At 42.6% G+C, this 263,897-nt stretch overlaps 7 protein-coding genes and 1 pseudogene across 7 annotated transcripts; all 8 read left to right on the top strand.

The window, feature by feature from the left end:
* Positions 1-56,044: 56,044 nt before the first annotated feature.
* LOC142659736 (cytochrome P450 2A5-like) lies at positions 56,045-80,871 on the top strand. The gene is made up of 9 exons (XM_075836161.1): positions 56,045-56,254; positions 58,594-58,756; positions 59,376-59,528; positions 62,272-62,432; positions 63,423-63,599; positions 64,689-64,830; positions 73,880-74,067; positions 75,918-76,059; positions 80,244-80,871. The coding sequence occupies exons 1-9, from the start codon at positions 56,078-56,080 to the stop codon at positions 80,423-80,425; spliced, it is 1,485 nt and encodes a 494-aa protein (XP_075692276.1). The 5' UTR covers positions 56,045-56,077; the 3' UTR covers positions 80,426-80,871.
* Positions 80,872-83,453: 2,582 nt separating this feature from the next.
* Positions 83,454-129,680, top strand: LOC142660012 (uncharacterized). The gene is made up of 19 exons (XM_075836661.1): positions 83,454-83,750; positions 85,729-85,891; positions 86,847-86,996; positions 87,093-87,253; positions 87,746-87,922; positions 88,831-88,972; positions 90,666-90,853; positions 91,898-92,039; positions 93,172-93,334; positions 105,414-105,471; positions 107,778-107,972; positions 109,150-109,312; positions 114,463-114,612; positions 115,548-115,708; positions 119,948-120,124; positions 120,398-120,539; positions 122,357-122,544; positions 128,277-128,418; positions 129,496-129,680. The coding sequence occupies exons 1-19, from the start codon at positions 83,544-83,546 to the stop codon at positions 129,678-129,680; spliced, it is 3,054 nt and encodes a 1,017-aa protein (XP_075692776.1). The 5' UTR covers positions 83,454-83,543.
* A 4,366-nt stretch (positions 129,681-134,046) lies between these two features.
* LOC142659731 (cytochrome P450 2C8-like) lies at positions 134,047-152,609 on the top strand. The gene is made up of 9 exons (XM_075836157.1): positions 134,047-134,253; positions 135,815-135,977; positions 145,766-145,915; positions 146,501-146,661; positions 147,478-147,654; positions 148,087-148,228; positions 148,752-148,939; positions 149,266-149,407; positions 152,135-152,609. Exons 1-9 carry the CDS (start codon positions 134,074-134,076, stop codon positions 152,317-152,319), a joined length of 1,488 nt encoding a protein of 495 aa, XP_075692272.1. The 5' UTR covers positions 134,047-134,073; the 3' UTR covers positions 152,320-152,609.
* A 1,647-nt stretch (positions 152,610-154,256) lies between these two features.
* On the top strand, positions 154,257-170,150 carry LOC142660011 (cytochrome P450 2C31-like; annotated as a pseudogene).
* Positions 170,151-172,578: 2,428 nt separating this feature from the next.
* LOC142659730 (cytochrome P450 2G1-like) lies at positions 172,579-192,607 on the top strand. Its single transcript, XM_075836156.1, has 9 exons — positions 172,579-172,784; positions 174,067-174,229; positions 175,229-175,378; positions 176,224-176,384; positions 177,535-177,711; positions 177,994-178,135; positions 189,448-189,635; positions 190,329-190,470; positions 192,289-192,607. Exons 1-9 carry the CDS (start codon positions 172,605-172,607, stop codon positions 192,471-192,473), a joined length of 1,488 nt encoding a protein of 495 aa, XP_075692271.1. The 5' UTR covers positions 172,579-172,604; the 3' UTR covers positions 192,474-192,607.
* Positions 192,608-204,723: 12,116 nt separating this feature from the next.
* LOC142659729 (cytochrome P450 2C8-like) lies at positions 204,724-222,414 on the top strand. Its single transcript, XM_075836155.1, has 9 exons — positions 204,724-204,935; positions 208,221-208,383; positions 215,074-215,223; positions 215,847-216,007; positions 218,242-218,418; positions 219,140-219,281; positions 219,829-220,016; positions 220,344-220,485; positions 221,981-222,414. Exons 1-9 carry the CDS (start codon positions 204,756-204,758, stop codon positions 222,163-222,165), a joined length of 1,488 nt encoding a protein of 495 aa, XP_075692270.1. The 5' UTR covers positions 204,724-204,755; the 3' UTR covers positions 222,166-222,414.
* A 3,232-nt stretch (positions 222,415-225,646) lies between these two features.
* Positions 225,647-240,398, top strand: LOC142659739 (cytochrome P450 2G1-like). Its single transcript, XM_075836167.1, has 9 exons — positions 225,647-225,878; positions 228,194-228,356; positions 232,071-232,220; positions 234,491-234,651; positions 236,398-236,574; positions 236,755-236,896; positions 237,179-237,366; positions 238,257-238,398; positions 239,211-240,398. The coding sequence occupies exons 1-9, from the start codon at positions 225,705-225,707 to the stop codon at positions 239,390-239,392; spliced, it is 1,479 nt and encodes a 492-aa protein (XP_075692282.1). The 5' UTR covers positions 225,647-225,704; the 3' UTR covers positions 239,393-240,398.
* A 4,256-nt stretch (positions 240,399-244,654) lies between these two features.
* LOC142659741 (cytochrome P450 2C8-like) lies at positions 244,655-257,163 on the top strand. The gene is made up of 9 exons (XM_075836169.1): positions 244,655-244,834; positions 245,987-246,149; positions 247,760-247,909; positions 249,253-249,413; positions 250,667-250,843; positions 250,936-251,077; positions 252,417-252,604; positions 253,595-253,736; positions 256,733-257,163. The coding sequence occupies exons 1-9, from the start codon at positions 244,655-244,657 to the stop codon at positions 256,912-256,914; spliced, it is 1,485 nt and encodes a 494-aa protein (XP_075692284.1). The 3' UTR covers positions 256,915-257,163.
* Positions 257,164-263,897: the final 6,734 nt, after the last annotated feature.

Raw genomic sequence — 263,897 nt, 5'->3', positions numbered from 1 at the left:
CCCATTAAATTTAGTGCCCTCTTTAGAGAGTGCCACACAGCCATCCCCTCCCAGGTAGTGCCACACAGCCCCCCTCCCAGGTAGTTCCACACAGCCCCCCTCCCAGGTAGTGCCACATAGCCCCCCTTCTTGGTAGTGCCACACAGCCCTCCCTTCCTGGTAGTGCCACACTGCCACCTTCCCTGTAGGTAGCACCTTTGGAGCTCTCTCTAGCAGTGGAGTGGGATTCCACTTCAGTAGAAGCCCTTCACGTCACTCTCCATATATGGACACTGTTGTCAGGCGCAAACCCAGAGCCACAGTCCCAGGCAGAGCACTACTAGCACTCTGACTGGGACTCCTGCTCTGCTTCTGACATCACTGAAGATATATGAATAGTGAAGTCCGGAGCAGAGCTGAAGTCCCAGACAGAGCGCTAGTAAAAGTTCTGCTCCGGTACTCCGGCTCTGGGGAAGCCCCTGACATCACTGTCCAAATATGGACATTGATGTCAGGGGCTTCCCCAGAAACTGAGTCCCGGAGGAGAGCCGTTGCTAGCGCTCTGCCTGGGACTCCTTCTCTCCTCCTTACATCACTGTCCATATATGGACAGTGAAGTCAGGGGCTTCCCTAGAGACGGAATCCTGGAGCAGAATCGCTTCTAGCGGTTTGTCTGGGAAACCTTTTCTCCTCCTGACATCACTGTCCATATATGGACAGTGATGTTAGGGGCTTCCCCAGAGACGGAGTCCCGGGCAGAGCGCTATTAGCTACTAGCATTCTGCCTGGGAATCTGTAGCGTAGTAAATGATACCTCCCTGCTCTGCCATAGCAGGGGCTCCCTCTAGAAGCAAAATCCCCGGCTAGACTCTGGCTGGGGATTCCACTCTTGGAAGAGCCATGATAGCAGTGTCAGCACCCGGCGTCTGAGTGGGCCCCCCAAAGTGTAGTTAGCCCCGGCACTTGCCCGAGTTCGCTGGGGTGCTGACCTCAGCCCTGTATACCACTCCGACACAGGCCAAAATTAAAATGTTTTAACCTCTGACAGGTGAATGAGGGCCTATGGCTATGTTTGGCTTATGCGCTGGGAGCTCTCCGTTTTCGCATTACGAGATGTGAAAAGAGCATAAATTGCAAGCAAGGACTTAGGCTCCCTGCACACGACTGTAAAAAATCTCTGTAATTGTGGATTGTAATACGGTCATTCAGTTCTATTGGCCGCGGACACCTTTCCGTATCGCTACGGATAAGTGTCCATGCCGTAGAAGTGTACCGCAAAAGATAGAACATGTCCTATCTTTTGGTTTTTACGGGCTGTGCTCCCATACTTTGTATAGGAGCACGGCCCGAAAATCAGGGTGGCTGTCCGTGGCTGGTTGTGTCCGCAATTGCGGCCCGTGATTACTTGCATGGCCGTGTGCATGAGGCCTTAGTGTGTGTTCACATCAGCGTCACCCTTCCGTTCATGTGTTCCATTAAACCATTCCGTTGTTTGTTTGTTTTTTCAGAAACAGTAGCGCAGTTGACTGTGCTATTGTTTCGGTGAAAACAAAATGAAACTTTAAGGAAGGGAAACAAACGGAAATCATTTGCAATTGAAGCATTACCATTGAAACCAATGGTAATGCAAATGGAGGCTATGGTTTCCGTTTGGCCTTCCGTTCATGGGTTTCTCTGATGTAAAGGTCTAACGGAATCCATGAATGGAAAGGTGATGCTGATGTGAACAGGCCCTTAGTCTGTTGATAAAAGGAAGAACAATATTTTTCCAAAAGTGTCTCCAAAGTTCAACTATCTGAAGAGAAAATGCTCCCCACTGAGAGCTCTACCAAATGAGCTATGCCGTTATTAAAATCATTGTCAATCATTCTGTTTTTAGGTCTAAAATTCTATGCTGAATAACGTAATAATATATATGTATTTTTCGGGCCTGATAAATTATATAATTTTGGCTGTATGCAGCCACCACTAGGGGAGCTAAATTCACATGGATTTATAGAGCTATAATAAACTCAATGGGAACTGTTGGAATCTGTATGTAGTGAGCTCCCCCTAGTGGTGGATACTACAACTATGACTTTTAATCAAAGGAATTTCCTCATAGGCTTGTGCTGCTCAGTCTTCTGCACCTGATCTTTTAAAAATTCACATTTGATTGCATTTCTGAATTGGAATCAAGCACCAGAGAATAATACTTTCTGGATTATTAGATAATACTGGATTAAAGGTATTTCCATTGGTTCTGGATATATAATAATTGTTTTTTAATGTGGATGCCACAAAATAATTGTAGGATAGGAAATTACAATAACAAGCAATGATTGTAGCTTTACTAAAAGGGGTATTCCCACCTTGGACATTTATGGCATCTCCACAGGATATTATATAAATGACAGATAGATGTGGGTCCCACCTCTGGAAACCGAACCTATCTGTAGACTTTGGTCTCCTAACCCCCGTCCTACCTGCTGTCGCTGGGGTCCTGCCACTGACTGACGAGATGGCCTGGTTTTCAAGAAACGGGCTGAGTGGGTTTTGCTCATGAATGGAAGTTCCGGGAGCAGCATAGCACAGCGAGGTACGCTGTCTCCGTCACCCTGGAAATATGCACACAGCACTCGTTGTTCTACGCTGTTTCTGTAAATATGATTTCATTTTATGGGAGTTCCAGAAACAGCATAGAAAAATGCTTGACACATTCCGGAAAACTCGGCCAGCTTGTCAGTTATTTGCCAAAGTCCAGCAACAGTGGCAGAAGGGTCGGACGGAGGATCAGTGAGCCCCGTTCTAGAGATAAGTGCAGGTCCAGAGGTGGAACCCGCATCTATTGGAAATTTATAACATAAACTATGGATATGCCATGTCCATGATGGAAATACCTCTTTAAGACATAAGACATGTGGAGATATTGCATTTCTTTTGTTAATTTATTTTGTAGCTATCATTCCATTATATTAAGGCAAGCAACGTATACATGTGATATAATTTGATCTTAATAAAAATAAAATCTCTCTATTTCGCCAAAAATCATTCTAAATGCCCACTCCTAGGAACCTAGTTTAGCAATAATGAAAAAATTCAGTTGTCTCTCGATTTTATAGTGGTTCTGTCAGGTCTCCTTTTTAAGGGCAGTATAGGGTAGAGGAGAAGATGCTGAGCTCGGGGATATATAGTTTTCTGTGATTTGATTTAGTATTTTCATGCATAAATGCTGCCAGGACTCAGAGAAAGCCTGTGAGTCCTGCTCCTCCCACCCACACACAGTAACTGACAGGTTTTCTTGTATAGGTTTATATAGAGGGAAAGCTGTCAATCACAGTGTGTGGGAGGGGGAAGTAGGACTCACAGGCTTTTTCTATGACACCTGGCAGCCTTTATACATGAAAATACTGAATAAAATCACAGAAAACTATATATCCCCGAGCTCAGCATCTTCTCCCCTATTCTATACTGCCCTCAGATAGGAGACCTGACAGATCCGCTTTAAAGGAAAATCAGGTCAAAATGACCTTTTTTCTTTGTATTTACGCAGCTCTCAAGCTTTGAGGGAAATATTTTTGCTATCCATATAAAAATGACCGTGTATTTACCTAAAACATTTTTTGATAATGCAACAGGGAGAAGTGTGGTAGGAATAGTATGTAATATGAAGACCTTAGCTGAAAAGGTTCCTAAAACAGCGATACTCTTATTTATGGATTGTGTCTGGTATTGCAGCTCGGCTCTATTCACCTTAATGGGGCTGAGTTGCAATACCAGACACCTCCCGTGGACAAGGGTGGCGCTGTGTCTGAGAAAAAAAGCAGAGCTATTTTTCTTGTCTCGTACAACCCCTTTAAGTACCGCTCCACTAGGTTACCAAGAAGACGGCACATGAAACATTTTTATGTCATTGTTTTTCATATGAGGATGGGGTGAGATCTCAATTAGGCAGTTGTATAATTATCAGTGATTATAAATAATTGTAGGACATGGCAACTGGGCCATTTGTATTAATTAATCCTCCCATGTCAGTACAGGCTGCTACCTCTAGATTCCCAGGCTTCTTATTTCTTCTAGCCCAGTTCCTTTTTATTAGGGCAGATTCAGACGAACGTTGCGTTTTTGCGCACGCAAACAACGCTGCGTTTTGCGTGCGCAAAAACCATTTGACAGCTGCGTGTGTCATCCGTGTATGATGCGCTGCTGTGTGATTTTCGCGCAGCCGCCATCATAGAGATGAGGCTAGTCGACGCCCGTCACTGTCCAAGGTGCTGAAAGAGCTAACTGATCGGCAGTAACTGTCGAGGGTGCTGAAAGAGTTACTGCCGATCAGTTAGCTCTTTCAGCACCCTCGACAGTGAATGCCGAACACAATATCGAGAAACCTGTTAAAAAAAAAGAAAAAGTTCGTACTTACCGAGAACTTCCCGGCCGTTGCCTTGGTGACGCGTCCTTGGTGACGCGTCCTTGGTGACGCGCCTCTCTTGAAATCGGGCCCCACCTCCCTGGATGACGCGGCAGTCCATGTGACCGCTGCAGCCTGTGCTTGGCCTGTGATTGGCTGGAGCTGTCACTTGGACTGAATTGTCATCCCGGGAGGTCAGACTGGAGGAAGAAGCCGGGAGTTATCGGTAAGTCAGAACTTCGTTTTTTTTTACAGGTTCATTTTTATTGGGATCGGTAGTCACTGTCCATGGTGCTGAAACAGTTTAACTCTTTCAGCACCCTGGACAGTGACTATCTCCTGACGTCGCGTACCGGAAATTTTTTTGCCGGGTTCGGCCAAAACGAGTTCGGCCGAACCCGGTGAAGTTCGGTTCGACTGTCCGGGTTCGCTCATCTCAAAGACACTCCATTTGGATGTTTGGAAACAGAAAAGCACGTGGTGCTTTTCTGGTTACATTCATCCTTTTGACAGCTGGTGCGCTGTTTCAGTCGGTTCGCACGGAAGTGCTTCCGTGCGACCTGCGTGGTTTTCAAGCACCCATTGACTTCAATGGGTGCGTGATGCGCGAAATACGCGGAGATATTGAACCTGTCGCATTTTGTACGCTGCGAACAAACGCTGAGCACAAATCACGCACTGTTTGAACTGCCTGGCGTGGCGCGCGAAAAATACGCGGCCTGCACGTACGAAAATCACGCTCGTGTGAATCCCCCTTATACTAATAATGTCAATTATTTTAGGATCTTAGGACCTGGATCTTTGGATCTGTTCACATTAGCCTCATGGCTTCCGTTTTTGAAGAAGCCACAATAGGTCTGACGTATCCCAACGAATCCTGATGGATCCCATGACTAATTAATTCAGTCAAGTTTACACTGGGTGTTCCATTTTTTAAGCAGACTATGCAATTCTTGTCAAAAGGCACAAAAAACTCAACAGAACAGAACCCAGCACCAGTGTGAACATATGCGCTCAAAGCCCCCTTCTGGGGTTATGTCGCTGTTTCCGGGGTTTGATGGTAACAATACAGCAGCATGCAGCTCTATTATTTGCCGTCAAGCTATGGAAACTCTGATGAGACCCATAACCTGTTGGTCTCCCTAGAGAAAGAAAGAAAACTAAATTTTGTAGATGGTGATGCACACACTCAGCAAAGCATTTAGAACGCCAGCGCCCAAAACGCATAATCTCCGTCTCAGATAGGCCAGCCTTAGCCTCATTAGTTGGAGCGCTAATGCAGAAGGAATGCGTATCGTTACCACCTGGCCAGGCGCTAGCCAGGTTAAGAGATCTCTTTAATGTGGAAGCAAACTGAAACCTGGTGAGGGTTGAACCATTCTCGTGGACAAGGAACTGCTGACCCAACTCCCTGATCTAAGGAAACTCTGACACCAAACGAAACGTACAAACCAGCCCTGTCACCGAATGCCACAGAACCCAAAAATCTGTGCCGAACTGGTCTGATTTTGAACAGCATATGTGCAATCTAACAAAATAATCTCCAGGTGTACAACATCATGAGAGAGACCCCCAGAGCTTAACTTAGAAGGGGAAACCAGCTCACCTATCTACATAGCACCAAAGAAAGTGACTTCAAATGGAGAGCAAGCTACAATCAACTCTGCAAGAATACTAGACAATAACGGAGCAGAAATAGGGCAGCTGCACGCTGGGCTAACGTACCCTTTTTTTCCCACCCACACAAGGCTCAGCTTACCATAAACTGCTTGCTCACATATTCCCAACCTCTAAACTGGAAATTAAAAGACACGCCAGTTAAGCGCTGCTGTGCCTCCGCACCTGACACATCCGCAGGATGCAAGCACAGCAAATAAGCCACAGTTACTTGCACAATTTGTCGGAACCACTGGATTCTGCACCAACTGGATTCCTTGTTACCAACTTCCATAACAGCTCTGAGCAGGGAGTTCCCTCCTCATCTGCAACATATTCCGGAAAACCTGAAATGAAAAGCAAGATAAGGCTCTCACTCGCCTGCCACACAAGTGGGAAATAAAGACAACGCCCAAAAAAAACATAACCTCTATTTTAATTGCTTTATTGTATGAGATGTTTCCCTGGAACATGCGTTTTATCTCTGGAGGACACCAGAAGATCTTCATCAATATGAAAAAGCTCCTTCAGTTTGTGGAAAAGAGAGTTGAAATGAACAGAAAATCTTTGGATGAAAATAATCCCGGGGATTATGTGGATACTTTTTTTTATTAAAACGGAAAAGGTGAAAAAAAAGGGCATCGAGGGACCCTGTTCAACGGCACTTAGTGCCTATGGGTCCCTATTAAGAGCAGTGCTACTAGGGTATAATGCCGGCGTAATTCGGAATGCGATGGAGCATGTCACCTCTTTGTGCCCCTATATAAGACTGTAGGAAGTACCATATGGACCATAGAACCTCCTATTTTATTAGGCCCACACAATGAACAGAACAGAAAACATACACAACTCAAATTATTTTTTGGGTTTCCACAGCTTTTATTTGCTATGAAAAACCCTATTGATTACTTTCAACTAACCTTAAATTAAACTAGCAGTAGCCACCATCACCACATGCCCATTACTGATTCCCCGACAGCATGTTGACGCCCAGTCGCTAGTAACAATAGAAGAAGGTGGCCTGGACTGATGAATCATGTTTACCTGGGAAAGAGATAGCACCAGGGTGCCCTAATGGAAGAAGGTGTTAGAGTGAACTCCACCACTCTTGAGTTCCTTTTCTTGATAAAAGAATTTGTCCAGGATTCATTCAAATTCACAAAAATGACTGATCGGGAGAGATTGCACATACAATGGTTTGATATACAGAAATCTAAAATGGCTGTGAACGGAGCCTTTATTTACACACATTAACCAATCAGATGATGCCAAGTATACAAATGCATACATTAAAAAAATACTTCTATATAAGGTAATGACTTTCTTCCTTGAATCCTTTCAAACACATCTGGTATTCATTAGTTTGGAATGCCAGATGATGTCATCTTTACCCTACCCATATGATAGGGAATATATTGATTTTAAGAGAAGATTAAAACATATCTAATACATATATAATACATCTCTCAAACAATATAATGCAGTCATTTTGATAACATTTATACAATTTATAGAATTTGTCACGAAGGGTCTGTGGACCCACTGGGCCGTACCGCCTTGGCGGTAAGGCATCTGGCCAACAGGGCGCAGGTAAATGTCTATAGTTCGTATAGGTACCTGTGGCAGCTAGGACAGCAGCAAGGCAGGCTCGGCTGGGACTAGGCAGCTGGTAGACGTCAGGCGAGGTGAAGTAGGTCAGACATGGGATACAGCATGACAAGACTTTGGCACAGCACAGTGCTCGACCAGGATAGTATGGAATGCAGGGAACAGGAACACACTAGGAGACCATCACATAGACAAACTTAGGAAACATCAACAACGCTCAGGCATAGAAGCAGGGGACTGGAGCCCTCTTATAGTCCAGGGTACTCACGGGTTCATCAGAAGTCCGGTGCGCGTGTTGTCCCTTTAAGAGCGGGCACGAGCGTGCGCGCGCACCCTACGGGATATGGCTGTGGTGAGTGGACGCAAGCACTGGCGTCTCCTGAGGAGGAGGCTGGGGCGAGCGATTGCCGACTCGTGGCTGCGGCTGTCAGGAGGAAATTGGAGCTGACGACCCGCAGCCACGGACATTACAGTATCCCCCCCCTCTTACGCCCCCTCTTCTTGGGACCAGAGCGAGAGAGAAATGTCTTCAGAAGAGTAGGAGCATTGAGGTTCTCCTCTGGCTCCCAGGACCTCTCCTCAGGACCAAACCCCCTCCAATCCACCAAATAAAAAGTTTTTCCTCTCACTTTCTTGGTGCCCAAGATCTCCTTAACCTCAAAGATGTCCAAAGGGCCGCTGGACGCAACCGCAGGGCTAGGAGTCTTGGTATAGCGGTTCAGAACCACCGGTTGAAGGAGGGAGACATGGAAGGAGTTGGGGATCCTGAGGGTAGGAGGCAGCCAAAGTTTGTAGGCGACAGGGTTGATCTGCTGCAAGATCTCAAATGGTCCGAGGAACCTGGGAGCAAATTTGCACGACGGCTCCCTTAGTCGGATATTCCTAGAAGACAGCCAGACCTTTGTGCCTGGAAGAAACTGAGGAGGTTCTCTTCTCCTTGTGTCAGCCTTCCGTTTCATGCGGTCGACTGCCAATAGGATGGAGGATCAAGTCTACTGCCAGATCTGAAGGAAGTCTCTAAAAGCAGAGTCAGCCGCTGGTACCTCGGAAGTATCGGGCACCGGGAGAGGAATTCGTGGGTGCTGGCCATAGACAATGAAAAACTGTGTATTTCTTATAGACTCGCTGGTGTGATTATTGTAGGAGAATTCAGCCCATGGGAGCAACTGCACCCAGTCATCATGTTGCCTGGAAATGAAGTGGCGTAGGTAGTTCTCCAAGATCTGATTGATCCTGTCGACCTGACCATTAGACTGAGGATGGTAGGCTGAGGAATAGTCCAACTTCACACTGAGGAGTTCGCAGAGGGCTCTCCAGAACTTCGAGGTAAACTGAACCCCTCGATCAGACACAATATGCTGCGGCAAGCCGTGCAGGCGGAAGATGTGTTGGATGAACAGCTTGGCCAGCTGAGCAGCAGAAGGAAGACCGGTCAGAGGAACGAAGTGGGCCATCTTCGAAAATCGGTCCACCACCACCACCCAGACAGCAGTGCATCCAGCAGAGAGGCAGGTCCGTAATAAAGTCCATAGCTAGAAGTTGCCATGGAGCATTGGGCACAGGCAATGGCTGGAGCAGACCAGCAGGTCTGGAGTGAGCGGCCTTGTTGGCTGCACATACAGAACAGGAAGAAACAAAGTCCATAATGTCCTTGGGCAGCGTGGGCCACCAGAAATGATGAGCAATCAGATCCCGGGTCTTATGGACACCCGTGTGACCTGCCAGTCTAGGGGAGTGTCCCCAGCGGAGGATTCTTTCATGATTAGCCAGGCGCACAAAAGTCCTCCCTGGAGGAATGTCCCCAACTTGCACGGGATTGACAGAGACAATGCAAGATGGATCAATAAGTTCTGAGGAATCTCCATGGTGTCTTCCGTCTGGAAAGACCTGGACAAGGCATTGGCCCTCACATACTTGTCTGGAGCTCGAACAGGAACCTGGTAAAGAACAGTGACCTCCTGGCCTGATGAGGCTTCAGCCATTCGGACGTCTGGAGGTAAGTCAGATTCTTGTGGTCTGTAAAAATTAGGATCGGATGTACTGCGCCCTCTAGTAGATGTCTCCACTCCTCTAGAGCCAATTTGATGGCCAGTAACTCCCGATCCCAAATCGAGTAGTTGCGTTCTGCGGAAGAGAAGAGCTTAGAGAAATATCCACATACCCTTGACTTACTTTTGGGACCTCTCTGGAACAGGAGTGCACCAGCACCGACGGAGGATGCGTCCACCTCCACCGAGAACTGCAGAGAGACATCCGGATGATGGAGGATAGAGGCTGACATGAAGGCACTCTTCAGGCTATTGAATGCGGACTCTGCCTCGGGAGTCCACACCTTAGCGTTCATACCCTTCTTAGTGAGGTTAGAGGTGGGAGAAGTAATTGAGAAGTTTGGAATAAATTGCCTGTAAAAATTGGCGAATCCCAAAAAGTGCTGTAGGGCCCTCAAGCCTTGAGGGCGTAGCTATTCCAGGACAGACTTTACCTTCTCAGGATCCATCTCGAGACCTCGATTCGAGACGATGTAGCCCAGGAAGAGTAGAGCATCTCTGTCAAACACGCACTTCTCCAACTTGTCGTACAGACAATTCTCCCTTAACCGTAGCAGAACTTGACGGACATGTCACTGATGCGTCGTAGGATCTGTAGAAAAAATCAAGATGTCATCAATGTAGACTACTACACAAACATAGAGGAGGTCACAGAAAATGTCATTAACAAACTACTGGAAGACCGCGGGAGCATTACACAGGCCGAAGGGCATTACTAGATACTCATAGTGTCCATCACGGGTGTTAAATGCAGTCTTCCATTCATCACCCTGGCAAATCCAGACTAGGTTGTAAGCCCCACGCAGGTCTAGTTTAGAAAAAATCTTGGCACCACGTATACGATCAAACAGTTCAGAGATCAGTGGCAATGGATATTTATTCTTCACTGTGATCTGGTTGAGACCTCGGTAGTCGATACAACGACGAAGAGAGCCATCTTTCTTTTTGGCAAAGAAGAACCCGGCTCCTGCTGGGGAGGAAGACTCTCGTATGAAGCCCCTCTCCATGTTCTCTTTCACATAGGCGGACATGGACAGAGTCTCTGGCAAGGAGAGAGGATATACCCTACCATGGGAAAGGGATGCACCAGGAATCAGTTCAATAGGGCAGTCATACGCCCGATGTGGAGAAAATGTCTCCGCCTCCCTCTTGCTGAAGACGTCCGAAAATACAGCATAATGACTTGGCAATCCTGCCAATGACCGAGGCACAGAAGGCTGAACCGAACGAATCTGCACCAGGCAATGGCTTTGACACTCAGGACCCCACTGGAGAACCTCTCCAGAATTCTAGTCCAGGACTGGGGCATGCAGTCGGAGCCAAGGCAGGCCCAGCAACACAGGGTTAACAGCTTTGGATAGGACATAGAACGACAGAAGTTCGGAGTGGAGAGCCCCTACTTGGAGCCTCAGCGGCTTGGTCACTGTTATAACTGGGTCTGGCAGAGGTAGTCCATTTACTGAAGCAACTGTCAACGGGCTCTCCAGAGGGGTGGTTGGTAATTGAAGAAGGTTCACCAGGTCTCTACGGATGAAATTCGCAGCGGATCCAGAGTCCAGAGTCCAGATACGCAGAGACCTGATGCGTTCTCTTACCGGACACTGTGGTCAGAGGTATGGACAATTTAGACGAAAGTCCATTCTTACCCAAGGTTGTCACTCCTAGCAACCCTAGGCTTTGGGATCTTTGGGTACACAGGTGCACAAGATGGCCACCGAGGCCGCATTAAAGACAGAGTCCAGAAGTGCCTCTGCGTTGTCTCTCCTGGGTGGACAACCTGCACTGGTCCATCATCCCAGACTCCTTAGGAGGATCGACATCTGAGGACAGCAGGGGTTGCTGCAAAGAAGGAGCCAGACTGGGATGGACTCCCTCCCGTCGAACCTCTTGGAGGCGTTCTCTAATTCATATATCTATCCAGGCGGACAGAAGGATGAGGTCATCCAGGGTAGACGGCAGATCCCGATCGGCAAGTTTGTCCTTAATTTTAGGAGCAAGTCCATGCCAGAATTAAGCCACCAGGGCCTCATTATTCCATAACAGCTATCCCGCCGGGGTGCGGAAGTGGATGGCGTACTCACTCACGGAGGTGGCTCCTTGGCGCAGGTTAAACAAAGAAGCCGCTGCAGATGAGACCCGACCAGGCTCCTCAAACACCATACGAAAAGTCTGGAGGAATATTTGGAAGTCACGGGTCTCTGGTCCTTGTCTCTCACAGATAGGGTTCGCCCATGCAAGACCCTTGCCAGTGAGGAGAGAGATGATGAAAGCGACCCTTGCACCATCAGACAAAAATGTCCTATTATACAGGCTGAAGTGGATCTGGCACTGATTCAGAAATCCACGACAGGTACTTGCTTCTCCATCATAGCGGTCAGGAAGTGGCAAAGAAACACGCGGGTCAACACTGCCAAGAAGTGTAGTCTGAGGATCAACACTGCTAGGAGGTGTAGTAGGAGGAACGGCAGGTTGTGCCTCCTGCCGACGTGCAAGAATGTTCAATGCCTGGAGGAGTTGGTCCTGTCGAGACCGGAGGTCTAGCATATCCGCCCGCATTTCTTGTGACGTCGACATAGTCTTGAATCGACCAGCGCGGTCCATGGCCTGAGCGTACTGTCATGAAGGGCTGTGGACCCACTTGGCCGTACCGCCTTGGCGGTAAGGCAGCTGGCCAACAGGGTGCAGGTAAATGTCTATAGTTCGTATATGTACCTGTGGCAGCTAGGACAGCAGCAAGGCAGGCTCGGCTGGGACTAGACAGCTGGTAGACGTCAGGCGATGTGAAGCAGGTCAGATGTGGGATACAGCACGACACGACTTTGGCAACACACTAGGAGGCCATCACATAGACAACGCTCAGGCATAGAAGCAGGGGACTGGAGCCCTCTTATAGTCCAGGGTACTCACGGGTTCAAGTTCATCAGAAGTCTGGTGCGCGCTTTCCCCCTTTAAGAGCGGGCACGAGCGTGCGCGCACACCCTACAGGATCCGGCTGAGGTGAGTGGACACGAGCGCTGGCATCTCCTGAGGAGGAGGCTGGGGCCAGCGCTTGGCGACTCGTGGCTGCGGCTGTCAGGAGGGCATTGGAGCTGATGGCCCGCAGCCACGGACATTACAGAATTAGGTCGGATTCACACGAGCGTGTTCAGTCCGTGATATACGGTCCGCAGGTTGGCCGCATTTCCCGGACTGAGCATACTGCAGGGAACTGGGATCTCATAGTTATCTATGACGCTAGGAGTCCCTGCATCTCCGCGGAACTTCTGTCCCGTACTGAAAACATGTTTTCAGTACGGGACAGAAGTTCCGCGGAGATGACAACATGTTTTCAGTATGTGCAATTTTTCCCGCAGTGAGGCAGCGACTTCTAGCGTCATAGATAACTATGATGCTAGGAGCCCGGCTCCCTGCAGTGTGCTCAGTCCGGGAAAGGCGGCCGACGCTCGTGTGAATCCGGCCTTACTCTAACAGTTCCCCTCTTTTTGACAAAATACTGCATCCAACTATTCTATCCCTTTGGGAACCGATATCCTCTGAAGGTGAAAACTCGGATCCTCCTATCGCTTCCTAAACTAGTATAGTGGTCATTAGATTGAGGAATTTACCTATCATGAGTTACAGCTAAAACTGTGATATATCACAGATTACAAATCAATATTTTGTACAACAAAATCCTTAAACATCAGGATGTTGCAATTCCATAGACTCCCATCATGTGAACGCCTTTCAGTCTCCACTCTCATCTACCTCTGATTGATGTTTCATGAGACCTTTGGCTGCAGGCCTGACTCTTATACGCTCAGAGTACACAACCTGCTGCAGCTGCACAGGTAAATGAAACAGTTACACAGAAACATATTGGCTCATATTGTTGGGAGTATTTCCTTAGTTTTGGTACATTGTTCCCAGGGGACAAAGCATAAAGGGGAGAATGAATAGAGCATAAGGTGACCAGCCTAAAGAAGAGGCTGGACGCAGCCCGCAGGGCTTCAGGGGAAGCCGACATGACTGGACATAGGAGGGAAAGGGTTAACTAGATAGGAGAGCAGTGGCGGATTATCATTAGGGCGTTTCGGGCGGGCGCCCGGGGCCCAAGGCTCACAGGGGGCCCAAGGCTCCCATGACCGCCCGATTCCCCCTCATGCCCAGTGGCGTCGCTAGCACCGGAGGGAGCCCCGGTGCCAGGACCGCACCTGTCAGGCGAGGGGAGCTTCGCTTCTACTTAGCAGCCGTGGTCTGTGCTGCTTTAGAAGCTCCCCCTCCAGCCCCCCTTCCCTGCTCTAAACATCTCTCCTCTGCTGCTAGCTGTCGGGACATGGGGGAGGGGAGACTGTCGGCGGGCTCTGTGCTGTGAGCAGAAGAGCTGCAGTGAAGACATAAAAGGTAAGTGCATGTGTGTTTAATGTCTATATTCATGTGTGTTTAATGTCTATATTCATGTGTGTTTAATGTCTATATTCATGTGTGTTTAATGTCCATATTCATGTGTTTACAAGGTGTACTTTGTGTATAATGTGCCTACTTTGTGCATAATGTGTGTACTTTGTGCATAATGTGCCTACTTTGTGCATAATGTGTGTACTTTGTGCATAATGTGCATAATGTGTGTACATTGTGCATAATGTGCCTACTTTGTGTACTTTGTGCATAATGTGCCTACTTTGTGTACTTTGTGCATAATGTGCGTACTTTGTGTACTGTGCGTACTTTGTGCATAATGTGCCTACTTTGTGTACTTTGTGCATAATGTGCGTACTTTGTGCATAATGTGCCTACTTTGTGCATAATGTGCGTACTTTGTGCATAATGTGCCTACTTTGTGTACTTTGTGCATAATGTGCGTACTTTGTGTACTGTGCGTACTTTGTGCATAATGTGCGTACTTTGTGCATAATGTGCGTACTTTGTGCATAATGTGCGTACTTTGTGCATAATGTGCGTACTTTGTGCATAATGTGGTACTTTGTGTACTGTGCGTACTTTGTGCATAATGTGCCTACTTTGTGTACTTTGTGCATAATGTGCGTACTTTGTGCATAATGTGCCTACTTTGTGTACTTTGTGCATAATGTGGTACTTTGTGTACTGTGCGTACTTTGTGCATAATGTGCCTACTTTGTGCATAATGTGCGTACTTTGTGCATAATGTGCGTACTTTGTGTACTGTGCGTACTTTGTGTACTTTGTGCATAATGTGTGTACTTTGTGTACTTTGTGCATAATGTGCCTACTTTGTGTACTTTGTGCATAATGTGCCTACTTTGTGTACTTTGTGCATAATGTGCCTACTTTGTGTACTTTGTGCATAATGTGCCTACTTTGTGTACTGTGCGTACTTTGTGCATAATGTGCCTACTTTGTGTACTTTGTGCATAATGTGCGTACTTTGTGCATAATGTGCCTACTTTGTGTACTGTGCGTACTTTATGCATAATGTGCCTACTTTGTTTACTTTGTGCATAATGTGCGTACTTTGTGCATAATGTGCGTACTTTGTGCATAATGTGCCTACTTTGTGTACTGTGCGTACTTTGTGCATAATGTGCCTACTTTGTGTATAATGTGCGTACTTTGTGCATAATGTGCCTACTTTGTGTACAATGTGCGTACTTTGTGCATAATGTGCGTACTTTGTGCATAATGTGCGTACTTTGTGCATAATGTGCGTACTTTGTGCATAATGTGCGTACTTTGTGCATAATGTGGTACTTTGTGTACTGTGCGTACTTTGTGCATAATGTGCCTACTTTGTGTACTTTGTGCATAATGTGCGTACTTTGTGCATAATGTGCCTACTTTGTGTACTTTGTGTACTGTGCGTACTTTGTGCATAATGTGCCTACTTTGTGCATAATGTGCCTACTTTGTGCATAATGTGCGTACTTTGTGTACTGTGCATACTTTGTGTACTTTGTGCATAATGTGTGTACTTTGTGTACTTTGTGCATAATGTGCCTACTTTGTGTACTTTGTGCATAATGTGCCTACTTTGTGTACTTTGTGCATAATGTGCCTACTTTGTGTACTTTGTGCATAATGTGCGTACTTTGTGTACTGTGCGTACTTTGTGCATAATGTGCCTACTTTGTGTACTTTGTGCATAATGTGCGTACTTTGTGCATAATGTGCCTACTTTGTGTACTGTGCGTACTTTGTGCATAATGTGCCTACTTTGTGTACTTTGTGCATAATGTGCGTACTTTGTGCATAATGTGCCTACTTTGTGCATAATGTGCCTACTTTGTGTACTGTGCGTACTTTGTGCATAATGTGCCTACTTTGTGTACTTTGTGCATAATGTGCCTACTTTGTGTACTTTGTGCATAATGTGCGTACTTTGTGTACTGTGCGTACTTTGTGCATAATGTGCCTACTTTGTGTACTTTGTGCATAATGTGCGTACTTTTTGCATAATGTGCCTACTTTGTGTACTGTGCGTACTTTGTGCATAATGTGCCTACTTTGTGTACTTTGTGCATAATGTGCGTACTTTGTGCATAATGTGCCTACTTTGTGCATAATGTGCCTACTTTGTGTACTGTGCGTACTTTGTGCATAATGTGCCTACTTTGTGTACTTTGTGCATAATGTGCGTACTTTGTGCATAATGTGCCTACTTTGTGTACTTTGTGCATAATGTGCCTACTTTGTGTACTTTGTGCATAATGTGCGTACTTTGTGCATAATGTGCGTACTTTGTGCATAATGTGCCTACTTTGTGCATAATGTGCCTACTTTGTGCATAATGTGCGTACTTTGTGTACTTTGTGCATAATGTGTGTACTTTGTGCATAATGTGCGTACTGTGTGTACTTTGTGCATAATGTGCGTACTGTGTGTACTTTGTGCATAATGTGCGTACTTTGTGCATAATGTGCGTACTTTGTGTACTGTGTGTACTTTGTGCATAATGTGCGTACTTTGTGTACTAGTGTTTAGGTAGTGTTAGCAATAGTTACGTCGCGGCAGGGTGGTGGTGGAGAAGGGGGGCCCAAGTAAGGGTAACAGCCCAGGGCCCATGGTCTTCTTAATCCGCCACTGTAGGAGAGGTAGGGGGAGGTAGATGAGAGGTAGGTTTCCCGCTATTTTTGGCAGTGAGCCGGAAGCAGCGGGAGAAGGAGCAAGTGAAATTTAGAGCTCCTGCTGTTGTCCCGCTCTGTGCTGACCTGCCATGTCGGAGGTCGGCATTCTTGCACAGCTGCGTGCGGCAGCTGCATTCCACGGTCCCGGCTGGTTAGAGGAGACCGTGGCTGCACTGACTAGACTCCCGGGGGCCGACTCATCGCCACGTCAGGCCCGGCGCCCGAGGTCAGTTGCGCAGGGGGACATGGTCCCCTCCCCCGGCCCCCTCCCTAGTGATAGTCCTGTGGCGGCAGGGGGGGGACTTGGTAACACCCGCTCCTGCTCGGATGAGGCAGAGAGCGGCATTGGGGGCGACGGTGGCTCGGGCCAGGTCTCCCCGTCGCTCCCGGCGGTCCCGCCCTCCAGAACGCCTCAGCCCGGAGGTGGTCCCGCGGACACGGCGTCGCAGGGGGAGCCCTACAAAGGACGCTGCAGGCCAGGCAGCTGGGAGGGCCGCCTCTTCCCAGGCCCTGCGTCCTGGCAGGAATCCCCAGCCGCGACGAGGTCCGGTGGTAACCAGGGAGTCGCAGGCCGGGCTCCCTGTCACCCCTCCCCCATCGGATGCAAGAATTGGGGAACAAGCTACGGCCGCCCCGCATGGTGATGTTCCGGCCAGGGGGCAGGCTTCATCGAGACCGTCGAGGAGGACGCCTAGAGCTGCAGCGGCGACGAGACAACAGGTCCGGTCGGAAGTCTGGGTCCCTGCGGTCGGGCGGCAGGTTGCCGGCCCATCTGTCAGCGCATCGTTGTCCCCGTGTCGGACATGTCGGTGGGATGGCCAGTTGTCTGCGAGAGAGGAACTGGAGGAAGGCGAACTGGACGATTTTCGGCGAGTTCAGGATGGTCCGGCTGACGGGAATACAGCGCCTGTGCAGCTCGGTGAGTGCATAACTCCGTCTTTGCCATATCCAGCGATTTTTATGTCGGGTGGCGGTGGGGGGGCGGCAAGCGTAGCATCGGCTGCCGGGAGCGGCGCGGTCGGGCGCGACGGCGCGGGTCTAGCAGATTTGGTGGGTTGTTTTGCGGGAGCTGGTCGGGCGTCTTGATAAGGCGGCGGCGCCGGCCGTTTCCCCGGCGGTAGTTTGGGAAGGCCCCCGGGAGGTGGGATCGTTACAGTCGCGTCCCGGGTTGGTGGTGGCGGCTACGGAGGCGGTCGCGGTATCAGTACAGACAGAGGCCCAGAAGGATGGCGATAGGGTGCGGATTGATGATCGTGCTCGCGGGGAGGTGTATGTTTGCTTCGAAGGTCCGTTGGGGGCGCATTTAAAGCAGGAGGTGCGTGAGCGGATCTGGAAGGACGAATATGTTGAGATTTTTTCTCTCCTGCCGCTTGCTAAGTTCAACTTGGATAAAAGCAAGCGGGACGAGAGTAAGAAGGAGGAGGAGGAACGTCGGCGGTATAGGCTTATCCCGCAGACGTTCATCAATTGGTCGCAGGCGTTTGCCATTTTAGCCAGCGTGATCGGAGAGAAGGCGCCGGAAAATTGTTCGGCGCTGTTTTGCTATTTTGATGCTATTGGGGAGGCTCATAGGGCATACGGGGGGCAGGCGTGGTTAAGATACGATGAGCTATTCCGTCAGCGAAAAGCGGTGCGGCCGGCGATTCGGTGGGACCAGAAGGATATTGCGCTCTGGTTGAGGGTTACGGCGCCGGTTAAGCAGTCCTTTCCTGGGAGCGCCGGCCAAGGAGGTCAGTACAGCCAGGCCGGTCAAGTTTCAGGGGCAAAAGTGGGATTCTGCTGGCAATTTAACGATGGCCAGTGTAAGTTTGGGGCCACGTGTAAGTTCAAGCATGTCTGTTCAGAATGTAATGGTGCATCCCACGGGGCTGCAAAATGTATGCGGAAGAAGCGTTCAGGGAACCAGTCCTCCTCGGCTAGTCAACGGGGTGTCGCCGGTGAGGGTGGAAAGGATGGCCCCGTATTTAAATGAGTATCCGGATAAGGCGGGGGCCAAGCTCCTTTACGAAGGGTTTGGTGTCGGTTTTATTATTCCTCCGCCTCCCTATGAGGTCCCGGTTACGCGGCGGAATCTTAAGTCGGCTTACTTGCATGCCAAGGTCGTGTCGGAAAAACTGTTTAAAGAGGTTTTGTTGGGTCGCATGGCAGGGCCTTTTGTTGATCCGCCCATAGAGGGTTTAGTGGTGTCCCCGTTGGGCATCGTTCCAAAGCGCGAGCCCCGGAAATTTTGTTTAATCCAGCATTTATCGCTTCCCAAGGGTGCGTCGGTAAATGATGGGATTGATCATGAGTTATGCTCCGTAGTGTATACATCATTCGACAAGGCGGTGGGGCTAGTTCGTGCTGCGGGTCCCGGCGCGCTGTTAGCAAAAACCGACATTGAGGCGGCGTTCCGGTTGTTGCCGGTCCATCCAGACAGCCAACGGTTGTTGGGTTGTTTTTGGAATGGGGCTTTTTACGTGGATAGGTGTCTTCCGATGGGGTGTTCCCTTTCTTGCGCGTATTTCGAGGCGTTTAGTAGCTTCGTGGAATGGGTGACAAAGGGAGTAGCCGGGGTCGACTCGTTGATACATTACTTGGATGATTTCTTGTGCGTCGGCCCGGGGGGTTCGCCGGTTTGCGGTAACTTGCTTCATTCATTGCAGAAGGTGGCGAGGGATTTTGGAATCCCTTTGGCGCCTGAAAAAACGGAGGGCCCGGTATCGACCATTTGTTTTTTAGGGATTGAAATTGATTCGGTGGCAATGAAGTGTTGTCTTCCGGCGGATAAGCTAGGGTCTTTGAGGCAGGAGGTACGTCGGGTTTGTAGGTTAAAGAAAATTACGTTGCGTGATCTTCAGTCGTTGCTGGGGAAGTTGAATTTTGCTTGCCGGATTATGCCGATGGGAAGGGTCTTTAGTAGGCGGTTGGCTGCGGCGACGGCGGGGGTTCGTGCGCCACATCACTTTGTGCGGCTCAAGGAGGAGCATCGGGCTGATTGGCAAGTTTGGGATGAGTTTTTGGGCCGGTATAACGGCCGCTCACTATGGATGGCTCCAGCGCAGGATACGAGTGATTTACAGATTTTTCGGATGCGGCTGGTGCAGGTGGGTTTGGAGCCTATGGGGGTGGTCCCTGGTGTGCAGGAAACTGGCCGGCTAGCTGGGTGTCCAGTGGACTCACGCGGAATCTGGCCCTGCTCGAGCTGTTCCCTATCGTGGTTGCGGCGACCATTTGGGGGGACAGGCTCAGGGATAAAAAGGTTCGTTTTTACTGCGACAACATGGGGGTGGTGCTGGCCATTAATAACATTACTGCATCCTCTCCTCCGGTAGTTCAGTTGTTGCGACATTTAGTCTTGGTGTGCTTGTCTTTGAACGCATGGGTGGTGGCGGTGCATGTGCCGGGGGTACAGAATTGTATGTGCTGATGCTCTTTCTCGCTCGCAGTGGGACCGATTTTGGGAATTGGCACCGGGAGCGGACCGCCTTGGTTTGGCTTGTCCGGAACATCTCTGGGATCTGGTCTCGGTCCCGTAGGGCACTTGGTGGAAAGGTCGTTGGCGTGCACAACGTGGAGTGCTTATTCTGCCTGTTGGAAGCAGTGGGAGGAGTGGGTTAGAGTGTTGGGTAACGTCAGCACGGATCGAGACAGGTTGGTGGCACTTTTGTACTGGTTGGGGGACGCCTGGGAGGCGGGGTTTTCGTTGGCAAAGGTGAATCGTTTTATTTCTGCGTTGGCTTTTGGTTTTAAGTTACAGGGCTTTCGGGATGTATCCAAAGAATTCTTAGTGGTACAGGCTTTAAAGGGTCTGCGCCGAGGTAGGGTCGAAGTGGATTGTAGAAGGCCCGTGTCGTTTTCTCTTCTCATGTCTTTGGGCGTATCGCTAGTATCTGTCTGTCGTTCTTCATCCGAGGTGGAGCTGTTTCGGTTAGCATTTTCCTTAGCGTTCTTTGGGGCTCTTAGAATTGGCGAGCTGGTGTCACCTAGTACCAAGCGGGCAGGGGGGTTGAGATGGGGGGAGGTGAGCCTATATGGGTACCGGCTCGAGGTATGGTTGCGGCGGTCAAAAACTGATCAACTGGGTAAAGGCAAGCGGATAGTTTTGTTTTCCCTCCCGGGGTCAGCGATGTGTCCGGTCGCTTGCATGCGTGTTTTTAAACCACAGGCGGGGTCTCCCGAGTTGCCGTTGCTTTGTCACGAGGATGGGTCATTCTTATCTAGATTTCAGTTTGGCGCGGTGTTTAAAAAATGCCTGGCGGCGGTCGGCGTCTCGGCGGGTCCTTACTCATCTCATTCCTTCAGGATTGGCGCAGCAACTGAGGCGGGGCGCTGGGGGTTGGACGACGATGGGGTGCGGCGCATTGGCTGTTGGGAGTCCAACAGGTTTAAGTCCTACGTGCGCCCCCATTTGTTATGAGTCATGTTGCTGGTAACAACGTTTATGTGCTGGTATTTAATTTTCTTTTCCTTTTCAGATCAGCTTCCTTGTCTTGTATGGTTGTTGGGCCACTCTTACGTGCATTGGGGGGCTTTGAGAGCGGATGTCCGCCCTGATGGTCGCCAGTTGCGCATTCCGCGGCAGGACGCGGTTTTGCATTGGCTGGGATTTAGAGGTATGTCGTGGAGCAGGGTGTTAACGGAATTCCAGACATACTCTCGGCTGGATAGGGTTCCAGAAGTCTTGGTGTTGCACGTGGGTGGGAATGATTTGGGGGTCCGCCCCTTTCGGGAGTTGGTGCGGGATATTAAACACGATATGTTGTGTTTGTGGGTTTCCTATCCCGGTTTAGTGATAGTTTAGTCGGACATTGTTCCTAGGAAGCATTGGCGGCTGGCTAGGTCGGTGGAGAGGGTCAATAAGGCTCGTATTAAAGTTAATCGGGCAGTGTCCCGTTTTGTGGCCAAGAACGGGGGCGTTTGTGTGCGGCACAGGGATTTGGAGTCAGGAGTGGGGAACTACTGGAGGAGTGATGGGGTTCATTTGACCGAGGTTGGGATTGATCTGTGGAGTCTGGCTATAGCAGAAGGAATTGAAAGGGCGGTGGTGGTGTGGCGGAACTCACAGGCTTAAGGTGGTCAAGGCCTGTTTCGCTGTGGCGGGGGGAGTCCTTGAGGTCGGTCAGTGCGAAATGGTGGGGGGGTCGCATCGGGGGTATGCGTCCCCCAAAAAAGGTACATGGTGGAAGGCTTCATAGGGTGTTATCCCTTTGAGGTGGACTTCTGGTGGTTGGGGCCATCTGCAGAGGTGAGCGGTGCTTCCGAGCTGGTTTACGGCTGGAGGTAATGTCTTGGTGGTGGTGCAGATGGCTAACTCGAGGTATAAAAGGAATATCTAAAAATGGCTTCAAGGACTTCCCCTGCTCGGATTAATGTTAACGTTAAATGTTATTTATGATTATGACCCATGTTGGGTCATGTGAATTATTAGGAGGAATTCTCTGGTTGGATTCCTAATTAGTTATCCGAATGTTTCGGATTTTAAATTGCATTTTACAAATTTGTGAAATTAATAAACGGCTGCTGTGGCCATTTCACATCCAACCTTGGTGTCGCGTGTCTTTTTCTCAAGGTGGGGGAGGAGGAAAAAGAAGGGATAAGTAAAGGCTCATTAACGCACGACTCTACTTAGGCAAGTCAAGAAGAGGCTGGACGCAGCCCGCAGGGCTTCAGGGGAAGCCGGCATGACTGGACATAGGAGGGAAAGGGTTAACTAGATAGGAGAGGTAGGGGGAGGTAGATGAGAGGTAGGGAGGAGTTAGGGGACGTTACTAGGTTTCCCGCTGTTTTCGGCAGTGAGCCGGAAGCAGCGGGAGAAGGAGCAAGTGAAATTTAGAGCTCCCACCCTCCCGCCCTTTTGTTTGGTTATCCCTTGTGGTTCATGTGAGTTTGTCTATAATCATCGTTTACTGTATTTTATTATCTAACATGTTGTTTTATTTTCTTTCTAAGTAGGTCCAGGTGTCATAGCAGCTGGCGGGGGGAGTCCTTGAGGTCGGTCAGTACGAAATGGTGGGGGGGTCGCATCGGGGGTATGCGTCCCCCAAAAAAGGTACATGGTGAAAGGCTTCATAGGGTGTTATCCCTTTGAGGTGGACTTCTGGTGGTTGGGGCCATCTGCAGAGGTGAGCGGTGCTTCCGAGCTGGTTTACGGCTGGAGGTAATGTCTTGGTGGTGGTGCAGATGGCTAACTCGAGCTATAAAAGGAATATCTAAAAATGGCTTCAAGGACTTCCCCTGCTCGGATTAATGTTAACGTTAAATGTTATTTATGATTATGACCCATGTTGGGTCATGTGAATTATTAGGAGGAATTCTCTGGTTGGATTCCTAATTAGTTATCCGAATGTTTCGGATTTTAAATTGCATTTTACAAATTTGTGAAATTAATAAACGGCTGCTGTGGCCATTTCACAACCAACCTCTGTGTCGCGTGTCTTTTTCTCAAGGTGGGGGAGGAGGAAAAAGAAGGGATAAGTAAAGGCTCATTAACGCACGACTCTACTTAGGCAAGTCATGAGGAAAGCAAGGAATAAGGGAATAAGAAGAAGCAGTCATACAGTTTTGTAAACCAGGGGAACTCATGTACACAAAGGTTACAAACATAAAAAAACCTGCTTTAAACATGAATCAGAAACATTACGTCTCAGTCTGGCATTGCTCTGGGTGTCTGACTAAATTAATCATGATGGCCTGGGTTTTATTTGCCCTTTTCTGTCTTATTTTCTGGTCTTCTAATGCCCTTAGGACCAAAATTGTTTGTTCCACAGGTATCCGAATACAGTCCAGTTTACTCCTCTAATCAATTTGTCCCTCAATTCCGTAGCATCTGACAATTTACTTGTCATATCCAGATATTCCAGTTGGATCCATGAGAGCAGGCCCCCAACATTAATTAACCCCTAGTGGTTTGGCATTTCCACATTGAGAACAAAAGATGGCATTCATAGGATTAGATTGTCTATCTATGGGGTACTCCAACCCCCTGTATATATCTGGATACAACCAGGATCCTTCCCTTATAGTCTTTCCCATATTGATACCTGAGATAGAGATAGGGTGGGGATATAACCTGTCCCTGTCCTAGGGAAGTGGAGGTTCAGGTATCTGAAGTATCAATTGGGGGGGGGGGGTGACTATTATAGTGGTAGAGATATTTCTAGCTGTATGTCTAGCTGCAGTGTTTTTTCGTCTGATTTCTGACCATGTGTGTTTATATCTGGTTCTACTACAACATTTTCCCCTTTACTTTTCATTACTTTCTCTGACACTTCTAACCAAGTTTGTACTCCCTCTTTAAAATCCAAATCCCTCTCACTTTCTACACATTTTCTTTGCTCCAAATCCTCCCCTATACTCGCCTGACCCTCGGAAACCTGATTTTCTATTTAGTGAATCCATTTTCACGACCTCCTCCACAGGGTTGCGATCCCTGATTCTTGAGGTCTAATCCTGGAAATTTTAACCCAAATTTTGCTTCAAAAGTTCCCCTATCCTGGCCCTTATATCTAGGAACTTTTTTTACTTTAAGGATGGTTCCCTGACATTCTGGGATCAATATTTCAAACACAGATGTAATAACACCACAAGTAACAAGAAGTAACAACACTACAGCTACTATTCTCGCTATATCAACAGAAATGGGTACCAATAATGCATATATATATACACACACACACACACACACACACACACAAATACACTAAATCTCTATATGTGATTCATTTTTACCATACAAAACATTTGACAATTTAGTGTTACATACACTTGCCCAAGTGCATGACCTTGTTCTAATTCAGACAGAATATTTTAAATCTACATATGCCTATACCCACTTAAAGATACAGAAAATACTGGACAAAGACTTTCCACAGCTTTGAGAAGTAGAGGGGGAAGGGGGATAAGAACAGATATAGCTGAAGGAGCTGTGTAACAGGATCTCTTCAAGAAAAGATAAGGCAGCTGTGGGAGGACAAATCAGGATGAGGCACATGCAAGAAACTACGGGGCTTGTAGTGCCATCACATTTACCTCCTCTGTTTCCCTCCCACCTTTTATAAAGTTCAGCTATGCACAACAAGATTCACTATTAACCCTTTATGTGCGGATTACTAACAGTTCTGGAGAGTTTAGTAATAGAAGTTGTGGTGGGATAATCCCTTTTAACACCATATTGAAGATGACCATTTCGCTGACTCAGATATGTTTCATATCATACATTCACAGAAACATTCACCTGTATACATCATTACCTTGCACAGCACAATTTAGACACTTACAGAGACAAACAGCTATTCCCATCATATCTCAATCCCACTTAGTATACATAAAGCAGACACATATAACACATACAGGATCCCAGACAAATTCACCGATATTCTCTGTAGCCCACTAGACCCGCAAGGGACTTACCCCACAGAGAGAGGGGGAAAGTTTGAATAGCAAGACCATTGCTTACACATCGAGTTTTTGTCTCTCTCCCTCTCTCCAAAGGGAAATTCCACGCTAGTTTCGGATCAGGCGGGTTTTGACGAGATCTCGCGTTCGGGCCCCCAGATGTTAAAGGGATCAGTTGGGGTCCAAGCACTAAGATCCCCACGAACACTAAAACGAAGCTGTAGAAGCGCTTGGGTGAGCACGGAGCCTCTTTGTTTCTAATCGGCTTTTCTTGAAAAGCCGAACAAATGTTGTACGGACTTAATAGAAAGTCTATAGGTCCGTACACCACTTGCTTAGCTTTCTGAGAAAAGCCGATCAGAAACGAAGCAACTCAGAGCACACCCAATGTCTTCTGCCGCTTCATTTTAGTGATCGGTTGGGGTCTCAGTACTTGGACCCCAACTGATCAAAACTTTTGACATGTCACTATGACATGTCAAAAGTTTTTTGAAAGTTTAGATACCCTTTGGGAGAACACAAATGGTAGATCATAAACACACTGGCATAACCCCTCAATACATGTAAAAACGGTATCAGAGAAAGGTAGTAAAGGTAACCAAACAAGTAATACAAGACTGATCGTCATGTGATTTCTGGAACCAGGATTCAGCAGTAAAGCACAAGATATGAAGTAATAGCACAGAAGTACATGTGGAAGGGGACAGGGTTCATCATGGAAGAGACAGCATACAATTTATAATGCATAAAAGGTGATGCCATAGTTAATGTAAAAATAATCCATCCAAAGTAAATAATCTATCCAAAGTAACATGGTAGATTGTAACACAGGAAATTTATAAGGTACCGATTAATAGATAAATAGAGAAATTCATAAGGGCAGGTGCACAAAACACTAATACATGATTTATGTACAAACAATCCATCCTGTGCTAAAAATAAAATATACTTGTAGCGTCCATGGCCGCGGGCCGTCGGGTTTACTCACCTTCCGACGCCCGCAGCCATGGATCTGTGAGCGCTGGTCCCCATCTCCATCCTAGACGACGCCAGTGCTCACTTCCGATCCATTCGGCTGTGTCCCGTAGGGTGCGCGCGCATGCTCGCGCCCGGCCTTAAAGGGCCAGCGCGCGCAAATAGGAAGTCGTCATCATCATCAACTGCCACGATTTCCTGGTCTATAAGAAGGCCCCTGGCCTTCTAATCCTTGCCTGAGCGTTGTTAGTTTTCCCAGTGTAACGGCAGGGGGTAGGGAGACGGACAAGTGAGCCCTAATCTACCCGCCACTCTGTCCCTGCCTACTTGCAACGACCCGCCCTAGGCGACGGGGTACAACTGGGCGGCGGTCCCTGCGCTCTGTAAGTGCACGACAAACACGGCAAACATACAAGGAACACGAGCAAGGAAAAGGGGCCGTTGCCCACGGCAACACCGTGAGCAACCAGAGTGGTGAACGAGCCGAGTCAAGCCAGGAGTGTGCGAGGTACAAAACGAAAAGCAGAAGAGTAGTCGGTAAGCCAGGGTCGGTATGGAGCAGGATCAAAAATAGCAGGAGCTGTAGCTGGGCCAGGAACCACAAGGAAGGAAACAAAAGCAATAACAAGCACCGAGGGACAGGAAGTGCAGGCTTAAATAGACCGAGGGCGGGAGCTAGCTGAGTCTGGCCAGGTTACGATAGGCTCTCCCACTCCTAAGCCTGCCAGCCTGAATGGTGGAAGCAGGAGTCAGTCTCAGGGATGTATTCTCAGGTGCTGACTGATTAGTTCTGGGAGTTAACCCCGCAGTGCCTGGCAGATCCTTTACAGTACCCCCCCCTTTTATGAGGGGCCACCGGACCCTTTCTAAGTGGACCTGGCTTACTGGGGAAACGCAGGTGGAACCTCCTGACCAATACCCCAGCGTGAACATCCCGGGCGGGTACCCAAGTCCTCTCCTCGGGCCCGTATCCTCTCCAATGGACCAGGTACTGGAGGGAGCCTTGGACCATCTTGCTGTCCACAATCCTGGCCACCTCGAATTCCACCCCCTCCGGGGTGAGGATGGGAACAGGAGGTCTCCTCGAGGGAGCCAAGGACGGGGAGCAGCGTTTGAGGAGGGAGGCATGAAACACGTCGTGTATCCGAAAAGACGGGGGTAACTCCAGCCGGAAGGAGACAGGATTGAGGACCTCAATGACCTTATACGGCCCAATAAACCGGGGAGCAAACTTCTTGGACGGAACCTTGAGACGCAAGTTCCTAGACGACAACCACACCAGATCCCCGACCATAAACAGGGGGTTAGCAGAACGTTTTTTATCAGCCTGAGTTTTTTGTACGCTCTGGGACACCTCTAGGTTTTTCTGAACCTGGGCCCAGACTGTGCACAGTTCCCGATGAACGACCTCTACCTCAGGATTGTTGGAACTACCAGGTGAAACGGAGGAGAACCGTGGATTAAACCCAAAATTACAAAAAAAAGGAGAGACCCCAGACGAGTTACTGACCCGGTTATTAAGGGAAAATTCGGCGAGGGGAATGAAAGAGACCCAATCAAATTGACAGTCAGAGACAAAACACCTTAAGTATTGTTCTAGAGACTGATTAGTCCTCTCCGTTTGGCCATTGGTTTCAGGATGGAAGGCAGAGGAGAAGGACAGATCAATCCCCAACTTCATACAGAAGGCTCTCCAAAACAATGAAACAAATTGTACCCCTCTGTCCGAAACAATATTGACAGGGACCCCATGGAGACGCAGGATGTGTTTGACAAACAAGGTAGCCAACGTTTTGGCGTTGGGTAGTTTCTTGAGGGGCACAAAGTGGCACATCTTACTGAAGCGGTCCACCACCACCCACACCACCGACTTGCCTTGGGATGGAGGCAAATCGGTGATAAAATCCATGGAGATGTGTGTCCAAGGTCTCTGGGGAATGGGCAGCGAACGCAGTAAGCCCGCTGGTCGGGACCTGGGAGTCTTGGACCTAGCACAAACCTCACAAGCGGCGACGTAGGCCTTAACGTCTTTAGGCAACCCAGGCCACCAATAATTTCTGGTAATGAGGTGTTTGGTACCCAGGATGCCTGGATGGCCAGATAGTGCGGAGTCATGATTTTCCCTAAGTACCCTTAGCCGGAATTGCAGGGGAACAAACAGCTTGTTCTCAGGAAGGTTCCTGGGAGCTGCACCTTGATCAGCAGCAATTTCAGAGACTAAATCAGAATCGATCGAGGAAATGATTATACCTGGAGGCAAAATACAAGCAGGATCTTCCTCCGAAGGAGGGCTGGCCATGAAGCTACGCGACAGTGCATCAGCCTTAATATTTTTAGACCCAGCCCTATAGGTAACCAAAAAATTGAATCTGGTAAAAAATAACGCCCATCGAGCTTGTCTCGGGTTTAGCCTCCGGGCAGATTCTAGGAACACCAGATTCTTGTGGTCGGTAAGGACCGTTACCTGGTGCCTAGCCCCCTCCAGGAAGTGGCGCCACTCTTCAAATGCCCATTTAATGGCTAAGAGTTCGCGGTTGCCAATATCATAGTTACTTTCAGTTGGCGAAAACTTCCTGGAGAAGTAGGCACAGGGGCGGAGATGGGTGAGGGACCTGGTACCCTGGGACAAGACAGCCCCCACTCCCACCTCAGATGCGTCAACTTCCACGATAAATGGCTCCATTTGGTTGGGCTGAACCAGCACCGGGGCCGAGACAAAGCACTTCTTAAGGACCTCAAAAGCCTGGACAGCCTCAGGAGGCCAGTGGAGGAGATCAGCACCTTTGCGAGTGAGGTCCGTAAGGGGCTTAGCGATGACCGAGAAGTTAGCAATAAATCTCCTGTAATAATTAGCAAACCCCAAAAAACACTGTAACGCCTTCAGGGAGGCAGGTTGGACCCATTCCGCCACAGCCTGAACCTTGGCGGGGTCCATGCGGAATTCATGAGGAGTGAGGATTTGACCCAAAAATGGAATCTCCTGTACCCCAAACACACATTTTTCGGTTTTGGCAAACAGTTTATTTTCCCGAAGGACCTGGAGCACCTTCCTGACATGCTCCACGTGGGAGGACCAGTCCTTGGAAAACACCAGTATGTCATCAAGGTACACTACCAGAAAAATCCCCAGGTAATTTCTCAAAATCTCATTTATGAAATTCTGGAAGACCGCAGGGGCATTACACAACCCAAAGGGCATGACAAGGTATTCGAAATGGCCTTCGGGCGTGTTAAACGCAGTCTTCCACTCATCCCCCTCTTTGATGCGAATAAGGTTATACGCCCCCCGTAGATCCAATTTAGAAAACCATTGGGCCCCCTGAACCTGATTAAAGAGATCAGGAATCAAAGGAAGGGGATACTGGTTCCTTACCGTGACCTTATTCAGGCTACGGTAGTCAATGCATGGCCTAAGACCACCATCCTTCTTCCCCACGAAGAAGAAGCCAGCACCTACCGGAGAAGAAGAGGGACGAATGTAACCCTTGGCCAGGGATTCCTGGATATACACTCTCATAGCTTCACGTTCGGGACAAGAAAGATTAAATATCCTACCCTTAGGAAGCTTAGCTCCTGGTACCAATTCGATAGCGCAATCGTATTCTCTATGAGGAGGTAACACTTCGGAGGCCTCCCTAGAGAAAACATCAGCGAAGTCCTGAACAAACTCGGGTAGTGTATTCGCCTCCTTAGGGGGAGAAATAGAATTAACAGAAAAACATGACGTACAACATTCATTACCCCATTTGGTTAGCTCCCCAGTATTCCAGTCAAACGTAGGATTATGCAACTGCAACCAGGGAAGACCTAGCACCAAATCGTACGATAATCCCTGCATCAACAGTACAGAGCATTGCTCCAAATGCATGGAGCCAACAAGGAGTTCAAAAACAGGGGTATGCTGTGTAAAATAACCATTAGCAAGAGGAGTGGCGTCGATACCCACTACCGGGACAGGTTTAGGCAAATCAATAAGAGGCATAGCAAGGGACATAGCAAATTCTACAGACATGATATTAGTAGAGGACCCTGAATCCACGAAAGCACTGCCGGTAGCAGACCTACCACCAAAAGAGACCTGAAAGGGAAGCAAGATCTTAGTACGTTTCATATTTATGGGAAATACCTGTGCGCCCAAGTGACCTCCCCGATGATCACTTAGACGCGGAAGTTCTCTGGCTGCAACCTTACGCTTAGGACAGTTGTTCACTTGATGCTTGTCGTCCCCACAGTAGAAGCAGAGACCATTCTTCCTGCGGAATTCTCTACGTTGTTGGGGGGACACGGAGGCCCCGAGTTGCATAGGTATCTCTGAATCTTTCGGGGAGGAACGAAGCAACGGAGCTTCGGGAGGCATCATGGGGGAGTCGGAGGAGAAAACACATAAACGTTCACGTTGTCGTTCCCTGAGACGTCGGTCAAGTCGTATCGCTAAAGCCATAACCTGGTCTAGGGAGTCAGAAGAGGGATAGCTAACTAGCAGGTCTTTCAGGGCATTCGACAGACCCAACCTAAACTGGCACCTTAAGGCAGGGTCATTCCACCGAGAAGCTACGCACCACTTCCGAAAGTCAGAGCAATACTCCTCAACAGGTCTCTTACCCTGACTTAAGGTCACCAGCTGACTCTCGGCAAAGGCAGTCCTGTCAGTCTCGTCATAAATAAGTCCGAGAGCAGAAAAGAAACAATCAACGGAGGAAAGTTCAGGGGCGTCAGGAGCCAAGGAGAAGGCCCACTCTTGGGGCCCTTCCTGGAGCCGGGACATAATTATACCCACCCGCTGGCTCTCAGAACCTGAGGAATGAGGCTTTAAACGAAAGTAAAGCCTACAACTCTCCCGAAAGGAGAGAAAAGTCCTCCGGTCCCCTGAGAACCGGTCGGGCAACTTGAGGTGGGGTTCAAGAGGTGCGGTGCGGGGAACTACCAGGGTAGCATCAGGCTGGTTGACCCTCTGAGCCAGGGCCTGGACCTGTAGGGAGAGACCCTGCATTTGCTGAGCCAGGGTCTCACGGGGATCCATAGTGGTGTCAGGGACCAGGGGTAGACTAGGTATGGGCTTGTTATTATGTAACGGCAGGGGGTAGGGAGACGGACAAGTGAGCCCTAATCTACCCGCCACTCTGTCCCTGCCTACTTGCAACGACCCGCCCTAGGCGACGGGGTACAACTGGGCGGCGGTCCCTGCGCTCTGTAAGTGCACGACAAACACGGCAAACATACAAGGAACACGAGCAAGGAAAAGGGGCCGTTGCCCACGGCAACACCGTGAGCAACCAGAGTGGTGAACGAGCCGAGTCAAGCCAGGAGTGTGCGAGGTACAAAACGAAAAGCAGAAGAGTAGTCGGTAAGCCAGGGTCGGTATGGAGCAGGATCAAAAATAGCAGGAGCTGTAGCTGGGCCAGGAACCACAAGGAAGGAAACAAAAGCAATAACAAGCACCGAGGGACAGGAAGTGCAGGCTTAAATAGACCGAGGGCGGGAGCTAGCTGAGTCTGGCCAGGTTACGATAGGCTCTCCCACTCCTAAGCCTGCCAGCCTGAATGGTGGAAGCAGGAGTCAGTCTCAGGGATGTATTCTCAGGTGCTGACTGATTAGTTCTGGGAGTTAACCCCGCAGTGCCTGGCAGATCCTTTACACCCAGTCTGTCTTGCAAATGGTCCCTTAGTGTTTCCCGTTCAAGTTGTTACCCGTGCCTTGTTCCCCGTTCCTGTTTCCCGTGCTGTGCCTCAGTATCTAGTCGTGCCACGTCCGGTGTCATCTGCCACGTCTGGAGGAATCCGCCACGTCCTGTGTCATCTGCCACGTCCGGAGGAATCCGCCACGTTCTGTGTCATCTGCCACGTCCGGTGGTATGTGCCACGCCCTGTGTCTTCTGTCACGTCCGGAGGAATCCACCACGTCTGGCGCAACTTGCGGCTCCTTTGTCATCTGCCATGTTTGGCGCTATTTGCTGCACACATCTCCATGTGTGCCAGAGCTGAGGCCACCATCTGGACTATTCAGGTACCCTTGTGCGGGACATTGTATTTCTGGGGTGTCCTGTTGTTTGGCCAGCTGCCTCCCCACTACGGCGGTACGGCCCAGTGGGTCCACTAACCCGCTTCGTGACAATACTAAAATCCAACCAATCAATAATGTGCCAAACAGGACAAGTAACCAATGAGAAAGGGGGGGAAGGTTAGGGATGCCAGTAGGGTACCGTATCATCAGAAGCGTAGCTAGGTTCTCCAGCACCCGGGGCAAAGATTCAGTTTGCCCCCCCAACCTCTTTCCTGACATCTCCTTCCCCCTCGCCAGGTTTGCTTTCTCTACCAATCAATGAGATGTAATTTTTTTTTCCAGATTTTTTTTTACAAGCAATATAGTTCTTTAAGGGAGTTAACATAACAATAAATTAAAAGAAAATAAATAAAGAGGTCAGTGCCGGACTAAAACAGACTGTATAACTGAGGCTAATGAGACTATATGGTGACATAATGAACAACCTCCTCTTGAAAATTGTATCCCCCCAGCCCATATAGATAGTGCCTCACCCCCCTGTAGTTAGTGTCACACACCACCTCTTGTAGATAGTGCCACACAGCCCCCTGTAGATAGTGCCACACAGCCCCCTGTAGTTAGTACCGCACAGACTCCCTGTAGATAGTGCCACACAGCCCCCCTGTGGATAGTACCGCACAGCCCCCCTGTAGATAGTGCCACTGTGCCCTCTATAGTCACCCTCCCTTGTAGATAGTGTCAAACCCTCCCTTGTAGATAGTGCCGCACAGCCCCTTGTAGATAGTGCCACACACACAATTGTAGATAGTGCCACACACACCCCCTTGTAGATAGAGCCACATCCCTCTTGTAGATAGTGCCACACAGCCCACTTGTAGATAGTGCCATGTACACTCCCCTTGTAGATAGTGCCACACAGCCATCTGTAAATAGGCCCACACACACCCTCCTGTAGATAGCTCTAGACGCCCTTCTCCCAATACATGGCGCCATTGGGTATCGCTAGAGGAGCCTCTGATGTCACTGTTCACATATGGATAGTGACGTCAGGGGCTTCTCCAGGAGCGGAATCCCCAGGAAGAGCACCGGCAATGCTTTGGCCGGGGATTCCTCCATACGACCCACCTTTCAAGTATCACAAGGAGGGACAACCAATGTGGCACGCATAGCACCACAGTATATTGCCCCCTAGCTGCCCTCACACAGTATAATGCCCTCTAGCTGCCACCATACAGTATAATGACCCCATAGCTGCCACCATACAGTATAGAGCCCACACAGATGCCCCCATACAGTATAATGCCCACACACCCCCTTGTAGATAGTTCCACATCCCCTTGTAGATAGTTCCACACCCTCCCTTGTAGATAGTGCTACACAGCCCACTTGTAGATAGTGCCACGCACACTTCCCTTGTAGATAGTGCCACACAGTCATCTGTAAATAGGGCCACATAGCCCCTTTAAATAGTGCCACACAAACCCTCCTGTAGATAGCTCTAGACCCCCTTCTCCCAGTACATGGCACCATTGGGTATCGCTAGAGGAGCCTCTGATGTCACTGTTCATATATGGATAATGACGTCAGGGGCTTCTCCAGGAGCGGAATCCCCAGGAAGAGCGCCGGCAACCCTTTGGCCGGGGATTCCTCCATACCACCCAACTTTCAAGTATCACAAAGAGGGACAACCAATGTGGCACGCACAGCACCACAGTATATTGCCCCCTAGGTGCCCTCACACAGTATAATGACCCTATAGCTGCCACCATACAGTATAGTGCCCATACAGATGCCCCCATACAGTATAATGCCCACACAGATGCCCCCATGCAGTATAATACCCCTATAGCTGCCCCCATACAGCATAATGCCCCTATAGCTTCCTCATACAGTATAATGCCCCCATAGCTGCCCCATACAGTATAATGCCCTATAGTTGCCCCCATACAGCTTAATGCCCCCAAAGCTGCCCCCGTACAGTGGAATGCCTCTATAGCTACCCCATTCAGTATAATTTATTTATTTCAGTTACTTATATAGCGCCAACATATTACGTAGCGCTGTACAGAGGTCCTCTTTTACTGTCCCCTTTGGGGCTCACAATCGAAATATAAAGCCCCTTAGATGCCCCTAGTTCCAGTACCCACATAGATAGTGCCAAAGTGCCCATGTTGATAGTGCCCACAGTACCCATGTAGATAGCGCCAATGTCCCCTGTAGATAGCGCCACTGTATAGTGCCACAGTGCCCATGTAGATAGTGCCACACCCCCTTGATGATAGCACCACCGTCCCTGTAGGGTGCGCTACCTCCTCCCCCTGTAGATAGCGCCATTGGGACTCCCTCTAGGAGCGGAATCCCCAACCAGAGCATAGGCCGGGGATTCCGCTCCTAGATGTTACTGTTCATATATGAACAGTTGCGTCACTGTCAACATATGGACAGCAACGTCAGGGGCTACTCCTGGAGCGCAATCCCATGCCATAGCTTCGGCAACTGGAATTCCGCTTCAGAGGAGCCACTGACGTCACTGCCCATATATGGACAGTGACATCAAGAGCTTCCCCGGGCACAGCGCTCTAAGTAGGGAGTGGGGAGACCTCCACTCTGAACTAATGCTGAAGCAGGGAGCTTACTGTTCCTTGCTTCAGTTTTAAGTTCAACTATATCTGCGTCCTGAGGACGCAAATACAGTTGACTGCGGAACATACCCTCGGCCACCCGGGGCAGATGGGAGGTATGATTCCTCTTCTGGAGGAGGAGCCCCTGACGTCTCTGTCCATATATGAACAGTGACGTCAGGGAGGATTCCACTCCACTAGGAGTAGTGAATTGTACCTGCGCCCGGCATGGCGCCCTCCTCAATGTCTCTCCCAGTTGCGCCCGAAGCACATGCCCCGCCTGCCCCCCTAGCTATGCCCCTGCATATTACATAGTTATAGTTACATAGTTTGTACGGTTGAAAAAAGACACATGTCCATCAAGTTCAACCAAGGCATGGGAAAGCGGAAGTAAAAAATTTCTACACATAGGAGTTAATATTTTTTTGTTCTAGGAAATTATCTAAGCCTTTTTTGAAGCCATCTACTGTCCATGCTGTGACCAGCTCCTGCGGTAGGCTATTCCATAAATTCACCGTTCTCACAGTAAAGAAGGCTTGTCGCCTCTGCAGGTTGAACCTTTCTTTTTCCAGACGGAGGGAGTGCCCCCTTGTTTTTTGAGGGGGTTTTACATGGAACAGGATTTCACCATATTTTTTGTATGTGCCATTCATATATTTATATAAATTAATCATGTCCCCCCCTTAGTCGTCTTTTCTCAAGGCTAAATAGGTTTAGTTCTTTTAATCTTTCCTCATAACTTAAATTCTCCATGCCCCTTATTAGCTTCGTTGCTCTTCTTTGTATTTTTTCAAAAACAAGGGCATCTTTTCTATGAACTGGAGCCCAGAACTGGACTGCATATTCTAGATAAGGCCTCACTAATGCTTTGTAAAGTGGTAATATTACATCCCTGTCCCGCGAGTCCATGCCTCTTTTGATACACGACAATATTTTGCTGGCCTTTGAAGCAGCTGATTGACACTGCATGCTGTTATTTAGTTTATGATTTACAAGTACACCCAGATCCTTTTCAACAAGTGACTCCCCCAGTGTAGCTCCCCCTAGGACATATGATGCATGCAGGTTGTTCGTACCCAGGTGCATAACTTTACATTTATCTACATTAAACTTAATTTGCCAAGTGGACGCCCAAACACTTAGTTTGTTTAAATCTGCCTGCAATTCACAAACATCTTCCATAGTCTGAACTATATTGCATAGCTTGGTGTCATCTGCAAAAATAGAAATAGTGCTATTAATCCCATCCTCTATATCATTAATAAATAAGTTGAATAATAGTGGTCCCAGCACTGAACCCTGGGGTACACCACTTATAACCGGGGACCATTCAGAGTAGGAATCATTGACCACAACTCTCTGGATACAGTCCTTGAGCCAATTCTCAATCCAATTACAAACTATACTTTCTAAACCTATAGTCCTTAATTTACCCATTAGACGTCTATGGGGGACAGTGTCAAATGCCTTTGCAAAGTCCCAAAACACTATATCCACAGCGGCCCCTCTGTCTATGCTTCTGCTTACCTCTTCATAAAAACAAATCAGGTTGGTTTGACAGCTTCTGTCCTTAGTAAAACCGTGCTGGCTGTCACTTATAATACTATTTATTGCCACATAATTCTGTATATAGTCCCTCAATAGCCCCTCAAACATTTTCCCGACAATTGATGTTAAGCTTACTGGTCTATAATTACCCGGCGAAGACCTAGAGCCCTTTTTGAAAATAGGCACCACATTTGCCCTGCGCCAGTCCCTTGGCACTATACCAGTCATGAGAGACTCTCTAAATATTATGAAGTGGGGGACAGAAATAACTGAACTAAGCTCCTTAAGAACTCTAGGGTGTAGCCCATCTGGTCCCGGGGCCTTGTGTACGTTTATTTTATTTAATTTAGCTTGCACCATATCTACATTCATCCAATTCAGTATATTAACTGATATATTAACAGCACTGGCACCGGCTACATCAGCTGCTCTTTCTTCTGTTGTATATACAGAGTGGAAGAACCCATTTAGTAACTCTGCCTTCTATTGATCCCCTGTGACCAACTCCCCATTATCACTATCTAAGGGTCCTACATGTTCAGACCTTGGCTTTTTTGCATTTATATGCTTGAAGAATTTTTTAGGATTTGTTTTACTATCCTTGGCCACCTGCCTTTCATTTTGTATTTTTGCTGATTTTATTATCTTTTTACAGATTTTATTAAGCTCTTTATATTTTACAAAGGCTACAGCTGTACCCTCAGATTTGTATTTTTTAAATGCCCTTTTTTTTGTCACGTATTGCCCTTTTTACAGAAGGTGTAAGCCATGTGGGGTTTAATTTTAGTCGTTTATAAATTTTGCACTATAATTACCCAAAGTAGATTTGAAAATCTCCCATTTATCATTTGTCCCATTATTTAATATTCGTTCTTTCCAGTCTATATCCTGAATTGCAGACCTCATCCTGGGGAAATTGGCCTTCTTAAAATTAAGTGTTTTTGCCCTCCCAGCCTGTGTTTGTTTTTTACAGTATAGGTAAAATATAACTATATTATGATCACTGTTACCGAGGTTTTCACGAACATTGACATTCCCAACAAGCTCTGCATTATTAGAAATGACCAGATCCAACAGAGCTTCACCTCTAGTCGGGTCTTCCACAAACTGGCCCATAAAATTTTCCTGCAACAGGTTGAGGAAATGTCTCCCCTTTGCAGTTGAAGCCGATCCATGACACCAATTAATATCCCGGTAATTAAAATCTCCCATTATCACAACAGTACCCGCCTGTGCAGCCCGCTCCATCTGTTTATATATTTGACCTTCTTCAGTTATATTGGGGGGTCTATAGATTACACCAAAAGTTATTTTTTCAGTGTTTACCTCCCTTTGTAATTCCACCCACAAGGTTTCAACCTCCTCACAATCTTCACCCTCTAATGTCTCATTCACACTCGCCTTCATATCGCTTCTCACATACAGACATACACCACCACCTTTCCTATTCACCCTGTCTTTCCGAAACAGTGTAAAACCCTGTAGATTTACAGCCCAATCATGTGAAGAGTCCAGCCATGTTTCAGCAACACCAACTATATATATATTTTCTTCCAGTATCAAGGCCTCCAGCTCCCCAATTTTGCTTGCTAGACTTCTGGCATTTGTGAACATACACTTTAACTTGCCTTTAAATGTTTCACTTTCAGTATCAGAAATGTGATTATTTGACATTTGGGCTTTTTTATTTTCACTGCTGTTTTGTAACGAAAGGATCTCCTTATCTTGTTGCCTAGTTCTCTCCCCACCGTCTGTTTCTCCCCCCCCCCACCAATATAGTCTGACCCCTCTCTAACCTAACTACCCCTTTATTTTCTACATTGGCCTCCCTCCTCAGCCCTAGTTTAAACACTCCGCCACCCCAGCTAGAATTCTCTCCCCCAGCACAGCGGACCCCCTTCCATTTAGGTGCAAATCATCTGCAGAATACATAGCATTATCATGTTGTCAGGCGCGAAACTACAGAAGGCTGGGACCCATAGCAAACTGTAGAGTGGGCCCCCCATGCATACACAGAGCCAAAGCTCTTGTCAGGGCATTTCTCTCTGTACTGCAGTCTGCGCTGACATGCTCTTCTCTTCAGGCTCTGCTGACTGGCTCCCCCCTTCTGAAACGTGCTGTTTGCAGGAACATAATCTAGGGAGGTGAAAAAAAACACTATCCTCAGTTAACAGCAAGTTTTTTTAACTTGTGTTTTTTTGCGTTTATTTCGACACCAAGCATCAGTTCTGCTTTTGCATGTTGTATCGTTAGAAAAATCTGGTTAGAAATGCAGCAGCAACAGGTTAAGACAGCGTACATAAGAGGAACATAGGATATATGTTGTTTGAGTGGAACAACATAGCTAGCGGTAGCGTGGCTGAGCATGGTGCCATGTGGGGTTAGATATAGTAATGTTACGTGACCACATCGGCGTATGTCCGGAGACATCAATATGAGGAACGGTAGCTAGAACATCAACAGTCTAAATACAGAGAACATCTAGTGGGGGAGATGGGGCAGGCATCCTCCTCAGCATGTACAGGAGGCTAGCCTCCTTGCCAAACGGCATAACAGGGGCTAGGGTAATAAACCCATTGTGTACTGGGCTGCTTATTAAGACGTCAAACAGGTTATTTATACTATATGTTAGCCACATACCATTGGTAATATGAAAAAAGTGTTAAACAGTAATATTAGTAAAGCAGTAGTATATAATATAATGTATTACAACATGAAAGACAATGCCTAGCCCAATATATATAGAGAAAAGCCATGCATAGAAAACATGGAATGGGAAGCTTCTTTATCCAATTTTATGATTATTTAAGTGTAAGGGTATGTTCACACGAAAGAATTTTGCAGGAGGAATTCGCCACAGATTCCTCCGTAAAATTCTGCCTCCCACAAATTTCAATGGGATTCGGACGCTTCTGTTTCCCGCTAGCTGATTATTTCAGCTAGCGGGAAAAATAAGCATCCTGCTCAATCTTCGGGCGTATTCCGCCCGAACCTCTCATTGATGTCATTGGGAGGGAAGAATCTTCCTGCCGTCGACAGGAATAGTTCTGCGGTGGAGTTTGCGGCGGAACCTGCCACGTAAAATCTGCCATGTGAACTAGCCCTAAAAGCGAACCACCCGCCTCCCGTAAACATGTGCAACCCAATTATTTTAGATGTAAATATGTACCCACATAGATGATATAAAGTTAGTAAAATCAGTAAATAGGGTTGTAATCACGGTTGAGGCAACTGAGGTGAAGAGTATCAAGTTTATGAATCCTTATATTATCTAATTTCTATAGGCAAAAAAAAGCCCAATTTCCCTTTTACCCTTTGTGTAGCAATGTTTTATTAAAATATAACTTTTTTTCAATAACAAGAACACACCACACAATTGTTTAAAGTATCAATGTAAACTGGCAGAACGGTAACTTGCAGACACTAAATGTCTGATTAATACTACGCTGCCATAATTCACAGCGATTTTTATTACTGTCTAAATAAGCACCTCCAATCCGCTTTAACTAATAATATTCCAAACCACAGGGACATTTAATCAGAAAAAGGATGTAGTTAGAGTGAGTGAGAATGTGGGACTTTTATGTATGTTGTACTGGACACAACCTAAAAATGGAATAGAAATAAAGAAAAAGAGCACGGCGCCACATAGTGTAAGTAAGCCCAGGAATAGCAGTCAGTAATACAAGTGAATGCTCACCACAGGACAGTAGAATATTCGCGTTGAAATTGCTGTTTGCCGAGATCCCAACCGGTGAGGCCAATTGGCCACTGCAATAGAGACAATAAATGTTAATGGAAAAACGGGACCAAAGCCGGCGCTGCTACTCAATGAAGGAACAAATGATGATCAATGATAATAATGTTTTATTGCAATCCAGGCTACGCGTTTCAATGCTGCACCGGCATCTTCATCAGGCCATATAAAATAACAGTACAGACATCACTGTTTAAATACACCATGCGGTGACAAAAAAAACGCCAATGTGTTCAGGGTCAAAGTGCCCCGGTGATGTAATCACAGGTCAAAGATAGGAGTTTAAAATGTAATTATCAGTCAAAAGAGTAAAAAAGTCTATACATGGAAATATATAACAGTGTTCTTGAAAAGAAAACAAGCAAAAACCATAAAACATTAGAAAAGGAGGACACATAGCGTTTAAAACATCCATTTGTATGTTAGCCAGAAGATGAAGCGCAAATAAGGTTAAAAACATCCGTTTGGATGTTAAGGTCTTAAACATCCATTAGGATGTTTAACAAGATCGTGAAGCGCAAATAAGATCTCAAACATCCATTTGGATGTTAACATGATAGTGAAGCGCATATAAGGTTTTGAACATCCAATTGGATGCTAACAAAATCGTAAAGCGCACTTAGGATAGAATTAAAAAACAAACTTACATATACAAAGAATAAAGATAACATTTATAACTAAAACTCGTATGTATGCGCAGGAGCCAACAAAGCGTCCCCGGAGTCATGGCAACCACACTGAACCCAGAGAGCAGACAGTAAACACGGAGAGGAGATGGAGGAATTAAAAGAGTAATCAGGACAAGTTAAGTAAACTCAAATATTCAATATAAAATTGAGTCATTCAGCAAAACATTGAATTTAACGTATTTAAGAAAATATGTGAAAATATATTAAAAATATATATACTGTATATAGTTACAAAAGGTGTAAATATTAATCATTAGTCAAGGAATGTTTCAGAGATGTCATTCAGGCCGTTTGGATGAAAGGTCATAAGTTTGAAAATCCAAAAATGTTCTCTCTGCTTAAGTTTTAGGAACCGATTAGGGATATCACAGGATATTTGTTCAATGGGAGTAATAATAATTTTGTCAAATTGACAGTTATGAGATGAGGCACAGTGTCTCGAAACACTATGTTTTAGGAATCCTTTAAGGACATTGAACCTATGCTTATTAATTCTGCTTCGAAAAACATTGGATTGTCCTCCCAATGTATTGCAGTCGGCATGAACATTACAATAGATATATGACATACATACTCCCGCAATTAAGGCTGGGTTCACACGACCATATTACATCCGTAATGTACGGAACGTATTTCGGCCGGAAGACCCGGACCGAACACAGTGCAGGGAGCCGGGCTCCTAGCATCATAGTGATGTACGACGCTAGGAGTCCCTGCCTCGCTGCAGGACAACTGTCCCGTACTGTAATCATGATTACAGTACGGGACAGTAGTTCCACGCAGAAGCAGGGACTCCTAGCGTCGTACATCACTATGATTCTAGGAGCCCGGCTCCCTGCACTGTGTTCGTCCGCATCTTCCGGCCAAAATACGTTCCGTACATTACGGACATAACATGGTCGTGTGAACCCAGCCTTAGAAAGGATTTAATTGGAAACATTTTAGTAGTGACGTTTGAACAACAGACATCCTTTCTGTGTGAAATGTTATTGCAACATAAGCAACACACTTGGCCGCATTTAAAATAACCATTTAAAATTGGAAGAATTTTTGGAATAGAAGGCTTGGAGTTCTGAATTCTGCTAGGACATTACATTCTTTGAGGAAGTTCTGATCAGAAGAGCAATTCTTCCTCACTCTCCTGAACTGTCCGAAGGGGACATTCTTAATCCACGGCGGGTAATGGGCACTTCTAAAATCAATGTAACTATTGACATTCACGGTTTTGAAGTGTGTTCTAGTATTACATTTATTATTGATTTTGTCATAGCTAATAGTTAAATCCAATAATTCAATGCAGTTGGTAGAGAAGGTGTGGGTAAAGGTTATACCAAAATCGTTTAAATTAAGCGTATCCATAAAAGCAGCAGCCTCTTCTTCCTCTCCTTTCCACACTATAAACAGGTCATCAATAAAACGTTTATATAATAAAATTTTATCTTTAGAACTGTGATTATTAAGAATATGTTTGTCCTCAAATTCGCCCATATACAAATTGGCATATGTCGGGGCAAACCGTGAGCCCATCGCACAGTCCCTTATCTGATTATAAAAGTTAAAAACAAAAACTAAACCACAGCTAAAAACATTATGCTTAAGAATGTATTCCACGCAGTTGGTTAAAAAATGGGTTTGTGCCGTCGGTATGTTAAGATTTGAAGCTAAAACAGACTCTACCACTTCAAGGCCTCTGTCATGGGGAATATTACTATAAAGTGCTGTGACATCCGCTGTTAGGAAGCACACCATAGACGATTGGGCGTCAATCTCTAAATCCTGCAAGTTTTTGATGAGCTGAGTCGAATCCCTCAAATAAGATGGTAATTGAAGGTTGAAGGTGTAGATCTATGTAGTGGGACAGGTTACTAGTAAGGGACCCGATGCCAGAGATGATGGGACGGCCAGGTGGGTGGGTCGAGGACTTGTGGATTTTAGGCAGATGGTATATAAATGGCATACAGGGACATGGTACATTGAGAAAATTCCTTTCTTTTTTGGTCAGAAGCCCATCAGAAAAAGTTGTGTCAATTAGATTTCTATACTCACAGGTGAAGGTAGGAAGTGGGTTAACCGATAATTTTGAATAAAATGAGCTGTCTGATAAAATTCTAAAAGTTTCATTAAGATAGTCACATTTGTCTTGAATGACAATGCCCCCCCCTTTGTCCGCAGAACGGATAACAATCTCCTCATTACTGCGTAACGTTTTAATCGCTTTTCTTTCATTAATAGACAAATTATCAGGCATAGAGTATGGTTTGTCTAGTGCTCGAAATTGGTTTCCAACCAAAGAAGAAAAGGTTTCCAAAAAGGAACCTTGGTGATGTAAAGGATAAAAATTGGATTTTGGATGGACATCCACACTCACTGCCGTGTGAATTGACTCACTGTTAGGGAGGTAAATTTTTGATAAGGGTGCTGTGGAGTGCTCTGACATAGAGAAGTGTCTAGATAATGTTAACTTACGGACAAACCTGTTTAAATCCATAAAAAGTTCAAATGTATCAGGGGGAGCTACGGGACAAAAGGAAAGCCCTTTGCCCAGCAAACTTATTTCATGGCTATTTAGAATATAAGAGGATAGATTAAAAAGTTTCACTGTTCGTTCCTTTGTTTTTTTGGTTGCACTTGGAGTAACAGTATATTCTCGGTTCCTACCACCTCTCTTTCCTCTATATCTCTGTCTGTTTCTAATTTTCTTTTTGTCAAAATTTTTCGATAAAAATTGGTTATCGTTTGAACCTTCGGACTCGTGATGTATGTTATCAAAAAATCTTTGCTTTTTAGTGTTGGAGTAATCGGGGGCATGGTTAATTGTGACGGAAGACCTAAAAAAGACAATGTGGAGATGGTGTTGTCCATAGATATAGAGGGGTGATCCGAGGGAGGTTCGGTCGAGGTGGGAATTTGTGCTTTCTGTTGGTTTACATAACTGGAATGATCAGAGCTCATAGGTGACTCCACATTATGTACCGAAAAATTAAAGCTAGGCTGTTCAATCGAGTTAGGAGTGCTGTGTATAGATAGTTTCATTAATGATGTTGCACTACCTTGCTTATGGGAATCAATTGAATCATTAAAGTGAGGAGACAATGGGCAACAAGGTAATGTGTCACCTGATAGTAAATTCATTCGTGACAATTCCATCAATTACATTGATTTTAGAAGTGTCCATTACCCGCCGTGGATTAAGAATGTCCCCTTCGGACAGTTCAGGAGAGTGAGGAAGAACTGCTCTTCTGATCAGAACTTCCTCAAAGAATGTAATGTCCTAGCAGAATTCATAACGCCAAGCCTTCTATTCCAAAAATTCTTCCAGTTTTTGAATGGTTCTTTTAAATGCGGCCAAGTGCGTTGCTTATGTTGCAATAACATTTCACACAGAAAGGATGTCTTTTGTTCAAACGTCACTACTGAAATGTTTCCAATTAAATCCTTCCTTAATTGCGGGAGTATGTATGTCATATATCTATTGGAATGTTCATGCCGACTGAAATACATTGGGAGGACAATCCAGTGTTTGCGAAGCAGAATTAATAAGCATAGGTTCAATGTCCTTAACCCCTTCCCGCCATTTCACGTACAGTTACGTGATGGGAGATGGCCTTTTCCCGCATCTCCACGTAACTGTACGTGAAACAGATGGAGCTGGCTCAGGAGCTGAGCCAGCGACATCACCGCTGGGTGACAGCTGTATGTTACAGCTGGCACCCTGAGGTATCGGCCAGGACCGGAGCTAGCCTCCGATCCGACCGATTAACCCCTCACATGCTGCATTCAATAGAGATCGCAGCATGTGAGGAGTTTATAGCCACCAGCACCCGAACGTGATCGGTGGGTTGCCGGTGGCTGCAAAGGCGATCGGAGGGCTAATACTTACTTCCCGGTCCGCCAGTAACGGAATCCTCCTATGCCCCATCGTCGGCGGGGCCCAGGAGGCTTCCGGTACCATCGGCAAGATGGCGCCGGCTCAGCTTCCGGCTCAGGAGCTGAGCCGGCGTCATCAGCAGTGGGTGTCCGCTGTATGTTACAGCGGACACCCTGATCTATCGGCAGGAACCGGAGCTAGCTCCGATTCCTGCCATTAACCCCTTCAATGTAGTGATTCAATGCAATCACTGCATCAAAGTGGTTTGTATGCAATCGGCAGCCCTGCCATACGATGGCAAGGCTGGCGACTGTTACTATGGCAACAAGATGCCTAACAATGGCTTCCTATTTGTCATTACGTTAGCCGATTAGGCACCGCCCGGAGGCGGAGCCTGATCGGCTTGCTGTCAGTGAACAACTGACAGTTCTAATATATTGCACTACATAGGTAGTGCAATGTATTAGAACATCAAACAAACAGTTGGACCTTCAAGTCCCCTAGTGGGACTAAAGAAAAGTGTAAAAAAAAGTGTAAAAAAAGGAAAAATAAAAGTTGTAAAAAATACAATAAAAGTTTCAAATAATAAGACAAAACACAATCGCCCTTTTTCCCTTATCAAGTCATTTATTATTGAAAAAAATAATAAAGCCATACATATTTGGTATCGCTGCGACCGTAACGAACTGAACTATAAAAATATTATGTTATTTAGTCTGCACAGTGAACGCCGTAAAAAAATAACTAAAAAATACTGACATAATTGCTATTTTTTGGTCACTTTGTCTTCCAAAAATTGAAATAAAAAGTGATCGAAAAGTCGCATGTACCTAAAAATGGTACCTATAAAAACTATAACTCGTCTCGCTAAAAACAAGCCCTCATACAGCTCCCTCGACGAAAAATTTAAAACCGTTATGGCTCTCACAACTTTCTCTTTACAAAAGTTATTTTATTGTGCAAAAAGTTGTAAAACATAAAAAAGTGCTATAAATTAGGTATTACCGGAATCGGACTGACCTGCAGAATAAAGGTAACATGTAATTTATAATGCGTGGTGAACACTGTATAAAAAGAACTAAAAAAATATGCCAGTATTGCTGTTTTTTGGTCCCCTTGCCTCCCAAAAAAAAAAGGATGACAAGTGATCAAAAAGTCGCATGTACCCCAAAATGGTACCAATAAAAACTACAGCTCGTCCCACAAAAAAAAACAGCCCTCATACCACTACGTTTATGAAAAAATAAAATTAGTCAAGGCACCAATAAGCCAGGAAATAAAAATATGCAGTTGTGCCGGCCCGAGGGGAACATTTCTTCTGTTTCAAGTGGCAAATTATCAAGGCCCCTAAAATTAGGGAACCAGGAAGGGGAGGGCCCAAACATATCTGCTGGAAGTGAGGGCGCCCGTATTATACCAGTACAACACTTTCCCAGCAAAATTCCCCAAACTTCAAAGGTGCCGAGTGTGGACCAAAAGGGGAATAAGTAAAGACCATTTATTAGTGCGACACCGGCCTGTGCAGAAAGGATTGTGTCACAGCATAACAAATATCTATGGATTATTTCATTGTTATTTTTTACCCCACTATACCACCTGACTATGCCCCTTATATACTCCGCCCGCCTTACATGTACCCCCACATTATAAACGGAAGTAAGACTCAAAACAAAACTACTACAAGCAAAATCCACGCTTCAAAAGCCAAATGGCGCTACCTCCCTTCTGAACCCTACAGTGTGCCCAAACAGCAGTTTACTTCCACATATATGGCATCGGCATATCCGGGAGAAACTTTTTAACCATTTTTGGGGTGTGTCTCCAGTGGCACAAGCTGGGCGCCACATATTGGCATATCTATTGAAAAACCATTTTCACTCTGCAACATCGAGTGCACACCAATTTCTGCCAATCACCTGTGGGGTTAATATGCTCACTACACCCTTAGGTGAATACCTTGAGGGGTGTAGTTTCCAAAATGGGGTCACTTCTGGGTGGTTTCCACTGTTTTAGTCCCACAGGGGCTATGCAAATGCAACATAGCACCCAGAAACCAATCCAGCAAAATCTGTACTCCAAAAGCCAAATGGCGCTCCTTCCCTTCTGAGCCCTACTCTGTGCCCAAACAGCAGTTTATGACCACATATGTGGTATTGCCGTACACAGGAGAAGTTGCTTTACAAGTGTTGGGGTGCTTTTTTTCATTTATTTGTTGAGAATATGAAACATTTTCAGCTAAAACGACGTCTTATTGAAGAAAAAGGATTTTTTTTATTTTCACTGCCCAATTCTAATAAAATCTATGAAACACCTGTGGGGTCAAAATGCTCACTACACCCCTAGATGAATTCCTCAAGGGGTGTAGTTTTGTGAATCGAGTCACTTTTGGGGACTTTCCACTGTACTGGTACCTTAGGAGCTTTGCAAAAGTGACATGGTGTCAAGAAATCAATCCAGCAAAATCTGTGCCCCAAAAGCCAAATGGCGCTCCTTCTCTTCTGATCCTTGCCGTGTGCCCAAACAGCAGTTTATGACCACAAATGGGGTATTGCCGTACTCCAGAGAAGTTGCTTTACAAATGTTGGGGTTCTTTTATTCCTTTATTTGTTGAGAAAATGAAAAATTTTGAGCTAAAGCTACGTCTTATTGGAAAAAAAGGATTTTTTTTATCTTCACTGCCCAATTCTAATAAAATCTATGAAACTCCCTGTGGGTTCAAAATGCTCACTACACCCCTAGATGGATTCTTCAAGGGGTGTAGTTTCCTAAATGGAGTCACTTTTTTGGTGTTTTCACTGTTTTGGTCCCTTAGGGGCTTTGCAAATGCGACGTGGTCTCCGCAAACCCCGCAAACCATTCCTGCTAAATTTGAGCTCCAAAAGCCAAATGGCGCTCTTTCCCTTCTAAGCCCTGCCGTGGGTCCAAACAGCCATTTATGACCACATGCCGGGTATTGTTTTACTCGGGAGAAATTGCTTTACAAAAGTAGTGGTGCATTTTCTCCTTTTAGTCCTTGTGGAAATTAGAAAAAATTAACTAAACCTACATTTTCTTTGAAACACTGTAGATTTTCATTTTCACAGCCTACTTCCAATAAATCGTGCAAAAAACTTGCGGCATAAAAATACTCACTATACCCCTAGATAATTTCCTCAAGGGGTATAGTTTCCAAAATGGGGTCACTTTTGGGTTATTTCCATGGTTTTGGTGCCGCAAGAGCCTTTCAGATGGAGCCTAAAATATTTTCTAATAAAAAGGAGGCCTCAAAATCCTCTAGGTGCTCATTTGCTTCTGAGGCCTGTGCTTCAGTCAATAAGTGCACTAGGGTCACATGTGGGGTATTTCTAAAAAGTGCAGAATCTGGGCAATAGATATTTTGATTTGCGTTTTTCTGGTAAAACTTTCTCCGTTACAAAAAAAAATAGATGAAAAATGAATTTCTGCAAAAAAAAAAAGAAATTTGAAAATGTCACATCTAGTTAGCCTTAATTCCTGTGAAACATCTAAAGGGTTAAGAAACTTTCTAAATGCTGTTTTGAATACGTTGAGGGGTGAAGTTTTTAAAATGGAGTGACTTATCGAGGGTTTCTAATATATAAGGTCCTAAAATCCACTTCACAACTGAACTGGCCCCTGTAAAAATAGCCTTTTGAAATTTTCTTGAAAATGTGAGAAATTGCTGCTAAAGTTCTAAGCCTTGTGAGGTCATAGAAAAATAAAAGGATGTTCAAAAAACGATGCCAATCTAAAGTAGACATATGGGTGTTGTTAATTAGCAACAATTTTGTGTGGTATTACTACCTGTCTTACAAGCAGGTACATATAAATTTAGGAAAAATGCTAATTTTTTAAATTTTTCGCTAAATTTTGGTGTTTTGCACATTTAAATACTTAATGTATCGAGCAAATTTTGCCAGTAACATAAAGTCCAATGTGTCACGAGAAAACAGTCTCAGATTCGCTTGGATAGGTGAAAGCATTCCGAAGTTATTACCACATAAAGTGAAACATGTCAGATTTGAAAAAATTGGCTGTGTCCTGAAGGCCAAAACAAGCTGTGTCTTGAAGGGGTTAAAGGATTCCTAAAACATAGTGTTTCGAGACACTGTGCCTCATGTCATAACTGTCAATTTGACAAAATGATTATTACTCCTATTGAACAAATATCCTGTGATATCCCTAACCGGTTCCTAAAACTTAAGCAGAGAGAAAATGTTGGGATTTTCAAATTTATGACCTTTCATCCAAACGGCCTGAATGACATCTCTGAAACATCCCTTGACTAATGATTAATATTTACACCTTTTGTAACTATATACAGTATATATATATTTTTTATATATTTTCACATATTTTCTTAAATACGCTAAATTCAATGTTTTGCTGAATGACTCATTTTTATATTGAATATTTGAGTTTACTTACTTTGTCCAGATTACTCTTTTAATTCCTCCATCTCCTCTCCGTGTTTACTGTTTGCTCTCTGGGTTCAGTGTGGTTTCCATGACTCCGGGGACGCATTGTTGGCTCCTGCGCATACATACGAGTTTTAGTTATAAATTTTATCTTTATTCTTTGTATATGTAATTTCTCTGTTAAAGTTCATCTTCATATTATTTTTAACAAGTTTGTTTTTGAATTCTATCCTATGTGCGCTTTACGATTTTGTTAACATCCAATTGGATGTTCAAAACCTTATATGCGCTTCACTATCATGTTAACATCCAAATGGATGTTTGAGATCTTATTTGCGCTACACGATCTTGTTAAACATCCTAATGGGTGTTTAAGACCTTAACATCCAAACGGATGTTTTTAACCTTATTAGCGCTTCATCTTCTGGCTAACATACAAATGGATGTTTTAAACGCTATGTGTCCTCCTTTTCTAATGTTTTATGGTTTTGGCTTGTTTTCTTTTCAAGAACACTGTTATATATTTCCATGTATAGTCTTTTTTACTCTTTCGACTGAAAATAACATTTTAAACTCCTATCTTTGACCTGTGATTACGTCACCGGGGCACTTTGACCCAGAACACTTTGGCAGTTTTTTTGTCACCGTGTGGTGTATTTAAACAGTGGTGTCTGTACTGTTATTTTATATGGCCTGATGAAGATGCCGGTGCGGCATTGAAACGCGTAGCCTGGATTTCAATAAAACATTATTATCATTGATCATCATTTGTTCCTTCATTGAGTAGCAGCGCCGGCTTTGGTCCCCTTTTTTCCTTTAACATTTATTACAACCTAAAAATGGGAAGGTACCAAGATTCTGACTTCCCATGATGGTGGTCTAAATCTTTCCTACCAAGCGTGACATCTGCTCCGACCAGATTTTTACATACATCTTTCCCTTTACGGTAAGACATGAAGGGTCGTTCATAATTTGCATATGCATGTGCTTGTAAGTATATATATATATATATATATATATATATATATGTTCCAATATGTTTGCGTATGTATGTGCCTGTGTGCATGTATATACACCGATCAGCCGTATCATTAAAACCAGAGGCGTAGCTAGGTTCTCCAGCACCCGGGGCAAAGATTCAGTTTGGCGCCCCCCCCCCAAACCTCTTTCCCGACATCTCCTTCCCCCTCGCCGTGTTTGTTTTCTCTACCAATCGACGTGTCATTTCTTTCTATGTAACGCGAGCATAAAATGATAAGTACATTTTACAAGCAATATGGTTCTATACACAACACCAGAACCAAGCTCACTACATATATACAACACCAGCACAAATACAGCTCAATTTAGTGCAACCCCTGCTGTATAGGTGTGTACGGCGTAAAACTACAGCTCCCAGCATGACCCGAACAATAATAAGGATATGCTGGGAGATGCCGTTTCACAAAAAATAAATCCTATCATAATCATACCACCCATCATCTCGCTGCAGATCACACAGTGACTACATTACTGATTAGAGGCAGAGTGAACATTTACATTAAGTGACTCACCGGTGACGTCTCAGATTCTAGTTCTTTTTCTCCATTTGGTCCAGACCTCTATGATGACGTCTCCCGGTCCATTTCTGCAGTTTGCCGCTCACATGTCTTCAGCTTCTCACTTTTCCAACATTTCTGCACCTATAAATAAATATAAAGTTATCATTATACAACACACTACGCACCTAAATATAATAGCGCCATACACTGCACCTCTAATTATAATAGCACCATACACCGTGTCCCACACACACACTGTGCCCCCTGTATATAGTGCCTGCCATAGAGCCCCCTGTAGATAGTGCCTGCCATAGAGCCCCTGTAGATAGTGCCCCCATATAGACCACCCCTGTATATAGTGTCCCACAAATAACTCGCCCTATAGTGCTCTACAGATAGCCCACCCCTGTATATAGCCCCCTGTAGATATAGCCCACCCCTGTATATAGAGCTCTACAGATAGCCCAACCATGTATGTAGCCCCCCTGTAGATATAGCCCACCCCTGTATATAGTGCTCCACATATAGTCCACCCCTGTATATAGTGTTTCACAGATAGCCCACCCCTGTATATAGCCCCCCCTTGTACATATAGTCCACCCCTGTATATAGTGCTCCACTAGATAGTCCACCCCTGTATATAGTGCTCCACAGATAGCCCACCCCTGTATATACTATATACAAGGGTGGGCTATCTGTGGAGCACTATATACAGGGGAGGACTATATGTACAAGGGGGCCATATACAGGGGTGGGCTTTCTGTGGAGCACTATAGGGGGGAGCTATTTGTGGGATACTATATACAGGGGTGGGCTATATCTACAGGGGGACTATATACAGGGGTGGGCTATATCTACAGGGGGACTATATCTACAGGGGGACCCTATCTACAGGGGGACCATATCTACAGGGCTGGGCTATACACAGGGCTGGGATATACACAGGGCGGCTATATCTACAGGGGTGGGCTATACACAGGGGGGCTATATACAGGGGTGGGCTATATACAGGGGGAATATATCTACAGGGGGCTATATCTACAGGGGGGCTATATACAGGGCGACTATATCTACAGGGGGGCTATATACTGGGGTGGGCTACCTATGGAGCACCATATACAGGGGTGGGCTATATCTACAGGGGGCTATATACTATATAGCCCACCCCTGTATATGGTGCTCTATAGACAGCCCACTCCAGTATATAGCCCCCCTGTAGATATAGTCCCCCTGTAGATATAGTCCCCCTGTAGATATAGTCCCCCTGTATATAGCTCAGCAGATATAGTCCCCCTGTATATAGCCCAGCCCTGTAGATATAGTCCCCCTGTATATAGCCCCCTGTAGATATAGTCCCCCTGTAGATATAGTCCCCCTGTATATAGCCCAGCAGATATAGTCCCCCTGTATACAGCCCACCCCTGTAGATATAGTCCCCCTGTATATAGCCCCCTGTAGATATAGTCCCCCTGTATATAGCCCAGCAGATATAGTCCCCCTGTATATAGCCCACCCCTGTAGATATAGTCCCCCTGTAGATATAGTCCCCCTGTATATAGCCCCCCTGTAGATATAGTCCCCCTGTATATAGCCCAGCAGATATAGTTTCCCGGTATATAGTCCAGCCCTGTAGATATAGTCCCCCTGTATATAGCCCAGCCCTGTAGATAGACACCCCCCGTAGATAGACACCCCCTGTAGATAAAGTCCCCCGTGTAGACAAAGTCCCCCCCGCAGATACAGCCACACTTCTATTACAATTAAAAAAAATAAAAAAATTCAAACTCACCTTATTCCCGCTCCCACGCCGTCCGGCAGCCATGGAGACCTGCTCTCTTCTGCGCAGGTCTCCTGGGGTTGAACGCGGCGTCTATGAAAGGCGCTGATTGGCTGGGCAGGATGACTTTCCCTGCCAGTCAGTCAGCGCCTTTCATCGATGGAAGCGTCACTGGTACAAAAGGTACCAGTCGCTTCATTCGTGGAGAGGCGCTGAATGGCCGGGCACGGAACGTGCCCGGTCATTCATTGCATCTGATTGTACCTGTGTCCTTGCGACACAGGTACAATTATAGTGCAGGAGGAGGGGGCGCTGGCGCCCCCCTCTGAACTGCGCCCGGGGCACATGCCCCGCTTGCCCCCCCCTAGCTACGCCCCTATTAAAACCACTGACAAATAGAATGAACAACATTGATTATCCGGTTACAATGGTGCCTGACATGGGGTGGAATATATTAGGCAGCAAATGAACGGTCAATTCTTGAAGATGATGTGTTGGAAGCAGACAAAATGAGTCAGTGTAAGGATCTGAGCAAATTGGACAAGAGACAAATTATGAAGACTTGGTCAACGCATCTCCAAATCGGCAGATCTTGTAGGGTGTTCCTAGTATGCAGTTACTACCTTTTAAAAGTGATCCAAGGAAGGACAATCGGTGAACCGGCAACAGGTTCATGGGCACCCAAGGCTCGTTGATGCATGTGGGGAGCAAAGGCTAGCCTGTCTGGTCCGATCCCACAGAAGAGCCTCTGTACAACAAATTGCTGAAAAAGTTACCGCTGGCTATGATAGAGAGGTGTGAGAACAACCAGTGCATGGCAGCTTGCTGCGTTTGGGGCTGCATAGCCGCATACTGATTAGAATGCCCAAGCTGACCCCTTTTTTCCAACTAAATGGGCACGTGAGCATTAGAACTGGACCATGAAGCAACGGAAGAATGTGGTCTGGTCTGATTTATCCTGTTTTCCTTTACATCATGTGGATGGTCTTGTGCAGATGGCCCCACAATGCACTTTAGGAAGAAGTAAAGCCGGTGGAGGCAATGTGATGCCCTGGGAAATGTTCTGCTGAAAAACCTAGGGTCCTGGCCTTCATGTGGATATTACTTTAATGTGTACTACCCACCTAAACATTGTTGCAGGCCAAGTACACCCCTTCATGACACCGTTATCCACTAATGGCTGTGGCCTCTCTCAGCATAATTATGCGCCCTGCTACACTCCACAAATTGTTCAGGAATGTTTTGAGGAACGTTACAAAGAGTTTAAGGTGTTGACTTTGTCTCCAAATTCCCAAGATCTTAATCTGATTGAGCATCTCTGGGATGTGCTAGAAAAACAAGTCTGATCCATGGAGATCCCACCTCGCAACTTGCAGGAGTTAAAGGATCTGCTGCTAATGTCTTAGTCCCAGATACCACAGGACACATACAGAGGTCTTGTGGAGTCCATGCCTCAACGGGTCAGAGCTGTTTTGGCAGGACGATCGGGATCTACACAAAATTAGGCAGGTCCTTTTACTGTTATGGCTGGAGTTACATTGGTTGGCTACATTTTAGCTCATCTGCTCAGTTACTGTGATTAGATGAGGTATGGTGGAAAATATGATTTGTTTTGTTTGAGATTCAGCCAAAGCAAAAAGAACATTGCCCTACCTAAGAGAACACAGATGGCTAAAAGCTGGAATACATCTATCCTACTTTAACCGTTATAATAATTATATGTACTTAAGGCTCATGCTAGAGCCAACATTATATGATCAAGATGGTTCTCTTTTTTTTCCAGTTTTGCTGTTTATATTTTATTCACATAAGCACATCCCTGTAAAAAAAAATAACGTAGCTCCCCTAATTTATATTATTTACGTCCTGGAAGACCCCTTTAAATTACTATCTAGCACTTTGTGATTCTGACAGTGACCTTCTGTTAATGTCCTCTGATTTTGTACATTGTTTGATCATCTCTGTGATATGGTTTTCTCCAATGAGTAGGTACAAATGAAAATGTTTTCCTGATACCGCCACTTTAAGGAATAATAAAAAGCTCCAAACAAGTTCTGTTGTGCATAAATATTTCAATTTTTAATATAACAACATAATGCTTCATATTGGTTGCCAACAAATAATCATATACTTATGTGACCCCATAGTTATTCTCCTGCCAATATATGCAATGTAATTAGATCCAAATATAATCTGTGAGGTCCATTTCTTGCAGGACAGACGTCCGTGATTTTATGATTTCTACATGGGAGGAGACCGATTCATCTTTAAAGAATTTACCCAGTTACATTTAATATTTTTCCACAATAATTTAGATGCAAAACAGGGGTTGAGAAACATGAACGTACAGATGGTTCGGTGTCGCATTAGTACCTGGTAATGCAGAATTTATACCAAATGCCACAGTCCACAAGTCAGTCCCCCCCCAAAAAAAGGAGATTTTCATACCTATGATGGGGCCCCTACCAAACTTGAATTGATGTTTCCCCTACCTTGAAGGACACTATCAATCTGCCACAATGAGCATGTGTGACCCCTTAAAGGCTATGTACACGTTTGAAAATGTTTTTTGTTTTTTTTCAATAAAAATTAGTTTCAATCAGTGTATTTGGTGCAACATTCTAATTACTATTTATTAAAAAATATTTTAACTTTTTGAGATACAGCTGCTATGTATCCTGTATACAGAGCAACTGTATCATGTGCTGAGACCTGAATCCGTCAGGTCAGCGGCACTGACAGGGGTTCAGTGAGACTGGGTCCTGCGTGAATCGAGCTGTTACCGATTACATCTAATTTCATAACATGGGTGGGGATAGAGGCGTGGCTTAACAGCGGAAAAAATGTGCTGCGCCGCGATACACACGCCTCATCATTTGTCCCTATTTGCAATGGATCTACACTAAGAAATTGCCCGTTCCGACCCTCGCTTTGCTGGTAACACGTACATGACCCAGAAGAATAGTGCCAGTACAGAAGTAGCCATCTAAATAGTGCATACGGTGCCCAGAGGAAAACTATCATACAATGCCCATATAGTGCCTGTAACGGCCGCAGTCACGGACCGCTGCCTCTCCTTACCTCTCGACGGCCGTGACCACAGACCTCTATCTTCTTGCCGGCGTCTCCCTCCCAGGACCGCAAAGCTCTGTGGTTTCCTCTATGGTGCGCGCGCACCCTGGTCTCAACTGCCACGTCTGGTGTCATCTGCCACGTCAACCTCCATCCGTGCCAAGGCCTCTGCTACTGTCTGGACTCTTACAGGTACTCCTGTGCTAAAGACTGTACATAGACTATAGTTTAGCCAGCTGCCACTCTGCCACGGCGGAGCAGCCTAGTGGGTCCACATACCCCTAGATCGTGACAGTGCCACATGGTGCCAGATGGACTTATTGCACAGCAGCCAGTCGCCCTGTAGCAGATGCATTTAGCCGGTGTTGCTTCCTCTGTACTGTTTTTCACCACCCAGCCACAGCCACGGGGCGTGGTACCATCATGTTTTATAGATTTATTTCTAAAGTCACTGCATCTGCTTTGACTTTTATTATCACTATCTTGAAAATTCTGTAGTACAAAAACAGACCAAAAATTTTATTGCCCACAATTGCAACATATTTGGAGACAAGAGAACTGTTTGTTTGTTTGGTGCCTCCTACTTTTTTTTTTTTTAATAACTTGGATATGTAAATGATAACAAGTGAGAGTGCAGAGTACTTGGAGAGCTCATCTGTTTCTCTGAACGGTCTCGGAATGGATTTATCACAAGGTCTGATGCTTTTTTTTGCTTTGTTGATCTCATGCATCATCTTATTTTCAAGTATAAAATTATTTTGGAGACGTGGGAATCTCCCCCCTGGACCAACACCTCTTCCATTGCTGGGCAATGCCCTGGATGTAGGAGGAGATATAGTGCATTTTCTCATGAAGGTCAGTACCTTAAAGTTCTTTATTTCTTTTCATTACCGTATCTCGAGAGCCATAACATTTTTATGTTTCCGTCTATGTATCCACAGGGCTTTTTTTTGTGTGTGTGTTTTTCAATACCACACCTTTTGGGGTACATATACAGTAAGCTATTGATTAACTTTTATTTAATTTTTGGGGGAAGGAAAAAAGAAAACAGCAATTCTACTAAATTTGCACCGTTTACCGTCTGGCATAAATAACACGTTACCTTTATTCGATGGGTCGGTACTATTATGGCGATAGCAAATTTACACAGCTTTGTTTATGTTTTACTACTTTTGCACAAAAATAACACATTTCATGGAAAAAAATTGTCTCCGCATTTCAAGAGCCATAAGTTTTTATTTTTCTGTCGCTGTAGCCGTATGTGTGTTTCTTTTTTTGAGGCAACAGTCATCTTTTTTATAGAACGATTTTGGGGTAATATAGAATATTAACTGAATTTTATTATTTTATTTGTAGGGGGGAAAGAAAATAAAATGCAAAGCTGCTGTTGTTTTAAGTGCTGTAATTTAAATAACGTACTAACTTTATTAACTTTGCTATTTTGTTTTTTTTAACACGTTTTGTTTTTTTGGTTTTTACTGTGAACACTTTTTTAAAATAAACTTTATTAAGACCATATGTAATTAAAATTTAGTCCACTAGGGAACCTGCTGATCGCTGATATAATGCTTTATTACCTTTCAGTAATTAGCTGTCGTTGCCACGGCCTAATAGGCATATAGCCATGGCAGTCCATCACCGAGCGAATTAAATAATGTGGAACTTTTTATGGGAAAAACTTTTCCTTTTTTTACTGTGAACACTTTGTTCATACTTTATTAAACCCTAATTAAATTTTCAGTCCCCCATAAGGGACTTCACAATGCAATCTGCTGATCGCGTATTATTGCCTTTCAGTTATTACCTCCTCACTAGCGCAAAATGGGGTATTTTTTTATTTAGTATTTTGTTTATATACTATTGTAATATATGATATAAAGTCATTCAGAATCATAGTTGTTATTATATCTGTCTATTATTTAGTTAATGCTAAAGCTGTGAATTATTAAAAATGTACCTCATAGTTCTAGAATACTATAGTGCCACCTAGAGGACCAATCTGGTACTTAAAGGGTAACTAAACGTTCAAAAAACTTCTGACGTTATAGGTGGGGGTCTCAGCGTTCGGACCCCCACCGATCAAAACTTTTGACATGTCACTATGGCAGGTCAGAAGTTTTTTGAATGTTTAGTACCCTTTAAATGTTAAGAATAAAAGGGAAACTACAGGCAAAGCTAATTGAATTATTTATGCCTACTGCAGGGCACAAAGAGAAGTGGCATGATGTCAGATTTTTTCCTATTTGGATACTTCTCCTTTGCCATGATCCCAGCGACACTCACAATCAGCAGCCAGACATGCACAAGAGTCAAGAGCGGAGGTCATTGTCTGTCTGAGGCTCCCAGACCACACTTATTGTGAAGCCAGGACCCCAAAATCACTTTAGGGTGTATTTACTGGTTTTATGGCTTTTTTTATTTTGCTGTTATTTGCACAAAAACTTGCATATATGGCAACTTATGTACCTACCATAAAGGCAGGCCATGCTTGCTATGGTTGTGGTTTGAGAGAGTGCCCAGCACTAAAGTCCTCCTGCTGCTTACCTTCATGATAAGATTCCGTTTACCTGTAGCCACCACTAGGGGGAGTTCGCTGCATACAGATGTATACAGCTTCAAAAGAGATCTATGGGAGTTGTACAAATACATATGCCATGAGCATTTAAGCTCCCCCTATTGGCAGATGTAGGAAGACAGAATTATTTTTATTTTTCAACATTCTTTACCCTGCCCTCTACTGACAAACTTTACCCTCCTCCACTTTAACCAATGGTCTGTGTCTTTTTATTAATGAGCTCCAAGGAATAAGGGGGAAATGAAATCCCCTTTGTTACCCTTTTTAGCTTTGGATCACTCCTGCTTCAATAAAACTGATATATACTTTAAATATTAGGGGTTTCTTTGCTGACAGGTTCACCAAACCATCGAACTGACCAAAATAAAACATATATGATGCAAAATGCCCCACACAAAGCCTTTTTGTAGTTATCTATCCGGCAAGCAGGTGGCGCTGTTTCTCATATGGGGTTAGTGAGTGTGGACATGGAACCTTATTGGCAATAAATGATATCAGTAAATATAGGGATCCGATTCTCTAAAACAGGTGCATTAAATTGTAGAGCTAAAAGCAAATGGTTTGGTAAATCTTTGTTTTTCTATAATGTGGCTGAAGCTGTTCTTATTCTTCTTTTTAGCTCAGTGAGAAGTATGGTGATATATTCACAGTCTATCTGGGCACTCGTCCAGTCATAGTGGTCACTGGGTACAAGCTTGTGAAAGAAATATATGTGGACAAAGGTGATGATTACTTAAACAGAGGAGATATGCCAGCCTTTGATGCCTTCTACAAGGACTCTGGTAAGTAATAACCATCCATATTTCACAGATTTATTTCATAATATCCAGAACTTGGTCATTCATATTGTGAATTTGGTGATTTTGCTAACGGAAGTTAAAGGCTACATACACCTTTGAAAAAGTAAAAAAGAAATAATAATGTGTATCAGTGTGTTTGGTGCTACTTTCTAATTACTTGTTATTTAAAATTATTTTAACATTTTGAGATACAGCTGCTTTGTATCCCGTATACAGAACAGCTGTATATTGTGCCGAGACCTGAGTCCATCAGGTCAGTAGCACTGACGGGTTCAGTGTCAGCGGGTCCTGTGTCTCTGACATGCAGAATCGATCAATTACAGGTGGATCCCGCTGACACTGAACCGTCAGTGCTGCTGACGGTGACCTCATGGATTCAGTTCTTGGAGCTAGATACAGCTGTTCTGTATACAGGATACAAAGCAGCTGTATCTCAAAAAGTAAAAAATTATTTTTTACTAAAAAGTAATTAGAAATTTGCACCAAACACACTGATTCACATTTTTATTTAAAAAAATAAATAAATACATTTTCAAAGGTGTACATAGCCTTTTCATAATTAGTTCACTGAACTACCTTCATTTTTTATTTCTGTTCTTAGGTATGATTTTTACTGCCAATATGAAGAGGTGGAGGGATCTCAGACGCTTTTCCCTCATCGCCTTGCGAGATTTTGGTTTAGGTAAAAGGAGTGCCGAGGATCGAAGTCATGAAGAGATCCGTCACTTGATTTCAGCTCTGAAGGACACCAAAGGTTAGTACAGAAAATACCAAACCGGGAGGTGAATGAAAAGGAAATTCTGACCAAAGAATATTTATAGAAGAACATGACCACATATCAATACAACATAATGCATCAAATGTACGGCAGAGCTGTGTGAATGGAGTCCCTATGGTTCCCTACTGTGGAGACATAGGCACTCCACGTACCGCCATATGGTACCTCCATACAGCATTGTATTATGGAGATATTCTCCCTGAGAGCCATTGAGGTACAGTAGGGCCCCATAGATTTCCATGGATGTCATAATACATAATGTACAAGTCAAAACTTATACGGAACCAAAATAAGGCTGTGGGCATTGCCCCTTAAGAAAAAAGTATCTATTAGATACTCCTAAATCACTTCGGTGAGTGCTATTGTGTTTGGGGTGCAGTTTCAAAGCTGTATGAAAATGAAGGCACCTCTACGCAAGAAGAACATGTGGTCATGAGGTTGAATGAATGGCATGAGTGTCAAAAGGAGTCTTGTCCGCAACCTTGTGTGCCTCTCGGCCAATCAGTCGGCTGTAAAAGATCTGCCAGACACAGCTTCTGTGTCGACGCCCGTGGTTAATCAGTCTGCATCTGCTCCTAGGTCTGATAGAGTGACTCGATCTGCTATCACTCAGGCTGGTAGGCTGAGGATTGGGAGAACCTATCACAGCCTGGCCAGACGGTTCTAGCTCCTGCCCTCAGTCTATTTATACCTTAATTTGCTGCTTGTCTTTGCCTGTGATTCTATCTTGTTTCCTGGCTCTGCTGTTCCTGCTATAACTATTGACCTCTGCTTCATATCGACGCTGGCTTTACTGACTACTCTACTGCTCTGCGTTTGGTACCTCGTACACTCCTAGTCTGACTCGGCTCGTTCACTACTCTTGTTGCTCAGTCTTGCCATGGGCAACTGCCCCATTTCCCTTAGCTTCTGTGTACCCTTGTCTGCTTGTCTGTTGTGCACATATTGAGCATAGGGACCGTCGCCCAGTTGTACGCCGTCGCCTAGGACGGGTCATGCAAGTAGGCAGGGACTGAGTCGCAGGTAGATTAGGGATCACCTGTCTGTCTCCCTACCCCGTCATTACATCGGACATGTGAAATCGAATTGATTGTTATTAATGAAACACATTGTCCCTGTGATAAAACTTTGCTGACAGGGCACAGGAGCAGCAGTGTTGTCATAGGAACACAGATACATTAAGTTTTCAACTTTGCTTCTGTATTTTTGTATGTGCTTATTGAAGTCATGTAAAGGACCTGTCAGACATGTAGGCAGAATTACTGCTGTCGGTGACACGAGAAAAGAGAGACAACTTCTTGATTCAACTTCTTTACTGTATGAACACGTAACAGGAATTTCTCTTCTTTGTGGAGCAGACAGGAGCCCTGAGGTTGGGGACTTCGATCCCGCTGGAAGTCCCCCAGAGAGAGGTCGTGCCTGAACCCACGTTGCCAAGCTTGGCTGCGAACACGCCGCTGTCAGTCACTGTGGGAGCTACCCACTACTGTTAGCCTACCCTCGGGTAAGAGTCATACTCTCGGCCCAGGGGTCGTGTCATGGGAATCAGTGAACTACCCATACCTACTGGCACCGCCACGGGTCCTGGCGGAGCTATCCGCTACCTTTCGTGTCTAACCCTCTCTCTCCTCAGTCGGCGGCCCGCACGTTGGACACACCTAGGACGCAACGGGACAGGTGAGGTTGACACTAACGTTTGCACAAAGTCTGAATAATAGTCCAATAAAGTCCCGTCAACCTGACCGTCCCTTCTGTCTGCTCCTGTTGCAATAATAGTCGGCAATAACAGTTCAAAACATTCTTACAGACTGTGATTACAGACGCTTTTAACTCTAGGTAAACGCAGGGACACTGGCACGGGTAATGAGGTAGCGCGACCGATCTTGGGCCTAACTCAGGCTAAATCGTCTGTTTCTCTCGGAGCTAGTCTTCCATGCGCACCGTGTCCAAAATGAATGTGTGCCGTCACTTTACTTTGGCTATCACTGGCTAGAATACGCTTACTGGTGCTGTCTCTGGGGAGGGACCTAGGGCCCTAGTCAGGGGGCTGGCGGTCTATGCCCGGTAACTTAGTTTGCTGATAATGGCACATTCCGCTTCCGCTCTGGTCAGTCTTCTGCGGCTGCAACAACTTCTGCTCTTGGAACTGCTGCAGAGGGGCACGTTCTGCTTCATACGGTCCTCTGATGCTGTCACGATCGGTCCTCTGATGCTGTTCTAGAGGTAGACTCGTCTGGCAGTCCTCTGCCCTGCTGTATCAGGCAGCCCAAGCTGCGGGCCTCCCCCTTGTCGTTCGTCTGGGCACCAGTCTCTCCTGGCCTCTCTCCTCTCTCTCGCTCCTGCCCTCCTCTTTCCTCCTTGCTCCATCCATTCACGCCTCTCTCTCTCCTACTTCCGCCCGCCCTCTGCGCTCCCCCGCACTTCTGGTCCTCCTCCTCCGTCCACGTGTCGGCATCTCCTCTTCTCCATTCTCGCATCGCGAGACTTCGCCCTGCTTCACTGCCGGAGCACATGCGTCGTGGCTGCCGGCAGAGCGGCCGTTGCCATGACTCTCAAGACGTTCCTCCGCTCGGGAGCCGAACTCCCGAACTACAGACCGGCCCGTTGCCCCCCAGCACTACAGGTAAGTACACCACTTACACTCAGACATGCCTGTAACTTAACAATATCTGCAAATATATAACAAGTTTGAAAGAATGTCATTTTCCATCCTTTCTAGAGTCATTTTTTGATCCTCGACAATGTCTCAGCACAGCCTTTTACAACATCATCTTCTCCATCATGTTTGGAAATCGCTATAACTACGAGGACAAAGAGATTACTACTTTTTTGACTTATATTCATGAAGCATTCAAGATTATAAGCTCATCCTGGGGACAGGTAAGAAAGAAACGGATACGTAGCAGGGAGAAACCACTTATTATCAATGTTTTTGTCATACATCTGACCAGCAGGTGGCGCTCCTCACATGTGGTCATTATTGAGCGAGTATGGATGGGGAACATTCTTAGGCTTCATTTATAGTAGTAACTTTATTATTATTAATGGCAATTGGCAGTGAATGAAATGTTGGACAACTATTTTTAAATGGGAAAAAAAATATCATCCCCCACCCATTAATTATTGTAATGTCTTCAAGAGAAGTTCCTATAAGGGTAAGTTCACTCGTAGCGTAAATACTGAGGCTTTTCCGTAACGCATTTTGTTGCAGAAAATCTGCATCATAATACAGTAGCAGCAGAGTGGATGAGATATGAACAAATCTCATCCACACGCTGCGTAAATGATAAGCAGGAAAAAACGCTCAGAAATTGACCTGCGGTGCGTTTCTTTTTCGTTTGCAGCATGTCAATTGTATTTGCGTAATCGCTGCTTTTTTTGTTGCAAGTTTTCCCCATTAAATTCAATGGGGAGGTAAAACCCTCCACAAACAACAGATGTTGCGATTTTTTCTGCGGAAAATCTGCGATTCCGCTGCAAAAATCGCAACTCAGAAAAAAGATAATCTTATGCTTACCCAGAATTCTTTGCTTCTTCTTCCAGGCCGGCTTCCTGAGATGACATTTCATCCCATGTGACCGCTGCAGCCAATCACAGGCTGCAGTGGTCACATGGGCTAAAACGTCATCCCAGGTGGCCGTGCTGCAGGACAGCAGAGGGACGCGTCACCATGTCTAACTGTACGTATGAAACGTTTGTTTTTTTATTACATGCAGTTTTTCGCAGTGGACATTCTGGACGAAAAACTTCACCTCAATTTGGTGGTATTCGTCTTGTGTAAACATACCCTTACACAAATGGATGTCAACGGAGTATTTCCTTGCTGTAGCATTATATACTTACAATATTTTTTATCTGTTTGCGTTGCAGATATATGAGATGTTTCCATGGCTAATGAGATTTATTCCTGGGCCTCACCAGAAGATAAATAAATGTTTTAAGAATCTCACCAAGTATGTCGACGGTAGGGTGAAAATCAATCAGGAGACTTTGGATCCTAATAATCCCAGAGACTATGTTGATGCCTTCCTCATTAAAATGGAAAAGGTAAATTGGCAAAAGTTACAATGTTTTATGGAGCTACTTTGTATGTGTCAGTATTTCTATAGGGTTGTTCTATTTTGAGAAGCTTATAGATTGCTTATAGATCGACAACAAGTGGGTCCCAGTGTGGTTCCCTGATACCACCAGGCCCTACTCGTAGTCCACTGTGCACTTTCACAATATAAAAGGTTAGACCTTCGCTTGTACATTACCAGGCTCTTGCCAGCCAACATCCTTTAAGGGTTTGTCTGCTTGGAGGGTCCCATGACAATAATCTGATCACAAAGTGTCTCCCTGATCGGACCCCCAGCGATCAGCTGTAATCTATGGGGCAACCTGGCTGTAAGTGTTCGATTTTCCTGCAGCGCCACCACAGGAGAAATTAAGCATTACACAGTGTCCATTCAAATCAATAGGTTGTCATGTAATGCAGAATTCGACAGGTCATCCGGAGTGACCACTCTCCACTCTGGCAAACTCAGAATTCCTTAAGAAGGTATATGAAAATGTTTTTGTTTTTTGATCTATACAACCACTTTATCCCTTTGGTGCCTGAATTCAATGCCAATGGGATGCTGCCACTCAGAGATGTACCGCTATGTTCTATCAGCTCCATAGTAAAATCCATTCCTTGCCACCAACAGCTATTGTAGCTAGCTTGTTAGAGTCTGGTTTGAATACGGTTTCAACTTTTTTGGAGTCCACTTTAAAGGAGGAACTCTGGGATGTTACGATCAACCTTAAAATCATGGTCAAGTCAGTCATCCAACTGGAGGCTGGAGGCTTTCCAAAACAAATTCTAACATACCACAAGTTCTTCTTCTTGAGACATATAATAGATGATATAGAAAATAAATCTAGTCAAAATAAGGGCGTTCATGGAATCGGTACTATAGGCTCCCCACTCTCCGTTCCTCACAGCTTTCACACAGTCTCAACTTACTGACCTTATTAGAGCCATGCCATATATCATGTTGTCTCCATGTTCGGCTATCACCCTGGAAGAAAATAGGCTCAACAGCTTTCTAATGTATACTGCCAGTATTAGACACAAGCAGTAAAGATATTTTATTATCTTTTTTATTTCACCAGGAGAAAATTAACCCAAACAGTGAATTTAACATGAAGAATTTATTGGCTTGCACTCTCCAGATATTTTTCGCTGGATTGGAGACCTTAAGCACAACCACAACCTATGCTCTGTTAATTCTCATGAAATACCCGGATGTCCTTGGTAAGTGAGGAAATATATTCTCTTAAAAGGCTTCATCAGGAAAGACCGCCATTAACTCATGGCATGTATAACATACCCTAATAGAAAATACCTAATAGGTACATCTTCAGGAGACCCTTAAATGCACATTAGGAGGTGAAGATGAGGCATATGTAAGTGCAAACTCTCACTGCTTTCTTAGAAGAATCAAGATGGCTCACGTTCAGGTGCTTCTCCATGTTATATATTTGGTTGGGGCAGGACATTTTTTGAATGAGTTTATTGTAATCATGTGAGCTGTTTCAACATTTCTAGTTGGCTTTCTCATAGTATGCGCTATTTTTGCACCCTCTTAGGCCTTATTCACATGAGCATGGTATGCGTCCGTGTGACGGCCGTCAACCCCTTCCCGCATTTTCACGTACAGTTACGTGATGGGAACTGGTATTTTCCTGCAATTCCACGTAACTGTACGTGAAAGAGATGGACCTGGCTCAGGAGCTGAGCCAGCGACATCACCGCCGGGTGACAGTTGTATGTTACAGCTGGCACCCTGAGGTATCGGCCAGAACCGGAGCTAGACTCCGATCCGACTAACTAACCCCTCACATGCTGCGTTCAATAGAGATCGCAGCATGTGAGGAGTTTATAGCCACCGGCACCCCAGCAACGTGATCGCTGGGTTGCCGGTGGCTGCAAAGGCGATCGGAGGCCTAATACTTACCTCCCGGCCTGCCAGTAACGGAATCCTCCTATGCCTTGTCGGCGGGGCACAAAAGGCTTCCGGTACCATCGGCAAGATGGCGCGGGCTCAGCTTCCGGCTCAGAAGCTGAGCCGGCGTCATCAGCAGTGGGTGTCCACTGTATGTTACAGCAGACATCCCACTGTAGAGGCAGGAATCGGAGCTAGCTCCAATTCCTGCCATTAACCCCTTCAATGCAGCGATCCAATGCAATTGCTGCATCATAGTGGTTTGTATGAAATCGGCATCCTGCCATGCGATGACAAGGCTGGCGACTGCTACCATGGCAATAGGAGGCCTAACAATGGCTTCCTATCTGCCTTTACGGAAGCCGATTAGGCCCCGTCCGGAGGCGGAGCCTGGTTGGCTTGCTGTCAGTGAACAACTGACAGTTCTAATACATTGCACTAGATAGGTAGTGCAATGTATTAGAACATCAAACAAACAATTGGAGCTTCAAGTCCTCTAGTGGGACTAAAGAAAAGTGTAAAAAAAGTAAAAATAAAAGTTTCAAGTAATAAAATAAAACATAATCGCCCTTTTTCCCTTATCAAGTCATTTATTATTGAAAGAAATAATAAAGCCATACATATTTGATATCGCTGCGACCGTAACGACCTGAACTATAAAAATATTATGTTATTTATTATGCACAGTAAACGCCGTAAAAAAAAACTAAAAAATACTGACATAATTGCTATTTCTGGTCACTTTGTCTTCCAAAAATTTAAATAAAAAGTGATCAAAAAGTCGCATGTACCTAAAAATTGTACCTATAAAAACTATAACTCGTCTCGCTAAAAACAAGCCCTCATACAGCTCCGTTGACAAAAAAATTAAAACCGTTATGGCTCTCACAACTTGGCGAAAGAAAAAAAACATTCTCTTTACTATAATTATTTTATTGTGCAAAAAGTTGTAAAACATAAAAAAGTGCCATAAATTTGGTATCACCGGAATCGGACTGACCCGCAGAATAAAGGTAACATGTTATTTATAACGCGTGGTGAACGCTGTATAAAAGAACTAAAATAATATGCCAGAATTGCAGTTTTTTGGTCACCTTGCCTCCCAAAAAAAAAGGATAACAAGTGATCAAAAAGTCGCATGTACCCCAAAATGGTACCAATAATAACTACAGCTCGTCCCGCAAAATAAAAGCCCTCATACCACTACGTCTATGAAAAAAATAAAATTAGTTAAAAAATATGCAGTTGTGCCGACCCGAGGGGAACATTTCTTCTGTTTCAAGTGGCAAATTATCAAGGCCCCTAAAATTAGGGAACCAGGAAGGGGAGGGCCCAAACATATCTGCTGGAAGTGAGTGTGCCCGTATTATACCAGGACAACACTTCCCAGCAAAATTCCTCAAACTGCAAAGATGCCGAGTGTGGACCAAAATGGGAATAAGTAAGGACCATTTATCAGTGAGAAACCGGCCTGTGCAGAAAGGATTGCTTCAGAGCATAACAAATATCTATGGATTATTTTATTGTTTTTTTTACCTCATTATTATACCACCTGACTATGCCCCTTATATACTCCACTCGGCTTACATGTACCCCCATATTATAAACGGAAACACCATTAAGACTCCAAACAAAACTACTACCAAGCAAAATTAACGCTCCAAAAGCCAAATGGCGCTACCTCCCTTCTGAACCCTACAGTGTGCCCAAATAGTAGTTTACTTCCACATAAATGGCATCGCCATACCTGGGAGAACCCGTTTAACAATCTTTGGGGTGTGTGTCTCCAGTAGCACAAGCTGGGCACGACACTGAAATAGCATATCTAGGGAAAAATTGACATTTTTACTTTGCACCTTCCGCAGAGCAATCATTCATGGAAAAGGCCTGTGGGGTGGAAATGCTCACTACACCCCTTAATAAATGCCTTGAGGGGTGCAGTTTCCAAAATGGGGTCACTTCTCAGCAGGTTCTTTTATTATTTCACATCAGAGACTCTGCAATTGTGATCCAACACTTTGTAAATTGCCAAATTAGGCCTTAATTTTACAAGGTACGCTTTCACTCCTGAGCCTGGTCGAATGTCCAGGCAACAGATTAGGGCCACATGTAGGGTGTTTCTAAAACCTGGAAACACAGCATAATAATTAGAGAGTGGTCTTGTTATGGTGGCACAAGCTGGGCACCACATATTGGCATATCTATGGAAAAAAATTCCATTTTCACTCTGCAACATCGAGTGCATACCAATTTCTGCCAATCACCTGTGGGGTTAATATGCTCACTACACCCCTCTGTGAATACCTTGAGGGGTGTCGTTTCCAAAATGGGGTCACTTCTGGTGGGATCCACTGTTTTGGTCCCACAGGGACTTTGCAAATGCGACATAGCGCCCAGAAACCAATCCAGCAAAATCTGTACTCCAAAAGCCAAATGGCGCTCCTTCCCTTCTGAGCCCTACTCTGTGCCCAAACAGCAGTTTATGACCACATATGTGGTATTGCCGTACACAGGAGAAGTTGCTTTACAAGTGTTGGGGTGCTGTTTTTTATTTATTTGTTGAGAATATGAAACATTTTAAGCTAAAACTACGTCTTATTGAAGAAAAATAATTATTTTTTTTTTCACTGCCCAATTCTAATAAAATCTATGAAACACCTGTGGGGTCAAAATGCTCACTACACCCCTAGATTAATTCCTCAAGGGGTGTAGTTTAGTGAATCGAGTTACTTTTGGGGAGTTTCCACTGTACTGGTACCTTAGGAGCTTTGCAAAAGTGACATGGTGCCAAGAAACCAATCCAGCAAAATCTGTGCTCCAAAAGCCAAATGGCACTCCTTCTCTTCTGATCCTTGCCGTGTGCCCAAACAGCAGTTTATGACCACAAATGGGGTATTGCCGTACTCCAGAGAAGTTGCTTTATTGTCTTATTGGAAAAAAATGATTATTTTTTTTTGTCTCCACTGCCCAATTCTAATAAAATCTATGAAACCCCTGTGGGTTCAAAATGCTCACTACACCCCTAGATTAATTCCTCAAGGGGTGTAGTTTCGTGAATCGAGTTACTTTTGGGGAGTTTCCACTGTACTGGTACCTCAGGAGCTTTGCAAAAGTGAAATGGTGTCAAGAAACCAATCCAGCAAAATCTGTGCTCCAAAAGCCAATTGGCACTCCTTCTCTTCTGATCCTTGCCGTGTGCCTCAAACAGCAGTTTATGACCACAAATGGGGTATTGCCATACTCCAGAGAAGTTGCTTTATTGTCTTATTGGAAAAAAATTATTTTTTTTTTATCTTCACTGCCCAATTCTAATAAAATCTATGAAACCCCTGTGGGTTCAAAATGCTCACTACACCCCTAGATCGATTCTTCAAGGGGTGTAGTTTCCTAAATGGAGTCACTTTTTTGGTGTTTTCACTGTTTTGGTCCCTTAGGGGCTTTGCAAATGCGATGTGGTCTCCGCAAACCATTCCTGCTAAATTTGAGCTCCAAAAGCCAAATGGCGCTCTTTCCCTTCTAAGCCCTGTGTCGAAACAGCCGTTTATGCCCACGTGTGGGGCATTGTTTTACTCGGGAGAAATTGCTTTACAAAAGTAGTAGTGCATTTTCACCTTTAGAAAAAAATTAGCTAAACCTACATTGTCTTTGAAAGAATGTAGATTTTCATTTTCACGGCCTACTTACAATAATTTCTGCAAAAAACCTGCGGGGTCAAAATGCTCACTATACCCCTAGATAATTTCCTCAAGGGGTATAGTTTCCAAAATGGGGTCACTTTTGGGGGATTTCCACTGTTTTGACACTGCAAGAGCCTTTCAAACCTGACATGGTGCCTAAAATATTTTCTAATAAAAAGGAGGCCCCAAAATCCTCTAGGTGCTCCTTTGCTTCTGAGGCCTGTGTTTCAGTCAATAAGTGTACTAGGGTCACATGTGGGGTATTTCTAAAAACTGCAGAATCTGGGCAATATATATTGAGTTGTGTTTCTCTGGTAAAATTTCTGTGTTACAGAAAAAATAGATGAAAAAATAATTTCTGCAAAAAAAGAAGAAAATTTAAAATTTCACATCTACTTTGCCTTAATTCCTGTGAAACGTCTAAAGGGTTAAGAAACTTTATAAATGCTGTTTTGAATACTTTGAGGGGTAAAGTTTTTAAAATGGGGTAACTTATCGGGGTTTCTAATATATAAGGCCCTAAAATCCGCTTCACAACTGAACTGGCCCCTATAAAAATAGCCTTTTGAAATTTTCTTGAAAATTTGAGAAATTGCTGCTAAAGTTCTAAGCCTCGTAACGTCCTAGAAAAACAAAAGGATGTTCAAAAAACAATGCCAATCTAAAGTAGACATATGGGTGATGTTAATTAGCAACAATTTTGTGTGGTATAACTGCCTGTCTTACAAGCAGATACATATAAGTTTAGAAAATTGCTAATGCTTATTTTTTTTAATTTTTCGCTAAGTTTTGGTGTTTTTCACAATTAAATTAAATAAATTAAATACATTAAATACTTAATGCATCAAGCAAATTTTGCCAGTAACATAAAGTCCAATGTGTCACGAGAAAACAATCTCAGAATCGCTTGGATAGGTAAAAGCATTCTGAAGTTATTAGTGTCATGAAGGCCAAAACAGGCTGCGTTTTTTTAGGGGTTGAAACAGCGGCCATCACACGGACTTATGCAATTCAATGGGGCCATTCACACGACCATTGTTTCCACAAAGCGCGTGAAGGGTCCGTGAGAAAATAGGATTATCCCATTTTTTCACGCTTCACAAATACCTCCATAGACTCTAGTCTATGGGGAATGCGTGATATGGGGGATGCGTGAAACCACGGATGCGCCTTAGACGTGAAAAACGAGATGCGCATCGCCCGTGTGAATTGGGCCTTAGAAGAACATCAGTGAGCTATTCAGTGGTTGTAAATGCAATGGCTAGGCTACTGCTCTATTGGTAGATTTCAGGAAATTAGCAGCACAACCAGATAAGTATTGTCAGCAGGAAAAGACAACTTCCCAATGATGGGTGGTGCATGCAGCAAAAATGCCCCAGGTCCAATGCTTGATAAAGACCCAATGTGGGTTGAAACGTTGCAAGTGTTTTATACTTGGTGAATAAAAACCGACACATCTTTGGAAACTTTGAGTGCTGCAGTTCCCACTGCTCTATCCATGCCCCATACTTTACACTACAACTCTATGTGCTCAGATTGGCTGCTGTGTATAAACACAAGCTCACCAAGCAAATGCATGGAGAAATGATTTCCATTAGAGCAGGACTTATTATTCCAAAATTATTTTTAATCAATTAGTTATTCGAACTACTATAACACTACATTACTATAATAATACATTACTATAACAATACTACATTACAATAATAATACTACTACATGACTATAATAATACTACATTACTATAACAATAGTGATAGATAGTGCCACACCCCCCTTAGATAATTCCACAGTCCCCTCTGTAGATAATGCCACAGTGCCCTCTGTAGATAATGCCACAGTGCCCTCTGTAGATAATGCCACAGTGCCCTCTGTAGATAATGCCACAGTGCCCTCTGTAGATAATTCCACAGTGCCCTCTGTAGATAATGCCACAGTGTCCTCTGTAGATAATGCCACAGTGCCCTCTGTAGATAATGCCACAGTCCCCTCTGTAGATAATGCCACAGTGCCCTCTGTAGATAATGCCACAGTGCCCTCTGTAGATAATGCCACAGTGCCCTCTGTAGATAATGCCACAGTCCCCTCTGTAGATAATGCCACAGTGTCCTCTGTAGATAATGCAACAGTGTAGATAATGGACAGTGACTTTAGGGTCTCCTTCAGCAGAGGAATCCCTGGCCAGAGCGTCGGCAGTGCTCTGGCTGGGGATTCCACTCCTAGAGGGAGTCCCAATGGAGCTATCTACAAGGAGGGGGTGATGCAGGGTGGGGTGTGTAGGGCCATTGCTCACCTACCACCAATGATCCAGGAGAGCAGGAAGGGGACAGTGCTGGTGCGCTCCTCCTTCGGCCTGCTCTCTCCTCTCCCAAGGGAGCTTCGGTGCCCTGCGGGCCGCATTAGAGCAAGTCCAGAGCAATTGTAGACTATAAGCAACTAAACTAAAAGATTAGCAGATTACTGCCACACATATACCAAGTCAAATGAATCTCAATAAGAGCAGCGTTTGGGGTGCTACTTTTGAGGAGATCTTTCTAAGTGACTGCTGTGCTTATTTACTAATAACCGGGCTACTAGGAACAGTGTCATCACAAATAATTTTTTTATATGTTATAGATGTTAGTGCTTTAATAAAAACGTTTATATTCATTTGTGTGTTTGTGTTTTACTGTTTCTTATTTTTACACTTTTTCTTCCCTATGGGGGCTGCCATTTTTTGTTCCATTTCTGTGTGTGTCGATTAACGACACACACAGACATGGAATACGGCAGCCACAGTCCCATAGGGACTGCGAACGGCTCCCGTCCCATTGACTGCCGTGTACGGCGTCTGTGTGGGAACTGCGCATGCGCCGCTCCCACACAGTCCTATTCGAAATTGGCGCCGTCCGGCGCCATTTTCCTGTGGACCGGAAGTCGCGGCCGGACAGTAATATTACTACTTCCGGTCGCGGCTTCCGGACTTGTGCACATGGAACAGCGGCAGCAAAGGGAGCGGACGGGCCGGAGGGAGCCGCGGCGGCAGGAGCAGGTAAGAGATTTCAATGTATGTTAGTGTTTGTGTGTGTTTACTACTGTATGTAAACCTACTACACTGTGGGTTACCTCAAAAAATGGCGACACACAGTGTAGGAGGTTAAACCTTTCAAACCCCTCGTTTATCCCGGCACTAGCCAGGATAAAGGAGGGGGGGATGCTGAGAGCTCACTAGAGCGAGGGCTTTTAACCCAATGTTGCAATGCTGCAATTTTGGGAACTAGCTCCATCTAGTGACCAAAAATGGGTAGTATTATAAATTAGAAAAAATGTATAATATTTCCTGACTCGCGAAAAAAATAAAAAAAATTTGAACAATGTTTAATCACCCACACACTAAATGTTTAATTTTTAAAAAAAAAACATGTTTTTCTGGCAACACATTCCCTTTAATGTCAAAGCAGACCTGTCAGTCAGTGGTCTGTGACATAAGGCTCTCCAGATGAGATTACACAAAAAAATTACAACTTGCAGCATGCCCTGTGGCATGCCGGGAGTTATAGTTTGCCAAATTAGAGAGCTGAAAGTTGCAAACTGCTGGTTTTAAGGGAAGATTAAGCAAATGTATTATCCATTAGGCTGGGATTATACATTCATCTGGTTTTCTGCTGTTCTGCTCTATCATAGAAGTAAAAAATGCAAATACCGGATTTGTCACATAATGGACAACAATGACACTCGATGCAACCAATTGACTTTGAAAGGGTTGTTCAGTCATAAGAAAATGCTGAAATACTGTGAACTGCCGCTACAAGTTTGTCAGCGATTCATACTACGAACTGTAATGTCCGTGGCTGCGGGCTGTCAGCTCCAACCTTCCCCTGACTACCGCAGCCACGAGTCGGCAAGCGCTGGCCCCAGCCTCCTCCTCAGGAGACGCCAGCGCTCGCGTCCAATCACCTCTGCCGGATCCCGGAGGGTGCGCGCACACGCTCGTGTCCGCTCTTAAAGTGGCAGCACGCGCACTGGACCGGATGGACGAACTTTGACCCGTGAGTACCCTGGACTATGCCTGAGCGTTGTTCTGTATCCCTTAGTCTGTCTATGCAAATGGTCCCCTAGTGTTTTCTGCGCCCAGTGTTCCTGTTCCCGTTCCTGTACCTGTATCCTGATCTAGTGCAGTGCTTGCTATAGTCGTGCTGTGCTGGATACCACGCTTGCCTGCTTCTCCACGACCTGACGTCCACCCGCTGCCTAGTTCCTGCCAAACTACTGTCCGTGCTGCCACAGGTACCCTATATACCATAGACTGTGACCTGCGCGCTGTTGGCCACAGACCCTTCGTGACACGAACAGATAAGGAATCAAGGGAAAGCAACGCTGCTACAAGCAACGCGGCCCTTTCAGAACAGCTGATCGGTGGCATTGCTGAAAGTCGGTAGCCCACTGATCAGATGTTGATGGCCTATCCTGAGGATAGGCCATCAATTTCTTATGACTGGACAACCTCTTTAATGTGTTTTGTCAGATTTTCGTCATTATTTTGTTTTTAGAAAAAATAGCACAATGTTTTCAGCCGTTTTGGAGCAGATCGCCAACAGAGCCCGCGATGCAGATGTAAGCGAAGCCTTACCCCTATTAACAGGCCTGCCACATGGATCGATTTGCTCATTTTTAATTATTATTATGTTTTCCTGAACCCCAGCTAAAGTGCACAAAGAGATCGACCAAGTCATAGGCCAAAATCGTGGCCCAACATTACAAGACAGGAACCACATGCCGTACACAGAAGCAATGGTTCATGAAATGCAAAGATTTGTAGACCTAATCCCAATGGGAGTGCCACGGAGGACAACAAAAGAGGTCACACTGAAAGGTTACACTTTACCAAAGGTACCGGATATACTGTATCTTCCTGCATGTAGATTTATACATAGACATATCTCATGTCATGGTAACTAGACCTCGGCCAGTCTATGTCCTTCCACGAGTGCCATCGTTTTCAACGAAAAGAGCTGTGCTAGGTCCAGACACTTCTACATTAATTTCAGGAGTAAAAGGTGACGGCCCCATGGAATCAGGGGTCACCTGTTTTTTTTAATAGGTGAAGTTTCCAGAAGTGATATCCCCACCTTTCAGGCATGTATGGCATTTATGGCATATCCTGTTGATATGCTGTAAGTTCACAAATGGGAAAAAGAGTATGTATGCATGACAGTGGTGTATAGGGTATAAGGAGGGTGAATTTATAAGTGCACAAATAAAATACAAAAGACAGAACAGAAATAGCAGTGACAGCCCAAAACAATCTAAGGCTTTGTTCACATGTGTCGGGACTCCGTTCATGGGCTCCATCGGACCTTTCCGTCAGGGGAACCCATGAACGGAAACCTGACTGAAACAAACTGAAACCATAGGTTTCCGTTTTCATCACCATTGATTTCAATGGTGACAGATCCAGTGCATATGGATTCCGTTTGTCACCGTTGTTTAAGGGTTTCGTCATTTTGACACAATGAATAGCGCAGTCGACTACGGTATTGATTCCATCAAAACGACGGAACCCTTTAACAACAGTAACAAACAGAAACCATTTGTACCGGGTCTGTTACTATTGAAATCAATGGTGATGCAAATGGAAACATATGATTTCCGTTTGTTTCAGTTTGGCTTCCGGTCATGGGTTACCGTGAAGGAACACTCCGACGGAACCTATGAACGGAGCCCTGATGCAGATGTAAACGAAGCCTAAGGCCCCATGCACACGACCGTAAAATTTCCCATAATTACAGACCGCAATTACGGTCCGTAATTACGGGCCCATTCAGTTCCATTGGTCGCGGACACCTTTCCGTATCGCTACGGATGGGTGTCCATGCCGTAGAAATGTTCAGAAAATTATGGAACATGTCCTTTCTTTTGCATTTTACGGGCCATGCTCCCATACTTTTTATGGGAGCATGGCCCGAAAATGCAGGCGGCCGTTAGCGGGCCATGATTACAGGCACGGCCGTGTGCATGGGGCCTTATAGTCGATTTGTATTTGGATTAGGATTTGTAGAATAGTTGCTGAAGGTGTTCATTCTCTGTATGTTCTCTTGAATTACTTGTCTTCAAACTATAGTTGAAGGTTGTAGTTAAGCCTCATGTAAACGGCCCTCCTCGTAATCACTGACTGTGATTGCAGGCACGGCCGGCCGCCGACAGCCATGTGCATTTTCGGCTCGTGCTCCCATACAAAGTATGGGAGCACGGTCCGTAAAAAGCAAAAGATAGAAAATGTCGTATCGTTTGCGGCTGCTTTCTACTGCCAGGACACCTTCCCGTAAATATAGGGAAAGGTGTCTGTGTTCAATTGAAATGAATGGGTCCATAATTGCGGCCCGCAATTACGGGCCGCAATTACGGACAAATTCTTTGGTCGTGTGCATTGGGCCTGACACTGTACAGTAATTTGATGTAGGAAACACTAAATGTTCTACTGCATAATGAGAGCTCAGCTAAACTGTAAGCGGTGTGTCTGTCAAAAGTGTAGTTGATTATTTTCAATAAAAACCAAAACTAAACAACAGAATTGTGAATGCAGCTCTGGATACTCTACAAGTGAGGTGGACCCAGAAAAATCCTGCATCAATCTTTGACTCCATTCTCCTACTGTATATACTCTAGGATTCAGTATGTTTAAACTGCACAATGGTGTTTGCTTCAAGTATTCTCAGTATGGAATTTCTTGGAAATTTCAGGATATTAATATTTACCCAATGTTGACATCAGTGCTAAAAGATCCCACCTGTTTCAAGTACCCGACAGAATTTAATCCAGAGAATTTCCTAAATTCGCAAGGAGAATTCAAGAAGAATGATGCATTCATGCCTCTAGCTGCAGGTAAACACATATTGAAACTTGGATATACCTTATAGAAATGTGCTCATTGTATATATTTTTTTAACACCTCATTTACATGGCTGTATTGTGGATCCATGGTGTATGAATATGATATGGACCCACACGGCCGGCCTTAGGATAGATGGTGCCCCGTGCGAATTGATCTTTTGGTACCCCACCCTATCATTAAAATGAAATGACCCATAAAGAAATTATAATGCCCCTTTAGTGCCCCCATACAGTATAATAATACTATTTAATAATATATTACAACCCCTTCAAGGACACAGTATTTTGTCCTCTAATTGTTCCCACAGTATTATGCCCCCCCTGTAGTACCCCTACACAGTATAATGTCCGCTTAGTGGCCCCCACACAGTATAGTGCCCCTGTAGATTTTGCCATACAGCCTCCCTGTAGACCGTGCCACAATCCCCCACCTCCTCCTTGTAGATTGTGTCATAGAGCCCCCACACCTCCCCCTTGTAGACAATGCCATACAGTCCCCCACCTCCCCCTTGTAGACAGTGCCATACAGTCCCCCATCTCCCCCTTGTAGACAGTGTCCCCAAACAAAAACAAAAATTTTACTCACCTAGGCCCCGTTCCCACGACGAACTGAGCTGCTCCATGATGGGATCCTGTAGCCTAGTACAGAGTTTCCCAACCTTTTCGGACTCGTGGCAGCACTGGAAAAATAACATTTCCTCAGGGGCCCCCTACCTAAAATTGTTTCGAGAAAGACAGAAAACGGCTTTAAAAAAGCAATACACTCGTAGGGTATACTTACACACGTTTTTTTGTAAGGCAAAAATATTCTGCCTCAAAATTCCATCAGGAACTGACAGCGTTGTTTGACCTTTTTTTGTGTGTTTTTTCTTAAACCATTGAAACTAATGCAAATGATGCAGGGAAAAAAAGCACCAAACGGGCACCGCAGGTATTTTTCGGCCTCATATTAGTTTAAATTCTAGGTCAGAGGCGGAAACCACAGTAAAATGACCATCAGCCCCCCCACTCACAGTAAAATGACCATCAGCCCACCACTCACAGATTCCCCCTGTAGGTAGCGTCACACAGCCACTTGTAGGTAGCGCCCCACAGCCCCCTTGTAGGTAGCACCACACAGCCCCTTTGTAGGGAGTGCCACACAACCCCCTGTTAGGGAGTGCCACACAGCTCCCTGGTAGGGAGTGCCACACAGCCCCCTGGTAGGGAGTGCATCACAGCCCCCTGGTAGGCAGTGCCACACAGCACCCTGGTAGGGAGTGCCATACAGCCCCCTGGTCGGGAGTGCCACACAGCCCCCTGGTCGGGAGTGCCCCACAGCCCCCTTGTTGGTAGTGCCACACAGTCCACATCCCCCTTGTAGGTAGCGCCACACAGCCCACAGCCGGGAATTCCGCTCCTGGAGCGCTCCTTGATGCCTCTATCCATATATGGACAGTAACATCATGGGAAACTCCTGAAGTGGAATCCCCGTCCACAGCGTTGCCGCCGCAGTGGCTAGGGATTCCACTCCAGGAGAAGCTCCTGTCGTCTGTGTCCATTTGCTTCTCGTGGAGTGGAATCCCCGGTCACAGCGTCTGCAATGCTGTGGACGGGGATTCCGCTTCAGGAGTTTCCCCTGATGTCACTGTCCATATGTGGACAGAGACATCAAGGAGCACTCCAGGAGCGGAATCCACGGGGATTCTGCTCCTTCCGGGAACTACAGTGGCGCTAGTAGATAGCAGAGCAGGGAGATACCGCCCTGCTCTGCTATAGTGCTGTCGCAATCGCTGTAGCAACCGCAGTGGCTGCTAGCGGCGCCACCACCCTCATGCCCTGTCTCACCGCTAGCAGCCGCTATGGCTGCTACAGCGGTAGCAATGGCAACTGAGTGAAGAAGCGCCCGGGCGGAAAGGCGACTGCTGAGTCGCTGGGCCTGGGCGCTTCTGAAACAAGCAGGGGAAGGGAGTCAGCACAGCGCCCCCTTCCACCTGCTGGAGTGATGCGCCCTGTGTGATGGCACAGGTCCCACACCCCTAAGGCCGGTCCTGTGGACCCATATTGTACTCTTTTGTGGCTCTAACTTTATACACAGGAACACTGAGGATTTTATTAATATATTTTATATGAATCCATGAGAGAATAAATAATTTCATACTCCAACACATGCCACATTACAGAAGTATTCTCCCCTAAGAGCATTGCAACATATGGCAGAACACAGATTGCCTATGGTTCTCTTTACAGGGTACCCTGCCTCCAGGGTCCATCAATAAGCCCATTTCTTTGTTGACCATGTAAATTTTCCAGCATAATATGATATAATAGCATACAGAAATTTATATACCCTACCAAAACCGTTAAAGAGAACATGTCACCCCTCCTGACATGTCTGTTTTAGTAAATAATAGTTTTCCCCATGAAATTACAATTCTGAAATATCTTTTCTTAGAACTCTTTGTTGTGCCGTTCTTCTGTTATTCCTCCTAGAAATGTATGATTGAATTGACAACTGGGTGTTACCAGTTGGGGTTGTGTACACAGACTGACAATGTCCAATCAGGACTGACATACCGTAGTGAGATTGTGTAGGGATATGCCCCACTGATAAGGTAATGCCTAGTTATCAATTTATTCATACATTTCTTGGAGGAATAAAAGAGGAACAACACATCGCAGAGTTCTAAGAAAATATGCTCCGGAATAGTCATCTAATAGACAGTACAAGTATTTACTAAATCATACATGTCAGGAGATCTGACAGGTCCTTTTTAAAGTTAATATTCACTATTTTATAATATATAATTTTATCGGGGTCAGACTTGCCTTTCTCACACAGTCAGAGTTAGAGGGGAACTCTAGACAAATCTGATAAACTGTTCTGCCTAGTGCAGGGCCTGAGGGGGTGGCGCATGTCTTAAGGATTCAGAGTGTAGTGCAGTTTATCAGTTTTGCTTGTAGTGTTCCTTTAAATGATGAAATTGGCTGCATATGAATTTATTCAGCTACTATTGAACTCAATGGAAGCTGTAGAATGTATTTTAGCAGTGAGCTCCCCAGTCGTGGCTGTAGGTAGCCGCTATGATAGTGTCTGGGGATGTACAGATGTGTCCCTCCTTACCCTGCCTTATATCTCAACATATCCTGAGATGAGAAACTTTGAAAATAAACATGATTTTGTGATACTCTGTCACGAGATGTCTATGCTATGCGTGTCTATGTCTTGCCACCTAGTGGATGTGATGTGAATCGCAGCCTGTTAAGGGTCTTACTTTTCTGTCGCGACAGTGGCGTAACTATAGGAGTCGCAGCCCCCCGCACCACGTCTATAAAAAGTTACTATGTAATTGGGGCCTATTTAATAAACTACACGGGCCCCTGTTACTATAGTAACTGACAGTAAACTTACCCTCCTCGTTCCGGAGTGGAGGTCATGACGTCGCAATGCTGTGCACCGCGCACAGAATCCCGACTCTGGGTGGAGTCAGGACCTCCACTGCGGCCGAAGCCGGAGAGGAGGGTAAGTATACTATTACTGTTTGCTGAGGTCCGGGTTGTCCAGTCCCCAAAAATTTATGACCTATCCTCAGGATAGGCCATGAATAGCTGATGAGTCGGGGTCCAAATGCCGGAACCCTTGCCAATCAGTTGTTATGAAGGGGGGGCATCGCTCGTACATGGGCTGCTTTCCCTTCATTGCGGTCACTTGCTCACAGTGTGAATTACCGAAACCGCGATTCACACTGCAAGCAAGTGACCGGAATGAAAGGGAAGCATCGCTCGTATGAGCTGATTGGCAGGGTCCCGTCCAATCAGGCCAATTACCCCCAGCTGATTGGCGTGGTCCCGGCAGTCGGACCTCGGCCCATCAGCTATTCATGCTAGGCCATCAATTTTTAGGAACTGGACAACCCCTTTAAGCCTACCATCAGGTAGGCTTAGATACAGGGCCCAGCAGACAGGATCACACATTGTGCCAGGTCCTCTCTACCACAGGCACCATAAAAGGCATGTGGTCTGCCTCTATGGTAGATACACCCCTAACATAATTCATGCCATTCAGCAAATCCCAACTCTGCTATCTACACCAAAATGGTCAATAGTCTGTGATCCCTCTGGAATTTTTTTAAACCAATGTATATTAGTGCTAAGTCAAGTCAGTTACCAAGTGTCTTCTATTTTTTGCTTTTTAGGAAAGAGGATTTGCCTTGGGGAGCCCTTGGTACGAATGGATCTATTCCTGTTTCTTGTCTCCATCCTGCAAAACTTTGACTTGAAATCCTCTGTACCTCCAGAAGAACTTGACATTACTCCAATTGTATCTGGACTGGGGAACATTCCTAAACCCTATAAAATGGCTTTTATTCCCCGTTAACTGAATATTTTAAATTAAAGTTGATTTTGGCAGCCAGAAGAATATCTGCAAAGGCTTAATATGTAATAAATCTGCAATTATTATATAAGGCTCTTTTCACATTTCCTTTTTGTATACGTCAGAGGTATACATCTACAGTAATCTTCTGTGCTTTCCTATGTTAAAAAAAATGTATGCCGACATATACCACCCCGACGGAGGCCAAAAGGACACTGAATGGGGGCCTATTACTGCGTTACGCGCATGCGCCGGTAGCTCTACTGGCGCTTACGCCAAACGTTTTTGCATTACGAGATGTGAACAGAGCATAAATTATAAGCAAGAGTTTAGTTTGTTGATAAAAGGAAGAACAAATTTTTTTTCCAAAAAAGTATCTCTAAAGTTCAACTATCTGAAGAGAAAACACTTCCCACTGAGAGCTCTGCCAAATCTGCTATGCTTTTAAATCTTAATAAAGTTATTGTCTATCGTTCTGTTTTTAGGTCTAAAATTCTGTGTTGATTAACCTAATAATATATATGTATACAGTATTTTTCGGACTTAATAAATTATAATAATTTTGGCTTCATATGGATTTATATAGCTACAATAAACTCAGTGGGAACTGTTTGAATCTGTGTGTAGTGAGCTCCCCCTAGTGGCGGCTATTACAACTATGACTTTTTAATCATAGGAATCTCCTCATAGTCTTGCGCTGCTCAGTCTTCTGCTCCTGATCTTGTAAAAATTCACATTTGATTGCATTTCCGAATTGGAAACAAGCACTTTCTGGATTATTGGATAATACTGGATTAATGGTATTTCCATTGGTTCTGGAAATATTACTAATTGTTCACCGTGGATGCCAGGATGTTATCGTAGGATTCAAAATATCGACAACAAGCAATGATTGTAGCTTTGCTAAAAGGGGTTTTCCCATAGATCTGGGTTCCACCTTGGGAACCATAACCTATATCTAGAACAAGACCTCCTGACCTACGTCCTACCTGCTGTCGCTGGGCTCCAGCAAAGTGGGTTTTGCATATGAATAGAAATTACGGGAGCAGCGTATCACAGCGAGCTACGCTGTTTCCATCACTCTGGAACTACACATACAGAACCCGCTGTGCTATGCTGTTTCTGTAACTCTCATTCACTTATATGGGAATTCCGGAAGCAGCAAAGCAAAACGCTCGGCTCCTTCCAGAAAACCCGGCTACGTCATCAGTTAGTCAGAAGGCCACGTTCTAGAGATAAGTGCAGGTCCAGAGGTGGGACCCACATATATTGTAAATTTAGGACATAACCTATGGATATGCCATGTCCATGATGGAAATACCTCTTTAAGACATCAGACATGTGGAGATATTGCATTTCTTTTGTTAATTTATTTTGTAGCTATCATTCCATTATATTAAGCAACGTATACATGTGATATAATTTGATCTGAATAAAAATAAAATCTCTCTATTTCACCAAAAAGAATCCTATATGTCCACTCCTAGGAACCTAGTTTAACAATAATAATAAAAATAATCAGTTGTCTCTCAACTTATAGTGGCTCTGTCAGGTCTCCTCTTTAAAGGCAGTATAGAATAGAGGAGAAGACGCTGAGCTCGGGGATATGTAGCTTTCTGATTTTATTCAGTATTTTCATGTATAAATGCTGCCAGGACTCATAGAGAAAGCCTGTGAGTCCTGCTTCCCCCACCCAGACACAGTGATTGACAGATTTTCTTGTATGAGTTTGTATAGAGGAGGAGCTGTCAATCACTTCTGTCTGTCACGAAGCGGGTTAGTGGACCCACTAGGCCGTACCGCCGTAGCGGGGAGGCAGCTGGCCAAACAAGAGGAAACCCCAGAAATACAATGTCCCGCACAAGGGTACCTGGATAGTCCAGACGGTGGCCGCAGCTCTGGCACAGATGGAGATGGGTGCAGCATATAACGCCAAACGTGGCGGATGACACAGGTGCCGCAGGTTGCACCAGACGTGGCGGATTCCTCCGGACGTGGCAGATGACACAGGACGTGGAGGATTCCTCCGGACGTGGCAGATGACCCAGGCGCGGATTCCTCCGGACGTGGCAGATGACACAGGACGTGGCGGATTCCTCCGGACGTGGCACGACTAGATACTAAAGGCACAGCACGGGAAACAGGAACAGGGACCAAGGCACGGGTAACAACTGAAACGGGAAACACTAAGGGACCATTTGCAAGACAGACTGGGAAAACTAACAACACTTAGGCAAGGATTAGAAGGCCAGGGGCCTTCTTATAGACCAGGAAATCGTGGTGGTAGTTGATGATGATGACGACTTCCTATTTGCGCGCGCTGGCCCTTTAAAGCCGGGCACGAGCGTGCGCGCGCACTATACGGGACACAGCACAACGCACCGGAAGTGAGCGCTGGCGTCTCCTAGGAAGGAGATGGGGACCAGCGCTCACGGATCCATGGCTGCGGGCGTCGCGAGGTGAGTAAACCCGACGACCTGCGGCCATGGACGCTACACTATCTATCTATCTATCTATCTATCTATCTATCTATCTATCTATCTATCTATCTATCTATCTATCTATCTATCTATCTATCTAATCTATCTATCTAATCTATCTATCTATCTGTCTGTCTGTCTGTCTGTCTGTCTGTCTGTCTATCTATCTATCTATCTATCTATCTATCTATCTATCTATCTATCTATCTATCTATCTATCTATCTATCTATCTATCTATCTATCTATCTATCTATCTATCTATCTATCTATCTATCTAATCTATCTATTTCCTTAATGTACTGTCCATATTTCTCTCCAGATTTTTTTATACTGAAAAGCAAAATGTTGACATTTTCAGTGTACAGTTTATTTGTATTAATATAAAGTATTATGCAGATACATGTTATAATATTATACTATCCTTTCAAGTAAATATTATGGTCATTTATATCAATGCAGTTCTTGTTCGTTGTCATTTTGAAGCTGCCCCCTCTTTTGGAGAGAAGGCCCCTGGATGTTACATAACACTATTGTCCTCTGAGCCCAGAATTCAGAAACTCTATACCGAGCCAACAAAGCGCTCTCATTTTGTTCCCAGGCTGTTTATTTCAGCATAGATCAGAACAGAGTACGGACCTAGATGATCACTGAAGCTGCGACTCCCAGGATGACACTGAGTATAGGGGTGACGCTACTCCTAACAACGGCTGTCACTCTCCTGATTTACCTCATTAAACGGTGGAAGAAGAATGATCTGAAAAATCTACCCCCAGGACCAAGACCCCTGCCACTGCTTGGGAATATTTTTCAAATCAACCTCTCAGAAATGCACCAAGATTTTGTTAAGGTAAAGTGCAGCTAGTGATACCAAGATTAAACTTGTTATACAGGACTAGAAAAACATGGCTGCTTTCTTCCAAAAACAGTGTCACACCTGCCTACAGTTTATGTGTGGTATTGCAGCTCAGCCTCATTCACTTCCATGAAGTTGAGCTGCAACACCAGACAGAACCCATAAGCAGGTGTGGCGCTGTTTCCGGAGAAAAGCAGTTTGTGTTCCAGTAGTGGGAAGTGCTGGCAGGGGTGACCATGCTGGATAACAGAAGTTCCAGAAGTGGTCACTGGGACATTTGGGAGTTGCTTAGCAATCTTTATGAAAGTTCATCTAAAAGGTAGGTATCAAATTTCTATCCTCCAGTGCATCTAAAATAAAAAAGGAAGCATTTTTTCCTAATAGTCTTGATTATAAATATCCTACTGCTTTGTGTCTACAGCTTATATGCAGAACTATGAGTTTTCTTGGTTACAGACTACAAACAGAATTGTATAGTCTGGTCCTGCATCATACTCCTTACGATCTGTTCCCTACTTTATACTATACATTCCCATGTGCATGTAGACACAAAACGGTAAGAGATTTCTAATCAAATTTGCAAATTTGCTTTATTTTTTCTATTTTAGATGCATTGAAGGAATGAAAAGAAATTAGTTGCTAACATATGCATAACCTTATACAGATATCTAGTTCAAATGCCAGAAAATATGTAATTAATTTATTTTAAAACATAGGGGAGGAATTTATATACCTTTTAACTTTACTACACTATTCAAACTCAGTTCTGCTACATCTGTGTCACAATCTGTGGGTATGTGGACCCACTAGGCCGTACTGCCGTAGCGGAGTAGCAGCTGGCCAAACAACAGTGTACCAAGTCTATATAAAGTACAAGCACAAGGGCACCTGTAATAGTCCAGACAGTAGCAGAGGTTTAGGCACAGATGGTACTTTGACGGCAGATGATGCAAAACGTGGCAGGAAGTACCATGCGTGGCAGATGACACCAGACATGGTGTAAGACAGCAGGTTAGCAGACAGCACAACACGACTCCAACACTGGAAAGGGCACAGGAACAAATACAGGATACAGGTAGCAGGGCACGAGAACACTGGGAACAGGATACGACCCAGGGACCATTTGCAAGACTAACATAGGAATACAAACAACGCTCAGGCAAGGAGTGAAAGGGCAGAGCCCCTTTTATAGTGCAGAGTGATTATGGCTAATTAGTAAAAATTTTCATGTGTGCACGCTGGCCCTTTAAGGCCGAGAACGAGCACGCGCACCCTGCGGGACATTGCAGAGCGGAGAGGAAGTGAGTGCTAGCGTCTCCTAGGAAGGAGATGCCGGCCAGCACTCACAAGTCCACGGCTGCGGCCGTCAGGGGGGGGGGTGTGAGTAGCAACAACAGTCCGCGGCCATGGACATTACAATCTGTACTTATCTTGAAGCAATAGGAGGGACATTTCTGGTGTAGAAAAGACATAAAGGGCCCAAAAGTTTTGGGCCTTTTTGCACCGTCCTCATTACTTTTGTGAAAAGGGGCAAGTCTTACCAAAAGGGGGCTGTGGTGATAGTTGTAAAACAGCATACGCTGTAAATAAATTACCAGAAGAGTCCTGAAAATAGTACAGGAGTACTGGCCTCAGCTTCATCTGAGCACTGAGCATGTGCAGGATGCTTTTGGACTCATCCCTGGACTCTTCTCTGGTAATTTACACTCAGCGAACGCCGGATTATAACTTCCTTTTAGACAAAATACTAAAATGGACAGTTTTAGGACACTACTCCCCAGCCATATAATGACCTGTTGGTTGTTTAGTGCCCTAAAATCTAATTTCAGGTTCCCCTTAATAGCCATTTTATCCTGATTTGACCACTCTAAGGTCTTTTTGGGAAGTGTGGCTTTATATTGTGATCTATTCCACGGTTACCTTATGATATTAAGAGTCTTCTCTTCTTCCCCTTTATCCTTTGTTCTTTCAGCTCAGTAAGAAATATGGCCCTGTGTACATGATCGAATTAGCCAACATTCGGTCAATCATCTTAGTTGGATATGAGACTGTTAAGGAAGCCCTTGTTGACTGTGGTGATATATTTAATGACAGAGGAGACATTTATCTTCTTTCCCTACTGTTTGGAAACTATGGTAAGTATGATATTTTGTACCCTCCAAATATACCCATTTAGGCAGTAGAATACCGATTTTGACCAGTCCGTACCACCTAAATTGAGCACTGGAACTTTTACTACTTTCCTCATATCATAGATTGGCTAAAGTGAAGAACAGGCTGAAAACCAGAGAATCTATGAGCTTCAGACATTCACAAATGTCACAACTTACTGCAGATGCCAAATGCCGTAATATTGGAGAGATTTGGGCACCTTGAACTATGGATCAAGCTAGGTCCAAAAGCTCTCCAAGCTTCAGGCATTTGCCTGTGCACGCATTAGCCATTCCTGAATTATAAATGAGGTAAGGGGATCGGTTATGGGGACACTGCAGTGGGCACTACCTGGGTACACCATGTGATGTCAACTAGCACTTGTTGGGAATACTGTAGCGGATACTTGTTGAAGACACTGTGGCTGTCACTCTTATGGGAGAACAGGGACTTTCCTTTTTATGTGGCACCTTTGAGGGCTCTTAACCATGTCCATGAGCATAGATGCACAATTATATGGTGGGGGGGTTGTACCTTGTTTGGATTCCAATATGTTAGAAGGTATAAAGTTTTCCTTTAGTTTATAACCTTATGAGAATTGAGAGAAATCTTCCAATAAGTCATAGACTATTGCTTATTCTGTTCTAAGGCAGATTTCATAGAGATGGTCCCCTGCCCATGGCCCTCCTCAATGAGCCAGGGCACCATGAATGGCGTCATGTAATACCCTATTTCTCCTATAGTGGCTGCTAGAAGAAATGTGCGACTGCCTGCAACTCCATCCGGCAATAACAACTGGGGTTGCCACTGCCGGATTCGCAAGGATCAACTGATCATAAGCTTGTATTTATTTAGAGAAGGGGTTGTCCAGATCAGACAATCCCTTTAAGTTGTGTATGAGGTCTGAACTGAAATAGACCCTTCTCTTCTATGTTCTAGGGGTTGCTATGAGTAATGGGGAGAGGTGGAAAGCAATGCGGCGATTCTCTCTCATGACATTGAGAAATTTTGGGATGGGGAAGAAGAGTGTTGAAATGAGGATCCAAGAGGAGGCCCAATGTCTTAGAGAAAAAATTATGCAAAACCAAGGTGGGTAAACATAATCTCTTACATTCGTAGCTGTCCGCAGAGGGGGCTCACCATCTAATTTCCATATCTTAGACAGATTTTCATCTTTCATTGCAGATACATCATTTAACCCAACATACATTCTTGGACTGGCCGTTTCTAATGTTATATGTTCTATTGTGTTTGGTGAGAGATATGACTATGATGATAAGAAGTTCCTGGCACTTTTATCTTACAACAGAGAAATCTTCATGCGTATGAATTCCCTCTCTGGTCAGGTAAATATTTTCAAGATTAATTTATTCTTGACCTCCCCTATCTTCATTGGTAATGGTATTGTAGGTCTTTATCAAGATCCCCGACAAAGGCTAATGGACTTGGTGGCCTTCAGGTTTTTTTCTAGATGGACTAGAAAGTTGATCTGTGCTGTACTGTCAAGGACACTGTAAGGGGTGGACTGACTGTTTTAGCATTAGCGTAATGCCCGAGGGCCCTTGGCATTGCCTTAATGCTTAAACAGTCCATTTAATGCCCAGGTGCACAGAACACTCTCAATCCACCCATGTCTGGGGCAAAGCAAGTCAATGGCGTCAGACAAGCAAAAATGGGGCAAAATGGGGCTAGAGCTATGACACCAGAGCATAGCAACAAAACATAATTTGGGAATAGAACAATGGCTGGTAAGCAATGATGTCATATGTAACAGTAATTGTCATTGATCCTTTTTCCATATTTAAAATGTTTATTACGAGGTTAATTATTATTTTTAGCTTCTTGGCATGTTCCCTCGTTTGATGGGGATCCTTCCTGGACCACATCACAAAATCTTTGAAAATAGTATCAAGTTAAGAAAATTTGTGACGGATATGGTGAGATCACACCAAGACACCATCGATGAGAATTACCCAAGGGACTTCATTGATTGTTTTCTTATGAAGATGGAAGAGGTAGGTTTGACTATAGGCGATAGTACTCAGCCCGACGTGGGCCTTGTAAACGAGCACCGATCAACGAGACAGCTCGTTGATTGGCGCTCGTTTTCTCCTTTCACAAGGAGCTATGTATAGGGATAAGTGCTCGTTCTGATCACTCGTCCCTATGAATTTCTATCATGTCGGCAGCGCATCTCCCTGTTTACATCAGAAAACTATTGTTTAAATCAAGCTTTTATGTTAAACATATTGATTAAGAATTTTTAGTATTTTTTTTCTAGGTCATAATCTGAATTGGAAAATTATCCTGAAATCTTGCCGTTCTCGCTCTGGCCACTGAGCATCATAATAGACTGACCCTTCCTGTTCTGTAGAGATCACTTTTCAGTAGTCATTTCATTATCATCACAGGCAGGATTACACTGACAGGTAACACCTATTTATAGATAAAACAGGATCCAACATTGACAATATGTGATGGACACCGCTCCCCTCCTCCCCTCCCTGCACAATAACCTCTGGAAAGGTCACGAGCATGCCCACAACATTCTCCCGTAGAAGTCACTAGGTCAGCTCTCTAAATGCTGTAAACAGCAGCTTAGACAAGAAGAATTCAAATGAGAAAAAAATAATATGTTTTACTATCTGGTTTTAATTGGTAACAAAAATATAGGTGATACATTCCCTTTGACGTTCCTTTGCATGGGACAAATCTTTAATCCACTGATGAACGATAGGTTATTAAAAACGTTGTGCACCAAGGATCTGATGGCCATTTCCATCAGGGCTTTCCTTGTGTCATTGTTGAATAAAACAATGATTCTTGATGTTCGTAACGAGCTTACATTTACTGATAGTGTTGGGGATTAAGTTAATTTAAATAAATTTAACATAATAAATTCTGTTAATTACTATTTTTACAGGAAAAAAATAATCCAGAAAGTGAATTCCGTGAGAGGAATTTACTGGGGACGGTAATCGATTTGTTTTTTGCTGGAACCGAGTCTACAAGCATGACACTGAGATATAGCTTCCTAATACTTCTCAAATACCCTGACGTACAAGGTAAGATGTCTATGTACATAATGAGGTTCTTCATAGAAATTAAGCTTTCCTCCTTAGGCTATGTTCACACGGCAAACTAAAAATGGCTGTAAAATACGGAGCAGTTTTCAAGGGAAAACAGCCCCTGAGTTTCAGCCGTTTTTTAAGCATTAACCGTGTTTAGATGCATTTTGCGGCCGTTTTTGGAGCTCTTTTTCTATTGATACAATGAAAAATGGCTCCAAAAACGGCTCAAGAAGTGACAAGCACTTCTATTTACAGGGCGTTTTTTTACGCGCCGTTCTTACAAACGACCGAGTAAAAAAATGCCCCGTCGGAATGAAATGATGTTTTTCCAATTGAAATCAATGGGTAGATGTTTGGAGGCGTTCAGCTTCTGTATTTTTAGCCATTGATCAGTGCGTTTACGGCTGAAAATAAGCCATGTGAACATAACCTTGTTATTCTTCCACATTAACATCAGGAGTTTCTTATTTCTCTGTCTCCAGCTCTGGGCCAATTCAACCTTGAGTTGACGTCTAGAATGATCTGAGGTAGACAGATTAGTGTGGATGTGCTGCTTGACATCCCCATTAAAAAAAATTGTTATGGCATTATACGCCAAGCAACCAGATTGTCAAACGTCTCAGCTCAAAGCTGGACTGACACTGGACCAAAAGCTTCGCAACAGTGGCAAAATGCCATTTCTCATTCCAAACCTGCATTATTAATCATTAATCTATTTGGCGAGCAAGTCCACATTGGGCTATAGCTGGCCATACATATGAGATAGATCTTCTTACTCCACCATAAACATGCATGCTTCGAGCGCGCATGTTTACTTCAGTAAGGATGGGGATATGCTATTCATTGGCACCACTTATCTCCCACAGAAACAAAGGAACAGACATGTTTAAAGGGGTTGTATAGTTTACAAAATCCATTTTCATATACCCTATTAGGCAATTTTGAGTTGATAGTGGAGGATCCTTTGTCCAGGATCCTTATCTTTTGGCCAGAGTGGAGAGCTGACCTCATGTTTTCTAAACCGTCCTGTCCTGCATTACACTGACAACCAATTGATTGAGTGGGAACTGTGTAATGCCTAATTCTCCCTATGGTGGCACTGCAGGGAAATTTAACACTTACTTCCAGGTTTCCTGATCGCTGGGGATCTCAGCAGCTTATTGTCAAGGGACCTTTCTAACTAGTAGGGATTGTGCAAAGGATTGAAAAATGTCTTTGGAAATAGGTTTAAACTAATAAACCATATAATGTGATATTTATGTAGCCTGGCCCCTTATATTTTATAGAAATTTTGATAATCTGACATGCAACAAAAATAGTCCCATACTGGATTAACAGGAATTTGCCTGTTATTTGCCACTTATTGGGTCCACATCAGATTTTCAGAGTCTCTGCAATAGTTCCTGAAGATCACACTGAAGTTCCACGGCTGTAGCATCACTGATGTAAGAGGCTCAATGCTAGAATTTCTATATCACTGGCGACTTATTTCGGGAACTTATTTGCATTCTTGAAGGGGTACAGAAGAACAACAAATAAATGCATATAATGTGTGTAAGCGTATGTAAACAATGTGGTCATGGTGATGTTACAGAAAAACCATTTAGTTTTCTCCGAGGGAATAAATAGAATAGAAGTAGTCATTTGATTTTTTTGTAGTTATTTTTTATTGGTTTCCATTCTACAGAGAAGCTTCATGAAGAAATTGACCGTGTAGTAGGTCAAAACCGATGTCCATCAGTAGAAGACAGGTCTAAAATGCCATATACAGATGCCGTTATCCATGAAATTCATCGTTTTGCAGATATTTTTCCTATAGGACTGCCACGTGCAGCAAGGCAAGACACTACTTTGAAAGGATTTACCATTCCAAAGGTAAGCTGTCAATAACAGAGTAATATACACTGAATGACCACTTTATTAGAGACATCCGCTCTTTCACAATTAGAGCTTCCCTGTATGGAAAATAGAGACTTGACCGCGGAGTGCGAAATCAAATTATGTAAATTTTCTGTGGATCAGTTTCAGTGTGAATCCACATTTGAGCAACTTCAAATGAGACATGGGCATCAGTGCTACACGAGACGGGGCCAGTATTTCAAAAACTGCCAACCTTGAGGGGGTTTTCCTGTGCAACAGTGTCAAAAGTATACAGAGAAAGGTGTGATCAAGGAAAAACATCCATCGTAAGGGGATCCTGTGAACGTCAACAACTAGACAACATAAGGGGTCAGTTGAGGATCTTAAGAATTGTTCTGATGAACAGGTGTTGTACATTCAAGAAAGTTTCATAAAACACTGGTGCTCCGACGAACGTGTCCAAATACACAACTCATCGTTCCTTAGCACAGAGGGGCTATAACAGCAAACAACCAGTTTGAGGGCCATCGCGGTCTAAGGAAAACAGAAAGACAAGACTCCAGTGGGCAAAAGATTGCAAAAAGTGGATCACTAAAAAGTGGAAAAGCATCGCCTGGTCAGATGAATCCAGATTTCTGTTGCACCATTCTGATGGAAGAGTCAGGTCAGGTGTAAACAGGTCAGGCTGGTGGAGGTGGAGTAATGGAGTGGGGAATGTTTTCTTGGAACATCCTGGGTTCTCTGATATCTCTGGATGGTCGTTTGAACAGTAGGACTTACCTAAGTATTGTTGGCGACCAAGTTCATCCCTTTATAGCAGCTGTTTACCCTACATAAGAAAGACACTTTAGGTGTTTTTGGGTGAATATTCCTGTAGAACACGTTCAACATTTAGCAGAACTCATGCCACGACAAATTGCTGCGGCTCTGAAAGCCAAAGGAGGTCCAACAGTCTACTAGATAGGTGTCTAAAGTGGCCATTCAGTGTACAATAGTTCCATGTTTTCTGTACCTCCATTACTAAATGGTGAACTGCAATATATTCTTCATCCACTCTAGGGAATGATGGTGGTTCCTATACTAACATCTGTTCTGAAGGACCCAAAACATTTCAAGAACCCAGAACTGTTTGATCCTGGACATTTTCTTGATGAGAATGGTGACTTTAAGAAGAGTGAAGCCTTTCTGGTATTTTCTGCAGGTACTGCCATCTATAGTTGTAATCTTCGTTCTGGTAAATCATGTTTAATAGCAAATATAAATAAAAAAAGCTACAACTGTACCTTATTTTTCATATCTGACCCTCCTCTTAAAAGTATGTAAGTATGTAAGTAGGGCAAATTATGGACGGCTTTACCCCTTATATCTCATTGCTCCAACCAAGTTTCCCATTCCTTGCATTGGAATGCCACTGAACACAGCCCAAGAGCATACACTCCATAGAAGGAGACCAATGCGGCTACATGGGGCGCTTGGAGAAAGTGGGATCAGCCCTTGTTGGTTCCAAGGGCTGAATGCAGTACCCCTTCCACTGTGATTGGCTTTGTTTAAGTCTATGATCTTGTGAAAGTCTATGACCACTCTGCTTGGCTCTCCAAGGAGAGCTGAGTGTTTCTGCCCCTTCCTTTGATCAATCGATGGGGGTCTCAGTATTTGGACCCCCACTGGTCATAACTTCTGATATGTCACTATGACATGCTAACATAAATGGGAGCTGAATCTATATGTAGTAAGCATCCCTTATTGGTTGCTGTAGGCAGTCAGAAGAACCTGCAAAAAGTAGGTAAGTATAAAATCTGCAAAATAATTACTCATAATAATTAACTTCATGCCAGTGCCCAATGCTCTGGGTCAACAATGAGGCCAAAATGGTGTTTCAGACATAATCTTATCAAGTGCTGTTCAAACACTGTAGTCTTTGGTGAGATTTGCGGCAGTGGCGCTTCATGCATGACGTTATACTGGCCATTGAATGATGCGGCCATGTAAGGTGATGTCACAATTGGATCAGCGTTAATGCAGCCAAGTTGCCTCACTGGAGTTCAGAAGACTGGCTGTAAGACATCAGCCAATAATTAAGATGATATGGACCTAATGGTATTATTACCTTTGGTCCAGATGATTCTTGGTCAGCTTCTTCCCCGGACTCAGAAATAGTATCATGGCACCATGTAATACAAGAAAAAGGTCAAAGTCAGAATGGTCCATTTTAAAAATGTGGGTAAAGTGTATTTAAGTTACTTCACTCAGTGCAGATGATTTAGAGGTTGTCACAGATGGTCAATGATGAAAAATAAGCACATTCTAACAAATTATTTCTTCCTACTTCCTAGGCAAACGTATGTGTATGGGAGTTATCCTGGCTCGCATGGAAGTCTTCTTATTTCTCACTACTTTATTGCAAAAGTTCGCTTTGAAGCCGACTGTGGACAGAAAGCTCATAGACATCACACCAGAACCCAACACCAATGGTTCTAGACCTCGAACCTATGAGATGTTTGCTGTCCCTCGCTGAATACTCATCTAATGCTACTGCCGGATAAAATATATGACACTCATGATCCAGAGACGGCAGTTTCCAGTAATGTCGTAATAGCATAGAACCTGGTGATCTGGTGATCTCAGTGACTATTCGAAAAAGCATGCAACCCTTAGTGATCCAATGGGATAGTATTTTATCCTTGGTGAACCCAATCTTAAAGTGAATGTTCACCCTTTACCACCATGTTATTTTTAGGTCCAACATTCTGTTCTAATTAATTTCCCAACATATCTTATTACCAGTTAGCGCTCATGTTTTCTGAAACAGCTTCAAATACCCTGTGTAGACATAGTGTTAAAATAAAAAATTCTAGACATCTGCAGCCACCACTAGGGGGAGCTTAGAAGCTTACTGCATACTCTTTTATTGTGGAGTTCAATCTAGAAACAATATTTTGTAAATGCCTAAACTCCCTCTAGTGGTGGCTGCAGGCCGCCAGGAATTTATCATTTAAGATGATAGGTTTGTTAATGTTTCTACGTCAGTTTTCTGGCGTGGAAATTTTGCAAACAACAAATAAGTTGCATAAATGTAAATTTTTTGGCTGTTTCCCCCTGCTCTTGCCATTTTTTTAAAAAGTGAGCAGAGTCTCGTGCAAGGTGGGGCGTGAATTAGCAACTGGCATAAATCATAGCGTAAATCTGCACAAGCTCCTGGCTGTCGTACTTTTCATTTAGTGTGAATATCCGATAAATTTGTCTTGTTTTGTTTTTGATTTGGATTGGCCTACTCTTCATACATCTCCCCTATGTCTCTGCAGTGCATAAAAAAAATGGAGCGCTGATCCCCATATAGATATCGGAAGAAATTAATCAGCACAGAATTGTTGACCTCCACAAACCAATCCGAGCTTTTCCAATCCTAGCGCTGCCCTCATAACTTTAAAGGTGTCACCCTACAGTCCAGGAAACGTTCACTAACTACTGTGCCCAGCACCATATTGGTTTACCCAGCGAACTTTGTTCCTGTCAGAGGCCCAAACGGTAGGGGCTAGCCCATGACGACGGAGAGCCATTAGTTTGTTGGAATAATGGGTGAGAGATATATAGGGAAGGAAAAGTTAGTATTGATGTAGGCTGTAGGGCTACCCATGGCTTCAAAGATGCTGTAATCTTAATGAGAATAAATAAACTTTCATTACAAATGAAGCAATGATTCCTGTTCTATAAATAATCAAAAGAGAGAGAGAGAGAGAGAGAGAGAGAGAGAAAGGGAGAGATAGACTACCCAACCAGACTGCTGTTATAGGGGGCACTCCAGATTACTCAACCAGGCTTCTGTTATAGGGAACTCCAGACTATATAGACAGACTGCTGTTATAGGGAACTCCAGACTATATAGACAGACTGCTGTTATAGGGGGAGGTCCAGACTACATAGCCAGACTGCTTTTCTAGGGGACGCTCCAGACTACACAGCCAGACTGCGGTTATAGGGGGTGAGCCAGTCAGCTATTATAGGTGGCGCTCCAGACTACACAGCCAGACTGCTGTTATATGAGAAAGTACAATCCAAGTGTAATTCAATCCCAGACCCGTCCAGTCTTACAATGACCACATGTTTGAAACCAGGAACATTACTGTGTAAGATAATTGTGTACTCAAGACCCTGGATGTAAACAGCCCTATAAACTACCAGCATTTTTATTTTCTGTGATCATGGTAATGAATATTCCATCCACCCTACTACTAACCACTGCAGTCACTGTCACCCTGCTTATTTACATGAAAAAATGGTGAAATGAGGTAAAACTGAAGAACCTGCCGCCTGGTCCCGTACCTGTACCTGTCGCTTGCAGAATAGCACTACAGAAATGCTAAAGTGTTTCATTAAGGTAAGTTTATTAGTATTCATTGTCATATAAATGTGTATAAGCAATAAATATCCTGTGACTCATTGCTTATTCTGTACCAGCTGCACTCTGTTTGGAAGTGCCAACCTGCCTCCTCCTGTCTTCTCTGAATATAGTTGAACTGCGCCGTGTGAGAGACATGCTAATATCCCAACCTAAATAGTGAATATCACAGCACATATGTTTGAATTTAGCGCTCATAGTAGGCAGTGCTATTGTGGAAATGTTGTAGTGTCTTAAGGTGAACGCTAGAGGCCAATGGAGGTTCATCTTATTATTATTGCAATACATTAACTCCTTAACGACTGCCCACTGTCTTTTTGATAGCTGGCTCAATCTGCAGTAATGTATTTTGGCGTCACTGTGGAAGAGGCTAATGAGAACTTCAGAAAGCACTCATTCTCTAAGGCCTCACTCACACGAGCGTGGCGTTTTTGCGCACGCAAAAACGCGGCGTTTTGGTTGCGCAAAAACCACTTAACAGCTCCGTGGGGCAGCAGCATATGATGCGCGGCTGCGTGCTTTTCGCGTAGCCACCATCATTATGACACTCCATTTGGATGTTTGTAAACAGAAAAGCATGTGGTGCTTTTCTGTTTTCATTCATCCTTTTGACAGCTGTTGCGCGAATCACGCTTGTCCCACGAAAGTGCTTCCGTGCGACATGCGTGGTTTTCACGCACCCATTGACTTCAATGGGTGCGTGATTCGCGAAAAACGCCCAAAGAACGGACATGTCGTGACTTTTTTTCAGCGGACTCGCGCTGACTAAAAATCACGGACATTTCTGCACGGCCCCATAGACTAATATAGGTCCGTGCAACGCGTGTGCAAATCACGCGCGTTGCACGGACGTATATCATGTTCATCTGAATAAGCCCTAAGAACGAGCTGTTACTTACAGAGAGAAACCACCTTACCACGGGCTGGTGGCGGTGGAACCTCCGATTCCCACTGTTAAATTCTTTGATGCAGTCCGTGACTGTGACCGCGACCGTGACATGATCAAATGGGACTCCCCACTTCGATTGGGACAACAAGTCTTCCTGGACCGTCATTATCTTCTCTTGACAATTCTGCTGTGGCCCCCGCCCGGGCGGATTTGACACGATCTTATATTACATGATGACCTATTCATTTGAATGGGATCCGTGTAACACTACATGAGAAGTGTGGACATGGAGCCTTCCCCAGTTATTACAGATGATCACGATGGGTTAAGGAATCAGCCAACAACAGGCATGACTTCATTCTAAGGGTATGTTCACATGTTTAACCAAAAATTTCGCAGCATTTTTTACGGCCGTTTTTGGAGCTGTTTTCAATAGAGTCTATGAAAAACGGCTCTAAAAACGTCTTAAGATGTGACCTGCACTTCTTATTTGAGCCATTTTTTTATGCGGCCATTTTTCAAAACCGCCGCGTAAAAAATCGGCCCGTCAGAACAGGACGCCGTTTTTCCCATTGAAATCAATGGGCAGATGTTTGGAGGCATTCTGCTTCTGATAAAACGGCCGAAAATAAGCCGTGTGAACATACCCTAAGTGTGTGTTGCCCAGGTAAGACAACCCATTTATGGTGGCCACAGACATAAACCTTACATTTCAACAATCTCTCCATAATGTATTCATTCAGAAGGTTAGATTGAAAATACTATAAATGAACAGATGAACTGAAGTAGTATGAATGATTTTCATTAGAAATAAGAGATGAGGATGGCGTCTCGCAAGGTGGGTTCTTCTCAGTAATACTGAGGGATCTCCATCACCAATATTGTCCTATAATGGTAAAATAGTAAATCTGGATATTTTCACTCTAATAGGTGACGGTGATCATAGTTGACTGTTAGGGCTTCTCGTCACATGACTCCTCAAGATCAACTTATAATAAAATGTGGCATCTGTTTAGGGGTTGTATCTCAAAGGATGTATTGTATATATTACCATCTAAATGTGGTTACATTTGTTACATTGTTTTGTCATTTTAGCATAAATGAATTGTGGCAACAATCTGCCTTATTTTACTAGTGCCTGTTCACTTTACATTAACACCATTAGATGTAGTGCGGTAGATAAGGAATACAGATACTGCCTATGCGGATGTAATGATCGCTATATAATATTTCTATTTTTTCCTCCTCCCAGTTTTTATTCTTATTTTTTTAGATTTTCATATTTTTCTTTTTCACCCTTTTAATATTTTTATTTTGAAATTACTATTATTATTATATTCTTGATATTTTTGTATTTTTTATATATATTGTTTTTTATTATTTATTATTATTATTAGGTGAACTTATGTCAGTGTAGTGGATATATCTGTTTCTTCCACTCCGTTTCTGATGCTTGTCAATCAGAGGTAACTGAGATCAGGAAGTATAACACTCCTGCTTTCAGGCTGTGTAATACCTATCTACCTACTACCAGCCCTACGCGTTTCTTTACTAAGTTATTTCTCTGCTGTAAATCGTCATGGGCTTGCAGAGTCAGAATGTTATAGCTTCTAGCATTCTAGAAGTGCAATGTACTGAAACAATGTGGCGTGGAGTAACAATGCCAGCCACCATTAGTGGCAAAACTACCCATCTTATATAGGTGGAGTCTCCCCCCTCTTCCAACATCACTGTCAGCTACAGCCAATGGGAGACGACGCTCAGGGGGTGTGTCCCACCCAGTTAGAAACAGGGGCTCGTCCGTCTGAGCGAATGGGAAGCCGGCCTGCGATCCGACACCCACCCTCCCTTGATGACATAGGGATATAAACACAAGAGCTAGACTGCACCGTGAACAGATAGCATTGCACCTACATCATCTTCTCCCCCGAGTAGGGAAAGATGAGTAGATGTCCGGGCACATCCAGGATTAAACTGGGGCGTCTCACAAACCTGGGATTACCGTCTCAGTGTGCTATTTGGAGGGGATGTATTAAAAATATATATATCGGTGTGAGCAGGTTCTGTTAGATGGTCTAAGAAATAGTGCATTGCGATGATATGATCCACCTGGTGAGTTGTCCAAGGAATTCAAAATACAGTGATTGGGAACCTAGTGCCAATGTATATAAATTAGGCATTAGGTATATGTGGGTTCCTGAGACTATTCGGCTCAAAATTATAGATATTATTAAGCTATATATCAGAGATAATGACTTACGAGGACTTCTAAATGAAAAGCAGCAATCTATCTATATTGCCCACACGATTTGTCGATCTTATTACTTCAATAGTCTGAAAAGTGACCTCCATCATTCTGTATTTCTCCACTTCTGTATTTCTCGCATATGTCTCGCTAGGCACGTGTCATCCTCTCTTCTGATATTGCCAATTTGCACAAGGATCCTCCTCCGAAACTCCCTAATGGTTTTCCCCACATAATTCAGTGGGCAAGTACACGTGGCCATATAAATAACGCCTCTTGATTCACAGTTTGCAAATTCTCTGTTTTTGAAAATTTGCCCTGTCTTTGCACTTTCAAAGGTCTTACTTTTGATAACATATTTACATGCTCTGCATGAGCCACATTTATATGTCCCCAGGGGTACATCGGGGAGCCAACACGACAGTAGTATACACTCGTTGAAATGACTGTGGACTAGGCGGTCCTTGAGGTTCCTACCCCTTTTGAAGGTAATTAAGTGATATGGGGCAACAGCCTTATCCAGATCCGTATCTGCCGTGAGTATTCCCCAGAACTTGTGGAAGATGTTTCTGATCTCCCTATGTCTATTGTCATGGGTTCCCACAATTCTAATAGAGGTAGATGTATCTGTCTCCTTGGTCTTATCTTGTACTAATAAACCGGTTCTATTTTCAGAAAGTGCATGATGATATGCCTCCCTTAGCACCTTGTCAGGGTATCCCCTCCTTCCAAACCTTTGACGTAGATGTTTGGACTTATCCATAAAGTCTCCTAGGTTCGAGCAATTCCTCCTAAGTCTAAGATATTGTCCCTTAGGAATTCCTCTTTTTAAGCTCGTCGGGTGATTACTCTCCCATGCCTGGAGACTATTTGTCGCCGTTGGTTTACGAAATAGGGATGTTGTCAAATTTCCCAGTTCCATCTTGGTGATGGTTATGTCCAAAAAGTTCATGGATGTCTGGTGGATCTCGGAGGTGAAATACAACCCCAATCCATTGATATTCAGAACCTTGACAAATTGGTTGAACCGCTCTATAGAGTCGTCCCAGATGATCAAAATATCATCTATATACCTCGCCCACAACAATATGGGTGAGGTATATGATGCAAGACCATCTGAAAGATGACTTGATCTTCCCACCAGCCTAGGTATAAGTTAGCATAGCTTGGGGCACATGGGCCCCCCATCGCCATTCCCTTCAGCTGGTGGAAGCGTTGCCCCCCAAATAGGAAGACATTTCTTGACAGGACAAATTTTAAAAGACCTAGAGTTAACTCGTTATGTGCCCCATATTGGATCCCTCTCATTTCCAGGAAGCACCGCACAAGGCAGATTGTTGCCACAATTCATTTATGCTAAAATGACAAAACAATGTAACAAATGTAACCACATTTAGATGGTAATATATACAATACATCCTTTGAGATACAAAACTTAGTGAATTTTGCTTCAAGGGAAAAGTACAAGAAATTTGCTTTTTACAGTGAATTATCTGTTTAGGAGTTAGCCAAAGTATAAAATGCCTTTAAAGAAGGCCTCTAGTGAGGGGCACAACTAGAAACTATGTGCCCCAGGGCAAAGTTTTCACCTGTCATTTCCCCCTTGTAGCTCAGATGTGCGGTCCCCTATGTTTTTACTAGTCTCAATAACAACATACAGTAGGTATAACACAATTTTCTATGTATGATAATTTACCTCTAAAGTATACAATCATAAAGTTACCACATAATTCGACTATGTACTATACAAGAAACAAATATCATGATACTGTTACTAAAAAGACAAAAAATAGTATACCAAGGCAAATATTACCAATGAGACCACTATACAAGGGACAAACAGCACTGACCCACCATGACCACATATTACCACCAAGGAGTGACTGAATAATACCACCATACCGTTACTGAATAATACCGCCACACCATAACCACATAGTGACTGAACAATACCACCATACTGTTACTAAATAATACCTCCACATCATAACCACAGTGACTGAACAATACCACCATACTGTTACTGAATAATACCGCCACACCATAACCACATAGTGACTGAACAATACCACCATACTGTTACTGAATAATACCGCCACACCATAACCACATAGTGACTGAATAATACCACCGTACTGTTACTGAATAATATCGCCACATCAAGACCATATATTACCACCACATAGTGACTGAATAATACCCCCATACTGTTACTGAATAATACCTCCACACCATAACCACATAGTGACTGAATAATACCCCCATACTATTACTGAATAATACCTCCACACCATAACCACACAGTGACTGAATAATACCACCATACTATTACTGAAAAATACCTCCACACCATGACCACATATTACCACCACATAGTGACTGAATAATACCACCATACTGTTACAGAACATAACCACTATACTGACCGATATTACCACACCATATAGTGACCATATAGGGGTAGATATCAGTCCTACACATGCTCCCTGCAGATCATATAAGTGAATATAGTACGGTTATATTGAGTGACTCACAGGTAATGCTTTCTGTGGTTGTAGCCATACTTTTCTTCTTCATCAGGCCCAGACTGCCATGACGACTTCTCCCAACCACGACTTGTCTGTGCAGAATCTGACACACAGACATTTTCAAGGCTCAATGCACACAATGCATATTTCAGTGCGGATTTGTGTGCGGAAAATCTGTAGCATAATACAGTACCAGAATAGTCAATGAGGTTCCAGGAAATCTTATGCACACGCTGCGGTATTTTTCAGGATGGAAATTGACCTGCGGTGCATATTTTAGAATCCACAGCATGTCAATTTATCTTGCATTTCCGCTTGCAAATTGTATCTGCCTAGTGTTGTGGAAAATCGCACAAAAACCCCCAGCATGAAACCGTGCTGAAAAATGCTGAAAAACGTAAAAACCGCACCGAAAAATGCACGATTAGGTGCAGTTTTTATCTGCAAATTCCTGTGTATTGCTGAGGTTTTGATGCGTATTTTCTGCAGCAAAATACACAACGTGTGCATGTAGCCTAAATGCTCTATTTTCTAGCACCCTCTACGAAAAATCACCATCCATAGTGCCCGAGGCGGTAAAAGTGCCCCAAACAGTAATAGTGCCCATTTTAGGCCCCAAAGAGTAATAGTTCCCCCACACAGAAGTGTTACCCTCTGTGCCCCCCACAATAGTACTCCTCTTTTGTGCCACCATATAGTAGTCAGGCACCTAAATAGTAGTTAGGCACCTCCCTATAGTAGTTAGTTCCCTATATAGTAATAAAGTGCCCCCATGGAGTAGTTAGGTGCTCCCATATAGTAGTTAGGCCACCCATTTACTAGTTAGGCCCCCATATAGTGGTTGGGCACAACCATATAGTGGTTAGATCCCCCATAAAGTGGTTAGGTACTCCCATAAAGCAGAGAGCATATAGGAAATTTGAAGAAAATAATGGGAAACGGCGCTCCTCCGAGATCTGTGTCATTCAATATCGAAGCCGGCTGCCACCCACTGCGTTCCCTGGGAGGATGGATCCTCCTTGCAGGAATCAAATCGGTACGAAAGGTAGAAGAAGTTGCAGTATCGGCGCCATTATTTCCTACCTGCCTGGCGCCGATATCGTAAATACTGCAAATTTTCTCTGCCCGGCCTCTCAATCGAGGGGACTGTGCTGACTTCTAATATTAGGCTTAAGCACAATCTCCGTAGCCAGTTTAAAACTACCATTTCCCCAGTGGTGTAGCTTCCATGGAGGCAGACTACACAACTGCTATGGGGACCGTAGTGGAAGGGGCCCGGCAGTAAACTGCTTCTCTTTTTTCCTGACGAACGGGAAGTTGACTAAGATTGGCATTTCATATGCCAGTCTAAGACTACATTGCGCTGGAGTACAATGTGCCAAATATATCAAATATAGATTTGACGTATCTTTGGCTGTTCGTGTTCCATAAATTAAAGCCTACGCCTGCAGAAGACTATCCCTCAGCATGACCCCCACCCCACTTCATCTTACAGGATAAAACACAGAAACTACTTTGAGGTGGAAAGGACATAGCAGCCAATTTTTTTTATCAACCAATTATTTAATACGAAATCCTGCAAATATTATGTACATAAACATACAAGAGTACAAGAAACTAACTGTCAATAAAGTAAGAGCAAAGGTCTTTGAAGGCTGTTTCCATCCCATCAACTCCTCTTTATCTCTTTTTGTTACATGACCATTGCCCTTAGCCACACCCCCCTGACCCAAGATAAGTTACTTCATATGCTCCTAGGGACTTTGGCCCAACAGGAACCCAATCCTCTTCCAATTGAATGAATGACCCTTCTCTCAAGCACATAACCATGTGACCATTACTGTAAACTTGCCTCCAAGGACCCCCTAATCACACCACTACTGCTACGACAAACAAATACCCGAAAATTAACCTACATTAAGGGTGAATGGGTGGGAATTTTTCTGTTCTGTTCTTCATCAATCATTTCTGCTTCTGTACTGCCCAATCACTTACTAGTAAAACTTATTTTTATTTCACTGCTTTTACCCTAGTCAAGCCGCATTCCACTACATCTGCGCCACGCACCATCGCTATCCTTAAGCCAATTTCTGGCGTAAGTGATGGTAAATTAGTCAGTCTATGGGATGCCCCGCCCCCCTGCTAAACCCCGCCTACTTATCTCACCACTTTTGAAAATGATAGCACATACATGGCATGCATAATTTGCTAATAGCATTCATAGCAATGTAGGCAGCCTGATGGGGGTTTAAGCAAATAAACAGTTTTTTTGCTACAGGGGGAGCTCACTGCATAAAGATTGAAATATATCTCCCATTGAGTTCAATAGTAGCTGTATACGTCTAATTGCACTGAGCTGCCCCTACTGGTGGCTGTAAGCAGCCATAGTTTTATCATGTACAAAGGGAAGAAGGGGCTATGTATGGGGACGAGCACTCGTTATTACAATCGCTCGTCCTCATACATTTCCATCATATCGGCAGCACGTCTCCCTGTTTACACAGGAGGATGTGCTGCTGACAACGATAATATTTTGTGCTGCATAATCAATATGATCAGCCGATGAATGAGCGTTTGCTGGTTCATCGGCTGATCGTTGCCCTGTTTACACGGGGTATTGATCGGGAACGAGCGTTCATATGAATGCTTGTTTGCCCGATCATTGGCCCATGTAAAAGGGCCTAAAGTGAACGACTACACTAAATACAATAAATTTGAAATACCAATAGGAAGGTACCGCCAATATACCACACAGGGCATTCATTTACAAAATCAGGTACAAAAACGTTATTAAATAACTTGGCTGAGACAGTCCACAAAAAAAAAGTCATATACACAAGACAGAAATAAAATTACAACCCAAAGAGGCCGAGGGACATCACATACGTTAACTATGAAAATTACCGAGGTAGATGAGAAATTGTCAATGGCAGATGAATATAAATACTGACCGTGAAACAGAATAAATGTCAGGGACACTGAGCATACGGGACAGAGTAATGTCCCCAAATATTCATAATTAAATCATAACATACAGGGCACATGAAATAAACGTAATTAGCCTTGTGTGAAGACGATCATTAATATCAGATACATAGATAAATAAAAAAGGATACGGACCCATTGATATAACAGGTGTGAACGTGATGTCCTCCCACCTCACCCTCTGACGCACGTTTCACGTTGCTTTTTCCTGGAGTGGTGAGTTGGGAGGTAAAGGGGATGAACCTTTATAGTGGGGTTGACCAATAAAATAAGAAAACGGGTGCCAAACCAATCGGGCACATGGACTCTACCACGCCACTACAAGTGTGTCGGCAATTCACAGCGTTATTAGTAAAAGGAATGAAGGGGAGTGCTGCGGCCTCTTCATAACAGCTGATCAGAGGGGGTGCCGGAAGTCGAATCCTGAAGGATCAGGTATTGATGCCTTATCCAGAGGATAGGCCATCAATTTCTTCGGACTGAACAACCCGATTTTCTATAAATTCCCTTACAGGGTATTTGAAAATGTTTTTTTCAAACTAGACAACACTTTTAAATTACAGAAATATTTTATCCATTTACGTTTTGTTTATAAGCAGCTGTTTTCTTGGCTATGGATGGCTCCCCAGGTGATCAGAGTAGATGGCAATCTTAGTCATGCAATTCAGTCAGTTTTTAATGGGTTAACAGGAGGGATCATCAGAGTTTATAATGTAGACCTTTGAGTTCTGCTTTATAACATTCCAAAAGACTCATTAAGATATCATTTATGTTGAGTATCCAGCATTTTATTAGGTTCAGCATGAGCAGCAGCTTGTTTTGGCTGTCGATGGTTGAACGGGTCACGAGAGTGGAGAGCAGTGTGCCATCAGCTATGGAATTCTGCCAGTATCCATACCGTTTACATGGAGCTTCAGTGTACTTTATAGCGCAGAACAGTTTTCGGAAGTTCTTTGCTCAGCAGTAGACAATTTATGTGATTCAGCATGAGATTAAACTGTGGTGAGAATGTTCCCTGTATATTATAATCCTCCCCTTCCACATGCGCCCGAATTTGCACTTACTGCTGCAGGGGGCCATTGAATAGTTAAGGCGTTGGCGCTTCACCTGTTCCTACTGAAGGAGGCATCACCATGATGACCTGCGCATCTAGCGCTTGAACTCCTGACGTCACCATTGGTGTCCAAACTATGGGAACAGCAGCTGCACAAGATGGAGCTATATTTCCTAGTTTATTTATTAGACAGTGTTATTTAGGTAATTGTCTGGCAATATTATATGGGCACTGTATGATTGTATTATTTGTACACTCTATGGTACATCATAAGGGGGGCACCAATAGAAGGTATTGCACAGGGCACCAACAAACCTCAGGCCAGCCCTGCCACCATCTCTGTGCTAGGGGAAGCACTACATACTTTTGCCTACAAATATGTAGGTATAATGGCTTCTGTCAAGTTGTTATGTTCTTTATAAGCTTTAGGAATTATCAATAAAATGCAGAAACTATTAGTTTATTTTATTAATTTCAGGAAACCTTGGTCATTTCTGTTTTGGGAGAAGAAGCAGAACCAAAATCCAGCGCTTGGGGTGAGTAAAAGGGTGAGCATGGGGTGAGCATGCCATGAGTAAGGACACAAGATGTGTCAGAAACGCGTAGGCTAAATTAACTAAGGCAACTTTTGATCTTTCACCCTCCACCCATCTCTGTACTCTGCTATGTTACTGAACTACCCTTTCAAGTTCTTCTTTTTAAATTTGTTAAACCAATAAAATTGGAACAGTTGTTCCTTTTACTCACACCAAGTGCTGGATTTTGGTTATGCTTGTTCTTCTGTTGTTTGCAGCGGGTCGTGCGGGATTCCGGGCGCTGTCTGTTCACGGACACAACAAACGGTGAGCTGGAGGATCCCCCCCCTTTCCTACTTACAGTTTTTGTTCATTTTTGTTTTGTCTTGAAGGATCCCGAATAGAACTCTGAATTGTTTGACGCTGGACACTTTCTTGATGAAAATGGAAAGTTTAAAGGGGTTTTCCAGGTTCTGACAACTGGTGACCTATCCACCGGATAGGTCATCTGTACATGATCTGTGGGGGTCTGACACCCGGGCACCGCACAGATCAGCTGCTCCGGTGCCTCCGTGCTGGAAACAGTTCGCTCCGGTGACGGAATAGCGGCCGAGCTGCAGTACTGCAGATCTGCTCCTATTCAAGTGAATAAGAGCGGACCTGCAGTTCTGCAGTACGGCCGCTATGCTATGTACGGAGCCAACTGCTTCCAGGCTCCGTCCATACCATTATGCACCACAACATCCAGTGCCTGCAGGCCACCGGAGCGGCTTATCGGTGCGAGGTCCAGGTGTTCTCAACCCCTTTAAGAACAATGATGCCATTTTCACCAGGGATCCACATATTTTACTGTTGATCAATGAGCATCTCTCTCTGGTGATCCTAGCTTAGGCCTCTTGCACACGTTCGAGCCCGTAATCGCTGTGTTTGCGGGCACGGCGGGCCACCAACATCCACAGACAGACGACTGCATTTTTGGCCCGTGCTCCGATGCAAAGTACAGGAGCACAGCCCGTAAAAAGCAACAGATAGGACATGTCCTATGTTTTGCGGCACACTTCCATGGCCCGGACAACTTCCCGTAAATAAACTGGAAGGTGTCCGTGGACAATAGAAATGAATGCGTCCGTATGTCCATGTATTACGTTGTGGATCATCCATTTGAATACTCAGCATGTATATATACTGTATTTCCTCTTCAACAATCAATTCAGGGGAAATGCAGGAGCATTTCTATGCAACCCAGGGATGTACCGGATTTGGAGTTCAATTTTTAGGAGGTATACTAAAAGGAAAGACATGAAACTGATGTTTTGCTTTATTCTAAAAGGATTTCACAATAATATTTTTTTTAATAACACCAGATCGTTGACACCAGGAGAATTATTTGATCAACAAGCTTCCACGCATTATCAGAAGTCAACTTCGTTTACTCTTCACTGGGTTCACCTCAGGACGTGGCGTCAATAAAACTGACTGACTTCTAAAGCTCAAGTGCCAATTGAGCAGTAATAATGCCAACGATCTATCGGACTACACCCAATCTGAGTGAAACCAAGGAAGGAGAAGTCCTAGTTCTTCCTTTATATTTCCCATTCCTATGAGCCTAGGCAAAACTTCTGCATCAAAATCTGCAACAAATCGCGACGTTTGAACATAGCCTTATTATTGCCAAGTTAAAATCAAAAAGATTCAAAAAGTTGTCAATTTCTCAATAGTTTCTAATCTACATTTCGTAATTTCCAAATGATTCAAAAAGTAAAGCAGAATAAAATAACAATGGACCTTGAAAGAAAACTCCTTCATTTTACAACCCTCAAGACATCAGTGAAGATCAGGCTTGATAATTGTAGAATAGATATGTATAAATACATTTTTGTCACATGATGCATTTCCAATCTTCTAAACTTTCTACCCTGGGAGTAGCTTAGCTGTCACATGACTCTGTGATCTACCAAATGAATTGGACTGAGCTGCAGTACCAGATATAGCCTATGGACAAGAGTGGTGCTGTTTCTAAGAAAATAATGTATGGATTCAAAGAGCTTGCATTGTGCTGCTCCCAGAACCAGTATTTGGGTATACAGAACCTGGCATCCAGCTGGAAAGGACATCTGGGAGAAGCAACGTGACTTGCAACCAAGGGTGTTTTTAAATATATATTGATAATTATTATAGCATTTACAATACATTATGCAATACAACTGTAAATCTGCAGCGACTCTAAACACACCCAGCCTGTTCCCATAATCACATGTTATCTGGAAAGTTGCTCTGTGTTGGGTCATATATAAGGACACGGGGACATAGTACAGACAGAGCTGTAGTCACTGGGGCGCAGGATGGCTCTGAATATTGCAGCGACCCTTCTCCTGGCTACTGGAGTCACTCTCCTAATTTATCTCATTAAATGGTGGGGTAGGGTCAAACAGAAGGACCTACCCCCAGGACCTACACCTCTACCTGGCCTGGGGAATGTCTTTCAGATCAGCACCTCAGAAGCACCGCAGTCTTTAGTTAAGGTAGGTAAGCTTTAATGTAATTAGAGTTGTAAAAAAATGATGTAGTTAAAAGGGTTGTATGAGATTAGAAACACGTCTGCTCTCGTTCCGAAACAGCGCCACTTGATCCATTGGCAGTGCCGTTATTGCTGTACTCAAGTAATTGGGGCTCAGATGTAATACCAGACACAGCCCAAGGACAAGAGTGGCGCTGTTTCTGGAGTATTGCAGCTATGTTTTGTTTTCTAATTCTATACAACCCCTTTACAGCGGTCCTGTCTCCTCTCCTGACATGTCTGTTTTAGTAAATAATTGTATTCCCCATAAAATAACAATTCTGGAGCATCTTTTCTTAGAACTCTACAATTCTACCGTTCCTCTGAATTCCTTTTATAAGTGTATGAATAAATTGGGTGTTACCATTCACTTTGTCAAATGGGTGTGTTCCTTTACATTCTCACTCTGTCAGCACTGATTAGACTATAAGAATATGTAGGGACACCCCCCTAACTGGCAACACCCAGTTGTCAATTTATTCATACATTTGTAGGAGGAGCAACAGAGGAAAGGAACAACAGAGAGTTACAAGAAAAGATGTTCCAGAATTGGTAATTATTGGGGTATACAGGTATTTATTAAAATTGACATGTCAGAAGAGGTGACAGGTCCTCTTTAATGCGATGGACAGGATCAGAAAAACATGGCTGATTTCTTCCAGAAACAGCGCCACCTCTTTCCATTGGTTATGTGTGGTATTACAGCTCAGCCCCATTGAAGTGAATAGGCTTGAGTTGCAATTTCACACATAAACTGTGGACAGGTGTGACGCTGTTTCTAAAAGAATGCAGTCATGTTTTTCTAATCCTGTACAATCCATTTAAAGACTGGAATATGCTATGAATATATTGGTGGATAATTTGAGAGAATCTAAGACAAGAGCTAGTGTTTATAAACAACCAAAGGCCGGTTTCCCACAAGCGTATTACGGGTCGGTGCGGAAGCCATATAGTTAGAGACAAGTACGGGCCCATATCTCATCCTGTGACATCATTGAAGCCTTTACTATTCAGATCTCACACGACGCAATCCCAATCTTGGCTCTAAATATACAGTTTCTGCTTTGATCCATAATACTCTTGCGTCACAACGGGCAAAGTTTTACCGTACACCATTTTTAATGTTTTCTATTTCTCTCCAGCTGAGTGAGACGTATGGACCTGTCTATACCCTCTACATATCAAACATTCGTACGATAGTACTGATCGGGTACGATGCTGTGAAGGAAGCGTTGGTGGACCACAGCGACGCTTTTAGCAATAGGGGAGACACAGGAGCAGGAGAGTTTTTTTCTAAGGATTTTGGTAAGTCGATTAAGTAGATGACAGTAATTGATCATTTTCTATGATTTTAATAGGAATTATTTTATAATGCTTTATGCAGGTTTTGTGATGTCTATAATAAAAGACAGTCGTGGGATATGTCAGAATTCATGACTTTAACGGATCCTTCAATACTTCAGTCGGCTTACCGTCTGACCCCTCACCTCTTCCCCTGGATAAGACTCAGATAATTGTTGTGGTGATAGGCCATAACAGCCATATTTATTAACATTTTCAATCAAATATGCCAATTCAGCATAATCATAAATATATAAGAATTACATATAAATAACCAATAATAACAGATAATAACATAAAAACATATGTCAAATATGGGAGGGAGGAAGGCAGTCTCCAAAACTCATTTTGCCCTTGGCCGTCCACACCTGACCCAAAGGCACCGTATACAATTTGTAAACTGCTCCTGGGGACTCCATCCCCCCCAGGAACTCCACCTGGTGTATTTTACACCAATCCGATGCAAGGCCCATTTTCATGCACCGTACCATCAATTTTCTGCCTCCAAGGTACCCCCTCTCCCCGCAACACAAAACAACCGCTGCCATGACAAGAACGCTCCAATCCCTAAAAGAAAAACATGTTAGCACAATAAAATGATAACATAAAAACAATTCCTAGGGCGGGAGAGCGGGAACTTCTCCCACTGCGCGCCAAACTGCCTCACTTCTTCATTTAAGACCTTAAGTAGCATGTCCCCTGCCAAAGCCCACCCACTCTCGACCTACATTTACAACCCTATAACTTCCTGACCACGTTAACCCCTTACAGTACAGTCTAAGCCTCCCTGATTCTACCCCAGTCAAGCCGCATTCCACTACGGCTTCGCCCCGCTCCACTGCTCTTCTGACTTTAAAGGATCGAATACTTCAGTCGGCTTACCTTCTGACCCCTCACCCCTTCCCCTGAATAAGACTCAGACAACTGTTGTGGTGAAAGGCCATAACAGCCATATTTATTAACATTTTCAATCAAATATGCCAATTCAGCATAATCATAAATATATAAGTATAACATATAAATAACCAATAATAACATGATAGTATATGTCAAATATGGGAGGGAGGAAGAGCTCCTAGAAGGCAGTCTACAAAACTAATTTTACCCTTGGCCGTCCACACCTGACCCAAAGGAATTACTTTACACCAATCCGATTCTTGGCCCATTTTCAAGCACCTTACCATCAATTTTCTGCCTCCAAGGAACGCCCTCTCCCCACCACAAATGGGCTACGGTGACACCTACAGTCGACCGTCCCGCCACACCTGAATGGCAAGCTCCAAACCCTCCTGCAAACCCAGACACCATATATCGATGCCAATCTCATTCAAATGCACCCCGTCGGACCTGCAAAGCTCCGGTGACGCACTGCAATACCACCATTCAAAACAGGCAATCTAATTTGTTGATCTGCGCCCTAGCCCTATTGAAGCTATCCACAGAACATGCCTGCTGCCAGGCTGGCCTTGCCACAATATCCGACCAAACAATCAGCATATTCGGAAAGGCTGACCATAGCCGCAACAAATCCAGCTTAATATCCCAAACTATGTCCCTGGAAGGCCTGAGCGCAAAATCAGTAGCCCCGACGTGCGAAAGTAAAAGGAGGTCTATTCAGACCCGCGTAAAATTGTACCTCTGACAGCACTCTGTTCCACAGCATTCCCCTAAGCCCCAGTCACCGCACCTGTATCTGTGACTGTGCCAAGCCCAATTGATGACCGTCTGGGCGTACATCTGCCCGTAGCGTACCCAGTACACAAAAGAGTTGTCGACAATCCAGGCCAGGCAAACGTCAGCGCCTGAAAAACAAAACATAACATGCAATCCCACATGCAACACATGCAGACAAGCCCCATATTCCATCTAATACAACAATTGAGGATGAACATAACCCTTAAATCTGGCAGACTCCCAGCGTCCAATTCTCATAATCACAGAATCAGATCCCCCCCCTAGAGGCCTCCGTGGCTGCTCCAATCCTGAATGAATGAGAACAAAATTTTCACGCCTCCATACCTAATGAGGCCAAACATTTCCGAAACACCGCTACAAACTGATACCAGGATAAAAATCTTCCATGCAACAAAAGAGGCGCACCATCCTGTGGCCGAACTACCAAGAAGCACTCCACACAATCAACCGGACACAATGACGATCCCTCCAACCGCACCTACACCACCATCAAACCTCTACCCATCTGATCGGTTTTGGACCGCCGAATCGTACAGGACACATAATCCACCCCAAGCTGCACATCACTGCACAACAAACCACCAACCATCGTCCCACTTTGCGCCACCAACTCTGAAAGTTGAAACACTCCAAAGAACGCCAAAGAAAATGGCTCCCTAAATAAACAAATCTATTTATATAAATAAACACTCACTCAACGATCCCAAGAACTCAAAAGTAACCGGCCGGCGAGAATCTCTCCGCACCCCCTGTTTCCGATAACCCTTCAAGGCCTGCTTAACCATAAAGGACTTAGAAACATCACCAATGCCCCTTAATTTTACCCAAAAAGTTACAGCCGCCACCCGCTATGAAGCCTCCAAAAAAGAAGCCCCTTCACTAAAAGATAAACCTACAAAGTACAATAGCAATGATCCCAGCACCCCATCTGACTCGTGCATCCCCACCTGGCCCAACAAATCCTCCCAACAGGCCCATACTCTGGAATATGCCGCCCAGGTAGCAGTACCCACGGACTGACGTATCAACGCTGCCGACACCCCTGGACCACGTCCCAAAGCCACATGGGGCAAGACTTCCTAAGCTGCTCCGCACCCAGTGGCGACCTGCAAAATCTGTCCCACTGAAAGCGAGAGAGAGAATTAGCGGTGTCGTTAACAATTCCAGGCACATGAACCACCACAAAGCATGCATTAAAAATGAGGCAACGTAACACTAACTGGAGAAGCAAACAAACCACAGGAGGTGAATAGGCCGTCTGTTTGTTTATGGCTTGCACCACTCCCAGGTTATCGCAACAAAAACTGAACTTTTTGTTGCAAAAATGTTCGCCCCAAATTTCCGTTGTCATTACAATGGGGAACAATTCCAGCAAAGCCATATTTGTCACCAAACCCTCTTCTTTCCAAACCTCCGGCCATGTCCCAGCGCACCACTCACCCTGAAAATACGCACCAAAACCATGCGCAGCCGAAGCATCCGTATGCAATTCCATATCCACACTAGACACAACCGCGTCCATCCACACAGACCTGCCATTGTATTGAACCAAAAATTCCTCCCACACCCCCCAGATCAGCCAGTATGTCCGCCGACAAGTGAATAAAATGATGAGGTACTGCCACCCCCGCCGTAGCTAAGGCCAGCCGACGGCAGAACACTTGCCCCACGGGCATAATCCGACAGGCAAAATTCAACTTCCCAAGTAGGGACTGCACCATACGCAGCTGCACTTTACCTGCCCCCCACATCCTAGCTACCGTTTCCCTCAGATCAAGAAGATTGTCTTCCGGCAACCGACACTCCATGTGGATGCCATCAATGACGATACCCAAAAATTTCACATGTCATTGCTGGTCCTTCCGTCTTCTTAAGTGCTAACGGTACCCCAAACAATGCCGCCACATGCTCCATGTTATGCAACAATATGGAGCAAACATTCGATCCCGCCAGGCACACAAACAAGAAATCGTCCAGGTAGTGTTGCATGGAGCACCATCTGGCTTCCTGCTTCACCACCCACTCTAACAAGGTACTGAACATCTTGAAATATGCACACGAGATAGAACAGCCCATAGGCAAGCAACAAGCTACATAAACCCCCCCCCCCCCAACAAAACCCCAACAACGGAAAACTATCCGGATGAACGGGCAACAGTCGAAATGCTGCCTCAATGTCGGTTTTAGCTAGTAGCGCCCTCTCACCAAACTTCCTAAGCCAAGAAACCGCCAAATCAAACGATGTATATGAAACTGAACACAAATCAGGATCAATGCCATCGTTGACCGACCCTCCCACCGGGAAAGATAGATGATGGATGAGGCGACATTTATTGGGCTCCTTCTTGGGAACAAGTCCCAAAGGGGAAACCTGCATGTCCATCCATGGTGGGAGAATAAACGGGCCCGCTATCCTCCCGAGATCCACATCCTTCTTGATTTTCTCCGCTACCACCCTTGGCCTAGCCAGCACCGACGCCAAATTCTTATGTATGATCAAAGGCCCGCCCGGGTGACACGGGATACGAAAACCGTCCGTGAACCCCGCCCTCAAAAAATCAGCTGCCGCCTTATCTGGGTACTTCCCAAAATAGAGAAGCATCCTTACCACCTTCACCGGCGTCGCCCCTCTTCTGTCCAGCCTCCTGTCCTTTTCCTTTACCCCACTTGAAACATCTGGACAAGCTATGTGTGCCACCACATCAGGAGCACTCATGCTTGTAACAGCAGTCAGACAGGAATTTGCAGTGTCCTTCATAGAACTGCCAACAACAGCCCTTTCTTGTCCCAGTCGAGGACCCCGAACTCAAGGCAACCCCGGATGCCCCAGGAAAGGACTGCCCGCTACTTCTTGGTGCAGCCATAAGCAGCATCCACAAACTAATAACCTTATGGTCCCTACGCAGAGTGGGCCACACGGATTTTCGCTGTCGGAATTGCTCATCGTAGCGCAACCATGCCACCCCTCCATACACCCGATAAGCCTCTCCAATCCTGTCCATATAGCAAAACAGGAGGAATCAAGCGATACTGACGTTTCTCCTCCTCGTCTTTTTTACTGTCATCTGGCTTTACACGATCCAAGTTAAACTTCTCCAACGGAAACAAGGAGAAGATCTCGACGTAATCGTCCTTCCAGATCTTCTCCTTGACCTCTGGCTTCAGATGAGCCCCTCAAAGCAGACGTAAACCTCCCCTTTGGCCATGTCCGCCAACCTAACATTCTCAACCGGTTTTGCCTTAATGGGCACGCCCCCCTACGCTGCGGACGTCCCACCCCCAAAAAACGCCAGCGAAAAAGCAGTGCATGTTACTTCTTGAGCATTTTTTTGCCGTGGTTTCCGCCCTTGTTTTGATTATTTATAATTGTTGGATATACTTGAGTTCGAAGCTATTAAACCAGATGCATGAATTTGCAGGGGTCATTGCAAGCAATGGAGAAAGATGGAAAATCCTTCGTCGATTTTCTCTGACAACATTGAGAAATTTTGGAATGGGAAAGAGGAGCATTGAAGAGAGAATTCAAGAGGAAGCCCGTTGTCTTGCTGAGAAATGTATGAAGGACAAAGGTGGGTGGAGATCCAAAAATGTTTTTCTCATACCCTCAGGCCAGCCATACATATTAGATGATATCTATTCCTCGGCCGAGCATGCATGTATTCTGAATACGGAGATGGGAGTAAGTCACTGCCGCACACCTCTGGTGGCGACTTATCTCCCGAGAGCAAAATGATCAGGCATGTTTAAATCCAACTGCCCGCTACTTCTCTCCCCCCGGCATCATGGTAACAGCCTAAAGTTCCCCATACACATTAGATGGTCAGATGATCCTGGCGAAATCGTCAGGTTGGGCCTAAATTAATCTAATGTGCATGGTCAACTTCAGGCCGGCCACAGCTATTAGATAGCTGTTGGCCAACAGCCATCTCTTTACTCTACTCGAAAGACAAGCATATATTCTCGGTCTGGAAGAACAAATAATCGGGCATATTGGATTTTTGCCAATGTTTGGAGACTGTTGTGCTGCCCTCAGACACATTAATTTGAAGGCTGATCCCCCGAAATCAGTGGGTTTGGCTAACATTAATCTAAAATGTGTGGCCAGCTTTAGTGAGCTGGCCAGAGACACCAGACTATACCTCTGTATTCCTACTAATTTCATAACAAAATACCCTCGCTAGGGCCTCATTGAGACGGCCGTAATGCCGCTTTATTATTGTATGTATTATGATCGCAGGTTGTGGCCTGACCACAGGTCTAATGACCTAAACTAACAGCATCGTAGGGATCAATGATGCTGCTGGTTTAGGCCATTAGACCCGCTGTTGGGCTAGGTCTTGCGGTCGTAATATAGGTGCTAAAATGTGGCTCTATTGCGGCTGTCTGAATTCGGCCTAAGATAAAACTGTGTCATTTTCTTTACCTTGTTCCATATTTATCAAATGTCTGTGTTATATTGTGCAGTTAAGACAAAGACTGATCACCTCTTTATATTTACTATTAGACACTCCAATTGACCCAACATATATATTGCGACTCGCTGTTTCTAATGTAATTTGCTCCGTTGTGTTTAATGAAAGATTTGACTATGAAGACAAAAAATTCTTGAAACTCTTATCATATATTAATGATATTTTCAATCTGATCAACTCCCGTTCAGGGCAGGTAAATATTACAAAATTTCTAAAATGTATTTGAGTGCAATGTAATTAACATGAATGTACAAAAATGAAACAGTTTCCCTATCCTTGGCAACTTCGACGCATATGGCTGAAGGTAAAACTGCATTGTGTCCATTAGATAGATCTAGATACAGGTAATAATATGCCTGAATGTGACCTATAGTAATGCAGAAGTATGGATTATCCTATAGCTGGATTTTTAGAACACTTGGCAAGGATGGAAGATGTAGACTTGGAACAAAAAAGCCAATGAGTAAGCCAATAAAATGAGGCAGCTATCCAGATAGTCGATTAAAAATATGTCTATAGCTACTGTGCAGACGCATGTGTTTCCATGATAACAGACTACAAACAAAACCTGTGTATTCTGATTCTGCATAATCATACTCTAGTCCATCTAATCTCAACTTTTGACTAAGCTACAGCTCCCAGCCCCTCCACGATATGACGAAGACCATAAAACTTGTAGGGGATTCATAAACCTGTGTACCATTCACTTCCGTCTATGCCCTCATCAGTTTGGTTCAGACTTCTCTAAGGTGGCATATATAATCTCCCTACTCTCAGGAAAAGCATAGTCTTGAACGAGGTGATTCAGTTTTATCCTTATTGCCCACTTTCCGCTCTCCCTGCCGGTGGGTATTTGAAGAAAGTGGTCACAGATCTTTCGTAGCCTCTGCTCTGCTATGTTTAAAACAAGGAGACACTACTGTGAGACTATATGCCATCAAATTTCGGACCTCAGTCTCTGAGTTTGACTGGCGTAGTGATGCCCTCTCTGAAATCCTCTGAAGGGTTGGCTGGTCGCCAAATCCGGCCCTTAATGACCTGATCTCCCTAACATCCAAAGTGGAGGCTCTGAAGACCCTCCTTTGCCCAACACTAAGGAGTCTATACAACTTGGACAATCAGCCCTTTCTTCCAAAGACAGAATCCGACGTCTTACTCTTGGTCTATGCCTAGAATGCGGACAAGAAGCGCTTCTTCGGTCTCGCCATCCGTTGTTGCATCTTGAGGCCTAAATTAAAGAGGGGGGATCCCCTTGTGCCTTACTCTATCCTCCACTAATGACAAGATTTCATTCCTGTTATCTCTTTCACTTAAAAGCGAGAGATGGATTAAAGAGAGTGTTTTGAAGGAGAGACAGTGTGTTACATAGGCAGGCACTACACAGAGTGCTATTCTAACTACACTGCATTCCAAATTATTATGCAAATGTTATTTTTCGCTAATTTTCCTAAATAGTAGATGCAAATGACAGTCAGTATAATCTTCAAGCCATCAACCGTTGGAGTATAATGCAAATTTTATTGAACAAATCTCCTAAAGATAACAGATTTTTTTTTTAGAAGTAAAAAACTCAAAATGCACTGTTTCAAATTATTATGCACAACAGAGATCAAAACATTTTAAAGGTTGTAAAGAGAACTAAAATGGTCATTTGTTGAATTTGCAGCATCAGGTCATATTTACAGAAATCAAAAGCTCTTTCAATAAAAAAAAAACGTAATAGGCCAAGGTACATGTTAAAATAGGACCCCTTCTCTGATATCACCTTCACAATTCTTGCATCCATTGAATTTGTCAGAATTTGGACAGTTTCTGCTTGAATATCTTTGCAGGATGTCAGAATAGCCTCCCAGAGCTTCTGTTTTGATATGAACTGCCTCCCACCCTCATAGATATTTTGCTTGAGGATGCTCCAAAGGTTCTCAATATGGTTGAGGTCAGGGGAACATGGGGGCCACACCATGAGTTTCTCTCCTTTTATGCCCATAGCAGCCAATGACACAGAGGTATTCTTTGCAGCATGAGATGGTGCATTGTCATGCATGAAGATAATTTTGCTACGGAAGACACGGTTCTTCTTTTTGTACCACGGAAGAAAGTGATCAGTCATAAACTCTACGTACTTTTCAGAGGTTATTTTCACACCGTCAGGGACCCTAAAGTGGGCTACCAGCTCTCTCCCCATGATTCCAGCCCAAAACATGACTCCGCCACCTCCTTGCTGACGTTGCAGACTTGTTGGGACATGGTGGCCATTCACCAACCATCCACTACTCCATCCATCTGGACCATCCAGGGTTGCACGGCACTCATAAGTAAACATCACGGTTTGAAAATTAGTCTTGATGTATTTCTGAGCCCACTGCAACCGTTTCTGCTTGTGAGCATTGTTTAGGGGTGGCCGAATAATAGCTTTATGCACACTTGCAAACCTCTGGAGGATCCTACACCTTGAGGCTCGTGGGACTCCAGAGGCACTCAAATACCTGTTTGCTGCTTTGCAATGGCATTTTAGCAGCTGCTCTCCTAATCCTATTAATTTGTCTGGCAGAAACCTTCCTCATTATGCCTTTATCTGAACAAACCCGTCTGTGCTCTGAATCAGCCACAAATCTTTTCACAGTACGATGATCACGCTTAATTTTTCTTGAAATATCCAATGTTTTCATACCTTGTCCAAGGTACTGCACTATTTCACGCTTTTCGGCAGCAGAGAGATCCTTTTTCTTACCCATATTGCTTGAAACCTGTGGTATGCTTAATAATGTGGAACGTCCTTCTTAAGTAGTTTTCCTTTGATTGGGCACACCTGGCAAACTAATTATCACAGGTGTCTGAGATTGATTACAATGATCCAAAGAGCCCTAAGACACAATACCATCCATGAGTATCATTGAAAAACTAATAATTAAATGTTTATGACACCAATGTGCATAATAATTTGGAACACGGTGTAGACATTATGAAACAGACATCACTTTACTCACATTGATTGAATTAGTATTTGTAATTATTATTATCATGACAATAACAGCTTCTCTGCAGCGGTCATACATTAAAGGGGTTTTCCCACAAGGCACATTTATGACATATCCACAGGATATGTCACAAATGTCAGATAGATGCGGGTCCCACCTCTGGGACATGCCCTATCTTCGGGCGTATTTCGCAGAGTTTTATGCCCGCGTTGCTCAATGGCTGTGGGCGAAAAACGCTGCGAAAATCGGCGTGCAGGCAGAGGAAAATCTGCCTCAAGCTTCCAACAGCAGATTTTCCAACAGCAAAAAACTCTGTGTGAACCCAGCCTTATAGACTACATAGTGAAGCAGATCCTGGATAGTAAGCAGGTTCTTGGGAAACTTTTTTATTTCATTAATTGGAAAGGATATGTTCCGAATAAAAGGTCCCTGATTCCTAAGAAGTGCTTATCAAGAGATTCCACTTAAAGTATCCCCTCAAGCCTCCCTAGATATCTCCGTAGAGGGGGCCCTAAGATGAGTGGGTACTGTTACATTCAACTGCGTTTTCTGAATATTTCTGTATATTTTGTTTTCAACACCGGTTAATTCCTTCTTTTCCGGTGTTCTCCTGCTACGCAGCTGTCCTAGGTGAGCTGGTCATGTCTGCAATAAATTCTCAGTCAGACCTGCATTTACTGCCTAGTCATAGAGTTACAACCTTGACTCTGTAAGTTCGTACCTTGTCATTTGTATTGCACATTGACCTTGGCTAGTTTTGACTACGTTTTGTCTCATCTCCTGATTCGGTTGTCTGTTACTTATTATTCTATCTACTGGAATATGACCATAGCTTGTTCTTTGACTTCGTCTTTGGTTCTTCCATTCTCAGACCAACTCCTGGTATTGACCTTTTCTATTCTGACTGCGTTATGCTGTTACCGCACTGAAGCCGCCAGTCTGAGACTATTCTGGGGACCACAACCTGGGGTTCCCCTGCAGTGAAGTCCATATCTCCGTACGGAGGTTAGAGGGTAAATACAAGGGGATCCCTTAGATTCCTTGCCCTGGTCTATCCAGCGCCAATCGGATTTCAGCTTTGTGGATCCACTGCTCGGTTCTTTTTGTACAAATCGTCACAGATACATTTGGGAGTTTAGCAGGAAATAGGGGACAGATGGAAGAGAGTATGGCTGCAGGGTAAGACTAGACAGGGTTTTTTCTAGTCTGCAACTATGTACAACATAGGTCTACATATGTATAAAGAAAACGGTTGGATTTTTTTTCATCAAGACTATTTGCAAACTTGCTTCATTTTTAATTTTAGATGTATTAAATCAAATCAAAGAAGTTGGTTACAAAGGTGGTCTTTTACGTTAAAGTCATGGAAAATATCAAAGCTTATAATGTACATAAATATGACACTCAAAACAAAATAACATTATGTTTCTTATCTACTTTTTTTCTTTATTTAGCTTCTTAACATGTTCCCAACCATGATGTACTACCTTCCTGGTCCTCACCAGAGGATCTTGACAATTTTTGACAAGCTGAAACTATTTATTAGGGAGATGATAAACAGCCACCGAGCGACCCTGGATGAGAATTGCCCTCGTGACTTCATAGATTGCTTCCTCATGAGGATGGAAGAGGTGCGTCTATAGATTATCTTAGATTCTCAGGGCATTTAGTTCTATTAAAAAAACAACACTTTGGCATGACACATTTAGGGGGGGGCTCACAGCAACAAAATTTCAACTATTTTTGAAAATAAGATCTTAAAAGCCACCATTCTATTGGTAGTCATGTGCAAGAGTGCCGTTTTTTATTTGCTCCCGGTTTGACTCCTGATACATCTATAAATAGTGTCTGGGGCTGTGACAATTTTTGATAATTAAAATAATAATATATTCTAAATTTTTCAGGAAAAAAAGCATCCAGACACAGAATTTCATGAGACAAACCTAGAGGCAACAATATTAGATCTATTCTTTGCTGGAACAGAGACTACAAGTTTAACATTGAGATATAGTTTTCTTATACTCTTGAAACATCCAGAAATACAAGGTAAAAAAAATAAAATTAAAATGCATGAAAATTATTCTTAAATAAAGTGCGTAGCTTAAGGCGGTGCAGAGGTAGCTATTGCAATCGGGCCCTGGCGCCTAAGGGGGCTCAAAGGTATGTCTGCCACATAAGAAGACATTAGTATTATACAGTATTTCAAGATATGCCTCTGTCCCCCCATTATCTGCCAGTTCTACGAATGTCAACTACAGAGAATAGAGACACCTGTCTCCCTGAAGAATAATTTTCCTATACACATGAAAAAGAAAATGCCATCCCATCATTCAGAAGCCATGTAATCCATTTCAACATGATTCATATTAAAGGGTTTTCCAATCTTGTACATTTATGGCATGTCCACAGCATATGCCATAAATGTCTGATAGATGCGGGTCCCACCTCTGGGACCCGCAGCTGTCTCTAGAACGGAGCCCCCTGACCGCCGTCCTACCTTGCTTGGCTCCTGATGCTACGTGGCCACTGTCCGTAGAGGTGGATGGGAGTTACAAAAACAACGAAGCATGGTGAACTACGGTGTTCCTGGAATTCAGGAGCTACAGAAACAGCGTAGCTATCTGGGACCCGCATCTATCTGACATTTATGGCAAATCCTGCTGCTGCTATGTTGTATCTGGCTAGGTATAGTGGGGTTGACCCCACATCGTTTGATCAAATTTTTTTATTTTTAAATGACGTGGGGTCCCTCCCAGTTTATATAATGAGCCAGATACAACATAGATAGCAGCAGGCTAGCATTACCAGGGTGAGATGGCCCACTGCTTTTGGAGTTTTAGCTTAATAATACCGTCCTGAGACCGCCCCAGTTATCATCACTACAGATGGTTGGGTACTGGGTCGTACCCGGCTCTTCCAGGCACCCCTGGCGGCAGTGGGTACCGGGGTAATAATGGGGGTTAGTGTTAGCCTTTTCACTGGCTAACACTAAGCCCCGCCTTACTATTTTGATGCTGTCAATCAGCCAGTGGCCATTACTAAGGTGGTAGTAATAAAGTTAAAAAAATATGAAGACATAGAAAAAATATTTTCTTGAAATAAAAAAAAACACACAACACTCGTTAACCATTTTATTGAAAATAAAAAAAAGCCTTCATCGAAGTAGTCCTGGAATCCGATGTAGTTTAAAATCTGAACCTGTAAAAAAACACAAACACGCAAAAAAAAACATTAGTAATACACGGTAGGCTTAGATACATGGTCCATGTGTGCTTCTGTCTGTTGGACACTGTTTCTAAGCCTAGTACATGTTAGGCTTAGATACAGGGCCCCAGCAGAAAGTAATGTTTTACTTACCCTCCTCTTTGACTCCGGACGCAGAGGAGGTCCTGACACCATCCAGCATCGTAACGTCATGCCGCGAAGAGACGTGAAGAACTCTGCTGCACTCAGGAATGAGGAGGGTAAGTATATTTTTACTATAGAAACAGGGGACGTGTATTTTATTACATAGGCCTCAGTTACTAGAGTAACTTTTTATAGACATTGTGCGGGGGTGCCACGGGCAACCCTGGTTTTGGGGCCTGGTAGCAATCGCTGCGACCTCTATAGCTATGCCACTGTTATCAACTGTATATGGAGGTACATTATAGGCAATTAGATTTCTCTGGGTGCCATTTTTCTGATCCATACAACATGGAGCTGCAATACGGCCATGTACATGAGGCCTAAGTACAGTATTTACCAGCTTCAAATGAACGTCAATAATTTTATTTGGTAGTAATTGCACTATGGATACAATTATACAGATATACTGGATGGAAAATGTCTTTTTTTTTCTTTTTGTTTTTCTAAAATTTCAGAGAAAATCCACAAGGAGATTGACAACGTAATAGGCAAAGATCGATGCCCATCAATAGAAGACAAGAGTAAGATGCCCTATACAGAAGCTGTAATCCACGAGATCCAGAGATTTGCTGATATTGTCCCAGCAGGAGTGCCCCATGCTACCAGCAAGGACACAACCTTCAGAGGATATCACATTCCTAAGGTATTCTGGACTTCTCAACTTTTTTTTACTAAGCTATTCACATGTTCCTATTTTTTAAAGAGGCTCTGTCACCAGATTTTGCAACCCCTATCTCCTATTGCAGCAGATAGGCGCTGCAATGTAGATTACAGTAACGGTTTTATTTTTAAAAAACGAGCATTTTTGGCTAAGTTATGACCATTTTTGTATTTATGCAAATGAGGCTTGCTAAAGTCCAACTGGGCGTGTTTAACCGGTTAAGGACTAGGCTGTTTTACAGCTAAATGACCAGAGCAAATTTCACAATTTTGCTATGCGCTTCTTTAGATGACTATAACTCAGCAGGTGAATAAAGTTCATCTTTGAATTTTACACTCTTTTTAAAGGACAGATAGGGCTTTGTTTTAGTGGCATTTGTCAGTATATATCATTTTTTTTTTTTCTCTAAAGTGGGCAAAATTGGAAAAAAATGCAAGAATTTAACAATTGCGTCGGTTTATGCTAGCATTTTTCACACACGGTATGAACCACGGCCAAAATTAATCTCCTTTCACGTTCTTCCACTTCTCCCGTGCATGGGGATACCAAATATGTGAGCCTTATTCACTGTGCGGGCATGTGCCAGGGCTTGGCATAAAAGGAGGCTTTTTGGCCTTTTCGGTCCAGGAATTTTGCATTTGATTTTAGAGCCGCATACTGTTTTCTGGGGGGCCTAATGCTGCTGAAACATTAGAAACACCCCATAAATGACTTCATTCACACAAGTAGACCCCACAAGGTTTCCTTCAAGGGGTTTATCATATTTTTAGCAAGTCCAGTTTTCTTCTGAAAGTTTCTTGAATAAGATGGAACAAAATAAAATCAGCACTTTTTTAGCAAATGCGTCAGTTTAGGCTAGTATTTTTCACACACGGTATAGACCACGGACAAAATTCATCTCCTTTCACGTTCTTCCACTTCTCCCGTGCATGGGGATACCAAATATGTGTGCCTTATTCACTGTGCGGGCATGTGCCAGGGCTTGGCATAAAAGGAGGCTTTTTGGCCTTTTCGGTCCAGGAATTTTGCATTTGATTTTATAGCAGCATACTGTTTTCTAGGGGGCGTAATGCTGCTGAAACATTAGAAACACCCCATAAATGACTTCATTCACACAAGTAGACCCCACAAGGTTTCCTTCAAGGGGTTTATCATATTTTTAGCAAGTCCAGATTTCTTCTGAAAGTTTCTTGAATAAGATGGAACAAAATAAAATCAGCACTTTTTTAGCAAATGCGTCAGTTTAGGCTAGTATTTTTCACACACGGTATAGACCACGGACAAAATTCATCTCCTTTCACGTTCTTCCACTTCTCCCGTGCATGGGGATACCAAATATGTGTGCCTTATTCACTGTGCCGGCATGTGCCAGGGCTTGGCATAAAAGGAGGCTTTTTGGTCCAGGAATTTTGCATTTGATTTTAGAGCCGCATACTGTTTTCTGGGGGGCCTAATGCTGCTGAAACATTAGAAACACCCCATAAATGACTTCATTCACACAAGTAGACCCCACAAGGTTTCCTTCAAGGGGTTTATCATATTTTTAGACAGTCCAGTTTTCTTCTGAAAGTTTCTTGAATAAGATGGATCAAAATAAAATTAGCAATTTTTTAGCAAATGCGTCAGTTTATACCAGCATTTTTCACACACGGTATAGACCACGGACAAAATTAATCTCCGTTCACATTCTGCCACTTCTCCCGTGCACGGGGATACCAAATATGTGGCCTTATTTATCACATAGAGATGTAGGAGGGCGGAGGATAGAAGAAGATTATTTCACAAATCGCTTTTTTTCAAAGCTGGTTTTACAAAACTCAACAGAGTTTCTATAACACGTCCAAAATATCTGCTCTTGAAGCAGAAATCTCAAAATATTCATCTAGGGGTATAATGGGAATTTATTTTTTGGGGTTTTCTAAAATAAGAAATTGCAGGTTAATGCAAATGGAGCTCTCCAGCAGATGAACTTTAGAAAACATCAAACATGACATCCACCCCCCACCCATTCCCTCCCTCACCCTTGGAGTAAAATCAGGGGAAAAATAAAAACGTAATGTAGGGCAAATATATTTTCAACAAATTAACTAAAATCTAATAATTCAGAACAGTGTGGTATTTTTTAAAACATGGCTCAATGCACAGGCCTGGTTGCGAGGGACATGAGGGACAGAAATATCGGGAATCTTTGCGGTGCCCGTCTTTTCTGCAGACGCGGCACCTTTTCTGGGGGTTGCTTCTGGTTGCTGTTGGGGGAATCCGACTGATGAAGTGTCTTTCAGTCAGTCGCGTGACATCCTCAGACTGGGGGCATTCTCGGGTGTCCTGAACATCAAAAATGAGGCCTTCAATCATTTTTTCCTGGAAATCCAGGTATGTGTCTCTGCCTCTGTTTTTTTTGTAGAGCACAAATGAGTTGTGGATGGCCACCTGTAACAAATAAATGGCCACCTTTTTGTACCAGGTTTTAGTTTTGCGTTTTACTAAATAGGGCTGTAAAACCTGGTCGCTTAAATCCACCCCCCCCCCATGTACTTGTTATATTCGGACACGCTCACTGGTTTGTGCTTGTCCGATGTTGCCCCTCTTTCCCTCACTGCCACTGTTCCTGCGGTATGAATCGTGCTTAGCACATACACGTCTTTGCGATCCCTGAACTTGACCGCCAGCAATTCTTCAGATGCATAAGCACAGGAGTCCCCCTTTACCATGCGCTTCCCCACTAATTGCTGTGGAAAACCAATTCGGTTTTTGCGCATGGTACCACATGCCCCAGTCCTTGCAGCATGCAAATGCCTAAACAGGGGCACACTGGAATAAAAATTATCACAGTACAGGTGGTACCCCTTGTGAAGCAGAGGCTGCATTATCTCCCACACAATCTTACTGCTGGTGGAAAGATCAGGGGGGCATCCAGGAACATTTATTGTGCGGTCCCGCCCTTCATAAATTCTGAAGGCGGTGGTATATCCTGACCCGCTTTCACACAATTTGTAGAGCTTAACGCCATATCTTGCCCTTTTGGAAGGTAGATATTGGAGAAAGCTAAGTCTGCCATGAAAGTTGAGGAGGGATTCGTCCACGCTTACATTCTGCTCAGGGGTGTAGAGTTGCAGAAATAAATTATTCAGGGAATTTATTAGCGGTCTTATTTTGAACAACCGATCCCGGTTTGCATCGGTACTTGGGGGGGCCTGTGCGTTGTCATTGAAGTGGAGGAACCTCATTATTGTCTCATAACGAGACCTGGGCATTACTGCAGAATATACTGGGGTGGCTTGGGCGGGTCTTGTTGACCAGTAAGACCTAATGGAGGGCTTTTTGACAATACCCATATTTAGGGTGAGCCCCAAAAAATTTTTTAATTCCTGCAAATTGGTGGGCGTCCAATCTCTGGCATGGGTGGATGAAGGTTTCTGCCTTATATATTGCGTGGCATATAAATTTGTTTCGTGGACAATCTGATTTAGGATGTCGTCCGTTATAAATAAATGGAAGTAATCCATTTGGACAAAATTTGTATTGTCCACGGTTATGCCAGGAGTGGCCGTAAATCCGTGGATTCTAGGCCCAAAAGATGGGGCAGGTGCCCATACAAGAGCCTGGACTGGAGGGACCAGGCTGTCCCGTGCTACAGCGCTACTTGGCCCTGCGCTTTCATGTTCTGCAGTTTCGACTGCATCAGGGACAACGTCCCCTGAAGATGAACCTGAAGTGACGCTGTCATCGTCACTACCTAAAACAGGTTCCATCTCGGACGCCATCTCTGATGCGGTCTCCGACTCAGACCACAGCATGGCGTATGCCTCCTCGGCGCTAAACAACTTCCTCGCCATAACGTAACTAACACTAACACTAACTAAACAAATTTTTTATTTTTTTATTTTTTTTATAAAACACACAAACTAACTGCTATATATATCTACACTACCGCTAACAAAAAAATAAACCGCTATTGCTATATATATTATATATATGTGGATATATATATATAATTATATACTCCCTACCTGCCTATTCTAATAGAATAAAAGAAAGAAAGGTAGATGGATAGAAAAAAAGATAGATGGATAGATAGATTGTATAGATAGATAGAAATCTATCTATACAGAGAATGTTTTAGAGTGTAACTGTATTTTTTGTGTAACTGTAACTGTAATCTTCTGGCAGCAATTCTCCCGAGTCTCTTCTTCTCCTCAAACTGAAACAATGTTTGAGGAGAAGAAAAGAGGCAGGAGATTTACTGCCAGAAAAGTCAAAATAAAACAAATGTGGTCGCTGTGATAGGTTTTCACAGCGACCACATGATCAGGGACCATCAGATTGGTCCCTGATACTCTGCCCAGTGCCCAGAGCTGTTGGTAACAGCGAGGGCACAGGGCTGTGTGCACGCGATCGCGGGCACACTGTTTTCTATGCAGAAATGCATGTGATCGCTGTGATTGGTTGTCACAGCGATCACATGTTCAGGGGCCAAAAGATTGACCCCTGACATTCTGCCCAGTGCCCATGGCTGTTAGCAACAGCCAGGGCATAGAGCTGTGTGCACGCGATCGCGCGTGCACAGTCTCTGAAGTGCGGCCGTATATATACTATACGCCGGACTTTAGAGACCCTGACCGCTGGCCGTATATTTACGGCCAGCGGTCGGGAACCTGTTAAAGTAAAAGTCCAACTGGGCGTGTATTGTGTGTGTTACATCTGGGCGTGTATTATGTTCGTTACATCGGGGCGTTTTTACTTCTTTTACTAGCTGGGCGTTCTGACGAGAAGTATCATCCACTTCTCTTCACAACGCCCAGCTTCTGGCAGTGCAGACACAGCGTGTTCTCGAGAGATCACGCTGTGACGTCACTCACTTCCTGCCCCAGGTCCAGCATCATACACTCCCATTCCTAACGCCCAGCTAGTAAAAGAAGTAAAAACGCCCCGATGTACGCACATAATACACGCCCAGTTGTACTTTTACTGTAAACACGCCCAGTTGTACTTTTGCAAGCCTCATTTGCATAAATAAAAAAATGGTCATAACTTGGCCAAAAATGCTTGTTTTTTAAAAATAAAAACGTTACTGTAATCTACATTGCAGCGCCGATCTGCTGCAATAGCAGATTGGGGTTGCAAAATCTGGTGACAGAGCCTCTTTAAGCTTACGACTCATGTCGGCATTTTGCACTTTAACTTTCAAATTCTACACTAACCTCATTTATAACCAATTTGTATATAAATTCAGCTAGCACCAGATACGGGGAAAAGGGGGGTGGGTTTGCACGGATAGGGGCCCAACCCGAAGATGAGTAAGTAAAGAGTATCCGGCACACCATGGCGCATGACAAAGCAGCCAGCCGCTATTCTTTTGACAAGCGTTCGTACACGCAGTCATACCAGCGCGGCTCAGTGCCTGAAGAAGGTCGCCCTGACTGAAACGTCGCAGTCTGCCGCTGGCATTAAAAACAAAATAAGAATTACCGTTTTCTCATATTGGTGTGCCGAATACTCTTTACTTACTCATTTATAACCAGACCGTAGGCTTTATGGCCAAGTATGGCACCTCAAAGACACAATCTTCAGGGGATATCACATGCAGAAGGTGTGATGATCTTCTCAACTTTTTGGTTCTATTCTTCTTATCAACTACTAACCAGACCGGACTTTCTCTAAACTTTATGCTACATTTATATTTAGCAAGATCTACATATTTCATTTATTTTCAGGGAAGCGTGGTGTTTCCAGTCCTGACATCTGTCCTGAAAGATCCCAAACAATTCAAGAACCCAAATGAGTTTGACCCTGGACACTTTCTTAATGAGAATGGCTCCTTTAAGAAAAGTGACGCATTTATGGCATTTTCTACAGGTAAGAAAACGTAATTATTAGTTACAGCTTACTAGAATAGATATCTGTCAACTATGGCTGAGGTTGAGCTTCTTACTAGTCCGAGGTTTGATGTATGAGAATATTTTGATCTCCTGGTATTTTGATGTGGTTGATGGATCTAGGCTGGGTTTAGGAACAGCAATAACTTAAATTCATTAGATTTAGGAATTTAATGTTTGTAGGGTACAGCCATCACATTAAACACTTAGGGGCTAATATATCAAACTTTCTGCGGTAGTTTTCAGATGAAAAAAAAAAAGTTTCAAAAGGCCCGAAATGTTTTGTTTTTTTTTAACTTTTCACACCACCCTCGCCAGTTTGTTTAGGGGCATGTCTTCAGGGAAAGACGTGGGCATGATGAAAAAACTGGCGTAATTTATATTGGAACTCTAAGGGGTGTGACAAGGTAGAGGCTCATGCTGGGCCCCTGCCGTACCCCCCCCCTCTTTTTCCATTGGATAGTTTAAATGTAAAAAAAAATCAAATAAAAAATTAAAATGATGCTCTGCTCACCCCACTGCTCCTCTACTCCCCTCTGGTTAAACTTATCACCCCAGCGCGCATTATACAATGTACTTACGATGGGCAGCGTCAGGACGTTGTAAGCGAGGCAGCACTAATGACGTTGAAGTGCTGCATCACATATAATGCCCTGACGCTACTGTATATATTATATACAGTATATATAAGACAGATATCTGTAACATGCTGTAATCATTGGTCTTATAATGACAATGGTTGCTATATGAGATTTTATTAAGACCTCATACAGAAAATGAACTTCACATTGGGGTCCCCCAACAATATAATGATCACAGCTGACTCAGCTGTAATCTGCAAATGTTTAATTCCCCTGCAGCGCCACCACAGGGGATATTAAGCATTACATGGTGCCCTTCAAAATTTATTTTTGTCCTGGCGTATAGCTGATAATGTCAAATATTGCATCTCCTCTTCTATTAACTGAAAATTGACTTAAAGGATATATTGTCTAAACCAGACAACTTCTCTAAGTTTAGCTTGAGTTACTCATCTATGCTTATTTCGTTTTCTCAGGCAAACGCATGTGTATGGGAGAAGGCCTGGCTCGCATGGAGCTCTTCCTCTTCTTTACCACTTTACTGCAAAAGTTTACCTTGGAGCCCACCGTAGACAGAAAGAATTTGCGCATAAGACCAGAGCCGAACACCAATGGTTCAAAACCTCAGACATACAAGATGAAAGTTGTCCCTCGTTTCTGACTTAAGGACAAACTTCTTACATAAAGGAAATCTAGAACTTCTAGAGATAAGTAAAGGCTGCTCTAAATTTTTTTTTAGGGATATTGATTGAAAATAAAATCAATACAAAGACTTATTTCCTCAAATTCCTATATTTTTTTTTAATTTTGATTATTGGTATTGGTCATGCCTGTATAAATGTAGAACCGTGCAAAATAATATAATTCTCAAAATCTGTAATTTTGTATGTTAATAAAAAAGATTGGACCATAATGTATTTAGATATACATATACTGTAAATATACTGTAAACTTGTATGGTACTGTTGTAGGATACCACTCACAAGAGACTTCAGGAAGATAATGTTTATTCTCGACGGGCCCGGCCGCATTAACACATTTAAATTGAATGATCTCAGAGCCGGAGGCTTCTCTACTTTTGTACATGAAGACTTTGAGTTGTGTACGAAATCCTTACACGATTGGGTGTCTAACATCAATAACTCTGTACCATTGTATACATACATGTATGCACAGCTCATGATTCTCTAGTGGTCTTCTCATGATCAAGATATGGTTTACATTATTCTCACTGGACAAAACTCTTTTGTCCTCTCCAAATTATAACTAATTATTATTTTTGGAGTAGTCTGCCCCTCACCCTGGAATGTGGCTGATTGTCTACGTCACCTGAGAATGTAATTCATAGCATAACAGGCGGCAAAAATGTCAATTTCCTTTCCTCTCCGGTACGTTTTGTGTTTTTTTTTCTAAAACGTTGTGCTTGATTCCGTTGTCACTGAGCTACATCACTTGTTTTGCTTGTTACACAAGCATGCATCGAAAGCTGCCCAAACACAGACGATGAAAGTTGGCTGAAATGGATGATTTCAAACATTATGGCCGATGATTGTTTTTAAATTTAAGCGAAAACTATGTGTGTACAGCAATATCACATGCACTTCTGTCAAATAAAGCAGCAGCTGTCTCTTTCCATCTTGTTGTCTTTATTCCCTTCAGTGCGGATTGAAAGCAGAAAAGTCTGCACTAGTCTACATCTCTGGATGCCAGGGACTACAGAATTAAACCACTTGGCACTAAGAATTTAAGGACCCTTTACCAGGGCAAATTATCAGGCAAACGAGCATTCATATGAGCGCTCGTTCGCGATTATTGCCCTGTGTAAACAGTGCAATTATCAGCCGATGAACGAGCAAATGCTCATTCATCGGCTGATCGTATCGTTTATGCAGCATGAAATATTATTGTTGTTGGCAGCACATGTCGTGTTGTAAACAGGGAGGATTTTTTGGAGGATTTTCAGAGGCATCTGACTTAATAGGATCTCATTTATAAACTGCTTAAAATTGGGCACCAACATCCGGTTTCTTCTCCAGGTATAACCATTCATTTTGTAACATAACGTTCACATCAGCATGGCCTGGAGGGACCCCGACACATTTTTTAGGGAAGTAAAACAAACTCTCCTTATTCACTACCTCATCTCAAGACTCATCCGCCTACATGATATCCTTAACTGATTTGATCAGCTAAGGACCAAAAGTAGTAGTGCAAATATTCTATTTTCAAGTGTTTAACACTATTTACACCGTCTTAACAGGTTTTATTTTTAAGAATATGTCACTGGTCACAAGCTGTTCATGGCAGCATCACTGGTGAGGCCAGTGATTGACTGCAGCAGCACGTGACCAATGAACAGTAAGTGACCACTGCAAGAGCTTCCGGTACCGGAGCTGTGGAGAATGGGGTTTCAGCGCTGGATGGGGTGGCACGTCAGGGGGTGAGTGTCTGCTAGTTCAAAATTTTACACCATCCCCTGCCCTCTTGCAGATTTTGAAAAGTCCCCAAGCCTTGAGGATACCCAGAGTTGTGCTAAGCAGACAGTGAGCGTTCAGTGAGAACGCTGAAACAGGATGCCCCATGTTAGTTTGGTCCCCTTTGTACTCCTATATAGTAGTTAGATCTCTTTGGTGTCCCGATCTATTAGTAGTTATGTTCCCTTGTTCCTATATATAGTAGTTAGGCCCCCTTGTGCCATATATAGTAGTTAGGCCCCACTTGTGCCCTCCAAATATTATTTAGGCTTCATTCTGACCTCCATAGAGTAATAAGGCCCCCTTCTGCCTTCCATATATTAACTAGGCCTGCTGTGCCCTCCATATGATAGTTTGCCTCCCATATAGTAGTTAGGCGCCCTTGTGCCCTCTATATAGTAGTTAGCCCCCATGCCCTTCATATAGTAGATAGGCCCACTGTGCCCTCAATATAGTAGTTAGTCCCACTTGAGCTCGCCATATAGTAGTTAGGCCCCCTGTGCCTTCCATATAGTGGTTAGGCCCCATGTGTCTTCCATATAGTAATTAGGCCCCCTTGGTCCAATGAAAAAAACAAAAACCCTCACATAACCTTGTTACCGCGACAAGTATATAGGTCCTCTGCTGTGGCCCGACACAATGAAGTCACTGGCGCCGGGATGCTGGCATCTTCCTGTCTTCTAGTAGGAAACAGCCCTTAAACAGCTTGTGGCCAACTGTAAGAGTAAGCAGCGGGGTAGGGAGCCAATGACTCTCTGCTCTGCGGCAGGGATAGATACAGCTCACGCCTTGGCCCACCAGAGGATCCTCCGGTCTTCTGGTGGGCCAGTTCAACGCGGATAATGTGGTGTCTACTGGTAATTTTGCTAACCATGGAACACAAGTAACCGACTACGTAAGGCTACTGTTCTGGCTGTATCAAGAAGCATCAGCTGGTAACTTAGGTTACCTTCGGACGCAGAAATTTGGCTACGGAGGCCTGGAAGTTTAAATTTAAGGCAGATGCGTTGGTTTCACGAAAGAGCTTGGAGATAAGCATTGGGTCTGCACTAGATAGCCAAGGCAGCTTAATAGGACAGCTGACGTGAGTCATGGGGGTCCCTTAATGTATTAAGAGTTGGAATGATGGTCTGGATGATAAACTCATTTCTATGGATCTTCACTGTCTTGTCACTATCTCATCATTTTACTATTTCGAGACACGTCATCATGTAATCTGGAAAAAATAGTGACACACTTGAACCTGAATCAAAACATGCAAGCACAACATGAATACTTCTAAAGGGAAGTGTTTTCTATGTCAGATATTAGTTAGGTGTGTATCTCTGCCCTCTGGGGGAGAAGACAATTGACTCATCCAATGCATTCTCACTGTCTGTCCCCCCCCTCACCAGGTAATGAGATTCCATGGGGGGGGGGAGCCATAAACAGTCACATGGCCTCCCCCCCACTTGCACGTGATGTCACACAGATGTGCATTGGAGGGTTTAAAAGGACAAACTGTCCCACACTTCTGTCTCTTGCCTCTCTTAGCTCTTGCCTCTTGTTCCTGTCTCCCTCAAGACACACCAACTCACCAACTTTGGACCACATAAACTGCTAAGTTTCCACGTGTAGCAGCAGCTACACGTAACCCTCTCCCCCCTCCTTACTTCAACCCTTTCCCACCTGCCTGCACATTACCTGCATATTCCCTGGTATCTGTTTTACCCTTTCCCACCATTGATCTGCTACCCCTGGTACTCAACAACCCATTCCCCTTGTTAACCCTTTATCCTCCTTCTCCCGTCTTAACCCTTTAGTGCACAGGGACAGTTATTGCTAGGAGAGAGAGGGACAGAAACAGTGAGCATGTGTCTTGTATTGTAACGAAACTTCTATGCATTTTAGTTGTAGCTAGGTGGGGGAGGGTCTCATAGAAGGAAGCATGAGTGAATGCACTGTATGTTTAGGTAAGTGGGGGCTGGTATAAAGTAGGATTGTGATACCGTGTTTATACTGTACTACGTATAGTGTGAGTATACTCAATATATATTAACGTGTTATATGTTTTGGGGCATACTGATACTATACGGTGATCGGTTACTGTGTTCTGTGTTTGGTGTATTTTATATGTAAGTGGGATTATTGTTAGTAATAAATATTACCCTTTATTTACTATGCAGTCGTATACGCTTACTTAGTAGCAAAGCAAGTAAACTAACGTTAGTATAAGAAAAAGGTAGGGGAACTAGGCATAACACTGGTGACCCTAAAATATAAAGGAGGTAGTAATAGTGGGTGACACGAGTAAGTGAACCCCACCATTATCCCAGCTCTTTAACAATACTGAGCTGGCATCCAGCTGAAAATAACATCTGGAAGAAGTAGCTCTCATCCGGCTGCCGGGAGTGATGTATTTTGCTACTTATTATAGCATTTAAAATACACAATGCAATACAACTGTAACCCTACACCGACTCTAAACACACCCAGTCTGTTCTCATAGTCACATGTTATCTGGAATGCTGCTCTGTGCCTGGTCATATATAGAAACACAGGGACATAGTACAGACAGAGCTGTAGTCACTGGGGCGCAGGATGGCTCTGAATATTGCAGCGACCCTTCTCCTGGCTACTGGAATCGCTTTCCTAATTTATCTTATTAAATGGTGGGGTAGGGTCAAACAGAAGGACCTACCCCCAGGACCTACACCTCTACCCGGCCTGGGGAATGTCTTTCAGATCAGCACCTCAGAACTTCCGCAGTCTTTAGTTAAGGTAGGTAAGTGTAATTGTAGCGTTATAGGGGTGATCCAGTAATAGGCCACGGCAGACTTAAGGCTCGATTACACCGGCCGATAAGCGGCCGGTGCAGCGAGCGCCGATCAACGAGACATTGTTGATCGGCGCTCGCTTGCTCCTGTCACACGGAGCTATGGATGTGGAAGAGCGGTCGTTACTCCGAACGCTCATCCTCATATATTATTATCATGCCGGCAGCGCGTCTCCCTGTTTACACAGGGAGATGTGCTGCTCACAACGATAATATTTCACTTTTTTAAAACGATACGACCAGCAGATGTTCGAGAGTTTGTTCGTACATCTGCTGATCGTTCCCCGATAACCGCCAAGTGTAAAACCCCCTTTAGAGAACAGCTTCTCTATGGGCCTATGATTATATACAAGCTGTTTTATGATAGTCTGGACTCTTGTTCAATTGGCTTTAAAACAGACAGCCATAAACAGCAACCTATATTCTGCGGACAAACTCACCGGGTAAAAGAGGAGAATTTGATGTCCTCAATGTTTGGACATTGATGCTGCCTGGGAATGGAGAAATCCTGATGATAGATGTCTGGTATATTAGGGAACTGATGTACAGTAGATGTAAATATGTGTACACTGGATAATATAACACAGTAGCTAACATTTAGTTTCAATGTAAAAATATACGTTTTTTTCTGCTTCGGACAATCCCTTTTTGTTAGAAGGGTCCCCTGACAATAAGCTGATAACAAGGAGATGCACTGCTGGAACCTGAGCGTTCAGCTTTAATATGTGGGAAAACAAGGAAGCAAGTGCTCAAAGTCCCTGCAGCGCCACCGGAGGCGGAAATGAAGCATTACATGGTGCCTATTGGAATGGGCTGTCTGTGTAATGAATGAACATATTGGGATCTTCAGAGCAAGAGATGTTCTTTGTATCAGCTCTCCACTGATAAATGTGACCTCCCTCTCTTACTTTAGAATATGATGATTTTTCCAAACCAGACAACTTCTTTAATGCAATTAGTTTATTGAAATTATTACGTTAAAAGTCTTGTATGAGATTAGAAAAAATGGCTGCTTTCCTCCAGAAATGGCGCCACTCTTGTCCATTGGCCGTATCTGATAATACTGTAATCAAGGAAATGGAGCTAAGCTGCAATACCAGACAAAGCCCATGGATAAGAGTGGCGCTCTTTCTAAAGGAATGCAGTCATGTGTATTTTCTAATCCTGTGCAATCCCTTTAAAGACTAAAATATGCTATGAATATATTAGTGGATAATTTGAGAGCATCTAAGACAAGAGCTAGTTTTTACGTATTACCGGTTTCACACAAGCGTAATCTGAGCCTGTGCAAGAGCCATATAGATAGAGACAAGGACGGAGTCGTAAATTTATCCTGTGAGATAAGGGAAGCCATTACTAAAAGACATCTGGGAAATGCTTTCCAGATCTTACATGATACAATCCAAATCTTGTCTCTAAATATACAGTTTCTGCTTGGATCTATAATACGTAAGTCCGGACTAATATAAATATGAGTCATTTTTTATATTTTCTTTATCTTTCTAGCTGAGTGAGACGTATGGACCTGTCTATACCCTCTACGTAGCAAACATTTGTACGATAGTACTTATCGGGTACGATGCTGTGAAGGAAGCGTTGGTGGACCACAGCGACGCGTTTAGTGATAGGGGAGACGCAGGGGCAGGATCGTTTTTTTCTAAGGATTTTGGTAAGCACAAGACTAAAATAACAGTAATTGATCCTTTTTTATCATTACAATATGAATTATTTTTACAATGCTGTAGACAGACCATAAATTTCTGGTAGGATTTGTGAAATCTGTAATAAATAACAAATAGATACAGATCAGCAGCACAGGATCAAGAAAATCAAATTGGCTGCACGCCTCTTGGGTCACAGTCCGAGAATGACCCCTCAATTTAGGCAGAAGAATATGAGGCAGCACTACCAAATATTTGGAAAAAGATCCTTTTATTCCACGTGCGACGTTTCAGCTCAGTGTGAGCCTTTCTCAAGCATCTTTTTTCAAATATTTGGTAGTGCGGCCTCATTTTCTTCTGCCTGTAATAAATAAAATGTGCGGGATGTGTCAGAATTCCTTATGTGAACGGCCATTATTTAAAGACGTGTATATTCTTTTTAATGCTAAGAAAGTATATTTCTGTCATGATTCAGATAACACAAATATCAGTTTAGGGCAGTGGCGGAACTAAAGTCCTATTGGCCCCCGGAAAACTTTTGCACCTGGGCTTCCCCCACCCCCGCTTATTTTTTAGATGCACAGACCCCATTGACGTTGCAAATCTGAAAGGCAACATAGCTAGAAGAAAATTTTCTGACACCACTGTAGGGACAAACAATACTTCCACATCATGACAGCAGATTACTGCTACATAGTGTCAGAATAACACCATGACTACCCATTACCACCACATAGTGACTGGATAATACCACCATACTATGACTGAATAATATATCCACACCATGACCACATATTACCACCACATAGTGACTGAATAATACCACCATACACTTACTGTAGGAAACTGCCACACTATAACCACATATAACCACCACATAGTAACCACCACCACCACCATACCATAACCACATATTACTACCAGGAGAAAAGAAAGAAATGATCCAGCGCTGAGTCGTGCTTTGGATTTAAAAAGGAAGCAGTATTCCCACCTTTATTGGAGTATTGAAATAAAATTGAAGGGAGACGCAGTCCCAATTGGGACTGCGTCTCCCTTCAATTTTATTTCAAAGGTGGGAATAATTTTATAAAGGTGGGAATACTGCTTCCTTTTTAAATCCAAAGCACGACTCAGCGCTGGATCATTTCTTCTTTTCTTCTATTTGCATACCGCAAGCCGTAGCGGGGATCCGAGCGGAGAGTCTGGAGACGCATCAAACTGGTGAGCTGGAGGTTTCCTCCCTTCTTTACTGTTCACATATTACCACCACATAGTAACTGAATAATACCATCATACTATTACTGAATAATACAGCCACACCATAACCGCATATTACCACCACATAGTGACTGTATAATACCACCATACTGTTAATAAAAAATACAGCCCCACCATGATTACATATTACCACCACATAGTGACTGAAGAATATCAACATACTGTTACTATATAATAATACCCCCACACTGTGACCACATTTTACTACAACATAGTGACTGAATAATACCACCATTGAATAATACCTCCACATCATGACCATAATACCAAACCATTGTAACCACCCCATAGTGACTGAATAATATTACCATACTGTAACTGAATGACACCTCCAAACCATGACCACAAATTACCACCACTAAGTGATTGAATAATACCACCATACCGTTGCTAAATAAAATCCACTCTACAAAGACCAATATTACACCATACAGTGACCATATAGTGGTAGATACCAGTTATACACAGGAGCCTGCAGGGCATATTAGTTAATACACTACAGGTACAACTAGAGACTCACAGGTGACGCCTTCTCAGATTGAAGTCGTTCACTTTCTCTTTTCTTCTTAACGCGGGAACGACTTCTTCCAGCTGGTCCGTAGAGTGTACTACACCTGAGGGATTTGGTTTAAAATCAGGGCTCGAGACTCACCACTATGTAACCGATGCAGGGTGGGTAGAGATTACCTTATACATACAATGTGGCAATGTCCAAAACTCTTCCGTTATTGTAGAGAGTTTCTAGACATTATTAACCGGTTAAGGACTAGGCTGTTTTACAGCTAAATGACCAGAGCAAATTTCACAATTTTGCTATGCGCTTCTTTAGATGACTATAACTCAGCAGGTGAATAAAGTTCATCTTTGAATTTTACACTCTTTTTAAAGGACAGATAGGGCTTTGTTTTAGTGGCATTTGTCAGTATATATAATTTTTTTTTTTTTCTCTAAAGTGGGCAAAATTGGAAAAAAAATGCAAGAATTTAACAATTGCGTCGGTTTATGCTAGCATTTTTCACACACGGTATGAACCACGGCCAAAATTAATCTCCTTTCACATTCTTCCACTTCTCCCGTGCATGGGGATACCAAATATGTGAGCCTTATTCACTGTGCGGGCATGTGCCAGGGCTTGGCATAAAAGGAGGCTTTTTGGCCTTTTCGGTCCAGGAATTTTGCATTTGATTTTATAGCCGTATACTGTTTTCTGGGGGGCCTAATGCTGCTGAAACATTAGAAACACCCCATAAATGACTTCATTCACACAAGTAGACCCCACAAGGTTTCCTTCAAGGGGTTTATCATATTTTTAGCAAGTCCAGTTTTCTTCTGAAAGTTTCTTGAATAAGATGGAACAAAATAAAATCAGCACTTTTTTAGCAAATGCGTCAGTTTAGGCTAGTATTTTTCACACACGGTATAGACCACGGACAAAATTCATCTCCTTTCACATTCTTCCACTTCTCCCGTGCATGGGGATACCAAATATGTGTGCCTTATTCGCTGTGCGGGCATGTGCCAGGGCTTGGCATAAAAGGAGGCTTTTTGGCCTTTTCGGTCCAGGAATTTTGCATTTGATTTTAGAGCCGCATACTGTTTTCTAGGGGGCGTAATGCTGCTGAAACATTAGAAACACCCCATAAATTACTTCATTCACGCAAGTAGACCCCACAAGGTTTCCTTCAAGGGGTTTATCATATTTTTAGACAGTCCAGTTTTCTTCTGAAAGTTTCTTGAATAAGATGGAACAAAATAAAATCAGCACTTTTTTAGCAAATGCGTCAGTTTAGGCTAGTATTTTTCACACACGGTATAGACCACGGCCAAAATTCATCTCCTTTCACGTTCTTCCACTTCTCCCGTGCATGGGGATACCAAATATGTGTGCCTTATTCACTGTGCGGGCATGTGCCAGGGCTTGGCATAAAAGGAGGCTTTTTGGCCTTTTCGGTCCAGGAATTTTGCATTTGATTTTAGAGCCGCATACTGTTTTCTGGGGGGCCTAATGCTGCTGAAAGATTAGAATCACCCCATAAATGACTTCATTCACACAAGTAGACCCCACAAGGTTTCCTTCAAGGGGTTTATCATATTTTTAGCAAGTCCAGTTTTCTTCTGAAAGTTTCTTGAATAAGATGGAACAAAATAAAATCAGCACTTTTTTAGCAAATGCGTCAGTTTAGGCTAGTATTTTTCACACACGGTATAGACCACGGACAAAATTAATCTCCTTTCACATTCTTCCACTTCTCCCGTGCATGGGGATACCAAATATGTGTGCCTTATTCGCTGTGCGGGCATGTGCCAGGGCTTGGCATAAAAGGAGGCTTTTTGGTCCAGGAATTTTGCATTTGATTTTAGAGCCGTATACTGTTTTCTGGGGGGCCTAATGCTGCTGAAACATTAGAAACACCCCATAAATGACTTCATTCACACAAGTAGACCCCACAAGGTTTCCTTCAAGGGGTTTATCATATTTTTAGCAAGTCCAGTTTTCTTCTGAAAGTTTCTTGAATAAGATGGAACAAAATAAAATCAGCACTTTTTTAGCAAATGCGTCAGTTTAGGCTAGTATTTTTCACACACGGTATAGACCACGGACAAAATTCATCTCCTTTCACATTCTTCCACTTCTCCCGTGCATGGGGATACCAAATATGTGTGCCTTATTCGCTGTGCGGGCATGTGCCAGGGCTTGGCATAAAAGGAGGCTTTTTGGCCTTTTCGGTCCAGGAATTTTGCATTTGATTTTAGAGCCGCATACTGTTTTCTAGGGGGCGTAATGCTGCTGAAACATTAGAAACACCCCATAAATTACTTCATTCACGCAAGTAGACCCCACAAGGTTTCCTTCAAGGGGTTTATCATATTTTTAGACAGTCCAGTTTTCTTCTGAAAGTTTCTTGAATAAGATGGAACAAAATAAAATCAGCACTTTTTTAGCAAATGCGTCAGTTTAGGCTAGTATTTTTCACACACGGTATAGACCACGGCCAAAATTCATCTCCTTTCACGTTCTTCCACTTCTCCCGTGCATGGGGATACCAAATATGTGTGCCTTATTCACTGTGCGGGCATGTGCCAGGGCTTGGCATAAAAGGAGGCTTTTTGGCCTTTTCGGTCCAGGAATTTTGCATTTGATTTTAGAGCCGCATACTGTTTTCTGGGGGGCCTAATGCTGCTGAAAGATTAGAATCACCCCATAAATGACTTCATTCACACAAGTAGACCCCACAAGGTTTCCTTCAAGGGGTTTATCATATTTTTAGCAAGTCCAGTTTTCTTCTGAAAGTTTCTTGAATAAGATGGAACAAAATAAAATCAGCACTTTTTTAGCAAATGCGTCAGTTTAGGCTAGTATTTTTCACACACGGTATAGACCACGGACAAAATTAATCTCCTTTCACATTCTTCCACTTCTCCCGTGCATGGGGATACCAAATATGTGTGCCTTATTCGCTGTGCGGGCATGTGCCAGGGCTTGGCATAAAAGGAGGCTTTTTGGTCCAGGAATTTTGCATTTGATTTTAGAGCCGTATACTGTTTTCTGGGGGGCCTAATGCTGCTGAAACATTAGAAACACCCCATAAATGACTTCATTCACACAAGTAGACCCCACAAGGTTTCCTTCAAGGGGTTTATCATATTTTTAGACAGTCCAGTTTTCTTCTGAAAGTTTCTTGAATAAGATGGAACAAAATAAAATTAGCTTTTTTTTTTAACAAATGCGTCAGTTTATGCTAGCTTTTTCACACACAAAATGGACCACGGACAAAATTCATCGCATTTCACATTCTTCCTCTTCTCCCGTGCATGGGGATACCAAATATGTGTGCTTTATTCATGGGCATGTGCCAGGGCTTGGCATAAAAAGAGGCTTTTTGGCCTTTTCGGTCCAGGAATTCTGCACTTGATTTTATAGCCGCATACTGTTTTCTGGGGGGCCTAATGCTGCTGAAACATTGGAAACACCCCATAAATGACTTCGTTCACACAAGTAGACCCCACAAGGTTTCCTTCAAGGGGTTTATCATATTTTTAGCAAGTCCAGTTTTCTTCTGAAAGTTTCTTGAATAAGATGGAACAAAATAAAATCAGCACTTTTTTAGCAAATGCGTCAGTTTAGGCTAGTATTTTTCACACACGGTATGGACCACGGCCAAAATTCATCTCCTTTCACGTTCTTCCACTTCTCCCGTGCATGGGGATACCAAATATGTGTGCCTTATTCACTGTGCGGGCATGTGCCAGGGCTTGGCATAAAAGGAGGCTTTTTGGCCTTTTCGGTCCAGGAATTTTGCATTTGATTTTATAGCCGCATACTGTTTTCTGGGGGGCGTAATGCTGCTGAAAGATTAGAATCACCCCATAAATGACTTCATTCACACAAGTAGACCCCACAAGGTTTTCTTCAAGGGGTTTATCATATTTTTAGACAGTCCAGTTTTCTTCTGAAAGTTTCTTGAATAAGATGGAACAAAATAAAATTAGCAATTTTTTAGCAAATGCGTCAGTTTATACCAGCATTTTTCACACACGGTATAGACCACGGTCAAAATTAATCTCCGTTCACATTCTGCCACTTCTCCCGTGCATGGGGATACCAAATATGTGTGCCTTATTTATCACATAGAGATGTAGGAGGGCGGAGGATAGAAGAAGATTATTTCACATATCGCTTTTTTTCAAAGCTGGTTTTACAAAACTCAACAGAGTTTCTATAACACGTCCAAAATATCTGCTCGTCCACACTTACATTCTGCTCAGGGGTGTAGAGTTGCAGAAATAAATTATTCAGGGAATTTATTAGCGGTCTTATTTTGAACAACCGATCCCGGTTTGCATCGGTACTTGGGGGGGCCTGTGCGTTGTCATTGAAGTGGAGGAACCTCATTATTGTCTCATAACGAGACCTGGGCATTACTGCAGAATATACTGGGGTGGCTTGGGCGGGTCTTGTTGACCAGTAAGACCTAATGGAGGGCTTTTTGACAATACCCATATTTAGGGTGAGCCCCAAATTTTTTTTTAATTCCTGCAAATTGGTGGGCGTCCAATCTCTGGCATGGGTGGATGAAGGTTTCTGCCTTATATATTGCGTGGCATATAAATTTGTTTCGTGGACAATCTGATTTAGGATGTCGTCCGTTATAAATAAATGGAAGTAATCCATTTGGACAAAATTTTTATTGTCCACGGTTATGCCAGGGGTGGCAGTAAATCCGTGGATTCTAGGCCCAAAAGATGGGGCAGGTGCCCATACAAGAGCCTGGACTGGAGGGACCAGGCTGTCCCGTGCTACAGCGCTACTTGGCCCTGCGCTTTCATGTTCTGCAGTTTCGACTGCATCAGGGACAACGTCCCCTGAAGATGAACCTGAAGTGACGCTGTCATCGTCACTACCTAAAACAGGTTCCATCTCGGACGCCATCTCTGATGCGGTCTCCGACTCAGACCACAGCATGGCGTATGCCTCCTCGGCGCTAAACAACTTCCTCGCCATAACGTAACTAACACTAACACTAACTAAACAAATTTTATTTTTTTATTTTTTTTATAAAACACACAAACTAAGGCCCCATGCACACGACCGTGCCCGCAATTGCTGTCCGCGATCGCGGGCACGGCCGGCCGCTGACTGTGTATGGGAGCACGGCCCGCAAAATGCGAAAGAACGGACATGTTCCATAATTCCCGGAACATTTCCACGGCACTGACACCCTTCCGTAGTGCTACTGAAAGGTGTCAGCGTTCAATGAAAGTGAATGGCTCAGTTTTTGCGGACCGCAGTTGCGGTCCGCAAAAACGGAGGTTTTTTGCTGTCGTGTGCATGGGGCCTAACTGCTATATATATCTACACTACCGCTAACAAAAAAATAAACCGCTATTGCTATATATATTATATATATGTGGATATATATATAATTAAATACTCCCTACCTGCCTATTCTAATAGAATAAAAGAAAGAAAGGTAGATAGATAGAAAAAAAGATAGATGGATAGATAGATTGTATAGATAGATAGAAATCTATCTATACAGAGAATGTTTTATAGTGTAACTGTTTTTTTTTTTTTCACTGTAATCTTCTGGCAGCAATTCTCCCGAGTCTCTTTTTCTCCTCAAACTGAAACAATATTTGAGGAGAAGAAAAGAGGCAGGAGATTTACTGCCAGAAAACTCAAAATAAAACAAATGTGGTCGCTGTGATTTTCACAGCGACCACATGTTCAGGGACCATCAGATTGGTCCCTGATACTCTGCCCAGTGCCCAGAGCTGTTGGTAACAGCGAGGGCACAGGGCTGTGTGCACGCGATCGCGGGCACAGGGCTGTGTGCACGCGATCGCGTGCACACTGTTTTATAAGCAGAAATGCATGTGATCGCTGTGATTGGTTGTCACAGCGACCACATGTTCAGGGACCATCAGATTGGTCCCTGATACTCTGCCCAGTGCCCAGAGCTGTTGGTAACAGCGAGGGCACAGGGCTGTGTGCACGCGATCGCGTGCACACTGTTTTCTATGCAGAAATGCATGTGATCGCTGTGATTGGTTGTCACAGCGATCACATGTTCAGGGGCCAAAAGATTGACCCCTGACATTCTGCCCAGTGCCCATGGCTGTTAGCAACAGCCAGGGCATAGAGCTGTGTGCACGCGATCGCGCGTGCACAGTCTCTGAAGTGCGGCCGTATATATACTATACGCCGGACTTTAGAGACCCTGACCGCTGGCCGTATATTTACGGCCAGCGGTCGGGAACCTGTTAATGCAATTTATTATATTTCTCTGCCGCAAATCCAATCTTATGTGTTTTGGAATATGTAACAGATGCTTTATTGACTAAGGGTCCTAAGCTAATGAAGGCCCCCAGGTCTGCCATCTTTGTAGTCCTTTGAAGCCCTGCCACCAGCAGGGCTTCAAAGGAGACTGTCAGTATCACGATATATTGCAATACCTTAGTATTGCAGTATATCATGCAAGCGATCCAATGATCTCTGGTTCAATTCCCACAGGGGGACTAATAAAAAAAAAAAGTAAAGAACAGTGAAATTAAGTTTTTTATAATGTTCCAAAAAAAATAAATATTAAAAGTTAAAAAAAACATACCCTTTTCCCAATTTTTCCGTAAAGCAATGGTAAAAAAAAATAAACATTATAGTTAACATAGTTACATAGTTAACATAACTGGTATCGCCACGTCCGTAAAATTCTGAAATTTCACAATATAGCATTGTTTAACCCACTTGGTGAACGCCATAAAAAACATATGTATAAAGCATGCAGATTTATGTTTTGTTGTCACCTTAGCTCTCCAAAAAAAAGGAATAAAAAGTGAACAAAAAGTCGCATGTACCCCAAAATGGTATCGGTGAAATCTACAGCTCGCCCTACGAATTTAAGACCTCACACCGCTAAATTGATTGAAAAGTAAAAAAGTTATGGCTCGTAGAACAAGGCAACACAAAACACTTTTTTTTTTTAGCAAATAGTTTTATTTTTTTTAAAGTAGTGAAACATAAAGCAAAACATATAAATTTGGTATCGCCGTAATCGTATCAACCTGTAGAATAAGGTGATTACGTAGTTTTTACCACCTGATGGACGCCGTAAAAACAAAACCTCCCAAAAAATATCGTAATCGCTTTTTTTTGCACATTTCAAACCGCAAATAAGTTTTTTTCAGCTTTGCAATACATTATGCAGTCAGGTGACTCAGGTCAGGTGACTGGACTGGTCCATCTCGGGGCCGGCATCCACCAGCCTCACTCAGACCGCCGCCATATTTGGCTCAGACCGTCGCCCTCCTCCTGCTCTTAATTTTAGACTGCTAAGAGCTAGACAAGATGCGTTGCATTTATCACCGTAGTTCATTCTGTATTATAAATTTAGGGCAACTTTAGACACTTTTGTCTAACTTTATGCCCCCTCTTTGTTGACTTGCTTCAGATTAACTTTTTGGCTCAATATGGTGCATTTTCAGCCACGTCCCCTTTCATCTAAGCCATGCCCCTTGTCAAGTAAGGTGCAAAAAGCGTCTAAAACCGTTGATAAATGTGGCACACAACATGGAACAGCAATTATGGTTCGATTTAAGTCAGAATTCTTGTGCATTTTGAATAGTAAATCTGTCCCACTGTGTTTTCATTCTGAACCAATTTAAAAAGCTGTGTTTGCAGTTATTGAATAGAAACATTCTTATTTAGTGACACAGGTATGCAGGGCGTGTTAAGTGTATCAGAGCTTGCTTATGCGTAGTTCAATAAAGCAAACAGAGATCTTGAAAATGGTGAGGACTTAAAACCACACAGTATATCTGAAATTTGCAGCACCAACCAAACAAGCCCCTTTAACCCTGCTAGCTCCGATAAGGTGCCCACCATTGATGAGAATGTAAAGACTTGGATATGCAGACAAATATTAGTATCGGACTAGATTGTGCTTCAGCTTTTTATATTATCCTAATTTTTGGATATACCCGAGTTAGAAGCTATTAAATCGGATGCATGAATTTGCAGGAATCATTGCAAGCAATGGAGAAAGATGGAAAATCCTTCGCCGATTTTCTCTGACAACTTTGAGAAATTTTGGAATGGGAAAGAGGAGCATTGAAGAGAGAATTCAAGAGGAAGCCCGTTGTCTTGCTGAGAAATGTATGAAGGACAAAGGTGGGTAGAGATCCAAAAATGTTTTTCTCGTACTCTTAGACCATAGGATAGCTGTTGGCCAAAAGCCATCATTCACGTCTCACAAATACGTATGCTCTGCCTGGGGGGAACAATGGATCGGACACATTGGATTTCCGCTAATGTCTGCGATCAGGGGACTGACGAGCTGCTCCCATATACATCAGACTGAAATTGATGGACTTGGCCAGCATTATTCTGATATGTATGGCCAGCTCTAATGAGCTGACCAGAGACACCAGACTATACCTCTGTACTCCTAACTTCATAACAAAATACCCTCGATAAGGCCTCATGCTGTAATGTGGCCGTATTTAAGCTTTTGTGGTATAGACCCAAACTAACAGCATTATATGGATCTATGATGCTTCTAGTTCAGCTCATTAGACCCGCTGTCAGGGCATGAATTGCAGCCGTAATGTGGACGCTAAAACGTGGCTGCATCTAACGACCATCTAAATGAGGCCTAAGATAAAACTGTGTAGTCATCTTGGTTAAATCTGAAACGTCTGTGTTATATTGTGTATTTAAGACAATGACTGATCACCTCTTTATATCTACTAACAGACACTCCAATTGACCCAACATATATATTGCAACAAGCTGTTTCTAATGTCATTTGCTCCGTTGTGTTTGGTGAAAGATATGACTACGAAGACAAAAAATTCTTAACTCTCTTGTCATATATGAATGATCTTTCCCAGCTGTTCAACTCCCGTTCAGGGCAGGTAAATATTACAAAGTGTCTAAGATAAATATGGGGGCAATGTAATTAACATGAATTTACAAAAATGAAAGGGTCTCACCACCTTTGGCAATTGCGGAGCACAAGACTGAAGGTAAACTGCCTGGTGTCCATTAGAAAGTCCAGAAATAGGAACTAATCTGCCTGAATGGGAAATATAGAAATGCAAAAGTATGGACAAACCTATGACTGGATGTTTGGTCAACTTGGCAAGCATTAGAGATGCCTGCAGCCTTCATACATAATTGGAACAGAAAAGCCACCGAGTAAGCCAAATAAAATGAAGCATCTATGCAGAAAGTCTTGATTAAATATATCTTATCGTTTTATGTCTACAGCTACTATTCAGACCTGTGTGTCTCCATGGTAACAGACTACAAACAAACCCTGTGTTGTCTGATCCTGCAAGAGAGATGAAAGAGTATGACCGCAGGATCAGACTCCACAAGGTTTGTTTGTATTCTGTAAAAATGTAGACACATAATAGCTGTAGAGAGAAAACTGTAATTTTTTTTTTTCATCAAGACTATTTGTAAAGTTTCTTCATTTTAGATGATGAAATTGAGAGTCCTTGGTAGCTGATAGCTTTTAATGTCTAACTGAAAATATAATGAGAAATAGTAAATTTTCAAGACTACTTAGTTCTCTTTATCAGGCACCTTCCCAAGTACTGTCGTTTTGAAAGCTATTTGTCATCATCTTTTCGGTTAGCCATCAAAAGGTATCAACTTCCGAGGACTCTCAACTCAAAACATAATAAGATTGATGTTATGTTTTTAATTACATTTTCTTTTAATAGCTTCTTCATATATTCCCAACCTTGATGTTCTACATTCCTGGTCCTCACCAAATGTTCTTCAAAATATTAAAAAAGCTGAAACAATTTATTAAGGAGATTATGAACAGCCACCGAGCAACCCTGGATGAGAATTGCCCTCGTGACTTCATAGATTGCTTCTTCATGAGGATGGAAGAGGTGCGTCTGTAGATAATCTTAGGTCCTCAGATAGGAACTTTAGTCCTATTACAAAAATAAAAAAAACACTTTGGGGTAAAACATTTAGAGGGTGTCTATAGCCACAAAATTTCAACAATTTTTTAAATTAAGATATGTTTTATGTTAAAAGCAATCATTCCATTGGCTTCCACATGCAAGAAAGCAGTTGTTTTTCCTCTCTTTTTCACTTCTGATACATCTATAAATCGTGTAGAGGGGACCCATAGCAACAAAATTTCAACTATTTTTGAAAATAAGATGTTAAAAGCAACCATTCTATTGGTTGCCACGTGCAAGAGTGCCGTTTTTTTATTTTTGCTCCCGTTTTGACTTCTGATACATCTATAAATAGTGTATGGGGCTGGAAAAAATTTTGATAATTAAAATAATAATATATTCTAAATTTTTCAGGAAAAAAATAATCCAGACACAGAATTCCATGAGACAAACCTACAGGCAACAATATTAGATCTATTCTTTGCTGGAACAGAGACTACAAGTTTAACATTGAGATATGGTTTTCTTACACTCTTGAAATATCCAGAAATACAAGGTAATTTTCAAGCACTTTTTTATGTTTTTTTCAAATTATAAATAACACATGACATCCCCTTCCCTTCAGAGGGACAAAGCTATAAGTGGTGGAGAGGTAGAATTCGCATACGGGCCCAGGCGTCTGAGGGGGTTTAAGGGCCTGTCTGCCACATAAGAAGACATTAGTATTATACTTATGCCTCTGTCCCCCGCATATCCTCCACTGTTATCTGTCCCTGTCTTTTGCTAAAAACAGAGATTAAAAACAGCCATCCCCAACTCATAATTTTCCTATACACATGAAATTATAAACGTTATCCCCATCATTTAGAAGCAATGTGCTCAATTTAAACAGTTTCAATAAAAGAATTGTGCTTTTACGAAGTTGTTTATATCAGCTTTTTAGAACCTCGTTTAGGCCTCATTTACCACCTTCTAACAAACTTTAATCATTCATTTTGTTGTAATTGCACTATCGATACAATTATAAAGTTAAACTAAGTTGAAAAATATGCCCTTTTTTCTTAATTTGCAAATTTCAGAGAAGATCTACCAGGAGATTGACAATGTAATAGGCAAAGATCGCTGTCCATCAATGGAAGACAAGAGTAAAATGCCCTACACAGAAGCTGTAATCCATGAGATCCAGAGATTTTCTGATATTGTCCCAGCAGGAGTGCCCCATGCTACCAGCAAGGACACAACCTTCAGAGGATATCACATTCCTAAGGTATTCTGGACTTCTCAACTTTTTAAATCAGCTATTCACATGTGCCTATTTTTTAAGTTTACTAATCAGGCGGATATGCCGCACTTTCTCTGTCAAGCCTCATACTACCCTCATTTATAACCAGACTGTAGGCCTCATGGCTAAGTATGGTACCTCAAAGATAATTTATTCAGGGGATATCACATGCCGAAGGTGCGCTGATCATCTCAACTTTTTTGTTCCATTCTTCTTGTCAACTACTAACCAGACCGGACTGTCTCCAAACTTTATGCTACATTTATATTTAGCAAGATCTACATGCCGGTAATTCCTGCACTTATTTTCAGGGAATCATGGTGATTCCAGTCCTGACCTCTGTCCTGAAAGATCCCAAACAATTCAAGAACCCAGACGAGTTTGACCCTGGACACTTTCTTAATGAGAATGGCTCCTTTAAGAAAAGTGACGCATTCATGCCATTTTCTGCAGGTAAGAAAACGTGATTATTATTCATAGGTTACTAGGAAAAATATCTGTAAACTACGGCTGAGGTTGAGCTTCATATTAGTCTGAGGTTTGATGTATGAATATGTTTTGAGCCCCTGGTATTTTGATGTAGTTGTTGGATCTAGGCTGGGTTTAAGGAAGACCAATAACATAAATTGATCGGATTTAGGAATTCTATATTTTGTCTTTACTTATACACCCCATATTATTATAAGGCTCAGCTATCACATTAAACACTTATACTTGATCTAACGTTTCTTATGGAACCATAGCTGCAAATGGAGCATGTGCATCACCTAACAGGTCTAAGAGCTATTGTCCGCTATTGTCCACAGTAGAAAGGTTCATCTCGTTGACATGTCATAACAGACAGGACAATCCAGAAATTAGGAAGATGTGAATGCTCTGTGATGCAGAACATTGGGGAACATCACATAATACAATTATAGCAAAGCTAAATTTGTCATGTTCTAACCTATTGAGATAAGATAACTTGTCGAGTTAACCTGCAGTCCTGCACATTGCAACATTATGTCATATCATCCTAAGTGACAAACTCAACTCTACTACATTGATAACCTTGGCAATGCTATATATTATTTTATATACACATATATATATATATATATATATATATATCCAAGAAGAAAATTCAGCAGCACTCCAATGATCAAGGTGAAAATAGTGAAATTTATTGTGCCAACATGGCAATGCAACGTTTCCGTCCCACCTTGGGACCTTTCTCTTGAGGATCCACTGAGCCGCTCCGCTGTAGCGGAGAAGCAGCTGATCAAACAAAGTCTATGATAGTCTCTAGGAGAAGCGTACTTGCTAGAAGATAGCTTATGCCGGACAATCTGAAGCTGGCAAGTCTCGGATACTGAAGTCGACTCTGCCACTGGACTTGGCACTGACACCAGACACAGATGGAAATCTCATCACGGATACTCAGGTTGGCACAGAAACCGGACACTGGAGTAGGTGTAGTCGTCTTGGACCATTGCCATCTCTCTTATTACTTATCTTATTTCTTCCAGTTCAATTTGGCAATCCAACCATTGCTGCTGCATCGGCAACAATTTTGGAGTTTCCACCTTACCAAGATACACATCCAACATTTTGTCAGAATATTCTGTCCTTGAACTATTCAATTGTTTTTAAAAGCTCTTAAACACTGCAAGTATCTCCTCACTCTCACTCACATATTCCCCATTACTATTTATATTCCTCATAATTGGCTTATGCCCCTTATTATTACTGATGATATTGGCTAAGAACTTTCCTGGTGTGCCACCCCCCCCCCTGATCATATCTAATCAACCCCCTAAAAAATGTTTGATTCTGTAATTTCTCATACAAATAAAACTTCAGGCTCTCCCCTGATTTAACCCACACAGCCTTATATTCGTCTGATTTGTTTTGAAGATAATCTCTTTCTGCCTCCTTATTTTCCTTCTTCAATCTTTCCTCTTTTACTCTAAACTTCTTCTTTTGCCTACAGATTTCTCTAAATAATATTCCCCGAATGTAAGCCTTAGCTGCATCCCATACTATCCTAACTTCTGCTGACCCCACGTTGCACACAAAAAATAACACCACCTCGTCCCTGATCTTATCGTGAGTTTCCAACAACTTCAACCAATACGGATTGCATTTAAATTCTGGTTTTCTCAAACCTCCTCCGAAATCCAAATCTGCGCACAATGGTACATAAGCAGACACACTTCTCCCGCCATGTGTGACTGAACGCACCCTTGAGATGTTGTTTTCATTTACTATCAACATGTCAATACTAGAACATACATTATGAGTCGAACTGAAGCAAGTATATTCCCGTTTCTCCGGGTGCAAATGGCGCCACGCATCCTCCCAACCAAATTTTTGCATTATTTTAAATAGTGGGTTTCTTTGTTTCCCCTGGAACTGCTCTACCATTCTCCACAAATCCCTCTCCTCATTCATTACACAATTAAAGTCCTTAAATGCATAATTGAGAATACCATTATGACCCAAAGAGAACTGATGGAAATGTATCAACACTTCAAGATTAAAGGGAGGAGGTATATACAGTAATACCATTAGACGGCGCTGACCTAACAAGCATAACAAGAAAACATATCTTCCCAATGGGTCAATACGTTCCTCAATTTTCTGAAATTTGACATTTTTGTGTACCAATACGCTGACCCCTCTAGCATACTCTGAGTATGTAGAATGAAACTGAAATACTGCTAATTTCCGGGCAAGAACATGCACCTTTACTTTTATCAAATGTGTCTCCACTAAACATATAATTGCTAGTAAATATCCTCCCACCACACGCATGACAGCATATATTTTCGGATTATCGCTCAGTCCCCTGACATTTCATACCACTATCTTGAGAATCCAATTTTTTATTTTATATATTGGCCCAGCATTTCCCAGTACAGAAGACCAAACAAGAAAGGAGAGAGGAGAAAAGGAAGAGGAGGAAAAACAAAACAACAAACCACCCCCCCCCCTCACCCCTGACCCCCAACATTGACACATGAACACCTGAAATATCATATGTCAATAAACCTTGCGCATCACAACGTACGCGTCACCGAGAAAAATACATATTCATGTTGCGCTTTCACCCCGACCGCTCCACATACAAATTCAACAGACAACTTAAGTTTAATTTGACTTATTCTTATATTGTGTATGCTCATTGTGATTTCTCAGGCAAACGCATGTGTATGGGAGAAGGCCTGGCTCGCATGGAAATCTTCCTCTTTCTAACCACTATACTGCAAAGGTTTACCTTGGAGCCCACCATAGACCGAAAGAATTTGCACATTGGACCAGAGCCTAACACCAATGGTTCAAGACCTCGATCATACCAGATGAATGTTGTCCCTCGTTTCTGAGTTAAGGACAAACTTCTCACATAAAGGAAATCCAGAAGTTCTAGAAAAAAAAATATGAAGGCTGCTGTAATTTTATAAGGCTATTGATTGAAAAATAATCAATACAAAGTCTTATTTTCTAAAAAAAATATATATTTTTTCATTTTATTTTAAGGAACGGTCATACTTGTATTAATGTAAAAGTGCACAATATAATTCTCAAAATCTGTAGTTACTGCATGTTAATAAAAAGATTGGACCTTACCCTTTCCCTGTATGTCTTTTTTGTTTTTTCATGATTGTTTGTTTTTATTAAGGCCTGTATGGTATGTTTTTTTAAAAAAATAAAAAGTTGTGCTTAATTCTTTTGTGACTGAGCGGCATCACTTATTTTACTTGTTACACGTGCACTTTTCTGGTTATCGTTTCTTCTTAGTGTATCTAAAGCTGCTCATACACATACAATGAAAGTCTATTTCAACCATTTTGGCCAATCATTGTTTTAAATTCCGGCAAAATCTCTACAAGCACTCTGGTCAAATAAAGAAGCTGCTTCCCCTTTCCATCTCATTGTCTTCATTCCCAAATCAGCATTAGTCTATATCTCTGGGCACCAGGGACTATGGGATTAAACCACTTGGAACTAAGGAATTAGACACTTAATCATTAGATATAAAACAATGAGGCACTGGACACAAGTTGGGGGACCAATATACTTTATACCCGATGTGGGCCATGTAAACGAGTGACGATTAACGAGATAGCTCGTTGATCGTCGCTGGTTTGCGCCTTTCACAGGGAGCTAGTATGGGGACGAGCGCTCGTTACTACAATAGTAACTATTAATACCACTGTTTCTATTTTTGTAGATGACAACAAGCTATGTCGTATTGTTTAGTCTATGTAAGATGTTCGTAAATGATAAGCCGATTTGGACACACTGAGTGTTTGGGCATCCACTTTGCAAATTAAGTTTAATGCAGATAAATGTAAAGTTATGCACCTGGGTACCAACAACCTGCAGGCATCATATGTCCTAGGGGGAGCTACACTGGGGGAGTCACTTGTTGAGAAGGATCTGGGTGTACTTTTAGATCATAAACTAAATAACAGCTTGCAATGTCAATCAGCTGCTTCAAAGGCCAGCAAGATATTGTCGTGCATTAAAAGAGGCATGGGCTCGCGGGACAGGGATGTAATATTACCACTTTACAAAGCATTAGAATCTAGAATATGCAGTTCAGTTCTGGGCTCCAGTTCATAGAAAGGATGCCCTGGATTTGGAAAAAATCCAAAGAAGAGAAACTAAGCTAATAAGAGGCATGGAGAATCTAAGTTATTAAGAAAGATTAAAATAATTAAACCTGTTTAGCCTTGAAAAAAGACGACTAATGGGGGACATGATTAACTTATATAAATATATGAATGGCCCATACAAGAAACATAGTGAAAACCTGTTCTATGAAAAACCCCAACAAAAGACAAGGGGGCGCTCCCTCTATCAGAAGAAGAAAAGGTTCAATCTCCATAGGCAACAAGCCTTCTTTACTGTGTATCTGTGGAATAATCTACCGCAGGAGCTGGTCACAGAAGGAACAGTAGATGGCTTTAAAAAAGGTTAGATAATTTCCTAGAACTAAAATATATCAGCTCCTTTGTAAATGTGTAGAATTTTTGTTTCACTCCTTCCCTTTCTCCCATCCCTTGGTTGAACTTGATGAACATATGTCTTTTTTCAACCGTACTAACTATGTAACCTCGTACTTCTGATCTTTTTGACTTTATCAAATGAGGCCAGTTTTTTAAACAAACTGGATCTTCAGGGACAAATAATTTTATTTAGATTAAGGAGGGAGACGAGTGGAAGACCGAGTTTAACACACATCTGTAATGCTTTAGCGGTTTCTCAGCACTTTGGAAATTATATTTTTAAGGATATCTTGTATCAGTATGTTCTCATGCATCTTGATGATATCCTGATCCAATCCAAAGACTTAAAGACCCATCGATTCCATGTTCGTTCTGTCTTGCTCCGTCTATGGAAGAACTATTGGAGAATAGTTCATTCAAACGTCAAGAACTATCCTTCCAGGGCTACGTCATCGCCCCAGGTGGCTTGTGTATAAACTCTGAAAAAGTCTCTGCTATTCTGAATTGGCCATGACCTGTAGATCCCTTCGTTGATGAGTGGGTACTATTACATTCATCCTCCGTTTTCTGTATATTTCTGTACACTTTGTTTTCCACACTTAGCTGCAGCAGTTCAATGGTTAATTCCTTTTTTTTTTCCTGCTAGGCAGCTGTCCTAGGTGAGCTGGTCATATCTGCAATAAATTCTCAGTCAGACCTGCATTTACTGCCTAGTGATGGAGTTACAACCTTTACGTAAGTTCGTACCTTGCCATTTGTATTGCACATTAACCTTGGCTAGTTTCAACTATGTTTTGTCCTGATCCTGGTATTGCTATTGTGACTACATTATCCCGTTACCGCACCGAAGCCGCCAGTCTGAGACTATTCTGGGGACCACAACCTGGGGTTCCCCTGCAGTGAAGTCCATATCTCCGTATGGAGGTTAAAGGGTGAATACAATGGGATCCCTTAGATTCCAAAACCCTGGCCTATCCAGCGCCAATCGGATAACAGCTTGGTGTGCTCGTTTTTTTTTAATCTACAAACCGTATTAGATACATTTGGGAGTTTAGCAGGAGGTAGGGGGCAGATGGAAAGGAGTATGATTACAGCATCAGACTAGACAGGGTTTCTTAGTAGATTGTAACTATGTAAACACATAGGCCTATACATAAAGCTGTAGACAAAGAACGGCAGGTTTTTTTTTTTAGGAAGACTAATTGCAAACTTGCTTTATTTTTAATTTCTTATGCATTAAAGCAATACAAAGAAGTTGGGGCAAAGGTGACTTTTAAAGGGTTTATGTGGGGACTCTGTCATGTTACCGGCCCCGCTGTACTCTATTTAATCGTTGTAGCAGTAGTACATTGATTACATAAAGTACAGCGGGTCGGTCACATGACGAAGAGTCATGTCGTCATAAAAGAAGATTGTTCAACTAGACTTCATGTGCCCCGGCAGCGCCATAAAAATCGATTAAATTCTCACAATCAGCGTGGCGGGGACCGGAATGTATATTAGCGCGTGTACTCACATAATTCAGCGAGTGCACTGCTTACACTTTTTGGTACCCACATACGTAACCCCTTTAACTTTAAAGTTACGGAATATATCAAAGCTTATAATGTATATAAAAATGACATTCAAAACAAAATAACATTACTGTATGTTTTCCATTTACTTTTTCCTTTATTTAGCTTCTTAACATATTGATGTTCTACATTCCTGGTCCTCACAAGAGGATCTTGAAAAATCTTGACAAGATGAATCTATTTATTACGGAGATTACGAACAGCCACCGAGCAACCCAGGATGAGAATTGCCCTCGTAACTTCATAGATTGCTTCCTCATGAGGATGGAAGAGGTGCGTCTGTAGATCCTCAGGGCATTTGGTTTTATGACAAAAACAACACTTTGGCATGACACAATTAGGGTATGTTCACACAGGATATTTTCGGACGTTTTTCGGGCTGTATACTGCATGAAAAACGGCTGAAAGATCGGAAGCAGAACCCCTACAAACACCCTTTCAATGGGAAAAACGGCGTTCTGTTCCGACGGGCCATTTTTTACGCGCCCGTTTTCCAAAACAGCACGTAAAAAGACGCCCGCGAAAAAGAAGTGCATGTCACTTCTTGGGCCGTTTTTCATTGATTCTATAGAAAAACAACTCCAAAAACGTCCGTAAAAACGTCTGAAAATCAGGAGCTGTTTTCCCTTGAAAACAGCTCAGTATTTTCAGACGTTATTTAGTAAGCGTGTGAGGGGCCCATAGCAACAAAATTTCAACTATTTTTGAAAATAAGATGTTAAAAGCAACCATTCTATTGGTTGCCACATGCAAAAGTGCAAATTTTTTATTTTCTCTCGTTTTGACTCCTGATACATCTAGAAATAGTGTATGGGGCTGTGACAATATTTGATAATTAAAATAATGATCCATTCTAAATTTTTCAGGAAAAAAATAATCCAGTTACAGAATTTCATTAGACAAACACACAGGCAACAATATTAGATCTATTCTTTGCTGGAACAGAGACTACAAGTTTGACATTGAGATATAGTTTTCTTACACTCTTCAAATATGCAGGAATACAAGGTAACAAAAATAAACCTGAAAACCTTTATTAAAGGGTAACTAAACTTTCAAAAAACTTCTAACATGTCGTAGAGACATGTCAGAAGTTTTGATCGGTGGGGGTCCGAGCAGTGAGACCCTGAGATCCCTAAAACTAAGCAGCAAAAATGCTCAGGTGAGAGCGGAGCCGCTTCGTTTCTGATTGACATTTCTGCGAGAGCCGAGCAAACGGTGTAAGGGATCATAGACTTTCTTTTAAGCCCATAAACCAATTGCTCGGCTTTCCGAGAACAGCTGATCAGAAACCAAGTGGATCAGCGCACACACGAGCGCTTCTGCTGCTTAGTTTTAGCGATCCGTGGAGGTCCCAGTGCGCCTGTCAGACATTTTTGGATAGTTTCATTAACCTTTAAATAAAGAGTGTGGGTCCCACCCCTAGGGCCCACAGATATCTCTAGAATGATGTCCCCTGACACCTGTCCTACTTTGCTCGGCTCCCGCTGCTTCATGGCCACTGTCTGTTGAGGTGGTCTGTAACTCCCATAGAAGTGAATAGGAGTTACAGAAACAGCGTAGCATGGTGAACTACGCTGTTCCAGGAATTCAAGACCTACAGAAACATCGTAGCTATCTGAGACCCGCATCTATCGAACATTTATGGCATATCCTGTGGATATGCCGGAAATGTTCAAGATAAGAAAACCCCTTTAAGAAATATGGGCTATTAAGTTGCTTATTTTAACTTTTTAGAAACTTTTTTAATCCTCAATACTAAGGCGTACCTAGGTGGGGTGAAGCTTTGCCCTAGGTGATGGAATGCCCTAGCTTTGGCTTTGCCTCATGCATATGCAGGAGCGTTTCTATGGACTTATGGGTTCCGGTGCAAATGTTCAGCTTGGTGTACAGTATTTGACGGAACGTAGAAGATCCATCTCACTCAAACCAAAGCTTATCAACTGTACATGGAGGTACATTATAGGCAAATAGATTTCTGTGGGTGCCATTTTGCAGAACCATACAATATGTAGCTGTACTACGGCCACGTACACGAGGACTAAGTACAGATGTAGTTATCTTTATCTTGACTTTTAACGCATTAAATACAGTGGCAAGAATTTTTAACTTGACTTTTTCAATGACTTTCCATGGCTTTTGTTGTGTGATATCACGCTGCAGCAAGTTATCAGAGTCAAGATAACTTGGCTACATCTGTATTTACCACCTTCAAATGAACTTCAATCATTTTATTTAGTTGTAATTGCACTATGAATACAGTTATAAATTATACAAACCTATTGGTACATTCAGGAAAGACCTGTCAAAATACATGTGAGATCAATATGTGGATCATGTATAGACAGGACAATATGTACGCCAAGTAACCTTGGTGCATTGACCCTATGAGTTAACACAAAAACCTATAGGGTTGAGGGTTCAATTAACACATAACAATGTGGTATAGAGAAAAATACAAACTTTATTCACAAAAAATATATAACGATGTAGATTAAAAGATGAGTCATGCAGAGCATAGACAAGGCGTCGCTCATTGCAGGAAGGGTGTATACACACACTATGTGATGCATGGGTATAGAAAAATAAATAAATAAATGAAGTAATAGTACAAACTATTCTATATCGACAGTTGAACCCAAGCTGAAGCGATTGCTGATAACACATAAGATAAGGTAGCCATGCCTGGAAGCATTCAGCCTGGGAACATGAAAAATAGCTGTTTACATACCCATATGGTGAAGCCTGCTGGAGAGAGACGCCAGACCCGACGCGCGTTTCGGCGGAAATGCCTTCGTCCGGGGGTGGCGTCTCTCCAATGGGACTCGACATTAAAAGAAACAAGCAGCCAATCGGACACCAAGAGGGCGTTACCATCCACGGTCATGTGTGTACTGATAACAGCGTCACACGACAGGTGTGGATGTGGCCAGAGGCGTGTCTCCGGCCGAGCGTCATCGAGGAGGGCGGGGGTCAACGACGTCTGACATCGTCAACACACGCCCACCGAGATACAGACGCCCGAACCGCAACACAATCCAGCCACTCCCCCCGGCGTGAGCGCACAGTCACCATGCCTGAATATAAGGTACGTACAGATGGAGATATATCCGACAAATTGAATAGTGAGGAGAACTATTTGGACCGGATGATTATTCAAATGCATATATATCTTATAACAAATGCCATAGTTTTCTTTACACATTGTGTGCATATAAAAATATAATGAAAGTAATAATAAAAGTAAAAAATAAAAAATAAATAAAAATCAATATAAAAATAAAGGTAATAATGACGTGGCAAATAAATACATAAAATAAGTATTAATAAATACAGTGGTAAACTTATCCTGTGTATGAAAAATATAATATATTAAAAAGAAATGAGTGAACTACACAATGGTGGAAGATATATATATTCAAGTAATTCATGAATAAACGATAAAGTAAAATAAATAGATAAATGGTTTCAAGTGACAAGTATGTGTGTGATAAACTATGAGACCAGCTCATATGTGAATGAAAATATTAGAAAATGTATGTGAAACATAAAACGAAAAACAAATATGCCGTGACTTTCTTTTGAATGTGAGCATATGAAAATGTATGAAAAATATAAAATAAAAAATAATAAATAAATAAAAATATATGTATGATGTGTATATGAAAGTGAACATAAAGGAGTGATAAATAAATAATTGATTATATGTGTATGTACTACTATGAGTACCAGCTCGTGTGTGAGTGGAAATGATGAAAAAATGTGTGTGTGACAATATATGTGATATAATAAATAGACCCGTGTTAATAAATCCAAATAAATCAAACCACGTGAAAAGTCATATTGATTTATCCCACCAAAAGTATCAGCAAATGAATAATAAAAATAATAAATATAAAAGATACCATGTAATGAAAAAATGATGAAAATTATATATAATCATATAATTGAATGTGTGTATACAGAAGAAGATATATGTAATATTTAGATCTCCATATGAAATGACAAACACATATAATATCTAGCAAGTCTCTCAGTATAAGTGCGTATAATGTGGAGCAAGTACAACAATAATATACATGTATATACAAACACGATATACAGATCATAAATATGTGTGTCATGTACATACAGCAAAAAATGTATCTATGCCACGCGTGCATGAATGCATATGGCATAAAACTGAGAAATAATAAAGAGATGAAAAAATAATAAAAGAATTTTATAACGAAAATATATACGTGAAAATGATAAAAGATGAGAGTAAAGACGATGGGCTCCGGACATTCCATATATTTTTCTTGTGAAATGGGATTTCCATGTATTTGTCCAGAGTCATCTCTCCTCTAACGTCCATCATCTCCAGAGTCTCCATGTAGTACAAACACTACCAACGCTATATGGCTGCAGATAAGATAAAAATCGTTAAAAAACATGATTAACAATACAGATAATCATAATCACGTACTATTAAAAAATGGCCCACTGGAGGTCAATGATCAGAGGAATGGAGCGAAGCTCAAATTTTCATTCAACCCGAGAGGACGCATGGTCCCCAGAGTCCAGATCCATTTGGATTCGTGTTGCGCCAATTTTTTAGAAATATCCCCCTTTCTAATGTTGGGTTCGATGCAATCGATACCTCTCACCTTTAACTTAGTCGGATCACATGCATGATGAACTTTAAAATGTCTGGCTATGGGTTTCAAATTTTCCAATGTATCTACCTCTACTGCTCCCAAAATATCCCTCATGTGTTCTCTGACCCGAACTTTCAACTCCCTTGTTGTTAGGCCAATGTATATTTTGGAACAAGGGCAGGTGGCGTAATAGATTACGGCTTTTGTGGAACATGAGATGGAATGTGTGATTGTAAAAGTTTTCAACCCTGCTGAGTCCACGAAAGAGGTCGCTCTTTCAATATTGGGGCATGCGACACAATGTCCGCATGCCCTACAGCCCCACTTGGGACCCTTGGTACCAAACGGGAATTTTGAACTTTTGCGTTGGTAATGGCTTTTGACCAAGAAATCTTTAAGATTTCGTGATCTACGAGCAGAGATACTGGGGTATTTGGTTATGTATTTTCCAATCGTAGGGTCAGTTAATAAAATTGGCCAGAATTGTTTCAATATTACCCTCATGTAAGACCAACGTGAATGATAGTCAGTCGTAAATCTAACCTGTGATTCAGATTTAACTTTTGGTTTGGGAAAAAGAAGCTGCTCTCTTGGGGTGTATTTAGCACGATGGTAAGCTTTCTTAATGGATCTTCGACTGTAACCCCGGGCTAAAAAGCGATTTGTAAGGTCGTAGGCCTGCTTTTCAAAGACCTCAACAGAGGAACAAATCCTTCTCATTCTTAAGAACTGACCCGTTGGTACTGCACGTATTGTCTGCATAGGGTGGGAGGAGGAGGCATGGAGAAATGAATTGACCGAGGTGGCCTTCCGGAATACATCGGTTTGCAGAAGACCATTCAGGTCCCTGGACAATATGACATCGAGAAACTCAGCTTTAAATTTATCAAAATGATATGTGAGTTTGATGTTAAGATTATTATTGTTGAGGTTACTCATAAAAGTCACAAGTGATGCCGATGAACCCTTCCAGATGAGCAGGATGTCGTCAATGTACCTGGCCCAGAAAATGACCTGGTCAACCGACACATCCCGCCCACCCTGAAACAGATCCCTCTCCCACAGCCCCAGGAACAAATTAGCGTATGAGGGTGCACAGGCAGCCCCCATCGCTGTTCCCTGGAGCTGTAGGTAGAACGACCCATTAAAAAGGAAGAAATTATGAGTAAGGGTGAATTCCAGTAAGGTAAGTATAAAGTTGGAAAAAGGAATTTCCATATTCCCTGTGTTTAGGAAAAAAGCGGTGGCTTTAAGTCCATCGGTATGGCGAATGCTGGTATACAATGACTCAACGTCACAAGTCACCAACAGCATATCATCCTCCATGCCTAATCCATCCACCCTCTGCAGAAGGTCCGCCGTGTCACGTATATACGATGGTAGGCATTCTACAAACCCCTTCAAATTGTGGTCAATGAATTTACATGTTTTTTCCATCAAATTTCCCCTACCTGATATAATTGGTCTGCCAGGTGGAATTTTTGGATCTTTATGGACCTTAGGCAGTAGGTAAAATGTTGGAATAGTGGGTTCAATAGGTAGAAGTGCCTCATATAGTTCCTTAGTGATGGTATTATCCGACAAAGTATTCATCAGTATTTTTTGTAATTCACATCTAAAAGCTGAAAGAGGGTTATAAGTCAGTTTTTTATAACAACTTATGTCATGGAGTTGTCTATATGCCTCAGCTTCATACATGCTACACGGCCAGACAACGATGTTGCCGCCTTTGTCGGCCGCTTTAAATATGACATCATCTATTTTCTTTAGATTATTAAGACTTTGCCTTTGAAGCTTTGTCAAATTATCACATGAGATCTTATTAGGCATTTTTGCGAATTCAGAACTGACAGATTTAACAAATAAATCTACTGCTGGGCATAAAGTCATGGCAGGAAAACGTTTCGATTTAGATCTAATGGATAAAGGTATTTTACCTGAGGGATCGTGTTCTTGTTCCTTTAGTAGGTCTTCTAAATCAGATAGAGTTTGTTTTTCTATAGCAGTTGTAAAGTTTTCATCAAAATCTGGCCTATGGAAGAATTTTTTATAGATTAATGATCGACCAAAAATATGAAGATCTTTGATCGCTGAGAAACTATCAAAACGGGCACATGGAGAAAATGTAAGCCCTTTCTCCAATACCTCCATTTCTGGAGTTGAAAAAGTGTGTGTCGAAAGGTTGATTACCTTCAAATGATTAGAGGATTCACCGAAATCGGGTTTCCTTTTATTTGAAGTTGGTTTTTGTGTCATTTTTCTTTTTTGTCTCGTGCCATAAGAATGGTAGGGCCGTGACCGGGTCCCACCCTCTGATTCACTTTGTGAAGATAAGGAAGTCGTGGAGATAGAGCGATTGAATTTAGACGGAAAATTGTTTTTCCTCCATTTGTACACTTTTTTCTCAGCATAATCGCTAATGTCCCTGGCGAACTTTTTTGATTTCGTTTCTTTGATGTCTTTTTCCCATTCGACGAACTGTTCATCCAATGTATTTTTAAAGGTAGCCAGACCTTCAGGTGTTAATTTGGAATTTAACTGGGATTGAATATCTTCAATTTCTATATCCAGTTGGTCTAGCATGGACTGGTTAAGAGTTACAAGAAGTTCCATGAACCCAAAAGAACTGTGATTGCATAACTCTTCCCACTTGGTTACAAAAATATTGTCCTCAATAGGGAAGGAAGGAAAGATTTGGACTCTGAGGCCTCTTGGAATGAGTCCCCTCTGTATATAATTTTCCATGAAAATCTTATTCCACCAGATTTTCATGCGTCGGTGAAGGAGATTTTTATATTTGTTTTGTGTCTCGCTCACATTCCCCTGACCACTAAAAGCACGCTGTGATGGCTCATCGTTAAAGACCTGGTCCAATTGAGAGCGCCAGATACGTTCTCTCGCTTTGTGGTCCAAATGCATATATATCTTATAACAAATGCCATAGTTTTCTTTACACATTGTGTGCATATAAAAATATAATGAAAGTAATAATAAAAGTAAAAAATAAAAAATAAATAAAAATCAATATAAAAATAAAGGTAATAATGACGTGGCAAATAAATACATAAAATAAGTATTAATAAATACAGTGGTAAACTTATCCTGTGTATGAAAAATATAATATATTAAAAAGCTTCAGCTTGGGTTCAACTGTCGATATAGAATAGTTTGTACTATTACTTCATTTATTTATTTATTTTTCTATACCCATGCATCACATAGTGTGTGTATACACCCTTCCTGCAATGAGCGACGCCTTGTCTATGCTCTGCATGACTCATCTTTTAATCTACATCGTTATATATTTTTTGTGAATAAAGTTTGTATTTTTCTCTATACCACATTGTTATGTGTTAATTGAACCCTCAACCCTATAGGTTTTTGTGTTAACTCATAGGGTCAATGCACCAAGGTTACTTGGCGTACATATTGTCCTGTCTATACATGATCCACATATTGATCTCACATGTATTTTGACAGGTCTTTCCTGAATGTACCAATAGGTTTGTATTGGTTAATCATTGCTGTGTTTTTCACAGATGCAAGTACTTCAGGGTCCATGGACCACAAAGCGAGAGAACGTATCTGGCGCTCTCAATTGGACCAGGTCTTTAACGATGAGCCATCACAGCGTGCTTTTAGTGGTCAGGGGAATGTGAGCGAGACACAAAACAAATATAAAAATCTCCTTCACCGACGCATGAAAATCTGGTGGAATAAGATTTTCATGGAAAATTATATACAGAGGGGACTCATTCCAAGAGGCCTCAGAGTCCAAATCTTTCCTTCCTTCCCTATTGAGGACAATATTTTTGTAACCAAGTGGGAAGAGTTATGCAATCACAGTTCTTTTGGGTTCATGGAACTTCTTGTAACTCTTAACCAGTCCATGCTAGACCAACTGGATATAGAAATTGAAGATATTCAATCCCAGTTAAATTCCAAATTAACACCTGAAGGTCTGGCTACCTTTAAAAATACATTGGATGAACAGTTCGTCGAATGGGAAAAAGACATCAAAGAAACGAAATCAAAAAAGTTCGCCAGGGACATTAGCGATTATGCTGAGAAAAAAGTGTACAAATGGAGGAAAAACAATTTTCCGTCTAAATTCAATCGCTCTATCTCCACGACTTCCTTATCTTCACAAAGTGAATCAGAGGGTGGGACCCGGTCACGGCCCTACCATTCTTATGGCACGAGACAAAAAAGAAAAATGACACAAAAACCAACTTCAAATAAAAGGAAACCCGATTTCGGTGAATCCTCTAATCATTTGAAGGTAATCAACCTTTCGACACACACTTTTTCAACTCCAGAAATGGAGGTATTGGAGAAAGGGCTTACATTTTCTCCATGTGCCCGTTTTGATAGTTTCTCAGCGATCAAAGATCTTCATATTTTTGGTCGATCATTAATCTATAAAAAATTCTTCCATAGGCCAGATTTTGATGAAAACTTTACAACTGCTATAGAAAAACAAACTCTATCTGATTTAGAAGACCTACTAAAGGAACAAGAACACGATCCCTCAGGTAAAATACCTTTATCCATTAGATCTAAATCGAAACGTTTTCCTGCCATGACTTTATGCCCAGCAGTAGATTTATTTGTTAAATCTGTCAGTTCTGAATTCGCAAAAATGCCTAATAAGATCTCATGTGATAATTTGACAAAGCTTCAAAGGCAAAGTCTTAATAATCTAAAGAAAATAGATGATGTCATATTTAAAGCGGCCGACAAAGGCGGCAACATCGTTGTCTGGCCGTGTAGCATGTATGAAGCTGAGGCATATAGACAACTCCATGACATAAGTTGTTATAAAAAACTGACTTATAACCCTCTTTCAGCTTTTAGATGTGAATTACAAAAAATACTGATGAATACTTTGTCGGATAATACCATCACTAAGGAACTATATGAGGCACTTCTACCTATTGAACCCACTATTCCAACATTTTACCTACTGCCTAAGGTCCATAAAGATCCAAAAATTCCACCTGGCAGACCAATTATATCAGGTAGGGGAAATTTGATGGAAAAAACATGTAAATTCATTGACCACAATTTGAAGGGGTTTGTAGAATGCCTACCATCGTATATACGTGACACGGCGGACCTTCTGCAGAGGGTGGATGGATTAGGCATGGAGGATGATATGCTGTTGGTGACTTGTGACGTTGAGTCATTGTATACCAGCATTCGCCATACCGATGGACTTAAAGCCACCGCTTTTTTCCTAAACACAGGGAATATGGAAATTCCTTTTTCCAACTTTATACTTACCTTACTGGAATTCACCCTTACTCATAATTTCTTCCTTTTTAATGGGTCGTTCTACCTACAGCTCCAGGGAACAGCGATGGGGGCTGCCTGTGCACCCTCATACGCTAATTTGTTCCTGGGGCTGTGGGAGAGGGATCTGTTTCAGGGTGGGCGGGATGTGTCGGTTGACCAGGTCATTTTCTGGGCCAGGTACATTGACGACATCCTGCTCATCTGGAAGGGTTCATCGGCATCACTTGTGACTTTTATGAGTAACCTCAACAATAATAATCTTAACATCAAACTCACATATCATTTTGATAAATTTAAAGCTGAGTTTCTCGATGTCATATTGTCCAGGGACCTGAATGGTCTTCTGCAAACCGATGTATTCCGGAAGGCCACCTCGGTCAATTCATTTCTCCATGCCTCCTCCTCCCACCCTATGCAGACAATACGTGCAGTACCAACGGGTCAGTTCTTAAGAATGAGAAGGATTTGTTCCTCTGTTGAGGTCTTTGAAAAGCAGGCCTACGACCTTACAAATCGCTTTTTAGCCCGGGGTTACAGTCGAAGATCCATTAAGAAAGCTTACCATCGTGCTAAATACACCCCAAGAGAGCAGCTTCTTTTTCCCAAACCAAAAGTTAAATCTGAATCACAGGTTAGATTTACGACTGACTATCATTCACGTTGGTCTTACATGAGGGTAATATTGAAACAATTCTGGCCAATTTTATTAACTGACCCTACGATTGGAAAATACATAACCAAATACCCCAGTATCTCTGCTCGTAGATCACGAAATCTTAAAGATTTCTTGGTCAAAAGCCATTACCAACGCAAAAGTTCAAAATTCCCGTTTGGTACCAAGGGTCCCAAGTGGGGCTGTAGGGCATGCGGACATTGTGTCGCATGCCCCAATATTGAAAGAGCGACCTCTTTCGTGGACTCAGCAGGGTTGAAAACTTTTACAATCACACATTCCATCTCATGTTCCACAAAAGCCGTAATCTATTACGCCACCTGCCCTTGTTCCAAAATATACATTGGCCTAACAACAAGGGAGTTGAAAGTTCGGGTCAGAGAACACATGAGGGATATTTTGGGAGCAGTAGAGGTAGATACATTGGAAAATTTGAAACCCATAGCCAGACATTTTAAAGTTCATCATGCATGTGATCCGACTAAGTTAAAGGTGAGAGGTATCGATTGCATCGAACCCAACATTAGAAAGGGGGATATTTCTAAAAAATTGGCGCAACACGAATCCAAATGGATCTGGACTCTGGGGACCATGCGTCCTCTCGGGTTGAATGAAAATTTGAGCTTCGCTCCATTCCTCTGATCATTGACCTCCAGTGGGCCATTTTTTAATAGTACGTGATTATGATTATCTGTATTGTTAATCATGTTTTTTAACGATTTTTATCTTATCTGCAGCCATATAGCGTTGGTAGTGTTTGTACTACATGGAGACTCTGGAGATGATGGACGTTAGAGGAGAGATGACTCTGGACAAATACATGGAAATCCCATTTCACAAGAAAAATATATGGAATGTCCGGAGCCCATCGTCTTTACTCTCATCTTTTATCATTTTCACGTATATATTTTCGTTATAAAATTATTTTATTATTTTTTCATCTCTTTATTATTTCTCAGTTTTATGCCATATGCATTCATGCACGCGTGGCATAGATACATTTTTTGCTGTATGTACATGACACACATATTTATGATCTGTATATCGTGTTTGTATATACATGTATATTATTGTTGTACTTGCTCCACATTATACGCACTTATACTGAGAGACTTGCTAGATATTATATGTGTTTGTCATTTCATATGGAGATCTAAATATTACATATATCTTCTTCTGTATACACACATTCAATTATATGATTATATATAATTTTCATCATTTTTTCATTACATGGTATCTTTTATATTTATTATTTTTATTATTCATTTGCTGATACTTTTGGTGGGATAAATCAATATGACTTTTCACGTGGTTTGATTTATTTGGATTTATTAACACGGGTCTATTTATTATATCACATATATTGTCACACACACATTTTTTCATCATTTCCACTCACACACGAGCTGGTACTCATAGTAGTACATACACATATAATCAATTATTTATTTATCACTCCTTTATGTTCACTTTCATATACACATCATACATATATTTTTATTTATTTATTATTTTTTATTTTATATTTTTCATACATTTTCATATGCTCACATTCAAAAGAAAGTCACGGCATATTTGTTTTTTGTTTTATGTTTCACATACATTTTGTAATATTTTCATTCACATATGAGCTGGTCTCATAGTTTATCACACACATACTTGTCACTTGAAACCATTTATCTATTTATTTTACTTTATCGTTTATTCATGAATTACTTGAATATATATATCTTCCACCATTGTGTAGTTCACTCATTTCTTTTTAATATATTATATTTTTCATACACAGGATAAGTTTACCACTGTATTTATTAATACTTATTTTATGTATTTATTTGCCACGTCATTATTACCTTTATTTTTATATTGATTTTTATTTATTTTTTATTTTTTACTTTTATTATTACTTTCATTATATTTTTATATGCACACAATGTGTAAAGAAAACTATGGCATTTGTTATAAGATATATATGCATTTGAATAATCATCCGGTCCAAATAGTTCTCCTCACTATTCAATTTGTCGGATATATCTCCATCTGTACGTACCTTATATTCAGGCATGGTGACTGTGCGCTCACGCCGGGGGGAGTGGCTGGATTGTGTTGCGGTTCGGGCGTCTGTATCTCGGTGGGCGTGTGTTGACGATGTCAGACGTCGTTGACCCCCGCCCTCCTCGATGACGCTCGGCCGGAGACACGCCTCTGGCCACATCCACACCTGTCGTGTGACGCTGTTATCAGTACACACATGACCGTGGATGGTAACGCCCTCTTGGTGTCCGATTGGCTGCTTGTTTCTTTTAATGTCGAGTCCCATTGGAGAGACGCCACCCCCGGACGAAGGCATTTCCGCCGAAACGCGCGTCGGGTCTGGCGTCTCTCTCCAGCAGGCTTCACCATATGGGTATGTAAACAGCTATTTTTCATGTTCCCAGGCTGAATGCTTCCAGGCATGGCTACCTTATCTTATGTGTTATCAGCAATCGCTTCAGCTTGGGTTCAACTGTCGATATAGAATAGTTTGTACTATTACTTCATTTATTTATTTATTTTTCTATACCCATGCATCACATAGTGTGTGTATACACCCTTCCTGCAATGAGCGACGCCTTGTCTATGCTCTGCATGACTCATCTTTTAATCTACATCGTTATATATTTTTTGTGAATAAAGTTTGTATTTTTCTCTATACCACATTGTTATGTGTTAATTGAACCCTCAACCCTATAGGTTTTAGTTATAAATTATACTAGATGGGAAAAAAATAAATTCAGTTTTTCTACGTTTTTCAGAGAAGATCCGTAAGGAGAATGACAATGTAATAGGCAAAGATCGATGTCCATCAATGGAAGACAAGAGTAAAATGCCCTACACAGAAGCTGTAATCCATGAGATCCAGAGATTTTCTGATATTGTCCCAGCAGGAGTGCCCCATGCTACCAGAAAGGACACAACCTTCAGAGGATATCACATTCCTAAGGTATTCTGGTCTTCTCAACATTTTGACTCCGCTATTCACATGTTCCTATTTTTTAAGCTTACGACTCATGCCGACATTTTACACTTTCTCTTTTAAACTCTACACTAACCTCATTTATAAGTGTATGCTTAATGGCTAAGTATGGTACGTCAAAGACACTATCTTCAGGAGATATCACATGCAGAAGGTGTGATGATCTTCTCAACTACTAACCAGACCTGACTTTCTCCAAACTTTATACTGCCTTTATATTAAGTAAGATCTACATATTTCATGCACTTATTTTCAGGGAAGCATGGTGTTTCCAGTCCTGACCTCTCTCGTGAAAGACCTCACTGCTTTACATACACACTCGTATTAAAAAATGTATTATACGATGTACTTACGATGGGCAGCGTCAGGATGTTGTATGCGAGGATCCACTAATGACGTTGAAGTGCTGCATTGCATATAATGCCGTGACTCTACTGTATATATTATATACAGTATATATTATATACAGTATATGTAAAACAGATGTCTGACACATGCTGTGATCATTGGTCTTATAATGGCAATGGTTGCTATATGAATTTTTATTAAGACCTGATACAGAAAATGAACTGCACATTGGGGACACCCAACAATATAATGATCACAGCTGAATTCCCCTGCAGCGCCGCCACAGGGGATATTAAGTATTACATGGTGCCCTTTAAAATGTCTTTAAAAAACAGACAACGTCTCTAAGTTTAGCTTGACTTACTAATGTATGCTTAATTTGTCTTCTCAGGCAAACGCATATGTATGGGAGAAGGTCTGGCTCGCATGGAAATCTTCCTTTTTCTTTACCACTTTACTGCAAAAGTTTACCTTGGAGCCCACCGTAGACAGAAAGAATTTGCACATAAGACCAGAGCCTAACACCAATGCTTCAAGACCTCAGTCATGCCAGATGAATGTTGTCCCTTGTTTCTGAGTTGAGGACAAACTTCTTACATAAAGGAAATATAGAACTTCTAGAACAAAAAATGCAAAGGCTGCTCTAATTTTTTTGTTTTAGGGATATTGATTGAAAATAAAATTAAAGACAAAGACTTATTTCCTCAAATTCCTATATTTTATTATTTATATATTTGGTATTGGTTATACCTGTATAAATGTTGAATCGCACAATATAATATAATTCCAAAAGTCTGTAATTTTTGTATGTTAATAAAAAAAAGATTGGAAGATTGGACCATACTCTCTATCTATCTATCTATCTATCTATCTATCTATCTATCTATCTATCTATCTATCTATCTATCTATCTATCTATCTATCTATCTATCTATCTACTTCTATGGTACTGTTGTAGGATACCACTCACGAGAGACTAAGTCTTCAAGAAGATAATGTTTATTCAAGACTGGCCCGGGAGCATTAAAAAGGCTCTATCACCACATTATAAGTGCCCTATCTTCTACATGACAAGATCGACGCTGTAATGTAGATAACAGCAGTGTTTTGTTTTTTTTTAGAAAAACCATCAATTTTGACCAAGTTATGACCTATTTTAGATTTATGCTAATGACTTTCTTAATGCCCAACTGTGCGTTTTTAGCTTTTGACCAAGTGGGCGTTGCAAAGAGAAGTGTATGACGCTGACCAATCAGCGTCATACACTTCTCACCATTCATGTACTCAGCACATAGTGGTCATGCGTTGTTCATGATGTGCTGTCACTTACTCACACATAAACGTTACTGAAGTGTCTTGAGAGGGAATAGATATCGCGTCCAGCCTGGACGCGATGTCTATTCACAATCCCGACACTTTGGTAACGTTTGTGTGGGACTTAATGACAGCAAGCGTGATCTTGCGAGATCACACTGTCATTTACCGGAGAGTAGTTGGGGGCCTAACTACTATATGGAGGACACGAGGGGCCTAACTACTCTATGAAGAGCACAGGGGGCTAACTACTATATGGAGGGCACAAGGGGGCCTAATTATTATATGGGAGGCAGAAGAGGGCCTAACTACTATATGGAGGGCACAGGGGGCCTAACTACTATATGGAAGACAGAAGGGGCCTAACTACTATATGGAGGGCACAAGCGGGCCTAACTACTATATGGTGGCACAAGGGAGCCTAACTACTATATGGAGAACACAAGGGGACCTAAATCATATAATAGTTAGGCCCCCTCGTGCCCTATATATACTATATATATGTAATCGTCTTTATCTTGACTTTTAACACATTAAATACAGTAGCAAGATCCTTAATCTTGACTTTTTTAATGACTTTTCAATGGCTTTTGTTGTGTGATATTACGCTGCAGGAAGTTATCAGAGTCAAGCTAAAGATCGCTACATCCGTAGTAGTTAGACCTCATTCTGCCCTCCATATAGCAGTTAGGCCCCTGTGCCCTCCATATAGTAGTTAGGTCCCCCATGCCCTTCATATAGTAATTAGGCCCCCTGTGTCTTCCATATAGTAGTAAGGCCCCTTGTGTCTTCCATATAGTAGTTAGGCCCCCTTTGCTCCAATGAAAAACAACAAAAAAACCTGACCTAACCCCGCTCCTGCGACGAGCATATAGGTCCTGCTTTGGCCCGACACAATGACGTCACTGACGCCAGGACGCCGACGTCTTCTAGTAGTAAACAGGCCTTAAACAGCCTGTTGCCTATAAGAGTAAGCAGCAGGGCAGGGAGCCAATGGCTATCTGGTCCGCGACAGGGAATAGATACAGCTCGGCGCCTGGGCTCACCAGAGGATCCTCCGGTGGGCCTGTCCAACGCTGATCATGAGGTGTCTACTATAATTTTGGTAACCCTGAGACACAAGTAACAGGCTACAGAAGCCTACTGTTCTGGCTGTATCATGAAGCATCAGCTGGTAACTTTGGTTACCCTGGGACGCAGAAATTTGGCTAAGGAGGCCTGGCAGGTTCAATTTAAGGCAGATGCGTTGGTTCCACGAAAAAGCTGGGGGATTAGCATTGAGTCTGCCCTAGATAGCCAAGGTAGCTGCAGAGGACAGCTGACATGAGTAATGGGGGTCCCTTTATGTATTTAGAGTTGCTATGATGGTCTGGATGAAAAACTTATTTCTATGGATTACCACTATCTTATCACGATCACGTCATTTTACTATTCCGAGACACCTGTTATCGTGTAATCTGGAAACAATAGCGACACACCTCAAGGACTATTTGAAACTAAATCAAAACTTGCAAGCACAACATGAATACTGAACCTGGCATCCAGGTGAAAAGAACATCTTGAAGAAGCAACATGGGCAGCTTTTATCCGGCGCCGGGTGTGATGTATTGTGCTAGTTATTATGCGATTTACAATACATTATGCAATACAACTGTAACCCTACACCGACTCGAAACACACCCAGCCTGTTCTCAATGGTCACATGTTATCTGGAATGCTGCTCTGTGCCTGGTCATATATAGAAACACAGGGACATAGTACAGACAGAGCTGTAGTCACTCGGGCGCAGGATGGCTCTGAATATTGCAGCGACCCTTCTCCTGGCTACTGGAGTCACTCTCCTAATTTATCTTATTAAATGGTGGGGTAGGGTCAAACAGAAGGACCTACCCCCAGGACCTACACCTCTACCTGGCCTGGGGAATGTCTTTCAGATCAGCACCTCGGAACTTCCGCAGTCTTTAGTTAAGGTAGGCAAGCTCAATTGTAGCTTTATATTTGATGATCGTACCCTCATGTAATGGGTAATTCTTTCTTAAGTTCTATTATCAAAATATCAAAGTAGGGGCGATCCAGTAATAGTCCATGGCAGACTTAGAGAACAGCTTCTCTATAAACCAATTATCATATACAGGTTGTTTTTTTGACAGTCTGTGACTGCTGTTGAATTGGCTTTAAAACAGAAACCTATGTTCTGCGGACAAACTCACCGGGTAAAAGAGGAGAATTTGATGTAGTCAAAGTTAGGACAATGATCCTGCCTGGAAAGGGAGAAATCCTGATGATAGATGTGTGATATATTAGGGAACTGATGTACAGTAGATGTAAATATGTGTACACTGGATAATATAACACAGTAGCTAACATTTAGTTTCAATGTAAAAATATACGTTTTTTTCTGCTTCGGACAATCGCTTTCTGTTAGAAGGGTCTCTAGAGAATAAGCTGATAACAAGGAGACCCACTGTTGGAACCTGAGCGATCAGCTTTAATATGTGGGAAAACGAGGAAGTGCTCAATGTCCCTGCAGCGCCACCGGAGGCGGAAATTAAGCATTACATGGTGCCTATTGAATTTGGCTGTCTGTGTAATTCATGAACGTGTTTGGATCTTCAAAACAAGAGATGTTCTTCGTAGCGGCAATACACTGATAAATGTGACCTCCCTCTCTTACTTTAGAATATGATAATGAGTTTTCTAAACCTGAAAATTTCTTTAATGCAATTAGTTTATTGAAATTAATAAGTTAAAAGTGTTGTATGAGATTAGAAAAAATGTCTGCTTTCCTCCAGAAATGGCGCCACTCTTGTCCAATTGCCGCATATAATAATGCTGTAATCAAGTAAATGAAGCTAAGCTGCAATACCAGACATAGCCAATTGACAAGTGTGGTGCTGTTTCTAAAGGAATGCAGTCATGTTTATTTTTTAATCCTGTACAATCCCTTTAAAGACTAGAATATGCTATGAATATATTGGTGGATAATTTGAAAGAATCTGATACTACAGGTAGTGTTTAGGTACAAGCCCGGATTCACACAAGCGTATTACGGGTCTGTGCAGGAGCTGTATAGTTAGAGACAAGTACCTCATCCTGTGACATCAGGGAAGCCTTTCCTAAAAGACGTCTGGGAAGTGCTTTCCAGATCTCACATGATACAATCCAAATCTTGGCTCTAATCTATAATACTCTTGCGTAAGTCCGGACTGAGATAAATATGCGTAATTTATTACATTTTCTTTATCTTTCTAGCTGAGTGAGACGTATGGACCTGTCTATACCCTATACTTAGCAAACATTCGTACGATAGTACTGATCGGGTACGATGCTGTGAAGGAAGCGTTGGTGGACCACAGCGACGTGTTTAGTGATAGGAAAGACACAGGAGCAGGAGAGTTTTTTTTTAAGGATTTTGGTAAGTACATGACTAAAATAACAGTAATTGATAATTTTTTATCATTACAATATGAATAATTTTTACAATTCTTCATACAGACCAGAAATCTCTTGTAGGATTTGTGATATCTGTAATAAATAACATGTGTGGGATGTGTCAGAATTCCTTATATGAACGGCCATTATTTAAAGACGTGTATATTATTTTTAACCCGTTAGTGACCGCCAATACGCCTTTTAACGGCGGCCACTAACGGGCTTTATTCTGATGCATGTGCCTTTTTACGGCACTGCATCAGGATGAGTAAACAGAGCAGGGAGCCGTCAAATCTCCCTGCTCTCGGCTGCCAGAGGCAGCTGAGGGCTGGGAGCGTCCCTGCTCTGCCGTGTGAGATCGATATAAGTATCGATCTCACATGTTTAACCCCTCAGATGCGGTGCGCAATAGCAAGCACCGCATCTGAGTGGTTTTGGTGCTATTAAAAAATACAACTTGTCCCGCAAAAAACAAGACCTTATACAGCTATGTCGATGAAAAAATAAAAGAGTTATAGCTCTTGGAATGCGACGATGGAAAAACGTAAAAAATGGCTTGGTCATTAAGGTCTAAAATAGGCTGGTCATTAAGGGGTTAATGCTAAGAAAGTATATTTCGCTCATGATTCATATAACACAAATATCAGTTTAGGGCGGACAACTTTTGCACCAGGGGCTTCCCCCGCCCCCGCTCGTTGCTTAGATACACAGACCCCATTGACGTTGCAAATCTCAAAGGCAACATATCTACAAGACAATATTCTGACACCACTAAACAAGGGACAAACAATACTTCCATATTATGACCGCAGATTACTGCTACATAGTGTCAGAATAACACCATGACTACCAATTGCCACCACATAGTGATATGCAGACAAATATTAGTATCGGACTAGATTGTGCTTTAGCTTTTTATATTATCCTAATTTTTGGATATACCCGAGTTAGAAGCTATTAAACCGGATGTATGAATTTGCAGGGGTCATTGCAAGCAGTGGAGAAAGATGGAAAATCCTTCGTCGATTTTCTCTGACGACTTTGAGAAATTTTGGAATGGGAAAGAGGAGCATTGAAGAGAGAATTCAAGAGGAAGCCCGTTGTCTTGCTGAGAAATTTCTAAAGGACAAAGGTGGGTGGAGATCCAAAAATGTTTTTCTCATACTCTCAGGCCAGCCATATATAGAGGATAGTTGTTGGCCAAAAGCTTTCTCGGGCACATTGGATTCCTGCTAATGTCTGTGATCCTAATACGGACATGCTGCCCCCATACATATTAGATTGATGGCAGATCCCCCGAAAGCAGTAGGTTTGGCCAACCTTACAGGGGTTATGCGGGACCGAAGAGTATTATCAGTGTACTCACTGCAGTATGTGAGTACATTCGCTTATATACATTCCACTCCCCCGTTGCACTGATTATGAGATTTTAATAGATTTTTATAGTGCTGTCGGGGGACCGGAAGTCAAGTGGCAAAGTCTTCCTTCATGATGACAGGACTCGTCGTCATGTGACCGGCCCCGCTGTACTCTATGTAATCGTGGTAGCAGTAGTACAGCGATTACATAGAGTACAATGGAGACAGTCACATGACGACGAGCTTTAGTGAGATGACAAGAGTCACCAGGGTATACCTCCTACTACTTTCATAACAAAATACCTTCAATAAGGCCTCATTCAGACGGCCATAAAGCAGCCGCATTTTCGCTTCTGTAGTATAGACGCAATTTGTGATCTGAGCGTAAGTTTAATGACCCAAACTATTAGAATCATAGGGATCTATGATGCTGCTGCTAGTTCAGCTCATTAGACCCGCTATCAGGCCCTTACTTGCGGCAGTAACGTGAATGCTAAAATGTGGCTGAATGAGGCCTAAGATAAAACTGTGTAGTAACCTTGGTCCATATTTATCAAACGTCTGTGTTATATTTTGTAGTTAAGACAATGACTGATCAACTCTTTATATTTACTATCAGACACTCCAATTGATCCAATCAATATATTGCGACAAGCTGTTTCTAATGTCATTTGCTCTGTTGTGTTTGGTGAAAGATACGACTATGAAGACAAAAATTTCTTGACTCTCTTGTCATATATAAACGATATTTTCAAGCTGTTCAACACCCGTTCAGTACAGGTAAATATTACAAAATGTCTAACGTAAATATGGGTGCAATGTAATTAACATGAATTTACAAAAATGACAGGGTTTCACCACCTTTGGACAACATGATTGAAGGTAAACCGCCTGGTGTCCATTAAATAGGTCCAGATACAGGTACATGCTCATCTGCCTGAATGGGAAATATAGTAATGCACAAGTACGGACGTACCTATAGTGGATGTTAGGACAACATGGTAAGCATTAGAAATGTCTGCCGCCTTGGCACAGAATTGGAACAGAAAAGCCATTGAGGCAACTATGCAGATAGTCTTGATTTAAAATATCTTACAATTTTGTATCTACAGCTACTATGCAGACCAGTGTATCTCCATGACAACAGACTACAAACAAAGCCTGTGTAGTCTGATCCTACAATCATATGCTTTTCCATCTCTCTACATCTTCTTACAAGGAACATCATGCTTAGCAAAAAGTAGTGAACAGATGGAAGAGAGTATGACCACAGTTTCAGACTTCACCAGGTTTGTTTGTATCCTGTAACTATGAAGACACATAGGTCTGTATAAGAGCTGTAGACAGATGTAACACACATAATACACGCCCAGTTGGATTTTTACTTTAAACACGCCCAGTTGGACTTTAGCAAGCCTCATTTGCATAAATACAAAAATGGTCATAACTTGGCCAAAAATGCTCGTTTTTTAAAAATAAAAACGTTACTCTTATCTACATTGCAGCGCCGATCTGCTGCAATAGCAGATAGGGGTTGCAAAATCTGGTGACAGAGCCTCTTTAAGCTCTGCCGCTATGCAATGGTTGGAGCCATCTGCTTCCGACTCCGACTGCCACATACACTTTATAACATCTGGCGCCCGTAGGCAGCTGGAGCAGATGATCGGTGCAGTGTTCGGGTGTCGGACCCGCACCGATCTTATGCTGATGACCTATCCTATGAATAGGTCATCAGTTGTCAGTTCGTGGCCAACCCCTTTAACGCAAAACAAATAAGTTGGCTACAAAGATGGCCTCATCCCTTAAAGTCATGGAAAATATTAAAGTATATAATGTATATAAATATGACGCTCACAATCAATGTATTGACTCTTAACTCAAAACATAATAATATTGATGTTATGTTTTTCATTACTTTTTCCTTCAATAGCTTTTTAACATATTCCCAACCTTGATGTTCTACATTCCTGGTCCTCACCAAATGATATTCAAAGTATTAAAGAAGCTGAAAGAATTTATAAAGGGGATGATAAACAGCCACCGTGCAACCCTGGATGAGAATTGCCCTCGTGACTTCATAGATTGCTTCCTCATGAGGATGGAAGAGGTACGTCTGTAGATAATCTTAGATCCTCAGATAGGAAGTTTAGTCCTATTGCAAAAACCAAAACACTTTGGGGTGACACATTTAGAGGGTGCCTATAGCAACTAAATGTCAACTATTTTTTAAATTAAGGTGTTAAACACATCCCTACTATTGGCTGCCACGTGCAAGGGCACAGTTTTTCATTTGCTCTATTTTTAACTTCTGATGCATCTATAAAGAGTGTATGGGGCTGTGACAATTTTTAATAATTAAATTAAAATAACGATAAATTCACATTTTCAGGAGAAAAATAATCCAGACGCAGAATTTCATGAGGCAAACCTACAGGCAACTATATTTGATCTATTCTTTGCTGGAACAGAGACTTCAAGTTTAACATTGAGACATGGTTTTCTTATACTCTTGAAATATCCAGAAATACAAGGTAATAATTTTCAAGCATATTTTTTTTTTTTTGTAAATAACACAATCTCCCCTCCCCCAGAGGGACAACGCCATGGTGGTGCAAAGGTGGAAGTCGTTTTCAGGCCCTGGCGCCTGAGGGGGTTTAAAGGCTTGTCTGCCACATTAGATGACATTAGTATTATAGTTTGTCACCGCAGAATCTACATTGTCCGTTAACATTGGACATTATCTGCATTTGTCTATGAGTTCCAAATTAGTGAATGCTCTCTCAATGGTGGATCTGAGAGAGGCCGGCCGGCCCGAGAGAGACCATGACACGCAGCGTCAGTGTTCAAACAGTCTCTGCCATAGGGGGCAGATGTATCTTTATTTATAATGAAATGAGAGTAGGCGTTACCCTCATACTTACACATATACATACCACATATGGTAAAATAAAGAATACCAAGCTTATCTTAGTATATATATATATATATATATATATATATATATATATATATATATATATATATATATTTAGCAAAATGGAATGCAAGTGTCATTAGGTTTTGTCATGTCAGCCTTTATATCCGCTGAATACAAAGTCATTAGGTCATATACCATAAGTCTTAGAATAGAATACTCATCCCCCTCTGTAGGCTGTTTCAGAGTTACAACTGTCCGTCATGTTGAGCAATTTTAGATTCACATTTATAAAGATATTAAAATATCTTTGACAATTCCCTTCTTTTGAACATAAATTTGCTTAGAGGGGTACTAGAATGCACATTCAACAGCTACGTTCTGATCAGCTCCCCTGAATCAGAGCACCTTGTGCCATTCACCATTGGATGGGTACTCCATATACGTGTCTAGCAATAGGTGCATGTACAGCGTTACATACTGTACACACCTGAAGATTTAGGGAATTACAGGTTTTACATTTCGGGCAATACCATCCACCTTGGTGTTGTGCTACGGCTTGACAAATAACTTTATCAGGTATGGAAGCATTCAGTGTCACGTAAACAGGTGGCTCTGAATGTTTCCTTACTCCTCAGTTCTTTGGGTGGTGGGTGGTCTGGACCACATGCACTTTAATATCCTGTGCTGTTTTCTTAACTGCTGATACTTTTGCAATCAAACATATTACAAGTTTAAACACAATATATCTCTATCTAAGTAGCTGGTCGTGGTCTGGCTAGGGTACATACTCCTTGTCTCCTGGGTGGCAACTACTTATATGCTTCAAACCCACATATATGAAGTACATGTTGGGTTGAAGCACATCCCTGTAGTGCTTTAACGCTCCTGCATTCCAGGAGAACAAGATCATGTCCCGTCTGGTGGCATTCATCAATGCCACTTCTTTATTAGTTAAATTGCCTTTTATTGCACTTTCCAGACCCTGTGTCAACCATTTTCTAGATGTCTCAGAGCACTGGGAGCTACCAGTTGCCTTTATCCCCACACAAGATACAGCAGTGACTGGCAGTATCCAAGTTGTCTTTCCTTCCAATTTAACGGATGTGGAAGTTGTGAGTTGGACTTGGTACGGACAAATACAGTGCGGCTCTAGTCCTTTAGAGTGTCTCTTTAAACACGCCCACTCCTCGGCTGTAAACAATGTCCTCCTTTCACTTAGGATCTGGAATGGAATCATAAACATATTTATACATCTGCGTGAGCTATTTTTTCAGAGCTCCCACATAACTTGTGAGGCCAGAGTGCAATAGGCAGGAACTCAGTCCATGGTTTATGGGTTTCAGCCATGACCTTCTGGATTTTTAACGTCAAAGTCCCATTCAAACTTTCTACCATCCCTAGTCTGGGAATGAGGGGTGTGAAAAGCTGCTCTATGCCCAGGACCTGCAGGATATCTCGGAGTACCTCTCCAGTAAAGTGAGTTCCTCTATCACTTTCGATTGTCTCAGGGACCCCATATCTACATACTACTTCTGAGAGCAGTTTTTTAGCAGTTACTTTTGCTGCAGCCCTCATTGCTGGCCATGCCTCTGGCCACCAGGAGAACAGATCTACACAGACTGGTACATGTTTATACTGTCCCACCTTTGGTAACTGAGTCAATCTGCAATCGCTGATATGGGTAGTCTGCCTTTACCATATGCCTTTTTGCAACCTGCACAGTTTTGCCTATGTTATGGCAGACACATATCATGCACGACAAAACACAGAACCAAGATCCAGCGCTGGGTGTGAGTTAAAAGGAACTCCTGTTCCAATTTTATTGGTGTAACAAAGGTTAAAATTATTGAACTATATAGAGTAGTTCTATGGCAGAGTACAGGAATGAATGTTAGGTGAAGGATTGCAGTAAGACCTGTTCAAATGTGCCTACGCGTTTCTGACACGTCTGTGTCCTTATTCATGGCATGCATAGGTACTCTGAGTTCACTCCTGGCTTTTATTTCCAGTTTAACATTCATTCCTGTACTCTGCCATAGAACTACTCTATATAGTTCAATCATTTTAACCTTTGTTATACCAATAAAATTGGAACAGGAGTTCCTTTTAACTCACACCCAGCGCTGGATCTTGGTTCTGTGTTTTTTCCTGTTGTTCACCGCTGGCCGCGCGGGAATCCGGGCGCTGTCTGTACCCAGACACAACTAAATGGTGAGCTGGAGGTTTACCTCCCCCTCTTCTCCATTCATAATTTTTGTGTATACATATCATGCACCCAGCAGCACTTGCTGAAACCCGGGGCTACCCACCATTTGGTCACCATTGCACTCATTCCTTCTCTTGACACATGCGTTCATCTTTGCATTAGTTGGGTTACCATGGGGAAGAGGACTCTGGGTAGGCACATCCTATTACCCACCTTCCATATTCCATCCTCCCCTTCACTGGCACCTTTTGTCTGCCACTGTCCTTTTTCTTTTGTGGCTTGACTTTGTAGTCTACTTAATATTATCATGTTTATGGGGCCAGATGCTATGCTGGTAAAGAATACTACGACCTCCTCTTTGAGGGACGTGAGAGCCGCAGCTTTTGCAGCCTCGTCTGCAAGTCTATTTCACCACGCTTCGGGGGTAGCTTGAACTTTAGTAAGAGCTTGCACTTTGAGTATACCTACCTGCTTTGGCAGTGTCAGAGCCTCAAACAGTTCTCTCACACTCTCAACATTATGGCTTTACCCGTGGATCCAGCAAAATCCCTGCCCCTCCAGATTGGGCCATAATCATGTGCAATACCAAAAGCATATCTAGAGTCAGTATATATTTGCGGTTTTACCTTCAGCCAGTCTACATGCCTCAGCGAGTGCCTTCAACTCCGCCTCCTGTGCTGACACGGAGGATGGGAGTGGTTCTTACTTTATTACCTCTGTTTCAGTAGTGACAGTATACACAGTCTTGTAGCATCCTTCATGGTGGTACCTGGAACCATCTACAACAAAACTCAAAAGCTGGATTAGATATTGGATCCTCTGTTACATTTTTTTTCCATCTCCATTGTCATTAATTCAGGACAATTATGTTGGTGACCTGGGTACTGGGGAATCAAATGCGCTGGGAAATCAACTTCCCACCAGGGTGGAAATTCATGGTCTGCTGTTTCCTGTGACTTATCCCATTCCCTCTCAAAAGTCTCCCATTGATCATGTAACCTATCCCTCTCTTCCTCCTCTGTTGGACCCTGCGGAAGCAATGTAGCAGGGTTCAACACTGCACATCTCTGTATGGTTAGGTTAGACGGCTTAAGGAGACTTGTCTCATACTTAGTGAGATGTGAAGTAGACATATGTTTGGTGTGTGTTTGATTAAGAATCTCACTAACTGCATGAGGTACCATGAGAATTAGAGGGTAGTCTAGCACTATGTCTGTTGCTTTGTCTTTGAGTAGGGCAGCCGTCGCTACTGCACGGATACAGGATGGTGACCCACGTATGACAGGATCAAGTCTGCCAGAGTAGTAGGCCACAGGACGCTGCTTCCCTCCATGGAGTTGAGTGAGAACTCCCTAGGCATGTCCTCTGGTCTCATGGCAAAACAGGAAGAAGGGCCTGGTATAGTTAGGGAGGCCTAATGCTGGGGCAGAAACAATAGCATGCTTCAGACAGTTAATGGCCTCAGATTTTTCCTCTGTCAAAGTGAAGGGTTGCCGCCCCATTTCATCATATAGGGGTTGCATTAGGGAAGAAGAGGAGGGCACCCATTCTCTACAATACCCTATGAGACCCAGGAAGGTACGAAGTTGTTTGGCATTCCTAGGGAGAGGGGCTTATTATAAGAACATACACATTTCTTTAGTACCCCTGCCTCCAAAGACTGTCTTATCTGGTTATCAATACTTTTCAACTGTGGGAGGCTTAGGGGACACTGCTTCAACTGGGGTTTGGGGCTGTTTGCAATAATTTTAACAGTCACAGGGGCCACTGACATGCGTCCTACGTCTGTTTACCCTGTGCCCAGAAGGAGGACAGGACTGCCCTCAATATTTCCTGACATGTGAGGTCCTCCTCTCAGCGCAATACCTCATAGAGTGCAGTACACATAAAATGTAGCATATCATCAGTAACTTCAATCTGTCCATCAGGCTTATATTGAATGACAGCCTGAATTGCTACAATGATGTCAGAAACTATAAGATTGATTTGACTGGAATCTGATATAAGAAACGTGACAACAGCTCTTGTGAATGCTGTAATCCCACTTGAACTTTCACTACATCAAATATATTCCCAACACGTTTGTGCCTGCGTGTGTGCGTGTGTGTGTGTGCGTGCGTGCGTGTGCGTGTGTGTGTGTGTGTGTGTGTGTGTGTGTGTGTGTGTGTAATGTGTATATATAACAGAAAGGATACTCTTTAAAATAAATAATAGAGCTTTGCAAAATAGCAAAATATTTCTTTCCTTAATTAGTATATGTCAATTATTAAATAAACCAATCTATTAACAAAATGATGAAACATATTGCTCACTATGTGTCATCATATGCCAATAGAAACTTTTTAACTAAAATTTAACACCGACATATAAAAAAATCTTTCTTGTCAAATCACTTCTGATGTGATGATTTCAAATAAACCATTTCCCTTTAAAAAAAAGTAGTTAAGCACACACACCAGTCACTCACAATACCAGCTGTTCCCAGACATTCTCAATACTGAGAATCCAATCTCACACATTTATACCTTTTGTGTGTAACTTTGGTAAAACAAGTATATAACTAGAATGACTGTGTATAAACTCCTATTCTTTTGTTATTCATCCAATGAATTATAATTCTCATTTAGTAATGCACATCATATTAAATTTAAATATGAAAATTAAGTTTTTCATTGTGGTCGACACATAAAACATATAATGTAACATATAACATATAACATATAGACATAAAACATATAATACTCAATCCTATGATCTTATCAGGCTTTTTTTTTTCTTAATCTTTAAGTTACAGTTCTTATTTTGCACTAAATGTGTAGTTTCTGCAGACATACAGTGGAGGAAATAAGTATTTGATCCCTTGCTGATTTTGTAAGTTTGCCCACTGTCAAAGTCATGAACGGTCTAGAATTTTTAGGCTAGGTTAATTTTACCAGTGAGAGATAGATTATATAAAAAAAAAAAAAAAAGAAAATCACATAGTCAAAATGATATATATTTATTTGCATTGTGCACAGAGAAATAAGTATTTGATCCCCTACCAACCATTAAGAGTTCAGCCTCCTCCAGACCAGTTACACGCTCCAAATCAACTTGGTGCCTGCATTAAAGACAGATGTCTTACATGGTCACCTGTATAAAAGACTCCTGTCCACAGACTCAATTAATCAGTCTGATTCTAACCTCTACAACATGGGCAAGAGCAAAGAGCTTTCTAAGGATGTCAGGGACAAGATCATAGACCTGCACAAGGCTGGAATGGGCTACAAAACCATAAGTAAGACGCTGGGTGAGAAGGAGACAACTGTTGGTGCAATAGTAAGAAAATGGAAGACATACAAAATGACTGTCAATCGACATCGATCTGGGGCTCCATGCAAAATCTCACCTCGTGGGGTATCCTTGATCCTGAGGAAGGTGACAGCTCAGCCGAAAACGACACGGGGGGAACTTGTTAATGATCTCAAGGCAGCTGGGACCACCGTCACCAAGAAAACCATTGGTAACACATTACGCCGTAATGGATTAAAATCCTGCAGTGCCCGCAAGGTCCCCCTGCTCAAGAAGGCACATGTACAGGCCCGTCTGAAGTTTGCAAACATCTGGATGATTCTGAGAGTGATTGGGAGAAGGTGCTGTGGTCAGATGAGACTAAAATTGAGCTCTTTGGCATTAACTCAACTCGCCGTGTTTGGAGGAAGAGAAATGCTGCCTATGACCCAGAGAACACCGTCCCCAATGTCAAGCATGGAGGTGGAAACATTATGTTTTGGGGGTGTTTCTCTGCTAAAGGCACAGGACTACTTCATCGCATCAATGGGAGAATGGATGGAGCCATGTACCGTCAAATCCTGAGTGACAACCTCCTTCCCTCCACCAGGACATTAAAAATGGCTCGTGGCTGGGTCTTCCAGCACGTCAATGACCCGAAACATACAGCCAAGGCAACAAAGGAGTGGCTCAAAAAGAAGCACATTAAGGTCATGGAGTGGCCTAGCCAGTCTCCAGACCTTAATCCCATCGAAAACTTATGGAGGGACCTGAATATCCGAGTTGCCAAGCGACAGCCTCGAAATCTTAATGATTTACAGATGATCTGCAAAGAGGAGTGGGACAAAATTCCATCTAACAAGTGTGCAAACCTCATCTTCAACTACTAAAAACGTCTGACTGCTGTGCTTGCCAACAAGGGTTTTGCCACCAAGTATTAAGTCTTGTTTGCCAAAGGGATCAAATACTTATTTCTCTGTGCACAATGCAAATAAATATATATAATTTTGACAATGTGATTTATTTATTTTTTTTCTATAATCTATCTCTCACTGGTAAAATTAACCTAGCCTAAAAATTCTAGACTGTTCATGTCTTTGACAGTGGGCAAACTTACAAAATGAGCAAGGGATCAAATACTTATTTCCTTCACTGTAGCTATACAACAGATAACAGAGAATGTAGCATTAACCCCTTACTAGCTAAAACTTATGAGCTACAAGGTCAAAATGTCACCATGTGCTCCTGTCCATCAATGACCAGACATCTTCACATGCTCATTCCACAATGGATATCTGAGGCATCCTGCTCTTGTAAGTAACACACGTTATGGTATTATCATTAGTTATATTAGTCTAACACTGTTACTATAGATTAACAATATACTGTTAGACATTCCATGCAATTATTAAAATGACTGTTAAATAAACCAAAAAGGAAAAAGATTTACAGTAAAGTTTAAAATGTCTCGGAAAAAGTCCTATAACGAGAGAAAATTAAATTAGTGACAATTTAGGACAGATGATATACAGTATATTCCAACAACCTGATCTGGATAGAAATCCATAAGAATCTTCACTTTATCAATCTCACGTCTCCTTCTACAATCCGTGGTCATTACACTTAAAATGATCCTATTGGCTTTATTTATATTTCTAGCCAATACCTAATCCACATCTTACTATTTCTCTATCAATAATCTCTAAGCATTTCACCCAATGTTTCCTTTTTAGGAAATGAAGAGTTAATTGATTCATTTATGAATTCAGATGACGCCTTTCTCTGATGTATGGCTAATAACCGCGGGCATGTCACCCCTGGAAACCTCTTGTTTCTGTAAATCTTTGGTTTATAAATCTGTACATAGAAGAATTATACGTTGGCACATTCTTTTCTACTGGAATGTCACTATCTATAGAATTGGACGGTTGTTAATTCTTACTTATAAATGACAACTGTGTTTCCTTGTGTTTTTATTTTGTTTTTATTTTATTTCTGGTACATTCAATCACTTCTATCTGTTCTCTGCAACTCTGTCTATTAATCCAGGGCCCATCATCTCTCAAGAAACCATCCCATCTAGTATAACTGAGGCCTCCCTTGCTTGGTCGTTCTGGCTTTCTACGTTATTTTCTCTAGGTTCTAAACTAACCCTTTCCCTGCATAGTTTTCTAACAATATCTGCTGCTGTTTTACCCCACCCTAAACCTTGGGCGGCGTATCCCTTCATCTTGGCTGGGCAGCACTTTGGGCACACGTACAGTAGATCCAGATGTCCCCATGCGCTCTGCTAAATATTTTAGTCTGTCAAACGGGGTTCCCTATGCACTCTGCTAAATCCTGGCCTACTAAACCCTTCAACCTACAATTAGACTAAATCTTTTAGTCTGTCATGGGGAGGTTACCCTATGCACTCTGCTAAATATTTTAGTCTGTCATGGGAGTTTACCCTATGCACTATGCTAAATCTTTTAGTCTGTCATTAGGATAACCACGTATCTGATCTGTTTAACCCTAAACAGCAGCCAAATAATTATTAACAAGTTACGTTAACCTACTTTGTGAAAATGGATGGGTATGATTCATAACTGTCTAACCGTCTTAAGGGCCCTTGGATATTCTATAAACTTTCTAGTTACAGAGATGTTACTTATAAATCAGCAACTCATTCAGGTTGGGCGTCCGAGGATTAGCCCACATACATACTCTTACTTCCGGCCAGGTGCACCTCTTATTTGTCACAGTCTGGATGCACAAAAGTCCTAACAATCACTTGGGCGGGGATGGTTACCCGTCACTTCGGCAAGGATCAATTTGCAACCTGATCTTAATACAGACTAAACCCAAGGGCCGGAGGGAACACTTCGGGCAGGCCGTTTAGTGTTATCTCGGTATTTGGTTGTTTCTGTATGTCTTGGGATCAAAAAACAAACGCTCCCTTATCTCAGTCGCTCACAGATACACTCACAGATTTGTGTCTACTCACACACCTATTCCTATAACACATACAACAACTCATAGACAAATGGTGTTCATGGTTCCCAAATAGTCAAAAGAGACAATGCCTGGACGGCATCTAAAACAAGAGAGAAGTGCACAGTAAGAATAACAGTTCTTACTCATCGGTATTGTTTGCAGTTCTCCGTTATCTTAGCCATCATCCACCTTCGATTGTCGCCTTCGATCTGTGTTGAGAATCCGGGACAAGAGCCCCCAACTAATGTCGCTGCAGAATTTACATTGTCCATTAACGTTGGACATTATCTGCATTTGTCTATGAGTTCCAAATTAGTGAATGCTCTCCTACTGGTGGATCTGAGAGAGGCCGGCCGGCCGGAGAGACCATGACACGCAGCGTCAGTGTTCAGTCTCTGCCCCCAGGGGGCGGATGTATCTTTATTTATAATGAAATGAGAGTAGGCGTTACCCTCACACTTACACATATACATACCACATATGGTAAAATACAGAATACCAAGCTTATCTTAGTATATATATATATTTAGCAAAATGGAATGCAAGTGTCATTAGGTTTTGTTATGTCAGCCTTTATATCAGCTGAAAAAAAGAGCAAAAAACACGGCGCAACATAGTGTAGGTCAGTTGGTTAAGCAGGTAAGAGAATGAGAATATACCATGCTCACCTGGTGACAAAGGTTTAAGTCACGCAACAGCGCCTTAAAAAAGATCCAACCTTTTTTCTATTCCCTTGTTCATCTTTATATCAGCTGAATACAAGGTCATTAGGTCATATACCAGAGGTCTTAGAATAGAATACTCATCCCCATCTGTAGGCTGTTTCAGAGTTACAACTGTCCGTCATGTTGAGCAATTTTAGGTTCACATTTATAAAGATATTGAAATATCATGCCTCTGTCCCCCAAAAATCTTCCATGTCCGCCAATGTTTTTGTTCCTCTCTTTTTTTCTTTGTTCAAGAAGATTTTATTGAAAATATGTACAAAAGATATTGCAAACAAAAACAGCATCTCCCCGTCTCTCAGGGATATATATGCTCCTGTGACACAAGATTTCCATGTACGATAACAGAATGTGGTCAAACAATAAAGCCAAACAAGTAAAAAAAATGAAGAGAAGGAATCAAATAGAAAGAACAGAATAGAAAAGAAAGAGAAAGAAAGGAAAGGTACAAGGAGGGGGTGTAGGGGAGCTAACCTCTACGACGCAATCTGTCTAAGACGTTATAGGTGAAGCTATAGGTGAAGCTATAGAGCGCAGCCGAAATGGGTCCTATCTCGCCTTCAATAAGTCACCCCCCCCCCTGTGTCTCTTTTTTGCTAAAAACAGGGAATAGAAACAGCCACCCCCCCCCCCCCGGCATTTTTCCTAAACACGTGAAATTTAAAACTCCATCCCCATCTCAACATATAGAAGCAATGTGCTCACTTTCAACAGGGTTTAAATTAAGAAAATTGTGCTATTTCTAAATTGTTTATATACATTTTTTATAACCTCTTTTAGGCCTCATTTACCACCTTCTAACGAACTTCAATCATTTATTTGGTTGTAATTGCATTGATGTGTTGTATGGTGTTTGTCAGTTCGGCGATAACACAGGAATCATGAACGGCCTTGCAGTGCACTGTCAGTTCCTGTGTTTACATGCCTCATGTCATCGAGGGCAGGCCGGTCATAGGTCAGTCTCCTATTCGCTGAGCTGGACGGGCCCCCTCTTCCAACGGGACAGGACATACCTCCCATGCGACGTCACTGATAGGTTGAAGCAGATGGTGATTCCGGAAGGGGATGGGGACTCCTTTATAAGATGGAGTTGTTTGTCGCTAATGGCGGCTGGCATTGATATCCACGCTACAAACGATTCTGGTTTAATTCATTGAACACTTCTAGAATGCTAGAAGTTATAATACTCTGACTCTGCAAGCCCCTGATGATTTACGGCAGAGACAGAATCTAGTAAAGAAACGCATAGGGCTGGTAGTGGGTAGATATTTAGATAGCACTGTCTGATTGGGTTTGTGCCATATTCCCTGATCTCCTGCAACCTCTTTGATTTAGGTGCTAGGTTATTGGAAACAGAAAGGAATAATAAGCGCATCCGCTGTATCAACAAATGATAGTAAATATTATAAAAATATATACACAAAAATACAAATAATATAAAGAGACTTTATTATTTAGACAGGCAAAAAATTTAAACTTTTGATCTACTCTACTACATCTATGGTGTCAATGTAAAGTGCACAGGCACTAGAAATAAAGACATATTATTGTCATAATCTGTTCATGCCAAAATGACAAATTAATGACCCATGGCTAGATGGTAATATAATATATCCCTTGTGATATGAAATACAGTGAATTTGAGAAAACTACAAGGAAACCATATTTACAGTGAATTGTAATTGCATTGATACAATGATAAAATTATACTAGACTGAAAAAATGAAAATTTTTCTTTGTAAATTTCAGAGAAGATCCACAAGGAGATTGACAATGTTATAGGCAAAGATCGCTGTCCATCAATGGAAGACAAGAGTAAAATGCCCTACACAGAAGCTGTAATCCACGAGATCCAGAGATTTTCTGATATTGTCCCAGCAGGAGTGCCCCATGCTACCAGCAAGGACACAACCTTCAGAGGATATCACATTCCTAAGGTATTCTGGACTTCCCAACTTTTTTACTAAGCTATTCACATGTTCCTATTTTTTGAGCTTATGAATCAAGGTGGATATTTCACACATACTCAGTAAATCCATATACTACCCTCCTTTATAGCAAGACTGTTCTTGGCTAGTATGGCCAATATGGTACCACAAAGACACTATCTTCAGGGAATATCACATGTCGAAGGTGTGCTGATCATCTCAACTTCTTGGTTCCATTCTTCTCAGGAAAAAGAAAGAGAAAATTCAGCGCTGTGTTTGATTAAAAAGGAAAATTGTTCCCAATTTTATTGAAAAAATGGTTAAAAGTTACACGGAGACGCAGTCTCAAGGTGTATATATAGCGGGCTGGATGACCTTGGCCAAGGTCATCCAGCCCGCTATATATACACCTTGAGACTGCGTCTCCGTGTAACTTTTAACCATTTTTTCAATAAAATTGGGAACAATTTTCCTTTTTAATCAAACACAGCGCTGGATTTTCTCTTTCTTTTTCCTGATATACCTACCGCTGGCCGTAGCGGGGATCCGTGCGAGGTGTCTGGAGACGCAACTACTGGTGAGCTGGAGGTCTCCTCCTTTCTTTTCCATTTTTCTCATTAACTTCTTACAAGACCGGACTTCCTCCAAACTTTATACTGCCTTCATATTTAGCATATATTTATATTTTGCACTTGTTTTCAGGGAAGCATGGTGTTTCCAGTCCTAACCTCTGTCCTGAAAGACCCCAAACAATTCAAGAACCCAGACGAGTTTGACCCTGGACACTTTCTTAATGAGAATGGCTGCTTTAAGAAAAGTGACGCATTCATGCCATTTTCTGCAGGTAAGAAAACGTAATTATTATTCATAGTTTACAAGCAAAAATATCTGTAAACGATGGCTGGGGTTGAGCTTCTTACTAGTCCGAGGTTTGATGTATGAAAATATTTTGATCCCCTGATATTTTGATGTGGTTGTTGGATCTAGGCTGGGTTTAGGAAGACCAATAGCATACATTGATCGGATTTCGGAATGCAATGTTTTGGCTTGTCTTTACTTTACATACTCACAGCGCGCCCCATACATGTACTGATGCTGGCTACCGTCAGGACGTTGTATGCGACGCAATACTGATAACGTTGAAGTGCTGATTTGTATATAAAGCCCTGACACTGCTCGGCGTAAGGACCTTGTATGAGCTGTGCTGCAGTGATGAGGGTGACCCAGAGGGAAGAAGAGGAGCAGTGATGTAGGCAAATGGATGGAACATGGCCGCGGTCTTTGTGACAAAATTGTGGTGCACGGCGTGGCAAAATGATGCAACACATTTATTAAGAGGCTTTCACAACTTAATAAATGTGATGCAGTTTGTTCCAACTTAAGATTGGCGTAAAATTGCCCCCTTTAGACTTTACAGTTTTTTATGAAGTCATAGCTGCAAATGGAGTGTCACGTAGGGTTTGTGGACCCACTGGGCTGTACCGCCTTTGCGGTATGCAAGTTGGCCAACAAGGCGCAGGTCAATGTCTATAGTTCGTATAGGGTATCTGTGGCAGCTCGGACAGTAGCAAGGCAGGCTCAGCTGGGACTAGGCAGCAGGTAGACGTTAGGCGTGGTGAAGCAGGTCAGGTGTGGTATACAGTACGGCACGACTCTGGCTCAGCACAGTACTCAACCAGGAACAGGAACACACCAGGAGACCATTGCATAGACAAACTTAGGGAACAACAACAATGCTCAGGCATTGAAGCAGGTGGCTGGACCCCTCTTATAGTCCAGGGTACTCACGGGCTGATGCTTCATCAAAGTCTTGTGCGTGCGCTACTCCTTTAAGAGCAGGCACGAGCGTGCGCACCCTACGGGATCTGGCTGAGGTGAGTGGAAACGAGCGCTGGCGTCTCCTGAGGAGGAGACTGGGGCCAGCGCTCGCCGACCCATGGCTGTGGCTGTCGGGGAGAGTGGACCTGACGGCCCACAGCCACGGACACGACATGGAGCATGTGCAGCATCTAACAAACGGTCTAAGCTATTGTCAGATATATGTCCATATTAGAAAGGTTCATCTCAGTGACATGTCACGACAGATAAGACAATCTCTTAAAGGGGTAAATGAAGATAATAGTTAATGTGAATGCAGAACATCACATAATACAATTGTAGCATAGCAACATATGTCCTGTTATAACTTAATGAGTTAACAAATTGTCAAGTTTACCTGCAGTTTTATGGAAACTACTGGTAACAAATTGCAACATAATGTCAAATCATCCTAAGTGACAAACTCATTTTTGCTACATGGATAAACTTGGCAATGCTATATGTGATAATAATATATATGTAAGATAGATGTCTAATGGTAATGTGTTATAGCAGTTTTCATTAAGACCTTATACAGAATTTGAACTGATCATTAGGGTCATCCAACAATATAATGGTCACAGCTGAATCCGCAGTAATCTGCAATGGAACCAGGCAGCAAATGTTCAATTCCCCTGCAGTGCCACCACAGGGGATATTAAGCATTACATGGTGCCCTTTAAAATGTATTTTTGTCCTGGTGTATAGATGGGGGTGCCGAATTTGCACCCCCTCTTCTATTAAGAATTTTATTGTCTAAACTATACAACTCGTAACTTTTTTTTGTATGCTCATTCTGTATTAGGCAAGCGCATGTGTATGGGAGAAGGCCTGGCTCGCATGGAGCTCTTCCTCTTTCTAACCACTATACTGCAAAAGTTTACCTTGGAACCCACCATAGACAGAAAGAATTTGAACATAAGACCAGAGCCGAACACCAATTCTTTAGGACTTCGGTCATACCAGATGAATGTTGTCCCTCGTTTCTGAGTTGATGAAATTAATGTTCTCAATTTTTAAGGATATTGATTGAAAATAAAACCAATACAAAGACTTATATCCTCAAAAATTCATTTTTTTTTTAGGTTTTTTTTGGTATTGGTCATGTCTGTATAAATGTAGAACTGCACAACATAATATAATATAATTCTCAAAGTCTGTAATTATTGTATGATAATAAAAAAAGATTGGACCATACTGTGTCTCTTGTCCTTATGCTGTATTCTTTTTTTATATTGAGGCTTGTTTGGTAAAAAAAATTCTAAAGAAAAAGTTGTGCGGAATTCTTTTGGCACTGAGCTACATCACTTGTTTTGCTAGTTACACAAGCATTATTTTGGTTTAAGTTTCTTCTTCATGCTTTGAAAGCTGCCCAAACATGGACGATGAAAGTTGGCTTAAATGGATTATTTCAAACATTTTTGCTGATCATTGTTTGAAAATGACATGCTACCCCTCCACTATAAGCAAAAAAGTGCAAGACCGCTCTATTGAGCATGCCACCAAGTCAGACAAGGAACTATGTCTGACCACACAAACACTACCTGCGGAAAAGAATACAAGAGCCTCAGTAGATCATACTTGATGTCATCAATCAGGTCAAGGGAAGCTCTGATGCCCAAGTCTTCTCCTCAAGCATGCAATATCAAAGTCAGAAGGTCTTTTTAAAATAGCCGTAAAATTAAACTTAGACATGACAGCACTCCAGAGCATACCTTGAACTCCAATCCATCTCATGGACGCCTCCTCCTAGGAGAAGCCCAACTGCTGAGTTTGGTGGTCTCACATTTGCTGCAACGCATCCTAATATACATAAGAGTGTCCCAGAACCCAAATTCTGAACTACATTTTGCCCTACCCCCAGTATATTCAGCTTCATGCAGACCACACTTCCTCAAACATTTACAAAAAATACTGGCAAACTGATAATTAGATTAAGCCATCCCATTCATCAACAAGGATCCAGGCAACACTCTGCGTACTGACAAAGATTAAGACACCCACCGCATTGGTATTCATCAAATCCCTCCACTACCCACAATTCCACCAGACAGCCTTTGCCCATGACATAAGTCTTGGACTTAAAGGGGTTGTCCACTTTCTATCCATCGGATATGTCATCAGTATATGATCGGTGCGTGTCCGACATCCGGACCCCGCACCGATCCGCAACTCCGGCTACCTCCGTGCACCGGATGTTTGGAACGGGATGCAGTAGTTGGAGCCAGAAGCAGATGGCTTTGACACCTGCATAGCGGCCGTTCGGTGGAACTGCAGCTCTGCGCCTATTCACTTGAATAGGAGCAGAGCTGCACTTCCGCCAAACGGCTGCTATTCTTTGACAGGAGCCATCTGTTTCAGGCAACATTGTCCGGCACCCGGAGGCATCTGGAGTGCTGGATCGGTGCTGGGTCTGGGTGTCGGACACGCATCGATCATCCGGTGGATAGGTCATCAGTTTTCAGAAAGTGGACAACCCATTTAAGCAAAAGATAATGCACCACACCACCACCGCAAGCCACATCCCCAAACTTAAAACCACCATGACACCAAACATTCCTACTTATAAGTTTACTAATGCCATGCACCAATTCACAACAGCAGCACAGAGCCCTACTTCACATTCCTTAACAATTACGCACAACAACAGAATAAAATGATCATCATCCAAAAGACAACATCCAACTGATGTCTCCATCTGTTGCCATAACTCCCACACTGTAGTGCACATGTCCAACATGCCTGGAGCCAGCGATCCCCTAACCAACCTCACTGTTGTTGAAAAGTCGCATTCCACAGTTAATGTGGCCACTCGATTCCTAGCTGCTCCACGTCTGGTGCCAACTCCTCGGACCCGTGCCACTAAAAGTAAAACAATGCGTCAGTGAGGGAATTCTATACTCCAGCAGATGTGACACACACGCCAACACATTCAATTCCAAGCAACGTAATATCAGATTGAGAAGAATACTCACCAGCGGAGGTGATCCAATGGTCAAATTATTAATGCAATAAATACCAGTTATACCAAGAAAAAAAAACTTTCTTGTTCCACAGCTATTCACCCCACACTCCACCGCAACCATGATGGAGAATAAGTCAAGAAGTGCCAAGTTTTCGTGTTTACTGCCGCTGACCACCGCCATCTCCCCTCCCCTGGTGGCTGTCAGCTTACCTGTCCAAGACGACTGCACGACTCCAGTCTGCTGTCCTAGCCAAGTTCCATTATCTGGCACAAGCCTGCTTCCTCTGCACTAGCCCACCTCTGACTATGCAGGTAGATTCACCTCACTGACTGAAATAGACATTTTTGATCAGCAGCTGCTCCGTTACGGCAGTGTGGCCCAGTGGGTCCACATATCTGCCAGTCATTACACAAGTTTATAGTCACACTATCCCCCATCTACTAATCTGCCCACTCGGCAACACATCAACACGAACCAACATAAGAACAAAATTAATGCACCCCAGTCGCATCCGTCACCAATTTCAAGTCAACATTCGACACCACCCTGTCCAACCCACAGATTTGCTGTTATACGAACGCAGGCACCCCGCCTATACAACCAGAAACGTTTTGTGACCAATATTCACGCTCACAAAATGCAACGGGTGGAACACAGCTGCCGTTGCTTACACTAGCTGCCAAGAAAAATTCAAGGGCAAAATTCTACTCACGAAGTTGATCTTGCCCAGCAATGCTTGCAGCTTGCACAAGTGCAAGTTCCTAACCAACAAATCTTTCTGCACACACTGTTTGAAGTCCTGCAGCTTGTTTGCTGGCAAACGATACTCCATTAGTTCTGAATCCAACGCAATACCCAAAAATTTCAAACCATAGTCAGGCTCTCAGTCTTCTCACGAGCTAACAGGATACCAAACTTCTCGGCATCCCGGTTAAACCGAACACATAGACGACACCATTGGGCAATTAGAGAGGAAAGTATCCAGATAGTGCACTCCTCCTTCACTCATTCAACTAATCGTTCATGTAGAAACAAGTAATTGAACACCTCATGGGTAAAAAACAATCCTTGTAAAAACTCAGTTTCCATTCACAACCAAACAAGTAAAAACACGGTGAAACAGCAATAAGCAAAATGCAGACACAATGTCCGTTTTTGCGTTTAAAGTCCAAACATCAAACTGTCGCCCCCACTCAACTGCTCCTGTCATTCACCGACAACACTTTTTGATATGATAAATGATGTACTAGCTTGAACTAGTTGGGCTCCTTGGGAACCACCCTTAACAAAGAGATCTGCCAGTGAGGCCAATGGGGCTTCAGAAGACGGATCTGCCATCTGCCTAAGGCCTCATTTACACGAGCGTAATATACGCGCGTGTGACGCGCGTGCTTTTCATGCGTGTCGTACGCACCTATATTACTCTATGGGGCAGTGCAGACGATGCGTGAAATTTGCGCAGTGCGTGTGCGTTGCGTAAAACTCACAACATGTTCTATAATCGTGCGTTTTTCACGCATCACGCACCCATTGAAGTCAATGGGTGCGTGAAAACAACGCATGCCACACGGACGCTCCTGCGTTGCATGCGCGAAAATCACGCATCACTTGTTATGTCCATGAAAGACAGTCTATAAAGCTGGACAAAGCAAACAAAAACCAGGAAGTTCTTGCGTTTCCACTGCGAGTAGGCAAGGCTAGTGACTGGAGACTGAAGTTGTCTTCCACTGAACATCTGCTGCCATGCCGCGTGGGATGGACGTGGAGCGCCTCTTTATCCTGGTCCAGGGACATCCTGCAATTTGGGAAACTCACTCGGAGGCGTACCATGACCGCACGGTCAAGGAGGACGCCTGGGAGGAGGTCGCGAGGGAGCTGTTTGGCCAGGAGTGGAGAGTGGCCGAACCCGGGACCGCAGTCGGTTGGGTGAGTACCAGGCTTTTTCTGTCAATGCATGTCATCCCTATTGAAGAACTGGGGCCCTGTATGTGTCTTCTGCGCATTTGCCCGAGGAACTTTGGTGCAGCAGGCGCATCACCGTGGACCACGTAATTGGCAGTGCAGGGCCCCTGATTTAAGTGAGAGGGCATAGTTCTGATCGCGTGATATTTGTTTTTTACTCCAACAGTCCAAGAGATCAAAACACGGTGGCGGAGCTACCGTGACCAATTCCGCCGTGAAATGGGTGAAAAGGGACGCAGCGGAAATGGCGGATCTCGCAAGCGACCCTATATGTACACAAAACAGCTGATGTTCCTGAAGGACATCATGGAGATGCGCACGTAAGAGTTTCTGCTTTTGCATGTGTCTAATGTGTGTTCGCCCATGTCCTGTTTGCCATCGTGTTGTTGTGGGCATTGTTCTATATTCTGTTCTAACGTAATTTTCTCATTATAGAACAACCGACAATTTGGAGGATACCACAGAGGAGACAGACGTTGGCGAGTCTCTACCGGAACCTCCTGCTGCCCATGTCCTGCCCCCTAGCCCAGAGCCGACACCCCTGGAGCCCACCCCTGGCCAGTCTGCACGGGCCGTCGCAGCTCCGGCAGAGGAGCGCCCCATGCGTGCCCGCACACGCCGGGCCCGTGCTCAACAGGCCTCCGCAGCTGGGCAAATAGATATCCGGGTCCTGGAGTATCTGAGGCGAGCCGCAGATGAGGACGGGAATGACGCCTTTGGGCGAAGCATCGTTCCCCTACTCCGGCTGGTCCCCATGGACCGTATGGGCCGTCTGCAAGCGTCGATCGTAACGTTGATCGACGCTTCCAGACCGCCCCACAATCCCAACCAGTGCTTCACGGCCATTGAGCAGTGGCGAAGTTCAGCCATGCCGGCCACCACGCCCCAGGTGCCGGGCCCATTCCATCCAGCCCCCCAGATGCCACGTCCGCATCCTTATATGCACCCTATGGCTCCCCACTTCCCTGCCCCAACATACCACGGGCAACATTAGCACCACTATGCTGGCGAGGAACAACCTCCACAGCTCCAGGTCCAGCATAGTGGTGCTGAAATGCCGGCGTATTCGTCCCCGGGCCACCAGTACCAACACCTTTGAGTGTGTTGGAGGACTGAATATTTGATGCCAGAGTTGTTTTTGCTGCAGGGATGGCAACTCGCCGTCCTCTGTTTTTTGGATGTATATTAGACAACATGTTGGTGTTTTTGGGTTGAAGCAAAATGTTTATGTTTTTGCAAAACACAGTATTAAAAAATTGGATGTTGATTGGTTAGATTTCGTGTGGTTTTTCATTGATACCTCTAAACACAATGTTTGTGCCACATTTCATTTGCCTATACCCTCTCACACTTCTGGGCTTTGGGTCCAATGCATACACACGTGATATGAGGTTTTAGTTAATCAATCGGGGTTTGATATGGTTTGCAAGAGGTGCAAACGTTTAGGTGCTGTCATGGGCCCCGAGGCAAACTATGTACACTAGCAATTGGACTTTCCAAACTTTAGCCCACACAACATTCTATCTCCAGAAAGAAGGTTGCCAACTTACAAAAGTCCTGCTCAAACCCCGACAGATGTAAGCTCGCAACCCGCGTCAAGACTCCTCTTGTTTTGCAAGTCCCTAACCCAACACAAACCCATAAAAAAAGAAAAACCACAGGCCACATGTGACGTGTGTAGGGAAGCCGACAAACAACAGAGAACCCTTCAAAGGTCATCACGCACCCATGGTGCGGCTCCAGATCGACACTCAAAATATGCCGCCAAAGTATCCCTCACGCGAAGGCCGGATGAGAGAGATCGGCCGAGAGGAAGAACCGGGACAGTGAGGCTGCTGCCTGCATGTGTAAGAATATATTCTGCATCAAAGGTAGCATCATTAATGCGGCAGAAGTTATGCAGCCCGACACACAATTCTATAACACGTGTCACATTCTGCATGGACAATGGCATTGTCGTCAGAAAGACACGCCACCTGCTCGACATAATGCCAAAGGCACATTTCACACATCGACGAGCTCGGCAGAGGCGGAGATTAAGGTGCTTAACCTGCTTCTCCTAGCAAGCAGGGGTTGGGCCAGCTGGCCTATTTGTAGGCGGGCTTGCCATGAATCCTCTCTGCGTTTTTGACGTGTGTGGCAAATGCTAGTCGTGCGCGCGTTTAAAACGCAACAATGCAGCGTATACGCTGTCAAAACGCAATGCCAACGCGCGCAACGCGCTGCGTTTTTTGCGCGCGCAAAACGCACACGCTCGTGTAAATGAGGCCTAAGTCTACTTCCTTGGTCAATTTATCTGTAACCCCCGGCGTGTCCAAACAAGTCGATTTTAAATTTCTCAGGCAAATAAAGGGGCATCCACATTGGAGAGGATCTGAAAACTATACATAAACCCACCCATCTCCCTCACCCCTTGTCTCAAGTGATCCAATTGGGCATCGAGCCACTGAGGTCCTTGCTGCTCCGCCAAGGACTGTAAATTCTTTGATAAGGCCTTCATGTCGCCATTCGCTGAACTGCTGGAACATACTGACGCTACTCCGCTACTGCAACTGCTGCCTGGAGATCTTCCCTACCTGTTTATGCTACCTTCTCAGATACCAGCTACTCACCGGTCAGATAAGAGAACCACTCCTCATTTCATACTCCCCATCCCCATTCCTCTACTTTTTCTCTAACCCTGGCTCCAAGACCCGCTTTTTTTTTCTGCATCCCTCGTCATGTGGCCTCTGCTGTAATTTAAGGTGTAACTCGAATTTGGTTGGATTGGTGACGTATACAATCATCCCCCACCCCGGCAAAAGAATTTGGTATTCTCAAATTGCTGTCTACTATTGTTTAGAATACCTCGAGAGCTTTTCAAGAAATGTTCTGCATTGTTGTGTAGCAACTGCAACGGTTTTATCCTCATTATGTATGAAAAAAACCCTGTAGAAATGTTTTGATCTAATTAGATTAAATAAAGTAAAAAAAATAGGTACACTTTTACACCCTAGACACAAACCTTAACCTCTTCACTATCCTAAACCACCAAGAATATTACTTGTCAACTCATAAACCACCCTAGACCTCCAGGGATTATTGATATTAACCCATAACAACCCTAAAGTACCATGAATAATAGATATCGCCATTAAAGTGCAATCAGAATAGAGAATTATCACCTATTTACAGGATCACTGATCACTGGGGACCCCTTCGCTTGGACCCCCACCGATTGCGAGAACGGGGGCCTAGACTTTGAATGGAGCAGCAGCGCGCATGTTCGACCACCGCTCCATTCAGAAGCATTCACACTGCGGGGGTTCGGAGTTGGTGGGGGACCCAGCAATCAGACAATCAACACCTATCCTGTGATAGGTGATAATTATTGATTCTGGGACAACTTGATTCTGGGACATTTCGGGGATAATTGTTGATTTTGGCAAAGTGAGTATAATTGTGGTATAATTGCCCGTTTACCATCTCTACTCTGGCCACAACGTGCTCAGAAACCCTTTTTTTGCAAACCCTGCAAATTTCCCTGCTGGTCATTACGCCCATGCATTGATCACTTGTCTGATACACATAAACTCTAGTGTGAATATACCCTATACAATTAATATAATTATATATTATTAGCGTCTGAATCTATATATATATCTCCTAATAAAATCATTCAAGGACATGATGACATTAGCATTAATAACGTAGTGATGAAGGTGTTTCACTGAAATTACATAAGATGCGCAGATGTTTATGCAAGCTTGACATGTCTCACACTTAATCTGAGAATTGACTAAGTACAAAGATGTCAAATTAAGCCTTGAAAAGATATACAAATATCTGTTTTAACGAATGTCAATCGTGGCCACACATAATTTTTTGAGAATTGTTTATTTAAGGCTATGTCAACAGTTTATTATTGCTTGAAGGCATCTAAAATGAAAAAGAAGCAACTTTGCAAATTGTTCACAGCTCCTGTGCAGATTTATGTGTCTCTATGATTGCAGACTACAAACCCTGTGAAGTCTGATGCGGCAGTCATGTGTTACTCCCTTCCAACTGCCCCCTCTTCTACTCTCTGTAGGTTAGGAATACATTGTTATGCAGACTTACGGTATGTTCACACGGCCAAATTTCAGACGTATACGAGGCGTATTATGCCTCGTTTTACGTCTGAAAATACGGCTCCAATACGTCGGCAAACATCTGCCCATTCATTTGAATGGGTTTGCCGACGTACTGTGCAGACGACCTGTTATTTACGCGTCGTCGTTTGACAGCTGTCAAACGACAACGCATAAAAATACAGCCTCGTCAAAAGAAGTGCAGGACACTTCTTTGGACGTTTTTGGAGCTGTTTTCTCATAGACTCCAATGAAAACAGCTCCAAAAACGGACGTAAAAAACGGCACGAAAACGGCGCGAAAAACGCCGCGAAAAATGCGAGTTGGTAAAAAAACGTCTGAAAAGCAGGGTCTGTTTTCCCTTGAAAACAGCTCTGGATTTTCAGACGTTTTTGTGGACTACGTGTGAACATACCCTTATGTTTCATACCATAAAACCAGGCTACCCAAGTACTCATAGAGGCAGATTTACTAAGACTGGCACATATCTCTTAATAAATCTGTCGCATCTTCCTGCTGGCCGTGACCGCAGCCGTGGGACAGAATTGTAGCACTGCCATGCACCCTACATTCCCACCACGCAATCAGTCATAAAATAATAAATTGATTCTCACCTCAATGCACCTCTTCTCTTCTCCCCTCCGGGTCACCCCATCTTTCCAGCGCAGCTCATACAAGTTCCTGACACACATCATCAGTGCTGTGTTGCATACAACGCCCTGACGCTACCCGATGTCAGTATGTTGTATGAGCCGCGTCATGCTGAGGAGACCTGGAGGGGTCAAGTTAAGAGGAGCGGTGAGATGAGCATAGTTTTTTATTTCTATTTTTTTATCTCCTTTTTTAAAAATGTAATTAAGGGGAAAATGGGGGTTGGGGAAAGTCTTAATCAAGGAAATGGGGGGGGGCAAGGTACGAGGCCCAACACCTTGCAATGACCCACAGACAGCGCTCTTGTTATAAATCTGTCGCATTGCACGGCCTGAAATGGGCCATGTCAACGAGCACCTATTAATGAGACAGCTCGTTGATCGGAACTCGTTTGCTACATTCACAAGGAGCTAGTATGGGAATGAGCGCTCATTACTCCGATCGCTCGTCCCCATAGGCAGCGCATCACCCTGTTTACACAGGGAGATGTGCTGCCGACAACGATAATAGTTTCGGCATTTGAAACAATACAATCAGCCGATCAAGGAGCGTTTGCTCCTTCATTGGCTCATCGTTGCCCTGTTTACACAGGACAATTATCGGGAACAAGCGTTCTGTGAAAGTTTGTTTGCCCTGTAATTGGCTGGTGTAAAAGGGACTTAAGAGCCATAAGATTAGAACTACCTGCCTAGTATTTTTCTCTCTCTTGCCGCCAAAACAGCTCTGATCCGTTGAGGCATGGACTCCACAAGACCTCTGAAGGTGTCCTGTGGTATCTGGCACCAAGACATTAGCAGCAGATCCTTTAACTCCTGCAAGTTGTGAGGTGGGGCCTCCGTGGATCAGATTTGTTTCCAGCACATCCCACAGATGCCAGATTGTATTGAGATCTGGGGAAATCAGAAGTCAAGTCAACACCTTGAACTTTCTATCATGTTCCTCAAGCCGTGCCTGAACAATTTTTGCAGTGTGGCAAGGGCATTATGCAATACTGTTGTCTTGAGGAAGTGTACTCGGTCTGCAGCAATGTTTAGGTAGATGGTGCGTATCAAAGTAATATTTACATGAAGAAAATAAGGGAAAAATACTGTCTTAGGCCTCATTTACACGAGCGTGTGCGTTTTGCGCGCGCAAAAAAACGCTGCGTTTTGCGTGCGCAAAAGGCAATTGACAGCTCCGTGTGTCATCCGTGTATGATGCGCGGCTGCGTGATTTTCGCGCAGCCGCCATCATAGAGATGAGGCTAGTCAACGCCCGTCACTGTCCAAGGTGCTGAAAGAGCTAACTGATCGGCAGTAACTCTTTCAGCACCCTCGACAGTGACTGCCGATCACAATATACACCAACCTGTGAATAAAAAAAGACTTTCAAACTTACCATGAACTGCCTGCTTCCTCCAGTCCGGTCTCCCGGCCGTTGCCTTGGTGACGCGTCCCTCTCTTGTCATCCGGCCCCACCTCCCAGGATGACGCGGCAGGCCATGAGACCGCTGCAGCCTGTGATTGGCTGCAGCCTGTGCTTGGCCTGTGATTGGCTGCAGCCTGTGCTTGGCCTGTGATTGGCTGCAGCTGTCACTTGGCCTTAATTGTCATCCCGGGAGGTCGGACTGGAGGAAGGAGCCGGGACTTATCGGTAAGTCCGAACTTCTGTTTTTTTTTACACGTATATGTATTTTGTGATCGAAAGTCACTGTCCATGGTGCTGAAACAGTTTAAGTCTTTCAGCACCGTGGGCAGTGACTGTCTCCTGACGTCGCGTACCCGAACATTTTTTGCCGGGTTCGGTCAAAACGAGTTCGGCCGAACCCGGTGAAGTTCGGTGCGCTCATCTCTAAATTGACACTCCGTTTGGATGTTTGTAACCAGAAAAGCACGTGGTGCTTTTCTGTTTACATTCATCCTTTTGACAGCTCTTGCGTGATTTTCGCGCATGCAACGCAGGACCGTCCGTGTGGCATGCGTTGTTTTCACGCACCCATTGAAGTCAATGGGTGCGTGTTGCGTGAAAAACGCAAGAATATAGAACATGTCGTGAGTTTTACGCAACGCACTCACGCAGCGCAAAATTCACGCATCGTCTAAACAGCCCCATAGACTATTATAGGTGCGTACGACACGCGTGAAAAGCACGCGCGTCGCACGCGCGTATAATACGCTCGTGTAAATGAGGCCTTATAGTAAGTATACCGATCCTAAAAAATATATCAGCAGGTAACATTTTAATTCTACTTTATACAATATGTCAACCTCCCAACTTTCCCTATTTTGGTTGGAACCGGACAACAAAGAGGTGGAGCAAAAAATGGGGCGTTTTTATGCAGTTCAGTTGTGTTTGGAATTAAATTGTGGGGAGGTATGCCAAAAGAGAAGACATGAAACTGATGTTTTGTTTTGTTTAAATCATTACACTATGAAAAAAAAAACCACTATATTGTTCGCACCAGGAGAATTATTTGATCAACAAGCTTCCACGCATTATCAGAAGTCAACTTAGTTTACTCTTAAGGGTATGTTCACACACTAGACTAAAAACGGCTGTAAAATACAGAGCTGTTTTCAAGGGAAAACAGCCTCTGATTTTCAGCCGTTTTTTAAGCGTCAAGTGTTTTTTGATGCGTTTTTTACGGCCATTTTTGGAGCGGCTTTTCTATTGAGAAAATGAAAAACTGCTCCAAAACTGACATGCACTTCTTTTTACGAGCCGTTTTTTTTACGGGCCATTTTTTCAAACAGCTGCGTAAAAAAAACGCCCCATCGGAGAGGAACGCCGTTTTTCCCATTGAAATCAATGGGCCGTGTCCAGCCTCCGTATTTTTAGCCGTTTTTTAGGGCATTTATGAACATGCCCTTAAGATCAAGTGCCAATAGAGCAATATATAAAGCCAGCGATCTATCTGACTACACCCCATCTGAATTCTACATTTATTATCAAAAAGTTGTCCATTTGTCAATAGTTTATAATCTACATTTGGTAATTTCCAAACGACTCAAACAGTAAAACAGAATAAAATAATCGACCTTGAAAAAAAAACGCCATCATTTTACAACCTTCAAGACATCAGTGAAGATCAGGCTTGATAATTATAGAATAGATATGTATAAATAAAAAAATATCAAGGTCACATGATGCAGAATTTCCAATTTTCCAACCTTTCCTAGACTGGGAGTAGCTTAGCTGTCACATGACTCTGTGATCTACCAAATGAATTGGGCTGAGCTGCAGTACCAGATAAAGCCTATGGACAAGAGTGGTGCTGTTTCTAAGAAAATAATGTATGGATTCAAAGAGCTTGCATTGTGCTGCTCCCAGAACCAGTATTTGGGTATACAGAACCTGGCATCCAGCTGGAAAGGACATCTGGGAGAAGCAACGTGACTTGCTGTCATCCTGCAACCAGGGGTGATTATAAATATATATTAATAATTATTATGCATTGTGCAATACAACTGTAAATCTGCAGCGACTCTAAACACACCCAGAATGTTCCCATAGTCACATGTTATCTGGAAAGTTGCCCTGTGTTGGGTCATATATAAGGACACGGGGACATAGTACAGACAGAGCTGTAGTCACTGGGGCGCAGGATGGCTCTGAATATTGCAGCGACCCTTCTCCTGGTTACTGGAGTCACTCTCCTAATTTATCTTATTAAATGGTGGGGTAGGGTCAAACAGAAGGACCTACCCCCAGGACCTACACCTCTACCTGGCCTGGGGAATGTCTTTCAGATCAGCACCTCAGAACTTCCACAGTCTTTAGTTAAGGTAAGTACAATTGTAGCTTTATATCTGGTGATCTTACCGTTATATTATGGGTAATTCTGATTATCTGATATCAAAATATCAGTGGTGATCTAGTAATTGGCAATGTAAGATAATAGGTTCTTTATAAGTCCGTTATCATATACAAGTTACTTTATGACAGTCTGTGACTGCTGTTCAATTGGCTTTAAAACAGACAGCCATAAACAGCAGCCTATATACTGCGGACAAACTCACCGGGTAAAAGAGGGGAATTGGATGTCACCACTGATGTCCTGTTCTGTTCGGACATTGGTCCTGTCTGGGAATGGAGAAATCCTGATGTCCGGTATATTAGGGAACTGATGTAGAATATATGTAAATATGTTTACAGTGGATATTATAACGCAGTATATCAGATTTAGTTTCACTGTCAAAATTTAAAGGGTTTTTCCGCTTTGGACAATCCTTTTTCTTAGAACGTCCCCAGGCAATAAGCTGATAACAAGGTGACCCACTGCTGGAAACAGTGCGATCAGCTGTAATATGTGGAAAACACAGCAGTAATTACTCAATGTCTCTGTAGCGCCACCACAGGGAGAGATTAAGCATTACATAAACTTCTTTAACTCCTTAAGGACACGGACAATTTTGGCTTTGAGGACAGAACAATTTTTTTATATTTCCCTCTTTGCATCCCGACGCTCATAACTCTTTTATTTTTTGTACGACGTAGTTGTATGAGACTTTGTTTTTTGCTGGACGAGTTGTACTTTATGTAGGTAACATTTTTTGGTACAAATACATTATCGTTTAATTTCTATCAATTTTTATTTTGGCGAAAATGCAAAAAAAAAGCAGTTCCGCAGCAGTTTTAATTTTTTTTTTTTTTACACCATACACCGATCATCATAAATAATGTTATACATTTGTTGTTCAGGTTGTTACGGTCGTGGCGATACCAAATATGTCTATATTATTTCATGTTTTGGGACTTATATTTTAAAAAGTTTATTTATTATAAAAAAAATGTGAGCATTCTCGTCCTGTGTCGGCAACCAGTTAATATCAAAAGAGTTTAATAAAATTACGTTGTTAAAAGGTTTGTACAAGATAAGAAAAACATGGCTGTGTTCCTCCAGAAATAACGCCACGCTAGTGCATTGGCTGTGCATGGTATTGCTGTAAACAAGCAAATGGAGCTGAGCTGCAATACCAGACACAGCCCACGAACAAGAGTGGCGCTCTTTTTGGAGAAACCTTGTTTATTTTCAAATCTTATATAACACCTATAATTTAAATACGAAAAAAGCATAGGTAACTACTATAAAATGTAGCCTTTAATAATTACCCCTAAAATCAGGTGTATAAACTCACAGGACAAACAAAAAATAAACGGTATGCGGAGACCTCCAGTGTGGAGGTAACTGGAAGAAACCATAAAATATCCACTAGCAGTAAAACAGTAGTGTGCACAGCAAAGAGATCAAATGCATAATCCATGACCATAGAATTCATCCTTAATTACGATCCGTAATTATGGACCCATTAATTTCTATTGCCCACGGCCACCTATATTTACGGGGAGGTGTCCGTGCCGAGAAAAGCATGGCCTGCAAATGCGGGTGGCTGTCCGCGGCCGGCCGTGCCCGTAATCACAGACCGTGATTGCAGGCATGGTCGTGTGCAGGGAGCCTAAGACTGAGAGAAAAACAGGGCAGATATTCAGACCTGTTTAACCCTAAATAGGAAAGTGGCCCTTGGGGGCCCTCACCCTATACTACACAATCCCTACATATGTCTACGCATTATCCCAACACATTTCATCCCACGCGGGACTCGTTAGGGGATTTCCAAAAATGAGCTAGAAGAATTAGTGAAGATTTTAAGTATATAACAATTTTAAAAAGAATCTTTCTGAGGAGTTAATGCAAAATTTCAAAGAGATTCCACAGAGACAATTTTAGGAACAGCGTGGGACCCCTATGTTACAAAGGATGATACTCCTCAAGAAAAAACCTGACTATAGATTGCTATATATAAACTACACAGCGGTATATGTACCTGTTCAGACACAAAAGACAAAGAAGTTCATACCAGGTGTGTAGTGTTAGGGTATGTTCACACGGCTTAATTTCAGCCGTTTTTCAGGCCGTAAACCCCACTGAAAAAGGGCTGAAAAAACGGAAGCTGAACGCCTCCAAACATTAGCCCGTTGATTTCAATGGGAAAAACGGCTCGTAAAAAAAAATGCCCCATAAAAAGACATGCACATCACTTCTTGATCCATTTTTGGAGCCGTTTTTCAGTGTGTCAATTGAAAAACAGCTCCAAAAATGGCCGCAATAAACGCATCAAAAATAGTTTGATGCTTAAAAAGCGACTGAAAATCAGAGGTTGTTTTCCCTTGAAAACAGCTCCGCATTTTACAGCCGGTTTTCGTTTTGCGTGTGAACATAGCCTCATGCTATTATGCGATTAGTCTGCATTATAAGTAATACAAAACCAACAGTGAAGCACTAAGCTGCGGAATTGCCACGTTTTTTCCGTCCGGAATTTCAGATGGAAAAAACGCAGCAGAATACAGTAGCAGCAAAGTGGGTGTAATTTACCAAATCTCATCCACACGCTGCCTAAAAATTCCGAGCATAAATTGACCTGCGGTGCGTACTTTTCAGACCGTCACCATCTCCCAGCATTGTGAAAAACGCCACAAAATACGCACCATTTCCTGTCATAAAAAAAGCAGGAAATGGTGCGTTTTTGCCGCAGCGGAAAGTCTGCGTCTATCAACGGAAATGCTGCAGAAATTTTCTGCTACAATTCCGTTGTGTGCGGACAAACCTTAATGGGCCAGAATTCAGTGTAACCACAAGTCCCAGAGTACACAAAAGGGTAACCAAGTTACCAGGAAGCCACAGTCCAGCCGGCGAGTTCTGACTCCTGTAGTGACTGGCAGTACTAAACCATAAAAAAATGTGCGCCTTTAAAGACTACAATAGAATATGCTATGAATATATTGGTCGATAATTTGAAAGAATCTGAGACTTGAGCTAATGTTTATGTTCACACAAGCGTATTACGGGTCGGTGCAGGAGCCATATAGATAGAGGCAAGGACGGAGTCATATCTTATCCTGTGACATCAGGGAAGCCTTTTCTACAGAATTCTGGGAAATGCTTTCCGGATCTCCCAGGACGCGATCCAAATCTTTGCATATACAGTTTCTGCTCCGACCAATAATACTCTTGAATAAGTCCGGACTAAGTTAAACAAACGTATTGTTTTATATTTTCTATTTCTCTCTAGCTGAGTGAGACGTATGGACCTGTCTATACCCTCTACTTAGCAAACATTCGTACGATAGTACTGATCGGGTACGATGCTGTGAAGGAAGCGTTGGTGGACCGTAGCGACGCGTTTAGCGATAGAGGAGACACAGGATCAGGAGAGTTTTTTTCTAAGGATTTTGGTAAGTCGATTAAGTACATGACTAAAATAACAGTAATTGATCAATTTTTATCATTTCAATATTAATTATTTTATAATGCTGTATACAGACCAGAAATCTCTGGTCGGAGTTGTGATATCTGTAATACTAAATGTCACGATACGTGGGTATGTGGACCCACTAGGCCGCACCGCCGTAGCGGAGTAGCAGCGGGCCAGACAACAGTCCTAGTATAAGAGTACCTTTAATAAACCAGACAGTCTATGCGGGAATGATAGTGTATATCCACCGGTGTATAACAATGTATATATGCTGTGTTTACACTTACTGTTGGATTCTTTACTTTAAATATGCAATATGCTTTGTCTTATGTACCCTGTATGTTATAAAATGGATCTCTTTGGTCAACAAAATAAAGAAAATCAGACAGTAATGGAGGTTTGGCACAGATGAACTAGCAGACACCAGACGTGGTGTATATCAACAGGCGTGACAGGTGGCACAACACGACTCCAACAGTCTAAAGCACAGGAACAAATAACAAATATAGCACGGGATACAGGTAGCAGGGCATGGGAACAACAGGAACAAGATAACACTAAGGGACCATTTGCTAAGACTAAGGGGAGATTCACACGAACGTTGCGTTTTTGCGCGCGCAAACAACGCAGCGTTTTGCGAGCGCAAAAACCATTTGACAGCTGCGTGTGTCATGCGTGTCTGATGCGCGGCTGCGTGATTTTCGCGCAGCCGGCATCATAGAGATGAGGCTTGTCGACGCCCGTCACTGTCCAAGGTGCTGAAAGAGCTAAATCTTTCAGCACCCTCGACAGTGAATGCCGAACACAACAGCGAAAAACCTGTAAAAAAAAAAGATAAAGTTCCTACTTACCGAGAACTTCCCGGCCGTTGCCTTGGTGACGCGTCCTTGGTGACGCGTCCTTGGTGACGCGCCTCTCTTGACATCGGGCCCCACCTCCCTGGATGACGCAGCAGTCCAAGTGACCGCTGCAGCCTGTGATTGGCTGCAGCCTGTGCTTGGCCTGTGATTGGCTGGAGCTGTCACTTGAACTGAAGTGTCATCCCGGGAGGTCGGACTGCAGGAAGGAGACAGGAGTAATCGGTAAGTTAGAACTTCGGTTTTTTTTTACAGGTTAATGTATTTTGGGATCGCAAGTCACTGTCCATGGTGCTGAAACAGTTTAACTCTTTCAGCACCATGGACAGTGACTATCTCCTGACGTCGCGTACCGATAATTTTTTTGCCGGGATCGGCCAAAACGAGTTTGCCCGAACCCGGTGAAGTTCGGTACGCTTGTCCGGCTTCGCTCATCGCAAAGACACTCCGTTTGGATGTTCGGAAACAGAAAAGCACGTGGTGCTTTTCGGTTTTCATTCATCCTTTTCACTGCTGTTGCGCGAATCACGCTCGTCCCATGGAAGTGCTTCCGTGTGGTGCGCGTGATTTTCACGCACCCATTGACTTCAATGGGTGCGTGATGCGTGAAATACGCAGAGTTTTTGAACCGGTCGCGTATAGTACGCAGCGAACAAACGCTGCGCAAGAATCACGCACTATTTGAACTGCCTCATTGACTTCTATAGTGCTGTGCGTGATGCGCAGAAAATACGCGGCCTGCACGCGCGCAAATCGCGCTCATCTGAATCCCCCCTAACATGGGTAAACGTAACAACGCTCAGGCAAGGAGTAAAGTGCAGGGCCCTTCTTATAGTCCACGGTGATCATGGGCCAATTAATGAATATTTTCATGTGCCCCTTAAGGCCGGGCACGAGCGTGCGCACGCACCCTATCCCGTTGAAACTGGATACAGACGGAACATAGCATGCATTTTCTCTTTAAAGAGTTTCAGGTTCTGTGCCTCTCCCCAAAGTAATAAGGCATTGATAGTGGCATCACATATGGTGCTACAGATGTAGGAGACCCACGGTTCATTATCCCATTATCCATTCATTATCTAATGTCAGACATGACCACAGTATTTACTCACAGATATAAAGCTCAAGATGAAAAATCTCCACAGCTGTACTGCCATTTTTGAAGATGTCGCTGGTAACGTCACAGTAGATGTGGTCTTTTGAGCAGCTGAGATGTATCGTTTTTAATTACTACATTTTATCCAAAATTGGCTGGATTGTAATGTTTTCCCAGAAGTACTCACTGTTCTGGGACTGGAACCTCTTTGTCCATCTCTGTAACAGTAGCTGTAACACTGATTTTGGGCTTCTCCAAGATGGCGGCACCTATGTACTTCAGGTGATTCCAGCTGGTTTCTTTGTCCCCACTGAAACTATAGGTAGGAACTTTTGTTCCACTTACGGGTTCTGCAGCATTTGGGTACCCTTGGTTGCTAGGCAGCATCTCCAGAGTTGGTAACAACTTTCTCTGTGCAGCAATCATTGCACAGTAAGGGCAAAGTTCTTTATATGCACGCACAAGGTCTTGCAGCAATAAACAGTCTCTATCCAGCAGGCACACATGGAAACACAAATCATACTGCAGCATTGCAACATCAGTTTGAAAGCACAAAGTCTCTTTCAATTTTCCCAATTTGGCGGATTAACCTCTTTTGTGCCGGAATGAAGTAAAGTCTGTAATCGGGGAGCCATGGAGCCCCAAAGTAATAAGGCATTGATAGTGGCATAATATATGGTGCTACAGATATAGGAGAGCTGCCGCGGCTGGTTGAGTTAATGTGGCAGATTAACACCTTTTAGACTGGAACTGAGCAAAGTCTCTTTCAGGCACACTTAGATTTATGTCTGTTTTTGGAGACCCCTATTATTTGGCCGGTAATCATCAGTAAGTCTCTCAAAACATCAACTTGTTCCCTCTGTAGGCAGAATTTCACTAAAGTCTCTTACAAAGGCAGAGGTGATGTATCTTGTTCACGATGCCGAAGTTATGCAGAAACACAGGGGGAGTGCGGTTTGACCCAGTGGGACAGCTGGCAGGCAGGTTGTTAGGAGTAGTAGTCCTCTATCACGGTCTGGTCACGGTGACCGATTTTACTAGACCTTCCACAATTCTAGGGCTGGCACAGTGATGAGGGGGTTGAACTTAGATGATGTTGGTAGTTATTCCCCCGAGGCACACCTTGTGTAAATGTCTCCTGGCTGGTGGAAGGTGGGATGCCCTTGATGGTGCATTGCAAATGATAGGCAGGAGACTGAGGTGCAAATGAACAGATAACTCACTGTTTCTTTACTTGTCAGCAAATTGCGGAACGCTTCCCAGATGGAGCTGCACAATCTTACAAGTCAGTCTTTCAATAATGGGCTGACTGAGCTAGAGCAAAGTTACCCAAATTTCAAGTTTTCTCTTGACTGTAGCACGTTTCTTTAATGCAATTTTTTGAATAGCGATTCTTCTAATATGCCATTGCTAACTGAGTGGTACACATATATCTTGTATTTTCTGCAGTTGCTATCAGAAAGGTGCAGATATTTAAACATACGCAGTAATGCTAGCTGCCAATGTTGCTAAGCCAGGCCGGAAGCCTAAGGCCTAGTCTTCAGCTGTGAGGCCCTGACTGTACAAATCATCACACAGGCTTGTTTCCAGGGCTGGCGCCAAACCCGGGCAAGTGCCCCACTACCCTTGGGGGGGCCCACTTGGACGCCGGGTGCTGACGCTGCCATCATGGCTCCAGCAGGAGTGGAATCCCCGGCCAGAGCATTGACGACGCTCTGGCCGGGGATTCCGCTCCTGGAGGGAGTCCCTGATGTCACTGTCCATATATGGACAGTGTAGTCAGGGGCTCCACCTGGAGTGGAATCCCTGGCCAGAGAGTTGACTCTGCTCCTGGAGGAGCCCCTGGCGTAACTGTTCATATATGGATAGTGACAGGGGCTCCTCCTGGAGCGGAATACCCGGGCCAGTGTGTTGCTGACGCTCTGGCCGGGGATTCCGCTCCTAGAGGAAACCCCAACCTCACTGTCCATATATGGACAGTGACGTCAGGGGCTCCTCCAAGAGAGGAATCCAAGGCTCCTCCAGGAAATGAATCCCCAGCCAGAGCATCAGCAACACTCTGACTGGGGATTCCACTCCTATATGAAGCCCCAATGGTGCTACCTACAGGGAGGGGAGCTGTGGGACACTACCTACAGAGAGGGTGGCTGTGGGGCCCTGCCTACAGGGATGGGGGGCTGTGGGGCACTACCTACAGAGAGTGTGGGGCTGTGGGGCACCACCTATGAGGGGGGATGTGTGGCACTACCTACAAGGGGGGCTGTGTGGCACTGCCTACGAGGGGGACTGTATGGCACTACCTATAGTGGGCACTGTGGCACTATCTACAGAAGGCACTAAATGAATGGGGGCACAAACTGGGGGCCTAACTTCTATATGGGGACATAAACAGAGCCTAACTTCTATATAGGGTACGAACTGAAGTTTTTCTGCCACCTTGAGTTCTCCTGCAAAGTGGCCCACTAATCTGCGTCGCTCAGAGGCCCACATAAACCTGGAGTCGGCCCTACTTGTCTCTTACTGAATTCAACTCACAAACTGACAATGAACAGTTTTGGCTGCATAGCTGCGTTAGTTACAGTGGAAATCAGCCCTGGTATGGTGACTATCTTCAGTAACTGACTGCCGGGCTCCTGACATTTTGTTGCCAAATTGCTCAGACAGACAGCAAAAACCTGCGCCGTAGATCTACTATGACGGTGGTTATAAGGACCTTGACCGCCTGCCGTATATATACAGTCGGCAGTCGCGAACCAGTTCAATTAAGTGGGTTTGAATGTTGGCAGCAGTTAGGATAAAGTTGTACATCTCCCCTTATATTTGGGACTGATATTAAGCACTTTTCCCAAATTTAGCCGGAATATGCTATTTTTTCTAATCAGTTTTATAAATACCAATAGGTGAGATATGCTCTCAATGCAGAAGTCCCTTCTAAGCCCATACAGGTCTCCACTAATTCGGCTATGGAAATGATCGGCCTCTCTAACTCCTCACGGGTAATCTCAATTTTGTATAGCTATCTATTGGATACATTTTTGTGAAAATTCTCCTTTAATTTAAGGAAAAAATGGGAGGGTGACCTGGTACTTATTAAGGAAACGCAATGGAATGAGGTGTTAGAGGTTATTCCCAGGTTGTCTCTTAGCGAAGTTCACACACTTTACCATATCTATCTGGTTTATTGAGGTACCGGAACTCAGAGTCTTCATTTAAAATCTAGGCTCGAGACTCACCACTATGTAACCGCTGGAAGGTGCCCAGAGCTGACCTTATACATCTTATGTGGCGATATCCAAAACGCTTCCGTTATTGGGGAAATTCATCATATTTCCCTGTCCCAAAATCCATTCTTATGAGTCCTAGGATATGTAAAACATTCCTTATTGACTGAGGGTCCTAAGCTAGTTGTTGGTCGTATGCTATACATGGCCAGGAAAGCAACATTAGTAAGATAATTCTCCGCCAGAGTTTATTTCTAAAATAAATTGGATCATTTCTCTTGAGAAGCATATTTATATTAAAAGGGGCACTCATCGCATATTCAAGGATTTATGGGCTGGGAGGTTGGATACACACAGCTGATCATTGGCATGATGTCTAGGGCAGTTTTCGAATAGGGGTGTTAATAATAATAATAATAATAATAATATCTACATCTTGTGTTTGTGGAGTTGTCCTTGTCGGTGTATGATGTGCAGTGTACGCTCGGAAGGACTGGATGGTCGGTTCTCTCGCTCTTTAGCTATCGGGATGCTTTTTCCACTTCTCTTATAAAATTGTGCGATATCCTATTAGAGATGTTACTGTTATATGTCGATGTATGTTTATTGATTTTACTACAGCATCTCTTCAAAGGGACTTTCTGTATGACCTCAATGAATTACTGGGATATGATGTTGTTGTGGGTTAGGGTGGTGGGAAGGATATGATGTCTTTTGATTGTACTGTAAAACAAGTAAAAAAAAAGTCTAATAAAAATTTACTTGATTTAAAATAAATAAATAAAGCTTGTCAATTAAGAAATAAATGTTCTGCAACTTTTTGATACACATTGGGGCAGATTTTATATTATTGTCTTAATTTTAGAACTGGACTGGATGCACCAAATTTAACACCGTGGCTCATGCTGTATGATAAAGTTGTGGTATCATTCGACACTTTTTTCTAACTTTATGCCAGTAGTTGTTTGGCTTACTTTAGACCAATTTGTTGGCGCAGTTTGGTGCACACCACTTTTTGAACCACGCCCACTTGTAAAGTTTAAAACGTTTTTAAAACAGTTAATAAATGTGGAGCACCACATGAGCCCAAGAATTATGCCCCAATGTGTTTTCATTCTGCAACATTTTCAAAAGCTGTGTTTCCAGTTAATGAATAGAAACATTTCCTATTTACTGACACAGGTGTAAAGAACATGTTAAGTGTATCAGAGCTTGCTTAGGTCACCTAAATCAGTTGAATAAAGCAAGCAGAGATCTTGAAAATGGTGAGGACTTAAAACCACACAGTGTATAAGAAAGTTGCGGAAACAGCCAAACAAGCCCCTTTAACCCTGCTAGCTCCTATAAGGTGCCCACTATGGATGAGAATATAAAGAATTGGATATGTAGACAAATGTTTGTATCTGACTAGATTGTGCTTTAGCTTTTTATATTATCCTAATTTTTGGATATATATTTGAGTTAGAAGCTATTAAACCAGATGCATGAATTTGCAGGGGTCATTGCAAGCAGTGGAGAAAGATGGAAAATCCTTCGTCGATTTTCTCTGACAACTTTGAGAAATTTTGGAATGGGAAAGAGGAGCATTGAAGAGAGAATTCAAGAGGAAGCCCATTGTCTTGCTGAGAAATTTATAAAGGACAAAGGTGGGTGGAGATCCAAAAATGTTTTTCTCATACTCTAAGGCCAGCCATACATAGAGGATAGCTGTTGGCTAAAAGCCATCGTCTCACAAACACGTATGCTCAACCTGGGAGTACAATGGATTGGGCACGTTGAATTTCCGCCAATACCTGCAAACAGGGCAGACTAAAGTGCTGCCACCATACACATTATACCGAAATCGGTGGATTTGGCCAGCATTATACTGATATGTATGGCCAGCTCTAATGAGCTGACCAGAGACACCAGACTATACCTCTGTACTCCTAACTTCATAACAAAATACCCTCGATAGGGCCTCATGCTGTAATGTAGCCGTATTTAAACTTCTGCAGTATGGCCGCAATTTGAGGCCTGAGTCCGGGTTTAATGACCCAAACTAACAGCATCATAGGGATCTATAATGCTGCTAGTTCAGAACATTAGACCTGCTGTCAGGCCGTGACTTGCAGCCATAATGTGGACGCTAATACGTGGCTGCATAATGACCTTCTTAATGAGGCCTGAGATAAAACTGTGTAGTAATCTTGGTTCATATTTATCAAATGTCTGTGTTATATTGTGTGGTTAAGATAATGACTGATCACCTCCTTATATTTACTATCAGACTCTCCAATTGACCCAACATATATATTGCGACTCGCTGTTTCTAATGTCATTTGCTCCGTTGTGTTTGGTGAAAGATATGACTACGAAGACAAAAAATTCTTGGCTCTCTTGTCATATGTGAGCGATGTTTTCCAGCTGTTCAACACCCGTTCAGGGCAGGTAAATATTACTAAATATTTAAAAGAAATATGGGGGCAATGTAATACATGAATTTACAAAAAATGACAGGGTATCCCCACCTTTGGAAGCTTCGATCCCATGACTGAAGGTAAACTGCCTGGTGTCCATTATAAAGGACCAGAAAAAGGTATGAATCCGCCAGAAAGGGTAATATAGTAATGCACACGTATGGAAAAACCTATGGCTGGATGTTTGGACAACTTGGCAAGCATTAGAGATGCCTGCAGCCTTCACACAGAATTGTAACAGAAAAGCCATTGAGTAAGCCAATAAAATAAAGCAAATATAGCAGATAAATCAATACCTATATCAATCGAGGCCAAAAACCTGTATAATCATCTACATATATCAATACAGAAATACAATACTTATAAACATATATGTAGATACTACCATGTATATACAAAAATAACCTAATAGCACACCATGTGTACCATACAAAAGATTTTTAGTTTTATTCTCCAGAGTAAAAAACACAATGGCCATCAAGACTTAAAATTACAAACAGGTTACAACAACATGGTGGTGGTAAGGGGACCACAGTACACGGAACAGCATATCATAATCTCACAATTTGATGGAGTATATGGCTAAGAAACCATAATACAGGAGAGTATCTATAGACCATACATATAAGTGCATATTAAAAACTATTGTTGTCAACCTACATGTTCCAACTTGTATGCTTAGTCACAAAAAAAAAACAAATCATTAGTGCAAAATACATTATGTAATACACAGGAAAAATAAAAAGTGAAAAATAGTGAACACACGTGCACAAGTGAAAAGTATATGTAGACATAAATATAGGAGTATATACACATACATATGCAAACTCGTACACGTATATATATACATCCATACATACCCATATACATACAGATGACATGCATACACACTCTCACTCTATGAATAAAAAGTGTAATAATAACTACACCTGTAATAAATATGTGAAAAAATACATTCTCAAAAACTATTCATATATAGAGAAAAAAAATTTTTTTTTTAGTGTAATAAACCTAATTGTTTCAAAATTACAGTATAATATAGACACATCGATACGACCGGTGTGCAGTGACCTAAACATATAATACACAAATCCACGGGGATACAACGCTCCGAAATATAATCCTTATTTTGATAAAAAGAGGGGCCGAGTGGGCCATAAAACCCCATGAAAAAGCTGACGTGAATAAAAATGTATATATATTAAAGTGCAAAGTGCGAACCACATACAATAGCATAAACAAACCCTAGGCCAATATAACCCGGAGAAACAAATTAGAACATGTGAACACTATCCACACAGGTAACAAAGTACTAGCAGAATATAGCAACACCATAAAACATGACCAATCGATAAATGCCTGGAAATGGGTTTTAGTTTGTTAATTTTATCCAGATCCTCACAGCCAATTTTTCCAGCTTTCTTTATATCCCTTACATGTTCCTGTATTCTTACTCTCATTTCCCTAGTGGTCATCCCAACATCGGACAGATCACAGGGACAAGAGGCCATGTACACAACTATAGCAGATAGTTTTGATTAAACATTTCCTACTGCTTCGTGTCTACAGCTACTATGCAGACCTGTGTGTCTCCATGGTAACAGACTACAAACAAACCATGTGTAGTCTGATCCTTCAAGAGAGATGGAAGAGAGTATGATTGCAGGATCAGACTCCACATGGTTTGTTTGTTTTTTTGTAGCAATGTAGACACATAGGCCTGTATTGGAGCTGTAGAGAGAAAACGATAATATTTTTTTCATCAAGACTATTTGTAAAGTTGCATCATTTTTTCATATTAGATGCATTAAAGCAAAACAAATAAGTTGGCTGCAAAGATGGCTTCATCCTTTAAAGTCATGGAAAATATCGAAGTATACAATGTATATAATAAATATGACGCTCACAATCACTGTACAATAAATATTTGTACTGTCTTAGCCAGTAGATAGAAAAGATAAAAATTGAGAGTCCTCGGTAGCTGATATTTTTTAATGGCCAACTGAAAAGATAATGAGAAATAGTAAACTTTCAAGACTACTTAGGTCTCCTTATTAGGCACCTTCCCAAGTACTGTAGTCTCGAAATCCATTTGTCATCATCTTTTCGGTTAGCCATCAAAAGGTATCAAGTACCGAGGACTCTCAACTCAAAACATAATAAGATTGATGTTATGTTTTTTTTAATTACTTTTTCCTTCAATAGCTTTTTAACATATTCCCAACATTGATGTCCTACATTCCTGGTCCTCACCAGAGTATCTTGAAAATTATGGACAAGCTGAAATATTTTATTAAGGAGAAAATGAACAGCCACCAAGCAACCCTGGATGAGAATTGCCCTCGTGACTTCATAGATTGCTTCCTCATGAGGGTGGAAGAGGTGCGTTTGTAGATAATCTTCGAACCTCAGGTCATTTAGTCCTATTACAAAACTAAAAAAGAACTTTAATGATATACTAACTGTATTGTGCTTATTGTTCAATAAAACTAGTTTTTTTTAAAAAAAAGCACTTTAGGGTGACACATTTATAGCCACCAAATTTAAACTATTTTTTTAAATTAAAGGGGTTTTCCATGATCAGACAACTGATGAACTATCCATAGGATAGGTAATCAGCATATGATCGGCGCGGGTCCAACACCAGGACCCTGCACCGATCAGCTGCTCCGGCTGCCACCGGGCACTGGACGTCCATGCCGGAAGCAGCTGGCTCCGGTCACAAAATAGGAGCAGATCTGCAGCTCTGCAGAAAGGCCGCTATGCAGTGGTCGGAGCCATCTGCTTCCTGCTCCAACTACTGCATACCGTTCAAAACAACCGGTGCCCGGAGGCAGCAGGATCAGCTGATCGGTGCGGGGTCCGGGTATCGGACCTGCACCGATCATATACTGATGACCTATCTGGTGGATAGGTCATCAGTTGTCCGATCGTGGAAAACCCCTTTAGATGATAAAAGCACCGCTTCTATTGGCTTCCTCGTGCAAGAAAGCAGTTTTGTTTTTTTGTTCTCTTTTTTACTTCTGATACATCTATAAATCGTGTATGGGGCTGTGACAATTTTTGATTATTAAAAAAAAAAAGATAAATTCACATTTTTCAGGAAAAAAAGAATCCAGACACAGAATTTCATGAGACAAACCTACAGGCAACAATATTAGATCTATTCTTTGCTGGAACAGAGACTACAAGTTTAACATTGAGATATGGTTTTCTTACACTCTTGAAATATCCAGAAATACAAGGTAATTTTCATTCATTTAAAAAAAAAATATTTTCCTTATAAATAACACATGACCTTTTTCCCTAGTGGGAATGGGACAAAGCTATAGGTGGTGCTGAGGTAGAAGTCACGTGCAGGAGGGTGCCTGAGGGGGTTTAAAGGCCTGTCTGCCACATAAGAAGACATTAGTATTATACTTACGACTCTGATGCCCGAATATCCTCCATGTCCACCAATGTTATCGGTTCCTCTCTTTTGCTAAAAACAGAGAATAAGGACAACCATCCCCAACTCATAGTTTTTCTATACACATCAAATGAAAAACATCATCCCCGTCTCATAATTTAGAAGCAATGTGCTCAATTTCAACAGAGTTCAAATAGAAAAAATTGGGCTATGTCTAAGTTGTTTATATTAACTTATTAGAACCTCATTTAGGCCTTATTTACCACCTTCTAACAAACTTTAATCATTCGTTTTGTTGTAATTGCACTCGTTGTAATCAATACAATTATAAAGTTAAACTAGACTGAAAAATATGCCCTTTTTTCGGAATTTATAAATTTCAGAGAAGATCCACCAGGAGATTGAGAATGTAATAGGCAAAGATCGATGTCCATCAATAGAAGACAAGAGTAAAATGCCCTACACAGAAGCTGTAATCCACGAGATCCAGAGATTTGCTGATATCGTTCCTACAGGATTGCCCCATGCTACCAGCAAGGACACAACCTTCAGAGGATATCACATTCCTAAGGTATTCTGGTCTTCTCAACTTTTTGACTCGGCTATTCACATGTTCCTATTTTTTAAGTTTACTAATCAGGCGGATATACCGCACTTTTTCTGCCAACCCTCATACTACCCTCATTTATAACCAGACTGTAGGCTTTATGGCTAAGTATGGTACCTCAAAGACACTATCTTCAGGGGATATCACATGCCGAAGGTGCGCTGATCATCTCAACTTTTTTTGTTCCATTCTTCATATCAACTACTAACCAGACCGGACTTTATCCAAACTTTATGCTGCCTTTATATTTAGCAAGATCTACATGCCGGTAATTCCTGCACTTATTTTCAGGGAAGCATGGTGTTTCCAGTCCTGACCTCTGTTCTGAAAGATCCCAAACAATTCAAGAACCCAGACGAGTTTGACCCTGGACACTTTCTTAATGAGAATGGCTCCTTTAAGAAAAGTGACGCATTCATGCCATTTTCTGCAGGTAAGAGAACATGATTATTATTCACAGCTTACTAGAATAGATATCTGTCAACTATGGCTGAGGTTGAGCTTTATATTAGACTGAGGTTTGATGTATGAAAATGTTTTGATCCCCTGATATTTTGATGTGGTTGTTGGATCTAGGCTGGGTTTAGGAAGACCAATAGCATAAATTGATCGGATTTAGGCATTCAGTATTTTGTCTTTACTTACAAACCCCATATTATTATAAGGCTCAGCTATCACATTAAACACTTATACTTGATCTAACGTTTCTTATGGAGCCATAGCTGCAAATGGAGCATGAGCATCATCTAATAACAGGTCTAAGCTATTGTCCGCTATTGTCCACAGTAGAAAGGTTCATTTTGTTGACATGTCATAATAGACAGGGCAATCCCTAATAGGGGTAAATTAAGATAATAGTTGATGTGAATGCTCTGTGATGCAGAACATTGGGGAACATCACATAATACAATTATAGCAAAGCTAAATTTGTCATGTTCTAACCTATTGAGATAAGATAATTTGTCAGGTTAACCTGCAGTCCTATGGAAACTACTGGGAAACGGAAGCTAAGGTTTCCGTTGCTTTCCGCTGAGGGGTTAACCCGACGGAAACCTCAGACGGAACCCCTCAACGGAACACAGGCGGTGGTGATGTGAACAGGCTCTAACACATTGCGACATTATGTCAAATTATCCTAAGTGACTAACTCAATTCTGCTGTATGTATAACCTTGGCAATGCTATATCTGAGCATGTAATATATACATATAATACAAATTCTGTTATCATTGGCCTTATAACGGTGGTGGTTGCTATATCAGTTTTCATTAGGACCATATACAGACAATGGGGTATATTTATTAAGCGATTTGCGCTAGTTTTCTGGTTTGAAAAAGTTTCAAGTTTTGTCACTAAAACCTTGACTTTTCACGTTTTTGTGCCACTATTACCATTTTTCAAAAAGTGGGGCGAAGGGGTAGAGTTACCCATGCCTCAACAGATTTACTATAATTTATTTCAGAAATTGGCATAAATTATAGCGGTAATCAGTATAGTTTTCCGTTTGTGGAGTATGGCCAGCCCAAGTTTCACAAAATTCATGAAGAGGTATATGCTCCTTAATAAATGTGGAGGAACTTACTCCAGCAGACTTCTGTTTAAAACTGGCACAATAAATACTAGTCTTGTAAATTCCACCCCAATGAGCATGATAAATTGATCATTAAGTTCTACCAACAATATACTGATCACAGCTGCATCCACTGTAATCTTCTATGGAACTGGCAGCGCCTCCACAGGCGTTATTAAGTATTACATTGTACCTTTAGAAATTTAATGTATAGATGGGAGTGCCAATTGGGGGACATCTTCCTCTAATTATTCAGAATTGCCAAAAAGGGTATTTGAAATTTAGTTTTCTAAACCAGACAATTTCTTTGAGTTTAACGTGACTTATTCTGATTGTGTATACTCATTGTGATTTCTCAGGCAAACGAATGTGTATGGGAGAAGGCCTGGCTCGCATGGAGCTCTTCCTCTTTCTAACCACTATACTGCAAAAGTTTACCTTGGAGCCCACCATAGACAGAAAGAATTTGAACATAGGACCAGAGCCGAACACCAATGCTTCAAGACCTCAGTCATACCAGATGAATGTTGTCCCTCGTTTCTGAGTTAAGGACAAACTTCTCACATAAAGGAAATCCAGAAGTTCTAGAAAAAAAAAATATGAAGGCTGCTGTAATTTTTAAGGCTATTGATTGAAAAATAATCAATGCAAAGACTTATTTTCTAAAAAAAAAATATATATATATTTTTTCATTTTATTTTAAGGATTGGTCATGCTTGTATTAATGTAAAAGTGCACAATATAATTCTCAAAATATGTAATTACTGCATGTTAATTAAAAGGTTGGACCTTACCTTTTATCCGTATGTCTTTTTTGTTTTTTCATGTTTTTTTTATTAATGAGGCTTGTATGGTATTTTTTTTAAAGAAAAAGTTGTGCTTAATTCTTTTGTCACAGAACGACATCACTTATTTTGCTTGTTACACGTGCACTTTTCTGGTTATCGTTTATTCTTTGTGTATCTAAAGCTGCTCATACACATACAATGAAAGTCAATTTCAACCATTTGGCTGATCATTGTTTTCAAATTTCTTCAAAATCTAAGTGTGTACGGCACAAGCACTCCGGACAAATAAAGGAGCAGCTTCCCCTTTCCATCTCATTGTCTTCATTCCCTCCTGTACTAATTTAACCTCTTGACGCATTATCACATACATATACGTGATAAGCGTCATAGAAAAGTAGGGTGTCAGCTGTGTATTACAGCTGACACCCGGAAATAATGTCCAAGAACAGGGATCGTGCTGTTCCTGGCCGTTTAACTCCTCAAATGCTGCGGTCAATTGCGACCGCAGCATCGGAGGTGTTGAAAAGAGGGGCGACCCCCTCCGACATCTCTTCGGAGCCCTCACAATGGGGGAGGCGCGATGGTTGTCATGGCAGCCCAGGGGCCTAATGAAGGACCTCGGTTCTGCCTTCTGTCTGCCTCTGTTAAGCTCTGCCTCTGGCAGGGCTTAACAGAAGCCTGTACAAATGACAATATACTGCAATACATTAGTATTGCAGTGTATTGTACTAGTGACCTAACGATCACTGGTTCAAGTCCCCTAGGGGGGCTAACAAGATGTGTAAAAAAAAGTTTAATAAAGTTATTAGTAGTGTAAAAAAAAATATTGAACTTCTGATAACAGATTCCCTTTAAGATGCAGATTTCTGCCAAAACTTTTCTAAAAAATATCTAAGCCGTATTTTGCCTATGGCAAAGCCGTGCTGAGTGAACATGGTGTACTTTCATGTTTATATGTTTAAAACCCCAAGTATACTGTGGAAATCGGGGCAGGCTGTAGATTTTTTTAATCCACAACATGCCTTTTATATTGCAGAATTGCTGCAGAGTTCCACAGCAGATTTCACCCTTTGCATTGGACTTGCAACAAATCTGTGGCAAAGTTTGCGTGTGACACGTGTAGATTTTGGCAAGGATTTTTTGCGGATTAACAACATTCTCACAGCAAAATCCGCTGCCCATGACCCTGCACACTGTCTGTCAGCAGTTACTGAAGTAACTGGGACCTCTGTAGTTCCTAATAGGTGAAGCTACACAAGCCACTGTTACTACTATAACTCCTGAATATAATTACCGTCCTCGCTCTTAAATCGGGTCCTCTTCAGCTCCAGGCACAGTGCTGGGTCCTGACGCCGTTCAGTGTCCGTAAATTGTATACTTGGTGCACATAACGTCCTAAAGCTGAATGGTGTCAGAACCCAGCGCTGTGCCGGAGATGAAGATAACCCGATAGGAGCGAGGAGGGTAAGTATATGGATACTGTCTGCTGAGCCACTGTATCTCATCCTCTTGAGTGATACTGTCTACTCAGCTGCTGTATTTAAGCCTCTCGTGTAATATTGTCTACTGAGCCGCTGTATCTAAGCCTCTCGTGGGATACTGTCTACTGAGCCACTATCTAAGCCTCTCATGGGATACTGTCTACTGAGCACTGTATCTAAGCCTCTCATGTAACACTGTCTACTGAGCCGCTGTATCTAAGCCTCTGGTGTAACATTGTCTACTGAGCCACTGTATCTAAGCCTCTCTTGGGATACTGTCTACTGAGCCCTTGTATCTTAGCCTCTCGTGGGATACTGTCTGCTGAGCCGCTGTATGTAAGCCTGTCGTGTAACACTGTCTACTGAGCTGCTGTATCTAAGCGGATCATGGGATACTGTCTACTGAGCCGTTGTTTCTAAGCCTCTCGTGTGATACTATATACTGAGCCACTGTATCTAAGCCTCTAATGTAATACTGTCTGCTAAGCCACTGTATGTAATCCTATTATGTGGGATACTGTCTTCTGAGCCGCTGTATCTAAATCTCCCATGTGTGATACTGTATGTTGAGCTGCTGTATCTACTACTATCATGTTTGATACTGCCTCCTAAACCGCTCTACCTACTCCTATCCTGTGGCATAGCTGTGTTTTTGTTGTTTTGGGGGGTCAAAACATATGTCTTGGGGCTTGTGCCCCTGATCTCTTAAGACACTAGCCACATCTATACCTGCTAGTGCTGCATCGATTGGTCACTTTAGAGACCCAGAGATGTAGCTTAAGATAACGGGCGGGTCTCTGCCATTGGCCATAAAAAGAAGTTGTTCGGGGGCTGGGGGGCCCAAGCTGAATTTTTGCACCGGGGTCCATGAGCCTTTTGTTTTAATTATTACTCATGATGTAGTTTGTTCACATGTCTTAAATACTCAGTTCACAAGTATCCCTTTGCTTGAAAAAAGTTCCATGGTGGAACCGAAATGTCACTTGGCTTTAAACATGGGCAAATAAAACGACAGATTTTTCACTGGACCTTGTTGGAGTGCTACACAATCGATTCCATTTGAACCTAAATGAACATGCCCATGATAGTCAACCACTTCTGACAATCGGTAGTTCACAATATTGCGCAAAATGTTTTTTTATAGATGTTGGAAAATGCTGTGATTATACCAGTATTTCCTTCTGTCCTAGACCTAGATCGGACCTTGATTATTCCAGTGCCACCACTAACATAAAGAGGATATTGAGATATCCTGCCAACCAGAGGTGTCTTATAGGCATTTGGAAATATAAGTCCATCAGAATGAAGATTGAAAGGTGAAAATACCCTCCTATAAAATTTACATTCTCTTACTAAGCTTCTGAAATGAACAATAAACGTCTTTATCTTGGGTATTTGTCGACCTTCGGAGAACCTCCTCAAGGAATATCTGAATTATATTCAACCCTTTGAAAGAATACTTGGAGGTTCATCGACTCCATACTTTTCCTACATTGTAATACTCATGCACTAGCCTCTAACCTACTTCTGAACAATCTCTAGCCACATTATTCGGAAATGCTGAAAACACACTTTTACTTACATGGGATATTTAATATCTCTATTATACTTATCAACAGTCTTTACAATCTATTATGGAATGCAACTGTAATTCTGTGCCAACCTCAAACTCAACCAACCCCTTCTCAGCGATCACATGCTGTTTGGGATGTCGTTCCAAGCCTCACCTTTTCCTAACCAGAAATAAATACAGAAGGACAAAGTACAGAGATATTGTGTACCTTATGTGACATTGACTTGGCTGCAGCATAGGAATGAATATTGCCGTGACCCTTTTCGTAACTACTGGAGTTACTCTCTTAATTTATCTCATAAAATGGTGGAAGAAGATAAAACAGAAGAACCTACCTCCAGGACCTACACCTCTACCTGGCCTGGGAAACATTTTTCAGATCGGCACTTCCGAACTACCACAGTCTTTAGTTAAGGTATGTACTTTACGCCTTAATATAGCTTTACATTCAGTATCTAATGTTGGTTTTTCTTCGAAAATTACTGTATTAGATTGGCAGATAAATATGCTATTGAAAATAACATGGGTGAATGTGTATAATGCATGTCAAAAATATAAACTAGATAAGGACTAAAGCAAACACGGTCAGTCTGGAACTAGATACTTATAATAACGATCATCTGATTATAAAAATGTATAGATATTTTTGAAGAAAATATGTTTAACCCCTTCACGACTGCCATATGGCTATATGCCTTCTAACTGTCGATGCCCCGTGCAGTTACTAAGTATATAGACGTTTGCAGTGTGCATCGGGTTTTAATGAGTGCAAAGCTGCTTCACTGTGAGCAGCTCAGCACTAATCGATGTGTCGGCTCTCTCTACAAGTGCCGACACCTCTTCCACTTAGTTAATTTAAAAAAAAAATGTTTTTTTTTATGAAACAAAGCTTGTAAGTGCAGCGCTGCTCACAATGAAGCAGTCTGTCGTTTTCTGTCCCCTGGCTCTCTCGTCCGTGTGCCGACACCTTCCCCCACCTTCTCCCTTGGTACACAGCTTCTGCCAAGAGATAAAGAAACCAGTAAGCTCATTATCTAGGCGGATTAGGAGCTGATGATAACCGTGACTGTCCAATCATTTTGATCATTGTAAAGTTTGTTTGCCAAACAAACTTTTCGAGCAGCTGTGAACTTTTAACCTTCTTCACTCTCCCTTCAAAGCGATCCAGGAGAGAGAAGAAGACTAACTGTTAACAGAGCTGCAACAGTATATATATATATATATATATATATATATATATATATATATATATATATATATATATATATATATATATATATATATATATATATATATATATAAATATATATATACATATAGCTAAAAATATTTAAAAAAATCCCCATGCCCCTTTAGTAATTAGCTAAAGGAGGGGAAAAATTAGCTTAGCCAGATTTAAAATATACTGATTGCTGAATACCTTGAAATGTCTATTTTGTTTAATAGTGTAATTTTTGGGCCTATTATGGCGTAATTATTGCACACACATTGCATCGACAATATGGTGACATAGAATTAACCATGCGAGAAAAGCCCCTTAAAAGTGAGAATGTACCACTTTACTTTTTGCCATGATAACATGCCCTGGCAGTGGTTTAGAAGCACAATTCAGATATTATATTACTCCAGAGAAGTAAGTTCACATATTTTGGTATAGGTTTATTCAATTGTGCTATTAATAAAAAAAAACTGAAGTGGGAAAAATTACAAAAAGTGTTGTTTTTTTTTCAATTTTTGGTGATTTGTCTGCTCATAATAAAAATAAAAAACATGGAATTAATTAAACAAATCTAGAATATGAAAGCCTCATGTGTCTTGTAAAAAACAAAGTTAAAAAAGTTCAAATATTCAAAGCGGTTGCAAAGATATTGTCATTTAAAAAAGTGGATATCAGAAATGGAAAATTTTACCTGGATACCCTCGGTCATGAAAGGGTTAAGAAGCTATTAATGATCTGCTAGAAAAAACTACTTAGTGTTATGTTTATGTTAAATTAGAGTTCCCCAACCAGTGACCCCCTGTATGTGCCTCTCCAGCTGGTGGCAACTCTAAATACTACCCTACTGACACCAGGTCTGTCATATTATTGCTAAAATTTGCCACTGGGGTCAAAACCATATCACTAAACATTAACACTAGCATAAGAGCCATATGACTGGCCAAATCTTCAATAGACGTTGCCCCTTTTAATACCCAGTGTCGCCCAAAACCACTTGTAATAATTAAAAGTGGCTCCCAAGCAAGATATGGTTGGGGACCTCTTTTCTAAATACTAGTGTATTTCCAGTCTTTACTCAACTCCTCCAGCTGACAAATTCCCTCTTCCTCTTCGTACGACAACACTCCACTCTTCGAAAGCCATCACACTCTATCAGTTCCTTCATTGGCTGGCAATCACCAAGCGGGTACAACTCAAAATGCAACCATTGACATTTCTCCAGCCTGGTTCCTCCATACATATATAACCTCTGCTCTGCCCATGATTTTCTGCCGTCCCTCTACTCATACCATGTCTTCACACTCTTGGCTTCAGGACTTCTTTGGTGTCTTACCAATCCTATTCCATAGAAAATGCAACACAGTTCCACTCTAGAAGCCTTCAGGTGCCACCTAAATATTCACCTCTTCACACTTCGTATTAGTCTATAATAATCTGGTAATAATATAATGATATGAATGCTCCATGTCAAATAATATTCTATATCACATTTTTTTTATGTTTCAATATAGCTGGGTGAGAAGTATGGACCTGTGTACACCATCTACCTTTCCAACGAACGTGGAATCATGCTTATTGGTTATGATGCAGTAAAGGAGGCACTGGTTGACCACAGTGATGTGTTCAGTGATAGAGGACAATTGGAATCAGTGAATCTGTTTTTTAAGGGTTATGGTAAGACATACATGCATATATAGAATGTTTCTTTTAGGCTTCTGTTCCCTTTCATATAATTTATTGACCAAAAACTTTGCAGAAATAAAGAAAATCCTTCTTCTCTCTGCTAGAAACCGTTCACAGTTTTGGTAAAAAGAGTATAGAAAGGAAAAATGCTTATCTGATACACTGTGTGAATGAGACCTAAAGTTTATCAAGCTGGCCATAGACGTAAAGCTTTGACCACTAAATGACGCAGTATTATACCTTCACCCATAGCAAAGATTCAGTTTGCATCCCTAGCCCTGTATCTAAGTACCCTGGCCAAGGCAAATAGTTTTTTGGCACCGGCCTGGCATATATGCCCCCGTTACCACCCCCCATACCAGCTACACCCCTATAAAATGAGCATAACACTATTCCTAAAAGAAATATACACTAAACAAATGTATTTTTCTCATACACTAGTAAAGAAAATCCTAGGATTGTAATGTCTACCTCTTATGACCGAGAAAAATTCTGAAGAAGGGAAGCAGATTCCTATTGGTCACAACCAATCGTTTTTATCCACAAACTTGTAACAATTATTTACAATCGTAAAATCGTGTGCTATAATGTAATGTTTATGGTCAGGGCTGCCATCAGGAGAGTACAAGTGATATTGCTGTCAGACACCCAGACCATTAAGGGGCTCAACCTCACCTGCTGCTCAGAAGTCATCCCCCACGACTTGTACAATGTCCCTTATACTTAATGGACAAGTCCTATTTAATGAGCAATATTGTGCAAAAATAGGCCCAATTTATTTAATGAAATTTATAATACACAAGCCTCGATTTGTCTCCTGTTTTCCCCTTTCCCAGTGACCAACCAAATATGTGTTTTGAGACCCACAGATAAGAAAATACAATGGCCACTGTGTGTGGGAGTGAGAATAGTCTTCAGGCTTCAGTAAAAGTACAACATGGGGTACACGATGGACGTTGGGATATGTAAAAAGAGGCCCTGACAATTTGTCAATATGGGATCCAGAAACCTTCTAGAGGCTTCTAAAGAATATGGTTGTGTATTAGTTAATTGAGGGGGTGATTAAAGTCCACTGGCTCATAGACAACTGGTCACTTGGCATATAATTCTCTTTAAAACTGACACCAGTCGGCTTCTTCTGGGGGCCCCGCCACGCACCCAGACCATTGCGACGGGGAGATAGTTTCTCCTCCAGCAGCGGGTTGTTGTGGCCGAAACTTGGGAGGCTGAGGTGTCGGCTGTAACAGAATTTCAGAGTGGCAAGCTGGTAATTCCAATCCAGCTAGCCAACTTGTTGAAAACAGGGAGGCAGTGACAACACGGCGCTGCGCTTGATATATATATATATATATATATATATATATATATATATATATATATATATATATATATATGTACATATTCTGTTCTGGTTCATACTGCAGTTAGCAGCGAGCCGGGAGTGTTAGAGCTTGGGACGCTAATATTATCTGTGAAATATTAGGGTAACTCAACCTATGGGATTAGCCATATTATTCTCTCCTAATAGGCAATACATGTCTGCTCTTGCCGGTATTTTAATTAAATAAAACTATTAAAAGTTTTTGCCCTTCTTCTCCCCTTATATTCCTCGCCTTGTTTTATATAGCTTATTATTGGTGGTTTACCCAAAAGAGGGAGCTCTTTTCTTAATGTATTGCAGTGTATTGTCCTTTTTACAGCATGTAATACACAGCCTATAATACACAGCTGACCCCTGCAGCGTGTGGAGCACTTAGCCCGCTCCATACTTCAATCCCCGCACCATGACGTACCGGCACGATCCCGTGCGTCAAGGGTTTGAAAAGTTGCCAAAAATTGGGCAAAGAGGTCAACATAGTCCAACATAGCAAACATTTATCTGATAGTCTTATTCCCATTTTAGGCCCAATGCACATGACCGTAATTTTAGTCCGCAATTACGGACCGTAATTGCAGATCAAAATATGGTTCCATTCATTTATACGGCTCAAGGACACCTTCACGTATATTTACGGAAGGTGTCCGGGCCGTAGAAAGCATCTGTAAAAAATTGGACATGTCCTATTTTTTTATTTTACGGATCGTGCTCCCATACTTTATAATCCGCAAATGCGGATGACTGTCCACAGCCGTAATCACGGACCGTGATTACATGCACGGTCGTGTGCATGGGGTCTTAGAGATTTATGGCATACCCACATCCAGTTTAGTACTGACAGGAAATAATACTTTATTATACAATTATAGAAGCGATCAAAGGATCGCATTGTGAAATCCCCTGGTGGGACTAAAACATTCCTCAAAAGAAGTTTAATAAAGCTTTTTCAAAAAAAGAAAAAGTATTAATAGAAGAGGTGGTTTCATTTTGTAAAATCGTTAAAAAAATAAACATATAGGGTATCCTCACAATTGTAATGACACGTGTAATAAAGTTAACATGTTATTTATACTGTGTACAACGTAAAAAAATGCAAAAATCAACGACAGAATTGCTTTTTTCCCATTTCCCACTCCTAGAGAAAATATTAAAAGCTGATCAATAATCTATGCGTACCCCAAAATAATTATATTAACAAATATGACTCGTCCCGCAAAAAGCAAGCCCACATACGGCTACATCAACGCGACGTTCCATCTTGGAATGCGACGCCATAAAATGTGCTATTATTGTGAAAAAGTAGTGAAACATAAAAAAAGATACATATTTGGTGCTACCCTAATCATACCGACCCATAAAATAAAGATAAAATGCTATTTACTAGTAAATCAGTAAGTTATATGTATCCTAAAATAGTGCCATTGAAAAATAGTCGACCCGCAAAAAACAAGCCCTCATATGGCTACAAAGACGGAAACATTTCAAAAAGTTATTGCTCATTGGATGTGAGGAGGAAAAACCCCCAAAAAAATTTTTTTAATCCTTAAAGTGTTAATCCCCCATTTGTCTCACAATAGTCCTACTAAAGATGTATTAATATGTGAAATTAAGTGGGTTTTTTTTTTTTACTCGTCCACCTTTGACGGGACATTGCCCAGCTTCATAACTGCTCCACTAAGTAGCTGCAAAGGTTTAGAGGGAACATTGCTGGAGATAGGTGCGGTTCCCAGAGGTGGGACTCATATCTAGCAGACATTTATGTCATGTCCTGTGGATATGCCATAGATGTCTAAGATGGGAATACTGTACCCCTTTAATGTAACCTTAATATCATGTATAGGGAATTCGGGTTTCTAGGGTCTCTTCTCTCTTGTGAAAATATGGAGGTTGCAGAACTTGAGCTTGACCCAAACAATTAGTGACGAAAGAAGTCCAGAAATACATCACATGATAAATGTAGACTTACAAATTCTGTTTTGTCTGGCCATAGAAGATTCCCAGTTTAGATCATTATATATCAAAAGCGTAGCTTTAGGGGATATAGAGGTAGAAGTCACCCCCGGATCCTGGAGCCTGAGGGGGCTCAAAGGCCTATCAAAAGATATCATTATTAAAATGGCACATGGTAGTTTAGGTGGGGGGGGGGGGCCCTGTTACAGATTTTGCAGTGGGCCCAAGAGCTTTGCAATTCATAACGTATGTATTAATGTTACATCACCACTAACAACATGGTAGCATGATTTTCATTGCTGACTGGGGTGGTTTTATAAGAGTTATTAAGATCTACTAAAATTAGAAGCCAATAAGCCCAATTTTTCTACTTTTAGGGGTCATTATGAGCAATGGAGAAAGGTGGAAAACACTACGTCGATTTTCTCTTATGACTTTGAGAGATTTTGGAATGGGAAAAAGGAGCATTGAAGAGAGAATCCAAGAAGAAGCCCAGTGTCTTACTGAGAGATTTATGAAAACGAAAGGTAGGTATAGAGCAAAGGAATTCATGCATAACAGAGTATGCTGGCAATTGTAGTATTGCAACAACCGGTAAGCCACAGGTTGGAGACCACTGCTATAGAGAAGGCGTTAGCAAATCAAGTTGGGTAAAGGTTAGGACCAGGACATGCTGGGAGTTGAGGTTTTGCAACAGCTGGAGAGCAACAAGTTTCGGACTACCTTTTTTGTCTTGTTAAAAAGTTGTATGACAAAGCAATGTGTGAGTGTATTATATAACGGCAAATCCCTAGCAACTCTGCTCTATGTTGCAAAACTTGTTGGGCAGATCTAGGTTCACAATATCATATCTCACAGTACAAACACGCAACCTTAGTAGGGCTAAACGTTATGAACAGGACATTGAGCACGTCGTGTCAGGTCATGGAATTTGCTCATTTGTCTTTGCTGATAAAAAAAAGTAATAACTTTGACATGCAAATTGTGCAGATAAAAAGCCACCGCTGAAAGCCTGCCCCCTAGAGGCACAGCCTGGATGTTTTGTAAAATTGTTATACATTTTCCAGATAATGCAATGTTATTACCGTATATGAATTTCCTCTAAAATTACAACGTTTGGTCAATTTGTTAAAAATCAGAATCAGTTTTATCTGTTTCTGAACAAAAGGTGACAAGCTATTTATTTGCCATTACTTTTAGGGTGGGTTCACACAGTGCAGATTTGTTGCAGATTTTGCATGGATTTTTTAAGCCAAAACCAGGAACGGAACCTAAACAGACTAAATATATAAAGGAAGGCCTTATAGGTCTGCTCTCATGGATCCAATTCTGGTTTTGGCTTACATAATGCATGAAAAATCTGCAGGTTCGGAAAAGACAGGATGGGCCAGAGGAAACCCAAGAAAGATGATTGAGTCTTCCTGCTGATTTTGACTGTTCACATTTAAACTCAAAACTGCAGTGCAAAATTTTAAGCCACCAGGCTACCCATTCGGCCTCATGCTCACATCCATGACCTTTTAGGCCTCATGCACATGACCGTAAAAACACCCGTTATTGCGGGTCGTAATTACGACCCGCAATAACGGGTCCATAGACTTCTGTTAGTCACGGGTACCTTCCCGTTTTCTCACGGGAAGGTGCCCGTGCCGTTAAAAAAATAGAACATGTTCTATTTTTTCATTTTACGGGCTGTGCTGCTATGCTTTATCATGGGAGCACGGCTCGCAAAAGCGGCCGGCTGCCCGTGGCCGGCCGTGCTCATAATTACGAGTCGTAATTACGATCACGGTCGTGTGCATGAGGCCTTATACGGCCGAAAAACACGGAACCGCAAAACACGAACCGCACACACATGGTTTCCGTGTGTGGTCATTTTTTTTTTAACATACCATTGAGTAGAATGGGCGAGACTGATCCGCAAAAACTGGCAGGAATAGGACCTTCACTAAGTTTTGCGGACCGGGCACACGGATCCGCAAAAAAAAAGCAAAACGTGTGTATGGCCCCATCGAAATTAATCAGTCAGTGAGCTATCTGTTAAAAAAAGGATAGCTCACTGAAGAATATAAGTGATGTGTGCATGAGCCCTTAGATTTACCATCGGGCGTGTCACTAAAGTTTTCTCGAGCGGGGGATGTATCACTGCAAAACTAGAAATATTTGCTATTGTAGAGTCTGGAAAAGGTGCAACCCATGTGGAATGAAATAGAAATGTCTTTCATCTGGCATCGATGAGATCTGATAGGTATAAGGATTATCAGATATTCTGCATCATTGGACAGTCAGATGGTGTATGGAATAGGGGGGGGGGGGGCACAGATAAAAGTGGTATAGAAGTCCCATATTATCGGATGCTAGATGACAGAATATAACTTAGAAAGTTTCATTACCCCCTAAATACCGTCAATACCCATTTTTACTGCAGTCATTAAGGGGGCCTTATTCCACAGCGACACCTTTTAATGGCGCTGTAGAAAAATTGCTGCATGGGAGTCTTGTGCCGCCCTGGAGCGGGTGTGTCGCTGTCTGATGAAAGCTGCACTCTCACTCCAACAGCCGGAATCGGAGGGACCACAGATCCCTGCCACTTAACCATTTTATGGCTGCAGTTATAGACCATCATTATCAGATCATGGGGGTTCGACTTCCAGACACCCCCACCGATCAGCTGATTGATGGGGCCGTGGCGTACGTCGCTGCAGCATTTTCTTATATTACAGGTACGGCACCGTACACTTCTGTTGCAGCTGTGACTGGAAATAGTCTCTTACTAGTTCTTTATCACTAATTACAGACACTCCAATTGATCCAACTTATCTATTGCGACCCGCTGTTTCTAACGTTATTTGCTCCATTGTGTTTGGTGAGAGATTTGACTATGAAGACAAGAGATTCCTGTCTCTCCTGTCACATCTTCAAGATTTTGTCGAACAGTTCAACAGTGGTTGGGGACAGGTAAATTATAGAACTTACAAAATCATAGTTACAGTCCAAAATCAAGAATTAAGATCTAATGTTTTGTGATCACTTAAAGAGTCTCTGTCACCACATTATAAGTGGCCTATCTTGTACATGATGTGATCGGTGCTGTAATGTAGATCACAGCAGTGTTTTTTATTTAGAAAAACGATCATTTTTGACGGAGTTATGACCGATTTTAGCTTTATGCTAATGAGTTTCTCAATGGACAACTGGGCGTGTTTTACTATATGACCAAGTGGGCGTTGTACAGAGGAGTGTATGACGCTGACCAATCAGTGACCAATCAGCGTCATACACTTCTCACCATTTATTTACACAGCACATAGCGATATAGCTATATCGCTATGTGCAGTCACATAAACACACTATAACGTTACTGCAGTGACAATGAATATACATTACCTCCAGCCAGGACGTGATGTGTATTCAGAATCCTGACATTTCGCTAATACAATCCCGACACTACAGCACAGCAAGCGTAATCTCGCGAGATTACGCTGTAAACTGTCATTTCAAACGAAATTACGCTTGCTGTGCTGTAGTGTCGGGATTGTATTAGCGAAGTGTCAGGATTCTGAATACACATCACGTCCTGGCTGGAGGTAATGTATATTCACTGTCAGGACACTTGAGTAACGTTATAGTGTGTTTATGTGGCTGCACATAGGGATATAGCTATATCGCTATCTGCAGAGTAAATGAATGGGGAGAAGTGTATGACGCTGATTGGTCGCTGATTGGTCAGCGTCATACACTCCTCTGTACAACGCCCACTTAGCCAAAAAGTAAAACATGCCCAGTTGTTCATTAAGAAACTCATTAGAATAAAGGTAATATAGGTCATAACTCCGTCAAAAATGTTTCTAATTAAAAAAACACTGCTGTAATCTACATTACAGCGCCGATCAGATTATGTACAATATAGGCCTCTTATAATGCGGTGACAGAGCCTCTTTAAGTCAATGTTCTTCCATTTGTATGTATTTTCTCTGAAAATTAGTTTCATACAAGTTGGCCTAATAATGGAGGCAGTATCTTCTGTTTATCCAAGTTGGATATTTCCAGGGCCCGGATCATAAAAGACACCACTGACCAGTGCCGTACATAGAAGAGATAGGGCCCCGTAGCAAAGATCAAATTGCACCCCTGTTACGGTGCTGGATTTTGCCACCCAGGACATAAGGACCTACTGTATTTTCCCCCTCCATGCCTTTTTTGTGACCCTTGGGACATTTCCCCACCCGCTTATTTGCTTATAGTGCAGTTTCTCTGTAGTAAGGAGTCCTGCATAGGTTCTCACTAGGCAATAGCAAAGAGGATAGGACCAACCTCCAAGTTCCCTTCCTTAAAATAGACCTATAGTTGCCACATCGGCCTCCACTATGATACATAACCACTTACTCAATTGGATGCCAAAATTAGCTAAAGTTTAGCATTGTAAATATGAGCAGGCTAGAAAAACGTAACATTTTGGTGGATAGGTAAGGATAGTTCAACAAAAATGTAAAGAAAGTACGTATGAAGAGTTAACAATATTCTATATGGACATGAGCTTTATAATTCAGACTTTGCAAAAAGTTTAACAAAATATTACATTGGATCTTCACTAAAAAAAATAGACATTTTACAAAAAAGATTTCCACTAAATTTGAAATGCAGCCAATAAATATATATTGTCTTTGCAAATATTTTACTATTCAAGTTTTATTTTCAATTTAGGTACTTAACATTTTCCCAAAGTTGATGACTTACATTCCAGGCCCTCACCAGAAAATCTTCCTACATTTTCAAAAGCTGAAAGACTTTGTGATGGAGGAGATGAGAGCCCATCTAGACACCCTGGACGAGAATTGTCCCCGGGACTTTATAGATTGCTTCCTTATAAGGATGAAAGAGGTGCGTTTGTAGACAAAACCTAGACCAATTTACAGTCCAAACTGAAAATGTTTTTGGACGTTGTGTTGCCACAACTGTATTTGGCGTGAGTTTTATATATCATTCTTGCTACTTCTACCAATGGTGATGGGTGTAGTATTTTTTCATGGTTAACAATTAAAATATAGAACATTTTTTCAGGAGAAAAAAAATCCAAATACAGAATTTCATGAGGAAAACCTACAGGAGACAGTTGTTGACTTGTTCTTTGCTGGGACAGAGACTACAAGTGTGACAGTCAGATATGGCTTCCTTATCCTGATGAAATATCCAGAAATGCAAGGTGATACAATTATATATACAAAGTAAACAATTAAACTACATACACCGATCAGCACCACCTCCATAATATTGTGTAGGTCCCAATTGTCCATTTTTTCTGCTTCCAACACATCATCTTCAAGAACTGACTCTTCACTTGCTGCTTAATAAATCCCACCCATTGTCAGGCGCCATTGTAACCAGATCATCAATGTTATTTACGTCACTTGTTAGTGGTTTTAATGTTATGGCTGAACTGTGTATATAGTATATCCTCTATGACATTTCCTTTTGTGTATTTCAGACAGGATACACAAGGAGATTGATAATGTAATAGGCAGAGATCGATGTCCATCAATAGAAGACAAGAGTAAGATGCCCTATACAGAAGCTGTAATCCACGAGATCCAGAGATTTGCAGATATTGTCCCCGCAGGTCTGGGTCATTCGACAAGCAGAGACACAACCTTCAGGGGCTACCATATTCCAAAGGTAAGCTGATCTTCTCAACAACTTGACTCAATTGCAATGTTTCTCTTTTCTAAGATTAGGAAATAATTATACGTTTTTTCCAGAAACAGCGTCACTCTTATCTATGGACTATGTCTGGATCTGCAACTTGCACAGGTGAACAATAAAGGACCATCAGTAAGGACTATAATCTTGCTCCTTACTGATCATATACTCCATTGTCTCAGATTGTCCCATTCAAGACTCTTCTAAGGATCAATGACTGAAGGTGATACTTCATTGTTCATTTGTGCAATTTCCTCCACTGGCTCCAGCGTCGGACTGGGGATACTTGGGTCCACCAGAGGAGATGATTCTGAGGGCCCACCCTCCATCTATATATAGAACATTTACATGTCCACTTTTTCATTTCATCACAGTCTTTGTTTTTATCATTGTATACAAAGGACATCAACAGGTTGTAAGAGGTAATTTGTGAAACATCCCAGAAGAAATAGACCCTAGTGGCAAAGGTTTGACTCCAAAGAGTTTCAAATGAGGCTGTCTTCTGCTGGACCTTTAAGGCCCAATATTGTGTCAGAGCCTAGGTCCATCGGAGGATCCTCTGGGTCTCTGGTGGGCAAGTCCTACCCTAACTGGCTCTATGGATTTAGGATCATAGCTGCAGCTTCACATTTAATTTCTGCAAGTTAGTTGCTCTGTCCTCAAGCACAACAGAAACGTTTCCTACTAAAGTATTTTTTAGTATATGGTATTGCAACTTGGCCTCATTCACTTAAATGGGGCAGAGCAACAATACCAGACACAACCCTTGGACAAGAGTGGTGCTTTACAGCCCCTTTATGCTTATTAACGGAAGAACACGTATCCATTTTTTTGGTACTTTACATATTTGATACATTTATTTTTAGGGCACTTTGGTGTTTCCAATCCTGACTTCTGTCCTAAAAGACCCCAAACATTTCAAGAACCCAGACGAGTTTGATCCTGGACATTTTTTGGATGAAAATGGTGGCTTTAAGAAAAATGATGCGTTCATGCCATTTTCTGCAGGTAAAATAACGCACAGAATTAGTAGCAATTCATCCTGCAATGCATGTGAATACACTTTTTTATGCCCAATTCACATGTTCTATTAAATATCTGCACAGAAGAATGACTGGCCCAAAAATTTTATATTCTGCTGCATGAAATTCAATCAAGTTCACTTGCAAATCCGCATGCAAATCCACAGCAGAAATCCAAGTTTCAACTGTGGATCTCTGCTGCGGATTTCCCCGAAATGTAAAAAATAAACGAATAAATAAAATGGTAATTTTCATCAGAGAATTAGGCTCTGTCCACACTAGCGACGAGGCTTCAATTTATAACTAAGCAATGATAGCTATGCTGGTTTTGCTTTCAAACAGATGCCAATAAATCTTGATGGATCCCATTGTCTCATATACAGGTCCATCAGGTTTCTGTCGGGGTTCTAGTATTTTTGACAACAAGAACAGCACAGTAGCCATTCAAAGCGTAATTGGGTCAGAATAAGACCTTATTCAGACGGCCATAATGCGGCCACATTATAGTGTCTGAATTAGGGCTGTAAGTCCCGGCCGGACCGTGGGTCTAATGACCAGAGCTAACATCAGATTCATCATAGATCCCTATGATGCTGTTAGTTCAGGTCATAAAACTTGTGGTCGTGCCAGGACTTGCAGCCGTAATACAGACGCTAAAATGTGGCTAATTATTGCCGTCTGATTGAGACCTTACCCTGGAGGAAACCTAATAACGTAAATGTAAACAGAGCCTAACTTGGTAAGTCTAGTATCATCTCCAATGACAGTATACTATTAATGATGATAATGTCTCCTTAGGAAAACGCATGTGTATGGGAGAAGGCCTGGCTCGCATGGAGCTTTTCCTTTTCCTAACTACAATGCTACAAAAGTTTACATTGAAGCCCACAGTGGATAGAAAACACTTGGAAATTACACCTGAACCCAACACCAATGCCTCAAGACCTCGATCATATCAGATGTACGTTGTTCCTCGCTGAGGAGGTCTTCTATACTTTGGTAACTTGATCAAGGACCTTTACATTTACCTTAAAATGAAAAACAAATGTACAAAAATGAAAAAATGTTGGTATCATTTTGTTATAGTATATTGATAAAAAATATGGATCTATATAATCTCAGATTTAATTCACATATTGGCCATTTGTATTTTGATATAAATTTTTACTGTACCAAACTCTTTGTTCTTTGCTGCTGTTTGCTAAGTCGCCTCATTCCCGTGAGCATATTATGGCTCCGTACAATCTTTGCGTCTAGCAGTCTATGAACCCTACTTTATCTTAGTAAGCCTCCCATATGAATTTGACAAAAAGTGGCATGCTCCATTGCATTGTTTCTAGGGGAGAATATCAACATAAGGTGGCACACGGAGTGCCTACCGGTTCTGCCATGTATATGAGGCCTAAGTCTTGTCACGATATGTGGGTATGTGGACCCACTAGGCCTCACCGCTGTAGCGGTGAAGCAGCTGGCCAAACAACAGTCTATAAAGTCTATGATGTTTGACAGTAGGAGTGGCAGATGGCACAACATGACTTCAACACTAGATAAGGCTCAGGAACAAACACAGCATGGGATACAGGTAGCAGGGCACTGGAACACTGCGAACAGGATACGACTAAGGGACAATTTGCTAAGACTAACATGGGAATACTCAACAATGCTCAGGCAAGGTGTGAAAGGGCAGAACCATTTTTATAGTCCAGGATGATCTGGGGATAATTTGTAATAATTTTCATGTGCGCATGCTGGCCCTTTAAGGCCAGGAACGACGGCCATGAGTGCTGGCGTCTCCTAGAAGAACACACAGGTCTGTAGTCATGGCTGTTGAGGGGTGAGTGAGGATGACGGTCCGCGACCGCGGACGTTACAAGTCTCATCTGTAATTACTTAATATTACCATAGTACCACATATTTTGCTCTGTATACTGTGTGCAATGTTTTCCGTCCGCATATGTAATAAAATTTGTTCTTTGTTAAAACAAATCTTTATGCATGGTTCTTTCTTGCGCTGTTTGGGAAATGGTCACCAAACAAGGTGAAGTAGGGCAATACTGTAATACAAAAACATAGAATATCTGTAGCATCAGTCAGTCAGTATTGTAACTGAAGCAAAACCAGATCCCTTCCGATGGACTAACCAATTATTAGTGCATTTGGTCCAATACTTTAGCTACACTACACCTTTAAGTTCAAGACAAAGTAAGGCTTCGGTGATCTACTTAGGAACTGCAGAGATCAACTATTAGCTCTCGATTTATTGGTAGTCTACCAATGCCCAATTTATCCTATCCTCTTCTCCTCATCAGTTCATTAAGAGAACGATTTATTATCATGATTGTATTTTAAAGTCTTCTTCACCAACTCATAGAAGCCCAGTACAACGTTTCCTTATTCCTGCCTTTATTTTTTTTCTTTACTTGCAAACTTACAAAAATACTCAATACATATGCTTCAATTTAACATATAAACTCATTTAATCCACCCTCCCTCCCTTAGTTAACGAGATGCGGTACCAATTCCTGCCTTGATATATGATGTTGAACTGTGGCAAGCTATTATCTATAGAAAGTGGCTACCTTCAATTATATGCGCACCATTTTCCTAATTCTTAATATGTCTAAGACAAGGCCGGGAAAAAAGATTGTTTGGAACTGCTCTGGGTGTCACTGTCATCCCTCAACCCTACTGTGACCTTCAAAAACTGTGACACAATGGTTACACTGATGACAAAGAAGGGATCGGCTGTCAGAGAACAGCAGGTCCTTTTAATCTAATGTGGATATTTTCTTCCTACACTGACCTCAGCTGCACTTGCCTGGGAGGTTCTGTGCTCTCTACACGGTCAACATTTACCCAGCAGAAGCAAATAGAAAAACACAATTCCTATGGTGAAACTGGTTTGAAAACACCCAATAATAATTTCCAATGCGGTATAGCAGCCAGAGTCCAAATCTATCAGCAAACATACAGTACCTATGTGATTTTTTTATGTAGACGCAAGACCTTTATTCAAACTCCAAACTGAATAGCGTACATTCATAGTACTGTACATGTTTACATTGTAATATTTGTACTTGCAGATTAGAAGATCAACAGTGCTGAACCCAACATGTTTGCATCCTATTCACTTTTCATGTTTATTACCTCTTTTCTACAAGAAAGAAAACGGCCTCTCTCTAGTGCCACCATTAGGTATTGCAGCTAACTTATAATGGCCAAACCATTAAAAAGCCTTGAAACATGACTAGGGATATCAGTCAAACCAGAGACACCCACTTGTATCAGAATTCTTGCTACTCATCAGTACACAGCAGGGTACAGGTTCACTGGGTGAAATGCCCTTTTTTCTGCTAGCGGGGTGTACTGGTTCTCCTTGCGGAGAGCCAGCTGGTGTAGGGAGTCTTACAGGCAATGCTCCTTGGGAAAACATATGCAAATTAGCTCTCTCCAGAAGAAATAAATCAGTTTATTTAGTGCCACCTATAGGTAGCTGCCCTGTAAGTTAATGTCCGACCTATTTACTTTTTATGTACAGTAGTAGAACTGAAAAAAAATAATAATTAGAGACACCATAGCACAAGATGACAGAAGCTTCCACTCTTAGGATTTAGTGACATGATTTAAAAAAAGTAAATTAAGAATTAGATCTCTCAGAAAGTCTTATTATGAGCAATAAAAGCAGGAGTGGAGTGACTGAGAGGGCATATTACAATCTTACTTCAAAGACTCGCTTCGTTCATCACTGCTTCTGGATAAGGCTAGAGGCTTTGAGAACCTTCCTAATCTGCTGAAACATAAACCCTGCAAATTGTTTCTGTAAACCAGACGGTAATAGATATTTTGGAAGGCATGCTTTGCTATTTTTCCCCATCAAAACTACAAACACTTTGGCGGGAATCATGTGATGGATCAAGCACTAAATTGCGGCTTCCATTATTAACGGACGATGTGAACAGAGACTTAGAGATAGCAGCAGAAAAGGGATGAGATTGTATACAGCAGAGCAAGCTATAGATCGGCAGAATCTACAAGGGGAGGGGGAGAGAAGCCACAGAGGGTAGATAGATATCACAATGTAGATAGGGAGAAAAGCACACTGCTGGGGAAGAGGGGAGGGGGCTCATACACTACTCAGTTTCAGTGCCTGTGTTAGCGCAAGGAAGAGGATATCACACATTGGTTGTATTAGAAGGAGAAAGCAGTACGGGAATGAAGCTGTGCTGATAGCCCCAACCTACAATGGCGACAATTATATTTCTAGCAAGTTTTGACTGGAAGTCAACACCTATGTTGATCTAGACGAATAACACAAGTGTATAGTTAATGGCACAAGTCTCCAACAGTGGTACAGTACTTGTCAGGTTGTTGACTCTCTTAGTAGGCCTGCATCACTATTCTCTTGGAACTCCCTCAGAGAGTGTTGGTGGTATTGAAAGACAATCTTACTTTAACCTGGGTCAAAGCTCCTGCCCTGTTTGAGAGCACAGTCTGCATACCATTCCATCATCCTCTGATGGTACAATGGTCTGTATAGACACAGGGGCGCACTTATGGTATGACCACACGGATGGGATTCCAGAATCCGCAGAAAATCGGCACCAAATTAAGCTGATTTTGAGGTGGATTTTCCCCTGCGGAGAAGAGCCGAGAATAAAAAAAAAAGGCTGACTTTTCTGCAGAACTCAAACGCCAGAAAAAAAAATGCATTTTACAAATATAATGAATAGAAAAAAAATGCCACAATAAATGCTGGTGAAAGAAAAGGAATGAAAAACACCTGATTTCAGCAAAAAGAAAAAAAAAAGCAGAAAATTTTTTTGGGTGAAGAAGGCTTTAAAGAGGCTCTGTCACCAGATTTTGCAACCCCTATCTGCTATTGCAGCAGATCGGCGCTGCAATGTAGATTACAGTAACGTTTTTATTTTTGGCATTTTTGGCCAAGTTATGACCATTTTTGTATTTATGCAAATGAGGCTTGCAAAAGTCCAAGTGGGCGTGTTTAAAGTAAAAGTCCAAGTGGGCGTGTATTATGTGCGTACATCGGGGCATGTTTACTACTTTTACTAGCTGCGCGTTCCGACGAGAAGTATCATCCACTTCTCTTCAGAACGCCCAGCTTCTGGCAGTGCACAGACACACAGCGTGTTCTCGAGAGATCACGCTGTGACGTCACTCACTTCCTGCCCCAGGTCCTGCATCGTGTCGGCCACATCGGCACCAGAGGCTACAGTTGATTCTGCAGCAGCATCAGCGTTTGCAGGTAAGTAGCTACATCGACTTACCTGCAAACGCTGATGCTGCTGCAGAATCAACTGTAGCCTCTGGTGCCGATGTGTCCTCGCTCGTCCGACACGATGCAGGACCTGTGAGTGACGTCACAGCGTGATCTCTTGAGAACACGGCTGTGTCTGCACTGCCAGAAGCTGGGCGTTCTGAAGAGAAGTGGATGATACTTCTCGTCAGAACGCCCAGCTTGTAAAAGTAGTAAACACGCCCCGATGTACGCACATAATACACGCCCACTTGGACTTTTACTTTAAACACACCCACTTGGACTTTTGCAAGCCTCATTTGCATAAATACAAAAATGGTCATAACTTGGCCAAAAATGCTCGTTTTTTTAAAATAAAAACGTTACTGTAATCTACATTGCAGCGCCTATCTGCTGCAATAGCAGATAGGGGTTGCAAAATCTGGTGACAGAGCCTCTTTAAAGGGGTTGTCCAGGATTAGAAAATGGCTGGTGTGTGTCATTGTTTTTGGAAGAAAGTATCTTTGTTTTTCTACTTCTGTCCAATTCCTAACACCTACATGGATCTCTATGACAGAAAACTGGTGGTGTAGCCATTCTTGCTTCACATTTTACGCCCATGTTTCTCAAAAGTGTAGGACTCACACATGAATGAATTCACGATAATCATACTTAAAAGAAGATAACTTTAAGGAGTAAATTATGTAGAATTATATTGCACAATCCGTTGAGGACTCCACATATAATCGTCGGCTTATGGCTGTGCTGAACTCATCATTTTGCTATATACAGAATGTAATAGCCTAGATCTTGCTGAGCGGGTGATCTAATTCTCTCCTCTATATCTTACTTAAATTTCATGCACATTGGACTCCCGTGAGAGGAAGGAGATAAAGGAACCTGTTTGCTCTCAGTATATGTATGTATTTATCAGTATGACAGTTATATAGAACACTTCCTGCACTTAGACTGCCTTTCTGACCTGGAGATGGATCTGGGAGTATCAGGGACTCTTCTACTGGCCATCTGTGTCAGTCTCGTCCTGTATATCTTGCAATGGAGGAGGACATTGAGGAGAAAGAACTTGCCCCCCGGGCCAACCCCTCTGCCTTTAATGGGCACTATGCTACATACAGGTGCCAGTGAAATGCCAAAGTCCTTGGTGAAGGTAAGTACTTATGATAACAATCCTAACAATGCACTACCATTTCGATTTAAGCTCAAGAACCTGCAAAACGTGAAGGTTCTTGTAGGGATACTTAAAGGGTAACTAATTGTTCAACAAACTTCTGACATGTCATAGTGACATGTCAGAAGTTTTCATTGGTGGTGGTCCGAGCACTGAGACCCCCACCAATTGCTAAAACGAAGTGGCAGAAGTGCTTGTGTGAGCGCTCAGCCGCTTAGTTTCTGTTCGGCTTTTTCGGGGAAATCAATGTAGCGGTGTACGGGCTCAATAGAAAGTCTATGAGCCTGTACTCCGATACATCGACTTTCCACAAAAAGCCGAACAGACACGAAGCGGCTGAGCGCTCACCAATCAAAACTTCTGACATGTCACTATTACATGTCAGAAGTTTGTTGAATGTTTAGTTACCCTTTAAATGAACACTCCAGGCAGAAATGGTACATTGTGTTATGTCTAGTACAGAACCTGAAGGGAAGGTACACACATGGCCCTCTCTTTATGCCTCATGCACACAACAGTCTGTGCCGGCCGGATCACGTCTGTGATCCGTGGAAAGATAAGACATGTCCTATCTTTCCACGTATTGGAAAGTCGCGTCCGTGATTAACCCGCTAAAGTGAATGGGTCCGTGAAAACAATCGGGTGCCACTCGGATGCCGTGAAAAACAGCCCGAGTGGCACTCAGTCGTGTGCAACTGCACTTAGTGCTGTATGAAGCCCTGAGTAGCCTGGAATGTTTCTTTAATCCATAAATCAATCTTTTCTTATTAATTTGGCCACTACCGAGCTGTCGTACTGGTAATTTGTGTGTCTCTGTATCAAAACCAGAAAAGAATAGAGGAAGCGGCTGTCATCTGACAGGCACTCAGTTCATTCTATTGCCATAGACACTAAAATTACCAATATATTAACCCATTATTGGTCATAACCACAACATTATTTGGACTTCTTAATTTATAGGCAAACTAGTAAAAGAATTCAGGGTTAAATCTTGGCTACCTAACCCAACCGCATGGGATGGCTGACAAAAATAATGTACTATTTTATTATATTTGCGCTGTTTTTGTTTTGTTTCTCTGTACAAAGATCTTGGTCTCTGCTCCCACGGTATTGTTTCTTATGTCATTCTAGATGAGTGAGAAGTATGGGCCAGTGTTCACCATCTATTTGGCTAATGACCCAATGGTGATCTTAGCTGGGTATGAATGTGTAAAAGAGGCCTTAGTGGATCACGGTGATATTTTCAGCGCAAGAGCTGTCACAGATTTAAGTCAATTTGCATTCAAAAATTGTGGTAAGTTTAATTATGTATAAAAATGATGATAATAAAAATAACAACAGCAATAACAATGTACAGATGTAGCCAAGTTTATCTTGACTCTGATAACTTGCTGCAGCGTGATATCACACAATACAAGCCTTTGAAAAATCATTGAAAAAGTAAAATTAAAGGTTCTTGCCACTCAGGGGCGTAGCTAAAGTCTCATGGGCCCTGGTGAAAGAATTCAGCTTGGGCCCCCCTACCCCTCCCCAACACCACCAGACCCCTGTTTCTACGCTGTTTCTGTAACTCCCATAGTAGTGAATGGCAGTTACGGAAGCAGCGTAGCACACGCGCTACGCTGTTTCCGTAACTACCATTCACTACTATGGGACTTACGGAAACTACGTAGCTCAGATAGCTACATTGTTTTCGTAACTCACGACCATCTGACCGTTTTCATGGTCGGAATTCACCTAATTTAGCCGCAACACAGAGCGTTCTGGAGTTAGGTGCAGGTCCCAGAGGTGGGACCCGTATCTATCTGACATTCATGACATATTCTGTGGACATGTCATAAATGTCTCTCATGGGAGAACCCATTCAAGCCAATAACATTGTGCAGTACACGAAACTGAAGTTTATTGAATCACATTGGTCCCACTCACTAATGGGGCTCTTATTGTGTCTATATTTATGGACTACAAAAGATTTTCCAGATAAAGAGATTCCAGTGCCCTCAGGGTCGGATTAACATTGGTGAAGGCTCCCATACTACCTCTAGTACCCAAACACACTATTCCAACCACACATAGGAGGGGTGACCAGGAATACACATGGTGCTCTCTATTAAAGTTTATGGCTACAGAGACTGTAGAGATACAGCTAGTTAGGAATCATTAGGTCAATCCTCCCTGGGAAAAGTATACAAAGTAATTCTTCACCAGAAGCAAGACTGTCTTTCTAGTGCAACCCTTTATAGAGCCCTAAAGGGGTTTCCAGGATCAGAAAAAAGGGTTGTTTTTTTTCCAGAAATAGTGCCACTCAACCATGGGCTGTGTCCGGTATTATAGCTCAATCCGGTTCCCTTGATAGGGAATGAGCTGCAATCCCAGACACGGTCTATGGACAAGAGGGGCGCTGTTTCTGGGGAAAGAACAAACCCTTATTTCAAACGCCAGTCAACCCCTTTAAAACATGAGCCACGTTATCAGCCAAACCATCTGTAGACAGCACTATACAGAGTTAAGGTCCTTTTACACCAGCCCATTTTTGCCAGTACAAGAGCGCCGATCAACGAGACAGTTTGTTTATCGGCAATCATTTGCTCTTTTTACAAGGAGCTAGTATGGGGATGAGCGCTCGTTACTCCAATCGCTCATCCCCACACATGTGTATCATGTTGGCAGCGAGTCTCCCTGTTTACACAGGACAATTATCGGGAACGCTCGTTTACCCGATCATTGCCCGGTATAAAAGGGCCTTAAGGTACTGGTTGACTGTGTGAGATGCCATATGTACATGCTCTGGGGAGGTACTCTATAGAGGCGGTAATTGACTTACACGGTAGTCAGCTATAGGTGGCACTAGAGAGCTACTTATCTTACTGGACATTTAACACTTTTATTGTTATCAACAAAAAGGTGTGATGCTGACCAATGGGGAGCGCTGGAAATTGTTGCGTCGATTTTCACTCACCACACTGAGGAATTTTGGGATGGGGAAAAGAGGTATTGAGGAAAGAATCCAGGAAGAGGCCCAATGCCTAGGGGAGGAATTCAGGAAAAATGGAGGTGAGTGAGCTCTCAAAAATTTATTTTAATACCTAAAGTTATATCTCAATCTATAACCATATTTTACATTAAATCACCTGTGTTATCTTAGAGAAGTCTTATAAATAACACAGGTTTAGATGGAGACTCCGTTGTGAGCAATGGGGTACTCGAAGCTACTGGTCCCCAAATTAAGATCTGTGACAGATTCCCCCATCTGACCATTATAAAACTGGTGTCTTAAGTAATAGAGAGGCCTTTAGGCTGGATTCACACATCGCGTATTTATTGCAGATTTTGTTGCAGATTTTTTTAGCCAAATCCAGAAGAGGATCCAGGAGATAGAAGTGTAAGTTCATCCTTTATATTTTCCATTGCTTTTGAATACACTTCAGGCTTTTCCTATAGAAATCTGCATCAAAATCTGCCTTAGGCCAGATTCACACGAGAGTGGGCAAACTCGGAGGTGAAAAGCGTGAAGATTTTCATGTCCGAGGTGCCCCCGTGCTTGTCCCGTTTTAACGAATCCCCATAAACTTGAGCCTATGGAGGGATCTGGGAAAACGGAACAAAATAGGACAGGTTCTATTTTTCAATGGACCCTTCAAAATTGAAAAACATGAGTCCGTGTGATGGCCATTGTTTCAACGGCCTTCACACGGACGTATTCAACGCTCATGTGAATAAGGCCTTAGGCCGACTTCCCACGGGTCGGATAAACTGTGTAAAAATCATGCAGCATTTTCCGTCCGAAAAATTGGTTTGGTTGTCACGGTTTTTCGGACGGAATTTCCGAAAAAAAGAAAAGCTCTCATACTTACCCCCTCCTTTGACGTCCGCCCCGGCCTCGGTCACATGGGATGAAACGTCATCCCAGGAGGCCAGACTGCAATAAGAAGGAGGTAGTTCTGGGTAAGTATGATTTTTTTTTTCCGGAGTTGCGACTTTTGTGGCGTGATCACTGCGATTATGGCGCAAAAGTCGCAACACTTGGCTTTCTTTTGCGGGTTTTGCATCCCCATTGAATTTAATGGGGAAACCCAGCAACAGAAAAATCAATAAAGACGCAGAATAAATTGACATGCCATGGAACGAAGTTCTGCACCGCAGGTCTATTTTTAACGTTTATTTTGTGTTTTTTTCTAAATCTCATCCACTTTGCTGCTACTGTAAATGCTGTGGAATTTACGCACACAATTCTGTTGGAGAAATTCTGCAGAGTTTACGCTACGTGGGAACCCGGCCTAAAACTTGAGTTGGACTGCTACCTCTGCACACTCTCTCTGCTACTCCCATGGCTATAAGTAAAGAACTTTAAATCACCTTGAACTAAGATTTCAGGCTTAATCCTAGTGTCTTCATAGATAACCCTATAGATCCAACTGATCTGCTACGTCTGGCTGTCTCCAATGTCATCTGCTCGATTGTGTTTGGAGAACGTTTTGATTATGAGGATGAGAAGTTCAGGACTTTGCTCTACTTACTAAAGGAACTCTTCCTTACTCTTGCTTCTCCATGGGGTATTGTAAGTAGAATGTTTGTATTCTTTGTGTATCTTCTGATAAGACTTGCTCCTGAACTAGGAGATGTATGCGAACTTAGGGCACTTTTACACCGGCCAATTATTAGTCAAACGAGCAGTCACAGAACACTCGATCCTGGTAATTGCCTTGTTTAAACAGGGCCAAGATAAGCCAATGAAAGAGCAAACGCTCGTTCATCGGCTGATTGTATTGTTTTAAATGCCGAAAATACTATCGTTGTTGGCAACTCATCTCCCTATGTTAACAGGGAGACGTGCTGCCGACATGATAGAAGTGTATGGGGATGAGTGATCGTAGTAATGAGTGCTCGTCCTTATTCATAGCTCCTTGTGAAAGGAGCAAAAATGAGCTCCAATCAATGAGCTGTCTTGTTGATAGTCACTCGTTTACGTGGCCCACGTTGGGCCGTGTAAGAGGACCTTTAGAACGTCGTAACTAAACTTTAAAAAAAAGTTTTGACATGTTACAGTGAAATGTCAGAAGCTTTGATTGGTGGGGGTCTGAGCACTGAGAATGCCACCGATCGCTAAAACACAGTGGCAGAAGCATTAAAGTGAGCGCTGTGTGTGAGATTCTGATCGGCTGAAATTATGACATGTCAAACGTTTTTCCTAAAGTTTAGTTACACTTTAAAGAGGCTCTGTCACCACAAAATAAGTGGCCTATATTGTACATGATGTGATCGGCGCTGTAATGTAGATTACAGCAGTGTTTTTTATTTAGAAAAACAATCAATTTTGTTATGACCTATTTTAGATTTATGCTAATGACTTTCTTAATTCCCTACTGGGCGTTTTTTAGCTTTTGACCAAGTGGGCGTTGTAAAGAGGAGTGTATGACGCTGACCAATCAACGTCATACACTTCTCTCCATTCATGTATTCAGCACATAGTGATCTTGCTAGATTATGATGTGCTGTCACTTACTCACACATTAACATTACTAAAGTGTCTTGAGAGTGAATAGACATCGCTTCCAGCCAGGACACAATGTCTATTCACAATCCCGACACTTCGGTAACGTTTGTATGGGAGTTAATGACAGCAAGCGTGATCTCACGAGATCACGCTGTAAATGACAACTTTTGCTGTCATTAAGTCCCACGCCACACAAACGTTACCGAAGTGTCGGGATTGTTAATAGACATCGCAAATGTGTATTGCTGTGCAAATGTGTATTGCTTTTATATGGTTTAGGACCTCTTCAAAGCATTAAAATGCATTTCTTTCCACAGCTTCTTAATGTCTTCCCAAAAACCCTTTCTCATATCCCTCGTCCTCATCAGAAGGTCTTTCAAAATCTTGCAAAATTGAAAGCATTTGTTCTGGAGTCTGTGGAAAGCCATAAGAAGACAATTGATATGAACTGTTCCCGGGACTTCATTGACAGCTTCCTGATAAAGATGGAGGAGGTAGAGTTGTCCATATCCACCGAGCTATACATCAGCTACATATTTCTGTAGAGTAGATTCAATAAGACTAAATTTGACATTGATATCTACAGGAGAAAGACCATCCAAGAAGTGAATTCATTTTTGACAACTTATTTGGGACAGTAATAGATCTTTTTTTTGCTGGAATAGAAACTACCAGCACAACCCTAAAACATGCCTTCCTCATCCTCCTCAAACACACAGATGTGACAAGTAAGCAATTACCATCTTTATGTCAAATCTTATCATGGACCCTTCACTGTGCAGATTAAATAAAAATTGGTCTCTCTTTCTTTCCCAGAAACAGTGTCACTCTTGCCCATGGGCTGTATCTGGTATTGTAATTTGTTCGATTTAATGGGGATGAGCTGCAATTCTAGACACATCCCATGGATAAGAGTGGCGCTGTTTCTGGGAAAGAAAGCCTACCCTTAGGCAATTCTATTAAAATTAGCAGCAAATCTTGTCTTTGATGGGAGCACAAAGTCATTTTTTGGCCGATTTACATTCGAGATTTTTTTACCAACAGTCTTATGATGGCTCTGTACCTCTCCTCTCTGTTTATCGTCGCTACTCTTCACAGCTCACCGCCAGCCTCACGATAGTCTAAATGAGGGCCCAACTGGATACACTGTAGCTCCAGGGTCCCAAGTTACAGGGCCCAATTACAAGCCCAACAGGACTAAACATGGTCTAGCTGCACTATTCCTAAATGGAGCCAAGTCTCCCTATATGTGTCCTCTCTAGCTTCCTCTGGTCCCTCCTAAGAAGGGTCCTGGCGCATAGTGCCACAATGTTTGCCCCTACATCAGTGCTAGACTCTGTGCGGGCCCGCACTGATGCTTGGCACCTTCTTCTGCAATGATGGCAAGGACTGTTGGCCCAGTCGGGTAAGATAGCCCGTCAGTCCTCCATCACCATGGTCAACCAGGGTACACAGCACACCCAAACCCAAAATAAGCATAATATAATACATAGATGGAAACATAACATTATGTACATAGTACACAGTAGCGTGAAATATACAGATTTAAAGGCATTGCAACATGATTTTAAAGCTTGTGTGCTCCTAGTAGGTATAAAAAAATTTTCTGCCGTTTGGCTAATTAGAGCACTGTGTTAATGAGGGGAGCGCTCTTCCTACCTCCCCGCGCCCTTCAAGCCGGTGATTGACAGGCTGCTGTGGATACGTGCATATACGCAGAAGTCTGTCAGTCACCGCAGAGAGGAACAGGGGGGGGGGGGTGCTCTCCCCTCATGAATACATTGGACTCATAACTACGAGTCCACTGTATTCTTTCAGTGCTCCTGTCAACCAAACATGACAAAAAAATGTTGTGCCGGTTTGGCTAATAGGATCACAGACTTTTAGCTGTAATATGCCTTTACACTGAGCAGAATATTAAGCTGACAGATACAATTTAACTTTAAAAATAGTTTAAAACATTAGCTTAGTAGTAAAAATATATAATACAAATAAATTGAAAAAAAAAAGTAATAAAATAACATTCAAAATGAATTGTATTGAAATACAATGTATGTGCTTGCACAGGGAAGATACAGGAGGAGATTGACGATGTGGTTGGACAGAGTCGATGTCCTTCAATGGAGGACCGCGCCAAGATGCCATATACAGAGGCTGTCATTGATGAGATCCAGAGATTTGCTGATATCTCACCCCTGGCCATTCCACACGCCACTAGCGAGGACACAGTGTTTAGAGGGTACAACCTCCCAAAGGTCAGAAGATTGAGATATTAAAGTGGTTGTATAGGATTAGAAAAACACGGTGCCACACTGGTCCATGGGTTTTGTCTGGTATTGCAGCTCAACCCCATTGAGGTGAATATGGCTGAGCTGCTATATATCACACAGAACCTGTAGACAGGTGTGGCACTGTTTTTTGTTTTTTTTAAAGAAAGTAGCCATGTATTTTTCCTACTCCTGTACAAGCCCTTAGTGAGATGCCCATTGTTAAAGACTTATTCACACATGCGATTTTTGACGGCGTTTTTTTTTCAGCCAAAGCCAGGAGTAGATACGGAGGGAAGAAAAATTATAAAGGAAGGACTTCTTTCTTTTGTATTCACTCGTCTGTATGCTCACAAATTTTTTAAAAACTGCATGTGTGAGTCTAACCTAATGCACTGTGTGTCAGTGATTTTAACCAAGGTCAGGCATTTGGAGTATTTCAAAAAATATTTTGTGTTTTAAGTTGTTATACAATTTTTGTTAGATATTTTATTTAGCATAGTTCATAATAGGCACCAATAAAGGGGTTGTATGGCAATAGCAAAGCATGGCTGTTTTCTTCCAGAAACAGCGCCACACTCATCCATAGGCTGTGTCTGGTATTGCAGCTCAAGTCAAATGGCATGAGCATCAATACTAGGCAAAGCCTATGGATAGGAGTAGCACTTCTGGAAGAAAGCAACTATGCTTTACTAATCCCATACAACCCTTTTAAGTCCCACCAAGTTCTGACCCCTCTAGATCAGACATATGAAAAAAAAATCTTTACCCATCGCACCTACGTCTTCTCGGATCCCCTCAGACTGCCACATCAGGACCGGTCTGCGCCAGGGGAAAACACACAAAGTCCTGACACTGGGCAGTATCAAGCTGTCGAGTATTTTTTCATTAAAATCTTCATCTAACCCAACTGAAATAAATGATATTTCCATATAGCATTTTACATTTTGGTCAATAATTATATTATTACTATTTTAGAACACAATGATTTCTCCATTGCTGACTTTTGTACTAAAGGATCCTAAATATTTCAAGAACCCAGAGCAATTTGATCCCAACCACTTTTTGGATGAAAAAGGATCTTTCAAGGGCAATGAAGCCTTCCTGCCATTTTCCATTGGTAATGACTTTATATTAATGTACAGTATAAGGGTCATTGGTCTGTGTTGGTCCACATTTGCATGGTATCCTTAAAGAGCAATTACACCGAAATATAATTTCTGTTTTATAAATACCATACAAGTCACCTGCAAGAGTTTTCAGAACTTACTCCAGTTCTTATAGGGGTTATCCGGAGACCAAAAATGGCTACCCATTCATTATGTTATATGATTAGAAGGCACTTACTAATAGACTTGAATTTTCAATTCTTAACAGAATTGCAGATTCAAAACCAGTCACTGCTGACGAAGCTCCCCCATTTCCCCCTACTTGATGATGCCCCAACATGACCCCCATGACTGAGGACTCTCCCCTTTTGTGCGTGTCGGCGCATCACCAATCACATGACCGTAAGAGAGGCTGACTCTCTCGCCAAAAGAGCATCTTTGTGCATCCGCAGGCTGAACTAAGGGGAAGAAAGTAACAGAGGCAAGTGGTGGGCAGGGAATCCTGGGCAGAGAGGAAAGCGGTGGATGCCCGGAAGAGTAGGCACAAGTCCCGTCTCATAACCGGAATGAGAAGACCATGTCTGCAGCATTATTGGGGTTCAGCGAGTAACCCTAAAAAATGTCTTGAGAGTGGAAACGATTGCTTATGATGAAGGAACCTTTTTAAAAGTATTTTGGGTATTTTTTTTTTTTTTTTTTGGGTTGTCGGACAACCCCTTTAACTTGTGATTTACTGATAAATATAACCCACTGTATGGGGCCAGATTAATCCATAGACACAGCATGCCTGTGCCTAAAGGCGGCGCTGGGGGAAGATATCAATACACGGAACATTGTTTATCCATATGCAACTTATGTATAGTATATGTTAATTAGGCAGTGACAGTGTTGTAGGACTAAGAGCAGGACACACAGGGGGGTACAAGGTGAAGGCTGCAGATAGGGTAAGATGTTATGAAAAGAGAACTGAAATATTCTACATTATAACAGCAGGAAAGCAGTCATACGTGACTTAGGGTATGTTCACACGACAGCGTCCGTAACGGCTGAAATTACGGGGATGTTTTCAGGAGAAAACATCCCCGTAATTTCAGCCGTAACGGCATGTGCAGGCGCTTGAACGCCGCGTCCATTACGGACGTAATTGGCGCTGCTTTTCATTGAAGTCAATGAATAACGGCTCCAATTACGCCCCAAAAGTGAAAGGTCACTTCTTTGAGGCGGGCGTCCAATTACGTGCCGTTATTTGACAGCGGCGCGTAAATATACGCCTCGTGTGAACAGACAAACGTCAGCCCATTGCTTTCAATGGGCAGATGTTTGTCAACGCTATTGAGGCGCATTTTTCGGACGTAATTCGGGGCAAAAACGCCCGAATTACGTCCGGAATTAGCGCGTGTAAACATACCCTTAAGGTGTGAACTACTTGATGGGTAGAATGTAAGGTGCCATACAATCTGCACCTATAGGCTGCTGAGATATAAATCCAGTACTGCTACTGTGTAGGATTCTCCGGTAAAGTTTTGTTCACATCAAACCACAGTCTTTAATGTAACCTACCAATGTGTGTGTTCTTTTGGAATAGTTTTATCTAGATAACTTTTTTTTAAGCTTACTGAAAGGCATAGGTTACTTTACTTTTCAGTAGCACAATAAGATAAAGTATACTTTCTTTATGGAAGTCAAGGGCAGATGGATCCAAATGGATGGTTATAGGTTTTCATATGTTTGTACAGTTTACATACGTATACGATATAAACCTATCAAAATACCTTTGTCTTTTATATTAGTACAAACCATGGAATTTTACTCTAAGGCCCCATGCACATGAATGTGCTTTTGCTGGCGCAATTGCCCCGAAAATCCACAGGAGAACTGCGGCCCCATTCATCCCTATGGGACCATGCACACGACCGTGAAAATAATGGCCGCGGACATGTGCACAGCACGCGATATGCGGGTGGCTCGCGGCTGTCACTACGTGGCCGGCCGACCCGGAAATCACGTGGCTACGGTCATGTGCATGAGGCCAAAGGTCAATACCTATAAATGTATACCACAATACCTAATAGTAATCCACTACATATTTAATTCCATATACCTTTATTTGATAAATTCATAGTAATGAATATGACAACAACTGTCTCATTCTCACTCTTGATCTAATAAAGGTATATTGAATTAAATATGTGTTGGATCACTATTAGGTATTGTGGTATATACATATACGATGTCTGAAGAAAACAAAAAGACAGAAAAAAGAAGTAAAAAATGGATCTGTTGAATGGATGCCACCTATAAGCAGCTGTATTCCAATTGTTGACCTGTTTTGATGGATTCATAGACTTATAAAAAAAAAACAGTTCCATGACCTTTGGAAATCCTACAGAGTTATAATTTCTGAGGTCTTATGGGAATTAAGGATCGTCTCCAGCCTCCTCTAGGGCTACTTACACGTATTCTACTTACACGTATTCTTATGCGTATGAGAAACATGACAGCCATGCCCAGTACTGGTGGAATTTTATCTATAAAGGTGTTATCTCAATAAATCAACCCATTTCCATATACAGTATCAGGGCATATGGACATCATAGAGAAGGTCTCTTGCTTGGGACCCCTTTTATTATCCAGAGCGAAGAACTGCTAACGTAGAGCATCTCTTGCTCTGGCAGACCCTGCCCGTCTATATATTACATGGTCCACCATTCATTTGAATAATCGGCATGTAACAATACAATTCCCTTCAGCTATAAATGCGCTTGTGTTGATGAGACACAGTTTAGGGTGTATTTACCTATGCCGGTTTTGTGGTATTTTTAATGCAAAATAACTACATTACATGAATTGGAAGATGAATGCAGATATTGCATGTGCCCTGATTGAAACATCATTGAGTCAAATAGATAATGAAAGAGTGACAGCACGGTCACTTACTTCTTATCTCTGGTATTTTAGTCCTGTGATCTGCCCATTGATAAAACATTGTCCATATTATTATCCACAGGAAAGAGGAGCTGTCTAGGAGAGGGGTTAGCACGCATGGAGATCTTCCTCACATTGACCACCATACTGCAGAAGTTGAACCTGAAATCCAACAAAGCCCCAGAAGATCTTGAAATTACCCCCGAACCTGGGAAAAATGGAGTTGTAGCCAGAACCTATCAGCTCTACGTGGAACCGAGATGACAACATTATATTTGTATTCTTGTTAAAACTTTTCATAATTCCATTTCAATTACTATTGTGTTCGTTTTAGACCTAGTGTATAACGTTTTTACCACACCGTGTGTCATACGCATTATTGGACTGGGCACCCCAGAAATAATTCTGAGGACCCATCCTCCATCAATAAAGAACATGTGCATTTGTGAATCAACTAGACCCAAGTAACAAGTGACTGGCTCCAAAGTCATCTCCAAATGAGGTTGTCTTCTGTTGGACCTTTGGGCTTTATTATGGTATCAGAGCCTGGGTCCACCAAAAGATCCTTTGGAAACCTGGTCAATCAGATGGAAAACAATCCAAATGTGGTCCATGGTCCATGATATGTTAAGTAAATCTCCTTGCTGAACATTATATAATACAAGTTGTGGCTTTTTTTTTCCAAAGTTTCCTGGAGATACCAGTGTTTTATTAGTGATGGTTACGCGTATAAAGATTCTTTACAATGTTGTAGCATATTTTAGGTCATCGGCACCACAACATTTTTTATAACCACTGCTCTACGGCCGCACATTCACCAACACAGCAATTGGGAGGATGCCAAATATTCCTAGATCTATCTCTGCCAGACATTAGGCATAAGGGCCATTGTTTCAACATTGTGTGAAACTAGACATGGACTGCACATCCACAATAAATACGCTGATCTGAGCCGCTAGGCATGATTTAGAAACATGAACATGAGGTTTTTTGTAAACATTTTGATCAAACTGTATAAGCCCACTTGCCACTTCACGGCGACCTCTTTAAAGTGGGTCCCTACTCTATCGGCTGCAGCACCACATGGCCCCCCCTACCACAGCACCACCGCCGCAGAGGGAACAACCCAGTGGTCCAAAAGCACCCATGCTAACAGACCGTGCCAAGCCTCCTTGGCTCTGGGCCACGTCCCCCCACAATTGCAGCACTACAGCAACAGACACCACCATACAGCACCACAACATGTGAACAGATGGAATGAGCTCACCTTGCCATGCGCCCCCAGTGGCCAACTGAGAGCACAAGCAAGAGCAGGAATACTTATGAGGTCACTGTAAAGGATCTGCCAGGCACAGCTTCGGGGTTAACTCCCAGAACTAATCAGTCAGCACCTGAGAATACATCCCTGAGACTGACTCCTGCTTCCACCAGGCTGGCAGGCTTAGGAGTGGGAGAGCCTATCGTAACCTGGCCAGACTCAGCTAGCTCCCGCCCTCGGTCTATTTAAGCCTGCCCTTCCTGTCCCTCGGTGCTTGTGATTCTTTCCTTGTGGTTTCCTGGCCCAGCTACAGCTCCTGCTATTTTTGATCCTGCTCCATACAGACCCTGGCTTACCGACTACTCTTCTGCTTTTCGTTTTGTACCTCGCACACTCCTGGCTTGACTCGGCTCGTTCACCACTCTGGTTGCTCACGGTGTTGCCGTGGGCAACTGCCCCTTTTCCTTGCTTGTGTTCCTTTGTATGTTTGTCGTGTTTGTCGTGCACTTACTGAGCGCAGGGACCGCCGCCCAGTTGTACCCCGTCGCCTAGGGCGGGTCGTTGCAAGTAGGCAGGGACAGAGTGGCGGGTAGATTAGGGCTCACTTGTCCGTCTCCCTACCCCCTGCTATTACAGTCACTCCTGAATTAAAATCAACTGGGTATTTTTTCAAATGTGTGGAGTGCTGGTGCCAAGTAAAACAAAAGAACTGAGGAGGATAGACTATAGAATATCAACATTGTGAGAAACTAGACATGGACTGGACATCCACAATATATACGTTGATCTGAGTTGCTAGGCGTGATTTAGAAACATGAACATGAGGGCCATTGTGTCTTGGCTTAAAAGGGTATTTACGGCTTCAGCAATAGAGAAAATAGATTTTCCTGCCTTCTCCAGATGCCACAACATCCCCCAAGCTGCTGCTGTCAAGGTAAACCCGCCCCCTTACCCAGTTATGCAGGCCTGCCCCTACGGTTGTAAATGCAGCATAGTCTGATGTTTACCCTAAGCCATACACTGACCCAGGAACACCAACCACATATTTAAATAAATATGCTCCTTGGTACTCCAATTGTGCTCAATTATGATGCACCACCCTTTCAACATGCACCTATTTTCTGCCTCCAAAGACCCCTTTTCCCACTAGGCTGGCAAGACTAAAACAACCTCAAATTAACCTAATAAAGGGGGTGGTTGGGAACTTCTCAGCTCCTGGCTCCACTACTAATATGCCCACCCACTATACACCCTTTATATAGTTTTATCTATACCAGTGATCAACCTCTCCACCTATTGGCGTTAACCCCGTCCTTAAGACCTCATAAACTTATTATGTTAGCCTCCCTGCTTGTACCCCAGTCAAGCCACATACTGCTACAACTGCACCCCGCCCCATTGGTCTCTTTTTTATTCTATGACCAGGGGTGTAGCTATACAGGGTGCAGAGATGGCAAGCACACACTGGCCCTGGTGCTTGAGGGGGCCTAAAGGACCCTCTGCCACATAAGAAGACACCAGTGTTATAAATGGCACATGGTAGGTTGGGGGCCCTGTTACAGAAATTGCATTGGGTCCCAGTAGCCTCAAGTTACTCTTGTAGCATTCAAATATCAATAAACAGCGGCCAAGTAAAGTACCAGAAGTCTTGTAAATAAAGCCAAGGTCCCTCCAGTTACACCTCCAAACAAAATCCACAAAACAGTAATGCACGACACAGACGAGTATTTCAATGCTTCACTTCTTTATACTGTAGGTAATAAGTGCAAGTATTACGATACATATGCAATAATAACCAAGTCTATCCATATATATCACTTTTCTATTCAATCAGTATGCGGTTTTACCAATAGTCCATATGGCGGTTTACCTATATATAGTCCATATTGTTTTTCAGCAGAGTTCAGCGTGAAGACATTTCCGTTTACCTAGAATGAGCACCAGCACACCTGTGCAACGTTTCGGGGGACCTACCTGTTCCTTAAGCACTGATGGATTTATGTATCATTTCATTACATATCTATCATAATACTTTATATATAAAGAACAAATTACTTTTGTGTGCTGTGCATTACTATTATGTGAGCTTTACACCTCTGTTCATATAAAGTTGGGAGCCGTTTAAGGTAATACGGCTGCTTATGATTGCTATATTTGGTCTTATACAGACGGCACTGGAGAACTTTGAACCAATGTCTGTGTTACTTCTCCGTGTCCTTACATGGAGAAACGTTGTGTTTATTACACTGTTCTCCTCTGTATAGAGCGGATGTGTCACTATCTTCAGCATTATTGACATTTCTTTTTGTCATAGCTTTGATTAGAACAAGTCTGATAAATTCTCACTACGAGCATTTCATATATTCTTATCTCAGGTCTTCTGTATAGTGTAGGATGCACTTCCAAATATAGTAAACTGTGGTTGGCGTAAATATAAAGACAGCAGAGCTGGCAATCAAAAGTGGGCCAACACCTTGTGGGAACCTAGGCCCCTCTGACACATTAGACCATTGGCACCATACAGTGGAGTAGTTGCAGTGGGTAAAGATTTTGCAGTTGCACTGGAGCCACTGAGCCTGACGGCTAGCATGGTCATTTTATAATAATGTTATATAAATCTTAAAGGGGTTTTCCACCCGACAGGTCATCAGTGCATCATCGGTCCGGATCCGACACCTGGACCCTGCACTGATCAGCTGCTCCGGCTTCCTCTGGGCACCGGACGTCCATGCTGGAAGTACTTGGCTCTGGTCACAGAATAGCGGCCGAGCTGCAGTACTGCAGGTCTGCTCCTTATCAAGCTGCAGTTCTAAAGCTTGGCCAACTATGCAATGTATGGAGCCAACTGCTTCCGGCTGCGTACGCTGCATATTCTGCAATGACATCTGGTGTCCACAGGCAGCTGGAGCAGCTGATCGATGCAGGGTCCAGGTGTCAGATCTGCACCGATCATACACTGATGACAAATCCGGTGGATAGGTCATCAGTTGTCTGGTAGTGGAGAACCCCTTTAAGGGTGTTATCCCAGCATTAAAAATGGCCTAATCCTATAAAATAAAAATGCAGTATACATAATTTTTGTAATGCATTGCTATTACGTTTTCCGTTCACTTACATTGGCTATCAATCTGCTTGTCAAAGAGAAAACTGAGCGTGGGTATGCTATAACACTGACAGTGGGGAGAGCAGTAAAAATAGAAATGCATCATGGGATTTGTAGTAAGAAGCTACAGAACTGTGGTCACGTGTGCCCTCCTTTGCCCGGCTGGAATATATATCCTATTTGTTGAGGGGAGGGAAACAGAATACAAAAAAAAATGCAAAAAGGATACTTAGGAAGCTTGAAAAAGCATTTGAACAATTTGATGTGACTTGTTCTAAATTTTAGAAGGTTACGATTTGAAAGTGGATCGTTGTTCAAACCCTGTAACCCCCTACTGATTATCCCGAGCTGTGCTTATTGAACAGGAATGGGGCAGCAGTGTGAAAGTAGGCTCACAGGTGTCTAACCGCTGAGCCAGGGACTGTTGCGAATAAGGCGTTAAGGGTGTGGGTAGTCCCCCCCGCTTCCTCTTGAGTGAGTCAGAGTTAGGTAGGGGCGTTAGTGTAGGGAAAGGGGTGTGTTTAGGGTAATGGGGTAGGGTATATAGGACCACTTACCTCGGTGGTCGGCCTCTTTTGGCTGTATTTCCCTCCCTCCCTTGTGTAATTTTGTTTACTTGTGTATCATTTTGTTTTCTGGTCTGTGTGCTGTATATATATATATATATAAAAAAGAAATATATTTTCTATGGAAGTGTTTTGGAATAATAAAAAAACAACAACAAAAAGCATAATAATGAAAAACTTTCAAAAAGAGAGAAAACGAAAACTATATATATATATATATATATATATATCATTGGTGGTCCGAGCACTGAGACCCCAACCGATCGCTCAAATAAAGAGGCAGAAGCGCTGAGGTGAACACTGTGCCAAATAGTTTCTGATTGGATAGTAAATCTATGAGCCTGTACACCGCTCCGAGGAAAGCCAATCACAAACTAAATGGCACAGCACTCACCCGAGCTTCTGCCGCTTCGTTTTAGCGATCGGTGGGGATCTCAGTGTTCAGATCTCCACTAATCTTCACTTCTGACATGTCGCTATGACATATCAAAAGTTTCTTAAAAGTCTAGTTACCTTAAATGTTACAATCGCACTGAACACTTTTATCTGGTAACCTTTGCACTCCGCCTTTTAGTGATCGTTTACTCCCCTATGGAAGGAGCGGTACCGGCTGAACGCTGCAGTTTTGGCACACTTTTTACTTTAAATGTTTGTCTGATATTTCCATGCACTATGTGTCTCTCTTTTTTGACCTGAAGAGCAAGTCCAGCGTACCCAAAAACACGTCGTCCTTGTGAGACTGAAATAAAAAGCTGTTAAAATCGTAAGAACGTTCCTCGCTATCTGTAAGGCTTGCGCCAAACAAGTGTCTTCTTCTTATCCTGGATTTGAAGTCCGGGTGGGATTTATCCGGAATAACTCTTTAATCCTCAGTGATGTGGACACCATCCGACAGAAGGACAATCTGGTACCAGCAGAACCTTAACCTCTACAGGATAAAATATAGTGTTGTACCTACATATTAGTACAACACAACTAGAGGCCTCAGCCAACACATTTTGTACCCCTGGCATCGCCGTTCAGTGATGGGAGCAAGGAATACGGCACGTGACCAGTGAGGCCTCTGATTAGCTGCAGTGGTCACATGTTTGTAAACAAAGACTGGGAGGACTGCCGGAGCATCAGTGCTCGATCATTGGTGGAAAAAGAGGTAAGTACAGATTGTTTTTGTTTGTTTTTTAACATTTGTAGCTGTTTAAAAAAAAAGTTCAGATAACCCCTTTAACTTTGTCCAGTCTTAGACATCCAGTCTTGTTCAATTCTCTGTAAATTTATAATGTATGTAATATTACAGGTCAGCCTGAGCGGTAGCCGCACTTCCATAGCCGTAATAGGGTATATAAAAAAGGGCGAGACAACCTTTTTAATCAGTGTATTGTGTAAAAGTATGCAACTTTTTAATATACTTTATGATATGTTTCATTCTTCACAATTTTAAAAACCCTTGCTTGCTGTCGTGAATGAAAACATTGTTTGCATCCAGGATTAAATGTTTGTTAAAGTTGTATCCAGTCTAGAAAATCTGCCCAGAAAAAAATATTTTCTTTCATATTAAAGAAGTGTGACATCAGGTGTGGAGAGAAGCAACCGCAGATGCTGGCGCAATCGTATGACGTCCAGCAAGTATCAGGCACTGGTTGTATCAGTTAGAATAGGACACGTGCACGATGCTTGCTGGGCTTCATATGGTTGCCTCGGCCACTGTACCGTCCAGTTTGCAGTTGCGTTTCTCCACACCCGATGTCAGACCCAGCAGAAGAGTAACATTTTCTTTTGTACTATTATTTTTTTATATTATTATTCCATACCATTTTCATTAACATAATTCATTCAAAACGACAAACAAAAAGAAAATACAATACCGAACCCATCCCTTTACTGATGCGGAGAGGGGAAAAAAAATACACTTTTATAAAATTCAAATATCAAACACAAAACATTGGGCCATAGGACAAAAAAATAGGACAAAAAATGTATCCCTGGAATCCAGTTGGTCAATCCAGCCTCTCCACCTATTAAGATGGGTTAAGATCTTTCCTAGAGCAGCACTCTAAATACTGCCTTTTGCCATTCAATCACTGCCGGAGGGTTTTTTATTTTACAAACCATCTCCTCAAAATCTGTAATCTTGACAGAAATAAGACGTGAATCACTAGATCACAATCATCCCTCTGATTCAGACCTGGTACTTGTGAGGGGTCTCCCAAGAACATTAAACCTTCAAAATTCTCCAAAGCCAAATCTAAGATTGATTCAATGGTTTCAACTACAGAGGACCAATATCCATGCAGATTTGGATATCACCACATCAAATATATGA

This window comes from Rhinoderma darwinii, chromosome 8, assembly GCF_050947455.1.
Source record: "Rhinoderma darwinii isolate aRhiDar2 chromosome 8, aRhiDar2.hap1, whole genome shotgun sequence".
Taxonomy (NCBI): Eukaryota; Metazoa; Chordata; class Amphibia; order Anura; family Rhinodermatidae; genus Rhinoderma; species Rhinoderma darwinii.
The sequence above is the reverse complement of the archived record's forward strand: the minus strand, read 5'-3'. Positions and strand labels throughout refer to the sequence as shown.

What these genes read in the sequence shown, in the direction of transcription:
- LOC142659730 (XM_075836156.1), top strand. Translation starts at nt 172,605, where the DNA reads ATGGCTCTGAATATTGCAGCGACCCTTCTCCTGGCTACTGGAGTCACT. An exon ending in GAAATTTCTAAAGGACAAAG is followed by an intron (nt 175,379 to 176,223) that starts GTGGGTGGAGAT and finishes ATTTACTATCAG; the next exon opens with ACACTCCAATTGATCCAATC. An exon ending in GAAATATCCAGAAATACAAG is followed by an intron (nt 178,136 to 189,447) that starts GTAATAATTTTC and finishes TGTAAATTTCAG; the next exon opens with AGAAGATCCACAAGGAGATT.
- LOC142659736 (XM_075836161.1), top strand. Translation starts at nt 56,078, where the DNA reads ATGGATTTATCACAAGGTCTGATGCTTTTTTTTGCTTTGTTGATCTCA. An exon ending in TAGTGCATTTTCTCATGAAG is followed by an intron (nt 56,255 to 58,593) that starts GTCAGTACCTTA and finishes TCTTCTTTTTAG; the next exon opens with CTCAGTGAGAAGTATGGTGA. An exon ending in AGCTCTGAAGGACACCAAAG is followed by an intron (nt 59,529 to 62,271) that starts GTTAGTACAGAA and finishes CATCCTTTCTAG; the next exon opens with AGTCATTTTTTGATCCTCGA.
- LOC142659731 (XM_075836157.1), top strand. Translation starts at nt 134,074, where the DNA reads ATGGCTCTGAATATTGCAGCGACCCTTCTCCTGGCTACTGGAATCGCT. An exon ending in TTCCGCAGTCTTTAGTTAAG is followed by an intron (nt 134,254 to 135,814) that starts GTAGGTAAGTGT and finishes TTATCTTTCTAG; the next exon opens with CTGAGTGAGACGTATGGACC. An exon ending in GTTTTTTTCTAAGGATTTTG is followed by an intron (nt 135,978 to 145,765) that starts GTAAGCACAAGA and finishes ATGAATTTGCAG; the next exon opens with GAATCATTGCAAGCAATGGA.
- LOC142659739 (XM_075836167.1), top strand. Translation starts at nt 225,705, where the DNA reads ATGAATATTGCCGTGACCCTTTTCGTAACTACTGGAGTTACTCTCTTA. An exon ending in TCTGTTTTTTAAGGGTTATG is followed by an intron (nt 228,357 to 232,070) that starts GTAAGACATACA and finishes TTCTACTTTTAG; the next exon opens with GGGTCATTATGAGCAATGGA. An exon ending in GAAATATCCAGAAATGCAAG is followed by an intron (nt 236,897 to 237,178) that starts GTGATACAATTA and finishes TGTGTATTTCAG; the next exon opens with ACAGGATACACAAGGAGATT.
- LOC142659729 (XM_075836155.1), top strand. Translation starts at nt 204,756, where the DNA reads ATGGCTCTGAATATTGCAGCGACCCTTCTCCTGGTTACTGGAGTCACT. An exon ending in TCAACACCCGTTCAGGGCAG is followed by an intron (nt 216,008 to 218,241) that starts GTAAATATTACT and finishes TTCCTTCAATAG; the next exon opens with CTTTTTAACATATTCCCAAC. An exon ending in GAGGATATCACATTCCTAAG is followed by an intron (nt 220,017 to 220,343) that starts GTATTCTGGTCT and finishes ACTTATTTTCAG; the next exon opens with GGAAGCATGGTGTTTCCAGT.
- LOC142660012 (XM_075836661.1), top strand. Translation starts at nt 83,544, where the DNA reads ATGATCACTGAAGCTGCGACTCCCAGGATGACACTGAGTATAGGGGTG. An exon ending in CAAATACCCTGACGTACAAG is followed by an intron (nt 88,973 to 90,665) that starts GTAAGATGTCTA and finishes TCCATTCTACAG; the next exon opens with AGAAGCTTCATGAAGAAATT. An exon ending in CTTTCTGGTATTTTCTGCAG is followed by an intron (nt 92,040 to 93,171) that starts GTACTGCCATCT and finishes CCTACTTCCTAG; the next exon opens with GCAAACGTATGTGTATGGGA.
- LOC142659741 (XM_075836169.1), top strand. Translation starts at nt 244,655, where the DNA reads ATGGATCTGGGAGTATCAGGGACTCTTCTACTGGCCATCTGTGTCAGT. An exon ending in TTGCTTCTCCATGGGGTATT is followed by an intron (nt 249,414 to 250,666) that starts GTAAGTAGAATG and finishes TTCTTTCCACAG; the next exon opens with CTTCTTAATGTCTTCCCAAA. An exon ending in TCCTGATAAAGATGGAGGAG is followed by an intron (nt 250,844 to 250,935) that starts GTAGAGTTGTCC and finishes TGATATCTACAG; the next exon opens with GAGAAAGACCATCCAAGAAG.